This window comes from Nomascus leucogenys, chromosome 8, assembly GCF_006542625.1.
Source record: "Nomascus leucogenys isolate Asia chromosome 8, Asia_NLE_v1, whole genome shotgun sequence".
In the NCBI taxonomy this organism is placed as follows: domain Eukaryota; kingdom Metazoa; phylum Chordata; class Mammalia; order Primates; family Hylobatidae; genus Nomascus; species Nomascus leucogenys.
In genome coordinates this window covers 23578470-23853032 of record NC_044388.1, presented here as the reverse complement: position 1 = coordinate 23853032, position 274563 = coordinate 23578470, and the positions used below count along the sequence as shown (strand labels likewise).

The window sequence follows — 274563 nt, the reverse complement described above, 5'->3', positions numbered from 1 at the left end:
TAAGTCAAATTTAAATAGCAACAGTTTGGGGACAGAGAATGTCAGGTAGAGAAAGCAGTATGAAAATAGATGTGGAGGTAGAAAAACAAAGCATTTAAAAAATAGCAAGTTATTTAGTGTATGGATTAAACTGTATGCAAAGGGAGATAATATGGGATATAGTTGGGAAAATAGATTAGCAAGATCATGAAGGATCTTGAATGATAAACTAAGTGTTTGGGTATTTAATTATGTGGATTCTTGGCGCACTTTCCTTTCATTTTCTCATATATCCTCTCATATTCTCTTCATCTCCCTCATTATGGATCAAAAAGAAAAGGTCATGTTCCTGCTAAATACAGAAAAGTAAAGAGAAGCAGTACGCAATTTTCTCAATCATTTAATCACTCAATAATATCTATACAAGAATTAGACCATGGCAGCTGTGTATTTCTAACCTCCATCCTGCATCCCCTTGCCTTTCAGCTGAAAAAGTGTAAAAGACATTATTTCTTAACAGAATCATTAACAAAGTTTCATCCCCCAAAAAGTCTGATTTAAGAAATTCGGAAACACAAGGTTATTACCTACTCATTAGGTTAAGCAAGCACAAACTCAAGAAGAAAAAAAAGGCCAACTAAGAATTCCTCACTTTGGCATATCAAAAAGCTGAAATCTCTCTCTGGAGATCACAGGCCTTAAAAAGGCAGCATATGGTAATCATAAAAGCATTTGATACAATACAAAGGATGTAGGATTCTAGTTTCTGTGTGAGCTTAACCCAGTCACTTCTCCTCTTTGGGATCCAGTTTTTACATCTTTAAAATAATGGGGTAAGACTAGAAGAACACCTAAAAAATTTTACCCTAAAAAATTATAGGCTTCCAAATAATTGTATTTGGTGTATGCTTTATTAGTAAGCAGAACAAACACCTACCTTTAGCTGGTTCTGCAATTCTAAATTTTTGTGGCAGCTGTGTATTTTCTGCTCTGCTTTCTTAACTCATCTTCCTCCTCTATATTTGCCTTCCCTTCCTGTACATTCCTAAAAATACGTTTTGCAAATATTTTCCCTAATCACTGTATTTTAAGATTATGCTGTCCCTGACCTTGGGAGAGCAGAAGTTAATTTTTTGGTTGCTAATGATTGAGTCTTAGGGCTTAATAAGGCCTCCAAGTCCCCCAAGAATGAGCCCTCGAAGAACAAGAGGATAATAGCTTTAAGAAGAAAGCAAACACCTCTAAAGACACTCTAGGAGTGAGGTGGTACTACATAAGTCAGGGAATTACCAGATAAAGCTTCAAGACTGTAGAAATTGCCAGGAATGCTGAGGGCCTTTTAGTCCAAGAAGAGCTGTGTAACAAGAGCTATCAAATTATTTGGGTGCCCAGCAGTCCCAAGGCAAGGGGAAAGGGTTTCTTGGGCAACAATTGCCAGTATCCAGGGATCACATCATTGGTTCTTCCTATCAACAGAGATGAAAACAATTCTCATCAACCTCAAGCACTTAAGGTGTTGACCACCTGACAGGAAACGCACTTGACTACACTTTGCCATAACACTTTTCTTAGTGTTTATCTGATTATAACTTTGGTAACTCCATTCTCACAACAACCCAAGATGTCCATATTCTGAAGAAGATACAGAGGAGGAAAAATGGTGTCAGCCATTAGAACTTAATGTGAATTAAAACCTGGAAGAATTAGTCTATGAAGATGGAATTGACTTCCAAAAATATAAAAAGCCATTCAATTATCCCATGCTTACTCACATTTGCTATTTATATTTAAGCTTTTTATTGTTGTTGTTAAATATATTTGAAATTCTCCTGTAACAAGGATATCTTAATTTTAAGCTAAATGATTATATTTTAACAAAAAAGTATGTTTATATAGAGTAAGAACAACTAGTATGTGCATGACCAGAAAATCACTTATATAATTTGGAGATAATATAGTAATTCTTGATGTGATGACGATTGAATTAAACATTTTTGAATACTTTTATTGGTGAGAGAAATCAAGTAAGAAATATTTTTAATGAAACAGAATATAGTGCTATTCAAATAATTGAATATTTATTTACTTACAGTTAATTCAAAGCTTATTTAATGTCTCCCATGAGAAGAGCATTTCAAGAATGTAGAGGTCTGGGCTGTGAAATTGATACCTTTCCATCCTGAATTAATCAGCATCCTCCGACTTGAACAGGTGTTGGATGAGAAAGTTCAGGCTTTCCTGACCTAAGGCAGCAGGAAACCAACAAACTAAAATTCCTGTGATCTATTCCCAGACTGCAAATTGAAAATTGAAACACTATTTCAAATTATAGTTTGTAGTGTTTTATCATTAGCCAATATTACTCTGTATTAGAGAAAAGGAGGCTTGAGAAACTCAGAGAATAAAATCCACTTTGGCAGTTTACATGAGATTACAGTTGTGGAAGAAATTTTTCCACTATTGCTAAGGCCAAGAAAAAAAATCTTTGTTTTTTTGTTTTTTGCAGAATTTGCAAAAACAATAACTTTTAATCAGCCATCCTGATCTACCACAGGCTCTGGGTAATTATCCCCAATAGGTCCCTTTAGTGAGTCAGTTCCTATTTTTTTCTCCAAAAGTAGTTTCTTTCTGACATTTTTATGCAGTCTTTCTGTTTGCTAAAATAATAGAAGTCTCCTATTACAAAAACATCAACAACTGTCAAGGATTTTGTTTCTCCAAGGCTCAGCTCTCAAGTCTTCTGACTTAATGGCTAACATGGCAATCTGAATTGTGAACTTCATGCAAATCTTTCTTTTTTTTTTACCAGATTAATGAAACAAATTAAGACTGGCCCACTGCTCTACGTAGTTGTCAGACACCTATGCTGCATACCTGAAGTCTCTTTGTGAATTTCTGGAAGATTCTTTTATTTATTTATTTTTGTTCTGGTGTTAAAGAACCCAGTATAAGGCAAGAAGAAAAATCAGCTAAGGAGAACTTCTGCTTCCTGTCAAGATGGAGAAACAGGAACAGTTTACTCTTCCACCTGAAACAACAAAAAAATAAACAAAATATATGAACAATAGTTTTTAAGACACTGAGTCACCAGGCAATGCAGGATACTGAGCCCTCAGATATGTGAAACAAAGGATGTGGACTCTATGATTCCTCTACCTTACTACCTTAAGGGAGTTTCCAGGCCACAGAACAGGGAGGGGAAGCCAGGTGGAGTGTAGAAGACTCTATGAGCTGAGGAAATGAAATGGAGGGTCTGAGGAGACCAAAACAGCTTGAGTTCACACAACAGAGTACCAGAAAGGAAAGAGCTATGCGGAGAGAGAACTTCAGATTTCTACAAAATGTCCCTCATTCTGAGTATGGGTAAATGCATTCATGTAAAGATACTACCTACGACCAGAGAAAGGATCACCCAAAATGGTACCTAGTGAGCACTCACTGGGGGGAATAGTGCCTGCTATCCACCAGGAAGACTGGAAAACTTCAAGACTTACGTGGCATTGAGTATGGTATTCAGAAGGGACTTGCTTCAGTAGTAATGAATAATTAGCCCATGACTAAAACTACTCTGGTCTATGTAGCAATTCCTAAAAACAAGGGTAGAAAAGATCAAACTGTTTCCAAGTAACTTAACTGTGTCCTATAATAAAGCTCAAGAATATTTATAGGAACACAAAAATGTACAGCATCCCACAAGGTATAATTTACAATGTCTGGCATCCAATAAAAAATTTCCAGACACACAAAAGAAAGAGGAAAATATGATACATAATGAGGAGATAAATCAATCAATTGAATCTGATTAAGAACTAACCACAGATATTAGAGTTAGCAGAGAAGGATATTAAAATGGTTATTATAATTGTATTCCATATGTTCAAAAAGTTAAGCAAAAACATGAAAAGCATAAAAAGATCCAAATCAAACTTTTAATGATTAAAACTAAAATGTGTAAGATGAAAAATATACTTTCTAGAATTAGCAGCAGATTAGACATTGAGGAAGAAAATATTAGTGAATTGAAGGCATGGAAATAGAAGCAACCCAAAATGAAACATAGAGAGAAGACGTAACTGTTAAAAATTGGACAGAGTGTTAGGTGTGGGACAACTCAAACAGCCTAATACATGAGTAATTGAAGTCATAATGGAGGGGAAATATTTGAAGATATTATGGATGAAAATTTTCCAAACTTGATAAAAATGACGAACCCACATATATAAGAAGCATAGCAAACCCTAAGCAAAAGAAACATAAAGGAAAGAATACTAAGGCACAGAATAATAAAATGTATCAAAATGGGTGATAAATAGGAAATCTTATAAGCAGTAGAAGGAACAGGTATGTATACAGAAAAAGAAATAAGGGTAACAGTAAATTTCTGTTATGAACAATGCAAAAGTAAAAAACAGTAGGGCAATATCTTTAAAGTATAGGGAGGGAAAATCTATTCTAGAATCTATACCCATTGGAAAAAAAGTATTTCAAAAATGAAAGCAAAATAAAGACTTTTGAGACATACAAAAGCAAAATAATATATCAGTCTTGAGAAAATTGATGAAATTAATAACCCCCTAGCCAGACTGGTCAGAGAAAAAGAAGGAAGATACAAATTGTCAGTAGTAGGCATGAGAGAAATGAAACCAGGGCAAATTTTACAAATATCAAAATGACACTAAGGGAATATTATATACAACCTTATTTGAATAAACTCTACAACTTAGATACATTGGACAAATTCTTTGAAAGATACAAACTACCAAAGCTAACTCAAGAAAAAAATTAGGTAATATAAATGGCCCTCCACTACTAAAGAAATAAATCAATAATTATACAATTTCCCACAAAGAAATGCTGAGGTCCAGATGGCTTCACTTGATAATTCTACCAAAGATTCAAGGAAGAAATAGTGTCCATTCTACACAAATTATTGCACAAAATTGAAAAGGAGAGGACATTCTTCAACTCATTCTATGAGCCCAGAATTAAATGTCCAAAACAGATAGAGATATTACAAGAAAAGAAAACTGCAGGCCAACATCCCTCATGATCACTGATGAAAAAGTTGTTACTGAAATTTGAGCAAATTAAATCCAACCAGGTTAAAGGATAATACATCATGACCAAGTGTGCAAGGTTGGTTTAACAATAGAAAATCAATGAATGTACTCCATAATAATAAAGAAACAAAAGAAATGTATAAACTATATGATCATCTCAATAGATGTAGAAGAAAGTATTTGACAAATATCAATATACATTCTTTATTTGCTTTAAAAAAGGAATTTTACTGCCTTAAAAAAGGAACTTTCTCAACTTGATGAAGGGCTTCTATGAAAATATAGCTTAAAAAAAATAAGGAATAGCTAAGATCAGAAACAAAGCAAGATATCCACTCTCACCACTTCTCTTTCACATTATATTGGAATTTCTTGTCAATGCAATAAAGCAAGAAAAAGAAATAAAAGGTATCCAGATTGAAAAGAAATAAACAAAACTCTGTATTCACAAATGACATAATTATTCATGTAGAAAATCCACTGGAATCTATATTTTTGAAATAAGCTACTAGAATTATTAAATGAGTTGAGGCAATGTTGCAGGATAAAAGATCAATACATAAAAATCGACTTTATTTTATATATTAGCAATGAACCATCAGAAGTTAATATTTTGAAAGCAATGCCTTTAAAAATGGCCTCAAAATTATGAAATAATTAAAAATAAAAGTGTCAAAAGATGTAAAAGACCTGTGCACTGAATAACTGTAAAACATTGCTGAAAGTAATTAAAGATCACCGAAATAAATGCTGAGATATGCAGGTTGTGTATTCCTCATCCAAAATACTTGGGACCAGAAGTGTTTTGGATTGTAAATTTTTTTGGATTTGGAATATTTGCATATGCATAATGAGATATCTTGGGAATGGGACCCAAGTCTAAACACAAAATGCATTTGTTTTATATACACCTTATGTACACAGCCTAAAGGTAATTTTATACAAAATTTTTTATACTTTTGTTCAGAAAACAAAGTTTGTGTATATTGAACCATAAGAAAGCAAAGGTGTCAGATGTGTAATTTTCCACTTGTGGCATCATGTCATTACCCAAAAAGTTTCAGATTTTAGAGCATTTCAAATTTCAGATTTTCAGATTAGTGGTGTTCTACCTATATTGTGTTCATTAGTCAAAAGACTCAGTAATGCTAAGAAAGCCACTATTCCCAAACCAATCCATACATTTAAACCAATCCCAATTAAAATTCTAGCAGGGTTTTTTTGTAGAAATTAACTGATTCTAAAATTGATATAAAAATTCAAAGGACCCAGAATAGCCAAAACAACTCTGAAAAAAAAGATGAACAAATTTAGAGAACTAACACTTATTATGAAGCTACAATAATCAAGACAGTTTGGTACTGGTGTAAAGATAGACAAATAGACGAATGGAACAGAAGAGAGTCCAGAAATAGACCCACACATATACAGACAAATGATTTTGACAAAGTTTCAAAGGCAATTCAGTAGAGAAAGATTAGTCTTTTCAACAAATGGTGCTGGAATAATTGGATATATATATATATATATGCAAGAAAAAAAAATAAACTTTGATCTATATCTTGCACCATAAAATTAACTCAACATGAATCATAGACCTAAATGTAAAACTTAAACCTATAAAACTTTTAGGAGAAAACTTCTGCAACTTTGATTAGGTAAAGACTCCTTAGATATGATACCAAAATCATAATCTGTAAAATAAAATATAGATAAATTGGACATTATCATGATTTTAAAACTTCTATTTTTTGAAACACACTGCTAGCAAAATGAAAAGACAAACCAGATACTTGGGAGAAAATATTTGCAAACCACATATCTGATTTAAGACTTATATCCAAAATATATTTATATATTTAAAATTCTTAAAATTCAATAATAAGAAAACAATGGACAAAAGATGCGAACAGACACTTCATCAAAGAAAACATATAGATGGCAAATAAACCCGAAAAGATTCTCAACACCATTAAGTTAAACTCACAATGAGATAGCATTATAGACCTATTAGAATGGCTAATTTTAAAAAAAATACACCACATCTGGTTTTAGCAAGAATTTGAACAACTAAAACTCTCATACACTGATGATAGAAATGTAAAATGATTCAACTACTTTGGAAAACCATTTGATAGTTTCTTAAAAAGCAAAATATACACATACATATAATCCACGCAACCTACTTCCAAGTATTTCCCCCAAGAAAATTAAAGTATCTGTCAATATAAAGATTTGTACATAAATGTTCATAGTAAATTTATCTGTAACATCCTGTGTTACTCAGGGTTCTCTAGAGGGACAGAACTAATTGGATACACATAAAAGGGAGTTTATTAAGTATTAACTCACACAATCACAGGGTACCACAATAGGCCGTTTGCAGGCTGAGGAACAAGGAAAGCCAGTCTGAGCTCCAAAACTGAAGAACCTGAAGTCCGATGTTCGAGGTCAGGAAGCATCCAGCACAGAAGAAAGGCTGGGAGGCTGGGCCATCTAGCCGTTTCACATTTTTCTGCCTGCTTTATATTCTCTGGAAGCTGATTAGATGGTGCCTGCCCAGGTTAAGAGTGGGTCTGCCTTTCCCAGTTCACTGACTCAAATGTTAATCTCCTTTGACAACACCCTCACAGACACCCAGGATCAATACTTTGCATCCTTCAATCCAATCAAGTTGACACTCAGTATTAACCATCACAAGTCCACCCTTTGTCAACTTGTACCCACACACATCTCCTGAGATCATACATACTCTTTCAATAAAGATATTAATAGGTCATAATTATGCTTAAGATAATACAACTATCCTTCGTAGAACTACCCTTCATAAAACCAGAAATGCACCAATCCTTAACCCAGATACTATTACCTAAAGTTAACAATACTTAAATGCTGATAGGAAGTCAATACATCTTATGTCACATAATAAAGGAAAAAGAAAATGAAGACTTTTTTTAGTACAAGTGTGTACATGCATAAACATCGTTTTAACAAAATTAAGAGGAAATATTCATGACAATTACAGTCCTCATTTCTGCAACTGGTCACGTAGTCGTAGCTGGTGTTGATGACTACCTTCTTCTACTACCCATTCTGTATTCTCTTTGCCTTCAGCAAGCACGTCAATAGGTCATGGTTTTTTTCCTGGTGGAGTGACCCAAGTCTTCATTCCTGAAGAGTCTGGGCCATCTGTAGTCCTGCCTGAATTGGGCTGTTGTAGTTTCCCATTGACTTTAATCACAGGCATGGTAATACTAAGAGACGCCCTAATGGGTCTCCTGTATTCCATGCATACTCTTCCTTGCCTCCGCTGTGGAATAGTAGAATGATTTCATCTTGATAGTCCAGGTAAATCACCCCAGCCAACACTGTAACTCCTTTCTTAGCCTGTTGACTTAAAGGTAGGAGGAACCCAAAGTCTCCAGGTGGCAATATTAACTTCCAGTTTAATGGAATTGTGTCTCCTGGTGGCAGTGTTCCTCCCTCTGGAACTAAGACCTCTAGGCCAGCAGAATGTAATGTTGTGGGAACAGGAAGCAAAACTGTTGCTAGTGGATCCCTAGGGGTGACCGTGAATGGTGATGATCAAGAGGTGCCACTTCCACTTCCACCCCTCGATTCCTGGATTCACGAATCCTGGCTGTGGGAGAAAGAGTACCATACACTGGACGCTGATTCAGAGCATATACAGCCTTCTGGAGAACTTTGCGCAAGCCCTGCAAAGTATTGTCGCCTAGTTGGCATTGTAATTGTGACTTCAAAAAGCTATTCTAATGTTCTATCAATCCATCTTCTTCAGGATGATGTGGAACATGGGAAGACCAGCGAATTCCAGGAGCATGAGCCTACTGACACACTTTTTTAGCCATAAAGTGAGTGCCTTGGTCAGAGGCAATGCTGTGTGGAATACCATGACACTGGATAAGGCATTCCGTGAGTCCACAGATGGTAGTCTTGGCAGAAGCACTGCATGCAGGATAGGCAAACTTATATCTGGAGCAAGTGTATATTCCAGTAAGGACAAACTTCTGCACTTTCCATAATGGAAGAGGTCCAATATAATCAACCTGCCACCAGGTGGCTGGCTGATCATCCCAAGGAATGTTGCCGTATCAAGGGCTCGGAGTTGGTCTCTGCTGCTGGCAAATTGGGCACTCAGCAGTGACCATAGTCAGGTCAGCCTTGGTGAGTGGAAGTGCATGTTGCTGAGCCCATACGCAACCTCCATCCCTGCCACCATGGCACTTTGTTCATGGGCCCATTGGGCAATGACAAGGGTGGCTGGGGAAAGAGGCTGATTGGTGTCCACAGGTCACTCTAGCCACTTGATTATTAAAATCCTCCTCTGCTGTGGTCACATGTTGGTGAGCACTCACAAGGGATACAAGTATCTTCACAGTTTTTGACCACTCAGAGAGGTCTATCCACATACCTCTTCCCCAAATTTCTTTGTCACCAATTTTCCAATCATGCTTCTTCCATGTCCCTGACCATCCAGCCAAACCGTTGGCTACAGCCCATGAATCTGTATATAATCGCACATCTGGCCATTTCTCCTTCCATGCAAAGTGCACAACCAGGTGCACTGTTCAAAGTTCTGTCCACTGGGAAGATTTCCCTTTACTGCTGTCCTTCAGGGATGTCCTAGAAAGGGGCTGTAGTGCTGCGCCTCTCCACTTTTGGGTGGTGCTTGCAAATCATGCAGAACCATCTGTGAACCAGGCCCTAGTCCTCTCTTCCTCTGTCAACTGATCGTAGGGAACTCCCCCATGAGACCATCGGTGCAGGCTCGGGGAGAGAAGGCAGGGTGGCAGAAGTGGAGACCATGGGCATTTGAGCCACTTCCTCAAATGCATGTAGGCATGTAACTTACTGTGTGTTCAGTACCTGCATGTAACTTACTTGTGCCTTCAGGACCTGCTCAAGCCCAATCATGTATATACCACTTCCATTTGATGATGGAATGCTGCTCTGCATGACCCACTTTATGGCTAGATGGATCAGAAAGCACCCAGTTCATGATAGGCAGTTCAGGTCTCATGGTGACTTCATTTCCCATAGTTAAACATTCAGTTTCCACCAAAGCCCACTAACAGTCCAAGAGCTGTCTCTCAAAAGGAGAATAGTTATCTGCAGAAGATGGCAAGGCCTTGCTCCAAAATCCTAGAGACCTCCACTGTGATTCGCCTATGAGGGCCTGCCAAAGGCTCCAAACAGCATCCCTATCTACCACTGACACCTCAAGCACCATTAGATCTGTTGGGTCATATGGCACAAGTGGCAGAGCAGCTTGCACAGCAGCCTGAACCTGTTGCAGAACCTTCTTCTGTTCTGGATCCCACTCAAAACTGGCAGCCTTTCAGGTCACTGGATAAATGGGATGGAGTAACACACCTAAATGAAGAAGGTGTTGCCTCCCAAATCTAAATAGACCCACTAGGCATTGTTCCTCTTTCTTGGTTGTAGGAGGGGCCAAATGCAGCAACTTATCCTTCACCTTAGAAGGAATATCTTAACAGGCACCACACCACTGTACCCCTAGACATTTTACTGAGGTAGAAGCTCCCTGAATTTTAGTCAGATTTATTTCCCATCCTCTGGCATGCAAATGTCTCACAAATAAGTCCAGTGTGCTTGTTACTTATTGCTCACTGGATACAATAATCATAATGTCATCAATGTAATGGACCATTCTGGTATCTTGTGGAACCAAAAAGTGATCAAGATATCTCCAAATAAGATTATGATACAAAGTCGGAGACTTGATATACCCCTGAGGTATGACAGTAAAGGTATATTGCTGGTCTTGCCAGGTGAAGGCAAATTGCTTCTGGTGGACCTTATGGACAGAAATGGAGAAAAAGGCATTTGCCAAATCAATGGCTGCATACCAGGTACCAAGAGATGTGCTAATTTGCTCAAGCAATGAAACCACATCTGGTACACTAGCTGCAATTCAAATCACCACTTGGTTAAGCTTACAATAATCCACTGTCATTCTCCAAGATCCATCAGTCTTCTGCAGTAGCCAGAGAGGAGAGTTGAATGGGGATGTGGTGGGTATCACCACCCCTGTGTCTTTCAAGTCCTTGATGGTGACAGTAATCTCCACAGTCCCTCCAGGGATGCGATTTTGTTTTTGATTTACTATTTTTCTAGGTAGAGGCAGCTCTAATTGTTTCCATTTGGTCTTTCCCACCATAATAGCCTTCACCCTACCAGTCAGGGAACCAATGTGGGGGTTCTAGCTACTAAGTATGCCTATGCCAATTATGCATTCTATCACTGGGGAAATGACCACAGGATGAGTCCAGGGACATGCTATAATTCAGACCTGAGCTAAAATTCCATTAATTGCCTGACCTCTGTAAGCCCCTCGCTTAACTAGAGGACCACAATAACATTTTGGGTCCCCTGGAATCAGTGTCAGCCCAGAGCCAGTGTCCAGTAGTCTCTGAAATGTCTGATCATTTCCCTTTCCCCAGTGCAGTTACCCTACTAAAAGGCTGGAGGTCTCCTTGGGGAAGGATGGGAGAAAGATTAACAGCATAAATTATGCTGTAGTAGTGTAGTGTAGTGAGGTTCTTCCTCAAGGGAACCTGGTCTCCCCTTCATTCAAGGGGCTCTGGGTCTGTAAACTGGCTCAAGTCTGGAAATTGATTGAGGGGATGTGATTCTCTGTTTTTATAATTGAACTTAGTCTTTTGTCCATTCGACCTAGAAGTTTTCTGCTTATATAAATTAAGTAGGAATGCAGTAGGCTTCCTATCAATTTCACTTCTAAGAACACCATGATTAATTATACACGAGTCAGACTATACTGATTGCTGCTTTCCCCCTACTGTCTATTACAGTAGCTATGCCCACCTTACCTTTGATGGTTGAGTGCTATCACTTGGCTCCTGCCACCTCGTGATCCAATTATTTCCACTGTATTTAAATTTTGTAGTTGAGCAACTGAAGTTCCCACTGTTAGATCTGACACAGAGAGAAGAGCAATTACACGGCTCTTCAAAGATGCAGGTGCTGCCCTCACAAATCTATTTTGCAAGGCATTGGTCAAGGATATATCTTCTGGACCCTCCCAGCTGGAATGAGTAGGCCTAAAGTGACTAATCCACTCCACCATCCCAATCTCCCTAAGCCTTTGGATCCCTTCCTCTACATTAAACCAAGGGAGATCAGGCACTTCCAACTTGCTCACAGTGGGCCATCTTTTAATCCATATTTTAGCTAACCAAGCAAATATACTATTAGAATCTTTTTTAACTCCCTGAACTGCAACATTTAATGCAGAGTTCCTACCTATTGGGCCCAAATCAAAAAATTCAGCCTGGTCCAACTCTATGTTCCTTCCACCATTATCCCACACACTTAATATCCATTCCCATGCCTGTTCTCCAGATTTCCACTTACATAAATTAGAAAACTCAAGTAGTTCTTTTTGAGTGTAGTGTACCTCCTCATGGGTCACACCCTCAACCTCACCTCTAGGGGACCGCCAGGACTTTAGTCTAGTTATAGGTCTAGAAGCAAACAGGGGTGTTGGGGGTGGCTCCTGAGGAGAATCAACATTATCTTACAGGGAAACTGCCTCATGGGAGGCCATCACTGTTGCTTCAGGCAGCGCAGTGTTTATCTCCTCAGACAAAGGTGGAAAGGCTGATGGCTGCATGGGTCAGGGAGGGGATATTGCCACTACTGGGAATGGGGAAGCTGTTTCTTCTGGCAAAAAAGGTTCATCAGAGTTTACAAACTCAGTGTCCCCAGCTTCATCAGGGTCCTCCCACACATCCCCATTCCAAGTTGCAGGGTCCCATTCTTTTCTAATCAATGCCCTCACTTTAACAGTAGACACCTGGTGAGGCTGTGCATACACCTTTCATTGCAGATCAACCACTCTCACGAGAGTTTGTATCTGTTTTTCCACAATTTCAGCCCTTTCTCTACAGGAGATAAGACTCTCGCTGAGGGCAATCTTAGCAGATATGAGGCTCAGTATCTGCTTCTGAGACCGGGAGTTGGAATCCCTGAGTATATCATTTTCTTTCATCACTTTGTCCACTGAACTTAGAAGGAAAAAACCAGCTTCATTATGTTCCTTGGTTCTCCACATATGGTCAAAGGTATTATGTATAGAGTCACTAAACTCCTTCCCTCTCACAAGCAGTGAATCAGGAGTGTCAAATGCATTTATTTTGCATAACTCTCTAAATAGTTCATGCTAAGGACTATCAGTGTTCTCCATACTATTAGAAGTAGAGTCCTTAGCATTTTGGGGTCTAATCATATTAAGAAGCCAACTCCAAAAACCCCAAAACTAACAAAATAACTCCATCCTTAATGTTCCTCTAACACCACTCCTGGTACCAAAATCTGTATTAGTCAGAGCTCTCTAGAGGGACAGAGCTAATAGGATAGATATATATGATGTGAAGGGGAGATTATTAAGTATTAACTCACATGATCACAAGGTCCCACAATAGGCCATCTGCAAGCTGAGGAGCAAGGAGAGCCAGTCTGAGTTCCAAAATTGAAGAACTTGGAGTCTGATGTTCGAAGTCAGGAAGCATCCAGCATAGGAAAAAGATATAGGCTGGGAGGCTAGGCCAGTGTAGCCTTTTCACGTTTTTCTGCCTGCTTTATATTTGCTGGCAGCTGATTAGATGGTGCCCACCCAGATTAAGAGTGGGTCTTCCTTTTCCAGTCCACTGACTCAAATGTTAATCTCCTTTGGCAACACCTTCACTGACACATGCAGGATCAATACTTTGCATCCTTCAATCCAATCAAGTTGACACTTACTGTTAACCATCACAAATCACACAACTGTAAACAGCACAAGTGTTCAGCATAGGAAAATGGAAAAACAAACTGTCATATAGCCTCACAGTGGAATAATACCCAGCAATGATAGAAGAATGAACTAATGATACAAGCAACAACATAGATGAGTCTCAAAATAATTATGCTGTATGAAACATGCCAGACTCTCCTGCCCTCCAAAAATACATACTGTTAGATTCTATTCATAAGTTTCCAGAAAACACAAACTAGCATATTGTGATTAAAATAAATTCCTGTCTCATTGATCTGTCTAATATCAACAGTGGGGTGTTAAAGTCTCCCACTATTATTGTGTGGGAGTCTAAGTCTCTTTGTAGGTCTCTAAGAACTTGTTTTATGAATCTGGGTGCTCCTGTATTGGGTGTATATATATTTAGGATACTCAGCTCTTCTTGTTGCATTGATCCCTTTACCACTACCTTCTTTGTTTTTTGATCTTTGTTGGTTCAAAGTCTGTTTTATCAGAGACTAGGATTGCAATCTCTGCTTTTTTTTTTTTTTTTTGCTTTTTATTTTCTTGGTAAATATTCCTCCATCCCTTTATTTTTGAGCCTATGTGTGTGAGATGAGTCTCCTGAATACAGCACACTGATGGGTCTTGATTCTTTATCCAATTTGCCAGTCTGTGTCTTTTAATTGGGGCATTTAGCCCATTTATACTTAAGGTTAATATTGTTATGTGTGAATTTGATCCTGTCAACCTGATGCTAGCTGGTTATTTTGCATATTGGTTGATTCAGTTTATTCATAGTATCATTGGTCTTTACATTTTTATGTGTTTTTGCAGTGGCTGGTACCAGTTTTTCCTTTCCATATTTAGTGCTTCCTTCAGGAGCTCTTGTAAGGCAGGCCTGGTGGTGGCGAAATCCCTCAGCATTTGCTTGTCTGGAAAGGATTTTATTTCTCCTTCGCTTATGAAGCTTAGTTTGGCTGGATATGAAATTCTGGATTGAAAATTCTTTTCTTTAAGAATGTTGTGGCTGGGCGTGGTGGCTCATGCATGTAATCCCAGCACTTTGGGAGGCTGAGGCGGGCAGATCACCAGGTCAGGAGAATGAGACCATCTTGACTAATAGGGTGAAACCCCGTCTCTACTAAAAATACAAAAAAAAAAAAATATATATATATATATATATTAGCTGGGTGTGGTGGGGGGCACCTGTAGTCCCAGCTACTTGGGAGGCTGAGGCAGGAGAATGGTGTGAACCCAGGAGGCAGGGCTTGCAGTGAGCTGAGATGGCCCCACTGCACTCCCGCCTGGGTTACAGAGCGAGACTCCATCTCAAAAAAAAAAAAAAAAAAGAATGTTGAATATTGGCTTCCACTCTCTTCTGGCTTGTAGGGTTTCTGCAGAGAGATCGCTGTTAGTCTGATGGGCTTCCCTTTTTGGGTAACCTGGCCTTTCTTTCTGGCTGCCCTTAACATTTTTACCTTCATTTCAACCTTGGAGAATCTGATGACTATGTGTCTTGGGGTTGCTATTCTCGAGGAGTATCTTAGTGGTGTTCTCTGTATTTCCTGAATTTGAATGTTGGCCTGTCTTGCTAGGTTGGGGAAGTTCTCCTGGATAATATCCTGAAGTGTGTTTACGAACTTGGTTCCATTCTCTCTGTCACTTTCATGTATACCAATCAATCATAGGTTTGGTCTTTCACATACGGTCTTTTCCATATTTCTTTGAGGCTTTGTTTGTTCCTTTTCATTCTTTTTTCTCTAATCTTGTCTTTATGCCTTATTTCGGTAAATTGATCTTCAATCTCTGATATCATTTTTTCTGCTTAATCAATTCAGCTATTGATACTGGTATATACATCAAGAAGCTCTTGTGCTATGTTTTTCAGCTCCATCAGGTCATTTATATTCTTCTCTAAACTGGTTATTTTAGTTAGTAGTTCCTGTAACCTTTTATCAAGGTTCTTAGCTTCCTTGCGTTGGGTTAGAACATGCTCCTTTAGCTCAAAGGAGTTTGTTATTACCCACCTTCTGAAGCGTACTTCTGTCAATTCATCAAACTCATTCTCCATCCAGTTTTGTGCCCTTGCTGGACAGGAGTTGCGATCATGTGGAGGAGAAGAGGCATTCTGGTTTTTGGAATTTTCAGCATTTTTGCACTGTTTTTTCCTCATATTTGTGGATTTATCTACCTTTGGTCTTTGATGTTGGAGGCTGAAGACCTTTGGGTGGGGTTTCTGTAGGGGAGTCCTTTATATTGATGTTGATGTTGTTGCTTTCTGTTTGCTAGTTTTTCTTCTAACAGTCAGGCCCCTCTTCTGCAGGTCTGCTGCAGTTTGCTGGAGGTCCACTCCAGACCCTGTTCACCTGGGTATCACTAGCGGAGGCTGCAGAACAGGAAGGATTGCTGCCTACTCCTTCCTCTGGAAGCGTCGTCCTGGAGGGGCACCAGCCTGATGCCAGCTGGAGCTCTCCTGTATGAGGTGTCTGTCGACCCCTGTTGGGAGGTTTCTCTCAGTCAGGAGACACAGGGATCAGGAACCCACTTGAGGAGGCAGTCTTTCCCTTAGCAGAGCTGATGCACGTGCTGGGAGAATCTCTCTTGTCAGGATCAGCTGCTCTCTTCAGAGCTGGCGGACAGGAATGATTAAATCCACTGAAGCCCACAACTACCCCTTCCCCTAGGTAGTGTGCCCCAGGGAGATGGGGTTTTTGTCTGTAAACCCCTGACTGGGGCTGTTACCTTTCCTTCAGAGATGCCCTGCCCAGTGAGGAGGAATCTAGAGAAACAGTTTGGCCACAACTGCTTTGCTGCATCCAGGCCAGACCTCCCAGCCTTATTAGTTCAGCCATTGTGGAAGACAGTGTGGTGATTCCTGAAGGATCTAGAACCAGAAATACCATTTGATCCAGCAATCCCATTACTGGATATATACCCAAAGGATTATAAATCATTCTACTATAAAGACACATGGACATGTAGTTTTATTACAGCACTGTTTACAGTAGCAAAGACTTGGAACCAACCCAAATGCCCATCAATGATAGACCGGATAAAGAAAACGTGGCACATATACACCATGGAATACTATGCAGCCATAAAAAAGAATGAGTTCATGCCCTTTGCAGGGACATGAATGAAGCTGGAAGCCATCGTCCTCAGCAAACTAACACAAGAACAGAAAACCAAACACTGCATGTTCTCACTCATAAGTGGGAGTTGAACAGTGAGAACACATGGACTCAGGGAGGGGAACATCACATACTGGGGCCTGTCAAGGGGCAAGGGGAGGGAAAGCATTAGGACAAATACCTAATGGATGCAGGGCTTGAAACCTGGATGACAGGTTGATGGGTGCAGCAAACCACCATGGCACATGTATAGCTATGTAACAAACCTGCACATTCTGCACATGTATCCAAGAACTTAAAGCAAAATTAAAAAATTAAAAATTAAAAATAAAAATAAAAACTTTGCAAGATCTTGGGGAAAAAAACAGATCAGTGGTTGACTGGGGCTGGGATGGGGCCATGAGGAGAGACAGAAGAAAAGGATACAAAGGAGCATGAGGAAAGCTCTGGGGGTAGTGGAAATTTCCATTATCTTGATTACGTTGACATTTCGTGTGTGTAAACAGAGGTCAAAACTTACCAAATTGTACACTTCAAATATGTATTATTGGTGTTATTGCAGTTATTCCTCAACAATGCTGATAAAAAGTTTAAATATGAAATAAGTGGGATTGATTCTTCCTTTTATACAAGAATAAAGATTGAAATGGTGTCTTTGATTACCCAACAAATAATCCTCAGGCAGAAACCTTGAGAGGAAACAAGATTTATCTAGAAGTACAACTAATTCCTCTGTACCAAAAGCTAAAATAGGTAAGGTTGTATCTAGGTGTTTGGAGCATGAATGTTTATTTCAGGGTTCATCTTTAAGAAAAGATATACAAACTCAAAAATATGATATTGAGTACAAAAGTGATTATTAATATAGAATAAGAAACCAGAAAATCTTTCAATCTTAAAGACCGACAAAAACTACAAATATCACAAAACTCATGAAAAATAAAATATTTTATTACCTAACCACTTAACACACTGTTTTACAGCTTTATTGAAGTACAATTAATAAAAAAATAACTGCATCTTATAAAATAGTTGTATATTGAATATATGCAATTTGATGAGTTTGAAAATACACATACACCCATGATACCATTACCACAAGCAAGGTAGTAAACATATCCACAATCTCCAATAGTTTCCTCGTGTCCCTTTGCTTTTCTGCATGTGATAAGAACACTTAATGTAAGATCTATCCTCTTCACAAATTTTTAAGTGCACAATACCACATTATTAACTATAGGCACTATGTCGTACAGCAAATCTCTAAAATGTATTTATCTTATATAACTATATCTTTATACCCATTAAATAACTCAAAAGCAGAAAATAGAATGGAGGGTTCCAGAGGACGAGGAGTTGTTAATCTACTTGTTAACACTTTTTTATGCGAACTCTTCGATAACCTTTTCATAAGATGATGATTTTTGTAACATTGTCTATAAGAAAATATAAAGATAATTCATTCTTTCTTATACACACACACATACGCACACACACACAGAGCATCAATAATTGTATATGCAGTATTATTTGTTATATTTCTGACAGGAAACTAACTTTCTTTTTCGCTTCATATTGATGAGAACTGAAGCGTCAGCTGGCAGCTTTATATTTCTGATAATTGGAAGAATTTCCATAGACTAGCATCTGTCTCTACATTTCACCAGAGGTTTCTCTTCACTACACATATACTTCTAGTGCTAGACACCTTAGTATCCATTCATATCCTGATAAAATCTCTGACCAAGCAGGTTCTTGTCACGATGCCAGGTGAGTTGGCACAGTTGAAAGAATATGTGTTCCTAGAAGGCAATCCTACACTGAGATGTCTACCAATACCTTAAATAAATATGGGAGTGTCTATGACATATATAAATATACCTAACTTTAATTGCATTCACAATAGAACTTTCCCTTAGCCAGCGTCCAAAAATTTCTGTGGTCATTCCCCTATTATCTAAACCAAGTAAAAATATAATGGACGAGGGAGGATTATAGTGGGGAAAAATACAGTAGTCTTGACCAACTGCAGTTAAAATATTTAGCTTTTCAAGTTTTTGAAAAATCATATAACCATATGAACACATTGCTAGGGTCTCTCTCAAAGCCTTGGAAATGCCCCTCCAAGTGAGGGATCCTGAAGCTTAATCTTTCTTAGTTTCACAGTAAAATGACCTTTGAAATGAGTCATTATTACTTCTTCCTACACCTTATTTTCTCTGTACTGTTTGCTTTTTTCTTTACAGTGATTCCTCAGTTTTCCTCAGTTTCTTAATTTTCTCAGGATATACTGATAGGGATCTGGATTTATATGTGATACATATGACACCTTGAAAACTGTAGCTATGTATTCTTATCACATTTAGGGGAAACAGTGGAGATAACAAGGAATTATCACAATAAAGGAAAATATATTTTGCTTAATCTATGTTAATATATTTTAATGTCTCACAGGGAAATGAATGTGTACATACATTTTTCTAAATTAAGCATATATAAATAATTTGAAAACTTTACTTATCAAACTTAGACCCCAGTTTTTATTATTCCTACTGGAATTAAAACTTCAATTAACTAGAATTATTAGAAAAAGGCATCGTTTAATTAGTTTTTTTTTTTCTGCCTAACTTAAAATCACTAACCAAAACATTCTTTGTTTTTATTCTGTATTGCTCAGAATCTTTGTAAATTTTAAGTGGGCAAGTTTTTTCACTTAGCAAGGAGAATAGCCTGAATGTAATCTTCTTTGATTAATTAGGTTGCTAAATTGTTTCAGGAGTGTGATTGTGGAAGTCAAGTCTCATCATACAAGAGATTTGGAAGATGCAAATGTTTTTAATGAAGGAATAGTCCTGGGGAGTGCCTGTACTACTTACAACTCTTTATGTTGAAATTGACACGAACCCCATAAAGTAGCTCAAACTACGAGTTGTTGTTTGAGCAAATATGTTTACAATTGAGCCCAGAAGCAGCTCTTACTTCAGATAAGGCTTGATCCAGGAGTCCAAAAGTTGTTGTTTTGACCCTGAATTCCCTCTGTCTTCTGCCCCAGTGGCTTAAAACTAAGGCTCTACACAGTGGTTGCCACACCAGAAACAGGCTGTCTCCTATAGGTAAAAAAATGTTTCCACCATTTCAGAACTCACATTCTTTTGCAACACAGTTAAAGAAGGGAGCTTCTCATTCCAAGGTGACAAGCAAATATCTCCTTCTATCTCATTGGCTCTGATTGAGCTACCTACTTATCTCTGAGCCAGGCAGTATGGGACGGGGAAATGAGGGAGAGGAATATAATACAGTGGTTGGCCTAAGTCAATCTGGGCTCACTTCTAAGACAGGTGGTGGGGTCAATTCCATACAAACTAAATGTCTGTGATGTGGTGTGGTATGGGGGACAGGTAGTGAAGATAAAATTTTCCAAAGGAAAATAATGGTAAGGGAGAATGGATGTCAGGCACACTACCAACAAATGTCCACCACAACATCCATGAAAAGGCTCTTGAATTTAGGGTCAGACAGTCCAGAGTTTACAACCTGTCTTAGATTGTTTTGTGCTGCTGTAACAAAACGCCAGTATCTGAGTAATTTCTAAAGAAAAAAAAATATTTATCACAGTTCCATAGGCTAAGTCCAAGATTGAGGAGCTGGCATCTGATTAGGGCCTTCTTGTGGCATCATCCCATGGTAGAAGGCAGAAGGGCAAGAGAGGGCAAGCGACAAAGAGGACCAAACGTGGCCTTTTATAATGATCTCACTCCTGTGAAAGCTGGATTAATCCATTCATGAGGGTGAAGCTCTCATGGCCTAATCTACCTCTTACTAGTCCTACCTCTTACTACTGTTACAATGGCAATTAAATTTTAACATTAATTTGGGAGGAGACATTCAAACCACAGCACAACCCAATTCTATCATTTATTATTTACAGGACTTCCAGCAAGCTGACTTCTTTACATCTATTTCCTCTTCTGTAGAATGGTAATAATAACATCCCAAGGTTGTTATGGAGGCTACATAAGATAATATACATACAATGAATAATATAGTGTCGAATACACAGTAGGTGCTAACAATAATTGTTGCTCTTGTACAAATTCTTCAATCCTATGAAAGCCTGCTATTAAAATGGAAGGAAGGAAAATTCTCTTTCACAGAGCACAAGTCACCACTCTGGTTAAAGGAAAAGCAATTTCAGGGAACATTTGAATTTTGACAATTGGCTTTACCCAATGTGTAGAAAATCCTCTAACAAACCTCTACTGAGAGGCACAGTAGGATGGAAATATTTCTGGAGTTCCAAATTCAAAATGGAATTCATTTTTTTCCAGAGAAATAGTGATCTGGTGATCGAGTTCCTCCAGTAACTCAGAACTATTAATTTAGTCCACAGTGTAGCTAAAAAATAGTAACTTCACAGGTAAATTTGGTGTGATTACAGTGATATTCTGTCCCCAAATAATGATATCTACACCAGAATGTTGATGGGGAAAACACATTTGTAAGTGACTTCAAAATAAATTTTTAGTATACACCCCATTATAAAATAATGAGCTAGTTTAAAGTCTGGCTGCAGTACATACCATCTCAACACATCATTGAGAGTGTTTATGTATATATATCTATACGTATGTGTGTGTATATATAGAGAGATATGTGTGCGTGTGTGTGTGTGTGTATATATATATACATAAATCTAAGTTGGATTAGGCAGAAAATTTTCAGGCGCAGGGTCTATGGGTGCATAGAGGACATCCAGACAACAGAATATTCAATGATATGTGCCACTTCACAAGGTACTGTCAAAGTCCATTCCCTTTGCTATCTGAACAGTCATTGACTCTGTGCCACATTGTTGCATCACCAAATGTTATTTCTTGTACTTCTACATAAAATGCTCTTTTACATATATAATGTCTTGGAAATGTTTGTCTTTGGGGGAGAAAGGACATAAGTGAAAATGAGAGTTCTCGTTAAGAAGCAAACTACTAAACCAGACCAGTACATGTTTCTGCCCTAATACAACAATTAATATGATAGTTTCTAGAAGGCCATCAGGCTTCCTGGCATCCTCAGCTACAATGAAGTTCGCTGCTTTATTTTATTAATTCACGGCTCTCCCTCTGTGGAAGGTTGCATGTGTGAAGCAGCTGTGTTCAAGGTAACATCTCATATATTTGCACAGCATAACAGACTGTGCTCACATCTTTTCTTTTCTTTTCTTTTTTCTTTTCTTCTCTTTTCTTTTCTGTTTTCTTTTCTTTCTAATTTGAGTTTATAGGATTTCACTCTAGTGCTCAATAGCCCTTTTGGCCAGGGAACACTCTCTTCAATCCATCCTAAAATCCTCGTGCTATAATAGCAAATAGTTTTCTTTTTAAATTCACTATGTAGAAATTTGAGCACAGCTGGCCAATCTATTCTGTGTTAAACCCTTTCATGTACTTGAAGATCATTATTAAGTTTCCTCAGTCTTCCCTTCTCCTGGCCATAGAATAATCCCCACTCATTTGCTATAACATTTCTTAGTTACAAACTATTTTATCATCTCTGTTTTTTTTTCTGTTTACCCTATCCCAAGTTCTTCTATCCTTCCTGCACTTCACCCCTTACTTTGGTTAGGAGGCTGACCAGGAGGTAGTATAATAAGGAGAGAATAACGTGATGGTGGACATGGCCTTCAGACAGACCAGGATTTGAATCTTGGCTCTGTTGCAGACCTTTTTTTAAACACTTTTACAAATTACTGAACACTTCAGTTCCTTCGTATGTAAAATAGAGATAATTCTAAGGGTATTGTGAGAACTAAATAGCTTTCTACACACACTCACACACACACAGCTTTCTAGGCACCACCAAATGCTCAATAAATGCTTAAAATGATGTAGTAGTCAGTGCAGTGACCCACCCAGGTTTCCCTGAATTCCTTTACTGTTTCCTGAATTTCTTCCTAGGTCCAGGACTCTTATTTCCAATGGCCTGTCCATTTGTCTGCTTTTGGAGGATTACCCTATGGCTGTGAGAGAAGTAATTGGGAGTTTACATGGCCCTTGGATGTTCTTAGCTATGACTGATAAGGCAAGTGTATGAAAACCTAAGTTCCTCCCAGTTGCTTTATGGCAGACAGCTCAATTTAGGCTCTAAGGTTCCCATGTAGATTTAGGCCAAAGCTCCCTGCTATGAGACTTGGCCAAAAATAGCACACTTTACTTGACTTCCCTTTTTCTCTCCTCATGCCCCCACTCCCTTACTGACTTCTTCTGGGGGAACTTTCTTAATGAGTCATTTATTCACAAATTCTCATCTGCTTCTGGGTAATTTTTAAGACATGGACCAATATAATTATTATTCTCACCTCTGCATAGTGCAATTTGTTCAAATGCTTCTGTTTAAGAGAGAGAATATTGATTTTTACTCAAGTAGACAAATTTTCTGAAAAAATTCCCAACAAGGCAACTTTAACTCATCACACCACAGATGAAATGTAGAGCATAGTGAATTTAGTGAATTATGAGAAGTAAAGGAGGTTTAGTGAATTATGAGAAGTAAAGCAGGTGGCATAGGCATTTATAAGATAATTCATAATAATTCACTCTTTAGAAATTGTTTTCCTTTCCCCACTTTTTTTCTGTACTGCTGAGCCTACAAGGAATAAAACATTTTCTAGTCTGTGAACTGGATTCTGCTCAACATCAAGAAAATGTGGTTTCAGTATGTCTCATCTCCTTTCCTCCCTTCCAAGAGAGCTAGGACTAAAGACAGCATCTCGAGATGTTGCAACAAGTCCCATTACCTGAGCCACTGTGACAAAGGAGACATGAGAATCCAACAACTGAGAGCCAAGCACAGTGCAGCTGGAGCGGGAAGAGAAAAGTTGAGATCCTACAGAGGCAGGTTAAGGGCAAGAACAATGAAGAACCTTCAAGAAGCATCCAGAGTAATTGCCAGCCAGTCCCTGGGGTCATGGCATATGTGGTGGCACATCAGCCTATCTCAAAAGTTCGACCACAGAGATTTTAGAGCTAAAGACCACCCAGGATGAGAGGGGGAGGTGTCTATTGAACATCAGTATCAAGCCAACCACATCACTCCCAATGGGGTCATTAAGGGACTTAAGTATATTGTTCTCCTCATGGATTATCTCTTTGTTTCTATTCTCTCCTCTGTACCCCACTCCTAGATAGGTCACAAATTAAAAAGTAAGTTTTCTGTCACTAACCTCAAAGACGAAATCAAATAACCAACAGGAATCAGTATGTTTAATGTTCCCCTCTGTAATCAAGTAATATCCAGGTGCTTACTTGCTACCTCCACTTGAATATCTAATAGACATCTTACTCTTAACATGTCCAAAATCAGTGTCTTTACATACACATGCCACAAAAAAACCTCCTCCAGTCTTCCCCACCTCAATTCATTGAATCTCCATTCTACCAGTTACTTAGATTCATATCTTGGTGGTAGCCATAACCACACCTATCCTATACTACATAAGCTTCGTGACAGCCTTCTCTAAGTGGCTGCATTTCGGTTAGTTGAGACTACCAAAAATGCAATTCCAAACATGTGGAGCAGCACTATCTTTATTTTTCACCTGTATTTGCCTTTCTTGCATTTCATGGGGGGAAGTTCTATAGTTTTCCAACTTTGATTACTCCCTTCCATCTCTCTTCCCTTTTTCCAATTCTGGTTTACACCAGACGGACCTTGGGGCATTCTAAAAAATCAAAGGGATATACTTTTCTTTAGCCAAGATTACCCTCCACTCTGCAGCAAAATTAAACTCCCTAGCAAATCCGCCCACACAACTGCAACACCATTCACTTTATTTTTAATTGGGGCTTTACCTTTAAATTGAAAACTACAGAGAGGACTTTTAACCACTTACATTAGGCCAGTTTTGTTTTTTTCCAAAAGATGAGAAATCAGTTATTTATTTTTCTCTACCTCTTGCTCTTGCCAAGGCCATGACATGATAAATACATTGAGAAAGCAGAGCAGAAGCACACACACAATTTTTTTTACAAGGCCTCTTTTCCCTGTTGTCATGGTTTCCATTGAAGACTGTTACATATAATACTATTCAGATGATGTTCTATTTGTTTGTATGCTTGCCTGTTTTGAATATTACATTCTTTCAGTACTTTAGTGTGCAAGAAGGTGATGGTAAGGAACTTAGAACTCTCAATATCTAGTTCCCTCACTCCAGCTTGCTTTCAAACAAGTTACTTACACAGGAGCACATTCTTTTATTTAATCCATAGAGGTTGATAAGCTGTTTTGGGTTACTTCAGACCTTGTGCTCAACAGATATAAGTTATTCTGAAGGTCAATGATCAGCTCTATATTGTTAAATGTGGTCACTAAATTCCACTCAATGATTCCCATCTTATTTGTTCTTTCAGCGACATGTGACCTTTCAGCAATCAATCACTGTATCTGCCTTGAAACATGTTTTTCACTTGTCTTCTAGGACATGGTACTCTATTTATTTATTTATTTATTTATTTATTTATTTATTTATTTATTTTTGAGAGAGAGTCTCACTTTGTCGCCCAGGCTGGAGTGCAGTGGCACGATCTCGGCTCACTTGCAACCTCTGCCTCCTGGGTTCAAGCGATTCTTCTGCCTTAGCCCCCAGAGTAGCTGGGACTACAGGCACACGCCACCACGCCCGGCTAATTTTGTATTTTTAATAGAGACAAGGTGTCACCATATTGGCCAGACTGGTCTCAAACTCCTGACCTCGTGATCCGCCTGCCTCGGCCTCCCAAAGTGCTGTGATTACAGATGTGAGCCACCATACCCAGCCAGTACTCTTTTTGGCCACTCCTTCTCAGCTTCATTGGCTAGTTCCTCCTCATTTCCCTGAACTCCAAGGTTCAGTTCATAGATGCCTTCTCTCAGAGGTCTTCTAAGGGATCTCATCTAGTCTCATGGCTTTAAATACCATCTATACGCTGATGATACTCAAATTTCTATCTCCAACTTTGCCTCTTTCCTCAACTGCAGACTCATATATCCAAGTGCTTACTTGCTACCTCCACTTGAATATCTAATAGACATCTTACTCTTAACATGTCCAAAGTCAGTGTCTTTACATACACATGCCACAAAAAAACCTCCTCCAGTCTTCTCCACCTCAATTCATTGAATCTCCATTCTACCAGTTACTTAGAGTCATATCTTGGTGGTAGCCATAACTCTACTCTTACTCTAACAGGCATCATCAAATTCTATTGTTTCTACCACAAAGATGTATCCAAAACATGACTACCTACCCCTACTACCATCACCCTGGTCCTATCCTCTCTGAATAACTTCTGTAGCCTTCTAACTGATCTCCCACCATTCACCCTTGCACTCTTTTCATCTATTCTCCGTCAACATAACATTTATTATTCTGCACAAAACCCTCCAATGTTTTGTGCACAAAAAGCTCCAATGGCTTCCCATCGGACTCAGAGCAAAAGCCAATGTTCCTTTCATGGCTTGTAAGATCCTACGTGGCCTGGTCTTCATTACCTCTGTGACATCATTTATAACTCTCTCCCTCATTTACTCTACTTCAGTAATCCCAGCCTCTTTATCTTTCCCCACAAAAATGTCAGGCATGTCCCAGCCCCGCAGCCTTTGCACTTGCTATTCTCTCTGTCTGGATTGCTAATCCACCAGATATCTGCATGGCCACTTCCCCGACTTTCTTTAGGTCTTTCATCAAAATCACCTTATCAATGAGACCACCCTTGGCTACCCTATCTAAAACTTTCCTTCCTACCCTCCTTTCTTGACTATTAGCCCTTACCTTTTTTGTTTTTTCTTTTTGTTTTTGAGATAGAATCTGGCTCTGTCACCCAGGCCGAAGTGCAGTGGCAGGATCTTAGCTCACTGCAACTTCCGCCTCCCAGATGCAAGCAATTCCCCCACCTCAGCCGCCCAGGTTGCTGGGTCTACAGGCATGCGCCACCGTGCCCGGCTAATTTTTTTATTTTTCATAGAGATGGTGTTTCACTATGTTACCCAGGCTAGTCTGGAACTCCTGCGCTCAAGAGATTCACCCACCTCAGCCTCCCAAAGTGCTGGGGTTACAAGCGTGAGCCACTACACCTGGCCCTTTATCACGATCTAATTTCATTTACTTTGTTTACATATTTTGTTTATTATTCCTCTCACTCACTAGAATGCAAGGTCCAGGAAGGCAGAAGTTTTTTTCTGCCTTGTTCATTACTAAATTCCAGCTCCTAGTGCCTGAAGCATTACAGTATCTCAATAAATATTTGTTGAATGAATAACATTCAATACAGAGATAGTTTTATCTAATCATCGCATTTAACTCAAGCAAAAAGGAAGTAGGCAGAGTAAGAGTTGCTCTGGAAATGGATACAGGAGTGGTCACTGGGGGACCGGGCCAATCATTAATGAAGCAACATAAGGTATCAGACTAGAACCTGTGACCAGACTAGAACTTGTGACCATCCAACTTAACATTGCCACCAAATGCATCAGTCATTGGATGTACATGGTTGGGAAGAAATAGATTTCACCAAAATCATCAGGCATGTTAGGCTCCTAAGAACTTATTTTGTACTAAATTATCTGCTAAGGTTTTAACCAAGCCCTCAACTTCCTTCCACGCAGTAGGCTTAGCAAATTTACTAACCAGTAGTAATGGTTTTATTAGGAACTACATCATTGTCCTCTTCTTTGAAGTGTGTGTAAACATGAAGTTTTTGGCCTCAATATAGTGAAAAGAAAAATGAGAGTTTTGTTTAAAAATTGTTTTTTCATAAACTGATGATAAGATTGCTCCCATAACTTGGAGATTCAAATCTCTTTACCCAATCCTTCTACCTCTAGTTTTTATGATTTTTTACAATTCTCCTTTTTGCCAACTATTTTTGCCCTCTCTTTTGTTGTTATTATTACTATTATTTTTTAATTTGAAGGTACATAGCAGGCATCCTACATGGTTCACCTGAGAGCTACAGAAAATTAGTCAAGGAGTAAAGAAGTACCTGCAATTTTATTACTCAGTAGAGACCAGTTTAGACAACTTTTCAGAATTGTGGCAAGTCTTCCAGTTTTGTTTGGTTGGTTGCTTGGTTGTTTCTCTGTTTTTTCTGCTTCGCTGATTTCATCACACCTAAGGCCGAGGGGAACATCCCTTCCCATATTATATCACCTACAGGCATGAAGATACCTATAGGCATTTGTGAGTATTTTCCGTTCATTTGGGGATTTGGTATATTACTATTAGGGTGTGGAAGATTTGTTTCATACAGGGAGTTATGTAGCATCTTCAGGGGATCTGAGACCTAGAAAACAGCAGTCCTATTCAAGGAAGACCATGTTACCAGGGAGCCCAGTTATCAATCAATGTACCACAAAAATTAAACTGTCTCTTATAACAGCAGTCGAAGCACTGTGGGCAATGAATTCTTAGGGGGTGGCAAAACAGATGAAATCCAGTCATCACATTTTACAACAGATCTGCTGCTTGATAAAGTACAACTGGAGAGCAGACTGTTAGCAATAAGGCCATTTCTAAGAATAAAATGAGTTTGTAAAAGATCTGTTTGAATTATTAACTCCAAAAAGTGGCTGGAGAAGAAAATGATTGCTGATATCACGGGCTTTTCTCTTCACATGTATGATTAGAACAAAGGGAGGCACAGGAGAGCAGGGAAAAGAAGTGAAAGCAAATTTCCCTCCGACATAAGGAGGCACATTTTCACGCAGTGCCTCATCGATACATGGAGAGGCCACCTACCAGGTAAAGAAAAACACTGCGGCCATTGTCAACGCAAGCAGATGCCGGAGCAGGGAAAAACGACGCTCATTTTTACCAAATATTGTTTCTTTTTGTGCTTGCAGAAGCATTTCTTTAATACCAAGTGGACATATCTAGCCTTTGTTCTGCACCCTGTAGATTTCCACCCTCCACCCCCAGACACCCCAGTCCAGATTTAATTTTAAATGCGAGCCATGTTGGAGGTCACAAGGAAACAGCCAAGGTGATCATTAGTATCTTTTTCTTGTTCTGAAGTTACAAACAGAAGATGAATCAATATGGAAAGACAATGTTAGTGTTTTCCAATTCAATATTTTTCACCACATTAATGATGAGATTTGAAATCTCTCATCTGAAGCGAAGCAGAGAAATATGTTAAACAGGTCACAATAGTCAATGCTCTCCTTTGATTTTGTAAGCATGTTTTCTCTATGTTGTAAGAAGACAAACAAATGCATTTTGACTTCCAAATATAAGACGCTTAGTTATGGAGCCTAGTCCAGTGAAGGAAAATAAAGCCATACTATCACTGCTACTGAAGATTCTGGGGTACTGTTTAGCCTTTTCCTCTATAGAGTGTTGCTCTCAGGACCCTTCCAAGTCTTGATTTTCAAATTCTTTCAGTAGAAAACCCTGAAGTCTTCTTAAAAGAATGTACGACACAATCTTTCAGAATATGTGGGGCACATCGACCATAAATACTGTTAATAAGCAATGTCAATGTTTGCTGTTTATTTCCTTGCTAAAAATGCATTCCTTTCCTATATAAAGAAATTGAATGTTAAGATAAGTTGAATAATATTTAGGACCACTAAGGATTATGTTGCTCTTCTTTTTAAAAGAAAAAAAAAAGTAGAGTAGAATTTACATCTCAAGTATTGCAGATCTGATCAGAGCACTTCAAGGAAGACATAATAAAAGACCCTAGATAAGAAAAAAAGAAAAGGTGTTACAGACATGCTTCCTCTGAAAATCTGGAGAATGAGAGGCATATGATGAAAGGCTACAAAATCATAATGGATAAATAGGTTCATTCACCAAATTCTGGAATAACAGAACTAGAATACTTGAAAGAAATAGCTTTAGATTGAATTATTGCTTATTGCTTATTGTTGTTTTTAAGAAAAATTTCCAAATAGGGTAGACATTGATTTAGAAAGCCAGAGTTTTCTATAAAATTGGCATATGATCCAAAGATGATGTGGTTTCACTTTATTTGTATATATTCATAGTATGTTAGGCATTCTTCTAAAGGCTTTTTAAAAATTAGCTCATTAATCCTCACAGAACTTCAGTAAGGTAGGTACTCTTATTATCTTCATTATTCAGATGGAAACTGAGGCTTAGAGAGGGTAAGTAACCTGCTTGATATCACACAGCTGGTAGGTGGAAGAGTCTAGCCCTAGGGTTTGTGTTCTTCACTACTCCATCATCTCTTCAATAAATGTTTAGTCAGCACCTATTAGGTGCAAGTGGCTGTGCCAAGGTAAATTAGATGCTTCCTTTCTTCAAAATGTTTACAGATTAAGAAAAGGATCAGACATGGACACAAATGCCTACAGCCTATGAACACATGAGACAGAGGAAATTACCTGACAAAGATGCCTGGAATGTGTGAAGCAACTCCATAATCCTTACAAGTAGTCTTAATGAATTGAGAAGTAAAGAAACAAAAGAGAAGGACTTAGGAGGAGGGACCAGCAATCATGATGATGATAATGGTGAAGCGAGCCTATAGTAATTACCATTTAAATCTTGGGAAAACACAGTTCTTCACAGGAGAAAAATGGATTCTTACAAAATACTAGGATTGTGCCAATTTCAATGTGCTGTGGACTCAGGAAGTCTACGTTTGTTAGAGCAAAACTTGACCCTCTTGCCTTTTCCTCCTTTAGACAGCAAAGAAATTGACCAAACATTTCAACATTTTAAAAATACAATTTATTTACCTTAAATATATACAGTAAAAGATATAATTCAGATACTACACACACATAATAAAGCTAAATTAAAAAAAAAAGGATTGACAATGCCAAGTGTTGCCGAGAATATAGAGAAAAATAGGACTCCTATAAATTGTGGATTGGAGTATAAGATGATAAACCTCTCTGGAAAAAGTTTGAGAAGTTTCTTTTAAGAAAACACCCGGATGCACATCTACCTTCTGACCCAGCAATTCTACTCGTAGGTATTTTCCCAAGAGCAATGAAAACAGATGCCTACAAAAAGACTCGTACAAGGTTGTTCATAGTGCTAAAAGGTGGAATAACCTAGGTATTCACCAACAGGAAAATGGATACCTAAACAATCTCCTATACAGTGGGAGATAACTTGGTAACAAAAAGAAAATGACTAAAAAACCAAACAACATGGATGAACAGCAGAGACATTATGCTGAATGAAAACAGCCAGGCACAAAAGACTGCATGCTGTATGATTCCATTTATATGCAGTTCTAGCCTTGGAAAAACAATTACATTGTGCAATCAAATCAGGACAATGGTTGGCTCTGGGACGGGCAGTTCAGGGACTTAGAAGAAACATGAAGAAATTTTCCTGTATTACGGTGATGTTCTATATTTTGACAAGAGTTTAGGTGACGCAGACACACGCATTTGTCAAAACTCACTGACTGGTAACTAAAGATTTCAACATTCCATTGCACATAAATTTTACCCCCAAAGCAAAAAAAAAAAAAGTGAAAAACATTGAACTCTTTCAGTTAAAGATATGCATGAAAGAGTATTTAGGAGCAAAGCATACTCGTGTCTACTACTTACTTTGAAATGTATCAAACAATAAGATGGATTGATGGAAGGGTAAATAGATATGTGAGAAAGCAAAGATACTAAAATGTTAATTATAGAAGCTAGCTGATAGGTCTATTAGTACTATAAACTGTACCATTTTTTAGCTTTTCTGTATGTTTGAAATTTTTCATAATAAAATGTTGAAAATGTACAACTCAGATATAGATATACATATACATTTAAAGGGGTTTGAACACTGAATTGCCAACAAGTTAAAGGTACTTTGCAGTGAGGAAAGCTTAGGTTCTTATTTTTTAAACTAGCCTTCTTTATTGAAGCACAAGAGAAAATAACCAGAGAGGTGACAGCACTGCTCATCATAGGTGAATGAGCCCATTTTTATGGTACTAGACATTTGTCCTATATGTGTTATAAAAATAATTTGACTATAGACTTCAAATGAGTTTTGAATTTAAAAAAAAACTGGAATAGATCAACAAAAGATAGTGGAATATAAGTGTGGTCTCCGGGGGCACTGGGAATTTATTGAAAGATATTTTTTGCTTGTTGTATAGAAAATTTGGAAAAGCACATAAGTGCACAGAGAAGGAGGAAGAAACCACCCATAATCCCACTACCAAAAGAAAAAAAATCACTGTAATAATAGTGACTTAATAGTCTGAAAAACTTATTTCCAATCATTCCTCTTTTCATATTTTTAACAGAGTTAAAATGGTAAATACATTACTAAAGTATAGTATAAATATGTTTCATGAGAATAATCTTAAGGAAGGCCGGGCGCAGTGGCTCATGCCTGTAATCTCAGCACTTTGGGAGGCCGAGGCAGGTGGATCACAAGGTCAGGAGATCAAGGCCAACCTGGCTAACACGGTGAAACCCCGTCCCCACTAAAAATAGAAAAAATTAGCCAGGCATGGTGGCACACGCCTGTAGTCCAGCCACTCGGGAGGCTGAGGCAGGAGAATCACTTGAACCTGGGAGGCAGAGGCTGCAGAGAGCCGAGATCGTGCCACTGCACTCCAGCCTGGGCGACAGAGTGAGACTCTGTCTTAAAAATCATCATCATCATCATCATCATCATCTTAAGGACTACATAATGTTATTTTTAATGAGTATGTCACATTTTACCATGGAAACATGGGCATATAGTTTTGTTGTTTGTTTTTCATTTTATTTTGCTATAAAAGGTAATATTGAAAAGAAACATCCTTGGGCAAAAAATTCTTTACATTCCTATTATTTTTAGGACAAAAAACTTCTGGAAATGTAATTTTAACAGAGTGTTTAATTGGCCTGTAAGTTAAGAAGAGTCTTCTTGTACCCTTAACAAAAGTACTCTTATTGCTACAGACAGCTCCATGACATTACATATAGGTTTAAACTCCATTCCATGGTTTGTCGGTATTCCTCCAGCTCATGAAAACAACTCTGCCTACACTTGTGGTTCATGCAGACAGACTTACAAACTGGGCAGGGGGAGGAATGGGAGGTAGGAGATGATGAACTGGATTTGAAAGTGTCCCTGTCTTTCCCAGCAAGAGAGAATTAAATATTTTCTTAAGTGAGGCAGAAGCCTACACTGAGGAAAAGAAGGGAAGAGTTGCTCTTTTTCACAGTGTGAGGCTGTGCTTGAATCTCTCCCAGACTGAGGTCTGGTGGTCCCCGGGTGGCCTCTGTATTATAAAAAGGAGGCCCTCTTTGAAGGTAGTGGGCACAAGAGGATAAGGTGTTTTTTATACATAACTGAAATGGCGTGAGCTGTAGAGAGACACTCAGAAATGGGGATTCATAGCAAAAGGATTTAATTAAACTCAATGTATCCTGCAAGCAAGAAGACCTGGTGTAAGGTGAGAAAATATTTGTATCTTTCTCATTCTCTGTCTCAGCAGATGACTCAGATCTAGCAGTTTGCTGGAGGTGGCAGTCACCAGCTGAAAAGAGCTGACTGATAAACATTCAGGAATTTTGCAGTCTGGTTTGGTAACTTGAAATTGGTCATGACGCAGTATTTACAGCATGGAAACCAGCAAATACTACAAGTCACACCTTTCTAGACCCTTCCCATCCCCAGAGATCTGGTGTATCTGTTCACCACACCTCAGATCCAAAGCTCCTTTTCTGATTTCTCTCCCAAATTCAAGACCCATTGCTGACACTACATTCAAGACATCCCTATTTGTCTCAAATTCATTAGAGGACTCATTATTCTCTCCCAGGTATGATCTTACTAGTGTGCTCTGTATTTCTGTTAACAATTTATCATCTTCCCAAACAGCAGCAACCAAAACCTGACAGCCATATTTGACACTTTACTAAGTAATAAACAAGAAGAAAGAAAAAAAGGAGGAGAATTAGTCAATAAAGTAATTTCTTATGTCAGCCCTTGTGATAAGCCTTTTACATACATTCCTATAACATCTCTTAAAGAAGGTATTATTTTAGCACTGCAAAGGGAAAACAAGTTCAGGGAGGTTATGTTACTTACCAGACTTTGACAGTTAATAAGTTTCAGAACTATGATTTGAGACTTCTGAGTATAACCCAATATATAAACCCATATGCCATATTTCTAATCAATTAATTGCAAAATCTGCCCTCTAGAACTTTTTCATTGTTTTAAGGAGGTATTATTTGCATACAATGAAATGCACAAATCTTAAATGTACATTCCCCCAGTGTGGATGAAGATAAACTGTTGTATAACTCACGCTCCTATCTATGTATATAACATTTCCATTGCTCAAGCACATTTCCTCCTTGCTTGTTCCAGTCAATCCCCGCTTGTTACAGTCAGCATAACACTGCCCTAACAAAATATTACAAATTGAATGACTTATAAACAACATTTATTTCTCACAGCTTTGGAGGGTGGAAAGTCCAAGATCAAGACACTAGCAGATTCAATGTCTGGTGAGGGCCTGTTTTCTGATTTGTAGATAGTGCCTTCTTGCTGTTTTCTCACCTGGTGGAAGGGGCAAGAGAGATCTCTGGAGCCTTTTAATTGGGATTAAGTGCAGTAAATCCCAATTATGAGGGCACTATCCTGCTGACCTAATCACCCCCTGAAGTCCCCACCTCCTAATGTCATCACACTGGTAAGTAGATTCAACATATGAATTTGAGGGAGACACAAACATTCAGACCACAGAACCACTGCTTTCTTTCATCACAGGTGAGTTTTACCTATTCTGGCCCTTCATATAAATGAAATCATACAGCATATACTCCTTTGTGTAAAACTTCTTTAGCTCAGCATTTTGAGAATAATTTTTATTATTTATGTATATCAGTAATTTGTATATTTTTATTGCCAAGTAATATTCTATTATATGAATAAACCAAAGTTTGTTTATCTACTGTTTTATTGATGGACATTGGAGTGACTGGCTATTATGAATAAGGATGCTTTAAACATTCTTGTACAAATCTTTTTGTTGACATATGTCTCCACTTCTTTTTAGTAAAACCTAAAAGCATAAGTGGTGAGTCGTAGGTCAGGTGTATGTTTATACGAGAAATTGCCAGACTAATTCCTAGGCTGTTTTGTCATTTTATACTCTCATTATCAGTGTATGGTGATTCCACTTGTTTCACATCCTCAACAATACTTAGTATTGTCAGTCTTTTAGTTTTAGCCGTTCTAGTGACTCTGTAGTAATAACTCATTGGTTTTAATTCACATTTCTCTAATGATTTATTATGTAGACCTAGGCATCAAAGAAAACACAGGCATATATCTTAGTGACTTAAGAATAACAAAAAATTCCTTTTACAAGACACAGAAAGCACTCACTATTAAAGGAAAAGCATAAAGATATAGCAGACTTCATAGAAATTAAAATCATAAGAAAATAGGTTTAAAAGCCACAGGTATGTACATATAATATATACATGCAAAGGACTTGTACCTAGACTATGTAACAATTTCTATAATGCAATTTTTTAATCCAGTGGAAACATTGGCAAGAGACTTGAACAGGCACTTCAAAAAGGAATATATATATATGCACACACAAAATGGCCAAAAAGCACATGAGAAAATGCCTCATAGCATTTCATCATTACCTTTTATAGGAGCCATCATTTTTTATTTTTGTACCACAGTTTGTGAAAGTATAACTCCCAACCCAAACTGTATAAACCTGAAAGTACGATGAATATTTAAGGCACCTTTGTCCTACCTCCAAGGTAAATATACATGTGGAGGAGTGAGAGACTCACAAATATTTTTAAATCATTGAGCAAATGAATTAACATTGTATATCTTAAGACATTTTATCAGACATTAATATTGCAAACAAATGAAGCAGTAATAAGGCAGTGCCTAGAGAAGAAAAAGAAAACAGATAACAAGAGAAATAAGCCTAAGAAGTGGGGGGGCGGGGGGAAGTATTTCTCACAGACAAATGAAGTGAATTTAAAAGGCTAGTGTAAAATAAAAGAGGAAATAGGGTTAGTAGAATAAAACAACAAAGAGAATGTGAAGCAAGCTTTCCCAAAATAAGACACCTACTCTTTTGCATGGGCAACCCATCTCTATGTGGGTAATTTTGCATTAACAAAAGCCCAGGGGAAGCTATCAGACCAAAACAGGAAGCCGTGCATGTGTGCTCAGGTGGAAGTTGCCAAGACATGCCCCTTGTGTACTCTGATGTGCATTGTGTTTGCCAGAAAACTCAAATTCCTTGTCAGAAGTTAGAACCAGAAAATGCAGATAGCATCATTATTGCATCCATAGTAGTATTTTCAAATTCTGGTGACATCATCTAGGAATTCTCAGCCATCATAATTTTAACTTCTATGGGGCATCCTCTTTCTGAGATAAAATTTGTCCACTGAGCCATTTGTGAATGAGTTATATGAAACCCAATCATCCCCATGATTCAAAGACTACTGTTCAGTATTTATAGTAACTCTATAAGGAATTTTCTAGAACTATAGGCTTACTCGAACCATCTTTATAATTATTTCAAAAAAATATGGCACATTGTTTCAGATAATGACCTCAAGACTCAGTTCTTTTCAGGCTAAATCTCTGAATATATTTCAATGATCTTATTTCTATCTCATATTTCAAATTAGTTTGTATAAATCATTTAATTTCCATGTGAAAGACTTTTTTCTCTCCTGATCAGATACTAAAATATCAGAACTTCGAAACGTGGAAATTCTGACCAATAAAGGCAATTTTCATGATTTTTTCTTTTTGGGATTCTCAGGAGGAAAAAAATACTAACCTATTGAATAAGTTACATTTCATGACTAGGGCAGTAAATTAGAGGATTAGAGGTAAACTCTGGGTGAGGTGTATATGGGTTCTGGGAACAGAACCGAAAACAGAAGTTTAAAAAAAGAGAGAAGAGTGAAAAAATTTAGAGAACCCTAAAAACTGAAATTCCAGAGGGATATCTTATACTTAACTGTAAAATATGTGTGCTTGTGTGTGTGTGTGTGTGTGTTTGTGAGGGTGGGTTGGGGGTGTATGGAAGTCAGAAAATGAAAAACTTAAGTGAAAGTTATAGTTCTGTTGGGAAAACCTTCAAGGCTGAATTTATCTGTCATGAAACCAACATATAAAGCTATTTTATAAACAAAGGAGATGGAGACAGTTTACTTATAAATAGATCTAATTCATACACTCATTCATTCATAATTTAAATCCTGCAACAGGAAATAGAGCATATTCTAAACTTAATCTCATCCCTTTGTTCAATGCATTATGAAGCTCAAGACATAGTTTTGAAACAAATTAAAGATACTATCTTTATGTAAAAGATAAAATTTGTTATTCTAAGATATAGTAAGTGGGTTTAGCCAATGTGAATCTTGTATCTTAGTCCCACCCAAAAGTCCTATAAATGAATGCAACCTAACCTCAGAATGCCCATAACTACATGCACACTGAATTTCTGTCTGACCACCTGGACTTCAGCCCAAACTGTCATGCTCTCCTTAGCTTCCAGGTTCCACATCTAGCTCCTGACATTGCTGTAAGTTCTTCTGAGTTTGGTGCCCTTGTCTCAGCCCTTCATTCCCACCATGCTTTCAAGACTTCAGTATTCAGTCTTTCACACCAGATCTCCAGGTGAGAGTCACCTACATAGCAACTTGACCCAGGTTGGTGAAACCAAACATTTGCTTACTCCCATCAAGATTCCCTACAGGGAAAGGGTTACATTCAGTAAATCTATTTGCCATCTTTGTTGCAAGCATTCTCTTCTTTTTCTAGAAAATATCTCCTAGAAACTAAATCAAATGCAGGAGATGGCTTGGCAGTTACCAAGAGAAGTCATTGAAATAACTTCTGCAAAGTCATAAACTGTTGAGGAAGCAGAAACTAAGGGGTGGCCATTTGCTTTTTTAAAACACCAAGCTGAACAAATTTTCTAGCTGTTTCTAAGAACTAGAAATTGTAATTCATTCCATTATATCTTGATAAAGTTGGAAGATATGAAATAGTTGACACCAACTTAAAGGAATTAACATGTCTGGGAATGTTTGAAATGACATTTTGGGTTTCAAAGTGAATATGCAGACACATAAATGAGCCAAGTATAACATCAGGGTGTTAATATACTAAAGATTAACAAAACAATAGCAAACTGTACAAAAATATTGCTTTCCTTGCACACTCTGCTCAAAGAGAATTTCCCATTTTACTTTTAACATTTGGATCCAACTGTTTTTATAGCCATCTCTTTGGTGTTAAAATGGAGGATAAACATATTTATCTCTAAGCAAAACATACCCAGATAATAAGAACTCCTTTAAAAAATGACTATGCCTGAGATGCCACCTCAGAAGTATTCTTCTCTAATTGAAGACAACCATCTAAAACACACACAGATGTTGTCTGTATGCCAGATCTGAAGCCAGAGACCTAGATAAACATAAGGAAAGTAGAAGCTGCCAATACCAAATGGCAGAGTACCCTTCAACCTGGGGGATGGACATACTACCTCAAACCACTCTTGAAGCCTCCCTTATTTCTCATGTTTTCTCAATGAATAGCTAAAAAGAGAAAAAAGTGCTGTGGCCAGGATTGGGAGAAAACAAAATTAAATGGTTCAAAATTCTAGAATGACATCAAGGTAAAGGCAAATTGATTACAGTTATCATTTTCTTTGTCTTTTCCAATTTAGAGTAAACGGACTCTGAGAATACATGCTTGGGGCTCTTTACTCTCCTTGACTGCCCTCTCTCAGGGTAATGATGGCTTAGATTTTCCAATAAAAAATCTGATATAGAATATATATACATCCTAAAAAAGGCGTGTGTACATCATTTTTCAAATGTTTTATATTTTTTAAATGCTCAAACAGGGTCTCTTATTTAAAGGACTCCCCAAAATTATATATGTCTAAGTTCTAATTTTGACATTTGGGACTATAATGTGCATCATATCAGAATAGTATTCCATTTCAGAATTAGTGAATGGGTTTGCTACACCAGAACGTCAGACTTCAGCATGTTATTTTTGTATTTTGTTTTACATCACAATTCAGATCATTTTTGTGACTACCTATCCCTTTCTAATTTGAATTTTGCTGGATGGTTTAAAGCTTTTTTCTTTCTATCCATTCTTTAAGATGCTTAGTTAGCATCTTACATTTTCTCCCCAGGGTTTTATTCGTGCATAATTCTTTGGCACCCCAGGCAGCAGGCTCTGAAACAGTTGTTGAGCTTTCTGTGGCCCCAAACCATTCCAAGGAAAATGGGCAACTTGGGAGCATCCTGAAAGATTTGGTGCCTGGGGTAACGTGTACTGTTTGTTTAGTGAATTAGCACCTCAGAAAAAGATCGTAAAAGAAGGTGTTCCTAATGGCATGGAGTGCAAAAATAGGAAGCTGATTCAATCTGTTTCAGCACTATTTGGTGCTCCGTCAGCACCATCCAAATTTTAGACTCTGGTTTAAAATTGATAACCTAGAAGATGTTTTTAGCCATGTTTACAGTATTTGAAGATACTGTTTAGAAGATGTCAGCTGAAATCTGTGATCTTGGAGGTGCTTCAATGAGAATGTGGTTTATTTGGTCACGGAGAATTCAACTGCCTATCTTGTTCTCTTGTGCTTCTTTGCTGGAATGTGGTGCAAATTTTCCAGGGATCTCAGTTCCAATGTAGATTTTTTTTTTTAATTCTGTACTGTAGCAATAAATTTATAATAACTATTTTAAGATCTAAATATATAAAACAAGTGAAAAGGATACCTGCATTATTAGGGTAGTAACAATGATAGCTACTGTTTATGCTGTGCTAACTAGGGCACAGTTATAAGACTAAGCTATTCGCATACATCTAATCTTTATAATAATGCTACAACTTAGGTACTATTATCTATATTTTTACAGATAAAGAAACTAAGCCTTTACATTGCTAAAAAAATGTTGCCTTAACTCCGAAGTCTTAAGTTTTTGACCTTTACACTACACTGTCTCTTCCTCTAATGCATTTAAGTATACTTTGAAAATGTTTAACAATCTCTATAAATGTCAGGTGGTACTCTTACCATGGCTACTAGAAAAGAGTCTTAATCTTGCACTATTCTTATTGCTACCATCTAAAGGAAGCAATACTCCAAAGTGGTATGAATGATACAACTATCCTTGTGAGCCATTTAAGTGAGTGTAGTTATACCTTGGGAATTGGGTGCAGTAATACTTCAAAACCAGTGTTTTACACTTTTAAGAACTCAAGATACAGGCCAATGTCACAAGAAGCTGTTGCTATTTGTTTCTGAGTGAGAGAAGGAAGAGTCTTGATAAAAAAATAAAAAATAAAAAAGCAAACAAAACGACTACTTCAAGGCTGATGAAGGCCTACCTTGGATGCTTGCATTTTTCTGAGGCAGTTACAAAGAAAATGTTTGCATTAGGAGAGCACTTCAAAATCAGTTCATTTATCCGCTCCCTGGAAGATACCCATATGTTAAGTTCCCCAAGGAAAAGATCTTGTTGCTGTGACACCACAAGTTAAAGACGTTTGTTTCCATTATTCATCACTATTATTCTGAAGAGAGATATCAATTGAAAGTCAAAGGTTAATACTCCTGAAGCAGAGAACTCAAACAATATGTTTAGTACTTCAGTAACACTTCCTCGATTTTTGTGGATATGATGTCTCATAGTTTAAGGATTATTGTCGTCTTACATGTTTCTATGAAAACTATATTATTTATCAGTCTTCCCTGAAGTAAAAGTAGGCATCACTATCGAGACGTGAGACTGTTTTTGCCAACAAGTGGATGACAGGGGAAGCAATAAGCAATTGCAGGTTATCAATAATTGCTTTGTTAAGCAAACAGATTTTAGCAATTTCTCTCCAGTAAAATATTGCTTTCAGGACATCAATCTTTTAACTGAAAAGAGGAATTAATCTGTTGTTGAGACAACCAAAGTGATCTTAATTACAGCTATGGGTTTGGTCTCATCCACAGATTAGAGTAACTATTTTATTGAACTCAATGGATTCTTAAATTTTCAAGAATTATCTTTCTCTCTCTCTCTTTCTTTCTTGTGCTCTCTTTCTCTCAAAATTGTGCAAGAATCCTCAGGCCTGAGCTAATGTAATAAACTTCTACTGAGGAATTCAAATTATGTACCCACTCTACCATTATCAGTCATCACTGCTTTGGAACGGGCACAACAACAAACAGCCTCTGTCAGTTGAGAGGGGATGTCACTACATACTGCTTGATGAGGTATGATACCTGTGATCACACACCTTCAGGGGGGAGCAGATGGGGTGTGTTAGGGTGAGAAACGTGAATAACCAAACTTGGTGACCATCCAAGCCAGGAGTAACCCAAGAATTGTAATTGGAATATGGAAAAGGGCTACAATGCATAACTAGTTTCTGCCCATTTCTATTTTTTTAAATTCTTATTTCAAAAACAATGAAAAAACTGTCCCCGGTATCCCCTTTCAGCATTTTTATTTTTCTCTGCCCTAAGGAAATCTAATTTATTGTACATAATTCTTGTTTTGCATTATCACCAATTTGTCCCATTTTGTTTTAAATTGCACCATGTTTTATTCTGGAGGGGAAATCTTGAAAATTTCAGCCTCTCATAACAACAATATGGTAGAAAATGTTTAACTTTTATCAGCCCATATCTAAAGATACAAGTAGAAAAATCACAGGGTTCTATGTAAATTGTTATTCCTGATTTAATGAGAGACAATGGCTTTGGCCAATTAATACCTACTTTTCAACCTTTAAAACAATGTGGAAAAGTCCTTAAAAGATTTCTGACAAAAGTAGCTAAAACAATGTGCATGTGTGCACGTGTGTGTGCACACACAAAGGTAAAAGCCAGAATGAGAGGTGAAAATAAAAACTAATACGCAGAGTCTCAAAAGTCTAAGTACTGTGTTCAGTTTGAATCTTAAAGAAGGGTTTGAGTGGTCATATTCTATCTAAAATGGTTTGCTCATAAATAATGAATGACAGAAAGGCAGCTTCCATAACTAGTCCCTTTCCACCCAAAAAGAAATTTATGATTCCTTCAAAATTTTAAATCATTTCAGACTGTGTAAAAAGAATACCTTTAGGTATTACTCTTGACCAAAGTTTTACTCAGGCAACTTGCTAGCATTATATTCCATATAAGGCAGGGTTACTCAACCTCAGCACAATTTGGACCAGATAACTGATTGTAACAGGGAGCTGTTCTATAAATTGTAGGATGTGTAGCACCATTCCTGGTCTCTAGCCACTAGACGCCAGTAGTAACTCCCAAGGCTCGCTGAGAATCCAAAATGCCTCTAGTCATTGCCAAATGTCCCTTGAGGAAGACAGGGACAAAACTGCACTCAACTGAGAACCACTCATATACAAAATTACTAGTAGTGTCTGTGTATTTTGGGAGGGAAGACGGGGGAGGCAGAGGGTGGAGTTTCTTACTAAAGAAACCTAACTAAAAGATAATTTCTCATTTAAGATGCAACTGTGCATTGAAAGACATGGCCACAGCATTTGGCATCTCCTCTCATTAGATGTGAAATGTATTTCCCCCTCTCCTCAAATTTGGCCTTGCCTTGTGAAGAACTTTGACAAAAAGAATGTGCAGAAGTGACATTGTGTGACACCTGAAGCTAGGCCTTAAAAGGTCTCCAAGCTTCCAGTTTGTTGTATTGGGGTGCTGCCCTCAGACCACTATAAAAGGAAGCCAGTCTAGCCTCCTAGAAGATGAGAGAGCACACAAAAGCAAAACAAGATGTCCCCGTGAACAGCAAGCACCAACTGCCAGACATATGAATGAGGCCATCTTGGACTTTGCGGATTAGCCTATATTCCAGCCAACTCACCCTCATGAGTGAACCTGGATGAAACCAGCAGAGGAAGCACCCAGCCAACCCATAGAATCAAGAGAAATAAGGAGTTGTTGTTGTTTTAAGCCTCTAAGTTTTAGGGTGGTTTGCTATACAGCAAGGACAAACGATTCCTCAGCTTGGGGTCAAAGTATGCTGCTATCAAAAGACTCTTATAAATGTGCTATGTAATGTGGTGGATCAGATCCAGAGAGCTGAATGACTTATGGCTCAAGTCATGAAGACACAGGTCCTAGTGTCTTCAGAGATTTCATACAACTTCTCAATAGCATATTTGTCAATAAGGAAAAAATACATTTATCAAATACAATATCAACAATGTAGGAAGTGTATAAAAGAAGGAGGGGGAGGCTATAGTTTTCTACCTGTTTTAAAGCAGATTAAAACAAAATCTTGGCTATAACTGAAAAAGAAATAAAACATGGTGCTCTAGAAAAATATAGAAGTATATGTATGAAACTCATAAAGACTCTAAAGTTTTCCTATTGATAATTTATCAAATTGGCTATGCTGGAAGAATTTTCCCAAAGTTTCCTTTCACTTACAGTTCCAGATTACAGTTGATCAAAATCGAAATTCACATGAGGTTTTTAAGAGTTGGAGGTGGGCCAGGTGCGGTGGCTCATACCTGTAATCCCAGCACTTTGGGAGGCAGAGAAGGGTGGATCACCTGAGGTCAGGAGTTCGAGACCAGCCTGGCCAGCACGGTGAAACCCAGTCTCTACTTAAAAAAAAAAAATTAGCCAAGTATGGTGGCACATGCCTGTAATCCCAGCTACTCAGGAGGCTGAGGCAGGAGAGTCACTTGAACCCACAAGGCAGAGGTTGCATTGAGCCAAGATCACGCCACTGCACTCCAGCCAGGAAAACTCCATCTCAAAAAAAAAAAAAAAAAAAAAGTTGGAGGTAAAGCTGTAGTCATTATACTCTGAAGTTTGTCATGGCTAGATGCAGTGAAAAATAGATGCAGAGATGCCTATAGATTCCAGCTTGTCCTTACTTCACTTCTTTTCCATGTCCAGTTCTGTTTCTCATCTGTGGCACTGCTGTTCAACTGCTACCCCAGACACACCACCTGACACAGAGGCAACAGCTTTCCATATACTTCTCTACTCTCTCCCCTTCACAGTACAACTTCAGCATCTGGACATGCTTTGCTTCCCAGATTTTCCTGTAAGCTACTGGTTCTCTCATACCAGTGTGTCAAAAGGACCACTGAATGGTCCTTTTATTTGATTGTTCAACTCCTCCTTTTGGACATTTCTTCAGCTTTACCCTCACATTTGTATAAGGTCTTTCTATTATGGATTCTATATATCATAATAGTTTTGTTCCCCAACTGAACTCTGACAGAGTAACACAACTGTTCAGAAATGAGATGCTAAGGATGAGATTTTGCTCTGGCATTCTATGTGATCACAGTTTTATTTTGAGGCTCCCATATTAGTTTGCTTTTATAGAATGAGTGATGCTGGAAAATGTCCTTACATTATAAGGGACACACAGCTCACTCATTCTTCACCTGGCATGGAGAAACAGAGGGTAAGAAAAAACATTAAAATCATTCCTGCCCCTTACTTGCTCCAGTTATAAATCCAAGAGGACTCAGAAGGTATTTTTACAGAATAGCATGGGGGATTATGATACTATCTGAAAAGATAAAGATCTCCTATGCAAAAATTGTATTGAGGAATAGTAATTGTGGACATTTTTTAAAACCAGAAATAGAGAAAACTAACACTAGACATTTTAGTGAGACAAGAAAATGTTTATGGTGTTTGAAGGAAAATGTATGTCAGAAATAATTTAAATAGGTTTCAGTGCCCGTCATAAATACCAAAATACTGAAAGAAGAGTCTGTAGGCAAATGTAACCTTCAGAGGTATAAATTAGTAAAGAAGAAAAAATTTTCTGTAAGACAAATTCAAATGTGTCAGGAAGAAACAAATGCTAGGCAGTCCATGCTTCATACAATTGATCTTTGGACTTCTGAAAGTATTAGGAGCACAAAAAAGTTATGTTTGTGGTGTTTTCCATGGTGGCTAGAAGGAGTTTTGAAATTATAAAAAAGGCTACAAGACTATAATTCTGAAATATATATATAAATGTTTTTAAGTTTGATGGATCGTGCCAAACATATACTATTGGTTTTCACTTATTTTGGGCCCTAAATATTTGACCCTGGGCCAAAGCAGTTGCAAAATCTACACCAGTGGTTCTTTAACTAGAGTGACAAGAAATCACCTGGGGATTTGCTAAAAATAAAACATCTGTACTTATAGCCAGAGATTCTGATTCAATAGATCTTGAGCAGAACCAGGGAATTTGTACCTTCTCAAAATGTTCTAGGTTATTCTGACCTAGACAGTTCAAGGTCACACCTTGGGAAACAGTTATCCAGGCCCAACAGAATTGAATTCCACTTATGTATGAAAATACATAAATGTTATTTAAAAGTTTTAAAATAAAACATAATGTCCACCGTGCCACTTTGCTGAAGACAAAGTAAAGAAAACTCAACCGTACCATTTGCTTTTGCCCCCAAGGAAAATGCATATGTTTATTATTTGTGCGTGTGTGAGTGTGTGCATCAACATCCTGTGCTGATGACCTTGATGTGGTTGCAGCTGTGCCTCAGGTGTGAAAGCGTGAGGATCTCAAGTTTGCTAGCAGGCCCAGGAAGGTGGCTCCAGACAAAAGCAAAATCTTCTTCCATTGTGTATTGCTTATTCCAAAAAATGCATAAAATTGATCATATGAATTTCCTGATGCAACGAAAATCTATATTTTCTTTCTAATAGAGTATATTTAGGAAAATCAAGGAAAACTTTGGTTCACTATAAAGTGTTTACTTTCAGCAGAAGAGGTAATGTTCAAACATTCAGTTTTCAAAAACAGCAGAGGAACGAACATTTTGTGTTTAAGGATTTCTCAATAATTCAGATGTGAAATGGGATATCAATTTTCCAAACTTGGCATCTCAATTTTGCTTATTTTTCTCTGAGTGAAAATGGCATATCTGAAATGTCATTGCATTTAACAACGACAAGTGTTTCAAATGTTCTCTCTTGCATCTCTGCTTTGTAGACTGTGTTTTCCCTGACTGAAATGCCTTCCCTACACCTTCTTCACCTAACTAAATCCTGCTTTCCCTAGACACTCAGCTCAGAACCCATCTCCTCCAGGGGCCTTTGTCTGAAATGCCCCTCTCCCAACTGCCTCACCCCCTGAATTAGACATTTCTTTTTATACGGCCTCATAGTGGCTATATCTTCCCTCAGTGCACTATGATACTGACTCCTGTAGCCCCTTTGACTTTGCCAATAACCCGGGAATTCACTGAGGTCAAAAGCCTTGCCCTATTTGTTTCTGTGCATTTCTGGGGCTGAGCAAATAGTAAGAGTTTTTTTTAAATCTGCATAATAAGTGGAGGTTAAAAATCGAACATTATTTGCCATACATTAAACCCTAATAAAGCATAACATTTGTGTTTGATCATTAGTGTCATATGCGTACATTTTAAAAAACAGGTCATTAGTTGTAAGATGTGTAACAACATCAAGAAAAGCAAACATTATATCACACACCACAGCAGCAAACACACACAGTATCGCATAACTAAGAAAGTAGCATCATATGTTTAACTGCTGCAAAGTTAGCATGATTAGTAGGTGTTTTCCTCATCACACTGAAAAATACACACACATACACACACACTCAAAAGCAATAAAGTTTTCTGACCCTTTTTGTTTGCTCCACATATACCACCAAGGTGTGCAAATGTTGATCTTGCTATTTTCTTTGGTCTTATAATAGGAATAATCCAGAACTATTCTTTGAGTTATCCTCACTCACCAAATTGTCCTAACCAAAAATAAGAACACAAAAAAGTGCTTAATTTTCAGAGAAAAGGCATATTTTCTTTCATTGATTTAATCATTTAAAATATAACTCCACCACTTAATTAGCATTGCTTACTTGAGTACAATTTTACATTTGTTTTTACTGTCCAAAACTTTTTTTAAGTACAGATTGCTTATTTGTTTTGTATTCTTTTCTCTAACTGCAAGTTGAGCTGTGCAATGCCAAGCAAACTGTGATTAAGAAAATTAGTTTTGCTTTTAATCAATTAAATTAAAAAGTTGGCACATGAAACTCATAGCTCCTTAAAAGAATGACTAAATTAAAAAGAGGTAGTTTAATATTTAGCACAGTGAGACAATAGTCAGAAGGTAATAAAAACAGACATTTTAAAATAGATAAAAGTGACAAATCTATATAATGTATAGAGTTTACTCCAATAATTAATATCTTATGAAAGAGTGAGTGCAAATCACTGCACTTTATTCAGTGCAATCAGATTGAACCTACTGTCTGCCTGTAAAGCTATCATTGCACAGGCATTTATATCCTCAGCAAACAAATATTGTTCAGGTAGGAAGATGAACACATATGGAAGGGCAAAACCTGAATATTTCAAAAGGAAAACTATTTATTGAACTCAAAAAGAATAACGACCTCAAATAGTTTTGCCCTACATTCACTCAAAAATCCCTATATCACTTTATATCATCTTAGAAATCAAAAAGCTTTATGATTTCAAATATAGTACAGGTTGAGATGTGAGTGAAGATGCATTTATCTTTTTAGAAGTATAATACCTGGTTTGTTTATATACATACATACATATATATATATATATAATTTCTTTTTAAAAGAGGGGCACATACATTTTGGATTCTGAGATAGGCATGAACAAATATATTGATATAAATTATTCCAAAAGAAGTAGACATTGATGAACAGATTAGCAACCTCAAAGATCAAGCAAACCATTCTGTCAGAATGCATTGAGAAGGGTAAAGGTGTAGAAAGTGTGAAGAAACAGAAAAAATAAAGTATAGATTTAAAAGTTTCAATTTCTATTTAACAGAAACTCAATAAAGACAGAATTAATAAGGAATAAGGTTGGAATAATGAAAGAAAAATAAAAAAATTTCCCTGAGCTGGAAAAACAGATGCACATCTTTAATCTGATAGGACCATCAACTCCCAAGCAGAAATGTTCATAACCTGGTGAAAATGTAGAACTTCAAAAATAAAGAAAAAAATCACAAAACCTACTAAAAAATATGAAAAGAGTTATTTTCAGCTTCAAAAGCATGAAATTAGAATGAGAATACATAAGCATCAAATGCAATCTGGATCCTAGAAGACAATGAAAAAATGTCTTCTTGGGTTCTGAGATTACATTATTTTGAACCAAGAATTCTACGTCCAGCAAAATTATCAATCATGTATAAGAGTAAAGGAAAACATTCATGGGCATAAAAAGACTCTGACAGCTTAAAATCCACAAATTTTTATACCAGAATTACTCAATTCACTACTCAAATGAAGCAATATATATATATACATATACATACACATGCAATAAAGAAAAAAGCATAAGATATAAAAAGTAGAAAAAACCCATTAAAATCTTTATTCAATTTAAATTATCATTATTTATTAAGTAACAGACATTTAAGGCAATTGTATAATTCTTATTCTCTAGAAATATTTTTTTAAAATAGCAAGTATATACCCATAAAAAAGGAGAATATTATATTATATACTCCTTTATACCAATACACTAGTAAATCTAGAAATCAAGACTCCAGGATCCTGGATTCTAGGTTTCAATGGGTCCATAATCTTAGATGTTAAAATAAATTATGTCTTTATTTCCACTCATCTCTAACTCAAGCTTAGTGTGGCCTTCAATTATGAATTTAGGTAACAAACAGAGATATTAGCAATATTTGTGACCTTCATCAATAAAAGTAACAGAAATGGTGACAGAGGCTCCTTGACTTATGTTGGGGTTACATCCTGGTAAACCCATCATAAGTTAAAAATATCTCAAAGTCAAAAATGCATTTAATAAACCCAAGCGATTGAACATCATAGCTTAGTCTAAACTGTCTTAAATGTGCTCAGAACACTTAATTAGCCTACAGTTGATCAAAATCCTCTAATAAAAGGCTTATTTTATAACAAAATGTTGAATGTATCATGGAGTTTATTGAATACTGTACTGAAAGTGAAAAACAGAATGATTTTATGGGTACTCTAAGTACAATTTCTACTGAATGTATATTGTTTTCACACCATTGTAAAGTCGAAAAATCTTAAGTTGAGCCATCATAAATCGGGGACCATCTGTACGTCACTTTTCAGTTGGTGCATCTATGTGAAACTATCATTCATGACAGTCATTAGATCAGCCTATAAATTGCACATAATCTCCAAGTTTCTGTCTACAGATGCCCCTGCAAATGAGCTGACCACCCACCAGGCAAATATGCCTACTTATCTATGTTCTCATCTTGGTGACCCAGCCCCTATTTTGCTCTCTAAAATTTTTATCTACCTATATTCATCAATACATGAAAGGGGGTGAGTTTTTTGCACTACTTAATAAAGCTTTGCAGAAGAGGACAGTTGAAATGAGAATTTTTAACTCTCCATAAGGCAGTATGGTATGTTATAATATAGATAACTGTTGAGCTGAAAGTATTAGCCTTGGAAGCTCAAACAAATCACATGATTGAGATAACTGCTGAAGTATTATTTAAAGTAACTTCTTATTATTCACAGATTGTGTGGTGATACAGGCCATACGTGTTGCAAGTTGCACAGGTAGTATTTTCTTTTATTTGACTTCCTCTTCAATTCCCTTTTCATACGCTGTGTTATGAGGTAAAGGAGGTAAGCACACAGAATATATTATTCAAGCAGGGTTTATACATTTTTATTCCATAAAATTACTGAGTATATTGAGATAGCATTGTGAGAAAACCATGTATGTAAACAGAAAACACACACACATTTTTGTAGGAAGGCACAGAAAGTCATGTGACTCCACTCCCAAGTAGGATTTTTTTAAATGATTCTAAGAAGAGGTCTTTATCAACTTCATCAACTTGATCAACTGCCAAAGAGTTCCACAGGGAAGAAACAAATCCCTAATCTAGATGAAGGACAAAGTAGATGTTTTCTGAAGATAAAAATTACCAAAACGAACCAAGGAAGTAGAAGAACATTGAGATAGACCAGTAATTATAGGAGAAACTAAAGAAAACGATAATCAAAGATTGGCATAGACACAGGCACACACACACATACACTAATATCACCCTTACCACTACTCAAAGACTTGTACCAAAATGCTGCTACCAAACTTTCAAGGAACAAATTTCTTTGAGCACCGAGTAAAAGGAAAAAGCAAAGAAACAAAAGAAAGTTTCCCAAGTCATTCTACAAGTCAAGGAGAATAAACCCTGATATCAAAACTAAGAAAAGCATGTCTACATGGGAAAACTGTTAAAATAATATTACATAAAAATATATACAAAATTCCTAAATGAAATAACAGCAAAGCAAATACATTTCTCCCATGTAAAAAGAAGGGAGAGAAAAGATACACAATTAAGAAGGTTTATAAATTGGTATATGGAAGTCAAGCCTTCAATTTTCTCTATATTATGAGACATCATCAACCTCTGAGAGGGAAAGTTGGAGGAGATCCAGGGAAATCTGACTTTTGAGGGGAATAGAGACCATTTGAAATAACAGTGGCAGACAGTGGGAGGGTGACCTAACCAGAGAAACTAGCAGGATTGCCGGGTAGTATTGAGTGTCTTAAAAGGTGGGACATAACTGCCCTATGGCAGGATTTTCTTCAACAGTGTTTGTCTGCTTGTTTACACAGGGAATTTAGAGTTGTGGTTTTGCAGATGGGGCAAAAAAAGAGAGCGTCAAATGAAATAATAACTATATAAGCTGGAAAAGGAGAGAAGTGAAAAGCAGAGAGGAAATGAAGAAAAAGGTCAAATCTATAAATCCTGCTGTTGGAACAGAATGGTGAGAGTAGCTGATAAGTATGATAAGTAGTTGATAAGAATAATCAGAGTAGTTGATAAGAAAGGGTATTACACAATCATATTATGGAATACCACGTAGCAATTTAAAGAATGAAGTAGATCTGTATGCACTAACACGTAAAATTCTCCAAGATAAACTGTTGAATAAAAAACCAAAACAGAAGTTAGCATGTGTGTGTCTGTGCACGTGTGTGTGTGTGTGTCCCCTACCAAATTATGTAATTAAAAGGAAAAGGGCTTACAATTTTTATTTTACTTTCCTATAGTTTGAGATTTTTACACCTACTATACATTTTTATTTTAAGAATATTTTAAAAAGCTATTTTCATGTTGGAAAAATGGTATTCAAAATTTCTATATATACAGATTCTACTGTTAACATTCTATTTGTTTTTATCCAGTATTTTTGATGCAAATTTTTTTTCTTACAAAAGGGAATCACATTGTGCATACTGTTTTTAATCAGCTTTTTTAACCATTTCCATGGCATTAAATATTTCTCTAGTATCATTTTTAATGGCTGAATAGAGCCTGGTTGTTAAATATTTATGCTGTATCCAGTTCTTGTTTCTACGAAAAACACTTACATAAAAATCTTGTAGCTATAATTTTGCAAACATCTATGACTATTTTCTTAGCATGAATCCCCTAAAGTAAAAATGCTGGTTTAAAGGTTTTATGCAAAATTTGGAGGCATTCAACAGATACGGCCAAACTGCCTTCCAGAAAGATTTTAAAAATTTACACTTTCAACAACAGCATACAACAGTGGCTCTTTCCATGCCATTTTGCCAACACTGAGAGTGTGATTTCTTTAAAATGTTGAAAATCTAGTTTCAGTATCAGGTCGCTAAAACTAGATTTATCTTGAAGATAAGCATTTTTTAAATTATAACTCTACATTAAATTATATTTGCAAACTCAAATACTATAGTGATGACCTCAAAGCAGTCAGTTTGATTCTGTGGGATGAAGAAATCAGGGAAATATTTGTGTACCTATTGCAGACGTTTTCCTAAGCTTCTGTTCTTTGCCAAGCAGTTGCACTAAAAGATTGAGGATTAAGTTCTCAAAGTCTCATTCTAGCCTCCAATGAGTATAATTATTAAAATTTAAATATAGCTTTAAAAACTGTGCATTGGACCTTTGTGCCATTGAAGAAGGTCAAGTTCAAGCCTCTTATTTAAAAAGACCTCTCCCTAAGAGATCACAAAAGGAAGCCTATTAACATTACATTTTTCCTTTTTCTTTTCTTCTTTGTTCTTTTTAAAACACAGCTAATACAGACTGAAAGCTAAAATTGCAGAAAACAGTCGTGGTTTATACTCGGTTGATGCAGCATCAAAATTGAGTGTGCTCCCCCTGAACGAACTGGACATGATTATTAGTGGAAATCCTTGTTGAATTATCCATCTAAACAAAGCCTAGCTGTTTTGTTTTCTAAACAGAGCTACTAGAAAGGACCCATGAAATATTGCCATCTTAGGCATTTGGGGAAATTCAAAGTTTGGTATGGCTAAAGTCTGGTTATTAAACATTCTGTTATTCCTGTAAAAGACAGTGGTAAGTTTTCAAATACGAATGCTGTTTGAAATTCTTTAGCACTAAACTTCAAGACTATGAAATGGTCTAATTTTAAAAAAATTATTCTTTTGGAAAGACAAAAAGATATTTGCTTGCTATTGCTGCAGTTATGCTGTATATATGCAAATGAAAAAATAATCTACTGAGAAAAAGATGAAGATGATGGTTGCAAATGGTTTTATTGTGTAAACACAGCCATACTCTTCAAATTAATTATGACAGTGTTAACTTTTATTGTTCATTCTCATGTAAAAATTTCAAAAATGCTACAATGCTGAAAAAAGAGTAGCTGAGGGAGATCAAAGAGGATCAAAAACAATTGAAACCTCTGGTGTCTTAGCAGTTATCAAAGAAAATCACATATCTCCCAAGACATTCAATACTTATTTATTTCACTAAAAACACACAGCTGAAGCCAAGAAAAGAAAAATGATACCACAGTAAAACGCTATTTTTGCTCTGTAGTTTCACCCAGGATCTTTTCAAATGTGTAAAGACCTGCTTATCTTATTTAAAAAATTATTACAGAACCCTAAAACTAAACTTTTACTTTTCCTACTAATTACCTATTTTTTTCATTGTTGAGCTCCAATTATAAAAGGTCCATGTTAGCCACGTCTATTTCATTTTATTTCCAGCACAATTTTTTTGTAATAGCCCTATCAAAATATTAAGTTGTTAGTTTCAGTTGAGTTACCACATAAGAGTGATGCCATGTGATAAAGGAGGTGCTAGACCATATGGAAATTTACTAAAGGGGATGTGCTGAAACCTAGTTACAAATTTCCTGGAAGCCTTCACCCACCTCAAGGATATAAAAGTGTCAGGTTTGAGAGATGAAAGAGGAATTTCTGAGGAGGACCACTTTGAAAAGAACTGCTCTTGAGTCCAGTTCCCAAGAGGGAGAGGGGACACTGCTACCTCCTGCACTATGAAGTGAGATTCATTTCTTAAAATCCTGTACTTCACATGACAAAATTGCAGTGTAGAACAAAGACTGGTAAACTTCAACTGGAAATGGCCAGAAAGTGCATATTCTAGCCATTGTGCACCACATATTTTCTGTTGGAGCTACTCAACTCTGTTACAGCGTGGAAGCAGCTATAGACAATACATACATAAGTGGACATGACTGTGTTTCAATAAACTTTATTGGACACTGAAGGGCACCAAAATTTGAATTTCATATAATTTCTAATATGCCATGAAACATTCTTCTTCTTTTCTTTTTTCAACCACTTAAAAATGTAAACATCATTCTTAGCTTCTGGACCATACAAAAACAGTCAGCGGACAGGATTTGCTTGGCTTTCATAGTTTCCCAACTCTTGGTGTAGAATAGGGGTGTCCAATCTTTTGGATTCCCTGGGCCACACTGGAAAAAGAAGAATTGTCTTGGGCCACACATAAAATACACTAACACTACCAACAGCTGATGAGCTTTAAAAAATCGCTAAAAAAATCTCACAATGTTTTAAGAAACTTTACAAATTTGTATTGAGCTGCATTTAAAGCTGTCCTGGGCAACAGGCAGCCACAAGGCCGTCGGTTGGACAAGCTTGGTATAGAACACAATTTAGTACTGAGTGGTTCAGATGCAACAATAACAGAAGTGTAAGGAAAAGAGATACATCATTGAGATCCCTTCATAGAAGTCAAAACTTAAATTGAATCTGGAAGATAGTAAAATAATTTGGATGAAAGGAAAAAGGGATGTTTCCAGTCAGCAATAGCATGATGAGTTGAGTGTGGTATTTAATAAATAGTGAGATTATGCTGAGTAGAGCAGACAGTCCTTATTATCCATCAGCTATTGGGTATCTGTGTGTGTGACCATAAAGTAGATAAAATGTAAATATTGCTTCTCCATCTCTCTCTTCTATTCTTGTAGAATTGCTTTTAGAAAAATATTGAACCTACACCTTCTAGCCTTCATGAATCAAATTTTCTTCCAAAATTTTCTTCTCTGTACTTCTTTCATCTTTATTCTGGATGATTTCCTCAGATCTGTTTTCTAGCATAATTCTTGTTCTTCATTGTGTCTAATCTCGTGTGTAACACTTCCATTGAAGTTTTAATATCAACGGCTTACATGGGTTATTTCTAAAATTCCATTTTTTCCAAAATCTTCCTTTTCTAGTTTCATACTGTCTTTTTTCTTAAACAAATTAAACATACTTATTTCAAGCTATATTTTAGATTTTTTTTATTATCTAGTTTTTAGAGTGCTAATTCTCTGGGTTCATTGCTGATGAGGATTTGTTTCTTTGCTTTATAATTTTTGATAGTAAACTGACATTCAATAGCTTTTTACCTGAGAGACTCTCATGCTCAGGCTTATGAAAACATCCCTGCCAAGTGGTTTTGCATTTGTCCCTGCCAAACCCATAGGAGTGTTACCCATTTCATAACCATTTCTACATTCATTTATTAGCTTCTGTGCCATATAGATAGTATGAATTTGGATCCCACAACTACAAAGAGTGCAGGTTTGAGTTTGATAATTTATGAGTGATTATTTTCCCACTTGTGGCCCCTAGCATAAGGCTCACATCTTTGACACCTCCCTGGCCAATGATCGGTCTTTCCTACACCCTGTGTTGTTGAGGATGCAGGGTCCAGTTCTAGCTCCTTACCTTATCCAGGCCTGAAGCTTTCTTTCCTGTCCCAGCAATGGCATTACAACTTCAGTCCTGCCCTCAGGTCCAGGGTTTCAAATGTCTACAGACCATCGCTTTCTGTGTTGGCACCTGGGAATTTTCCCTGTTCGAGTTTACCTACACATTTCATACATTTTTAAAACAATATTTTATCTAGGATTTCTGTACTTGGAGGGCAAAAAGAGACTTGCCATTCATCTCCGTCTGAGAAATTATCCAGAAGACCCAGTGGCTTTTATTTTCAAGGTGACAAGACAAACACATGTGAGGACTAAGGTGAAGATTTTAAATGTGGACAGGAAGAAGGCAAAGATTTTAAAAAGGCAGAAAAATAAGATCCTATCAGAGAAACAGAGGACTGAGAGGTCTCTGTAGGTAGATGTTTTGTATGTTTAACTTTTTATTTTGAAATAATTTTACATTTAAAGAAGATTTGTAAAGATAGCACCGAGCTCCCATATACCCTTCACTCAGGTTCTTCTAATGTTAGCATCTTACATGACCAGGGTACAATGATCAAAAGTAAGCAATTAACATTGGTACAGTATCATTACCTGAATTACAGACTTTATTCAGATTTTGCCAGTTTTCCACTAATGTCCTTTTTCTGTTCCTGGGTCCAATCCAGGATTCCACATTGTATTTAATTCTTCATCACCTTAGTCTCCTCCAATCTGGGACAATTCCTTGTTTATCATTGTCTTTCATGACACTCTTGCGAAATACCTGTCAGGTATTTTGTAAAACACTCCTCAATTTGCATTTTTTTTCGCAGTAATAGCTATTTATTTATTTATTTATTTTTAGAGGTTTACTTTGTATTTCAAATATTGGGTCTCCTAGTCTGAGTAATTCTTTTTTTTTTATACTTTAAGTTTTAGGGTACATGTGCACAACGTGCAGGTTACATATGTGTACATGTGCCATGTTGGTGTGCTGCACCCATTAACTCGTCATTTAACATTAGATATATCTCCTAATGCTTTCTCATGATCAAACTGAGGCTATGTATTCACAGGAAAGACACCACAGAGGTGAGGTGCTCTTTTCAGTACATCATATTCGCGGTACCTGTTGTCAGTATGTCTTATTACTGGTGATGTTGACCTTGATCATTTGGCTAATGTGGTGTTTACCATACTTTTTAATTATTGTAAAGGTTTTTGTTTGTTTGTTTTTGTTGTTTTTTGTTGTTGTTGTTGTTTTTGAGACAGAGTCTTGCTCTGTTGCCCAGGCTGGAGTGCAGTGGCGCAATCTTGGCTCACTGCAACATCTGCCTCCTGGGTTCAAGCAATTCTCCCACCTCAGCCTCCCGAGTAGCTGGGATTACAGGCACCTGCCACCACGCCCAGCTAATTTTTTGTATTTGGAGTAGAGATGGGGTTTCACCATGTTGGCCAGGCTGGTCTTGAACTCCCGACCTCGTGATCCACCCGCCTTAGCCTCCCAAAGTGCTAGGATTACAGGTGTAAGCCACTGCACCTGGCCCCAAATAACCATTTTCTCTCAAAACATTGTTGATTAATTTATGCATGCATAGGCAGATCCTCCCTGCAGCAACGTTTCACCAGTGTTCTAGTGTTCTCACAATGATTTTCTATTTCCTCCTTTCCTTTTACGTCTATTATTTGGAGTTATTCTGTAAGAAGTTGTCCTTTCTCTACCATTTACTTTTATTCAATCATTTGTTTATATCAGTATGGACTAAATTATGTTTATTTTATTCTGCTTCATAATTCAATATTTTATTTTGTCTTTGAAATTGGTCTAGCTTTGGCCATTGGTAGCTCTTTCAGGTTGGCTCCTGTGTTCTCTCAATGTGCCCCCACCCTTTCCTTGAGTACTTACTTTTTGGTACCATGACATCCTCCAGGCTCATCTTCTTTTATCCCTGCCCCAGCCCTAGACAAATCACTTTTCCAAGGAGCTCTGTAATTGTATTAAACCATAGTGGTGGATAGTTTGAACCCTCTCCTTTCATTCAGGGAATGAGAACAGAGTCAGAAGAGCAGCTAAGGAACTTCAGATAAGTCCAACATTCAGAGACTGAGTAGAAAAGAGGTTGGGAGCCAACAAATGAAAAGAGAAGGAACCACGAAAGAAATGGGAGCAAACTTAGAGCATGGTATCAGAGAAGCTGAGAAGACATCCTCAGCTCTAACTTCAGGGTCCCCCATCATTTCCTACCTGATCCCTGCCACCTTAATCTATTCCCTCTAAAGGGAAAATAGGAATTTTCCAGGCAGATATCCTTACTATCCTGGCCTAACCACATCCCTAACTCTGCTGGAACTGCAGTAAACATAGCCACAACCAGCAAATACAGCCCTAAGGACTTTAGACCTTCACCTCACAAGCTGAAATGCTTTTCCCTCCTCTCTCATAACCAAGTATCACTCATCTTTCCAAAGCCAGGCAAGTCACAACTTTTCTTGAAGCTTTTCCCAAACTCTCAGCCCACATTTATCCACTGCTTTTTATAAATATCATGGTTCTTATCTCTTCAGTCATTTTAGTACTTGCATTATATTCTCTAAAAATTTTTGGTTTCATATAATTTATTACCCAACAATACTGTAGTTCCTTTAGGTGAGAGCCCATACTTCATGCTCTCTGGTATGCATAGTAGTTGGTAATATCTAACTAATAATAGACATTTAGTAAATATATGTCAATTTAACATTTATATCAACAAATCAATCACTATAGATAGTCATCAAAGAAATAGTTGAAAACTGGGAAGATTCCAGGAGCTATCTTATCTATTCAGGAATGTTAAAAACTACTCCTTAAGATACAAAGCTGGAATAGCTATCAAATTCCTTATGGCCTTGGTCACATTACAAGAAAATGTAACCCTGAGCCACAACAATTCTTATTTCTCATCAGAAAATAATTCATCAGGGTATTTATGGCTTATCTATTAATAAAATAAGTCATTATGGTATTTTACACAACCCTTTCTTGCTTTGTTTTAGAACAACTACCTAATTTTCTATTTTCAAAATCAACTACTTGTTATGGAATAACTAATATATAAAGCTATTAAATTTTCAAAGGACAAATGGAAGCATATTAATGGAATTCATTTTTTAAAGGTGAATGATTATTTTCCTTATTAAAAAGATAATGCTTGTTAGTTGAAGGGTCAAGAAAATACATATGAGAAAAAAAATGTATTTCATAATCCCACACCCCAAACCAGAGACCATTAACATTTCATTGTATAACATACTATAAGTATATATGGGGGGGTGGTGTATGAGATGATTTTATGCAAATTATTTTGTAACTTACCTTTTTCACTTAATATTTAGTATTTTCTCACATTACTAAATATGTTTCTACATTACCTCTTTGTGGTTGTGAATGGAATGTCAGATTGGATGTATCTTCATTTACTAAACGTCCAATATATGCCACGCTGTGATAAACATTCTTATGCTAAATTGGGAACACAACCATAATTATTTCATTAGCATAAATTTATAAAAGTAAATCTCTCTGTATGAATAGCTTTATACAGCTTAAGGGTTTTCTTGTTTTGTTTTTTAATGACCAGTGCCCACCTGCCCATCAGAAAGGTTGTGCCAATTTACCATCCCAATCATTAGTAGTTAAAGCAACTTTCAGATACTATATCATTTCATATTTCTAAAAAAACCATGTATCTTTCTGAAGAGTTTCTATAAAGATGATGAAGTAATGCTACATTTTCTTTTATCTACTATGGGAGTGCCCTTTTTCCCTTCAACTTTTATAAATTTTTAAGTATTTTGCTTCCTGATATAAAAAATGCAAAATACCACAAATTATTTAGTATGAGTAGCAAAGAAAGCACAAGATCATCTGAGCAATATAGTCTAAGAGAACATGGCTGCAGCTAAGGAACAGTAATGAAATTGATTAGTCAAGCTCCTATTTATAAATCTCTTGTCAAGAAAAATTATTTTTAAGTAAGTTTTTCTGCTTTCTTTGGTATTCTTAGTGTATTTGCATGAAAGATAATATTTTGCACTTTTATTTGAGATTTACCATTTTTTCTTATAAAAGAGAATCAGGCTTAGCCAACACTTGCATGTGCACAAACACATCATAGAAAGATAACTGACACATTTAAAGTAAGAAATAATGATGTTTCCCAGTAGAAATGTGATCATTAGTTATTTATTTATATTTATATTCATTTATACACTCACCTTTACACAAAAAATTTTAGACAGCAAATTTATATTTTAAATAACAGAATAACAAAATAATTGGCTAAACTTACTATTTTAAACAAACCAATAATTCCAAGACAAAGAGAAATACAAATATGTCAGTATGATAGCTCTGCTTGAATTTAAAATTTGATTCCATGAATTGTCTGCTCCTGTTTGAGCCACAGGTCTTCATTGCTAAGAAACATATCAAACTTACTTAATAAAAAACATTAAAATGACAATTTAATAATTTTCAATTATTAATACTTATTGCAAGAGGAAAATGTACACAAGTACTTAAAAGAAACAAATGGTTAATATATAAACTTTTCCATTTCTCTAGATAAAAGTCAGAAGAGCAGTGTTGGACTAAGATTACTTTTGAACAACTTTTGAAACATTTGATCAGGCTGCATTTTAAAAAACTAGCCCACTTTCCCCTTCAAAGATCTGAAAGGCAGAGGATAACATCAACATTTTCCTTTCTACTCACCCAGCATCAATCATGGGTGACAATCTCTATAAGATTGCTTTAAGGCCGGGCGCGGTGGCTCACGCCTATAATCCCAGCACTTTGGGAGGCCGAGGCGGGTGGATCACGAGGTCTGGAGATCAAGACCATCTTGGCTAACACAGTGAAACCCCGTCTCTACTAAAAATACAAAAAATTAGCTGGGCGTGATGGCGGGCGCCTGTGATCCCAGCCACTCGGGAGGCTGAGGCAGGAGAATGGCGTGAACCCGGGAGGCGGAGCTTGCAGTGAGCCGAGATGGCGCCACCGCAGTCCCGCCTGGGCGAAAGAGCGAGACTCCGTCGCAAAAAAAAAAAAAAAAAAAAAAAAAAAGATTGCTTCAAGTTGAACAATCTTTTAAACTAAGATTGTATTCTTAAAGAGAGATGAAGTTGGTATCTAAGAAAAAAAGAAACACTTTATTGATCCCCAAAGAGGCGTTAAGAAAGCCAAAGATCGCATAAGCCGTCTGTCTGGTAGTGGCAACAGCACAAGGAAAAGCTATTACTAAACATGACAGGGCCCACCAGGATGCGGAGATCTGCACATACAATCCCATTTTGCTACTTGTAATATTATTTATATTTCCTGCAAATTGGACAATATACATTTGGTAAGCTAACAAAGTTGATTCTAAAACAAAGAAATACTGGGCAAAAGAACTGGTAAGTGATTAACAAAGTCAGGTCTACTTCCATCAAGCACACACAATATTTATAAGTCATGTACTGTGTGAGATTGCTAGAGTGGCTACAGGACCGCTGAGCAAGACTCATCTCATGCTTCTTGAAAAATGCCTCCCAGTTTAAAGGCTAAGAGAGTGGCTCTGTAAATGCACGTTACACTTTGGAAGCTCCCAATATTGTAGAATAAAAACACAACACATTTGCATGCAAAATGCTTTATTCTCTCATTGTAATTTTCCAAATTTTTTTTTTTTTTTGAGATGGAGTCTCGCTGTGTCAGCCAGGCACCCAGGCTGGAGTGCAGTGGCGCGATCTCGGCTCACTGCACGCTCCACCTCCCAGACTCACGCCATTCTCCTGCCTCAGCCTCTCCGAGTAGCTGGGACTACAGGCGCCCGCCACCATGCCCAGCTAATTTTTTTTTTTTTTTTTGTATTTTTAGTAGAGACGGAGTTTCACCGTGGTCTCAATCTCCTGACCTCGTAATCCACCTGCCTCAGCCTCCCAAAGTGCTGGGATTACAAGCGTGAGCCACCGCGCCTGGCCAATTTTCCAAATTTTAAAATGTATTTTTTATTGGTATGAGTTGTCTCTATGATATGAGCAAATTACCTGTTTTTTTAGCTTACATTTTTGGAAGAGTGTTTTTTTGGTAGATTAACAGTATGAATTGAAAAAATGAAATATTATTTTCCAGGAACCATAGTCATTAGAAACTTCTAGAGGAAGAAAAAAATTCATGTAAATTGGTACTGTGCAACTCAGTAATTCTGAGAGCTTTAGTTCCTTCTTAATAGAGAACGATTTTGTCTGTGTATGAAACGATATGACTAAACACGGTGAGTTACTGAGAACTTAAACTCCAAAGGCAGCTTCACTTATATCCAGTGAATGCCTAAGTAGTCCATCTTTTACTGCATCTTATTGTGTGCAATAATGTCATATTTTGATTATTATGTTTCTTCTTTCTTTGTTTTTGTTTCTGGTCTTATAGAAGAATGGTATATCTCCTATGTCTTTTAAATCTCTGACCAGTAAGCACTTTCCTTTTCTGACTGTATAGAGGAGAGAGGAAACACTTTAGAAAGGACGCCAGACTCTTGCTTCTCAGAGACCAGCAGCATGGCATCATCTAGGAACTTTTTATAAAATCAGATTAATGGGCCCCTCCCCAAACATACTAAATCTCAACCTACTTTAAACAAGATCTCCAAGAGATACAAACACAAATCAAAGTTTAAGAAGCATTGTCCTGAAGCACCTTTACTCCTCTCAGTTCTGGTATTTCCCCCCGCCCCAACTCCAACTATTCTTCCATTTAGAAAGAGAGGCAACTATGTGAACAATGGCCCATTTGCAAATAGACATGAAATAAAGGTAATTATATTAATCTACTCTGTGTTTATGACCTCCTTCATCATCTAGAAACATCCACCCTCAGGGTGGGCAGGATTTGAACTATTACAGAAAGACTATAAAGGAAAAGAGAAAGAGAAAGTTAATGCTCAACGTACAGCATCCTAAGTGGAATGTTTTATGCTGTGAAAAGATAAAAGATTTTAAAATCCAAGTTTATTAAGAGAAATAATGTTTCTATCATCCCTTCCTTTCTCCCTTTTACTATATCACAAAGCAAGTGAATGTAGGATACAGGGTTTTTCATAGACTAGAGAAGATATCCATTCTAACTATTATGTAGGCCATGTTTTTTCTTATATTAGTTTTATTTTAAAATAATTTTATATTTACAGAAAAGTTGTATAGATAGTAGAGTTCCTGTATACCTTTCACCCAGCTTTGCCTAATGTTTATATTTTCTATAACCATGCCATCAAGTTAGAGATTAAAAACTTAACATTAGTACTATACTCAGACTGTATTCTCATATCCCAGCTTTTCTACTGTCCTTTTATTTTCAGCCCAACTTATGAAACCATATTAAATTTAGTGCATTAATGTCCTCCAAGTTGTGATTATTTCTTGTTCTCTCCTCGCCTTTCAGGACCTTAACTGTTCTAAAGAGAATTGGTTAGGTATTTTATAGACTGTCCCCATTTTGAGTTTGTTTAATGTTTTTTCATGATTAGACTATCCTTACAGCTTTGGCGGGAGAAAACAAGAGAGGTGATGTTAGGTCATGAATGTTTATCCTTGATGTATAAGAATAAACTCTGGAGGAAATAAAAAGCTTCTACTTCTGGACCCCAGAGATGGCAGGGAGAGAAAAGAGGCAGAAATAGGGCAAGCAAATAAGATGATCTTAGGGTTTTAGTTTTTATTCTCCTCTGCACACACACACCTTTTTGGGGTGGACCCTTATGGGAAGGGCAGCTTAGTAACAGCTAGATATGTATAGGGTTATCACAGGTCATTGGGTTAGTGGCTCACTTTCCCAGATGCAGGCTCTGGGTGGTTGTGTGCAGGTAAATGTTTAACAACTGGCTGGGGGGTGAGGATGTAAGGGAGGGCGGAATGCTGATTTGTAATATTTGCCAATTTCCAAGATATAAATACTCCTATCATGGCTGATTTCAAGCTACCAAAGTGATGTCACCCAGTGCAGAGTTGGGAAGAGCTGTGTGGCAGTACACCGTTAAATATCATTATGTAGTATTTCCACCATACACAGACAACAAGCACAGATAGTACTAAAGTGTAAAACAACAAATAGGAAGTGATCAGTTGAGGGCATTATCTTTATTTTTAATATAATATATTTGATTATAAGTTTATATTGTTTAATTTTCAACAATGGCTGTGTTTAAAAACTGGCTCACAAAATTCCTGAAAATTTACGAATCAGCTAAGGTATAAGCTGCCTCCAACATCCCACTGCTTCTAGAAGACTGACCATTTGGCTCAGCACCACATTCCATGTGACTCAGGAGGTACAGAGGTGACAGCAGAAGGTGGGTAGATATATCGGACTTAGAAAGCATCTGTCTCATCATGGCCTTTGTGTGGGAAGCAGGATCCACCAGGCTTCTTACTTCCCCACTGAGAGTGTTGGTGGACTGGCAGAGGACTAGGGGAAAAGAGGTCATGGGGCCTTTTTGATGCTTGGGGAAATGTTCGGAACTATGGCAGTAGCAGTAAGGGCAAGCACACAACATCTCAAAAGATCAGTTGGGTTCTAGTTATATTTCAGTGGTCCCAATTCCAGGGAGAAGATAAACTGAGCCTCTCTATATTAGAAACTATTGATTATTTAGAGGATAGTGCATGATCCAAGGGTGTCACAAGATTATAATAAGACCCCACTCATGTGCCCAGATCTATGTTGGGAATGAGATGGAAGAGGGAGGTAGTGAATCTAAGAAAGACTGTGCATTTTCCTATAAGAGACCGTGTCATCTATAACAATGTCACTCGAAGTGTGGTCCAAGGGCCAGTGCCAGTCCACAAACTGTTCCTGTTCGGGGGTGAGATAAATACAGATGAAAGTTCATGTTTAGAAACTTCTATCATAAATTGACATTGCCATGACATCCTAGTATGTGATCAATGGGCTGATCTTGTTAAACAGGATATAACCAGTTCAGTTGTGTAGAACTGGCATGGTGAGTTGCTTGTAGCAAAAGCTGAATACTGGTCATGCGCAATAGGACTATGTATTTGGTACATGATTGGAAAAATCAATCAGTTTGAGGAGGATTAACCTACTTTTTAAATAATCACTTTTGGATATGAAATAAACTCTGAATAGTTTAATCAGAGGTTCTTAAAGTGTGGCCTGTGGACCAAAATGTCGGCATCACCTGGGAACTCATTAGAAATGCAAATTCTAGGGCTCCACCTCAGATGTGCTAAATCAGAAACCTTGAGGGCAGACCCAGTAATCTGTGTTTTAACAAGCCCTCCAGGTGACTGATGCAAGTTTGCATGTTTGATTTTAAGAACTACTGGCTTCAATGTTGAAAGTGAAAGAAATATGTTCAAGCTAGAGGAGAATGAAACACTATTAATTAAGTGTCAATTATTCCTGCTAGACTGCAGAGCTGGAGCCCATGAAGATCAGACCAGGTAGAAAAAAGAAAGAAAACTAAATTTTCTTTGCACACTATATTTGAATGATATGCAAGTGGATGAGGCCAAGATCTGGAGTTGAACACTTAGTGGATGATCATTTTGGATTTTTCTCTACAAGCTTACTGCTACAAGCTTACTACTTGTGCCTCCACATTTCTTTCTTTCCTTTTTTTTTTTTGAGACGGAGTTTCACTCTTGTTGCCCAAGCTGGAGTGCAAGGGTGTGATCTCGGCTCACCACAACCTCCGCCTCCCGGGTTCAAGCGATTCTCCTGCCTCAGCCTCCCGAGCAGCTGGGATTACAGGCATCCACCAGCATGGCAGACTAATTTTGTATTTTTAGTAGAGACGGGGTTTCTCCCTGTTGGTCAGGCTGGTCTTGAACTCCTGACCTCAGGTTATCCGCCTGCCTCGGCCTCCCAAAGTACTAGGATTACAGGTATGAGCCACCACACCTGGCAGGCTCCACATTTCTAAGCATAACCCATTTCCCAGCCCACATCAGCGTAGAAGTGGTAAAAATAGGGTCACAGTACTGGCAACATTAATTTCTCTAGCTTTATTCTTACCATACAATTGCTGGCTTGCTGGCTTTTCTCACATTCCCTACAAATACTACTACTATTAATAGTTCAGGAGGTCCCCTCTTGGCTAATTTGTGTCAGCCATCTTTCTCCCTCTCTGCCTGGGTTGCTCTCCATCCCTAGGTTGCGTCCTTCCCAGGCAAGGTTGATCTGGTTTTAGCTTAGTATCTGATCTACCTGGATATTAGCCATATTACAGCCCAGAGGAAATTATTTCTGCTATTTGTGCTCCATTATTTACTGTGGGATGCCACAAGATCTTTTGAGACAAACTCTAATGTGCATACAAATCACTCAGGGCTCTTGTTAATGTGCAGATTCTGATTAAGTAGGTCTAGGATGCCTGAGTATCTGCATTTCTAACAAGCTCCCAGGTGAAGCCTACGCTGCTAGTTTCTGGACAATATTTTGAGAAGCGAGGTTGACAGCAGTGATTTTTTTCTATTTTTATTATGCCTTCTCCCCAGGTCTTGAACACAGGTGAAAGGGCAGAGTCTTAAGGTGACTAATTGTCCTGCTTTGACAAGGATTGTCCTGGAAATCCTATGATATGGGCTATCCCTCACTCTTGGGCAAACCAGGATGACTGGTCATCCTAGCCATCTGGATTGGTCATGCTAGCAATCTGAACAGCTCACCTCCTGCCTCTCCCCTCCATCTCCTTCCCAACTGACCGATGATATCCCTGTCTTGACTCTTTCCCCTTTAGGATAAATGTTTCCCTGTGGCTCTTCATTTTTCCTCCATGTAATGGGCTCTCCTTTGGCAGATTCGTATCCACCAGCCCTAAAGACATAGGCGTATTTGTAGCCAGTGCAGTTGGCTTAGTCCTTGGCATAGGCTTAGCTGCCCACTTTAAACCAATTTGGAAGGTTCCATTTAATGTTTCCCCACAGTTGGTCAGGACTGAAGGCTTACTTACTCCTCTCCTCTCTCTGCAGAAAGGTTGGGGCCATATTTGACAGTCTGCTCTCATTTTTTTTTTCACATAAACATTCTCATCCTGCCTGGCCTCTGCAGATCAAGTGGGTTTCCCCAGTGCCTGGGAGCAATGCTTGTTCTGCTTTGCCTCTTAGGTAAGTATGGGGATATTATTTGGAAATAGGAAAAAACAAAATCTTCATCTCTGGAGCTTGGCAAATACAGTGTGTTTTCCAGTACTTCTAATTATCCTTTTAATGCTGAAGTCATAGATATTGTAGATACAACCTCCTGCCTCATCATCCTAGAAATACGGCTGTGATTATGTCCACCCACAGTTGAAAATCTTCATTAGCACTGAACTTACAGAAAAATAATTTCCAAACTCCCCACCTTAATACAAAGTCATGGTTCTCAAAACTTTGCTATGCATCAGAATGACTTAGAGAGAAACAGATTGCTGGGTCCCACCCTGAGTTTCAAATTCACAATTCTTTTTGCATTTCTAACAAGTTAACAGGTGGTATTGACACTGCTGGTCAACAGATCACATTGTGAGAACCACAGACCCATTCCAGCTAGCCATATTCACATCCCTAACATCCAGTTCTAGTGCATGCCTCCAAATAGAACCCCGTATTCTCTGCTCATATTATGTGCTTTCCTACTCCATACCTTTGTTTAATTCATGTATTCACTTATAAATTCATTCATTCAACCAATAACTAATTATTTCACCAAACATTTTTTAAATACCAAAATGACTGGCTTTGTTAAGTGCCATCATGAAATTTATGGTACAAGGGAGAAAAGGAAAAAAGATACCCTTTTCATTTGCAGAGTGCTTCTTGGTTTCCAAAGAGCTTCCACATCCAAGCTCCCATTTGATCTTCTCCAGAGTCCTGAAAGACCAACAAGGCAGGGGTTATTCTACATCTCTCACAGGTGAAGAAGTTGAAGGCTAGAGGGGAGAAGTGGTTCATCCAAGGTAATGCCAACCTGTCTTTCCAATCCTGGGACAATGGTTTTTCTCTCAATTATACTACAGTTGTCCCTCCCCTCGGCATGCGCAGGGGATTGGTTCCAGGACACCCCACAGCATACCAAAATCCTGGTATACTCAAGTGGACCCTGCTGAATCCACGTAGAAGAAAAGTCGGTCCTCCCTATACATGGGTTTTGCATCCAGCAAATACCATATTTTTGATCCACTTCTGGATGACAAGAATCCACTCATACAGTTCAAACTTGTGTTGTTCAAGGGTCAACTGTGCTTCAGTCATGACTCATTGTATTTCCTCTCTTCTTGCTTTGCAAACTATACCCATTCTTTAAAGCCCAAACACTACCTATTCCATGAAACCTTCCTGGTAACCCCAGTTAAAATGATTTTTCCTACTTAAAACTAGGACAGTGCTTTATTTTGTCTCTCTAATGGCATTAAAAAAAATCTCCCTTTCTAGATGCCAATGTCCTTGAGAACGGAACAATAACTGACTCTCCTTTGTGTCTCCCATAGCACTCAGTTCTTAGTTCATAGTAGAAATTTGACAAAGCACTGAGAAATGAAGGATGAAGAGATGAGAATTTTGCCTGTTTTTAAGTTTACTCATAAGGTAATCAATGAAGGATATATGTAAAAATAAAAGTAGAGCTGTCTGTTATCTTTTTTCTTTCTACCTCCATAAATAGGGGTGGGAAGGACTAGCATTAATTGCTTGCTGGGTGCCAGGTGTTTTATGTTATGACATTTTTGCTCTCAGAACCTAATAGACAAATAATAGATAAATACAATTGTTCTCATTTTCAAGCAGAGGTAGTGAAGCTCAGAATTGTTTAGAAATTTGCCCAAGTTCAGATACTGAACTCATGTTAGAGAGGGAACCAAATCGATTCCATGTAAACTCATGTGGCAAAATGAATACATGAAATTGCTTCTAATTATACTATGACAGTAAGAAATTATCCAGTATTTTCCTATATAAAAAAGCAATTCATATGCACCAGTAATCTTGAGGTCATCTTTTAGTAACATTTTTTTCTCACCGTTTTACCACTTTTTATTGATTCACCACTTGCTGGTTGAATCCTTTGATCCACTTTTTCGAGAAGGAAAATGAATTTCACTACTACCAGACTCTGGTTCTTCATGTGACCAGTTATTTCTGGTTGTGAAATGCTGTCCTGAGACTTGGATGGTAAATCTGTCTTAATAAGTACTATTGTGTCATAACAGAACTTTCCTGTTAGAAAAGAGTGTGGAAGGTTTGGGGTAAATCCTGGAATGGGTCGGGGGAGGCATAAATCCAGAAACGCCTTCATGAATAAGCCTGAGAGGAATAATAACTTCAGCAAAAATGAAAAACTCAAACATTAAAGCAATGTGTTAAACATTTACCATATGAAAGAGCTGAGAATTATTAGGAAGTTTAACCAAAGGACTTTGCCAATGAATGTCAGATGGACTTAATTGAGGCAATTAAAACACAGACAGTATTAGTGAAATGGTGGACTCACCTACAAGGATTCACACGTGGGTTCTGCAGCTAACTTCTTACAAGAGCAGAGGCCTGCAATATTATGAAAACCAAATAGACACATTAAAGGCAATTGTTCTCACAAACGTATGAAATGCTAATTTGTATTCCTTCCTCTTACAGGTACTGCAATATCCTCCCTGGTAAAATCCTGTCAGTTCCATTGGTAGGGTTTGTTACAACGTCTTGTATCACTAGCCATTAAGATAGCTAACCATAAGTCTTGGTAACCTAACAGATATATATATTCAATTTTCATGAAACAACTTCAAGTAATGAGGGAATTCAACCAAAAGTTTCCAAATTTTTTTTGGATCTGCCACGTGGAACAAAAAGTTTTAAAGCACATTTCTAGGTTCTCTGGGGCACTTAATTCAAAAAAATCCCTGCATAGCAACTCTTCTATTTTTTAAAAAAACTTTCTATTGTTATTTAGCCTGTCAGGTAAAAAGTCATGCATCAAGAGACAAGTGGAATTGGTGACATTGATAGATATTTTCTCTAATTCAGTATTGATAATGTTAATGTAATATTGCTTTCAATAGACAGTTTCAATCACACATGTACATATGTTTAGAGATGCAACACAAACAGGGAGCCTGAGCTTACTGAAAGTTAAAGAACACACCAGACGTTTGATTTTTGTCACTGCCTCTGGGAAAGAATTCAGAAGCAACTCTTCAGCCAATGGCAGGTAGGTTCCTAGAAACCTCATATTGGGGAATTCATAGTAAGGATGAATAAAGATCCACATACAGAAATGAAACTTACTAATAGATGTGCCCATCTGAGGACCAGCTGGAGGGAACTGTCATTTTGCCTGGTCACCTAGGGGCTCTGAAACAATAAGCTTTGGTAGTAAAATAACAATAACAACAAAATAGCTTATGCTTGCATATTTTCCAAGTAACAGTGTTCTAAATAATTTAATCCTTACAATCATGTTATTAGGTAGTTACTACAATTGTCTTCATTTTACAGGATAAACTTAGAGACTTAGAAACAAAAGGTCAATAACTTGTCCCTGGTCACACATCTAATAAGAGATGACACAGGCAGTCTGAGCCCATGCTCTGATCCAATACATGCTACTACTTTTTAATATTTGTTTTTTAATATAGGCAACACACATTACTAAAAATGTGAGAAAATGAGAAAAGAAACTATTGTGCTACTAACCTCACATAACTGCCATTAACCTTTTGGGATATTTGCTTTCAATCATATTTATATGCATACATCACATCAGAAGTATTTGCCATGTTGCTAAAAGGGTTCAGAATGTTCACTTTTTAATACCTGCAAAATATCACACAGACCAGGTATACTGTACTTATTTAGCGAATGTTAGCTATTTAGGTTGCTTCCAAAAGCCTAAATAAAGCAGGTTAAAGTGCATGTGGAACCAGGCAGCCTGGTTCAAATCCTTGCCCCTCTATGCACTAGCTATATAATCTTGAGCAAGTTACTTGACTTCTCAATGTTTCAGTTTTGTCATCTGTACAATGAGGATAGTAATGTTCACTAGCACCATAGATTGTTGTGAGGATTAACCTGCATTAATTGAAATAAAGTATTTAAACATTGTCTGTAGTTATTACTATCATAAGTCTGTAGTGCATATCTTCATACATGAGGCACTGTGGATTTAAAAACTTACTTCCTATGGTACATTCCCAGAGATAAGATTACTGGGTTAAAAGATATAAATATTTTTTGTTCAAATAATGAATTCACATTGTCAAAGTATTTCCAAAAAGTGGTATATAGGTTTACATGTCACCAGTTAAATGAGAGAAACCATTTTCCAATACAGCTTTTCTGACTTTGTTAGGTATTAACATCAAACTTTCTATTGCTCTTGTTTGTTCTTCAACAATTTCTAATCTGTTCTTATATCCAACTACTGAGTTTTTAATTTCAGTTAATTTTTCAGTTCTGGAATTTCCATTTGATTCTTTATCACAGTTAATAGTAATCTGTTGAAATTTTCTATCTCCTTATATAATTTTTAAAAGTTAGCATAGATATTTTAAAATTTGTTAATCCTATATCTGGATCTCCTCTAGCTCTGTTTTCAGTCCTTTTATCTTGTCTTCTGGTATGCCTGGTAATTTTATTGAATGCCAGACATTGTGTATGAAAAATTGTAGACATAATTTAGAACTCTGGAAGATCATCTCTTCTTTTTTTTTTTTTTTTTTTTTTGAGATGGAATCTTGCTCTGTTGCCCAGGCTGGAGTGCAGTGGCGCAATCTCGGCTCACTGCAAGCTCCGCCTCCCGGGTTCATGCCATTCTCCTGCCTCAGCCTCTCCGAGTAGCTGGGACTACAGGCGCCCGCCACCACGCCCGGCTAATTTTTTGTATTTTTTTTTAGTAGAGACGGGGTTTCACTGTGGTCTCAATCTCCTCACCTTGTGATCTGCCCGCCTCGGCCTCCCAAAGTGCTGGGATTACAAGCGTGAGCCACCGTGCCCAGCCGGATCATCTCTTCTTTAAGTGATGTTTTACTTTAGTTTCTGACAGGCAGTTAGGATCTCTCTTAAATTCTCTGCTCTCAAGCCCTCTCCACTGTGGAGCTCTCCAGTGCTTTTAAACAAACGTTGGTAGATTTTATTCAACTTTTCTATTTGTTCTACTTGTCCTTATAGGATGAGCTGATCTAAATGTAACAGCTGAAAGTGTAAGTCCTTGACATCAATTTTAAATAGTTGATTAAACCTAAACATAACTCATTTTTTTTTGTTTCAGTGTATATTCATTTGATTATTATTAAGGCTGGATTTTTATGTGCTTGCAAATGTGTTATATTTCATATTTTATGAAATGTGATTTCATTCTTATCTCATATATTGATTAAGTATGAGTTTGTATGAGCTCTTGTGAAATAATCATATCAACTCTTTGTTATTATGTTCAAATAATTGCAATTGCACCTAGGCCACCCTTTGCTTGTTATATTGTTGTTTTAACATAATCAAGTGTTTAATATAATCAAATCTATTTTACTGTTCACTTTGCAATTTTGTTACAATGTTTTAAGCCTATAAAATAAAGTCTCATTAGACTTCCTAAGGTTTGAGTTTGCGTAATGTATTTTATGTATATAATGAGTGTAAAAGCTGATTTTTTTTTCCAAACTGTTAGTCCATATATTGCAAAACATTTTCCCTCTCCTTTAATTTGTGGTCCAGCCATTATCAAATATTTCATTTTTATATATAATTTATTTGCCCACATGTTTGGCCTCATTAATATATTTATTTTGGTGCCAGTATGGTTTTAATTATTATAACTTTATTATATATTTTAATATTTGATGAGACTAGTCACTCATTCTTCTTCTTTCTAAAAATTGAACTTTGCTATTCTTGACTACTTTTTCTTCTAGATTTATAATAAAATCAAATTCCTCTCACCACTACCTCAAAAAGTAAAAAATGAAAGGGAGATTGTTATTATATTTCCATTAAACTTGGGAAATAATTAACAATATAAAAATGTTATCCTTCACACTTGAAACCAGTTTGTGAATTTGTTTTTTATAGCTCTCTCTTTTAAAAGTTTATGTTTGAGTTAATGATTGCTTACATTTATACTGCTGATTTATGTTAATGTTTATATGTTTTAATATTTTACTAATTATTAAGTTTATTTATGTTTTCATTGACTACTTTGGGTTTTTAAACTATAAAAATATTTTTTCAATACATAATGTTGTATCTCTTTCTTCATTCTATATAGCTTTTCTTTCCTTGGTATGTTTTATTACATTGATCAGACTTTTAAAAATACTATTAAATGATATTACTACGGCAAAACCATTATAGCAACTTCCATCCCATCCTGTTTTAAATATGTACATTTTTAGTATTCTGAATTAATTTTGATATTAATAATTAGGATACAATATTTATTATTTTGAAAAATATTTTGTTTTTTCTATTTTCACCATTTTATCAGGAACAGATAGTTAATTTTCTCTTCTGCTTTCAAAAAACCTATTAAATTAATAATTTATTTCTTATTTAACCTACTGATACAAAGTATTTCACTTGTATAGCTCCTAAATTTGTAAACTTTTGTACTGCTTGTATATATATTATTTTGCTGTGGTAAGTAATACTGTATTTTTAACACAGAATGTATAAATTATTTTTTATTTGTAGTTATTTAATGCATAATCTTTCAGTACTATTATTCCTTCAGTAGAACGACATTATTAACAAGTATACAATAGTCCCTTTTGTCATGTTTACTGTTTTGGAGTTTTTTTGCCAAAAATTCTGCCCTGTTTGATAGTCATATTGTATTTTTTAGTTGGACATGAACATGTTAGGCTGGAAAAAACTTTGCCATTAAAAAATAATTCTGTGTCCTTTTTCTTTAAGTATGACTTTTTTAAGCACCACCAAATCATTGACTTTCATTTTAATTTAATCTAAGGATCTTTCCATTTGAATAGGAAAATTTAAGCCATTTATACTTGTCATATTTTTTAAGCTTGATTGGACTTAAACTTTCTTCTCTTCAATAGTTCCTTGTTGTCTTTCCATTTTGTCTTTTGAATGGACTATGTTTGCTTTTTTATCTTTGATAATTATTTAGAAAATAGATACCCTGCTTTCAATTCTACTAGTGCCGACATTAAATTGTCTACAACTACACTTTTATATGCATTCTTATTTAATGACTTGAAAATAAAGCAACAATGCTGCTTCTTATAATGCTTTTATTTCCTTCCTGTCCTCTTTCCATATTGTGATCACTAGGTATAGATGCTTTATTTCTATATGTAATATAAACTTTTGCATCTAAATGTAAACTTATGCATCTAAATGTAAAACCTTCCAGGATTATTTTATTGAAAACATTGCTACCTTAGTAAAAAATATCTAGCTATCAGCATCAATTCCCAATTCACTTTTATTTCACTGTATTTCATTTATTTTGTCTTTGCCTTCAATGCTTAGTATTAATCTTTTTCATTGGAATTTCTTATTCCTGAGTTTTTATACTATCTCATCTCTCAGTGATCTGGACAATATTTCTCTGCAATTTTTAAGGAAAAGACATTCGGTTGTTATATTCTCTGATACCTGGAAGATTTTGTTATTCTGTTGCTTTTATGCATAAGTTGATAATTGGGTAGGCATAAAACGTTTTATAGAACAACACCATTTCTACATAAATAGCTGTAGTTCCAAATATACCATCGTGTTAAAACTAATACTAGCTGGTACAATGCAAATGATGTAGCTTAGTGCATCATTGTGGTTATCTCCAATTCCATTTGTAAAATATCAGGAAGTAGAAGTGATTGAACTCTCATACGGAAACAACCAGAGTTTCTAGTATACTTCAAACTTGTTTCTCTTAAAATTATGTGGACATTTACCTGTGTTCTTTAAAAAGTTCTTGTTCTATATAAGAAAGATGAAGGCAATCTACAAAAGCGTGTATGTTTTTCCTTCACATGTACTTTAAGAAATTTTCTGTGTCCCAGAAATTTAAAAATTTATTTACTTATGCCTTGCATTCCTTAATTTTGCTCAAAAGAAATCCTACAATGTCAGTGTAGTTGTTACATATGGAAAGTTTTATATTATTATAACAAGTTTTTCCTTCTGATCCATCTGCTCTATTTTTAAAACACTCATTATTTTATTTATAAATTCAAGAAAAGAATGTTTATTTAACAATAATAGTATATACTATATGTTAAGCTATGTCTTTGGGGTTGGGTAACAACAAGATGTTTATTGCCATTAAGTAGCTTATATTCTAAATTAGAGCTCCATAATTTGTCATCTAATTACCTCTTATCCATTTAACTCTATTCATTTCCTTGGATGTTTATGAAGTTATGAAGTTTTTCCTCTATATCTTTGATTTCTATTTCTGCAAAACGGAAGTTACGTCTAGTACATTTTTTTCATTTGGTCATGATCTATTTTTATTTTCACCTGTTCTTGTTTAATTAAAAACAATATAGTCTCTCCTACTATATTGTTATAATTACATTCCTAAGAACATTCATATTATCAAATTGGTATTATAAAAACAATTATTTCCAGAGGAAAGGGGGCTAGGGGCCAAAGAGTTTCAAATGCGTAACAATAAAATAATTTTTACTACAATCTCAACAATAAATGTGTTTCTATATCTCTAAATGTTTTTTTAACTCAAATTACAACTAATGATTTGGTCTACAAAAACAAATATATACAATTCTAAACATTATTGATCAAGTAATGGAACACCTACAATGTAAAATAAGATCAGATCTTAGACAAGAAGTTTCCAGGACCATAAAATAAATTACATCAGTTTGTGACTGCCCATGGTAAAGACTATAACAGTAATTGAGCAACTAGCCATTCGAACAAATGTATTCCCATTTTTTTTTTATGGAACAACTTCATTTCTACATGGATAGCTCTACTTCTAAATATGCCATCATGTTAAAACTGATAATAGCTGGTAAAATGCAAATGATGTATCCTAATGCATCAATGGTGTTATCTCCAATTTCATTTATAAAATCCTCAGGACGTAGAAGTGATTGGACTCTCATTTGAAAACAACCACAGTTTCTGGTACACTTCATGTACTCGGGGATATTAATTGCCCCACCTCCAAAAGCTGCAAGGAGACCCCACCAAGTGGGAACCCAAAAGGAAAAGAACCCATGCTTTCAGTGTGCTTCCATGAAATTCCCTTTTCCTGTAAGCTCACAGAGTCAGCTTCTGGCACTTACAACTAGAAAACAAAGGAGAAAACAGAAAAGATCAAAGAAAAAATATCTGTGTGGTGCTAGCATATTTCAAGTCACCCATGCACTAGGCTCAAGAAGCCATCAGATGGGAAGTTTTTTATGTTTGTCCATTAAAATGCAGAAATAAAGTTCTGGCCAGGAGCAACTTTCACTCTGTTAGCAGAGGAAACTCTCAAGATATTTCAAGGTCAGCAATACAGAAGACCATATGATAGGGTTTGGCTGTGTCTCCACCCAAATCTCATCTTGAATTTTCACATGTTGTGGGAGGAACTTGGTAGGAGGGAATTGAATCACTGGGGCAAGTCTTTCCCATGCTGTTCTCGTGATAGTGAATAAGCCTCACAAAAAAGAGGAGTTCCCCTGCACAAGTTCTCTCTCTTTGCCTGCTGCCATCCATGCAAGACATGACTTGCTCCTCCTTGCCTTCTACCATAATTGTGAGGCTTCTCTAGCCACGTGGAACTGTAAGTTCAATTAAACCTCTTTCTTTTGTAAATTGCCCAGTCTCAGGTATGTCTTTATCAGCAGTGTGAAAACAAACTAATACACCATAGGACCATGTTAGCAAGCAAACTGGAATTGAAGAAGCAAACCCTCCATCCCTTCCAACAACTGACATATTCTTATTTCTTATATTTTTATTGTTGATACTTTCTTTTTCCAGATGATTCTGAAGCTTTTAAAAAGTAATTCAGTAGAAGAGTGTTCATATACTGAAACTCACTTTGCGTCTTTCTAGAGTCCCCCAAATTGGAATCTTAAAACATGCATATTAGGATAAAAAAGCAGCTTAAAAACAGTTTTGTTGAGTAAGTCTATTTTTTAATTCAATGAATGATTTTAAAAATTAGCTTCATTGTTTTTTAATTTACCATCTGTTAACTCAATAAATATGAGTTCTTAAAGTTATCCTAATTGTCTTGGAATTTGCTGTTTTTGAAGTTGATTAGAATTATTTAAATTAATTTTATTGTATATCCAGACTAGAACAAATCATGTCTGGATTTGAATAGATCTTGGCTAATAATTTATAAATAAATGTGCCCATTTCTAAAATGAACCATCTTTGTTTTGGCCCTTAATAGGTATTAGTCAATATGTAGATAAGCAGAGAAGAGATGCCAATATTAGATAATCAAAGAAGTAAAAAACCAACACAACAATAATTGTTGCCATTAAAAACTGTGACCAAATGCAAAATTTTTGTGAACTCTGTCTTGTGTCTAATGAAGAGTAAATGTACAGTGGATCTCAACTGCGATGCAATTTCTTTTCACTCCACATTACAAGAGATGAAAGAAAATGCTATGTTTCTTTAAACATCATCCTGCCTCTGGTCACAGCTTACTGGAATAAGGGTGGTCACTGGACCCACGCAGGCCAATCAGACTCTTTCCTGAGAATTGTGAAAGACAGGAAGATGGTCCTTTCTCAGGGTGGACTGACTGAAAATGGCTCAAGAACAATTGGAAACCATGATTTGCTGTGTGAACTGAGGAGGCGGGGAGCTGGAATACTCTGAGGAAGAAAGACAAAGATGAGATATGGAGAGAAGGAATTGACTTGGTTCCCTATAGCACTTCAATAGGTCTTCTATTCTTTTTTTTTTTTTTTTTTTTTTTGAGACGGAGTCTCTCTCTCTCACCCAGGCTGGAGTGCAGTGGCACAATCTTGGCTCACTGCAACCTCTGCCTCCCAGGTTCAAGTGATTCTCCTGCCCCAGCCTCCCAAGTAGCTGGGACTACAGGTGTGTGCCACCATGCCCAGCTGATTTTTGTATTTTTAGTAGAGACAGGGTTTCACCATGTTGGCCAGGATAGTCTCGATCTCCTGGCCTCATGATCTGCCCACCTCGGCCTCCCAAAGTGCTGGGATTACAGGCATGAGCCACTGTGCCCAGCCAGTTCTTCTATTCTTTTTTTTCTTTTTTTATTTTATTATTATTATACTTTAAGTTTTAGGGTACATGTGCACAATGTGCAGGTTTGTTACATATGTATACATGTGCCATGTTGGTGTGCTGCACCCATTAACTGGTCATTTAGCATTAGGTATATCTCCTAATGCTATCCCTCCCCGCTTCCCCCACCACACAACAGTCCCCAGAGTGTGATGTTCCCCTTCCTGTGTCCATGTGTTCTCATTGTTCAATTCCCACCTATGAGTGAGAACATGCGGTGTTTGGTTTTTTGTCCTTGCAATAGTTTACTGAGAATGATGATTTCCAGTTTCATCCATGTCCCTACAAAGGACATGAACTCATCATTTTTTATTAGACCTAAAACCATAAAAACCCTAGAAGAAAACCTAGGCACTACCATTCAGGACATAGGCATGGGCAAGGACTTCATGTCTAAAACACCAAAAGCAATGGCAGCAAAAGCCAAAATTCACAAATGGGATCTAATTAAACTAAAGAGCTTCTGCACAGCAAAAGAAACTACCATCAGAGTGAACAGGCAACCTACAAAACGGGAGAAAATTTTCGCAACCTACTCATCTGACAAAGGGCTAATATCCAGAATCTACAATGAACTCAAACAAATTTACAAGAAAAAAAACAACCCCATCAAAAAGTGGGCAAAGGACATGAACAGACACTTCTCAAAAGAAGACATTTATGCAGCCAAAAAACACATGAAAAAATGCTCATCATCACTGGCCATCAGAGAAATGCAAATCAAAACCACAAGGAGATACCATCTCACACCAGTTAGAATGGCCATCATTAAAAAGTCAGGAAACAGGTGCTGGAGAGGATGTGGAGAAATAGGAACACTTTTACATTGTTGGTGGGACTGTAAACTAGTTCAACCATTGCGGAAGTCAGTGTGGCGATTCCTCAGGGATCTAGAACTAGAAATACCATTTGACCCAGCCATCCCATTACTGGTACCCAAAGGACTATAAATCATGCTGCTATAAAGACACATGCACACGTATGTTTATTGTGGCACTATTCACAATAGCAAAGATTTGGAACCAACCCAGTTCTTCTATTCTTAAGGCTCCATTGCATCCCTGATTTTGGATTGCATGAAAATCCCCCATGTGCTTTGCTTAAGCTCACAGAGTCAGCTTCTATCACTGCACTGCAGCCTGGGTGATATTGTGGAGCCCCTGTCTCAAAAACAACAAAGCAAAACAAACAAAAAACTTGAACTAAATGCACAAGAGAGGAAATCCTTCTAGTAGTAATGTTTGTTTAATAAGGAATTTCCAGATATCACTCCTCACTCTGCTTTTCTTTAGACATAACTTTTTAATTAATTAATCGTAGAAATGCAGTCTTGCTATGATGCCCTGGCTTGACTTGAACTCCTGAGCTAAAGGGATCCTCCTGCCTCAGCCTCCTGGGTAGCTGGGACTACAGGCACATGCCATTATGCTAAGTTTTACATTTTAACATGTAATTTACCTATTTTTTATTTTATGGTTATTGTTTTCTGTGGCTCATCTAAGAAATCTTTGTCTATCTACAACTTACATTATGTTTCCCTATACAAGCTTTATACTTGTAGCTTCTACATTTGGATCTATAATCCATTGCAAATGAATTTTGTGTATGGTATGATATGGATAAATGTTGTTTTGTTTTCCCACATGGATATCTATTTATTCCAGCATTATTTGTTGAAAACACTTTTCTCTGCACATTGGATTACTTTGGTGAAGGTAACAGTTGGGGGAGGGTATGGAAAAGCCATCTGAAACTAAACTAACGACAATACTAAAATGAAGAGGTAGATATTTTATTTTTATTAATTGTATTAACAAGCTTAAGGAAATGATAGCAGCTTCTTCACTTAACAAAAATAGGGGTTAATAATTCATTCATCAGAATTTACTTCCGTGAACTCACACGTAATACACCTAAGACCTATCTGATAACTAAGTCAACTCAGTTTTGTCTTCCACACTGTTGCCTGCTTACCCCTTTTCATTATCTGTATAGCGTGTATCCATTATGTTTCAAACATTAATGGGAACCAGGCATGCTGGGATCCAGGCTGGGGCTGTATTCATTAGATGAATACATCTGTCCAAGATTATTAAATAAACACAAACTGATAACCAAATCAAAGCAAGATTCAATTGCTGGTCCTGCTTGTTTCTTTGTCCCATTTTTTTTGTACTACAGCTTTGTCTTTTCAATTGCATCAACCAACTTCCAGGTTATCTCATGAAGATCCTAGAGTAGTACTATTATTATATGTCTGGGATGACTTCAAAGTGTCACATCAAACATACAATAATGATTTTGACCGATTCTCAAAATCCACTGATTCCCATAGCACAAGTCACAGATCACCTGCACATGAATCACCTTCATAGCTGATATGGTTTTGCTCTGTGTCCCCACCCACATCTCATGACAAATTGTAATCCCCACAAGTTGAAGGTGGGACCTGGTGGGAGGTGACTGGATCATGGTGGTGGTTTCAATGGTTTAGCACCATCCCCCTAGTGCTGTCTCAAGATCTGATGATATCTGATGGTTTAAAAGTGTGTGGCGGTTCCTCGCTTGCTCTCTCTATCTCTCGTGCTGCCATGTAAGACATGTCTTGCTTTCCCTTCACCTTCTGCCATGATTGTAAGTTTCCTGAGGCCTCTCCAGCCATGTGGAACTGTGAGTAAATTAAACCTCTGTTCTTTATAAATTACCCAGTCTCAGGTAGTTTTTATAGCAGTGTGAAAACGAACTAATACAATAACACATGTGGAAAATCCTTAATATTTTCCCCAAACACTGAGGTAAATAGGTGAGGCACCTGGCACTGGGACTGTGACCATCTTAGGTACTTCTCAGCCCCTGCTTTGTCACGTTGAGGGCTGAATGCCTCAACGTCTTGGAACACTGGTTATATTTTGGTAACATTTTTGGATCATTCATCTCTAAATACGTCTTAAAAATGCTCAGTAGTGGAAGGAGATCTATAGCTTTGGCTAAAAAGCACCCATTTTCCTTATTTCTAAAAAAATTAATCCCAATTTGTCTTGGAGAACCATCCCACCTTCACGTCCAAGCCCACATGGTTTGAGTAGAGTGACTGTACTCCCAAATCCAAGATGGGCATTTGACTCAAGGCTGCTGAGGAGTGAATCGCAGGTGCTCACCATGGTGATGGGTGCAGGTATGGGTACCTGACATAATCTAATACAGTCAAGTTGGGCGTAGTTCTTTAGCTGGAAAATTTGAGAAAAAGGAATACCCTTTGTGCTGGGGTTTCTATGTCAGAAGAATGGAAGCTAGGAGAAAAGGCAGATTAAGAATGAAGTTCTTAAAAATGAACTCCTTAAAGGAAAAACCAGACTAAGAATAAAGTTAAAAGAGAAGAAAGCATAACCAAGAGATGGTTGGTGACATTATTTGAACAGCTAGATCTAATTATGCCTTAAGCAGTCCTTGCATTGTATTTTCCAATTTATGTGCGGGGAGGGGAAGAGAGGGGGGACAAAAAATGAAGCAAAATAAAAAATAAAACCTTCTTTTTTAAGTCGTATTTTTGCTCCTTACAACCCAAGCCCCAAATCCATGTGGATTGCTGAATAGCATCTGGTTCTACCAAATCTGAATTTCTGGGCATGGACTCAAAGAACCTGCATTTTAAACAAACACTCTATTTAATTCCATACACAATAAAGTTTAAGATCACATCTTTGTTTTGTGGCTGAGGAAACTGAGACTTTAACAAAGTGTCTTTCCCAAGATCATTCAACATTATCTATTTATTCAAGGTGTGGAGGATTATCAGTGAAAAGGACAAAAATCTCTCTCTTTATGGACATTAATAAGCCAGCTCGTTAGTAACAGAATGGGAAATAGAATTCAGTTCAGCTCTTTTCTTTTTTGTGACTTGATTTCCCTAAGGTCATGCTCTAATAATTTTCTTCTTTACCCCAACACATTTCTGATTTAAAATCTGAACATTTAAATGGCAAAGATTCTACACTTGGGCAACATTCATAGCACATAAAAACAGGAGGTACTTTCATAGTTTTGAGGTAAATGTAACTAATGTAACTAGTGTATATGGTCTGCTAATCATAGGCATTTCCACCAACCTGATAAAGGAGACAGCGCAGCAAAAGGAAGAAAATGCAGTTCCCATTCTTCCCCCCAAAGTCTGAAGCAGCTGAAAGATCTTTAAAGACTCTTGTTTTTCTTTAAAATTCATGCAGAATGCTACAGTTAATTCCATTATATGTGTGACTGTTTTCATAAGAAAATAATTTCTAAAATTCTCAAGTAAAAAATAAATATTCCAGAAATAGAAGCCATAATTCTTCTTTGGCTTGTGTACCCCCAGCACAACATCATGTCATCCAGGAGTAAGTACTTATATCCCACTTACATCCTAGTAAATTCATTTTGCTATTCTGAAGCACTCTGCATCTACTAACCCCATCTACTATTAGCATCCCTGTAACATGGATGAGGAAATTGAGGCATAAAGAAATTAGGAGATTTGCTCTAGGTCACATAGGTAGCAACTAATTGAACCAGAATTAGAATCCAGACAGTTGGACACCTAATGTGGCTTTGCCTAGATGTATTTATTTACTCCAAAGTTCACATAAAATATAATTTGCTCATGCTGCCCCTTCATATTCAAAACTCACAGAACACATAAAATGGATGATTTTTATTGTTTATAAGTTAGACAAAACAACTCAGGAACGTTGACTTTCTTTTAGTCAATAAGATCGAAAAAAATTTGTAATCTGTAGAGCCAAGTTGTCAAGAACTTAAAGACCTGATGGCCCAGTGAATTGAATGACTTTAAGAATGTGGATGTACCCATGGGACCAAATCTACAAGAAAATGGTCAGCATGCATTATGAAAGGATACCTAGTATTTCTAACATTATAACGGTTATAGGAAAGTGTGGGGTGTTGCTGCATATTTCTGACTATTGAGTGGCAGGCAAGTCTGGCATCAAAGCAAGAGAGCAGCTAGGAAGAGTAAGTAATTAGTGGACTCAATTAAAAAAATAACAAAAATTAAATATCCTCAAGACAGTCCTTAGGCACATGGCTATGGGATAGGTTGAGATAAAATAGGCAATAGTCTTCCTTTATTTGAGGTTTCTCTTCTGGAGTTTCAGTTACCTGAGGTCAACTGCAGTCTGAAAATAGGTGAGTACAGTGTAATAAGTTAACTTTGAAAGAGAGAGATCACAGTCTCTTTTATTACAGTGTATCATAACTATTCAATTTTATTATTAGCTATTGTTAGTAATATCTTACTCTGCCTAATTTATAAATTAAACTTCATTACAGGTATGTATGTATAGGACAAAACAGTATACATACGGTTCAGTACTATCCACAGTTTCAGGTATCCACTGGGGATCTTGGAACATATAACTTGCAGATAAAGAGTGGCTACTGTTCTCCAACGGGTATAAACACTTTGACCTTCAGTAGAAATATACATGCAAAAGCTATACAAAATTTGTCTGTAGGTCAAAATTAGCTTAAGGACTAACAGTGTACTTCAAAATATGGATAAGTTGACAACATTTAATATTCAATTTTTCATATAAATCTAAATTTCCTGCTTTTCTTTGGAGAATGGAGGCATCAATGGCATTTACTATCCCATTTGGACAGAGGACATATTCTTCACATTGCCACAGCCCCACCACTGCTTATAGTCTTAACTTGGTCTGCTTCAGTCATGTACATCCATGCATGGCCCAAGGTAGATATAAGAGTTTGCAATTCCTGATGTATGGGATGATGTCCAAACTCCAGATAATGTCTGCAAGGCCATTCAGAATTTTCAGCCTTTACAAAGACCCTATGTGCCAGCCTCACTGAATTCCTTACAGTTCCATAAACAATAAGCTTTGTCATGTTCAGTGTCTTTGTCCATGCTGGTCTCCCTGGTTGAAATATCCCCTCTCTCCCTCCTCTTTCTGCCTGGAGAAGTCTCACTTATCCTCAAGACTTAGTTTAAGTGTCAGTTCCTCTATGGAGCTTTTCTAAATCCTGCCAGCTAGCTATTTGCTTCTTTCTAAGTGTTCACATAACACTTTGTGCTTCTATTAGCATTATAATGACTTTTAATTCTGTCTGCCCAATCAGAAAATGTGTTTCTTGAAGAGGAGAACTCTTAATCATCTCCATATCACAGTCCTTAAAAGAGTGCCTGCCTTCTACTAGGTAGAAAATGAGTATTTATTGAATGAACAAAAGTAGGATAAATGAATTAATGAAGGATTTTTAAAATTTGTGTTACAAAATCAGATAACACATTTGACGTTCACAACAAGGGAAGTAGCTACTCAAGACCAAATTTTAAATTTTGATAACGATCATGACATTTTCAGATAACAGTTGTTAAAATGCCTGTTTATTATACCCTTGCCAGGAAAATAAGTCCTGAGAAAATAGAATGTATATAATATTAGTAAATATAAAAGAGTGACGTAAAATTGATAGGAAGCCACACTTTGTTAGGGGTTCTATGGTTGCAGGAGGTTGTAGTGTTGCATTCAAAGAGACCGTAGAGAGTAAAAGAAGTCACACAATATGTTGCAGGAAGTCAGGCACCCCAAACAGAGGGACCAGCTGGAGCCGCAGCAGAGGAACATAAATTGTGAAGATTTCACTTTAATATGGACACATATCAGTTCCCAAAATTAATACTTTTATAATTTCTTACACCTGTCTTTACTACAATCTCTGAACATAAATTGTGAAGATTTCATGGACATTTATCAGTTCCCAAAATTAATACTTTTATAATTTATTAGGCCTGTCTTTAATCTCTTAATCCTGTTATCTTCGTAAGCTGAAAATGTACATCACCTCAGGACCACTATTGTGTTAAACTGTACGAATTGATGGTAAAACACGTGTGTTTGAACAATATGAAATCACTGCACCTTGAAAAAGAACAGAATAACAGCGATTTTCAGGGAACAAGGGAAGACAACCACAAGGTCTGACTGCCTGTGGGGTTGGGAAAAAAGAGCCATATTTTTCTTCTTGCAGAGAGCCTATAAACAGACGTGCAAATAGGAGAGACATTGCTAAATTCTTCTCCTAGCAAGGAATACAATATTAAGACCCTAGGAAAAGAATTACATTCCTGGGGGGAGGTCTTCAAATGGCCACTCTGGAACTGTCTGTCCTATGCGGTTGAGATAAGGACTGAGATACGCCCTGGTCTCCTGCAGTACCCTCAGGCTTACTAGGATTGGGAAACCCCAGCCCTGGTAAATTTGAGGTCAGACTGGTTCTCTGCTCTCAAACCCTGTTTTTTGTTAAGATGTTTATCAAAACAATACGTGCACCGCTGAACATAGACCCTTATCAGGAGTTTCTGATTTTGCTCTGGTTCTGTTTCCTCAGAAGCATGTGATCTTTGCTCTGCCTTTTGCCCTTTGAAGCAGGTGATCTTTGTGACCTAATCCCTGTTCATACACCCCCTCCCCTTTTGAAATCCCTAATAAAAACTTGCAGGTTTTGCAGCTCAGGTGGGCATCACGGACCTACTGATATGTGATGTCATCCCCAGCGGCCCAGCTGTAAAATTCTTCTCTTTGTACTCTTTCTCTTTATTGCTCAGACTGGCCGACACTTAGGGAAAATAGAAAGACTCTACATTGAAATATTGGGGGCAGGTTCCCCTGATAACAACGTTTCACTCTAAGCTGGTGGCTACTCTGGCAGTGTTTGCCCTAAAAAATGTAAGACTTGGGCCATAAAGTGACAGGAAGATACTGTTTAGCTGGCAGGTTATCATATGGACAAGGATTACTACCAGTAGCAGTAGTCCACAGAATTGTGTATCACAGCTCTCTACTGTTGGGTACAAGATAGGCTGCACTATCTGACCTCCTTGTCATGATTCTTTGGAGCCACACAACTAATCCTGGTTAATTCTTTGTGAGGCCATATGATGTATGTAATTTCTGGGCCATAGCATTTAAATGTCAGCATGAAACCCTCCAGAGTGATCGTTATTTTTGCCATTACAACATTAAACATTTGAGATGGCAACTGTTCCATTAGCCAGGGACCTGGAGTGACAGACATGGAACAGACCAGCTGAACTGCAATGGATTCAAACCATAACCAAGAAAACAATGTTTGCTGTTACAGGCCGCTAAAAAATTGGAATTGTTACTCCAGCACAACATTGCCTATCTTGACTGACAAACAAATTTGTTCTGTTTGGCTGCAACTGGCAGGATGAGGACTAAATGGTTGAAAGTTTCAGGAAGACTAATTCTGTGCAATATAAGGTAAAAAAATATATAAGGTAAAAACATAATAAAGTATATAAAGATAAAATGAAATACTTTTGAAATTATCCATTCACTTTCACAATATATAGTGAACTCTATTATCTGGTAAGTACTGTACAGGTAAAAATCCTTGCCTTGATGGCGGTAAGTAGTAAGTTCCCCTTCACACCCAAAATGTCTGCATGGAATGGCCTCTAAAGATTTGACAGAACAAATTAACTTAAAAAATACCTTCCAACCTAGAGCTTTAGGACCTCTGATTCCTCTGGTCTTAAAAGAAGAGAAAAATACGTACATATAATTTTTTTTTCCTCAAGTATTTCTTTGATTCAAACCACTAACTGATCCATTGTCTTTTTACATTTTGATGTCTTTTTTCCAGCAAATAAGTTCCTTCAAGGCCAATGCTGTTTTATCCTTTCCCTTGATCTTTCTTCTAATATTTAGTAGGTGGTATTTTATTGTCTATTCTTTTAAGGAAATAACCAGTGTAGCTTTTGATACCAGCTACTATTATTGGCCATTTGATATGTTCCAGATTTGTCTTTCAGCCATTTAAGTTAGATTTGGACTTGTTAAAAAAAATCTAGTAGCACAAATATATTATTGTGTTAGTTCATTCGAGGTGCTATAACAAATTATCTTTGACTGGGTAATTTATAAGCAACAGAAATGTATTGCTCACAGTTCTGGAAGCTGGGGAGTCCAACATTACAGCACCAGCAGATTCAGTGTCTGGTGAAGGCTCACTCCTTGCTTCACAGATGGCACTTTTGTTGCTGTGTCCTCACACAGTGGAAGGGGCAAGGTAGCTAGATTCAGCCTGTCTTATAAAGGCACTCCTCTCACTCATGAGGGTTGGAGCCTTCATGACTTAATCACTTCCCAAAGCCCCCACTTCTTAATACTATCACTTTTGATATTAGGTTCTAACACATGAACCCTAATATTGGGGGAACACTAACATTCAGACCATAGCAGCTAACCAAATAATCCAGATTAAATGCCCCTTTCTTCTGAAAAATGATCTTAGCCTTGTGCTATGAAATTTGTGGCCAACTACAATATTTTATTAACATCTTAACATTTAATAAACCCCTACTATGTGGAGGTGTAAGGCTTAAGAGTTTATCAAACTGTGTTATTTAATGCACTGCACCCAGAATTACATAATTCTGTATTCTAACAAAGCCCATGTGCTTTCTATACAAGACTATTTGGAGGAAAAAGCAAATTCAAAAAATGAGGGGCAAAATGGTCTCTTGGTTCAACTCAGAGGAGCATATCATACTTTCAGTTATAGGGGCTTGGCTGATAACTTAGGGAAGCAGATGAGCATATGAGTGTAAGAAAGAAAAAAAACAAACCTTTTTTAAAAATTTCAAATTTCTGTTCAGCTTCATTTCAGGCTTTCAGAATTGGAAAGTCAACTGCCTGCTACCAAAAATTACTGTTAAGCAGTAATTAAATACTGAGAATGTATTTTTTTCCATTCCAAGCCTGATGTCTTTCTCAGACACAGATATTGTTACTGGTTAGGAAATGCAGCATCTTGGTAAATTAAGGCAGGAGGACTTAATGTCTCCTGGGACCTGTGGGGGCAGAAAGTGATCCAAGAAGGAAAACGTTTTACTTTGTTTTGCTCATTATAATCATTTATACCTTTTTGCTTTGCTTTACAAAACTAGGAGTTGTGGTGGGCACCTGTATCTTTAAAAAGGAGGGTTGGTTCCCTAAAAGGACCCTAATTCATAATTTTAAAAAATTCCTATATGTTTGGAATTGTGGTCTCGGCATAAAATGATGATCAACTGAAAAAAGATGAATAAATTCCAGTGAATTCAATAACCATGGATGAGGGAAAAAACAGCAGCATGAATACATGCTGTATTCTCCTTTATTTAGAAAAATCACACAAAAATACAGCAGAGTTTATGTGTTTGTCACCAGGGCTTGAAAGTCGAATCAACTACTGTGTAAAAGATAAAATAAGACTGCACGGATATCAGGATTTTCCCAGCGTGCTTTATTCATAGCCATCTGACACAACAGGACCTAACAGAGCTTTTAGGAAAAACTGAATTCTCAGCCCACAATCACTTTCCAGGAACTTCCCTGCAAACAGTGCTGTGCGCTGGCAGAATGGAAATCTTAGCAATCTCCCTCCTGCTTCCATAGTTTCCTCCTCTCTAAATAAAATTATTTATGGGGACTTAATGAGAAAGCAAGCCTTGTGTGAAAGGAATTCAAGAAAGTGCGGCTTCTAAAAATACACCTAGGCAGCTCTACAGTCCTTATTGTTGCAACCTGACGTTTTGCAGTTCATGCCATGAACCTAACTACACTTCTTGCCAAATACACACACGCGTACAAAGAAGAGGAAAAGTAAAAACTATGTTTTCTCTTTCTGCAATCCCTTTAACTTTGAGTAAACAGTAGTAATTTTCTGTTGACATACTCAGTGCAAATTTCTCGAAGGCTACACAATACAAAACAAAAGACCTGTTAGCTTCCTCAGAGCTGGGGGGAGGAGAGGCAGGGGGAGAGAAATAAAAGTTGATGGAGCTCCAGTTTCTCCTAAGCCTGCAGTCCTGAGCCTCCAGTCACCCTAGTCTTTTTATAGAGATTTTTTGAGTTTCAGTCTCCACTTGGGAAGGCTCCTTGGCCCCTTCTCTCCCAATGTCAATAAAATCCTCATCTCTCTCGCTTTGCCCCCAGCTTTTTGGAGAAATTGGACCTTGCTTAGGCATCTTGTTCCAGTGGGTTGAAAAGTACAGCTGGTGACGTGAGGATAAATATTTAAACAAATGGGCTGGGTCACAGCGTGGGGGTCGTCAAGAGAGGGCCTCCTCCTCCTTCCGCCACGTGCTCCTCACTTGGGGTGCAGGGCTCCTGAATAGGGGGCTAAGAGGGACGAGGGTGGGATGAAGGGAGATGGACAGACCAGGCTGTAAGTGAAGGAGGCCCTCTAGGAAACCGTCTCGACCGAACATTGACAGACAAAAAAAAAAAAAAAAAAAATTGGCCCACATGCCCCTAGTGGGGAAGCATACACCCCACGCAGGCTGGGTTGAGGTGGGGGTGCTTCGGGGCCTCTCACCTGACTTCCTCCTCCGCCTGCACACACACTACAGTAACCCCCTCTACTCACCCCCCAAAACCCAGCCAAACAACGAACAACAAGAGGAAGCCGCAGGCGACAAGAGGAGGGGTGCGCGTGTTGGGGGCCCCCGGAGAGGTGAGGGGGCAGGGTTGGCGGGCGATGAGAACCGCGCCGCGCACACCAAGCGCACCCCCAAGCGCCCACACTTACCCCTCGAGGCTGAGGGTCCTGTCTTCCGCGCCAACCCCCGTGTGCGCCCCCTGGCCCGCCCTCAGCCCTCCGGCCCGCCGCCCCCCACACCCCGGCCGGCGCGCTGGGAGGGAGCCCGGGAGCGGCGCGCAGCAGCGGCGGCTGCGGCGGCTCGGGCTCGGCTCGGCTCGGGCTTCAGTGCGCCTAGTGTCGCCAGCGGCCGCCGAGGCTCCCACCGCCAGGGGGAGAAGCCGGGCGGGCGCTGGGGAGGCGGGCCGGGCCCTGGCCACCCCGCTGGCCAGCCCGCGCCGCACAGGCTCCGAAGCGGCGGCTACGCGGGGTCCTCCGAGCCCCCGGACGCAGCGTGCCCGGCCCGAAGCGCCACGGCTGGATGCGCGTCCCGGGTGGCTGCGGGCTCCCGCGGGGGGCGCCCCGGCCGCTCCGGTGCGCCTCCAGACTGCGGGCGCCGCGACCGACGAGCCGAGAGCAGCTCCCGCCGGCCCCTTCCCCCTCCCGCCCCCGCCGCCCCCTCCCCCTTCTCCGCCCCCCCGCCCGTTAACATCTCCTCCCTCCCCCTCCTTCTCTTCCTTCCCTTGGCCCCGCGCGCTCGCTCGCTCGCTCCTCGCCTCGCTCTCCCCTTTAAACGCCCACTTCGGATGGGGAAAGAGGACAACTCGAAGTCAAGTTGCAATTAACTTCCGCGGCAGCCGCAGCTCCGGCGGCGGCGGCGGCGGCAGGAGAGGCAGAAGCCGCCGCCTCGGAAGTCCGACGCCGGCGCGCCCGCCCGGGGAGCCGTTCTTGGTTTCAGGCCCGCACTCGACAGCCACCGCCGCCCCCAACGTCCATGCCTGAGTGAGTTCTGCTCTTTTGCCTCCCTTTTCCCCTTGCTACTCTTACTGTTTTATCTCTGTCCCTCTTTTTCCGGAATCAATCCAAACTTCTCTGTAGCGCCCACCCCGCGTCCCCTATTGGGGCGGCTCGGCTCCCCTCTCTTGGGCGCAGGGCTTCAACGGTCTTCCGAGCCCCTTTTCTCACACAGACGGACCTCGGAGGGGTGGGCTGGTAGAGTAGGGGAGAGCGGTCGGGATGGGGGACTTGAAGATGCCATTCGTTTTCTGTCTGGGTGTGGACACACCACCACACCTGCCCAGTAGACCCTGGCTGAACAAACTCCTTCAGGTCACCGGTATGGCCTCTTTTAGAAGAGGAAAGGGGAGTGGAAAAGACCGAAGGAAGCACATGGGGAAAAGGGGAGCCTCTCCGTGCGTTCTGGAGCCGGGCGGGCAGTAAGGTGCCTGAAGGAGTGGGCTGCGGGAGTGGTAATATTCCCCCACCGGATCGCGAGTCTGCTCAGCATCCTTTCCCGGTCCATCTCCGCCTCCCTCCGCTCCCTGCCGGCACGGCTGATTGTAAGCATCGGCGAAGAGGGGCCTGGGAAGTTTGTGGCAACTTCTGCATCCCGGCAGCTACTCGGGCGCCGGGGCGCTCAAGTTGGAGCCCGGAGTTTGAAAGCGGCGGCACTCCTCTTTTCGAGCCATCGCTGGCTGTAGCGAGGCCGGTCCTGGAGAGGCTGCTGGCGTGAATGTGGGTTTGGAGTTGGGCAAGAGGCAGAAGAAAGGGCCGACCTCTTAGCAGGGGCCGGGACATCACAGGTGCAGCCTCGCAGTCCACACCGTGTCTCCCTCCTGCTGTCCAGACCCGAGCCCGGTGGCCTTTTCCTATTGCTCCAGTGCCAAGACTCCCGGGGCGGCAGAACCGGGGTTTGGGAAACCACGACGAGAAGGACGAAGCAGGCAGGTGGCAGGTCCGGGGAGTGCCACGTGCTTACTGGGGAAACGCAGTTTCCTCTTGGGATGACCTCAGAAGACCAACAGGGGAAAGGGGCATAGGGATCTCCTTGAAGGTTTTGGCCTTGGCCTCCACTGGGGTGTTGCAAATTTCACTAACAAATGTCAACCACAGGGTCCTCTCTCAAAGTGTCCTGGTTGGCAACTTTGACCTCTGCTCCCTTCCTTGGCGAACTTTCTCAGTGGCATTCCGGACTTACAAGCAAATGTTCTAAGACTTGAACTCCACATGGTTATAAAAGACACAGGGAAAACAGAAAGATGCCCTATTCCCCGGAGAGAACCTTACTGCTCTGACTGACTGGGGTTCCATGTTTGCATCCTTGGAGGCCAGGGGACCTGACTTTCTCAAGGGGGCGGGGGGTAGGGTAAGAATGAGTAAAATGTTACCGCTCGGTGTCAGGTTTTGTCCTAAGCAATCTGATATTTACGGTGTTTGTACTGCTGACAGAGTAACTCATCCCGTTGAAACTTAGTTGAAATTTACACTCTATCTAAAGTGGATTTTTCTGAGATGTCAGGAATGTGAGATTTATTCTGCGGTCAAATGTAGCTGCAAAAATAAAAAACAAAAACCCATACTTTAAGTCTGAAGAAAACCAAGGTTGAGGTGTTTGCTCTAAAAACCTCTCATCTCCTGTATGGTACTAGTGCTATGATTTAGCAGTAGTCCTTTATTTCTATTGCATATTATTTTCGTAGAACAGTAGTACATTCATATACTGGCTGCTCCACTCTGCTGGCAAACATTAGCATTCAAGCTTACATTTTTGACAAATGTGCAGACAGGAATAGCATGAATAGGCATCTTAAATATTAACAACCTAAGCATCTGTTGTGAAACAAATTTAATATATTTACTCTGTTTTTCTCACATTGTTAGAAAAGGTTATAATAAGTGCATAATTTCAACTTTAGTTAGCAGAAGTAACTGGCTGTATCTTTCACTACCTCTCCAAGTGTTTATTACACAATCATCAGACACATTAATTAACTTGGTTAAGCACATTATTAAATACACTGTGGACAATGTGTATACTATATAAAATGTAACAGTAGCAAACTATGTATTCTGTTTGTACACGTTTTAAATGACTATGCATTTTATAAATATACCAAATATGTTTATTCTTCATCTTCATTTGACACTTATTACTTCATAGTTTTTTCTAATGAAAACAATATTTTAAATGTAGAGTTGTTCAGTCATACGTAATACATAATATGTAAACAGTAGCTATAAAATACAAGGGATTGTCAAATTTGGATAGTGCTACATCTAACATTATACAAGAGAAATAAAATTACAATTCAATTTTGTATTTCTTTCTGAATAATGAATATAAATGATGTATGAAAAAATAACGAATAGGGATTTCCCTCCTAAAGTACTAGCTCCTTAAAATTTGGTGGGAGGGCAGGATGGGGGGAGAAAAATGATAGAGAAGGAAGACCTAAATAACTTCCAAAAGTCTGAATAGTTATTTCCAGAATCAATGCATTCCTCACTTTCCCACAAGCTGAAATATGTAATAAATAATAGTTCTTTGTATGTAAAAGTATTCAAAAGGAATGTTTTTTGTTCAGATTTGTAAGAAATTAATATATTCTTTGGTTGATAATCTACAAAAGTAATTCTTTTGTCTCCCAACATCTTGAGAACGACAACAAAATGAATATTGGTTTATTTCTGCAAAGAAATCTGTTGCCAGCTATATGAACCTGTGATTAAATAAGACATGATATGCTCAGTGATGGTAAAGAAATACTACATTAACTTAGTAAAGACTAAAATATCTGGAGGAGAATTTTTAGTTCTTTTTCATATGACAGGTTGTGGATTGTAAATTAGGCCTGAAAGGTCAGGTGACAGGCACCTGTTCCTCATTATTGTAAAAATATTTTGGTTACAAACACTATTAAGCTAAACACAACATGGATATACAGCAGGGACTCTATAAAGCACTCTAGTGGGTTTTCATCTGCTCTGTAAATTTCCAAAAGGGCTATACATAGATATGACCTTTACACACATAGTTTCTTCCATACATGTTGTCTTGGATGGCTGTAATTAATATATTAGCACTTGGAATTGATGAAGCATTTAAAATAAATGCATATGACTAAAGCAATCTTCAGACTATTTCTAGACATGGTGTAATTGAATGCAAAAATGTTTTTAATCTCTTTTTCCTTTTCAATATATTGATTATCAGAATTTTGTTCATGTTATAAACAGAAACCTCCCCAAATTGCCTTTTACACTTTTTATATAAGATGGGTTCTTATTTTAAATGATGCTACAAAATATTTTGCTCAGTACTCATATATAAAAAGAAAATTAGTTGCTATATACTGTCATAGCTTTATGGCATACATAAAATAGAAAAAACACATTTTGCATGAATACTGTTAGGAAGGATATCATCATTTGATCTTCAAACTTGCCGCTTCTCTCAGGAGAGTTCAGCAATATTTCTATTGGAATTAAGGAATGGGGTTTGATTTTTATGAATGGTTTACCTTCAGATGTTTCAGAGAGCAGAATAAGCATACATATTGAAAAGACCAAAGTGGCACAAGGCTGCAAAATATTAAAGGTGCCAGGTGCTTTTAATTAACAAATGAGGACTGTCTCGAGTAAATCAGATAACTCAGATTAAGTTCTATGATATTTCAAAATGTTTTTTGACTTTTTCGGTTTTGTGTGGTTTGTGCTTATTATATTAGCTATTCATTTTTAGCATTTGTGATCAGATTACAGAACAGTCATTACTCTTGCTTTTCAAATTGATTTGGTTTTCAAACTCCAAAACTCTGTGATGATTTTTACAAATTGGTTTACATTTTGACAGAACAGAGGTAAGTTAATTAATAGATCAGGCACGAAAAATCATCCACAGTAGGGTATATTTTCTGGTAAAATGAAAGTTATGTTTCAGCATGATGAGCATCAGGCTTCAGTAATCTGTTCCTCGTGTGGAATGAACACTTCCTACTTCGAGCTAGCAGGCACCTACTGTTTATTTACGCTGCATTAAACTGACAGTGCAGCAATCAGAGGAAAAATATTACTTACCTTCCTGAAGTAAATACCAGTTTATAGGTTAGTGCACGTATTTATATTCCTGTCACCACTAAATAACGGCTCTGTCTCCATTTTAATATCTACCTGTGCTATAATCCAGGGCTTCAGACTCTTCCTGGTTGGGGATAGGGGTCGAGAGGAGTTTTTCTTATCATTTCCCTATGGCAAAACTTTAAAGACAGCTAATTTCATCTTCTCATTTCTGTCATGTGAGAACCAGTTGAAAGAAATGTTATGCACTTTTACTTTGCATACCTCAACTATAACATCAAAACCCCAAAAGAATCTGCATGCCACTTAAAATAGTCATCTTAAAGCAACCTCGGGATAAATATGTTCAAACACATTCAAATGTGTTTTGCTAAATTAACTTTCTACAGAGTTCCAAAAAGATTAAACTATTTGATTCCTCAGATAATAACTTCAATAAAGTGTCTCCTCTTCCAAGTCTTAGATGGAATGTTTGAGTTTTTAATGGAGTTCTGAAAATATGAATATAAAGTGGGGCTCATTGATTGATTTATTGATTGACTCTCTAAGCTTTTCTCTGAAAATATTCTTACCTCCTTCATTTGACTTCTTGTTAATCTGCCATCCTTAAAATAAGGGAGATTTCTACTTTGTTATAATACTAAATGTATTTGTTGTTTTTCTTTTACGTTAAAAATCCTTTCTCTTTCAAGACCCCTTGGAAACATCAAAATATTGTTAAAGTTGAATTCCAGAACTCACAATTAACTTGAGAAAAGGCTTACTATCACTTAAATTATCTAAGAAGCGGTTACACTTAACTGTCTATACACAGTTATCAATACCTAGTCACATATTCCACTGACATCAGGGTAGAATATGGTCTTAATAACAACATATAAATCAAATCTGTTACACAAGGTTCTTCTCCTTCACTATACTGAAGAAAAAGTGTCTACTATAGTAATTTATATATCGTTCCTAAATGCTGTTCTCAATGGTAAGTCTATTTAAACTTGATGTCTTCATAAAGTGTGATCAACACATTAACACACATTATTTCATACTTTTGAACTTATGCCAATGGTATCTTTTGCTGTTTATTTTTTTAAGTCTTTTTTAAGATTAGATATTTCAGAGTAAATAGATACAGATTGTGTGTATATATATTCAGGGTGAGATTTAGTAGTGTAGCATTTCTCCAACATATTGGCCTATTTTTATGCTTTCAAGTTATTTTGTATCACTTCTACAGTTGTTGCAGTTTGAAAGTTCCTAATCGAAATTCTAATAACCTCTTTCAATGGACTTTCAAGGATGTAATTCAGTTTATGCGGTGATGTAGTTTAGTTACAAGAGATGAAAATTAGTTAACTGGTACCTCAGGATTTATGTCCCTGGTTTCTGCTGAAATTTATTCAGTCCAGTTATTTGACATTTTGTAGAGAGGTGGCTTGTAATCAAAAATTAAGAGTTGGTTCAGTTTCCAGTGGAGGAAAGATTTTGCTGGATAAAACATTTAACTGTGCAATATTTTATTACACTCATCACTCATTTTAGAGCCTGCTTATTGTTGCACACATTTCTGAATACCTAGGGGTGCAGGTCCCCAGATGAGGCTGAAATGCTTGCAGAAGCAGATGTCAGGCTGCACCTGGCTGTGCCTTTACTAGTACCTATGTGGACTTAAGCTGCCTCCCCCCTCTGCACCCCTTTCCCCCCAGGTGTGCAGGAAGTAGAGGGCGTTATACTGGGTGAAGTGGGTGGACTCTACCCAGAGCTATGACCTGATTTGTGACGCACCCTCAGAACTGCAGTAATGGTCCAGCTGCTTCACAGGCAACTGGTAACCACCTCATTTGGGGATGTTTCTGCCTTGCTAGCGGTGCCAGAGAGAACTTCATCATTGTCACCTCATCAAGACTACTTTTTCAGACATCTCCTGTAGGGCTAGATTCGGAGAGCAGCTTCTGATATTTGGAGGGTAAGTGCCAGAAAAGTTACTGTAATGTTACATATGGAGAATCAGGACTCCAGCCACAGTGACAGATAGGCATTGAGTGTTCGGGGGAGGGCTTTCTGTTGGGATGTTGCTTTTTCTGAGCTCTAGAAAATTTGGGACCAGATACTAAGAAAAATTCTTCAGTGGGCATTCTTTTTTGGGTGGTGAGATATAGTAGCAAGTTCCCAGGGAGAATTATTAGACCTTCTTGAAATATTTAAAGTAAAGGTAGTCAGTAATCTGTGTGAGGGAGCATTCTTTAGATGCAGTTTTCCTGGAAGCTAGGCAGGTAGTAGAGTTGATTGCTAGAGATTCCTCTATAGTCTTATTCAGTGGTTCCTGATATGCCATTAAGAGCATGTAAATGACAATTTGGCCTTTTAATGTTTATAATGTTATGGACTTTAAGGCAAAAGAGGTTTTATGTTATAAATATTTTATTGTAATAATTATTATAAATAGAACTTAGTGTATGCAGATATCTTTGAAATGGAGATAATCTTGAATATAGCATATCCATAATTAGCTGTTTGATATTGAATGCAATTGAGTTTTCCTGTTCTAGTGAAACAGACAATGGAAATCATTGGGGATTAACAACAGGGCTATGTGATTCTTGATATAGCAAGCCTTTCTTTCCCCCAGAAAATATTTTATCAATGAAAGAAGTACTAAATTAAGATGCATACAGTTTTAAATTTTTAAAAAATCTATAGAATTTGTAAAATAATCCAAATGCTTCCCATTGTATTTGCACCAACTGAAATGATACTTGGATGTACTGTTTAATGGTAGACAGTGATCTCCAGACTGTGGGAGGAAAAAACAATATTTTAATAACTATGCTTTAAAAAATTTCTTAGAGTTGCTTTTCCCTTTGGGTGGTTTAAGAGGACTCAAACAATTTAGAACATTATCTTAAAAGTTTAACAATGACAGTTTGTATAGGATCACTGTATTTTAATAATACTGTATGCTTATTAGTGTTATTAGAGCAGTAGACAGTTAATTACAGCCTTTTCTGAGACATGTTAACTATTAACAACCATGTTAAAAAAGAATGATGTATACTCATCATACAAGCGGCTGCTTGCTTGATTCTTTAAAAAAATTCTTTTAGAATGTATGGAGTCAGGGTTTTGGTTCAGAATTATGAAAGATTTTCTACTAAAGCAAATTGATTTTAAAACTTTTCACTGGGTTATAAAATTTTTCTCCTGTGTTTTTTTTCTTTCCAGTGTCATTAGAAATTATTGCTCCTCAGTGGTTTTAGTTTTTCCAAATTGTATTTTGAGATACCCATGTTTTCTTGTTTTTTGATGACTTTGGCCAACATAATCCATTAAAAGCTTATTCAATTGATTTTGCTCCTCTTAATACTTCTTTTTGTGGAATAATTTTAGTCACTTTTTCTTTAGCCAAATTGTGATTACTTACAACTCTATATAACCTAATATTCTACATACATTTCAGCAGTTAATCACAGAGGTAGTTCTAAGATTATTTCATTGTCTAAATCTCAAACCTGGGTTTTCACTATGGCTTCTGGCATGGCAAAACAATGGGTTACTGAAACTGGAGGGATTTAAAGCTAGACTTAGCCTTACTTAGACAATTCTATCAAATTGGTTAACTATTTGAGTTATCTTGGTTGATTTGAATTTGTAGATCTTGTAACCTTGTAATATGGCTCTTAAAAACGCACTAGTATTCCCACTTTCTGAAGTTTGTAGAAGCTGCTATATATTTCTGTAAGTATTAAACTACAAAAAAGTAAGTAAGTGATAAGGTATGTCTGTGTTATATAAAACAGAAAGTTCATAGTTAGCATTCTGTGCCTTGTACGTATTGGGCACTCATTAAAGAATTGCTAAATTAATAATAAAATATAAAATGTAGCTTGTGCCGATAAAGATTTATTGGCAAAGAGACTTTTCTTTCTAATTTTCTGTTTTTACTAGGGTTATCTGAACACTTAATCTGCATGTGCCTCATTTTCTGGATAATTGGAGGATTTTTTTTTTTTTTTTTTTTTTTTTTTTTTTGGTAGCACCTGGGTCTCTGTTCTATCCTCATTGTCTGACCTTCAGTATTAGGTTAAGTATGCCTGCTCAGCTTCATTCTTTGGTGTTTGGTTGTGGTAACAAACAATACTGGAGTCAAACAGAGCACTCCCCTGAGTTCCTTGCAATTTGAGCCACCAAGTAGCCATCCTTCTGATATTCCACAACCAAAAATATTATGGACTAGTGCTTCAAGGCTGATTGACCTTCTATGCATTCTTTCCTACAATAATGATTGTTTTTCAGGCTCCCATTGAATAAATACTACTATAATTATTGCATAAAAAGATATTTTTCATTGCAGCTTAAATACATTGTTTGAAAAATATTCTAAGATTTGGAGTGTTTATATATGAATATTTTATTCCATTCCTTAAAACTAATTCTGAAATTGCAGTAGGGTTATGTTAGCTGCATCCAAAATATTCTGAAAAGTTCTAGGCTTTCTATGAAAGTTATCTTAAAAAACACTTCCTTTTAAATTTTATTTTCATTTTAAAATATGAGTGGGGCTGCTTGCAAGACAGTCCTATTTAGTTGCACAAAAGACAGAATTTCTTAAGTGGTGCACTGCTGTGTGACCTATTACATTATCATGCACATTCTGTCTCTTTAAAAACACAGTCTCCTCTATTTGCCCTATTAATTGTTGATATGTTGCCATCCACGAGACAAAAATTAGAGCTGTAATTAAATAATCATGTGATGCTCCTTAGTGCCAATGAGAGCAAACTCATTTTTCCAGGCCCTGATGGTCACTGATTATTGTATTACTACTGGCTTGCTTTATTTTTTTTAATGATTCTCTATCTGTAGATTACCTAACTACTGTCCTTCTTTTCAAAATTAAAGAAAGTAGAAAACATTCAGCCAGTTAATTGGCTAGAGGTCCTCAGGGACATAAGGTAAACATACCTTTTTTGCTTTTGGTCACCTGGTAGGTTCTTTGGGGAGGCTACATCAGTGGTGTGGTTGCCTGCCATTTAATTTACACTGGTGTTTTGGCTGGGATGGAGGCATATGGGGAATGCCAGGAGAATTACAAAAGGAGCCGGGTATTAAAATTCAGAAATGATTAAAATTGAAATAAAAGGATGCTGCTTCTTTGCCAGTACTCTGGCAGTCATAATGACACATAGAGATTAGTTTCCACCTTCATCTTTTCCTTCTTTCTCATTTCCTCTTATTTATTGTTGACACATTTTCCTTATGTCTGTCTCCTGTCTCTGTATCTTTTTGCACCATTATGCATTCCCACTTCTCCCTCTTTCTTTAAGCATGGAGAAGCCTACTTAACCTTATTATAACAATAACAGAATAGGTTATTAATATTTAATATGCACATGATTAAAATTTCTCTCCCTTAAACATAGGTCAGCTGTATTATTACTAACCGGCATGTAATTTTTCATTTAAAATATTCGTATTCTGCCCCATGCCGTTTCTGAAATGCAGTCTACTTTAGTAGTGATTTAATACACAACGTTTAGAAAATTGTGGTCGGCTAGTGAGAAAAGAATTTACCAGTCATGGATAATCAATTATGCATGAATTCAAATGTAACAGATGGAATCTGGTGAGTTAAAGTTTCTCTTTGCTTTAGCGGTTATTTTTTTTAATTTGTTTGTTTGACACCTGTCTCTTATATAGAGATAAACATCTAACGTAGCATGTGAGAAATTTCCTTGTATTTGTATTTTCTCTTTCAAGTGAACTTAATTTTTTTAATTAAAGAAAGAGATTTTTTTTTATGTGATCTTAAAGATGATCAGACTCTACCCATTCATTTTATAGATACGGAACCGGATCCTGCTTAACTAATGAAGGATCACTCAGCTAGTGAGTAGAGTAAGAAGCAAGACCCAAATCTAGTTTCTCTATCTTTTCTCCACTACTTTTCCCACTATGTGATTTATGTTCCTTTTTGTGGGAGTTACTTAATAGTAGGGGTATTATACTAACTCTGAGTTTTAAAGGCTTTCTCATGAAAACTGTGGTAGACTAGTTTTAAATTGTGAAATACTCTCTTGTATAACATGCAAATATTATCTGTGTACATATAAAAATGTTATGCTATGTGTATATTTTATATATATATATATATATATGCTTATTCTTACTTGGATGTTGGCCAAACAATTGGATTTTTCAAATCTATTGAGAATGCCACAAGATTGGGTTTTACATCCTAAACTGCGGCATATGCCAGCCTTGAAGATACATTTACACTTGGTTGCAGTGTTGTAAATTTTTAGTGACAAAACCCCTTTGTGCAAAGCGAAATAAAAAGTTATTTTTGAGAGCCTTGTTACCTCAAAGAAGAGATGAGGTTAATTTTTATTAAATATAATATGAATATATAGTGTTTCTTCAACTGTAAAATAGAAGAATAGTGGATATTGACCTTTAAAGCAGTCTAGTCTTAAAACAGAAAGCTGGTTTCCATCAAAATTTTTCATAAATGTGCTATTTGTTTCTCTCCCAAGTGTATTTATGTATTAAATAATACAAATGAAAAGTCTTTGCAAAATAAATAAAAATAAATGATTAAAAAACAGCCTCAAGGCTCTCTAGTTCTTTTTTTAAAGTTCTACTGTGGCATTATTTATCAACTTTTTCCTTCATGTTGGCTCAAAATGTCCATGTATAGTCCATGCTGGTTATCTAATAAATTTTTAAATGAACACATTAATAAAGAAAAAGGCACCTACAAGATAGGTAATTGGATATGCTTTAAGTATAGCTATACTGTGAAGCTGTCTTTTAGTATTTTATTTAATGCTTTTACACATAATAAATATATCTTTGTAAGTTGATTTCACTATATTAGCATTCCTTAATTATGTGTTTAAGAAAAAATATAGATATGAACTTCAATAAAATGATTTATACACGAATTTCCAAATCGTTAAAAATGCCGTCATTAATACAAGTGTTTAATATAAAATCCATAGGAATAGATGATATGAAAACTGTGGAACAGTATAGGAAAAGATAATATTTCAAATTATTATATGTAGATATACTTGCATCCTTATTACTAGCACTAAAAAAGTAACTGACCTGATTAAATTTGAAAGCCTTTTTTTAAACAAAATTTTCTTTTATTAAAAAAATAGAATCTAAAGTCTTTTTATGTAGACAATTTGCAAATTAGTACTTTATACAATTGTTACAATTGCAGCTGTTCTGCATATACGAGCGTGACACTCAAAAGTACTGTGTAACTGAGACAATCTATTTCATGCATATAGTTAATTTTTACTGTTTTGAAAAACATTCCAAAAGAAATTTTTGGACTTAAGAAACTCCTGTTTGTTTTTGTCTATGTGCCTTTTTTTGGCTAAGATATTGTATTGAATAAAACCTTAAAAGAGAACCATTTTCTTACATTGAAGGAACCTCAAAGTGGGTGGGATCTTGGTCTCTAATTACCAATCCATGTTAATTATCCTTGGGTCAGGTATTCATCATATTAATTATGTAGCATAGACTGGACTGTAGCTGTTAGCAGGTAAGGACAAAGCAATGTAAGATTGGGGGTGGGGATGGGATTGTTCGGTGTGATGTAGCTCATTGTTTCTCTGAGGCTTGGCATGATATTTTCCTGATATTATATATCTGCCAATGTTAGGCGTACACGAAAGATTGTTTTGCTTTTGTTTTTTTTTAAATGTTTATATGGTAAAATATATGTAACAAATACGCCATTTTGACTGTTTCTAGGTGTACAATTCAGTGACATTAATTACATTCACACTGTTGTGCAACCATCACCACAGTTTGTTTCCAACTCTTTTTCTATCAGCCCAAATACAATGTGCTTTAGTTTTTAATTTAATTTCTCCTTCACTTCAACAAATTTCAAGTGTTACAGTAGTATTTAATTATTGCCCAGGTGTGAAGCATTTGTTTCTGATGGTGGCTTTCCTTCCCAATGGACAATGCCTCATCCAGTGCCTTATGGTGGTGGGCACAGCAGTACAATATCAGATATTGCCTTTGGCTGATGTTGCCACAAAAATGACCTGGACAAGGATTCAGGACCATTGTAACCTCAAATTGTTTCTCCCTCCAATTAAGCTAGGAAAGATTAGAAATAACATTCACATCAACTAAGGAAATTTGGTTGATATGTACATCTTGGTTAAAAGTTGATTGGGAACAGTTGCTGTTTGATTTCACCGGAATTAAAAATTGGAGGATTTTACCTCGAGCTTTCTGAGAATATTAAAGGCACAGCAACTAGGTCTAGGATGCTTTGCAGTTGGCTCCTTGACATGGACAATCTAAATACTTTGGTTCTGTTCAAGTGCAGTGACAGTCTGGAAATAAGTTGAACAGTTTTCAGCCCTTCACAGAGAAGCCCACTCAAGGCTGAACAGTTGTCTGAGAGAAAAAATCATGTTATATTGAAAAAAGAATTAGAGGAAACTTGGATGGTTCTGGCTCCAGTAAATAATAGACTGGTTTGAGAACTGTACTTCCATGTATAATTTTGTGGTTAGTCACTTATGTCTATCATGATAAATAACATACCTGCACAGGATTTCTGGCACCCCAGTAAATCTCAAACAAGTGCCCAAATGCTAGTGTATTATGGTTTCTCAAATAGCATGTATTTATTTGCCAAATCAATGATCCAATAGTTTCCTGCCCCCACTTTTATTGCCTTTTTAGAAATTTGAAACAAGTAGCTTGCCCACACATACATTTCTCAAATTTTGGTCTACTGCTGGTTCATACAACAGCTTTCGCTTTTCCAAGTGACTCCAGGAGTGAGTTAAAAACCACCTCAGAGATGTCCTGAGTATTTGATTATCTATCTCTAAAACATCACCTAACCTGGTAGATGCCAAACCTGGCTGTATATGAGAATCACCTTGAGAGCTCTAAAAAACTGAATATCTTCTCCTCATCCTCAGCCATTCTGATTTCATTGCAGTGGGGTTCAGCCTGAACATCTGGATTGTGATCTCAGCACCTGGTTTTACTTCCTAAGATTGTCAAAGAGAATCCAGAAATATATACATAAGTAAACCTTCAAGATGCTTAGAGTCTTGCAGTTTGGAGAGGCAGACATATAGATAGATATGAAATGTCACATTGCATTCAGGCTGTGTAATGGAGCATGGGGAAGGAAATAACTAACAACTGGAGAAGGCTTCGGACTGAAAAGGGGAAATCAAGCTGCACATTAAAGAAGATAGCAGAAAGGAGGTCCTCAAGTGAGAAGGGGCAGGAAGGGCACTCCACGAGCTATAGGAAAAAAATGAGGCATCTTTGTGGACTCTAGGGCAATTTCAAGAATCCTTCCTTCTTCTTACTCGATTTTGGATCTGGGTCCAGATAAAGGTACCAATTTTGATGGAATTGTTACCACTGTGCCCTGTCAAATAAGTGATCCATACTGGCATCCATGGAAGGAAAGGTAGCTAAATTTTTTTTTTTCCAATAAAGTTCCCAATGAAACAGTATTGTTTCTGAGTAAAAGGCCCAGATATCCTGTCGGTTTCCAGAAGCCAGCTGCAATGGCTGCTCGTTTTCCCTCTCCAGATCTCCCAAAACAAACATAAACATTGGGTTTTTTCCCCCTCAACTCTAACGACCTTTGTCTATTAAAACTGTATCATGAATTACCACTCTGTATTTACATCTATGCCAAGTAATTAGGGAAACAACTTTTGATCGCTATCAGTCTAGCTAAAACTGAAACTCAACTTCTTAGGGGAAGAAAACAAAACCAAAAAATCCTTAAACCCTATATTTAGAGTTCATTATCATCACTCCTTTAATTCGCCTGCAACATTTTGAAGCTTTTTGCCATTATTCTCTGCAGTGCATCATTATTTGTTATCTGGATGCCCTCCCAGTTCGAGTAGGTATCTACATTAATGCTTCCAGAAGAGCCATTTCTAAGGGTAGCTATGCTTATATAATGTAGGTACAGGGGTAAGGGTGGGAATGACTGTGGTTTTTAACTTCACCTATGAGATATTTAAATGTTCATGGAAAGCAGCTTTTGGAGTAAACACATTACTTAAAATGTATTACAGAACCCTTTCAAGTACAGACATGTCTAGAAAGTTCTTAAATTTGTATTTAGCAGTCTACAGGTCTCATTTCCTGCAACCTTACATATCTACAGGCTAATTCTAAAATGGCGAATTATCTTGACTCAGATGTCATTGGAATGTCTGAAAGCCATTTAGCACCTCTAAGACTCCTCCTGGCCAGGTCTTGGATTCCCTTAGTTGTCTTTTAAAGGAGTTCTCTAGGGTAAGCACTGTCCAATGGAACTTTCTGCAGTGAGGAAGTGTTCTATAATCTACACTGTCCGCTATTAGAGTATTAGTCACATGGGGCTATTGAGCACCTGAAATGTGAATGAGGAATTAAATAATGAATTTTATTTAAATTAATTCAAATTTAAATGATATAGCCACCTTCTTCAATGTTCCCTCTTCCTACAATCGCTCTAAAAAACTGTCAATGCAATTTGTAATGGAAATTGGTTGCAAGTGACACTGTGAGCTTTTGTTCCTATTTATTCATTTATAATATAAATATTACAAGGGCACTGTATAAAATTCCTAGTAATATGGCAGTGAGCAAGACACCCAGTCTCTGCTCTCATAGGGCTTACAGTCTAGTAAGGGATACATGTATTAAGCCAGTAATTACCCAAATTGTTAATTAATTAAGACTGTGATGACTGTTTCAAAGGAGAGATACCAGATTCTGTGAGGGTATATAATGGGGGCCAGAACTTCTTGCCTAATTAGTCAGAGAGTTTAATCAGAGTTCTAATTATTAACTAGACAAGAAAAGCATGAGGCAGCTTCCTTTCCCCAAGTTCAAGGCTGGGTCAGGTTGGCTGCAGGAGGCACAGCTCTCAGAGTAGGGCAGCTAGCATGTGCCATGCCATGACCTCCACAGAAGTGGGATCTGTTTAAGACGCAGGATCTTAATCTGATTAAGCTGTGTGCACACAAATACTGCAAACTTCTGAACTTGAACAAGTAGATTCTTTCCCAAACTGTAAGCAGTTGTAATGATGTCGGTCACAGATAATATGTGAGAAGGGTGCAATGTTTACAGGATATTGCATTTCTTCTCCAATATATATTTTGACAAAGTTGTTCGGGCTGCAGCCCCAGCTTTTTCCTCCCTGCTCTTTCAAACTGGTATTTGGTCCATTCAGGAAACGATGCGGAAATCGGTCCTGACATCCCAGACAGACAAAATGAGACACATGACAGCAAAACATATGGCTCAGATACACATCCTTATATGGCCAACAGAGACCATATTCCCAGAAATTCATATATGGAAAACACCACCTGCAGCTAAAGCCAAAAAACAAAGAGTTGACACGACAAAAAGAGCAATATGCTACATAAATTGTGCTGCTTTAAGAGTGTAGAGATAGCCAACTGTATTTGAATTTTAAAAGATGAAAAAAAAAAAAAACCATGTCCTTAGAAAGTGTTATGGTGGTAAGCATTGCTTTGCTAACACAGTCACTGGCGGAGTTGCTATATCTTAAAAGCATTCGAATTCTAAGTGCTTTCTCTGTTTATTACAAATGTATGTGCTATTCAGAACTCTGAATGTGTTTTAATGCGTTCGGATATCTGCCTGCATATTTATCTTAATACATTGCCATCTGAAACATGCAGTAGTCCTTTCATTAAGTTTTTAAAAATTTTGTGTGTAGCCAGGATAATGTCTTCTCATGTGACAGAAAATTGATGCACTCTGTTTTAAATGTGCATCCACATGTTAAATAGTTCATGTATTTGAATTGCAATATTTTATGTTCCTGAGGTTTTCTATTTTGATGGCCAGACTTATAAAGTTTAACTTTCTTCAATACTTGCTTGCATCATTGTTGCTTAATATAAGATCCCTGTGTTGACATTTTTTCCTCCCACCATGATAGTTTATGTTCACATATGCCTAGGAAGGTGGTATTTTCTTAATTATTGCTATTATTTGAATACTTGTCCTCTCCAAAACTCATGTTGATATTTAATCCCCAATGTGGCAATATTGAGAGGTGGGGCCTTTAAGAGGTGTTTGGATCATGTGGGCTTTGCTCTTGTGAATGGATTAATCCATTCGTGGATTAATGGGTTATCATGGGAGTGGGACTGGTGGCTTTGTAAGAAAAGGAAGAGAGCCCTGAGCTAGGATACTCAAGCCCCTTGCCATGTAATATCCAGTGCCACCACAGGACTCTGCAGAGAACTCCCACTAGGAAGAAGGCCCTCACCAGATGAGGCCCCTCCATCTGGAATTTCTCAGCCTCCACAGTGTAAGAAATAAATTCCTTTTCTTTATAAATTACCCAATTTCAGGTATTCTGTTAAAAGGAACAGAAAACAGACTAAGACAAATTTCTTTCTTTTTTTGTCTTTTATTTTTATCTGGCTTTACATTGGCCAATACTCAGTGGCTTATAATGAAATATTCTAAAGGGTAGTTAATATATAGTAATTAATTTCATCAGTGATGTATACCACTAGTACATTAACCTCTATGTGCCATTTTACTTATGTCATTTCTTATTGGAATAAAAAATGTGCTTGAGGGAAGTTTATTGTGCTATATTGTTATTCATTGTAATATAGTCATTATTAGATGCCTTTATGCCCATTTATTCTGTTTATCATTTTCCAAGGCCAAGTCAGTCCTTATTACATACTTTCATGTTTTGTGTTTATGAATAGATTTGTGACTCAGATAAAAGGTGCTATTCAAATTTAAAGGATTGCTATATTCCCATATTATATTAGCATTCACCAGGCCATTAGGAGGGTAAAGCATTCAGATGGCATTTTGTCTTATTTATTTCTGTAAAATGATGTAATAAGCATATTTACAATATTTCATTTCAGTCTATCTTAATATTGGTATTTCCTGTGATCTTTGTTTAGTGGTGTTTTCTCTTAGTTTAAATTTTATTTTGCCCAACAGCTTCCTTTTCTTTTATAAAAAACATTCAGCTTGAGGTGACATTGCCTGGCTAAATTACATTTTTGTGTGTGTGGACCACTATAAGTTTTCTTTATTTTTAAATGTTGCTATTGTTTGTAAATTTGCACAACAAGATACTAGAGTGCACAGTCCCTACTGAAAACAAGGCAGGTTTCAGGGAAACATGTCAGGCATTACTAGTTTGAAGCAACTATTAAAGTATCCATATTGGAAATTTCAAATTTAACCTACCATATTTCTATTTCTTATACTTTAGCTAACATATCTTCCTTCAGATTTCCCCACATTTTAACTTTTAAAAATTTACTATCATTTGGGCTTTTTACTAAAAATTTGCCTTAAATTTCTTTTCCTATTTTTGATGCTGTGTTTTCTGTTTTATTATCACATGTTCATTCTTCTGCTCAAGGCTTGGGTTTGTGTGCCAAGATTGACGGTTGCCTTCCCAGATTTTGACTAACCTTTCTGGTTTGTGGGTGAAACTTGGGTGCTATTAGAGTGATATATTTTCATTGTGTTTCTCCTAAACTTACTCTCCCCCAGGAGGCCGTCATTTCCTGCACTTTTCTGCTTTACCTTTTGGCTTTTCTTTAGATTTGTAATGTAAACAGTGTGCCTAAGAGTGAATTGGTGGCTTTACAGAGCTTAATTTGCATATTTCCCTTTTATCTCAGTACTTGTGCTAACTTGTTGCTTTTTTATGTGTAACAAAATGTTTATCTGACTGATTTTTCTCTTTTCCCTACCAGCATATTCTGAAAAATAATTCTTATTTTTGTTAATGATTAACTGCCTTCAGGGTGCTAAAATGATAGAACTAAAACCTAAGCGATAAATGATGCATTTCTATTTTGGGTTACATTGTAATATTCTTTGTTTTTACATGAACTATATTTAATAGATTGTCTAAATAAGAGGATCATACTTATGTGGTAATGACCATTTATCTAACTGGGTAACCTACCCTAGATTACAGCAGAAGTGTTTATTGCTACAACAGATGTATTTACCAACCCAAACTTTCCTGTTTTGCCTAGGGTAAATTATTTGAAGAATGATGGCATCTTTTCCTTTATAATAACAAGTCAGGTCTCTTTCAAGTGACCCAAATTTTGTTTAACTCGGCCACGTATTTCTTCTTCCAAAGTATTCTGTGGCTCAGAAGTGAGGGCGATTTGAATCAACGTCTGACTAGTACAGAAAGCTCTTACTCAGTTCTTTCTAATGTTGGCCCTTCATAGTTTAAGGACCACCCTCCTTAGAGGATAAACACTAGGAACGTTTCGAGGCTCCTGGCCTTTATTGCTGTACACGTTTCTGCACCCTCCGCGCTTCTCCGGAGAGATCTGCCTTCCGTCTGTACCCCTCCAGCCACTTCCTGATGTCTCCCTACCTCAGTCCTCAGTGCCTGTCACCTGCGTACCCGCGCCCTTCTCCCACGGGGCCGGTGCGTCTCCCTGTCCCCCCACCTCGCCTGTCCCTCTGCGACGCTCCAGGCGTACTCCTTTTTGTGGCTTTTGTGGCCTGTGGGTGGTTGGTTAGTTTTCTTCCCTGGCCCTCGCCCCCTCCTCCCCTCATTTTCCTTCCCCCCGCCCCCCGTACCCGTCCTGCTCCTCCTCCCTCCCCGCTCCCACTCACACACCTGCCCCTGCCGCCCGCGCGCCGAGCGCTCCCCTCCCCGCTCCAGCGGACGCTGCCAGGGAAGCCCCCTCTCCTCCTCCCCTCTGCGCCCTCCCTGGCGCGTCTGGCGGCGGCCGGCGCTAGCCCTCGCGCAGCGCCCTGTTATTCTGGGTATTGTGTGTAATAAATGTCGGGCCGCCTCACTCTAATCAAGCTCATTACAAATTCTTGCGCGCCCGGGGCCGGAAATCGTGCGCTCCCCCCCTTCCCTCACTCATTCACTAGTTACTTGTCTTTCGGCTTTTTAACTCGTCGCCCCCGCCCCCTCCCCCAATCCCGGCCCTCCAGCCCGGGTTTTAATCCCCATCCCTTTTCCGCCCGCTCCGTGCACCCTGCCCCCCCACGCCGCCTTCCTCCTCGGCTCCGCACCCCCTTCCTCCTCTCCTCCCCCCTCCTCCTCCTCCTCCGCCGCCGCCGCCGCCACTTTCTCGCTCGCTCCCGTTCCCCGGACGCGGCGGATGAGCCGGCCCCGCTGGGGACGGCTCCGGGCGGCGGCGGGCGGCCGGGAGGAGGCTGCGTGCTCGGGGCTGGGGCTGCGAGCGGGGTGATTTTGTATTAAAATGAGGAGGAGGAAGAAGAGGCACCCACAGCGGCAGCGGCGGCGGCGGCGGCAGCAGCAGCAGGAGCAGCGGCGGAGAGGGCTGCAGCCCGGGCGGACGCGCGGAGCCGAGCGGGGCACGGCGGCGGCAGCGACAGCGGCCGGGATGAGTCAACTAATAATTTAATGGGGGCAGAGACGGCAGCGAGGGGGAGAGCGAGCGAGGGAGAGAGCGAGCGAAGCAGCCCCGTCCGGGGACTCGCGCTCACACGCACACACACAAACACACACACACCTCTCCCTGTGCCACCCAGCAACACCCGGCCTCGTCACAACAACAACAGCCGCGGCCGCCCTCTAGCCTGCCCGGGGGCCCAGCCGAAAGCCAGGGCGACTCTAGAGGACGCTGCCCGCCCCCCTTTTTCATTTCGGGAAACTCCTGATCAGTTTTGTTGGGGTTTCTGGGTTTCTTTTCCCCCCAAGTCCTAGTGCCATTGTGGTGCTCGTTGTTTACCTCGGACTCTGGACGAGTGAGAGCTTGGCGACTTTTTGGGGGGAGGGGGCGGGGAGTTTGTCGCTGCCTAGGCGGTGGAGGTGGCTGGGGGTGCCTTCTGATCTTCCTTCTCCTCCCCCTCCCCCCGAACCTCTTCTCTCCTCACTTGCTGGGACCCCAGACGCTCACAGCGCCGCGTCAATGGGCAGGGAGAGGGTCCTTGGGGCTGTTGTCAGCGAGGGCAGAATCAAAAGTGGCATTTTAGTGCTTTTCCGGGGCTTTTCTCGCGACCCTCTGCCCCCTACCCTCGCTGTCCCCCGCTAGATGCCCTCGTTGGGGGTGCGAGGCTGTGGGGAAAAGTTTAAGGTTTGTTAATATTAGTCGCGATTGTTGGGGAGGGGGGTGGGGGTGATTGGAAGGGAGGCGAGGTGGCCTTCCCAGTGCGCGTTCTTCGGGGTTATTGAAGAATAATATTGCAAGTGACAGCCAGAAGTAGACTTTCTGTCCTCACACCGAAGAACCCGAGCGAGCAGGAGGGAGGGAGAGACGCGAAGAGAGCTTTTTTCGTTTTTGGAGACCTTGTCCGCAGTGATTTTTTTTTTTTTTTTTTTTTTTAAAAGAGAATCCTCAGTCACCACCTCGTTTCCCCAGCACCATCACAGTGTACAGCTCACAACGGGTTTTGCTTTGTTTTTACGATTTCCCCCCAACGAATCACTTGTCAGATCAATTTTATCTTCTTCCTCCTCCCTGCTTCCCACTCTCCCCTCCTCCCCATCGCAAACCCCGTTCTCTGAGGTTAGACATTTTACAAACCCATATATGTTGGTTTTCGAATTGTGATTTTTTTTTTTTAAAAACCCCTTTCTCATGGCTACTCTTCTAGACGTTTATTTCTGCCCTTCCCCCGCTTAGGGGGGCGGGGGTAGGGGAAAGGAAAATAATACAATTTCAGGGGAAGTCGCCTTCAGGTCTGCTGCTTTTTTTTTTTTTTTTTTTAATTAAAAAAAAAAAGGACATAGAAAACATCAGTCTTGAACTTCTCTTCAAGAACCCGGGCTGCAAAGGAAATCTCCTTTGTTTTTGTTATTTATATGCTGTCAAGTTTTGAAGTGGTGAGTTTCAGGTCGGTTTTGCTAATTTCACTCAGTAAAACTGCAGTGTTTCTGTTTCTAGATAGTACTTTGCTTCTTTGTCTCTTTAAAAGGTCACAGTGAAAGCTTGGCCTGGATCGTGCCGGCCATATGGAATGGATAAGGGCACAATCTTAAAATGTGATTATCGGGATGTGTGGGGGCGAAGGAGGCGATCCAGCTAGAAACTCATTGAAAAGGATCTCACTTTGCAAAAAATCGGTTCTTAAAAAACTAGAATTTCGAGATTTTCTTTCTTTTTAAAGGAAATAATTGTTGTTACTGAGTTCACTGTTTTATTCAGTAATTATTATATATGGTCTTAGTTTATGGGCAGATAAATGGGATTTTCAGAAAGTAGCATGCTTTCTGTGTGGCAACCAGACATTACACTAAAATGGGTTGTAACATGTGTAACTCAAAAGAAACTCTTCAGCCTGTCATCTGTTGAGACCATAGTTAGTTCCTGCTGCTGTCATCCAGGCAGGCCTGTTGGAGGTTGCTCTTTTCAATTCCAAACTGAGGTTTGGTGAACTTTAGCCTGGGTATAGAGTTAAAATGAGTAAATTGGGTGTTTTATGCGCATTAAATTTTGGTTTGTAATGTAAAGCTTTTTACACCACGACTTAGTGTTTAATAGATGCTTATAGGTGGGTTTTCAAAGGACAGTTTTTCATGACCTATATGATACTTTAGATTGTCAATATATTAAATTATAATGTATCACTTTCATTTGCTGTACAGTTTTTAGTGTTGTTAAGCCTCACGATTACTTAATATGTTTTATAGCATTAACTTTGATGTTGTTGTCTACACCCCCTCCCTTTTTTCCTCTTAAATTGCCCCAAGGGCTAAAGATTTTTCTTTTCAAATCATAGGTTTTAAAATTCATCTTCTGCTCTAGGATGAGGCAACCAATTTCAGAAAAAGCAGCTCTGTGTTATCCACATGAAACATTATAAAGAGTGTTTTGAATAAGTTAATAATCATCTCTTTCTAATTTTGGCTTTAGACTGCAGTTTAATATAATGGAAAAGAGTAATCTTGATAAAAAGTGGTTTAAAAAGGCACATTTATTGTTAATGAACCTCATAACCAAAAACAGATGGGACCTCTATCAACGGTAAACCTTTAGTTCTCAGTGTGCCACTCTGGAGTACAAAGATAAATAGCCATTAATTTTTCTCAAACTTTATAGTTCTTCAATTGGCATTCTTAAGGTTGCTTTTAAACTTCCAGATTAACATTGCTCCCCCCTTTTCTTGATTATATGGTAAGAAGTAGGCTATGGTTAAACAGAAGAAAAAAATATTTACAGAAAAGCCATGCTAATACAAACTGGCTTTCAACAAATCCAGATTTAAATAGCTTCAGTGTAAGAATTTACAACAAAAACAAGCTATGTCAAATTACTAGACAGCTAGGAATAATGATACTTATTCTCTCTGGTTTTCCTAAATATGATCCCCTTAGTTTCATAAGCTCAATATTTCAAATACCATCCAAGTTCATAAAATAATTCTACTTACCTGTTCTTATCAATTCTAATTAAAACTATACTTTAAAAATGACTTTGATATTGTCTAATCACTTTACTATAAATGATGGGAAAATTGATGTCTAATATATAACTGAAAATAATTATCTGTTATTTTTTTTGAAGTTAATTACAATGTTAACGCCATTGCATACTGAGGTTATTTCTGAATACTGGATGTTTTGTTTTACCAGTATCATCAAGGTTTTTTGTTTGTGTTTTTTTTTTTTAATTGAGCTTGGCACTTCAACCTAATGTGCATATCATGAAGTGTATTCAATTTTTTTAAAATATTTATTGTTAACAGCTCTCTATTACTAATGGACACCTAAATACTAACTCTAAAACACATGAGTTTTAATGCATCAGTACGTTGGATATTTGAAAACCCTTCATTTCTTCCTGTTTCTTTGGGGTAAACTGATCCAATCACATCTTTGACCCAAAACTTGACTAGATCTGTCACATAACTCTTGGAACTTTGATAGTAGAAAACTTTTTCTATGCATTAATTTACAAAAGCCAATGCGGAGTTTAAAAAGCAGTTAGATGTTTGTTACCTTCTTTTGAGATGGTTTTTTTTTTCTCATAAGAATTAATATACATACACATATAAAATATATACATATGAAACATACATTAGATTTCTAATATTTTGAACTGTGATCATCTTTCCATCCTTTATTAAAGTGTTTCTGCTGTATTTTGTAATGAGTGTCTAATTGTTAAAAATTGGGACTACATCAATACAATTTGCTGTTTTCTTTTTAGCTATACTTATTCTTGTTCTAAAAGTAAGCCCATTTTTCCCCACTTAGTTTTTTTGTAGTCCAATTAACTTTTTATTCATGTGTATTGGTACAGTTTCCACAGATCATTTTGTTAATTTGAATAAGAATGTAAGGCTATCATCTAGAAATATAGTAACATCTGTATCATATCTAGATAGGCCATTTTACAAATACATTTGTGGAGAGATATCTAGAGCTAAAACATTTCCATAGGACATATATATACACGTAGGTCCCCACCCAATTATAACATGTCTTCTTTTTAAATTCTGGCAGGTGATCTTTAGACAGTGACTGAGTATGGATCATTTGAACGAGGCAACTCAGGGGAAAGAACATTCAGAAATGTCTAACAATGTGAGTGATCCGAAGGGTCCACCAGCCAAGATTGCCCGCCTGGAGCAGAACGGGAGCCCGCTAGGAAGAGGAAGGCTTGGGAGTACAGGTGCAAAAATGCAGGGAGTGCCTTTAAAACACTCGGGCCATCTGATGAAAACCAACCTTAGGAAAGGTAAATACATTCAAGCCAAATCTTGGAAAGCTGAAAGCCCTGTTGTCTACACAAGGCCACACTGTGTGGGGGTGGAGTGGCAGAACATGTTTTGTATACTGCCTTTATTCTCTTTATGATCTTATATTAGTTACATTCTGGTTCCTTAGTATCAATCATGTTGGAAAGTATAGGCTCCATGCTTGGGCGGAGCGTTTTACTATAGACTGGAATCATTGAACATTTTGGGTAATAAGGACTGAATTAAATATAATGGTTTTAGTTTTGGCAAGGGTCCATTCAAAAGGTGTTATAGTAGAGGATTGTAGGCGGCTGTTTCTTTAAACTAACCTGATTAAGAATAAAACACATAGGTGATTTGAGAGTTACCCTAGCTTCTTCCTAAGATTCTTAGTTGTAAGGCAGTTTCAGAGATCTTGGAAATCTTATGTAGAAGTTTGGTAATGTTATTTTTTGTGGCTTATTTTCTTAAGAGCAAATTCATTAGCAGTAAAAAATCTGATGATTCTAGTTTTTAATTTTTGTTTTAATTGGGTATTTTTGATGAAGAAAGAACAGATTTAGGCAAGTTTATAAGGAGATGATGTGTAACTGTGTGACTCTTTTCTACCAATATTAAATTGATGCAGTTTAACAACTTTGTGTTTAACAGTGTTGTTCCTGTAAAGCAGTGCCTACCCTGGGTGTAATGCATGTGCCTCATAAGGAGCTTCATTTTGTGTCTGAATAACATGTATAGGAATCAGATTTTCCTTACATTTGCTAAGTAATGGATAAAAATGCTATATTTTAGCAACCAAGAATATTAAGTAGATAAAGTTAGAAGGCAGAGGAATTTCATTGTGTTTGATGCATAACTTTTATCATACAATCATTTATTTTTTCCTTGGTTTGGCGAAAACAAAGAATATATTGATCCTGAAATGAACAGACACAGCAGTCCGTATTGTTAGATCTTTATCTATTAAAAATGGGAAAACAGCACTTCAGCAAATTCTTTGGCCTCTACTCATGATTACCCTATTTATTGATTGTTTGCCAAGAATGTATGCATCTTAAGAAAGCCAGGGTAAGAGCATTAAAAATATAATTTATTACGGCTTTTCAAACAGAGTGCATTAATATTGTACTGTGAAGCACTGGGGCTCTATAAAAAAGACTTTCTGACGCCTGCAAACATGTAAGTTCCATAAATTCCTAAATAGGAGATTTCAGCTGTCTCTGGTATTATGTGATATTTGCACAGCAAACTTTAATGCCAGGACAGTTTTAGACAAGGATTCTACAGACTTCACTGCTCCTTATGGCAGACGTGCTGTTTACACAGGCTCATAAACCTTCAGCAAAAGCTTCTAAGACTGCCTTCAGGTTTAAATCATGTGGTATTTTTAGCATTTAGCAGTGACCAGTGCTCTCCCCTTTAAATGCTGGAAGGTTATGAAGTTGCTGTAGTTGGAACTCTCGCCAAACACTAGCACGAATAATCAGACAGTTCAGAAAAGGCTTGTGTTCAGCATTACTCCCAGGAACGGGAGGGTAACCGCAACAGTTTGCTAGAAGGTCTGTAATTAGATAGTACTATTGTCACTTTATAGCCATCTTTATTATTTTAGGGTACCTCTAAACGTGATCAATAAAATCCACAATAAATCCAATATATTTCAATAGTTTGAAAACCCTGCAGTTATTTCATAGATCTAAGAAAAAGCATATTGTAGAATACATCTGATTCATCCTACAAAAGGAAAAATAAATGTGTGTGTTTTTGTTGTACTTACCCAACTCTTTGAAGATATCAGGACAGGAGGAGGAAGAACTAAAAGTACAGTAAATTCACTTCCTGCTCAAATGCTTTTTTGTTTTGTTTTGTTTTGTTTTGGATGTATTCTAAAAATGCAGTTTAATTGTAGGAGGGTCTCAGATACTCCAAATAACAAAATGCCTAAGTCTTTTTGTGGGTTTTTATTAACATTTTCATCTTATTTTTCATGTGCATGGTTTCTGTCTGTCAGGTGCTAGATGAAAATTATGGCTGGGATGAGAAAACACTACTAAGAAAAAGGGATTGAATGTTTTTATTTGTTTAGGCAATTTTGCCAAAATACCTTCAAGCCAAGGAAGGAATCACCAGTTTGCATATTGCTATTTTTGCTGTGGTCTCCCCAAGTTGTCTTCTGATCCCTGACGGGTTCTCTCTCTGGTATAAAACAGCTGAATGAATGACAAAAATATTGGCAAGCTCTGCGGCTTGTTTTTCATGCCTAGACTATTGGTACCTCCGAATGAGTTTTTGAGTTTTTCTAAGTAAACCTAAAGAGTTTTATTTGTCAGACCTGGAATCTCTTGTGAACAGTTCACTAAAGCTTCGGTGAAGACTCACATGTAGAAAGATGTGGCTGTTTTATTGCCAGCTTTTGTTCAGCAGAAACAAGCAAATAGAGAATCTTTGAAGGGCCTCTCTGGTGTCAGTAGGAAATCCTGATTTTTAGCTACGGTTGATGTGCACTAAGACATCTTGAGAAGTTGGTAGGATTCTGTGAGTCCAGAGGACAGAGCTTATAGAGGCATTAGTACTGTAGGACTAATTGTGGATCCTGGGTGCCCTGTTAAAGTAACCCTTGTCATCATTTATGCTAAAGATGATACCCTTCTGGCAGTTTGCCACAGTACAATTCAGATGCATCTGCTTTTAACCCTTTTCCGTTATCATTGGAAGTCTGACAGTGCGCTGCATAAACACCTTGAGTACCACAGCATTCCGTAATATCAATTTCTAGAAGAAGCCTCTTTGTAATAGTAGTGTGGCCTGTGCTTATTTATCATCTGGCTACTGAGTTACTATTTTGGATTAAAATATATAAAGAGAGAGCACACCAAATCTATGCAGATTCCTTTATCCTAGTATGTCAGTTTCTTTTTCTGTCTCTCATTTTTACCTTATTTACTATAACAAAGATTGTTGATTTTAAAGACTTATGGGTACCGTGCTCTCTTTTTAGTTAGGTAGGTTAAATGAGTATTCATAAAAGCAAATGTTATTTTTCTACGTTATGCACACATTGAAATTGTGTATTATGAGCACCAGTTTGGTTAACTACTTTCTGTGGAACCAGTTAGAGTTAATATCTAAAAAAGGAAGAAAATGAAAATTTTGTGGCCGAGGATAATTTGTTTAGACACAAACCCAGGAAAAGTTTATTATTAACGAAATCATGTAGGCAGTAGAAAGGTGGGTTCTTCTGAAGATAAATAGTGAGTTATGTTTGCATACTGTATACTACTCATAGCAAATTAGAGAAGACACATTTATTTCCCTTTCATCACCATTATTATTTGATCAGAAAGGTAATTCTGCATTCATTGCTTTTGGAAAATGCACTGTTAATTTAGAGCACAACTTACCTTAGGACCAAGTTCATATTCTACTTAAATATTTCTGTTACAACTTTAAATAATATGAGAATGTATATATTTGTGTGCATTTGCCTGTAGTTCTGTACCCAGTCTGCCTTGGAAGCACAGTGAATCTCTTGTGATTATTTATTTTCATAGCTAATTTTTCCTCCCCCCACCCCCAAGCTGTATTTCTGAAGATTGTTGGTTTTCCATCTCTTCTTCTTCATCTTTTTGATAGGAACCATGCTGCCAGTTTTCTGTGTGGTGGAACATTATGAAAACGCCATTGAATATGATTGCAAGGAGGAGCATGCAGAATTTGTGCTGGTGAGAAAGGATATGCTTTTCAACCAGCTGATTGAAATGGCATTGCTGTCTCTAGGTTATTCACATAGCTCTGCTGCCCAGGCCAAAGGTAAATAATGTGTACGTGGGGTTGGAAAAATTGCTTGGCATTCTTTGTTTACCTTGCAGAGAAAGCACTGAATATTTTTATTCAAAGAACCGTAGCCTGTGTATTACATTGGTTCCTTATAGGCTGTGGCTTTTAAAAATTGGCTTAATTCAGTTTGGTTTAGTTAACACACATTTTGCTCATGTGGAATGTTGAGGTAGATTTTTTTTTTAAATTACTTCAGCTGAATCATTAGTATGCTTATTGACCTTAATAATCTGCTCCACTGAGGACCCACAAGGAAGTGAGGAGCGTATTTGAGCAGATGGACTGTTGAGAGTCAATTTGCATTTATGACTGAATATCTAGTTCTGTTTCTTTTATTCTGTTTCTGATGGTTTTATGGGCTGTAAAGTATTTTTCAATGCTGATTCCCACTGCAATAGAGAATCTTATCTAAATCGTAAAGCCATTTAGAACTGGTTCGGCTATGTCTTATTAGAACTTCCTGCAAGTTAGGAAAATGTGGCCTTATGCATAGGTTTTATTGATGGGGTTTTATTTCCAAAATAATAAACAACCCTACAGTCATTTACATAATTTTACAATTTGGAAAGCTAAGCTGTGAATATTTTCATTGACCTGCCTTTTAGAGTGAAGGGAATCATTCAAACAGAAATAACGGTATTGCTTGTGGTAGGGGTAGTAGAAAAGAAAAGAACACCCTTCTACTAGATATATTATCTGAGGGTAAAATATTTAGTGAAATATTCTCTTTATCTGAAATAGGGCTAATCCAGGTTGGAAAGTGGAATCCAGTTCCACTGTCTTACGTGACAGATGCCCCTGATGCTACAGTAGCAGATATGCTTCAAGATGTGTATCATGTGGTCACATTGAAAATTCAGTTACACAGGTGAGTCAAGACAGCAAATCTAGGGTGAAACATTCTTCTTACCTGGTCTTTTGAAATGAAGCATTTCTTTCTGGTCGACCTTCAATTTTTTTTTAGTCTGTGTTTCAGAAAGGTTAATACAGATCAATTTTGTTACCCTATCCTTCTGCCTTTTTTCCTAACTTCAATGTATAATTTAAAAGCAACCCCCACCACACACACACAAAATGTGTAGGTTTGTGCAGGTTATCAAAAGACAAGACATTTTACGTTTAGTCAATTAAATAATGCATTACAAGAAGGCATTTTACATAAAGTTTACTTAAGAAAAAAATATTTTTGCATATCATGAACAGTGCCATCTGTGTACATTTTGTGAAAGACTGTCTTATTCACTATTACCACAATCTTATTTATTTATTTTTTTATGATTTTAATTCGTATGAACAGAGTAATGAAAGGAAATCGGTTAATACATTAAAGCTTTTCACGATGGCTCAGGAGAAAGCAGTACACCTTAAATTGTCTTCCCAAGCGCATCAGAGCAGGAAGGTAGAAGTAACATGAAAAAATAGCCACCACAGGCAGCTGATGTATAATTCATGCATCGATACAGCAGATGTGTTGTATAAAGTAATTAACTAATCGGAACAATCAGGAGACCGAGAGCAATCTCCAGATGCATCTGTTTGATGCGCAAAATGAAATCTGTCTGTCTTAAAGGAATGTTCTGCAGCGGGATGCAATCTTGTAATAATCCCCTTTCTAATCTGTGTCTCAAATAGTTGCCCCAAACTAGAAGACTTGCCTCCCGAACAATGGTCGCACACCACAGTGAGGAATGCTCTCAAGGACTTACTGAAAGATATGAATCAGAGTTCATTGGCCAAGGAGTGCCCCCTTTCACAGGTACTTAGCATAGCATGTAATAAATAATAAGACATCATGGGCAACCCTGATTTGAGGTTTGATGGAGCTCCCTGGTTTAAAGCAACTGGTATCTGAAGCAAGAATCTGCCAAAAATGCAAAGTGACTTGACCACTGGTGACCTTTTAAAATATGCCTGATTCCTTGTGAACAGAGCCTATAGGCTTTTTCTCCCTTGGGGAAAAGAGCCAAAGGACTGTTTACAGGAAAAACAGTTCAGTGGAAGACTCCGCTGGCTAATTTTTAGATTTGTCTTCTGAGTGCTATTAGCATGATGGCTACATTCTCCTGAATGCCCTTATTTAAGAAAGAGTCGAGGTGGTACTACTCCCACAAAGCTTTGGTGAGAGGGAATGGCAGTGTCCGTGTTAATGTGTAAAACTTCACCGTGCTATCTAAATAAAATAACAGTACAATTCTTGGATACTTTACTCACTACCAAAAAATTAAAAGTATTTTAATACAAATAATTATGAAAATAATTACTCTTAACTAAAGGTTGAATAGTTTTTAATTCATTGGGATTTTGTGACCAGTTTTGTGGCTTTGGTTTACTTCTTTTCTGTTTTTTTAAGTGGAATTTTCTTTTTTCCCTCTGAGATGCCTGTCATACCATCAGGGATTTTTGAAATGAAATAAAGATTTTTTAATTATTTTCCTTGATTTCTTTTTTTAGAATAAATTTGGTGGAGGGCAGCTAAAACTCGAGATAGAGACTGCCTACCTGCTTATAGACAGAAAATCAAACATCATTTTTGATGAAACTCAGCTGATTTCAAAAAAAAACGAAAAAGGATGCCGTGAATCTACTCTTAAAGGGCAGCTTTTGTGGTCACCATGTAAATGTGTTATAGTCATCCCCTCAGTACCCAAACCCATTTTAAGGCCATTCCATGATACAGTATAATTAAAATGTTGGTCCAACTAGATTTTTACCAAATTTTTAATGTTCTTTTAATTTGAGTTTCAATTCTGAGTATTAGTCTTAGCCATTTGAACTTGAACTGTAGGATGCTGCTGTAAACATTTCTGCAATTGAGAGATCTCAAAGTGTATTTCTGCTATATTCTGAGTAGCAGATATTCTCAAAATGTGTTTCTAATGTGAGGCTCATGAAAATTATTGGGTACCTTTGAAGGGAATCTTGTGGGCTTTGTGCTTCTGTTTCATAGAAACTCCATGCATTTCAGATTTGCTAAGTTACATTCCAACATTTTTACTTTGATATTTGCTATAAATTTTAGGAATGAAGTAAATGAATTAAGTTTATAATTAATAGCTTTCTATATTCTTTTAAAATAAGCTATAGCCACAGGTTACATATTCTCTATTGTTAAGTGTCCATTTCTTGCAATTCAAAGAAAGCTCTTATTTGTCATTTCAGTTATACCTACAGCTAATCTCCTATCTTCCCTCTCTCACCCTTGGAATAGAGAGGATATGAATTGATAACCATCAAATAAAATAATTTAAATAAATTAATCACAAATGAATAGGATGATAGAATAAAAGAGTGACTCTTACTTCAAGGACTTTGTTTCGCAGACAACTCCAGATAACATGTTACGTGGTTGCTAACATTTGAAAATTTGAAATGATCTAGAAATAAACTTTTTAAAAACTCAGTTAAAATATAATGTAAACACCCAGTACTGGAATCGCATGTGTCTTTATGTTACTAAATGTCCCATTGATCTTGGAAGCATATTCAGACAAAGACTTAAGGCATTTACTATGAGGTGAAAAAGAGGATGTTGGTACAAATATTCATTGATACAGTCAGTGAGAACTAACTGTTAAATGACATCAATATTCAGCCAATAAACTCCACCTCACTATAACTTATAAATAGAATTGTGAATTTACTTAATGTTATCATGGAAAATGAATTGCATACAATTATAACATTAAGTAGAATGACAAAATGTAATTCAGGACTTGGTTTTGGAGTCATACATTGGTGAATTTCTATAGAGAGAGGTTTTCAGATATATGGCCTCCTGTGGCTGGATACTTCACTGTAATCATTAAGTGATGGAACTAGGCTACAATTTCAACATCAATTATAATTGCAGTATTCTTTTCCTTAGAAAGACTTCTAAAAATTATGCATAGTTTAGCAGTGAAAGCAAATATTTGAAATTAATTTAATATTTAACAATATGAAAACATGTAAATTGTTCTCTAAATGATGGAGTTATTTTATATTTTGCTGAATCATCTTCTCTTTTTCTATGAATCTGATACTCCAGTCAGAATGTTTTCAACATAAACTGTTTTCTGTTTGCTTCTTTATTATGTTTTTCTGTCTAGAGTTATTAAGATGAGACATGCAAGTTCCCTAAAGCCTATGTCCAAAATACGTGCCAAGTTTGACAAAACTACTCTTTTTCCTATGGTTAAGATTTGGTGATGAAGATGTCATGGTGAAAAAAGCCTAGCAAATAAATATGGCCTCAGTCTTTTGCGAAATGGGACCTAACACCAAGAAATGCCAAATGTTAAGCCCTTTCTTCCCCTGTGGAGTGTTGATTCATTCATGGGAGACAACCTTTAGCATGCAATTCACCATACGCATTTCACTGTAGAGTAAGGGTTTTATTTTGTTGAATATGATAAAGTACTCCAGTAGCGAGTATGGCTACAGGGGCCCTAAATACTATAGTTAGTAGAAAGTTCACCCTGTGGGCAGGTAAATTCCTTTTATAGAGCAGGGGCCAGGAGGAGTGGAACTGGGGAGCCACCAAGATTTTGCCTGGGGTGTTGAATAAGCCCTGTCTCCAGTGCTGTTAGGGCGATTGTTTAAGACTTGCTAAGAAAATGTCCATTTGGACTTGGATTCTTAGAATCAGAAGGGATTATCCTTCCTAGGCTCCTCCTTTTGACAATTGAAGGAGCCAGTGTCCCTGGAGATAAAAGTCACGGTGCAATGACTAACAAGAAAGTCCTGACTTGCTAAGCCTGTGTCCTTGCCTGACGATAAATTTTAAAGTGCTGATTTAGCTACTTGGGAGGCTGAGGCAGGAGAATTGCTTGAACCCAGGAGGCGGAGGTTGCAGTGAGCCGAGATCTCACCACTGCACTCTAGTTTGGTGACAGAGCAAGACTCCGTCTCAAAAAAAAAAAAAAAGGAATATTTACATTTGGGTACAATAATGTTTTCTTTGATAATATTCATAAGGTTTTCTCCAGCTGCAGAAATTCCGTAAGTGGGCTTGGTTTGATTTACAACTCATACCTTTATTTCTGTTAACACTTTCCTATCATAAATCTGCCCAAATAGATTGACACTAATTTATTAAATTCTTTGTACCACGTGTTTTTTTATTTTGTAAAATGTTCTAAGACATAAGAAACACTTAGCTCATTATAGGTCTGAGGTTAGATGTTTTGTTGTTACTTTTGTTTTTTTCGGTGGATGTGGTTAGATAAGTTGGATGTTGCATTCTGAACTGCAGCTAAGGAGAGAATAAACACTGATTTGGGGACAAGAAAGCCTGTAGTCATAAAACTTTTGAGGATATGGATTTGGGAGGAAAATTGGGAATTTAAAAAGTAAACATTTTTATTTATAATTAAACATTACATTTTGATGCTTATTTTCCCTGGAGTTTTAGAAATTGCATTTAAAAACTGGATAAATATATATACATTCTGATACAGGATAGATTCATTTTGTTAAGTAAAAGGTCAGCTATTACTTCTACCAGCATAATGTCTTCCTTCTAAAAATGTTTAGGTCAAATATTTCATGGAGGTTTTAATCTGATTTGCGCATTTTTACCTTCCCTCTTTCACCACACATGTGGGCATACATACACACTCACACGCGCACACGCACACATCACAACTTTCACATTTTTAAGGCATTGGATTATTTTCTATCTTATTTCTCACCTGGAAAAGATATCTGTAAGCCAAGTCATATAAAGTGGGTGAGAAGTGTTATTTTTATTTTCAAGTAGCAAAATGTATATAAAATAAATTTAAATTTGAACATTCCATTTAGAAGTAATATTGAGAAAGATGATTTTCCAATTTTCCTTTTATTCACAGCATCCTAGTATCTCAAATATGTTGGACAATTTATTTATTAATGGAAAAATAGATTTTAAAAAGAAACTACCTCGTGCTCCTGAAGCTTAGCTTCAGTACTGCTCTCCTGAAACGTGACAGTCATTTCCGTAGGAATTAAATACACTTACGTGTTTAGTTGATTTTCAGTCTGTATTTTAAATGATACTGGAGCAACAATTACAAATCTATCATGTTATACAAATGTGTTTTTAATAAACTACTTTATTTCACAGTTTTGGGACTGAAATGACATGTTTCTTAAAGTTTTAAATCAGTTTTAGTCATCATATTCTTAAGAGAATAGCCAGCATCAGTGTTCATATACTGCATTTCACATGAGAGTCTAATCTATGAAATTTGTTCACATTCATATATTCAAAAGTGTGTATTGACAGTCTGCCGTATGCCAGGCATTCCATTTCCTATGTAGTGTTAAGGATATAACATCTTATTAGTTGAAATAATAGTATTACACTTTCATTTAGTGCTTTTGATGTATCGAAAGTGCCTTTGGTCCCCCTAAGTAGAATGTAGTCTTATATCCCTATTTTTAAATGAGGAACCTGAGGCACAGAATGTTGACATGAGTGTCCATGGCTACATTGCTGGTGAAGCAGAAGGGTGAGACTTCATACCCAGAGCCGTGAGCTTCACCAAGTAGCCTTTTCATCACATACCACAGATAAAGGAAGTTTAAAAAAGACAAAATGAAAGCCTCTCAGATGAATTGGATAGGTTTTGTAATATGCTTTGATTTCTCTAAAGTAGTGATAACTACTTGTAGTTTTCCAAGTGTATTTATTCTCATTGCTGAAAATTTTCTTTAAGGTGTTTTGGTTTTGTGTCTTTGATTTTTTATTTGTATGTTGTCTTGTTTTAAAAGTACATTGCTGTCATATCCAGCCCCTAATCATGGGTGATCTAGACAGGAACTGACTTTTGGGATAACTTGGTATTTGGGACGTTCCAGAAGATTTGCCGGTTTAGTTCTGTGCAGTTACTTCTCTTTGCTATTCTTTCATATCCTCAAGACCAGTAGGCATAATTATGCTAATAGTCCTTTGTTTTGAACCCCAAGGTAACATTAGGCATTTTCATTAGAAATAGTGGGCAGATGAATTTCTTGGGTCTGTTTAAAAATACAGATTCCAGTCATCAGACTGGTCTGATCCAATGAATGAGTCTTTTACGAGCAGCTCCATTTTAAAATAAAAAGATTCCTGTTTGAGATGAGCTGGAATGATTTTGTACTTGCCCCTTCCCAGTATAAAATTATCTTATGTTTAAACATCATATATTTTGAAGAAAAGCTCTACAGAGAATCTTCTTTCCTTTTTAAAATTACAAAACTTTCCCTAGTTTTTACCCTACTGACCGTGGGAATCTTAGATTATAAATATCTGCTTTGCCAGGCACTGAAGTACTTGATACTAATTGGATATTATGACCACTCTTCAGCAATTGTATTACTGTAATGGTGGGATCCATAAAGGAAATGGTAAACCTGTCTTATATGGGTAGTTGTGTGAATCGCAAAACTTATAACAAATAATTTTTTTGCCTCGTCTTTTGAACCAGTCATGACATCATTCTAGTTCCTTTTTCAACTTAGTGAGATGTCTGCTCTGTGTTAATATTATAATATGTATAATCTACAACAGAATTGTCCTCCAAATTGCAAGTTTTCCTTTTTGAATCTAATATATCAGGCTCATTTTTAGATGACTTAGATACGTAAGGATTTTATTGTAGCTTGATAGCTCTCTGTAACCTTTCAGATATATTAATAAAAAAAGCCAAACTTAATAAAGCATCTAACTTAAAATGGATTGATCTCAAATATTTTATAGCCACTATCTTTTCACAATAGTAAAACATAAAAGAGTTTAAGCTATGCCAATTTAGAGAGTACTTAACAATGTGTAATTACTTTATTTTCACTTAATAGATTTTTACCTGTGCCTTGTTTCAGATCTGAACAGGTTTCCTTTGACCTCAAAATCACTAATGCAAGGAAAATTACCATATCATGAGAGTATTTTTCCTCTTTTTTTTTTTTTTTTTTTTTGCCTGATGCTTAGAATAATAAATACTCCCAAGGCTTAGGAGTAGACATGGCCTGAGAGAAAGCCTATTAAATGCTATTTTCTAATGGTTTTAAAAAACAACTTAACCAAATCATGCTAACTAAACTGATTTTCTTGCTAAAACAGAACTAGTTTTAGAGTATATTTTAGACATCTTTTTTTCTCAATTACTAGCTAAACTTGAAGTTGGGCTCTATCTGGATTTGCTTTATAGATCTGCTTCATTTCATGCCAGATTTGGGCAAACCATGAACAACCCCCACTCCAAAAAAAAAAATCCAGATAATCAAAACAAACAGATACACGAACTCAATTTCCCCCTCTTTCATTGGAAACTGCTTGATAATAACGTGCTCTGAGTATAAAAAACATAAGAGAGCCTTTAACATAACAGAGGAGAGCCTCAGCCCTGGTTCTGCAGCTCATTGCCAATTGAAGTAAGGAACGCTCTGGCTGTTGGGACTTTTAAATCTAGACTTAAAAGTTATTTGTTCTGTTTAGCATTTTTAAAATGATTCTATTAGGAATTGTATGTGCTTCAGTTTTAATTTTAACGCATAATGATTGTAAAGCACCCTGGGATGCTCGCATGAAGGGCGCTACAGAAATATAAGATTGTATTGTGTTCTAATATGCAGTCTTAACGGGGTGCTGGAGTTCCATCATGGACAATTCATAAGGTTGCAGAATTCCTCATGGCAGAGAAGGTGGCTGACTTCTTTAGCAGTCTTTTTCTCTCATTCTTACTCTGAAACTTTGTTCTCTTTAGTCATCATCTTTCTCTCTTAAAAAAAATTGTTTATTTTCTATTGTAATACTTTCCCATGGAAATGCTAATCTAATTTAGTTTACTCAGGTTGAAGATGCAAACCAGTTGATAGGTTGGAAGTTAAGAAAAGATTAAAGCTTTAATTACTAGCACTATTTGAGATCACGTTCTTATCTGAATAACAAGACATGGTACTTCATTACTGGATACCACCAACTCTCTCAGGCTTGTCCCATTTTACTGTCCACCTAGTATTTGTTCCAAGGCAGTTCAGAAATATAACAAGTATTAACTTTGTGAAATGTCACAATGAGACTCTTCTCTGTATTGAAACTCCTGTGTTATGATAACATAGAATACAGCTTGATCTAGTTTTCTTTTTACTTTTTAATGGGACTATTTCTTTAGCGTAATGGCATTTCTTCAGCAACTTCATTCTGTTACTTTTTGTGTGTTTTTGTTTGTCGTTGCTCTCTATCATCACTTTAATTAGCTCCTAGCATCGTAGGAATCAGGAATGTGAGTTATGTTGTGGCCAGCTATATGAGCTTGGGCAGCTGACTCCATGACTCAATGTTCTCATCTGTAAAGTAGGAAGATAATAGTACCAATGTCTCGTATTGTTTAGAGAATTAAACGAGCTAGTACTTAGAAAACATTTAGAACAGTTTTGAGTCCTAAAGTGTGCCATAACTAGTTGTTTTTCTAAAATGTGGGCATTGAGAGTTTGAAATCACACTTGTGCATGCCACATGGTCTACGTAACTCTCTGGCTACATGGAAGATTTTGGTGCAATCTTCGTTCTTAGTGAAAACCAAATACTTTTCATTTGTGAAAAAATTAAAGGACTGTATTGTAACTCAATCTCAACGTTAAGGAACACTTACAATCATTATAAAGTTATGATGTATTTTAAAATGGAAGTGGAAGACTGAAGCTTGTACTTCAAATAAATCCATTTGGAAGTTTAGCAAATATAATACCCTAGGCTAGATAATGTCAAATAGAATAAAGATACCTGATGGGACTGTTATCAAGAGGTGAGCTTTTCCCAGTGTCTTTTCCATTAACTAACTTCGCCTGTACTCCCAGCACCCAAGGTTCTGTCCTCTCCTTATGTGCCCATCGTAGCATTTGCCACATTGTTCTGAAATAGTCTGGACTCACTAGGCTGTCTGTGTACACTGTAATTGTCCCAAAGGAACTAAGTTGTATTCATCACTGTCATAGATCCTGACACACAGTAGGAACTCGGGAATATTCGTCAGACTTAAACAATCTTGAAGGATTTGCACTTGTTTATTTCATAAACCAGTATACCATGTCAGTAGTTGTATTAGTAGTAATTTATACTTTTATCTACAGTATCCTATCTTATGAAATATTTTCCTATTATACTTTATTCTGTATTTTTACCTAACAAAGAACAAATCACTTCTGAATTTTTCTCTAAGAAAACCTACTGACATTCCAAGCTGTCTCATGCTTTTATATATTTGATAATGTTCATGAATATGTGTACTAAACGTTTGTAAGGACAACAGTAGCCTTGGAGTTACAGGGAACTCAGAGGTCTGAATGCTTAAAAAGACCTGATTATACATCACAGTTAAGGACAAGCTTTAAAAACATATGCAGCATTTCTAAATTTTAAAATTTTTCTTCTACAATTGTACATGTATTTCAGCCTGGCTAATAATTTTCATTTTGTCTCAGTTGCATTATATTTGAGACCGACACTTCTTCACTGTTATTTTCATTTGTTTATTTTCTTCTCTTATTCAAGAGTAAAATAGGAAATTTCCAATAACAGATAATTTATAGACAAAGATGTCGATGTTGCCAATACAGAAATGTTAACAGTATCACCCCATGTTCGCTTCCAACGTCCATTCCTCAGTTGTGTTCTAAAGCCTACATTTGGCTTAAGAGACTCCATTTAAGGCTATAAACATATAGTGTTTTAAAGTCAGCTGTATATAGGTCTAGAGTCACCTGAATTTAGAGAGAGCAGCAAAGGTAGATAACTATTCAGCCATTCCATAATGGGCCTTAGGGACTTGGTTTGTCCACTTTCTGCATGATCTCCAGCTCAGCCTGGAAAACACATGTTTAGTGATGGATAGAGCTCTTTATTATATGATTTACAACCCATTCCAACACATTTTTATCATTTCGCCATAACTTCTAATGAGATGATTACCAGAGGATGGCATTTTCCTACACTGTGAAGGATTTTCATAATATTGATTGAGATGAAGCCAGATTAATTTGATTTTTCTTTATGATCTAATCCAGAGGTGACATTGGTTTATGTTTATCTGGTAGACATGGGAAGTCTTATCTAAAAGCTAACAATGATGAATAAAACACAGAAATCAAAGCTGTGGTTTAGCCCTCAGTCTTCTGTGAAGTCTTGGATCAGATCTGAGTGGGGTCCATGGACCCCACAATCTGCTCCAAGGTTTTGTGCAGACCCTGAAATTATAAGCCAATTTTGGGAATGCATGGAAGACAGCTTTCATAGGTTTTATGTAATTTCCAGAGTTAGTTCTGTGGCCCTGTAAAGAGCTAAAAGCCAGGAGGTACTTTATCCCCAATTTTTAGGCAGTATGGCTTAAAAATCTAATATGATCATGTACAGAAGGAATGCAAAGAGGTAATATAAAGTCTTCCTGTGAAGAGTTACAGAAACTAATTCTAATATTTACTTTTGGAAAATGAATTGCTCAAAGTACTTTAGTTATTGTTTTCGCTCTGCGGTTTAAGGGTTTTTATGTTTTGTTTTGTTTTAAAGGCTCTATTTAGGACCTCTGGAACTTAATATGAATTTGGTATCTTTCCAGATACTAGAAATTGTAATCTCTAGAGAGGATGAGCGCTTTAACCACACAAGGGCATCAGAGAAAGAGATTTCTCAAATGGGTGCATTGGTATAGAGTGCTTAAGATTCAGAATCAGGAAACAATTTTTGCAATGAAATCAAATAAAGTTCTTTGGATTCATATTTATCTAATGAAAAACTTGTGAAAATTCTATTTCGATATAACATAATACTTAACTTAATGAGTATATTTTAAATAATCATAAGCAGGATGACAATGGGGTCATAACCTTCCTAAAAATAAGACTCTAGTTGGAGACATTTGCACAGTGAGTACCTGAGAATGAATAATGTGCGTTACAATTGAATCTTCTTTAGTCACGCTGTTTGAGAAGACATACAGATTTCATAGACTTTCAAAGCTGTTAGAGGAGACGTTGGAGATTATCTAGTTCAGTTCCCTTCATGTTACTGCTTCTGTGTGCAGTTAATTTGGAATATCACATGCTCTTAATATACCTTTTAAAAATATTTTATAGTTTAAGCTCTTTACCAATATATTCATTTGGTTTGAGTAAGGTTTCACTGTGATAAGAAAAGTCTGGCTAGGTACTTATACAAAAGGGCAGAATAGAGAATCTGGTCAGAACATACTATCTGGGCATTATATAAGTTATTTTAACTATATGGAAGAGCCATATAAACTGTGAACCAACATTTTCTTTAAAAGTTATGAGTTGAGTATTTAAATAAATAAAAATTCTGTGCTTTGATATGATCACATTTTCATCTTTAGGAAATATAGTAGGAAAATTAAAATAGAATTGGATGTGTTCTCATTGTGCTTCCTTTTGTATTCCTTTGGAGCTTTGTACTGAGTTTCCAATTTTAGCAATGTGCCAGGGTTACTTTGTATGAAAATGCCATTTTCAGGCACTAGGATTGATCAAGATGGCAAGAGCCATAACTATGACAACTGGAGTTTAAGTAAAATTTAGAAGTGATTAGTCTCTTCTCAACAAATTGAGATTCCAAATATGCCCCAGTTGTATCTCCCAAGAGAATAGCTTAGAAAGCAATAGAGGATCCAGAGGGAAAGATTTGGGAAACAGAAGCTAACAAGCACAAACAGAATATTACGCTTAGAAATCCTGCCATTTGCTCTCATAAATTGAAGCCCATTTCCTGTCCTTCCCACCCCAAAATACCAGATGGGAACTACCTGTTAATTTTCAACAAATTCATTTCTTGTCAATATGTCATATCTCATACGATGCCTCCTAGAGCTTGTTTGTAGTATTTGGTGTCATTTGAGATTAAAAGAAAACCTCATTTACGAGGAATCCCTGTGAAAATTGTATTTGAATGTGAAGTTGATGTGAAGTTAAAGTTTGACCTTTGAATTTTCCATGGACAGATTAAAAGCTGCTATAAAAAATCAGGCCATAGGTAGTCAGGACATGCACAAAGGGGTGGGAGATTAGACTGTATGAAGTTGCGCTTCTCAAAAAATAAAAATATAATAAAAGCCAGTAGTTTGACAGATTGTTCAGTAAATGCTCATTTTATTGAAAAATTACAAAAAGGTGCTTAATGCCTTTGCGCCATTAATACAATACATAAAAAGGTTACTGTGAAGATTAGTGTTCCATCCCTGAAAATTAACTGTAGGGCTTTGTACATCACCACGCATAGACTGAGAAGTTAAAAGTTTTTTTAAATACACGTTTTGCATTGTGCAGGCATTTATTTCAGAAAACAATTATTTTAGACCTTGTGCCAAAGACATGAGGAATGATGTGCTTTCATTTAAAGCACAGACATAACAGATACGTATTATAAACAAGGTAGAACCATGAAATTTTCCTTATAGAATAAAACCTGTGCAAGATTATTTCCCTTGCTGTCTTTCTAGAATATACCAATTCAAAACATACATTCCTTCCTACAGAAAAAAGATATTCAGATTCCTTAGTTGAAATTAATTAGCATTCAGAAACCAGATAGCATGTTTTTGGGTATTCATGAGATCTCTGTTTGAAAAAAAATGTTTTTAACTTGTAGAAATGTGTTGCAACACACAGATGGGAAGAAAAAGAAAAAAAAATCTCTTTAGCAAGCACTGTGTGTAAAAGGAATATTACATTTTGCACGCTCCTGATTGCTCTGTGTAAACAGTTTTTGACATCTGTCTTTATAGTTTTCGAGGAGAGGAAGACTTTGTTAAAAGAATCATTTTTATACAGCAGTCACCATTTCAGTCTTGCTTTACCTGTATTATGAAAGCAGATGGTCTGCATGTCTTTTGAATATTTATAACTATCAAAAACAATCTCTTGCTATTCACCCTTAGGCTTATGAGATGTCAGGACTGTTCTGGTTGAAAAAAATCATCTTGGGTGTTTACAGAAAGAAGATTACATTAAGCTGAAATGACTATACATTTTCCAGTTTAATATTTGTCCATCAGCTGTTTAATCGTATTTAGATAATTGTGTAAATAAGATGTTGTAGCCCTTGCCCTCTCTGCTGATGGAGCCTGAAAGCTTTAAACATGGGTGAACCACCATTTTGTAGATGCTCTTGCTACCTCCTCCCCACAGCTAAACCATCAGCAAGTCCTTGATAAGTTTTGATCATGATATCACAGTCCCGTTTTTTTTGTTTTGTTTTTTTTAAGTAGTGCACAAAAAGCAAGTATGTAGATCATATGAAATACTAGGAAGCTGCTGGCTTCCGGTACAGGCTGTTTAGTTTATTAGGGTATATTGTAATATGCAAATATGGTACAGCACTCCAATTACCCTTTAAAGCTGACATGGTTTTCTCTTTATTTTCTATGAGCATGCAGAGCTCTGAGGGTATTTGGAAAACTTTTGGTATAGTGGGGGTTAACTGTTTTTTGACTGGAAGCTGAGCAATCAGAGATAACAGATTTTGCTGTGGTTGGTTGATTTGGCAGAAAAGCATGAACAGTTTTGGTTTAAATGATTGAATAACCTGATTAGCATTGTTTTGGGGTGGTTTTTTTTGGTTGTTGTTAAAGGCACAACAAAGCAATTTTAAGGGTAATCAGATCACTGCCTTTCCCCATCTGATGAATCTTTTTTTGAGAAGGCCTCACCTCTCTCAAAACCCCTTCATTGGCTACTGAGATGAACAAGTAAAAAAAAAAAAATCTTCCTTCATTTTTTAAATGTGTTATAGATATATACCTACAGTACATATGATATTGTAGCAGGGGTTTAAAAGAATATAATTTTTTGAAAAATTATGTAACCTTAACCGATTCCTTGTGGTTTTTGTTTTTCAAATTTAAAAGAGCTAGAGTATTTTAGAGCAAAGGTTCAGAATGTTCTGTCTATCTTTAAGTTAGGCTTTAGAAAAATTCCACCCTTACCTTTTCACAATTAGAAAGGTTATAAATAATGTATTTGGCTGAAAAGGAAGCTCAGCCTGTGGCAGATGGTATCATTCTAGAGTACTGGGGTTTCTGTGAAGATGGCATTCTTTCAGATCGGAACTTCAGCAGACTCTCAGAAAGAACCGAAGCTCCTCATAGGGAGTAGACATGTGCTTTATGGATCTTAGAAAAGCTTACAACTTGGCTCCTAGGATGAGAATATTGTGTCACACTGGGGTTATGAGACCCACAGCCAATTTCTGCCGACTTTGAAATTGTATTTCCCAACGCTGGAAGCTGTGGCCTATTTATTGGTTGGTATACCGTGTAGCATTTGAACTTGGGATTTCAACCGACTGAGTTTTGTCGGTTGGTTTATTTTATTCTGTGAACATTGATGTTTTATACAGACCAGCCACTGAATAGGAAACTTGCCATACAAGTTGTGTCTTTTTCAAAGTGCTTTGGATAGCTTATATAAATAGACACTGAGAGAGAACTGGAATAACATAACCACCGAGCACTGCAACTTCCGAGACATCTGTGTGGATGTATTTTGAAAAACCTGGGAAAGGATCTCTTGCAAATTAATGAACAAAGGTTCTAGAAACTATGATTTCTGTCACGACAGCCAAAGCAATGGATTTGAAAGATTCGTGTCACAGTTAAGCTGCCATTATGTTTGACCTTTAAGGGGAAAAAAGGGGAAGAGGATTTCTGGTGGTTTGTTTCAGTGACCCTTTTTATTGATCACTTAGTCTGTGTCCAGCCCTCTGATGAGTCCAGGATGTATTGAGATGAGACCTAAGGCCCACAGTCCAGTGCAAAATAAACAGCAGGATGAGTGCTCTGGTGCAGGAGGTTTGGGAAGTTAGGAAAGGCCTCACGGAAGCAAGGATGCCCAGGCTGTATCCTGAAGGATGAGCAGCTGTTAGCTAGAGATGGGAGAGGGCATGGGCCGTGCATCCAAGCCAGAGGAGTGGTGTGCCTTCTTGATGCTTTCTACCAGATATAGGCCAGCTTCAGAAAACACCACCAAATTGGAGTATGAGAAGGAATGAAATATTTCCCCTTGGTGTTTTCCCTTACTATTCCTTGTCCCAACTTGTAACTAAATAATTTAATCAGTATACTTCATTCTACATTAAAAAGACTCAAAATACTGTATATCATTTGAAAATTTTATCTGATACTCCAAACATAGCCACCTGCTATGAAATGTTATCATATAATGAAAGCCCAGTGATGAGGAGGAGGCAAAGGGTTGTCATAGTAATTAATATCTCTTCAGTCTATATGTAATATGTTACAGGCTCTGTGCTAATTGTATCACATCTATTATTTATTGTCTGTCCAAGGACAGATAGTATGTCTCTTCAAGTCATTATTTTCCTAGTGACTTGCCCAGTGCTTGGCACATAGTAGAATTTAAGTATATGCTAAATGAATTTAAAAAATGCCTGAACTGATGGATTCTCAGAACAACTCCATGAGGTGTATGCTATCATTCCCATTTAGCATAGGAAATTGTGATGGAATGGTCAACTATTTGACCCAAGGTCATACCACCAGTGTGTGACACATTCTGTTTTGTCAGATGAACATTTAATGTTTATTTTAATACATGCCAGGCATTGAGCTAGAAAATAATATGGTGCCCCATACCTACGTGAACTCACAGCTTAGCACAGTCTTTTTAAACCAATACCTCCTTTGAAGTGACACAAGAATCCCAAGCCTTTCTGACATGGAACTTGGCCTGCTTTCTGTACATCCCACCACCTAGGAAAACATTACCAATCAGGACTTTTATTTGTGTTATCAAAACAGTACGTGTTTTTTTCCTGATATTCTAAATTTAAGATTACACTACTGAATATGATTTTTCAAATGCCATGTGCACCACAAAATTCCGCAGTCTCTTTCCTGCCACTGAAACCGGCTGGCTGGTCTACTCCAATGCTATGCCTAAGCCTTTAGTAGGAATTTTACCACCTGAAACACACATGCCCGTGCCCACGCCCACACACGTACACCTCATGAAGTGGCTATATGAGCAATCTAATTGGACAGATTATTGCGTATTGTCCAATAAAAATAGACATGACTCCAAGTTACCTGAATTAGGAAATATTTCCCAGTCACCCCAAAGCACAGAAAGATAGGGAATCCAAAAAGTTGCTTTGTCAAGCATTATAAGTTACGGATTAGCCTTTTGATTTAAGTCTTGCTTAGACTATTATTTACGTTAATCAGAGTTTCCTAAGCATACACCATGTGACAGAAAAGCACTTAAACCCAGAATCTACCAATTTAGAATTAAGTAGGGTAGGGGGAAGCTTTGACGATGATGCACATATGGATATTATTTTCCATGTACGGATACTAATAAACTGTATAGCACTATTACATATAGGGTCTAGTTTTATAAAACTATTTCAGACATTTTTTCACACACACCATGGATGATTCCTCCTTCCGTCGTCCCCTATACATTTTCCACTGTCGATATACCAAGTCACATTAAATTGAGATGATCTATTTACATATCTGTGTTCTTAATAGATAGTAAACTTCTTGTAGGCAGAGGCTGTCTGCCATCTTTGGATGACAGGTGCCTCATCTTTGTAGGCAGATGCCTCTGCCATCTTTGCATCCTTAGTACCAGCCAGGCATATAGTAGGTGTGCAGCAAAGAGCAAATTTCATATATAGAACTGTTGGCAAACTGGAGTAGACTGGATGTTTGTCAAAAACCTCAGCAAAATTTGGATATTCCATACACTTCTAAAAAGTAAGACATAAACCACATCTAAAACTTATGTATATTATTATATTAACATTTAAGGAACTGCCAGAATGTCTAGATAAAGAATAATAATATTTTTAAAAATTGGACCAGAGTGGAAGAACATCAACTGTCATCCATTTGCAGAAGAATCACCATTATCCATCAGCGATCTCAATAGTTTTTATTAGTGTCTGACTTTATTGATCCCTTATTACAAGAGAGTAAGTGAGATTGAAGCTGACAGATCAGGTAATCTTCTGGCTCTGGTTTTGGCAACTTTGCTAAGTGTCTTTTTACACTGTGGACTGTGGGAGGCTCTTAGTGAAATTGCAAGCTATTGGATTAATGGCAGAGCATCATGAACACATTAAGAATGTCTTTTTAGAGATATAAAATGTGAAAATGACTATAGAGAGTGTCAAAAAAAAAAGATATCACAGTGCCTCTTAGGCAAGATAGCTGTGTTTTACATAAATAATGCGACTCCAGCTTATCCTTCACTGGAAGTTCTTTAGAGATCCCCCAAATTTACATATTCCAGAAATGTGTGCATGCTACAGAATTAACACTGATAGTGGATGTCAGGAGAATGAATAATAACTGAAAGAGCTTTACATTAGAGGTAAGTTAAAGAAGATAATTATATAAAAATACTTTTGTCCCCAAACTGGCTTTTCTGGCTGTTCACTGCCTCCTGAACAATGCTGCCTTCTAGAAATTATTTCACCATAGACCAACCGATGTCTGAAATGTGAGTTCTCCTGTTTCTGCACATAGGGGTGAGGGATAGACTGGTGCTACAAAATCTTACTCCTAAGACTCGGTAGGAAATTAAGTTAGCTGTTACTAGAGAATATGGGTAACAGGTTAAAATGGACCATGAATTTAGTCATTGAAATTACCATAACCAAAATTTGCTGGGAAGATTGAAAATGATTAAAGAAAAACCCTCCTAGTAATACATTAAAATCATGTCTTTCATTTTTGTATGTTAAAGGGCTGACAGTTTTCAGGGCATTTATTAAAAGCAGGATAAAGAAAAGTCACAATAGGTAATATTTTGTGGTATCCTTGAGAAATTTAGAAGCATGAAATGTATAAATTGAAAATTTTATGATCGGTTTGAAATTCAAAACGTAAGCTTTACTATTGACGAAGCCAGTAATAAGATTGCAGGATGTTTTTGTCTTGATAAAGGATCTCTGTGAATACTTTGTTTCTTCTCAAATACAGTTAACCTTTGATCAGTGTTAATGCACCTCCACTTTAAATCCAAATAATAGAGTGGAAAGTGCAAGTTCTGTTTCTCAAATTTTAATATACATGCGAATCCCCTGAGATCTTGGTAAAATTCAGGTGCTAAGTGCACTGGTCTGGGGTAGGGCCCAAGATTCTGCATTTCTAACAAGCTTCCAAGCGATGCCCATATTGTTGGTCCCTGGTCTATACTTTGAGTAGAAAAGATGTAGAGTCCAGTCAAAAAATCGCAGTCTCTTATATTTATGAATCACAATTATAAAGTCATCTTCATGTATTTGGATTTATTGGGACCAGTGAAAGTTTGACAGCCTAGTAATAGATGACATTGATGGAGATTCAATAAATGCTAGAGCAAAGTCTGTGGGTTTGATAGCTTTATACTGGTCTCAGTGGGCTGTTGCTTTCTACTTAAATAAGCATTTGATGATCTACTTAATGAATTTTAAGAAGCCGAAGCTTTAGGCTAAAGTGTGAAACAAAAATGTGTTGGTACTCAGTTGATTAAAAAAAATACAGTTGTCACAATTGAGATCATTTCTGTGTTCCGTCTTATGCTGCTGTGTATTACAAATGTTCTCCCCCCTTCTTCATGCAGAGTATGATTTCTTCCATTGTGAACAGTACTTACTATGCAAATGTCTCAGCAGCAAAATGTCAAGAATTTGGAAGGTGGTACAAACATTTCAAGAAGACAAAAGATATGATGGGTAAGCAAAAAAACGTTGCAGCAGTGGCTACATACCATTACGTGTCATTTGGGGGTTTATCGAAGTCACATCTAAAGCCAGGTCTTTTGATCGCCCAATTAGAGATCAATTTAGAATGTTTCTTTGGGGATGGGAAGTGGGTATGAGTATAATGAGATAATTAAATTCAATAAATGTTTGTGTTTAAATCAGCCAAACTGACTTGGTTGTCAGACATGCAGGAAATCGAGGCGTTAGGAAGGGAGCTGTCATTTTTTAACATCTCAGTGAAGACCTAACCAGGCCTTGCATAACTAATATTAACTGTGATTTCTTTCTCTGATAAGTCCTGCTTTTAAGTTTTTTGTTTTTGTCTGGTTGAATGAGAAAGTGCCTATTTTTACACCCAATTTTTAAGGAAATTAAACTTCTTAAACTATATTTATAGTTTCCACAGTAGAGATCAAGTGATTTTTATAGCTCTAACGCCCAGCCCCCATGGATGGGCACTTTGATAAGCACATTGCTTTACCATCCATACCAGAACAATTACTGCATCATATCTAAACTTTTAATTCCAAGATAGCATTCTATCTTAACACGTAACTTTAGGTGAATATTTGTTATGCAAGAAGTACACTAAAATTATCTGCAGTGTAAAATGACAGATAAAAGTTGTGTATGGTACCTCAGCATTTAGATGATGGCATTTTCTCTCTGTTGAGTTTGTTAATGTTCACGAAAGCAAACACTGTGATTAAGGTTAATGTTTTAATTTTTTTTAATGTTCTCTTTCACTTACTTTTACCCTCCAAAACATATATTTTAAAATAATATAGGAATGGGCATTATGTCCTGTTTTAAATCTATTTCTGTTTATTTATTTACATTCATTTAATTAAAAATTTTTTTAAGAAAAATTAATCCAAATTTTGAGCATGTTTTAGCTCTTAATATTTGAAGAAAAACCATCCATCTACCAAAATGGATTCTTTGCCTTTTATAGCTTAAGGCTGTAATGAAGACAATGCATCATTTTTGGAATAATTGCTTGAATTATTATTCCCTGTGAATGGCCCACTTGGGCTGATATCACTGGTAGAAATTGAAGGTTTCTTCCCCAATTCTTGGTTATATTTTGCATATATCAGGAGCTATAGCACTATGATAAAGTTCCTCTAAATGTAAGACCTGCATATTTAATGAAAAGACAATTGATGATTAAAATCAAACTACAGTCTATACATGGGAAGTCTGTGTACAATTTGGAAAGTCCTATTTACGTACAGCTTCATGCTCAGCTCTTCCAGCCAAGAGCATCGAACCAGTCTCCTCCTCATACAGAAAAGCATTTACACACTTAGAGATGATGCTCAGCCAATCCATATGAGGTACCTAGCTAGCCAAGGGAGAAGCATTCATCCTGGGTAGGTGGGAATAAATTGCAAAATCATGACAGCCTCACCATTGTACCAGAATGATTCCCTGCAAGATTGTCTTTAGCATCTGGTGATGGCCATAGCTTCCTGAAGAAAAAACATTTGGATCTTAGCAACACTGGGTATGCTGGCTTGATATACAATAAATCACTTGCTTTATTCTAAAAAGTATTTCCAGATATACCTACTGCCCATGATGGTTAGAATTAAAATGAAACAAGGCATATAAGATATTCAGCAAGCGTTCAATATACACTTATTATTGTGACCATTTTTATTTATTACATTAACTACTTCTATTCACTGCTAGGTAAAAATTGAAAGTAGGTAACTTTTTATGTCATATTTTTTCTTTTACACCTTTTTCCTAGAGTACTAAAGTTAATGAATATCATGAGAATATATTTGTAAATTTTTTTAGTTGCTTATTATAAGCTTATTTTCTCAGCTCAGCCCACTGTTTTTAGTTGTCATTAAGCAAATGACATTCTTTTAGAAGTCATTTAAAAAAATTGTTGCTTAGAAGCCTTCTTGCGGTAATAAGTGAGAGTGAACAACTAGTCGGAAAGAATTTGGATATAATTGATTTTATGCCTTAAATCGAAACCACTTTTTAAAAATGAGATTAGGAGTGCTGTCCCACTTCCAGAGTTTGTAGAATTGTTCAGAAAAGGAGAGCAAAAACACAGCCTGGTAAGTTGCAACTTGAAATTTTCTTGGTTTTATTGGATTTGGGGTGTGTCCTGTGCTACCCTTTTTTAATTTAGGAAATGGTTAGAAATCTTTATCAATGCCAATCATTGTTGGCTGAATGTGATTTTACTCTTTGTCCACTTTAGTTGAAATGGATAGTCTTTCTGAGCTATCCCAGCAAGGCGCCAATCATGTCAATTTTGGCCAGCAACCAGTTCCAGGGAACACAGCCGAGCAGCCTCCATCCCCTGCACAGCTCTCCCATGGCAGCCAGCCCTCTGTCCGGACACCTCTTCCAAACCTGCACCCTGGGCTCGTATCAACGCCTATCAGTCCTCAATTGGTCAACCAGCAGCTGGTGATGGCTCAGCTGCTGAACCAGCAGTATGCAGTGAATAGACTTTTAGCCCAGCAGTCCTTAAACCAACAATACTTGAACCACCCTCCCCCTGTCAGTAGATCTATGAATAAGCCTTTGGAGCAACAGGTTTCGACCAACACAGAGGTGTCTTCCGAAATCTACCAGTGGGTACGCGATGAACTGAAACGAGCAGGAATCTCCCAGGCAGTATTTGCACGTGTGGCTTTTAACAGAACTCAGGTCAGTTGTGTTTCGTAAGTGGTTCAGTACTGTCTCCTATTTTCACTTTCTTTAGTCCCATCTATAACTAAAGTTTATTCTTTTACTTCTGTACTAACATTTTCTCTCTCTCTTCATGTGATCATATTACCTATTCCTGGTGGAGCCTCAATTTTACCACTCCTTTTCCTATGATATACTTCTGAATCGAGAGAAACCTATGTGCAGATTGATCCCAATTCAGGGCCTTTGAAAGACTAATTAAATGTCAAACGTATTTTAAACTGGCATTACTTATGCTTTTATATAATGGAATCGTAAACTATAGTAGATGGTTAAGAAAAGTCTCATGACTCGGTCAAGGCTATTGGCAGGATTGCAGGCTTCTAGCCTATTGTCTTTTCCATTTATGTTACGTTACTACCCATATCAAACTTAGGTATGTAAATGTTCCCTGTTAAAGTTCTACTGCAGCGTTGTTGTTATTGTTGTTAACACCTTGGAAGCAATAATCCACTTAATTCTAAGCAGCCATTTTGAAAAAATATTATATGACTTATTAACATAAAATATTTGTAAGCTATGTGCTCTCCCTCATGCTATTGTCTTCCAAATTCATTGTCTAGACCAGGCATCAGCAAACTTTATTCTGTTATCGACCAGATAGTAAATATTTTAGGTTTTGAAGCACTTAAATCTCGGTCACACTGTAGAGTAATAAAGCAGCCATAGACAATAAATGAATGGCACTGAGTATGGTAGTATTTCAGTAAAACTATTTATAGAACAGGCCATGGAGTAAGTGTGGCTTGCAGGCCTTAGTTTGCAGACCCATTTGTAGAGATCTCACTGCCTGCTTATACCCCTAATGTGCACACCTTTGTCTTCCTGGCCCAATTCCTGTGAAGATACTATCTAACAGCATGGAAGATGTTTAAGAGGGTCATGGAAAAAAAGTGATATGTATGAGAGGTCATAAGATAAAGATATTTGAGAAGCCCTAAACAAATTGACTGTATTGAACTGTGAATGAGAAGAATTTTTTTCTTTGTTTGGAAACTAGTATGATACATGATATATATGGTGTTTATTTTTGGCCCAGGTACACTAAAACAAAACAAAAAAAAACCAAAAAACAAACAAACGAAAAACCACGTAACTTTGATTAGAATGAGGACATTATGCCTTTTCAACTTTTTTGTTTTACCGCTGTTCTTTCTTTTGTCAATTTATCTTATTTTTTGGCCTGACTCACATTTTCCTTTCATATTTAAGTTATTTTGTTTATTACATGATTATGATTATAAGAATAAAATTCTGCTACAGAAATAATCTAGTATTAATTCCTAGTTGGCAGAGTTTCCATACCTAGGAGAATCCCAGCTGTGACTTATTTTTGGCTTGCCTTAACTAGATGGGGAGTTGGGAGACCTGACAAAGCCTCTAATTCAGTGTTTGTTTTCAGTCGATTCATCTTTTTTTTTTTTTTTGTACGTTCGTCTGTTTTTAAAAAGGCAGTTGCACAAGGCTATGTCTCAGGTTAAAATTGTATGGTTTTACCTAGTTCTGTATCTTTGTAGCTTAAAAAACTGTGTTCATTATTAGCTGGTGAATTTAATATGACACCTATATTCAGTTGGGGGATAATTATTGAAAATGAATGACTCAAAAGTCAACCCTCCAAATATTCCTGTTTCTGGTAGCATTCTTTATTTTAGTAAATATAGTAAGTACTAATAATTCTCCATACTAGGCCAAAAAAAGTAGGTCTCTACATAACAGTTCAATAATGCTTTTTTGAATTGAGTTAAAAGCCCACAAAGACATCATGACATAGACACAAATTATATATATACATATATATGTGTGTGTGTATATATATATGTGTATGTGTGTGTGTATGTGTGTGTATATGTATATATGTGTATATATATAGTTACTGGTGTCTTAAAAATTGAGCAAATAGTTATTTCTTAAAGCACTAAGTAAGTGTCCTTTATATAGTGAAGAATGCTAAGACAGTAGAACTCAGAGAAATGAGGATAAAGTTGCCACCCATCATTACAAGTTTTCTCCTCTTGGGTTTATGATGTTACAGCCATTACTATGAGGAGTTGGCCATTTGTTCTGCCTTTGGTCCTTAAAAGGACAAATTCCATGATATCTACAGGATTTGTTACTGGAAGAAAGGCAAAATTTTCTCTTTTATACCATATTAATCTCTTTGAAAAGGTAATCATCTCTGTGGTTAATATCAAAAACAGTGACTTTTTTTTTTCTGTGAGAGGAGAATGAAAACTTTACCTTATATAGCTTGATTACAGATACCTCCTTATTAATAATGGCCAATTTAGGAAAAAAGTCATTACCAAAAAAATATTTAGTGCCCTGGATTATGAAGGGTGTTTTAAAGCTTTATATTGATAATTGATACTCTTCAGTCAAAGTAGATATAGGGCCATATTTGAAGATGCTTGACTTAAGAGGAAATTTGTATATATATTTCAATATTCCTTGAGAACTAACTTTTGCACATGCAGGCATGAATGTATTTTCATTGGTCATTCTTAAAAACCACACACACATACATACACAGCTGCATTTATTTTTTAATGATTATGCATTGGTACGACTGGATGTAGGGTGTTTATTTAAAGTGTATGCATTTCAATAAAAGCAGGTGCAGAGAGGAGGGTATGGTGTGAGAGTGGATTACGAAAATACACATGCTAATGCATATGTATAGACAAGGAGCTCTGCAGAGTTAAATCGCACATCACACATTTGTGTGCACCTAGTACAATGTGCAGTTCCAACTCCGACTTTTAAAAAATTAATGTAAAATATGTACATACAAAAACAAAGTTATATGATAGGGTCAGATAAAGATACTGTTTCTTATAAACAGCATTAAGATCTTAATATGATAGAAAACACTTGTATGAATTGAGGATTATTTTAGTCATTGACAGCTCTGTGTAACTTTAAAATCCTGGGTCTTATGTTTTAACTATTGAGAATTTTTTTATCATCTTAATAGGGTCCCCTATATTAACATATTACCCTCTCTTAAGACTTTCACACATGGCTTTTTTTTTAAGCCTACCTTTTCTGAAAATTTCTGGTAAACTTATATAATTACTTGTTTTAAGGAATTTTCCCCTTCTGAATTGATGGGCATATATTCTTTAATTGCTGTTGAAGATATCAGCTTTTAGCATATGTCATTCATTCAGTTATGCCTACTTGATGTCTTTTTAATGGAAACCTATGGCTAAAAGTAATTGCCAAAGCTTCTAGATTTATACTTTTCAATTCACTTCTCTATCTTATTGCTATTTAATGGTTCTGATACATGCAAATACATTCCTTAATGCCCTTTGATTTTTAAAAGAATAAAATTCAGAGTTTAACTCTGATCCCACTCTGTGGCTTTTTTCCCCTTTTTCTTCCCCCTCCTCTTGTCTTTGGCACACTTTATTTTCCAGTAAAATAAAGAATGAAGATGGATTATTCAAAACTGATAACAGTAATGCACCATCATGTAATGTTTTATTAAATTTGAGTTCTGTAAATTATGTGGTGGAGAGAAATTTGCCTGCTTAAATATAACAGAAATTGCTACTGTGTTTCTATAATTCTTCACAGTGTAATTTAAGAAAAGTCCACTATCCGTATCACTATTGAATAAAAGGTAAAAAGGTGCTATTACCCCAACAAGACAGCTCTCTGGTTAGCCTGCCAAATGACAGAGATAAATGTGTCTACTTAAAACTTACTTGGCATGAGTCCATGGTAGTAGGTGGAGTTTGAAAATAGTCTTTTACCTGGACATGTGATTAAAAATTCACCAAACAACAGAGGCAGGTAGCCTTGAAGAATATTCTATGTATTTTCTTTTTAGGAGGGAGGTTTTCATCAAATCATATTTTCTTTCTGAGGGCTTTGAAGTTCCATGAAGCTGATAAAATCTATTTGAATCAGTGATTATGTTCAAAGAGGAGACAAACAGGAGGCCAGACAGGCTTTTTGTTCAGATTGGCAGTCTCTTTCGCTTATCTGCTGTTTTAAAGAATTCATAATTAGCTTTTGGAAATACTGATAATATTTATTGGAAGTTTTTTTTCTTTCTTTTACAACTACTAATGAATTTTACTTGTAATAACTTGTAAACTGTTTTTGGAATGTAAAAACAGGTTTAGGAATTCAGCAGTAAATTCATTCTTTAGTTGAAAAAATTAGAACTCTGACTTAACCACTATGTAATGACAATGCAAAATAATTTTATGTTTTCATAGATACAGCACACATCTAATTATTGGTAAGATGTGAGGTCCCAATGAAAGGCAGCTTCTGATTTTCAGTAAAATTAATATTTATGAGGTACTGGTAACTTCCTACATAACATACAAGTTCTCAGGTTCTTTTCAGACGCAAGAATGACTAATGATTTTGTTTAATTTAATTCAACAAATTTACTGAGCACCAATGATTCTTGATACTGATGACATATTTTAGTCCTGATGTTTCAGCATATTCTGTGACATAAATAAGGTACATGATGGCCTTGGCATACTATTTTTTAGCATGAAGAATTTTTGGTAAAAGGTCACTCTTACTGTCTGCTGTGTGGGGCATTACTACAAATGACCTTGGCAAGTCTATGCTATATCTTCAATTATAGGATGTGGGAACTGGTGGCCACATATATCTTGAATTCAGCATATAAATATGAATGCAGCTATTCAAGTAACAACAACCTGAACAGGACCAAAACATGCATTCCCATATCTGGGATCTGATAGCAGTCATTTTGCATCCAAAATTATTCTAAAGTGACTTTTTTTTTTTTAAGTAATTATCACTAATCAAAATGTTTTCTGACAATATTTTCAAGCATTTCCACCAGGGGGCACTCCCCTCATTGAAAGCTCTGGGCCAAAAAAAAAAAAAAAACAAAAACCAGAAGGTTTCTGAAACACCTGAGGCTGTCTACACTGGCTGCTTTAAAGCTCTTTGAGTGTTTCAGGGTTTGAAACATCACTTTATACCATCAGCATATTTCAGATGAACAAAAAACTTTGTTCTAATAGAATAATTAAGTGGTAGTAAAATGCTTTGCCCCTAAAAACACTTGTATGCTCAAATAGGAAGTCACACCAACATCAAAATATAGGTAGAGAACTTTTAAAATTTTCTTCCAAGTGACATACTACCTTCCAGTCTCAACCATATGGAAATGACTTAGTCTTATATGTTAGCAAGACTTGAGAAAGAATATTATTATGTTTTCCTGTATTTGACTTTCTCACTATAGATCTCTGCTGCCTCAGGAAATATTTTTGATAGAAATATGTGATATAGTACTTTGTTATTTGGGATTTTTAAATACCTAATTTCAAGTTTCCCAAATAACACCCTAAATATAACTTATGTTTTGTCCTAATCTAATTTTGTAAATTATTAGACAATTAGGAAAAACATCTCAAAAAATGCCACAGAACTTTTCACTGTAGGCCCAACATGAGTGCTAATAACTACCACTAGAATTTACTCATGGGTAGCACATCTTGTTCTTAAGTTTCTATCACCTGTTTGTGATTGTTTTCTCCATTGTGGTCTTTATACACATGATCAGTCCATTTAGTAAATACTTATCAAACATTTACCTGAGAGACATTGTGCTGGGATGATGAAAGTGAATATTAGATTATTATGCTCAAGGAATTTGTAGCATATTGTGTTTATACTGATGTTTTCATGTATCCATATCTGTGTAGTTGAGAATATATTGCTTTGTCAAGTACATTTTTAAGACACAACATTTGGTGGAGAGGAGTAAAGCGCAAGGCTTATTTCATTACACCTATTTTCAAACTTTTTTTTTTTTGAGACCTGAATGTTTTACTTTCAATATGGAACATCAGAAACACAGTCAAACTAATTAGATGGCCTTGTGCAAATTAAATAGCTGGATGATTGACTGCCTGTTTGACTAAATTTTAGTTAAATTGACTAGATGTTTTGCTCTTGTGTAGACACAGTTACGGCATTACTCGTTAGTATCCTAAGTAAAAGGACATGTGCCCTTCATTCTTCAGTCACATTTCTTAGGGTAAAAACGAAAGTTCAGGTCCAATTTCCAGGCTTTAGGTGTAAGAGACTAAGTGAGAGACAACTTTAAAATGGACTCTGAAGCCATCTGCACCTGTTAAAAGTTCTTTTTAAATACCAGCTTATAAATCATTTTAAGAAGTATCAGTACTTTTGTATTGTCTGCACCCAACTGTCGAATTTTGGCAGTATGGTACATTATCTTTAAATTTGGGAACAAAACCAGGTTTGTACTTCCAACAAACCATGAAAAAAACAAATGTTTTAACCTTGGGGCTTCATTGTTTTGACATGACACGTTACCTTCCTTCCCCCAATATACCTTTAGCCATTTCTGCAGGATATTGGAAAGTAGATTTGCAAATTATATAGAAATCTTGACAAAATTTTATTCTGAAGCTGATACTCTGGCTAAGTGAAGAAACCAAATATGTCTTACTATTCCAAGCATTATTTCATGTACAAGATTAAAGAGAGAAGGGCTGCTTAGCCCTTATAAAATGAACAGAAAATTTTCCAATACTTTTGTTTCATATTGTCTCTTAAATGCAATGGGGAGAACCAACCATTTTTGAAAGAGTTCTTCCAAAACTTAAAAAAATTAGTTGAAAATTGATGTGCTGTTATTTAGGGGGGAAAAACACCTTAAGAGTTTTCTAATGGTTTATAAATTTATTCTATCACTAATAATTTTTATTCCCCAAGAAATTTGATAATTACAGAATTTGATACTGTTTTCCTTGGCATGCCATGATGGACTTTCGCGATGTTGAAAATTAGTTAATATATTTCAAATCTCGTCTATGGTTTTTAAAGTTCAAAATTTAAACCTGTTACCCAGTGGTATAATACAGCAAGATAGTATTTACAATCATTTGTGATAGTCAGTGAGGTTCTCTGAAAATGGTAAATTGAAAGGGTCATGTAGTGTAATGTACTTTGATAAGTTGGAGTTTAAGAAATAATTTTAAACATTGCCTGTGAAAATACAGCATAAACCTTAGGTGATGCTTTAGTAATAACTTTTGTTCTAATATGTTAAAATTCATTTTCTGGTATTTTCTTTGAAAGTTCTACTTCTCTAGAAATGGCTTTGTATCTTTACATATTGGGCTGTAGGCATTATACTGCCTTTGTCTAGGCAGCTTGAGAACTATACAGTTCAATGCTGTTGCATTATAAGGATTTCATTTATTCTTAACTTCCCTGGATCGTCTCTCTGTGAAAGATTTCATGGCAAGTTAAGCTACTCAAAGGAAGGAGACCAATTAGGCAGTTTCAGTTTATGTTATATGTAAAGCAGATGCTTAATAAAATTAAGAATACAATTGAGGCTCTCTTCTCTACCACTTCAATTGTAACTAATATATTCCTATGCAGAATTAATGCCTCTGATTGTTCATTTTCTAACAGAGTGGAGAAGAAAAGGGAAGGATCACTGCTGGCCAGGCAAAGCACGGGAGCAGGCTCACCCTGTGCCTTTCATTTCTTGCAGGGCTTGCTTTCAGAAATTCTCCGAAAGGAAGAGGACCCCAAGACTGCATCCCAGTCTTTGCTGGTAAACCTTCGGGCTATGCAGAATTTCTTGCAGTTACCGGAAGCTGAAAGAGACCGAATATACCAGGACGAAAGGGAAAGGAGCTTGAATGCTGCCTCGGCCATGGGTCCTGCCCCCCTGATAAGCACACCACCCAGCCGCCCTCCCCAGGTGCAGTCTCCTTTTCCTCCTTGCCCTTCTTTGTTTAGCTCTTTTTTTTTTTTAATGCTTGAGGAAGAATCTCAATAAGAAATTAGATAGATATATAGATTTATATGTTTTTAAATTCGTATAGTTGCTTGAGGAGAATTTGGTCCCAAATCATTAATTCTGATATAAAAACAATAAGCCCCTAATTAGATAGAGGGAAGAAAATTGCTTTGTGTTCCTTCATTCTTTGGGTTATTTGGGGGTGAAAGTAGTCTTTAAATGGGATATTTGTCTCTACTGTTGTTATTAAGTAAAGTATTTTAAACTCAATAGAAAAAGAATAAAGTCAGTTTTTTCCCAACTGGTTTTAGAATCGCCGTTTGAATAGTAAATAAATAAAAATAAATAATTTCATTTGTATTTATACTTTCCAATATGAACTGCAGCTGGTACCAATTACACACCATCTCGTTTGTAATCTTTCATAATTAAGTTTAATAAAATCCTTGAAGGCAGCTTTAAATGGGGCTGATAAGGAATTCTATCCATACTCCAAGATATGGGCATGTTTTCTCTTTCTTAGAATTTTTGGACTTTTTAGGAAAGAAAGTTGCCTTCCGGGTAACTTTGGGTATGTGAATCTGTATTGTTTTTTAAACTAAGTTTAAAAAGTAACCTCATAACTGTTATAATTCAGTAAATCAATTTGCATTACAAACCCTTAGATAAAAGTTTGCTAGTTAGTGTATTAGACTCAAAAACCACAAGCAAATATATTTTCTTTTTTTTTTTTTCTTTTGAGATGGAGTGTCGCTCTGTCACCCAGGCTGGAGTGCAGTGGCAGGATCTTCACTCACTGCAAGCTCCGCCTCCTGGGTTCACGCCATTCTCCTGCCTCAGCCTCCCAAGTAGCTGAGACTACAGGCACCTGCCACCATGCCCAGCTAATTTTTTTGTGTTTTTAGTAGAGATGGGGTTTCACTGTGTTAGCCAGGATGGTCTCCATCTCCTGACCTCATGATCCTCCCACCTCGGCCTCCCAAAGTGCTGGGATTACAGGCGTGAGCCACTGTGAAATGTGTTTTCTTACATGTTTAACTTGTGACATTTACAGCTCTTAAAAATAAGGTCAGCTAAAATTGGATAAAAATTGAACATGGAAGAAAAAGTCAAAATATGCATATGACAATGTCATAGTGAAATGGTATCTTGATGTTACTTTATTCTCATCAATAGTAGAAAGTGGTTATACATTTTCATGTATAGAAATCTAGAAAACTCATTCAACACTAAAGAGTGAAAGTACTACGGACACTGCATAAATAAGAAATGTTTAGCCACTTGTTGGGTGGCTAAATAAACTGCTTATCATAAGGCTCTGAAACGATTATTTTTTAGAAATGTCACAAAATCCATTTTCGCTAGTTTATTTAATGAAAATCAATCTGGTCTTGATGTCTATAGGAACAGACTATAAGGAAATCATTGCTATAATTGCGAATTAAAAAGTCATGCTTCTTTAGGAGAAAAGCATCTATATACATATGTACACACTCACCTGCCCATGCACACAAAGTTATTGAATTTGATCTCTAAATGCTTCTATAAAATATTTCCTAAGATAAAGAATGAGGAACTGTTTATGTATAAAAAATATGACTTCTAAGGATGGTTAAAGAGAAAAGATAAACTATGATTTCTAGGAATGATTAAAGAGAAAAAATGTATGAAATGAAATAAAATAATTTGGTTTGGTACTTTTTCTGTAGTGTTTAGTGTTAATACACACATTTTTATTAGTTAACTTTGCTCCTGAAGTCATCACTGGCAGGACTCTGAGCAGAGAATTACTTTACTTATCACTTAATCTGCAATACTAATAAAAGAATGGCTTACTTAAGATCAATATGAACTTCAACATTGAACTGCTTTTTTTAAAAAAAAAAATCTAGCCAGATACTTGACCTTGTGGTTCCTTAATACAGCTTTTGTTTTCTAATTTTTCTAGGACTCTGGTTTTATTTATTTTCCAAATGTGATTTGGGTGTCCTTACTCATTAAGTTTTTTCTTGAGCTAAAGTTATACCAATTCTTATTAAGTGATATTTCTTTTCATATGCTGTTAAGGTACTATAGGATAACTTTCCTATATGTATGCTTAAAGGCTTTATCTGCTGATAAGTTGGGATGGAATATATGTTTAATTATTTTTGCCTGAATAGAATATATGTTTAATTATTTTTGCCTGAATTATTGGTTAACTGGTTGAGCCACCCTTAGCTGTATTTGTTTGTTCTGAAGAGGAGTTGAGACCAAGCCCATAGCTAGGGTATTCAGCCAATGATGAAAATATACAGTATATACATACTGTAGATTCTTAGTGAAACTCTTTCAAATAAAACATTTCTATTACTGCCGTATTACTGGCCATCTAACCAAACTCCAAAATGATTAACTGATATGTGTATGTGTGTGTAATTTTATTTTGCTGCTACAATATAAATCTTTAAATTATTAATATTATAATGGAGCTCACTACCAATTTGTCCACATTCTTCCCTTTAACCATGATTAAATAAATTAAATTTTAAGAAATCTTAAGGTATTAAAGGTATTATCAATGCAAAATTAGTACTTTAGATTTGGGAAAACACGTTATAGAGCACTTGAATTAGTACTCTCATAGCAGTTGAAATAAATAATGCTTAAACTGGAACCAGTATGCATATTAAAAATGAGTTAAAATAAAGGATAAAATGGAGAAGACCACAGGTAACACAGACTGCAAAATTTTGTCTTTTTAAATTTTACATTTTGCTGAAGAGGAGTCCATGTGAAATCAGTATACATTTCATTTCCCCCAAAATGAGGAGATTTGAAACATATTTTGAGACAAATCTTGGGTTTGGGTTGCACCTGAAACCTGATTTCTTTCTAAAGAACCACATGTTAAAAGCAGAGGCCCTCAGTGGTTCACAGAAAACCCAGCCCCCATTAAGGCCTGGGAAACCAGATTCTCTTCCACCTCTTTATAGAGTGTAAAACATGCAGAAGATGATTTTGGACTGCCCTTGGGGCATACCATAACAAGGACCTAAACTGTTGAAGGACTTGAATTCTAAGTCATCTTCAAGAAAGGACTTCCTGGCTAGTCAGGCCCCACCTGGGGACACCTAGCCTCAGGAAACACCAGAGCTCCTTGGTGGCCCAGTCCAGGTGAGATGCCTCCCTGCAGAGGTATCCCATGTGCTCCAGTAGGGACAGTTATGCCCTGTGCTTCATCTTCTGCCTGGGCTATAGGCTCTGGGCCAGACCTGGTTGCTGCAAGCATATTTTCACAACTTACATGCTCTAATTCAACAAATAAGAATATCTTACACCTGATAATGATTCACACCCTAACTTGATAAAAGCTATTCTGAAAGCAACTGAATACATTAATTCATTGAATCCTCATACCAACCTTTCGCTAGAAGAAAAATGAGAAAACCAAGTTTAAGGTTTAGTCAGAGTTTTCAAAACCTCTACTAAGTCTCTTGCTCCTTCCTCTACTTCAAGCCACCTCCTCAGAATACAAGCAAACTTATTTTAGAAAGGGAAAAGTGAAACTTGGAGATCTTTTTGTTTGTCATAGAGGATGGGAGGTTTTATTGTTAGAATGGGAAGAGGAGCATGTGCTAAAAGCATTGTCCTAATGAAATAACTTGTTTGACAAATTATCTAGTTGGGAAAACTAGACAATGGCATTTCTGGGATTGTGGGGAAAATAGCCTCTTTTATGAAAATATCTGGGAGAACCCCGTCCTCCCAAGTTCCTTGGTCTTAAGGTTTCTTTTCACTATAAGCTTTGCAAATTTTCCTGATGAGTTTGTTAGAGGAATTTTTCTCAACAATAATAATTCATGATTATTGTCTGAGAATTATATATTTTACAGAATTTTAAGTGATGATTTCTACCGTAGGGGTATGTTTTTTTAAAATTTGATTTGTGCATTTTACTGTGTGTGACTTTTGGAGTTAAATTAATTTAGCAGCTTGTTTCCATGAAGGCTGTTTGAAAGCATATAGTTACTGAGTTACAGCTTTTACATGAATTACACAAAAGTTTTTTTCTTCATTTTTTATCTCTTTATGTAATTCTTTAGTTTCTACTAAAGGTATGCTATTTCATAACAATGCTTTAGAAAATTTATGAAGTTAATATAAACAGTATATGATTAATCTGGTAGTTGCACTGTTCTGTCTCTTTACAAGAGATCCCTCTACGATATAATGAAACATAGGTTCATCTTGATTTCAGGTTCAGTTACAGGCAGGAACTTAACACTTGGTAAAAGTTTTATTTCTTATGAATCCCTTGAAGATCATTTTAAGATGTTGCTTATGTGGTTATAAAATGCATCCCATTAATTGTCATCTTTTAAAAGCTGGAAGACTTTCAAAGTCTAGATTTGGAAAATAATACTGTTCCTGGAAAGAAAGAAATATCTAAAAATATGAAACCATGGTGCTAAAGACAGTGTTAATATATTAAAGTTTGAGAGTGGGAAATATTTTATCACTAATAAGTATCCATAAAATAGGACATTTCTTACTTTCATTAATAAGAAAACATAATTTTTATACTCTGAAAAATAAATTTAGATTGGATTTTAATATTAATTAAAAATCAATAGCTATTAAAAAATTAGACATTAATGAACTAGATTTATCAAAGGGCCACCAAAAAACAAGTCCAGCCTGCTCTAAAAATTAAGAATTTTTTCAAGTAAAGAAGGTGCATGTAATGTCATGAACTCTAAATAACTTTGTGGTTTCTAGTTAAGTTTAGATCTCAGCATCGCTCCACCAACAAATTGTTTAACCTGTTTGTTTTAACGGAGTTTTCTGAATTTTAAAATGGGACAATCATAATACTTTCTCTGGGCTGTTAGGCAACTTAAGTTAATATACATTAATACAATGTCCAGCACATAATAAACAACTAATAAATGTCAGTGTTTATTATCACAATTATTAAAGCTACATATAACTTTAATTTTGCTTGTGTAAAAGCAGCGTGCTTGCAGGCAGTTCCTCATGCATCACAGTAGGATGTTCACCAATCAAGGCTAAAGTAGAGTTCATTTTGTGTAAAATCTAAAAGCATGATTCAATGCATGCAGCAATCCATGAAGAAGCAAAATAGAGTTTTCATGGAAAATGTGTGTCCTGCTGCACAATTTTAGTGAAATAAAAAGCAGACCCTAGTGCTGCACACTATCCCCACATGGGAGGGTAAGTAGTAGAAGCTCCAATTCTTAACTACTTCCCCGGCGCCGCCTTAATAATGGAGTAGTACACCCTACCTTGATAAAAGCTATTCTGAAAGCAACTGCATTTATTTTACCTCCTGTGCTATTTGCGGAGAAGAGCTGAACAGTAGTTTGTTTTGCCTGGAATAAACTACTTTATGAATTTTAATGTGTGATATAATATTAAAAGCTAAACCAGGATTAAAGAAGATTTTTTTTGTACTAAGCTAAAATAGTACTTAGTAGAGTGAGGTATAAAAGATTTTTGTTTCCATTTTTACCTGGGGAAAAATTCAGCTTTCATATTTTTGAAAAGCTGTCCAAGTCAGTTTCCCTTAAGCAATAGCTTGTGTTTAGGGGAAAAAAAAATGTGATTCTAGAATTCTAATAGCTTATCTATGATAAGGTGTGTATCTGGGCCAACAAGATGGTAAAGAAGAGGTTTCCTAAATATTTTTTAAATGAGTAGTACAGAGATACTTTCTAACTTTGTAATTGTTAAAGTTTCACCCTCACATTCTTTTTTTTAAAAAAAATGTTTCTTGTATACTTTTTTCACTTTTGTTTTGATTGTGTTGGCTACTAGGAAATGATTTTTTAAAATAATTTAGAATTTGTGCTTGATTATAATTGCTTTAAAATAAAAAAAATTAACCAAAGAAGTTTTTAGAAACAAAGTCACAGGGTTGAAACAAATGATTATAGCGCACCTCAAAGATAAATTCGTAAACATCATTTTTACAAAATAATGAAAATTATTTTAAAAACAGATCGAAACACCAACTTTCCAAAGTCTGTTCTTTTAACTGTTGCTTAGCAGATTGCTACCAAGGATCTGTTTCTTCAGTGCGCTGGACTTGGTGCCCCCATTTCCATAACATTCAGTTTTCAAAATGATTGAAATGGCTTTTCTTTTCTCTTTCATTTAAGCAGTGAGAAAAATAGGTATTAAAAGAGACCCCATGGGGTGATCAAATCTATCCCTCTGCCTCAAAGCAAGACCACCCCAGAGCAAAGTTTCCAATCTCACCAAAGCAACTTTGTAGGCAATTTATGGTAATGTGTTAACTCTTCTGGCTCTTAAAGTGGTGTTTAGCAGATTATTGCTTCAAAGCCCTGTATGTGTTCTAGTGGCCTCCAGTCATTAATATATCTCTGTGAGTGCCCTTGCTTACTAGAGCGGCAAAGCTAGAAGGGGAACTCTGGAGAGGAGGCGGATGAGGCCCCACCTTTGGTCACCTGTCCTGCCTTACCTGCTGTGTCCTCTTTAGGCCTGCGGGCCAACTATTTCCCAGCATTATCTTTTCCATGCTTGGAAAGGTGGTATCATGTTGAAAGCATCTGTCAGCTTTCTCAAGATAAGCAAGAGGTGAATTATTTTGCTAATTGGCTAGAAATTAGGATTCAGCAGGCGCATTTTAAAGGGATCTCCTATTTATGCTTTAAGTACGGAGAATTGAATCACCGAATATTTTAGGAACAGAGTAAAATAAATCTTAAAGTCCTGCAGCTTGACTCAAAGGCTGTATCATTTAATGCCAAAAAAAAATCATTTGTTTATTCTACAGCATACTTCGTTTTCTATTTTCATGGTTTATGTGAGAAATTGTCCAGGATGGTAAGTTTCTAGAGGATAGAAACCTGGGTTCTGTAAAGTAACCGAAAAGATGAGGTCCTTAAGTGATCAGTTTGCTGGAAGAAACATGGTTTTGTATCTGTAGTAATTTTTCATTTCTATTTTCATCAGTTTCCCAGTAAAAAATCAGCAACATGGTTTTTATGTAAATTTTCCAGGCTAGTTCATACTACTGTGTAATAAAAAATTAATTTGGAGTTTTAAAAACAAATCATAGTATCAGTACAGTTTGAAGTTGAGATTTGATTTCAGCCCCTAAAATTTGGTGGCATTTTACTGCAGATATCTGCTTATCACTATTACTAAAGGCATTGATGCTGATTTTTCACTCAAGATTGTACTTTTTGAATATATTAGTAAAGTCACTGATTATATATTTTTTGATGCTTACAGCAATATTTTATTAAATATTGTGAAACATTATCTTATTGTGTGGTTTCACAAGTCAAAAGGAAATAGTTATGTCCAGGGGTGCCAGGAAAAGATGAAATAATTATACAGAACAGCTTGGACATGCACATGTAAAATTCAACCAGCCTTTATGATAATTAAGCAAGGCACTCTACCTGCTTCATGGATGGATAGAAGATTTAAGTACGCAGTTCTGCAAATGGCTTTGTTATGGAAGATTTTTTTAAATGAAACGTAAGAGGAAGATGCATAAAAATAGTCTAAAATTAAAAAGGCCATAGTATGTAATAGCTATTAGTGATGCAATTGTCTATTAGGCACCGGGCACCCAGTGAAGATACAGCACTGTGCATTATGATTTTAATTGTGAATTTCCTTTGTTAGGATTGCAGTGGAAGGTAATTGGGAGACAGTTAGTTTAGGGTTTTCAAGTCTTTGAAACTATTTCGTTTTCCAGAAAACTTACTTTATGGCATTATAATTCCTGGTTGTCAGCTGGCAGTTGCTGTCATATTACAGATGCAATCACCTGTGACAATGTGACTTCCTTAACTTAAGCAATCTGATCTCAGGGCAATAACTAATGTTGAATGACTGCACTGTTGATCACCTTGATCATAAAAGGAGCAACAGTGTCCAGTTTGGATGCTGAGCCTGAGAAGCTTCAAAACAATTTAGCCAATGAAAAATGACAGCCATGTTCAAAATGTTTTGTAGGTGAAAACAGCTACTATTGCCACTGAGAGGAATGGGAAACCAGAGAACAATACCATGAACATTAATGCTTCCATTTATGATGAGATTCAGCAGGAAATGAAGCGCGCTAAAGTGTCTCAAGCACTGTTTGCAAAAGTTGCAGCAACCAAAAGCCAGGTAAGAGCCTCTGTTGGGCATTGAGAATGTTTATCTGTGTTGCCTGTGGAATTTTCATTAAAAAGGAGTATCTATTTTCAATATGAACTTGCATCACGGAGAGGCCTCTATGTCTGGGATTATTTCCAGAGCTCTAAAATGAAACAATATTCAGATTCAGGTTATAGGCACTTAGTTTTGTTTTTTCCAATAGCCACTCCTCGGACCAAAGATTTTACGGTAAATCCCCAAGTCACTTAATAGGTATTTTGAGAAGGATATCATAATGGATAGTCAGTTTCTCAGTCTGGTCTATTGTAGTAGAATAAATAATGTGAATTACTATTATTTCATTATTGCTTAGATGATCTTGATATTTTTTCCTACTAAAATGCTACAAAACTTTATACAGTTTCTTCTGTTCCAGTTCAGCCATCTAATGTGGCATTGGTGGTATAGTGGTGAGCATAGTTGCCTCTCAACTCAGCTGTCTGCAACTATTAAGTACACTTATTAAGACAAACTGACACACACACACAAATCTTTGCATATTAATGATTTTAATTTTTCTGTAGAATATACAAGACACACAGATTGATTACAAGTTGTCCAACTCTGAATTACAGCTGAATAGACTTGAAACGGAAAAGTTGTAAACTTCTACCAAACTAAATAAAAAAGGATAGGTCGTATAGTCTTTTATCAGCATAATTGTCGTATATTAATAATTCATGTTCATCAAAAATGGAATCATCTACATGAACAAACTTAGTTATCTATAAACCCTTCTCCAAAGCCAAGAATACTTTTTAAAGGACCAGAAGAACACTAAACTCTTTTCCCCTTTGAAAAAGGATTTGATAACACTATCAAGATGAGATTTAGAGGCAAATAGGGACTCCAGGTAAGATTTTAACAACTTGAAATTTTATACAAGTATACTTTCATTATCATTAATGAATCCTAAAACAACCTGGCTGTTGTCAACTTCTGATAAAATTCACAATTGTGGGAGTATTTATAATCCGATATATTTGTAACATAATAATCTTTTCAGATTTTCCTAAACTTTTACCCTATCGACATTTATAGTGTTACTTGACAGGAGTTTTGCTTTAGAAGAATGTTGTTCTTGTTTAAGTTATAGGCCTGATGAAATACTTAAGGGATATCTTGGAAATGTTATATAAAAATGATTGAACTCAAGCTGTGGACTGTAAAAATTATAGCTTTATAGGCCACATGCCTGCGTACCCTTCAATCACTGTCAAAGTGATAATTTCTACAATAATATGTTTCTTTTATTGTGAGATTCTAAACATCAAGTGCTGTTTAAACATTAAGCTGAATTGTTTATGTTAGTGCTGTACTCAGCGTGTCATACATCAGGCCACCGTAATCTCTCGTGGAATGTAAAATTCTGTCATGAATCATGGCTTGTATATCGGAAATTACTGTAATTTTGATTGGAAATTACAGGGCTCTTGAAATGTTTCTAATTATGATAGAATGTTAGAGCCGCTTTAAACCTGTGTGCTTCTTCAGATGTCTTCATTTACATGCCAAGACTACGCATTAAAGAGAAATGTCCTGGTCTCACTTCCCCCCCCCCCCCCCACCTACTTGCCCACCCCACACATTCTTGTTTTGGCTCTTTAGCCTAAATATGATGAGGATCTCATATTTAAATATATATTATCTTGCCTTTCTTATTCTACATTTTTTTTTCTGACCTGTCCAATCATCAGTAATAATCAGACTGCATTCCTACAAAAGCCACTTTCCCTAAATCTCCAAAATGGAGAAACTGGACATGTATTATTATAGTAAAGGTTAGCTTTAAAACAAAAGTTAATATTATAACTTTTTGGTAACCGTATTTAGTTGTCTATCACTTGTCATTTAATTCAATCTACCCCCACCCCCTGCCATCGTTTTCCTTTCTGATTCCCTGTGATTGATAGTTCCTTTGCTATCTTTGACTTCATCCTTTTAAATGATACCCTGGGTTCTCGCCAACCTGGGCTGAGTACTGATTTTGGAGCTACTTAGACAGTAGCAGCAGTTGGCTAATAATGTCATACAGGTGATGTTCTAAGCCATTTTAAACATCCCTGCTCTTTGTACCCTGTCCTACATGGCTCCTCATGGGTCTCTATTTCAGCAATGTAAATAAGCAAATTCCAACCATCTTCTGTGATGGTGTGTTTCCCAAAGCCCCAAAGCTTTTAGCTAATTACTCATTACTGGTTGAGAGAAAGTCAAAGGGGCCAATAGTGGGCTATGGGAGTCAAGCAAACTATTAACTTTATTCCCTTGGATAGTTATTCTCAACTTCTAATTTACTCTAACATCCTAGTAGAGCATTTTTGTAGTCTTGACTTAGTTGTTCAGTTTAATGTTAGCACTACCCTGTTTATGAAAAAATGTAGAAAGATTGATGATTGCTTAAAAAATTAGACAGTCCAAAACCTGTGTATATAACTAACAAAAGAAACCCGACTTAATAAGGAAAAGTGGCCATTTACTTAGGTTCTGTTCTCATGCTATGATGTTTTGTGAAGGAAACAGAAACACTAACAAACAAAAAAAACCTTCAAATCAGACTGACCTTTTTAATGGTTAAAATGTTGCACTTCTAAAATAGATATTTAGGCCTCAGATGTGTGCCAGCGCTTGCCAAAATGAGGTAGCAGTCCCCCAAGACAAAATATGTGTGAAGCAGGAAGAACCAGAGTCTCTTCTGTCTCATCCCATCTACCTCCATCTGCTTCTGTGTCTTGCCCTGGTTGTCTGGGTTGACTTAACCATCATGTTTTTTGTGCTAGACCCTATCATGCATTATAGATTATCTGCATTAATTTAGTAACCCTGTGAGCTATTATTTTCTTTCTTTTACACATGAGAGTTTCTTAAATAATAAATGTAGTACAGCCAACTCCAAATTCTCTGCATTTCTCCTATTTTAGACTGTCTTCAGGGTTCAAGGCAGCATCATCACTGAAGGTACTACCCTGATCTGGGGAAGAGGAATTAGGAATAGTGGTCTTATTGATAGTAGAAACAGTGAGGGCTTTCCTTTCTTCATTGACATATTCATGGAACACAAGGTTCTTACCAACACAGAGCCTTCAGAATCCAGGCTCTATCATACCTAATGGAGGTGGGTGTACAGGGTGAAGGAGTCAAAGGAGGCCAGCTCTGATCCAGGTTGTGTCATTGGTGGTATAATATTGGGAAATTTTAACTTTTGAGCCCAGGATTCTTTTAACATAGAAGGCACATGCTACAATGTATGCAAAAGAGCTTTAAAATTATATAGCACTATGCCCAAATGGTAACATTTCATAATGTGCTAAGCAAGAGGTTCAGTCCTCCACATGGATAAGAGATTTATTTATCATGTATTTGTGTATCATAAATACCTTCCATTTTAAAAGGTAAAGCATGCTCTGCAGTGACTAATGCACAGTGTATTTTCGGTAAAAGAAACCAACTCATGTGGATTCCACCATTTCACATGTATTGTCTCTTCAATGAATAATAGATATGGAATTGTTTTTAACTCTAGTAGAAATGTCTGATAAAATATGCAAGTAAAAACTGAAGGTAGGCTACTTTTTGTGCTTGGTTAGGAAAGCAGACTAATGCAAACTTTAAAAAGATGATATGCTTTAAACATAATGTGAATAGCTGCAAATGAATACACTTTATATTCTGGGTATTCAAATAAGCAGCAGTTTTTCCACGTGAATCATATTGGAATTTTAGCAAACATTTAGTCTGATAACATTCAAATAATTATGAGAGCAAAATTTGCTAATTTTACTGTTTAAAAAAATACTTTATTTGGGTAATAACCATTACAGTATCAAGGTTCAGTTACTCTTCATTGGTTATAGTGTTTTCATATGGGAGATGGAAATGGAATTTTTTCCTTAATGGTGGCAGATGTTGGAATCTAATTTTATTCCACAGCAAACCCCTTGAGAGCTCTGAGACTTAAGGTGTGTGTCCAGCAAGGGGACATTAGCAGCACCGTAGGCCTTGCCTTGTACACTGAATTGTTACATTGATTTTCATGTTTGCATAGGTGGAGCTTGCAGATACAGTAGTGCAGTAAGACAGTAAAGGGCTTTCACAGAACCACACTGCATCATCACTTGTGCTTAGAAAATAATTTCCTCTAGTGTTTTATTGAACAATGTATTTATTTTGGGTAAAGCAACTAGCCGATGAAAATTCTGTTTGACTAACATACTTTTGGTATAATATTTTGCAGTCTCTGAGTTGTAGTACTTTCTGGCTGCTACAACTTTGGCTGATGAATAGGTATGTTTTTAATACTAAAAAAAATAAAATAAAGAGCTTTTCTGACTATGCAAAAATAACATGGCTAGTAGAAGAGACCAAATAATTTAAAGCCTTTTCTTTCATCTACTTTTCAGTCACTTTTGTTTGTCATTGAGATTCATGGCCCCTGGGATGAGAGAGAGGGGAAAACAAGGACAAAAGAGAGAAAAAGAATACCTCCGTTTTCCTTAGGTTTGTAGGTGAAAGAAAACATCATTCTGACCTTTAGGTTTGGAAATTCTCACATGGTAATGGATGTCTTAAATGCAAGTAAGACATATGTCACAAATCATTGGGGCTAGAAATAGGGCTAAAAATGTAATTTTCATTGCCGAAAATAGATCTATAGTGACAAAATCCAGGAATAAAATCATGGAACCATTGACATTGCATTCTGTATGCTAGCATGCTAGTGAAGGCATCTTTTATTCTGTTAGAATTAAATTACACTTCAGTTTTTAATTCTGTGCTGATTCATTCTTTTGGAATGTTCATCTAACAGACTTTGCTGTGACAGGAGTTCACCTGTGTAGCCTCCTATTAAAGGCATGCAGGAGGCCCTGCAGGTTTGAGAATCATGGTTTCTGTTATTTCCGGTGCTACATCCTTTTGGAGCGGTCTGTGGGGTCTTCACATCGTGGCCCAAGAGCCTCTTCTCTTGGGCAAACGAAGCCTTCTTCATTCACTCTCTGAAGAGAGAACTGCCCCTTTACATGTTCTCCATCTAAATGTGTAGAGGACACCCTGAGGGGGATACAGCTTCTGTTTCCCTGGACCCACTTGCCTGGAAGAGGAGGAGGCAAGAGAAGTATTTGTGGGGAAAACAAGAAGACACATAAGACAGTCCAGTGTGTGGTCCCTGCATCTCAGCAGTCTGCCAGTGTTACGTTTAACACAGATCTTTGGAGGTCCCTGTGCTCCATTCCTGAGTAAGAAGGATGTGGAGTTCATCAGTCTCCTATTTAAGGTGTTCTATATTAGTAGCCATTTATAACAATCTCTTACATCTTAATGTTGGGAATTCATATTGGATTCAGTTTTCTAAAACGTTGATGTATTTTTATAGTTCTAGTTGAATGCCAAACAGGACTAAAAAATTAATGGCTTTAAATATTGACATTAATAGTTTGAACGTACATGATTGTATATGATTTTTTAAGAGCCAATTAAATTTGTGGATCTGAATATGCCTTCTTTTCAGATTTCTGCCTCCAAAAAATAAGTATGTTTGTTTTAGTATATCTAGGATTTGATCTATGAGGTCCAGAATTATTAAATAGAACAATTGCTAACTTATATTTTTGGCTAAAAAGTCATATCAAGAGGTGATTTATCCCCTAGACACTTGGTATTACCTACTTTTAAAAAAATGAACAGAAGATCTTTGGTTATCGTGTTGCTTCTTTGAAATAATTTAAAATTTTCACCTTTTCCCCATAAATTTAGAATTAACCGAAAGTCAAATATATTTTATCTTCGACCCACTTAATAAGCTTAACTGTTACAAATATAGACATACCTCATTATGCCTCATTTCTCCATCTTTAGAAGATGTCATAAGAAAATTTTTAGACCAGATTTGAAGAGAATTAATTTGTGAATATTGAGCCAGCTTTAAGGAGGTTCATCATGTGAGGAAGCACAAAGAAGTTCACTGCAAGAGTGGTCCCTTTACAGCAATCCAGCATATATGTTCTGAAGCACGGCTATGCCAACTATATATTCATAGAACCTGCTTTAACATGAGAGCACCTTTTGTCCTAAAATGTTAGTGTAAGCTGAAAAGTGTAAACTAAGAATATTCTATAATGTTTTCTCTTTTTGGAAGCTCTTCTATATTCAGCTTTGTCAGTTGAAGAGTAGTTTTTCAGGACAGGTTCAGGTGGGTACAGAAAGTAGGGAAAACAGCAAATCAACAACGTTTCACTCCTAACAGGAATTAATCTTAAAACTGAGTGTCATTCAGTTAAACTTATCACACAGCTATAACACTGATATAATCCTTTAACAGTCTACCAAGTTAGAAGACAAAAGTGTTTTTTCTTAAAAGTCTCAGTAGTTGTCTTTTATGTTTTTGATAATGAAAGTAGGTTTTATTTTAACTTTATCTTCTTTTTTCCTCACATGAGAAATGAAAATAAAGACCCTGTGAAATGAATGAGCTATGAAAATGCATTTATACTAAATGACAATAGAAAAATAGCTCTGGAAGAAACTGTACCATTAAAATTTCACATCAACGAAAGGTGCTAAGAGAGGAATGGAAGAACTTATGTTAGTAAAATGAATCTAATGTAGAAATTTTCTGCCCTGCCAAGAATATCGATGGTATCTTAAAAAGTAACCTTAGAGATTACTCATTTTTCTAAGTATACTTGTTATGTTTTTAGATATGCAACCCATTTGCTTGGCAGAATGACACAAATCATAGACCACCCATTTAAAAATATGTATCTATATTTTAGAGATTAGTAGACATATAACTGCTCTATAATTTATAATTACATGCCATGTAAAAATAGAAGTTCTAAACCATTTATGAAATCAGCATACAATTGTCAAATTGATGATGTTTTTTTCCCCAAGTCTTAATCTACTTCTGTTGTATGTTAATAGAAAATCTATTCTCCTTTGATTTTGTGATTCAGCTATTCCAGTTGCCTTTGTGTATTTTTTTAACAATTCCCTTTTCAACCAGGATGCTTCAGGAATTGGGTTTAAACACACTGTTTCATAAACTGCCAGCCTCCTCGGCCGCCTCAGTGCCTCTGATTTTGTAAATCAGATCATAGGCAGCATGCTGTCATATAATAAGGTGTCTGATCCTTATTACCAGTTTGTTGATGCACAGACTCCTTCAAATTGACCATTGCAACACATGGTTTCCCCTGAAACTAGCTGTGATAATTAGCGTGGTTCTAATGAGACAGAATGTCACTGATCTTGTGCTGAACTGTCGAGTATCGACGCTACGGATGGGAACTGTCAGAGCCTGCCATCTGTGACAGTGCTTGGCATATTCCAGTGGCAAGGTAGAGCATGCTCAATAGAGTATTTTCAAACAAATGGCCCTTTTCTTGATGAGGCCTCTGTTTTCTGTTCAACAGGAAGAATGCATGTCCCAGCTCTGTCCTAAGCTAAACCCATTTTGAGGTCCAAATTTGAGTAAATATTTAAATCTGTTATGTGTTACATAAGAGAGGAATCTTTTGTTTAGCAGGTGAATCTTAAGTGGCATTTCTTTCCTTGTTTTGGGGTTTTGTTTTCCTTTTTTTTTTTTCTTTTTTGTTTTTCCTTTTTTTTTTTTTTTTTGGCCTCTCTCAGTTGTCCCATATTGTCAGTTAACAGTAAAGCAGTCATTTAAGATACTTTTCCCCAATTTTAAGATTGCCTTGTTTAGAGGAGATTTGTTGGGGAGTTGGGGATGGCTCTTAGTGATAAAGCAGTCTGATTTAACAGAGGGAAAGGGGAATTGAAAGTAGTTCAGAATGTGTATAAGAATACACAAGTTGGATAAAAGAATTAAAATGGACAAGACAGTTAGATCTGTCGGCTCCAGAGAAAAGTAGAGATTTTTTGCTATAGTAAAAGTCCAGCGCTGCTTATCATTCCAAAATATGCTTTGTTGCTTTTTATTTCCTCCTCTCTGGCAGACCACACAGGGCTTGTTCTGAAGAACATTTTCACTAATCTGATCAGGCAGCCAAATACGCCGGGAAAACTGCTTTAATGATCCCACTAATTACCTCAAGTCAATATGAACTGTATTATTAGACTGAGGGAAAATATTCCATTAGGTCTCCCCCTTGGGAGTTTCTCCGCTTTGTGATGTCACTGAAGCCTTCACCCTCTCGCTTGTAATTAATTTTATTTACACACGCAGGCACGCACAAGGTCACACCTGCACAACCGGCGCTGGCCAGGGAGCTTGTGGCACTCTGGCTTAATCAGATCTGTCATAATTACCATTCTGCATGTTTCTGACACACGCTGTGAAATATTTCAATTTAACTGCCGCTACCAGCACAACCAGATGTAGTGCGAGTGTGGCTGCATTGGAAATATTATTCCTCAGGATAAACTCTCTCCTCCTCCTTTTTCCCCCCACCCCCCCCCCTTTTACAGCTAATGTGGCACAGAAGCTGATGTATCCTGTAAATCTTGAATGCAGTGCTAGATTGATAACAGGCGATTAGACAGTTTAACCACAAACAGCTTGTTCATTTTTCACAAATGAAAACCACATGTGGTGTAACTAAAATTTCAGGCGCCCCCTTTTTTTTTTTAAAGGGTTGGGGTATGTATGTGTGTGTAAGATGTTCTTAAATAAAAATAAAATGCAGTCAAACGAAGTTGCGTCTAGAAAAATGGGGTTGTTTAGTTTTTTCCAGGTTATTTTATCAAAACCTTCATCAAATTCCTTTTTTATACTTTTACCAAAATTCAAATGGGAAAAAGATTGTATTCTGTATTGGGCTTTTCATTTATTTTCTGTAAGTTTTTTGGTTTTTTTGGGGGGTGGGTAGGGTGCATAATGTCCTTTGATTCTGTGCCCTGTTATGTTTTTAGTGTTGAACTGTTTATTTGAACCTAAATTCTGAAAGGATTTCTAAGACTGGACATAGGTATTTTCTAAAAGACAGTTTTTCTTTCTTTTTATTTTTTAATGCAAAGTTGTTACTTCAGGCTTTATAGTCAGATACCAGACACTCAAAAAGCAAAAATGGCCCCGGTTAGGAACTTTATTTCATGGAGATATCTGTGGATTTGTGTAATTGATTTGAAAGGCAGAGTTGGAAACCTTGAGGATTCTGTTTTTATAGAAATTGGAGATAACCTGGCAAAATGCAGGCACAGTAGGTAACTGTTTAAGGCTAAAGTTATCACCAGTCTCATAAGAATCCCCCTATAAAAAATTGGATGCATAAGAAGGCAGATAAGCTGGTGGAAAACTAAAGCTAAGAGCGAAGGAGGAAATAGGATCAGTGGTGCTTTTGAATCATACGTCCTGGAGCCAGATCACAACAATCCACTTTAGAGACCATTTAAAACATAGACATAGCCTACTTAAATATCTTTTAACTCCAAATAAAATACACTCTTTTTCTTTTTATCTTTATTTTTATTTTATGACTTCAGTTATGAACCTAGCTTGGAAGCTACTTAGAATGGTGGTGGTGGTGATTCCTGTTATCCAACTAAGAGAAGGTGTACTTTCCCAAAGAATAGTGGGGGTTTTTTGTTTCCTTACTCTACTCATTTTCCCTTTTGCTTAGTAGTTTCCTCATGTTGTGTTTCTTTTTCTTCTTTGTATAATCTTTGCTTCCTAGTTTTTTTCTGGAACTTTCTTCCCACTTAGTCTGTCTATTTTCCATGTGTTTTGTTTGCTCCATAACTTTCAACTTTAAAATCTGATATTTTTTCTTCCTATTCATAGTTTCTTTTGGCCTAAATATCACTTTAAAGGGAAAATAAAGTACTGTCTTTGCCTTTTAGTTAGAACTCTTCTTCCATCTAATTTAGGTCATTTGTTTCCCCCGTCTTAATCTACCTTTGTAATCGTTTTGCAAGATATAGTTATTGTAGAAGATTTGATTCAATTCCCATATCACAACACTCTTCTGATGAGTACAGATATCACCTCAGAATCCTTCTTAACACAGAAGTAAAAATACCCATTGCTAATCAGGGAGATAAACGCATCCCTGCTGTAGTCACTTGTATTTTAGGATTCCCAAATGGGGGTTTGCTATTCAAAGCATGGTTGTGTGGGATGAGTCTAAGAAATAAGAAAAGTGGAGGTAAATAAAGTTTATGGTTTCATTGCTAATGCCCTTGCTTTAATAACCCTGAAGTTTTTTTGCACAGCTACTTGAAGGTATGTTAGGGATAAGCCAGCATGCAAGTTGAATCACATTTTGCAATCACTGGTGGAGCTCACCATTAAAAGGAGTCCTAAATTGTTTGCAAATGAAAGATTTCACTTGCGAGATAAAAAATTATCCCCTAGTTTTTCATGTTTGCAAACATTTTTGTGTATTTGTATTTCTTTGCCTGGCATACCTGTTAATACAAAAGGGAAAAGAAAAGAGAGGGGAAAAAAGTTGTTTCATTAGGGATGCTGTTGTGTATACAGAGTTTAACAAGATCAGTATTCTGAGTACAAAGAAAGAGCACATCTTTTCGTTAAATTAATCATTAGACTACAAGAATCCTGCATTTCAAAGACAAATTATTTATTTACGGACCCTTCTAGGTCCCTGTCTAATAAGGAGACATTTTCCATTTGTCTGTTAACAAGTCACCGATGAAGAGTCAGTAGAAGTGTTACAAACTTTATCTTGCCCCAACTCAATCCACCATCCTCAGTCACTCTGCAATCGCTATTCTCCAGTGCTCTCATATCTTCATGAAAATGTACAGGAAGGAAAAGTGATTCCTTTTAATGTTCTTTGTTGTTTTCTTCTGGACCCACTGTCTTCATTTTTCATCATCATTGTTGAAGTCATCAGTGTAATTTGCAGTGTAGCCTAATCTGAAAGGAACTGGAGGGCATGGCTCCTGATTTTCTACATAATATAGAAATAAGGTAATAGTACCTAATTTGCAAACTCACCGATGTCTTCCCTAACAACTTGTACATGAATTGCATCATTCGTGGAAAACATTGGGAACTGCAAAGAGTGGTAGTCCCAGTTCCACTGCTAACCTGCTGTGTAGCCCCAGGCAAGCCATTTAACCTCTCAGACACTGAACTTCCCCTTCAGGAAAGTAAAATAGGTTAGATCATAGTATATCTAATGTCCCTTGAAGTTCTAGGTCTGTGTGTTTGTGATTGAAACAGGTACACAAGTATTACAGAGGATGCTATTTTGATTGAAGACACTGCTGACAGGTGTTTTAGTCTGGGAAACAAAAGGTAAGAGTTTGAATAATGGAAGGGCTTAGTTTGGGGGGTAGGCGGAAAAGTGATATTTTGGGGTCTAGAGCCAAGAAGGGTTATTTATGGGTGGCATATAATGGGTTGAATTGATTGTTGGAATCCCGTATATGAACTCCATATTACGTGGTGTGAGTTGAGCTCGTGATTGATATACGCTCTTCATCTGAGACTTGTTGATAGATGACTGGGAACTCTCCCTTTTATCATACAGAGACCTAGCAGCATCAGTACAGTATAGAGTATGAGATGAGCTGAATTCCATTGGGGAATGGGCTTGGTTTAATATGTGGTAGGGTGGTGATTGCTAGCATGATATGATTTGAAAGTTGCTAAAGACTTTCCTCTTTAAATATGTCTCTTTTTTTGTTTGCTTTTCAATTGATGCCTGAAGATCCACCCTTAGCTGCTCTTTTGATTGATTGATTGATTGATTGATTGATTGATAGATACAAGTTTTTTTCTGGCACATTAAAAACTTTAATAGCACATTAAACGGGAAAACAGGGCAATGTGAGAATACTCGATTGATGAGAAGTCAGATTTGGAAGAGATTAGGGAGATAGGGAGTAAACACAAAGGAAAAGGAAGCAGGGAGTGACAGCTCATTTGAGAGAATACCTTGAAATCCATTTTTGCAAGTTTATAAATTGGTACCTGTAGCATTTAATAGCTGCTGAGATGTGTCCATCCCCAAATGTCTCGTTTAAATGTTTACCCATTTTACTTATGGTATCAACAGGAGTGCTACTTGTCATGGGTGTTACTTGACTGGTTCATTGATGAAGTATTTGGCTGTTTAAATGAAATGCAGATTAGGTAAAAATAAATTACTTTCAACAAGGTCAAGGAAGTGAAGGTTGTAAATAAAATATATGTTCACAAACAGACAAATGTTATTTGGAAATCTAGCTTAATCCATGCCAAGCTGTTACTGTCTAAATTACCTTCTTTCTTCCTGGCTTGCAATTAATTTTTGCTTGTATGTTTGGAGATTGGGGGAAGGGTAATAGCCTAATGGGTAATGATTTTATTTTAGTATTTTGATTAAAGAGACTAAATAGCTTGGACCCTGGTTAACCATAAGGACGAAAGCCTTATCCATCAAGCTTAATTTCTAAACAGCAGTTTATGCTTGTATTTCTGAGCATATTAGCATTGAGCCACATATAATATAAAGTTATGAGACGGTTATGTGCTCAATTATTTTCTATCTGTCTCCCCCCTTACCATCTTTTCTACTCACCTTCTTTGATCTTCTATTAGACTGGAAGACAAGGCACAAGGCAGCTAGTTAGACAGACAAAGACTGTATAGCCATGTGCTCTTTGAGAGGCAGTGATGAGAGAGCAGGGACTGGTATTTGATCACTGCTAGTTTCCTAGCATTTGCAGAGCCACTCCCGTCCCCCACCCTACCCACCCACACATCCAGTGCTTGTGCCACTCTTCCATTCTGTATCCTGCCTCTATCCTGTATTTGTCCTACCGTATCTCCTTCTATTTGGAAAACCCCTGTGTCTTTGGAAAAACTTGTTGGTGTTCTCCTGGCAGGTAGACATTTCTGAAAGGATACTCTGCTAATCTTACTTACCTTTAAAATTACTTGGATGATATGATGTCAATAACCCAGTAAGAATTCAGATGCATTATTCAGAAATTGTAAGCCCAATCTCTGCATTTGTAACAGGACCAGGAAAACAGTGAGGTATATATGTGCTAGTGCAATTGTAAACCAAAAATTGTAAGCTGTAGAACCATCATTTAATTAATGAAATCTCATTCAGAACTGAAATATATAAATCAGATGAAAGTTTTCTCCATTTGGATTGACCTGAGGATTGAATGGGGGAAGGGACCTTCTCATCAACCCCTTACCCTACACATACACAACGCGGGTACTTCTGAAACACCTCTAATGGAAACCTGGGGCTACTAAGGACACAGTCTAGGAACCCCTGTGGTAGTGACTGTTCTTCTCTAACCCATCTCTAAGAGTCCTGGTCCTCTTAGTCGCAAAAAAGAAAAAAAAGGAAATTTGTTTCACAAATCCATAAATACTAAGATTTTCTAATGTGTTAAGAACTTATAGGAGATAATTCTGGAACAGTATTTGAAATGTGTCTATATGTACATGTGTGTATATATACATAGATACATGTTTGATAGCTATGTATGTATACACACACACGTTTTTGTGGGGTAAGAGGAAGGGCCACCCATTTACGGGTTCTTAACCTTGGCCCACCTTCTCCCCCAGGGAACCATGAACTTGGATGAAAAAAATGACTTTATTTTCTCTAACCTCTTCTTACTGAAAGTTGGCATTTTATTCAATTATCAATATAGGCAACAAATCACAGTAGCAATACCTATGAATTTGTCACCATTAAAAAAACACAATATTTTCATATCCTATTATGTTGTTCTAGATATCTTAAAATATCATTTATGCCCATCACTATAAAATTACAGTAGTTATTAGATCTGTTGCTAAACCTTGTTATTTAGTGTGTTAATAAAGAAGTATATATATGACACTATCACAAATTTTTGATAGCTGTATTTCAGTATCATTGGTTTTCTTTGTAATCTTATGTATTTTATTTCAGGCACATAAAAACGCTGTCCTGAAAAGGCATCCATGGGCTTTATCAGACTCCCAGAAGGGTCCATGGCACAAGAGATAAGATCAATGATTAGATAAATTTTGTAGAGGAAAAAAATATATATATATTTTATCACATGAGCCGAGGGATTCTCAAATTAACCTGAGAAACATTTACTTTTTGTTTATTGCATTTTGGTATGCTTGCTCTTCAAGCATCCTTCACTCCAAAGCATGTAAACAGAGGTAACAATGATGCAGTGACATTTAAAACAACCACCAAAACAGAAACCTTACAGACAACCTTTTCTCTGGTATTCGCATGCCCACATGCAGTGCTGTAGGACTTTGTGAGAGAATGCCTTTGCTTTTAGATTAGACATTTCTTTTTCCAGTTGAACTAACTATACCTTTAGTATCAACTTATCAACCTGAAGTTTAAGTGGTTCTTACCTCACTGGACAAGAAGTTTTGTCCCCACATCTCCTGTTAGCCTACACAATGACTAGCACATAGATGGTGCTCAGGAATTCTTTGTAGGAGGATAGAATGCTGCAGAAGTAAATTTTAATCAGCCCCCAATATTACTCTCACAAATGCCAACCTATTCCAAAGGGAGTCAGTGTGGGACAGTGGGAAGAGGCGCTGGAGTGGGCTCACAAGGACGGAGTAGGGTCATGCTTCACTGCTGCCATTCTCCCCTGGAGCCTTCTCTGAGCTTGCTTTCCCCAGATGTAAAATGTGATCAGAGGAGTGATTGAGACAGTCTGTGCAAAGCCCCAGTCTCCCTTGTCTCCTTTTATTGGTAAAATTATAACCCGGCCATTGTCACTGAGACCCACATGATGCTTCTAGAAATATTTATGATTGCCTTTCTTAATGCCTACTTGTAAATCACAAGATTTGGGTCTTTCAAATTAAGCCAGCTTCTGATTAGCAAGTTTGTATAATGGATAAAACGCTGTGGTTTTGGCCACAAAATGGGTGTTACTTTATCAGCAAAATCATAGGCAAGTTGGGAGCTCATGGTGACCCTGCTTGCTTGTTCCTCTTAGGATGTGATTCCCTAACTTTTACAGTCCCAAATTGCCTTGCTCTGCTTTTAAAAATTTTTTGTTATCTCTCCTAAAACATCATAGAGGGAATATTTAAATTTTTAATTCCCAGTCCCTAAATATGCATAATAGGGAGTGTAGCTCATTTTAGGATATACATGCAGTGTTGAAAAGTTTTACATAAATCAATTTAAAATGCAGTGGCAGAAATATTTATCCAAATCAACCTGGTAGTAAATTATTTTTGTAAGCAAACAAACCACCCTGTCAGGTAAATTGTCACCTTAAAGTTATTCTTTTTATGATTTCTTATATTTATGTGGGGTTTTGGGTTTGGGGTTTTGGGTGTTTTTTTTGCACATGGCATATATGAATATTCAGCAATATTTTTTCTTAATGACCTTCATTATTTTGAATAGGAAAATAAATATTGTAAATTTTTAATAGTGACTTTAGGAAGCAACATAATAAATTTGCTTCATAACATTGCAATATGAGAGCACATACTCATTTGGGTTAAGAAATTTAGGAAAAGTAAAGTTTCCTAGCATAAATTCTTCTTTTTAAAGAAAATAATTATTTTATTTGCCTTTGACAGAGGTTTTTATGGTGCTGTCCTGTCTTAAATCTATTATGCTGAGCTCAATTTGAACCTTATTTTTTTTTAATACAGAAACAACATTATGAATACAAATTGTTGGACTTTGCTACTATACATGAGCCCTCAGAAATTGCAGAAGTGTATACAGTATTTTGCCACTAAATGGCCCAGATTGGGCCGTTTTTGTGTCTTTGTGTGTACCCCCATTTGCTGCTGCTTGAATTTGTTGTGGTGAATCTTTTGCCGCATTTTTACATTCACTCATTGAAGTGTGAGCCTCAGGGTGTTTCCAAGCTCTTTGGGTGAAGGAAAGTGAGGAGTTTGCCACTCAAAGGGCTATTTGTGTTCACATTTGTTTGTGATAAATGTAACTCAAATAGCAGGGTTGGGGGTGGGCTGGAATAAAGAAGCCCATCAGAATTAGATTATTGAAGAAATGCTGTGGGACTGAACCACAGCAGGAGGAATGGAAAAGAAGGAACAAATTCAAGAGATGTTTGAGGGAGTATTGACAGGAATTCATCAGTTATGGGAGAGACAGACAAGAAAAGTTAGATTTTTAGTTAAAGCCACTTGCTATATATTTTTATTACAAAACTAATACCTAGCTACTATAGAAAAAGTAGAAGATATAGGCATAAGGAAAAACATAAAATTATCCATAAATTTAATCACCTAGAGATGACCACCTTAAGGATCCTGATTGACACTCTATATACATACACACATACATGCACATGTATCTATCTGTATGTATATATGTGTGTATGCATGTATGTCTTACATTTATTCATGTGCTGAACATACCATTTAATTCCCCACTGAGGTGTATTTAGGCTATATTCAACTTTTGCTAGTACAAATAATATGAATGTAAACATTATAGTTAAATATTTGTACATATCCTTATTTCCTTAAATCCTTAAAAGTGAAATTGTTGGATCAAAAAGGCATTTGTGTTTTACAGATGATTGCTAGATATTTCCACATTCTGCAATTCACAGTGTCCTTCAGAAATACTATACCAATGTATGCTTCAGATAACAGCCTTTCAGCCTAGGTGATTGGGTATGTGGTAATACTATTAACTGAGTAAAACTTCCTAGGAGGAGAAACTGGCTTAGGGGAAGATGCTTGGTTCAGATTGGAATACTGTAACTGAATTATTTTCATTAGCCCCCTTGATATTCAAATCCCTCGTGTGATAATAACCATAAAATAATAATAGCTTACATTTATCATACTGTTATTGTGTGCCAAGCCCTTTTCATGCATTATTTTACTTAATTCTCACAACCCTGTGAATTAAGTGGTAAAATTAGACCCCATTTTATAGAGCAGAAAATTGAGGTTTAGCGAACTTGAGTAATCTGCCTGAGGTTACAAGGCTATGATAAATGGTAGAATAGATATTCAAATTAAAACCCAGGCTTCTTAACAAATAGATCTTAAAAGTCCAGTAGAGGAAATGAGATTACAGTAACTAAGTAGTATTCTCAAGAAAGTATGGTAAAGAGCTATTAAAAAAGGGTCATAGACAGTCAGTTCAAAAGCAACTGGTCTGTTTTCCCAGCCTCCTGCTAATTCATCTTGTTCTGTTATTTATTATTTTTCCTATTTTAAATATTGTCCCCTTTTCAAATCCAAGCCAGTATTTCTCTTCATCAGTGAATAATTCCTTGAGAACCCTACCTCAACTCTTCTTCTCCACGTGGATCCCACTTGATGTCTGCCCATCAATGACGTTTATCACGTCACTAATAGTTATTAGTGACGTGCACTAATAGTTATTTTTGAATTCCAGGTTTTCCCAAATGTGCTTGGAGACATTTAAGGCTAGTGCTTTCAATAAAGTTTATAAGACCTTTGGTAGTTACTGTGGAGCAGGCATTGGGCTGAATATATTCTGTTTCACTTGTACCGGCTACTATCCTGTGAGATTACCATTATTATCTACAGTTTGTAGAGGAAGAATCTTGAGGCTCAGAAACATTATTCAAGTTCACGTAGATAAATGCCTATATGAGATATAATCATTTTATTGGCATACAGAAGTGCTTGAGCGTGTCTTGAAAGACAAGTAGTATTTGAATGGGCACCAAAAAAAAAAAAAAAATAGGAGAACGGGCTTTCCCATTAGAGAGAATTGTATAAGGAATGGAGAATAGAATGTAGGGCAGTGCTCAGCAATAGCTAATAAATAGTCCAACAGATTTGGACATCAGTGTCATTGGGAGGAACCTCGAAAACAGCCCCTGAGAGGGTGAACTTTTCTGCTACCTTGGGAAGCCACTGAAGGTCATGGTGCACAGTAGGGTAACTATGGGCAGTTTGAAAGTGGAAGACTAATGTAATGATTCTCACTCTGGTATCCGATTTACAAGGATATCACAAAGATGGTTAAGAGGTTTCAAGAAAGCTTAATGAAACCCGTTTCTTTACCTATCAGTAAGTTTCATGGGCGAAATTAAACATCAGATTAATGTGCTTTTTTGTAGGAATCACATCAACTCTGTGTGATGACACTGGTTCTCTATTCTTCTTGAAAACTCTGGTCATCATTGACTTACTTTTTCCCTAACTTAAGAGAGGAAAATGAATGATTACTTAAAAGCATTTTTGTTCAGATATCAAAATAATTGCCCATTGGAAGTAATTAAAAAAGAATGTTGTTGTCTAACAGAGTAATTCCAGGAAGAGGTGCTCCAGTACTGACAAGTCAATAGTGGTAGAATGGAAAGGAGTAGATGGTTCTTAATGATAGAAAGAGAGACTAAAACTGATGAAAATACTACAGCATGAACCTTTGGAGTATTGAGTTTTCTGTTTTTGTAATGATACCAGCTATGAAGAAGGAGGAGAAAATTAACATTTGAAGAGAAAGTGCATAAATGTTAAATAGGAGCCAGATCATATCACTGAAATTTATGTAATGTCAAAAATATATCTTAGGCTGATGAGAAAAAAACAGGAACATTTTTTTTCAGAGTCCTGATTCAAGTATCAGATACATAAGCCAGAATTTTATTTGTTTTGTTTCAGCTTTGACTAAACTGCCCTAAAAGCAGGTTTGACGTATATATATGAAAATTAAACTTTCAAATTAGGTATTTTCCAAATCTAATGCTTTAAAAATAAATTCAGACCTTTTTTTGGGAAATTCTCTATTTCAATTAAGAGCTCCTCTTTTTGCTAACTGGTTTAATGGGTTGTCTAGAATTTTATACTTTTATGTTCATTCCTGTTTTTTTTTTTCTCCTCCCTTCTCAAATTCTCCCTCTGAAAATATTCTTTAAAATGTGAGATCTTCTTGCTCAACAACCTATTTAAGTCAGAACCGTTTGTATCTGCTCTGGCCAGGTTGTCATTTGATAATCTTGTTATGGACCAAATGATTTGTAGCCTAAGAAAAACCACCAAATCCACGTGCCCTAAAGTTAGTGGCTTTGAAAAAGTAGAAAAGAGGTAAACATAAATACCATTAAAAACAAATGATTTGCACCTTTTTATCTGATTAAATTGTAAACAAAATTGAAAAAGATCATTTACTAGTGACTGAGTATTCCTTCCAAGTTCACAAAATTTTAATAGATATTTTTCCCCAGGTTTATGCTAATAATTTTCTTTATGTGTAACCTTTAGAAACTCTGGTAGAGGTGTTTAACTTCTTGATGTCTAAGTGGCAAAAATTTACTCAAGCAAAAAATTTCCTGATAGCCATTTTATGCCCTATTATTACCCCAGTATTGGAACGCACAAATTTTTGGCCAAGATACTCAGTCTCTTAAATAAACTGCAGCCTCTAGAGAGAATTCAAAAACAGTAACAGTTTAGAAGTTAAGAATAGTAACATTTAAAAAGATTATTATTATTTTTTTTCTTTCAGCAAATATAAGTATCAGAAACCACGCTTTGAAAAATAAACATATTGGGGGATACATACGTGCACACACATATGCCTTTTAAAATATATTTCCTTTTTAAAACCCGTCTTTGAATCAAGTGGATGTAATGTGCTACTTTTAGAATGGAAAATGCATTTACTGGCACGTCTCTGTTCAAATTTATCTTCCATGTTTTCTTTAATAAGTCCAATGTTAACTTAGCAGGAAAAGTTACTTACAGTGCCAGCTGAGGTTCTTTTCACTTTACACAAAGTAGATGTTATTAAGCTGGAGAGAAAGATTAATGCATTTCCTACTAATTCCATAGAGGAGAACATATATCTTTATTAATGTTAATGGTGGGGGCCTCTCATAATGTTATAGAATAATCTGCTTTAGCAAAGGTTTTTCTTCTAAAGAACTTCATAACATTTAAAGGTTAATATGTTAGGTAAAGAACAATATCTTAAGACAAGTGTTTTTATTACAGGACATGATGGGATGGTTTATATTAAATTATATGATGATTTGAATGGGAAAGAAGAAAAAGTGCATCGCTTCTTGCCCTCAACTTTAATGCCTTTAATCAAATAATGACCTTCTGGAAAATAGTTAATTTTAAGCATTTGGAAAGATCAATACCACTTTGCCACCAAAAAATGGTCTAGATGATGAAATTTGATGTATTTAAAGTATCATTTCACCCTTTTAACCTAGTAAATAATTTAAAATGCTTTCAGTATTGCTTTGCCACTGTTTTGTTTCTCACTGCACAGTGTTACGATTCTTCATGAAAAAAGGTCACAAGTGGGTGTGTGAAGCATTTAGACCTCACACCTAGAAATGGGGTTGTATCTCCGCTAGGCCTTGGGTGTTTCTGCATTAGCCCCCCGCCCCCTGCCCCGCCGCCGAAAGTATATATTTAAATAGTACCTTTGAGGCAGACTGTGCATAAAACACATGAAAATAGAACCCTTCTGTAAAGATACTGTTGTAATATTGTTTTAGTTTTTTTTTCAGACAGAAAAAGGGGTGGTTTAAAACATTATTAGTCACTTTGCTTCTTTGTGATATCTTTAAACCTTTATGCTAAAGGTGAAGGATTTGGTAGCTCTGACAATTAGAACCCATTTTCCCCCAGCTTGTAGAACACACTGATATGAAATTACCCTTGAGTGCCGACAGCTTTGTTTTAAAAAAAAAAAAAATTGCCCTCTATTAGCATGTTTGTGGGCAGATTAAAAACTGTCTTCATTAGCATAAGTAACACTTACAGATTCTTTTAAAAGTAGAAAATTATTTGCTGAATGATAAATTGCTAGCTTTATAGTTAGTTGTTGTTGAAAATGTACTCATTCAAATGCCTGGTGTAGTTTAGTCTACAATACTGAATTTTTTGTTAGAAGTACTATTTAATGGATTATGTACTTAATCCTTGTTCCTACTACTTGCTGAAATGTAATTCATGCTTTCCACTAAAATGTTTGTATCAAATACTTTCCTATTTAGATTGATTTCTTTTAATATCATATATTATTTATACTATATGCCCCAGAGATTGGAACAAAATATTCCTGCAAATAACACATAAAAGATGAGGGTGAGGGGGAATAAATACAGACTGTAAAATGTTTTGCTTTATAGAACTCAAATTACCATTCTATTTTTTTCAGATGTATTTTTCCTTCTTAGTTGCAGTAAGAATTACTTGTCATTTTCTTTCTCTTTTTATAGCTCTTAGTTTTAAAATGTATATGTACATAATGATAATATATACATATATGTATATTGCATTAAATGACTTTTTTTCTCAGCGAATACCAAAGTCTGTTTCCTCCTGGAAAAGTAGTTATGTTACATACTCCCAGCTTTGTCACAGAACAGGCCTTGTTAGGGGTTCTCTTTTTATGCATGTGAGGCTTTATAAAGTACAATAAATTCATTTATGAAAGGAGGTTACTTTCTTGACTCAATTAAAATCATTGTGCACCCCTTCCTTATCTGTTAAAATGTTAGAAGCGAATTGACTTGAATTAAATGTTCTAAAAAGAGTGGAGTGGAAATCAGAGATTGAGTTCGGTTGGAAATTAGCAGCTGAGAGATGAAGGTGCCAGGATTTTTATTTAAATGTGGTACAACAAGATTTTGTCAGTAAAGCACATCATTAGAATATTGAGTTTAGAACTGCTAATTTTTCCTTTAAAATGAGCATACAGTCATGTGTTTCATGGACCATAATAAATTGCCATTGTGTTATCATTGAGTTTGTTTTGCTTTTTTGCAGTACTGATTTGGCAGTTATTCTGCATTTTCTCTTTTCCTTTTTTTTTTTTTCAATCTTATATTTCTTTAACAGATCCCTAACCAAAACCCGTCAAAAGAATGTTATTTATTTCATGCAGTCTTAGGTTTAGCATCTTTTGCACCATTTTCTTGCTTAAGGTAGCAAGACATTTGCAGATGGTTCTTGGTTACTATAAAGTACATAACAGTATTTCCTTTGTGGCAGATGGATTTAAGACTTTTCGTTCTCAATAAACGTAGGTTTACAATACATAACTTTACAGGATTTGTGTTGTATATAACAGGTTTGAACATATTATCTCAGAATTCATCTGCATGGCATTTTCAGCTTATTCAGTGTCCATGCCAGTTTTTTTAAGTAATAGGGGGAGCACTGTGATTGATCGCAACAGCTCAAGGCGTGATTTTGAATAGAAACAAAGGGTTTAGAACAGAAGGTGTCAAATTAAACTTTGTCAGTTTGAAAAGTAGTAACATCCTGAAAGTTTTACCAATTTATTTACATGTGGCTACTGTTTATATTTTGCCCTCTTTATATGCAGTGTAATGTTGCTTGGCAAATTTACTACATTTAAAGTTTAGGTTGCTCCTTGTACCATTTTAGTTTTCTGAGAATGGATCGGTCTCATTATTTTAAGGCTGTTAGTCGCTTGGCTTTTCTACTGTTCAAAACAGTTGTGAGCTAATTTAATTTAGAGAACAGTTCCCTGTTCCTTCCTATGGTCTTATGTATATCAAGTCCCAGAGACCTCTCTTAAAAACGTAATTATGTTTTGTTTTGTTTTTTTGGTGTTTTTTTGTTTTTGCTTTTGCAACAAAGCACTGCATTTCATTCCTCATCTCTGCTCCCCCACATAAGCCTATGCAGTTATCACTTAAAAACTAGTACAGTACTTTGGGGGATCATTATTTTTGTCAGATATTAAAAATATTGTGACATATTCATTTTCTTCCCAAGTTTATTTGTTCTAACAATATCACTTGTGGAAAAACTGACCTAGAAAAAGGTACTGAAGCATTAGAAAGCATTTGGATTCTTTAGTCATTTTCTGCAAAACATAAATCAGATTACTGTCATTATTAATAGAGTAACAATCAATAGGATTTGAGGTAGTCAAAATATTCCAAGGTATTTAAATAGCATTAGAATAAATTATCTTATTTTTGCCAGTGTAAATTGGGAATGAGCCAATTTATTTCTACACTGACAGAGAGCTAATGTGTCAAAATGTCTGTTTTCCATTATTTTTTTAAGAGCAATGCACATCAAGAGAAGCAACCCCTCCCCCTTTTAAATTTTTTTGGAATATCCTTTAGAGCTAACAGTTCCCAGCTGCACCGTTAAATATTTTTCTAAGAAGCATCTGATTTCAGTCTCTTAAAATCATCGCATTTCTTGAAAGGCTAGCGGAGACATGCTTCAACTTATAATTCATCAAATTATTTTTAGATAAGGAATTAGAAGTATTATTTAAGGGCAGAGGTTAATAGCAAACTACTGGAAATGTTATGTTAGTCATGGGCAATTAATAAAAATAAGGATCTGTCTCGTAAGTCTAGAGACACAGAAGTGACAATATGAGCAAAATATTTGTTGAATGAGTCGGGGCTCTTTTTCTGAAATATTTGTTAAACCAGCATGAGTGTGATTGTTTAGGAATTAGCTATCATTATTAGCCATTTTAAAAGAACTAATGATTTTCTTTTCCAAAGAACATCTGTGATCCACATGTTTTTTCACATATATCCAAGTGCTAACTGATCTCTGCATTACTTTAAAAAGTTTCTAAAGGATGTGAAAAATCACTGGAGTTTTTCAGCTCTCTCCAAGAAGCTTTTCTTACATGAATCATTCTTAATTTAACTTTTAGCAATTTTTAGTTACAAGCATTTATTTCTAAAAAAAAATTCTTAGATGCTCAATGTTTAGCATTTATTGCAATAGTAGAATACTAGCTGAGTTTAAAAAAATCTTCTGTGTTCTTTATGAACCTCTAACTTCTTTTGAAAGGTATATAAAACTGTGATTTGCTGTGTTTGGGTAGAGGGGTCTGTCAATTATGATAGCTAAAGGAGGCAGACAAGGGGGAGTGGGAAAGTAATCTTACCCACAGTTAATATTCAAGCCTACCAGAAGATAATGTATCTAAAATATACATAGCAACAAAATTTAAAGGTAAAGTATAAAGAATAGCTTAGTTGTAGGAAAATGTATATTTTCATGGCCTAATTCAGATGGCAAATATTTACCAGTAAAAGCTAAGTAAACATCTGCAGGGCACCATATGCAAGTGGGTCTCAGATACTTCAGATGTTCACATACAGTTTTATAGTTAATATATTCACATAAATAGAGCTGAAATATGTCATATTATAGTATTCTGGAAATAAACATAGAATTGCCATGGTTAGAAGAGAAGCAAATTCAGTGACATTGCCATCACAATGATTTTTATGTTTTATTTAGCTAACAGTCTTTCAGGTAAATCTTCAGTTTACTGCCTGCTGTCTTAACCTTGAATTATGCATTCAATGGCATCAAATGAGTGCATGGTTACAAGACCATCCCATGCATGTATTTGCTTAATTAAAAGACCTGTTGAGTAGGAATACTAGTAGATGTCATGAGATACAGCAGTCGTCACGATGAGCTGGTTAGCAGATAGACCTTAGGAAGCCAATATGTCAGTTTTATGCCTTTTCTTTTGAAATATTTCAAGTAGGCCATTTTTGGGAGAACAGGCCATGCTTCTTTCCACTATATATATTGTAGTTGAAGAATTTTCTCTCTAATGACTTCAGTTTGAGAAGGGAAGGCAAGTCATGCCATCCTCTGGCCTCACCCCTGGTAACATAAGAAACGAAACCTTCCTTGGCTAGATCTAAAAATTACATAATTTAAAAAAAAACTGTACTTCCATTTTCATCCGACTAATTTATTTAGAATTTCCGAGCAATGTCTTTGTCTTAGATCAAGTTCCCTAAATGCAGAGCCTAGGATGGGGAGTCAGGTGATCATGATTTGGTGAGGGTCCCGGGAAGAAAGGAGGAGGATAGGGAAGAGAAAGAGGTCCCGTAAGGATGTGGTCTCAGGCAAAATCTAGCCCCAGAGTGATGGGAGAGGGAGCAAGAAGAATGGGGATGACTGTCTCTAGAGAGTAAATTGAAGGGTAGAGTAAGTTGTCCATTTTCAGAAACAGGGGCAGGACTTTGTGCCACTGGGTCAGCCAGTCACTGGTCACCCGGGGTGAGGAGGTCAATGAAGAAGTGTAGAGATGGCTTCAAGACATTTTTTGAGAGCAGAGTGCAGGTGAGAGGTATTAGCAGGCAGCAGAACAGCTGAGGGGTAGCTGCCTTGGCTGGTGGGGGTCTGGATCAGACACCCTCACTCTTCCCCTTCACTCCATTGTTTAGTGTCTATCATGGCAGCCAAGGTAAAGCCTCGAGATGACTGGAAAATGTATTCTCATGGTCATTCAGTTCTTGATAGATAACCTCAGGGTAAAAAACTGGGCCTTGGAAGCATCAGAGAGGTGCAGATTTTGGCAGTCATTGGACATTTCCTTCTCTCTTAGCCCAAGAAACCTATTAAATTCTTGCCTGACAAATCATATGCTCCCACTGCAGCAGGCGGAAAAATAGGACTCCAGTGTCTCTTTTTGGAGAGTTCTTTCATAGCAAATTCCTGTAGTGCCCATTCCAATCATGCCTTATACTGGACAACATACTTGCTGGTGTAATTGCACCTGTCCTTTCTGTTTCATACATGTACACACATAAATATTCACACACAGTTTTCTTTCAAATCCAAAAATTACAAGCTTAGGAAATCCTTTTAGAAAAAAATTATTTCTAAAATCTGTCCTCCCCCTTAGGCACTTCAGTATCCTCAGATGGCCAGCCACTCATCAGATAGCAAAGTTGTGCAAGACTGAAGCACATCAACTTTGTTTTTCTCCTATTTCATATATTAAAAAACCTGTGATAAATGCTCTCTTACCCTCAGAGTCTGAAAAAATATGTCCCTCCTTTGAGATGCAAATCTGAACTTTGATTAGAAACAGTCTGCCTCCTTGACAGCCACAGATAACCTCTCTTAACAAGTTAAAAACAATTTTTAAAGCAGAGTGGTGTGTTCTGAGCTTATGAAAAAGTTAATTCATAGGGTTTTTCCTTTTTAGCTCCTAATGGAAAATGCCAGCCCCTCTCATAGGCACAAACTGACCTATTATGCCCTTGTCTCTAAGGGATGGTTGTGCGAGCTGTTACGCTGGAAAGAAGATCCTTCTCCAGAAAACAGAACCCTGTGGGAGAACCTCTCCATGATCCGAAGGTTCCTCAGTCTTCCTCAGCCAGAACGTGATGCCATTTATGAACAGGAGAGCAACGCCGTGCATCACCATGGCGACAGGCCGCCCCACATTATCCATGTTCCAGCAGAGCAGATTCAGGTTCGTTTACTTTGGCCAATTCAATATAGCAGTAAGTAAATAAAGCTTTAAACTTAGCAGGGAAATTAGCGTTTCTCTTCCTCCTGCCAGTCTAACCATAGGCTTTTTAGCAAGAGATAACAATACACTGCCATCTTGCTCAGGGGGATAAAATGAAAATTAACATACTTTTTCCAACATATGTATTGTGTTCCTCTTTCCTCATTTCCCAACCCCCAAAGCAACAGGAACCCCTTTTTTACACTCGTTTGGCAAATATGTCTTTGTTGGTATTGGGTTTTGTGTTAAGAGCTTCAAATTTTTGTGTGTTTTTTAAAAATCACAATTTAAAACACCACCTATTTTTTAATTAATACCACAGTGCCCCTGAGGAAAAGAGCAACCGCTGTTGCTATAAAGGAAGTTTGTAGAATCACAATTTTATACATTGGATTCTGTCCAGAAAGAGGAGGGGAGGGAAGCTTAATTGGAATCTTGCTTTACAGTCCTTGGCCCTTCCTTCACCTTGTATTTAATAGCTGTCTCCCCACACTTTACAGAATGTAGGTTAGGGGTGAGTCATATCTGTTTGTCTTTCCTTTAGAGCCCCTCTCCCACCACCCTTGGGAAAGGAGAGTCTAGAGGCGTTTTCTTACCAGGCCTGCCGACCCCTGCACCATGGCTCGGTGCTGCGCCTCAGGTGAGCGGGCACAGTTACCTATGCCAGCAGGGGACACAGAGAGGGAGTGACCTAAAGAGCTGCTCCCCAGGTCAGGATTCTCAAACCTGTAAAGACCCTACTAACCATGGTCGTGGGCAGAGCTCACTGTGCCAGCAGATGCAGCCTTATGCTTTGTTTGTCATGTCATGGAACTTGTCACCATTCATCTCTTGAAGACACTCTTCTGTGAATTTAGATGGAAAAGTTCTGGGATCAGGTAGTCATTAGTGCTCTTAGGGCCCCAGTTGCTTAGAAAGCGTGTTGTCATTGAACTTGAGTTGTATAGCTTATTTTTGTTAAAGGGGATGATTTTAGCTCTCTTTTAAAGTAAAATGCCATTGCCTTCCAGAGTCCTAAAATTCTACCTCTGTTGAATCACCTGCATTCTGCAATTTTTTTGTATTTCTGTGAAAAATTATATATGTGTGTGTATATAGATATATACATATAACTAAAAACTAATAAAGTTATTTATCTACCAGGATAAAAAAATTCTCAAGTGTGTATTAAAGATAAAACAAGTTGACAAAGAACTTCCCTTTAGGATATCAAGCACTAAAATAATCGTGAAAAGCCTGAAAAACTTACTGTTTAGCAAAAACAAAAAAGAGAAAGATATATGTTAATAAATTTAAAAAGTGCTTATTTGAAAATATAAATTGTTTTTAATAAAATTGCTTCTTAGGGGTATAAAAGGAAATGCATAGACACGGTATCAGCATTCTAATATTTTGCCACTTAGGTTGATTTGCTTTGCTGATAAGAATTATGGATATCGAGTGTACAGTATGTGCATGTGTCACATATTTATGTATAATTGTGTATGGAAATTGTAGCACATATACATATACTAATTATGAAAAAGTGTCTGTATACACTAAATTTAAATCTTAATCACATCTGAGTTTACTATAGACAAAACAATTCGCTAGCCGTCATATGGTGGATTGAACCTTTTGAGGTAAGAAAAAAACTTGCAGTGTCAGCCTAGTGCAATTTGGTAAGAAATTGTGTGTGTATTAAATTGGAACTGTCTGATAGAAAATTCACAAGTGTGAGAATATCAGAAATCCTTTAGTCTCATGACAGATAACACTGAATAAGAGCGTAAGCTCATCTTCTATTCTTCCTGGCCATCCGATGAAATGGAGCAGAACACAAATTTCTTTCTCCACTGCTCTGTAGCTCACCTTTCTGAAATGTCTTTGAAATTCTTTCCTCTCAATCTTCATTTTAAATCTTTGTTAATTATTTACATCATAATTTGATGTGCTGTCTTCGCCTTTGATGCGTATCCTTCTAGTGAAGTTTATGGCTCACATTTTCAGAGCACTGAGTTTTCACTTCCTCTGCTGATCTCTGATAAGTAAGTGCAGTAGCCCCCCAAAGCTGTATTAATTCATCCCTTCCTAGTCATATCATTTTGATTTTTTTGTAAATGCTGTCGGCCATTTCGCTGGCCTACCTTTTCGTTCTAAATCTTCATCCCTATCAAAGAAGCTATATGTAGGATCCGGGACCACATTTTTCCTGATTGTAGACGGCTTTGTGTGGAACTCCACGATAGCAGAGCTCTGATTGTCTCCTTGTTTCTTTGCAGCAACAGCAGCAGCAACAGCAACAGCAGCAGCAGCAGCAGCAGGCACCGCCGCCTCCACAGCCACAGCAGCAGCCACAGGCAGGCCCTCGGCTCCCCCCACGGCAACCCACGGTGGCCTCTCCAGCAGAGTCAGATGAGGAAAACCGACAGAAGACCCGGCCACGAACAAAAATTTCAGTGGAAGCCTTGGGAATCCTCCAGAGTTTCATACAAGACGTAGGCCTGTACCCTGACGAAGAGGCCATCCAGACTCTGTCTGCCCAGCTCGACCTTCCCAAGTACACCATCATCAAGTTCTTTCAGAACCAGCGGTACTATCTCAAGCACCACGGCAAACTGAAGGACAATTCCGGTTTAGAGGTCGATGTGGCAGAATATAAAGAAGAGGAGCTGCTGAAGGATTTGGAAGAGAGTGTCCAAGATAAAAATACTAACACCCTTTTTTCAGTGAAACTAGAAGAAGAGCTGTCAGTGGAAGGAAACACAGACATTAATGCTGATTTGAAAGACTGAGATATAAGTATTTGTTTCGTTCAACAGTGCCACTGGTATTTACTAACAAAATGAAAAAGTCCACCTTGTCTTCTCTCAGAAAACCTTTGTTGTTCATTGTTTGGCCAATGAATCTTCAAAAACTTGCACAAACAGAAAAGTTGGAAAAGGATAATACAGACTGCACTAAATGTTTTACTCTGTTTTACAAACTGCTTGGCAGCCCCAGGTGAAGCATCAAGGATTGTTTGGTATTAAAATTTGTGTTCACGGGATGCACCAAAGTGTGTACCCCGTAAGCATGAAACCAGTGATTTTTTTTTTTTTTTTTTTTTTTGTTCTTATTCTGGAGCCTCAAACAAGCATTATACCTTCTGTGATTATGATTTCCTCTCCTATAATTATTTCTGTAGCACTCCACACTGATCTTTGGAAACTCGCCCCTTATTTAAAAAAAAAAAAGGAAAAAAGAGTTTGTTACTCTATTGTATGTTACAAAAGAACTATAGACTGTGGAATGCAGTTTAAAGATGACATATGCCAACAAATGCCTTGTATTATATGGCACTGCCGTAATTCAAATTTGTTTTTATTTTGGAAATAAAAGTTCACTGTAATTTTTTTTCATTCTCATTGTTACATGATTTTTTAAAAAAAGGAAAAGAAAATGTGAAACACAATTTAGTCCTCATTATTTATTTGTAGATCCTGCAGCATCATGTTGTAATTAATTTTTTGGAAGTTTCCGTTAAATGTAATATTGCTTCTCTTGTTACCATACTGATTCTTTTCTATTTATAAATGTATTTTGATGGGCAGTAAAACAAAGTGTCTTAAAAGTTTTAAATAGAGAAAATGTGCTTTACACAGTTGCCTATAAAAAGTGCTCTATGTTATCCAAGCAATTCATACTATAAGCTTCACTCTTATTGTTGTATGCAATTTTTACTATCATGCAAATAAGCTTAGGTAAATAAAACTAATAGATCACCTTAGAAAATTATGCAATTAATGTGAAAATAATTGATGTTTGCAATGTGTCTTCCTTTGGTTTACAATCAATTTTAAAGCTACATCTGTATAAAATTTCTGTATAAAGGTGTATTTCTTTTTTATGAGTTTATGGCTATGAAAACACCAGCTATTTTGTTACAGCTGGCTGTTTTTATAAGTGTATCACAATTTTCTTTATGCAGAAATGTTCTGACTAGGAGTGGTTATTGACTGTAACTACACAATTAAAATTGTTTGTATCGTATGACATGGTAGGGTTTGTCTGCTTATGTGAAGTAACTAAAGAGTCAAAGGATGGCCCTCTCATTTAGGTGCATGTTAATACTTGTTATTTTACTGATTTTAGAAAGAGCAATTGACAAGTTACTTGAAACACTGTAAATTTAAATCACAAACACATGCTCATTTTTAAATAGGTATGAAATTTCACAATGAAAATAACCTGTTTTGGTTAACATTTTGCTTAATAAGTAGAGATAGGATGGTCAAGACTCTCCAACAAAAACAAATCCAGTCTCTAGCAGTTATGTTGTTAGAATGGATTCATCTGTGCTTATTTCGCAATACTTCATTTATAGCAACGCTTTTCCTTAAGCTAATGTACAAATATTTCTAAAGGCCATTAATAGTAACAAAATAAGTAGGAGAAAAATTGACCTTCTGTATAAAAACCCCTTAGCTTTTTTTTTTTTTACAAGTTATAAGTGGAATAAGTTAATAACTGAGCTCATAAGTGTACGTCATAACTATAAGAGCTACATGAAGAAAATAGGATAACACACTTGGTATTTAAACACAATCTTCAAAATTCTTGCAACATTAAACATAGTAAAATGCCAGAATATAAAATGAGGTGTGCTAATGGTCACAGGATTGAGGCCAGCATTACAGTTTGGGGTGATTTTTCTTTTATTTGCCTCCTCACTTTGTTTCCTAGATGCCAGTAGGGGTATCTGGGTTGCTTGAGATACCATTTTGCAATTGCCCCTTCTCTTTCTGCCTACCATCTTCTCAGGCCCTGATGAGCTTATTGGTAGGCAACTGGGCTGCTTTAATGTTGAACTTGTACTTTAGAAACTGAAATGGAATCATTGAAAACTTTCAATAAAGCTTTAAAGTTCCATTTACTTTTGAAGCACAGCTAAGCTCCTCTGAAGGCAGCTGGTTTGTTGCAAACTTAAAATTATACTGAAAAGTTGCCACTTTTTATTTAGTAAGAAAACTAAATAAAGAGTTCAGAAAACTAAATAAAGAGCTCACTAGAGTTCAGAAAAGTAATAATTTGAGCCAAAGGAATTTGAATTAAGAAAATAGAAACTAGGTTTCATGTATTTAAAAAATAGGAAATAAAATAGAAACTCGAGTGCCATGAAGTTATCTTCCTCTTCCTTATATCCCCTAAGTTTAAGGGAAAAGGCTGGATACAGCAGAGTAGAATTGATAACCTTTATTTTTAACCAGCCCAACCCTTAATACAAGGTGTCAAATAGGTATGAAATACAGTAATTTTTTTTGGAAGGAGAAATTGGGTTGCAAATAACTTATAACTTTCCCATTCCTAATAACCTAAATTATTTTGAAATAAAGTTTTCAGTGAAATGATGTTTGGTAATCAACATAACAATGCTAACAAAATTCCCACTTAGATTTTTTAACTTTTAAAAGTCAGCGTGGTTTTGATAATTTGATATTTTAAATGACCCCCCTACACATACACACACACACACACAAGCACATGTTAATAAACTGATAGGATGGAGTGAGCAAAATTGTTTTCAGGGAAGATGGCACATTTTAGAAAAGACTTGCCCAGATGATCTTCCATATTGCTCCCCCACTGTCATTTATCGCTCATGCCAATCCTCCTCTTGTTACCTGTGGCTATGGTAAAATTCCTTTAACAAGCTTCATTGTGTCCAAGTATTTCAGAGACTTTTAAAAGCTAGGCATGACATAGCGTTTTGTGCTGTTAAGACCTTAGCAGAGTCAGGTAGTTTACGGGTAATATTCAACCTTGTGCATCTGAATCTGTCATGGATTCCCTTCACTCAGCACTTTGCCACTAATTTGTATTACACTCTGTGGCCATACAATACTTGCACATTATGCAAAAAAAATGTTGATAGTATCTCCTTGCCACACAATATGCAGAGTTGACACATAACCTTTGAAAACCAAGGTAACTAATATGTATGTCCTAGTTGTGTGGCGCTTGGTAACAAAGTCTGTACATATTATGTATACAATGTGTATTGGTTAGCATTTAGTACTAAGAAATTCTGAGCTTAAAATAAGTGATTTTTTTCAAAGTAGCGATATCTATATCTGTGTTTATCTAAAAATACTAGCTTGAATAGAAAACATTCTCAAATGGTTCAAGATTGAGTAAAAATGAGAATCCCATACATTCCATTATTAAATTCTGCCCTATTCCCAATTGTTAGCATCTGGCTGATATTAAGGTCTTTGATTGTCACAATATTCTCAATAAATGAGACATTCTGAACTGCCTGGTGATATTTTCAAAAAGAGCAATTAAAATGTGTATTCCCTCTAATATAGCTGATAGAACTGTTGTGTTAAAGCAAGTTGGAAATTTGCATGATAGTGTGGAAACCAATGGAGGTCCAAAATATTAATCATATCTAAAACATCAGAAAATTTCAATACTAGTCTTCCTTATGCATATTTTTGACTTTTTAAGAGGGCTTATGAATTCAATGTTTCTTCTGAGGCAATCCTTTTAATGTAAATACTAAATACTTGCATGTCTTTTGACAAAGGCTAAACTACAATCTATTAATATGCACATTTTTGATAAAATATAAAGTACCCTAATTAAAGAAATTGTGGTAGAAGGTGTATGTCCTGAATACTATACCTGTTTAACAATACCAAATATTAAATAAAAGTAGTTTGAAATTAATGTTTAAAAGATGAGCCACATTTTTAAGACTTTCTTATATTACCCTACTTATAGAGAGCGTATATCTCCAAATTTAATTCTACCAAAAGAACACTACCAAAACTCAAGTACAGCTTCTTGCCTCGTACCAAGGTTGTGTGGTTACCTTTTCCCAACAATTATTTTCAGCTGCTAATACACTTACTGTGATCAAAAGCACTTGACTTGGGCACTGTTCTCTATGATAGTGGTTGATGAGCGAATGCAGTAGAGCAGTATGTTATGCAAAGTAAACACTTGGAAAGAAACGCCGAAGTGACATATTTTGCAACAAAGTAAACGTTGAACATTATTTACTGTGAGTTGAATCAGAAATACTTGCTTTTTGTGGTACTCAAATACAAAATTTTCATTACAATGACACTTTAATGCGTGCCCTTACACCACCACCCCCACCTGACACAATGATGTCCCATGTGCTACTCTGATTTTCCTTTCACAGGAGAACCAACAATACCTGTTAGATGAGAATGTTGAAGAATATTCAAATATTTAAATATGTTTATTCGTTAGTCTGTGGCAATGTGATGCAAAATGAACATTTGTCCAGAGCACAAACCTGTTGAAGAGCATCTTAATCTAGGGACAGGTTTCATCTATTCTGCCTTTGTTTCCAAAGGGAATTTGCAAACATTTGTTTCGCTAGATCTAGTACAAAGGCTTTCTCTTTCTGAGGCCCCCTTCTTAGCACCATCCTCACACATGTTTTAAATATAGGAAAAACATTTGTAGAATGCTTCATTTTATTAGGCACTGCCACAAACATATCTTGTTTAAACCTCTCCATTCCACCTTGAGGTATTTAAGGCAGGCACTGACATTCTCACTTCAAAGACAAGGGAGGGGAAACTCAAGTAGGTTAACTGATTTGTTTAGCTGTTAAGTGGCCACATTTGTCTCAAACTCGTCTACACATTTCTCTCTTTTCCCTAATAAAAACTCTCTCAAATGCAAAAAAAAAATGCACACACAAAAACCTAATGGCAATTCAAAATTTTCAGAAATATATTATAATGCATATTTTGCTAATATGAAGACTTTGATCACTAACTACTTGAAATCAAGTGTATGGACTATTTCATCATGAAATAGTGACCTCCAAAGACCTATACACACTAAATGTCTTTTAAAAAACAAACTTTATTATGGAAAATTTCAAACACACACACAAAAGTAGAGACAAGGAATTCCCATGAATTTATCACCTAATTCAACAATTGTTAACATTTTTTCATCAATAAATACTTCATGAAACTCATGAAGATAAAACTTCTACAAAAATCTTTAAACTGTTCAATGGTTTTTACCCATAATGTCGTTATGACATCATCTTTTTTTTTAAGAAATGAATTTTTTGATTTCTAGAGAAAACATTAAAACTTGAAGTTTTTCTCAGAGCTCTGTGAGCATTTTCAAAAAGCCAAGTTTTAGAAGGAGAACATGTGAGAATTCCACAAATATTTGTAATATAAAAAAAAGAGACAAACCAGTCTCTATTTATAAACAATACATGCTTTCATATCATTGTTGAAACTAAAGTACATAATTTTCAGTTATGCATAATAAAATATGTAATTAAGCAACATTCCATGGTGGATTAAAGAATTAAAAGCTTCAGGTGCAGAAAAGAATTTGTTGGCACTTTCCTTTTCAAGGTGGTATTTTGAGGTGTTACTTTTCATTTTCCTTTGACATCTTATACACAAATAAATAGACAAAAACAGGTGAGAAGCAGAGAAAATGAAGAATTGGCTCTACTACAATAGACCTGGAAAACACAACTAGGTAGAATATTTGCAACATGCCCAAGAAGGCTAAATAAAAAAGAACAGAAATCTTAGCCTGGAGAGAAAAATCTCTAAACAGGGGTGTATGCCTCAAGACATAGAAATAGCATAATAAAAACTTAACTGGATTTGGTAATTACTGTATTTCAAACTGAAAGGGGCCAGGCGGATACCAAACTACACTGGTCGCGGTTAAGAGATCTTTATCGGAGGTATCCATCAGAGAAGGAAGAGAAAAGAGGGCTGCTGGTGTGCTGGGTTTTATATCCCTTGGGCCTACGTGGATTGGGCTAGGGGCGGGCCCAAGGGAAAGCAGGAGATGCTTCTTTCTGATTGGCCCTCCTTTGGCTGGTTCAGACAGTGCCCGGTCAAGGAGGGGAGAAGAACCTGGAACCGGCCGCATCTTAAGGTACGGTGCCATTTTAAGGTACCCCAGGTTACCTAACATTCCTCCCTTTTTGTTTTCTTAAATGGGGGAATATGGGCGTCGTGGTTCATCTGGCTGCTTCCTGCTGAGTGGGGGCGCTGTGGGGAGAGGGCACAGGGAGAACTGTCAGGGTTGTGCATGGGGTACGGTATGAGTATGAGGCCAAGCAATAGGGCGCTATACATGAAGACTTCGTTAGACGTGAAGTCCATGAATGTTCCTTGTCCTCCAGTGCCGTGAGCCAGTTGAGGGGCAGGGATGGGTTGGCGATGAGCCAGCTGTCTGAGCGAAGGGTGTTTAAGAATTGGTAGAATCGGCTTGCTGTAGCCATCTCGGGTACTAGGGGTAGAGTTTGGTCTGCCCGAAGAGAAAAGAAGATGGTAGTTAATTTAGGGTGCGGGGGCAGGCCTACCCCCTCCCCCCTCCCCCCCCCCCCCCGCCAATCCTGGGTATCTGTTGCCAGTCGTTGGCCGTTTAAGAGGTCAGCAGGGTGTGAGACTGTCTCTGGAGTCTGCCGTGTCTTCACAAGTCGCTAGGAGCTGGTAGTTTCTGAGGAGAAGCTGGTTAAAAGTTTGGTTAGAGATGGACTGTTTGAGGGAACGGGAAATAGTTATGGTTTGGGTTGGATATGCCCAGGCATTGCTGGGATATATGCCTCCTGTAACTGACTGGCCCCAGACCGGGTCGGCGGGGTTGTCGATATGTATGGCTCAGGAGGAGGTGTTGTTTTTAGTGGTATAATATAGGAAGGGAGTGTGTTTGTTGATGTGGGAGCCAGACGGCGAAGTGGAACACGTGGAAGAGAGGGTCCCAGCTGTTTTCTATCATAGTGAGAATAGGGCTGGGAAGAGGGCCCGCCGGCGGAGGAAAATGTAAAGATGTGAGAGGCAGGGCCGGGCGCGGTGGTTCACGCTTGTAATCACAGCACTTTGGGAGGCCAAGGCGGGCGGATCACGAGGTCAGGAGATCGAGACCACGAAGAAACCCCGTCTCTACTAAAAATACAAAAAAAATTAGCCGGGCGTGGTGGTGGGCGCCTGTAGTCCCAGCTACTCGGACAGGCTGAGGCAGGAGAATGGCGTGAACCCGGGAGGTGGAGCTTGCAGTGAGCCGAGATCGCGCCACTGCACTCCAGCCTGGGTGACAGAGCGAGACTCCGTCTCAAAAAAAAAAAAAAAAAAAAAAGATGTGAGAGGCGGAAAGCCAGAGAAGAGGACTTAGGCGATGCATGAGAGCGGGGCGTAAGCAGTTTGGTTCTTCGTGTGGTCCGGGTTGGTAGCCGGTTTCAACCGGTTAAGCGGTGACCGGAAGATGAGGTGGAGGGTGGTGGTATGGGGGGGGTTCGTCGGCCGGATCAAAGTTGGGAGTGGAAGGAGAGGTTGGTAGCTTGAGAGCAGCGATAAGGTGTTGCGGCTTGCAAGGGAGGCAGAGGTTGGGTTTGTCCCGTAGAAGAAAGAAGCCATGAACGTAAGGGATCTCTGCCCATTTTCCTGTTCACTCACAATAGTTGTAGAGATCCCGGAGAAGGATGGGATCAAAGGACCCATAAGTGGGCCATCTGTCTAGGGGGTGGGTGGGCCAGTTTTGAGTGCACAATTTAATGAGGCGTGTAGGTTTGAGATCAGCAGCCAAAACAAGGGCTGATAAGTTATTTAAAAGGCATTGTAAAGGAGAGTCGGCCGGCAGGGATGCAGAGGCTCCCATTATGAGAAGAGGGGGTTTACGGAAATATATGGCAAAGGGCTGGGCAGGGCGTCCCCTACCAGCCGATGACCAGGCTGTGAGTCGGACCCTTCGAGTCGGTCATCACCGAAACGAAAGGACTGAGGGCCTCTAGGAGGCCGAGGGCCGTGGGCCACCTGGTACCAGGATTTTCGGAGCGAGAAAGGGGAAGGGGCCCAGGCCTGAGAGTGAGGAGGAAAAGGGGGGAACCCTGCTCCCTGGAGGCCGAGTCTAAAATAGGATTTACGGCAGCCGTGTGGGCAGCCGAGGCGGGAGCCGGTCGACTGGTGTGGGACACCGGAAGGGGAGATTTACTGAGATGAGACAGGTGTTGGGCGTAGAGGTCGGCGAACAGGAAAATGAGCGAAGACCGGCCGGGGTCTGGACTGAGCCCGAAAGGGATCGGGGTCCCATCGAGGGGGGTGGGGAGTCCCGATCCGAGTCACGGCACCAATGAAAGGGGCCGGGCGGAGACCAAACTACTCCGGTCGCGGTCAAGAGATCTTTATTGGAGGTATCGAGTGGAGAAGGAAGAGAAGAGAGAGAGGGCTGCTGGTGTGCTGGGTTTTATATCCCTTGGGCCTACGTGGATTGGGCTAGGGGCAGGCCCTAGCCCAATCCACACTCCAACTGGTACAGTCCAGCAAACTTATTTTTCAAATGAAGAACTAAATTTCATTAATAATTCTGTGCTGTAAACACTGAAGTTGATACAGGCATTTGGCATTTGTCCTATTGTTTTAAAGGATAATACATCATATAAAATCAAACTACTTAAATGTCAGAATGTGTCAGGATGATTCTGAAAATAAATTATTCTACCAAGCATCTAAGAAGAAATGTTATAGAAATGAAACTGCATCTAACATCAGTAGGACTTGCTATTTAGTGTCTAAAATTGTTCATGTAATGCTTAAACTACAGTTATAATCAACCATATAAGATCAAGTAAATTCAATATCATGTACTTATATCACTCAAATCCTGCCACAGAAATATGTTCAGTGAATGAATGAATGAATTAAATTAGACAAATTAGAAAAACCATTGAACAGATTGTATGGGAATGAGAACTACATCCTATGGACAGTCCTCTCAGTGAGGCATTCTAAATTGACATTCAAAGAGGTATTTGCTGGCCTTTAAAATATCACATCTCATGGTCCTGTTGAAATATAACATTGTTGTACATCTTATTACAAAAAGAATTTGCTAAGTCTTTCATATATACTGCAATGCAATAGAATCGAAAAGAAAAAATACAACAAAATTAATGCAAACTTGAATAGAAAATAACAAATTAAAAGGAAAGCTTGACACACACAAATGAATATCATGAGATCTTACACAATTTATTAGAGGGGCCTACCAAAATTATTGATGTATGATTAACATAAACTTTACATATTTACAGTATACAATTGATGTTTTGACATATATATGAAAAATATACATGAAATGTTTGTGTATATATATATATACAAATACATACATGCACACAACTTGGAAACATAATGAACATATCCATCACCCCAGTAGTTTCCTTGTGCCCCTAATCCCTCCCTCCTATCCTTCCCATTAGCATCAATCACCATCCCCATGAAATCATTGATCTGCTTTATAATGAATATTAAATTCAAGTACCCAAGTCTTCTATATTTCTTCTTCTTCTTCTAACTTATTTCAGTGATTCTGGGCACTTTCATTATGAATTTTAGATTCAGCTTGTCAATTTCTAAAAAAAGAAAAAAAAAATACAGGATTTTGATTGAGATTGCTTTCACTCTCCATAGATCATTTTGGGGAGAATTGGCATGTTAACAATATTGAAGCTTTAGACCCATAAACACAATACATCTCTCCATTTATTTAAATCTTTAACTTCCCTCAGCGATGTTTTATAGTTTCCATGTACAGTTCTAGCACATCTTTGTCAGATTTATTTCATATTATTATCAATATTAAATTATCTCATTTTTCTATTTGATTGTGAGTGATATTTTTACACATTTTCATTTCTAATTCTTTGTTTTTAGTATAGGGAGATACAATTGATTTTTTTGTATATTGAGCTTTTATCCTACAACGTAGTCTGAACTCACTCAATAGTTCTAATAGCTTTTAGATTTCACCATCAGATTTTCTACATAAACAATAATGTCATCTCTGAATAAAGACAATTTTATTTCTTCTTTCTAATCAAAATCCTTCTTTCTTTTTAGTTCCTACAATGTCTAGTAAAATGTTCAGTAGAGATAGATAGTATGAACAGATATCCTTGCTTTGTTCCTGAAGTTAAGTGCGAGCTCTGTTCTAAGTCCTTTACAATACAAATTCACTTATTCTGTAAAAAGACCATGGAAGGTAGCTACATTATGATCACTATATCTATTGATGATAAAACTGAGGCACAGAAAGGTTATGTAACTGGCCCCAGTGGCTATGCTGTTCACCTCTCAAAATGCAGTTGTACTTTTCACCCTACACTCACTGTTCTATCCTGACTTGCCACAAGGAATCAGCTTCTGATTAGGTTGTCAGGCTAATTCATAAAATCCTATTTAACCAAAATTAAGATGAAATATGGTAAGGGGAGTAGGAGGAAAATTGTGCAAAAGAATAAAACTAAGAGAAGAATAGGAGAGCTAGGAAAAGGGAGAGGGACACAGGAAGAGAAGCATGAAGGGTGTGTTGGAGAGATGATAGGAAGACTTTGGCTGGTAAGCGCAATTACTCAAAGGGGAAGCATACCTGCCGCATGTGTTCATATTATGAGTGAAAAACAAATTCTAGGAACCACATAGAAATTTATTTTGTAATGATTCTAAAGACATTACCTATTTATAAGTTTGGTGCTTTCTATAAAATGCCCTAATTTTGGAGAAAGAATGTATTTATACATACAATTGACCCTGGAACAATGACAGAGTTAAGAGCACCAACACCTCACACAGCCAAGAATCCACTTACAACTTTTGACTCCCCCCAAACTTAACTACTAATAGCCTACTTTTGACTTGAAGCCTTATCAATAACATAAACAGTCTATTAACATCTATTTAGCCTGTTATATGTGTTATATAATGCATTCTTACAATAAAGTAACCTAGAGAAAAGAAAATGTTACTAAGAAAATCATAAGGAAAACACATTTTTAGTGATGTACTGTATTTATTGATGTCATAAGTTTACAATCTATTCACAAGATGAATCCTCTGTCTGAAATGCTGGGCCACCATGGCTGCAGACCTCAATCTATGATACATATCAAGCAATTTAAGTTTTTCTTGTAATGTCAACACTTTCCTGTGCTTCTTGGAAGCACTTCTAGTATCACTAGTGACACTTTGTATGTGTCCCATGTTACTCAAGATTTACAGTATTCCACTAAACATCATGAAAAATACACAGTAACTGCGAAAGATCACTTTTTACTGAGATGCAATTTACCGGAGAGAGGAACAGATCACATGAAGGTGATTAATTAGTGTCACATGGTGTTTTAAGCAAACACTTGAAGCATGTAAGTTCACCACAATGGCTACAGGGGTACAGTATGGACTGCCATTAATTTTATGCAGTTATGGTTTAACACTGCACCTTTACATTTGTTTACATTTCTCTGGACTGTGAATGGCACATGTACAGTCTATGTTTGTGTTCCTAGGTTCTGATAATTTTAACTTTTTAAAATAGATTTATATATATTTTATGGTAGGGAATGATAAAAATAGACTGGTATCTACATATATTTTATGCATTCATGACATACTTAACTTTTTCTTAATATTTTCATTACTTCTAGACTATGTGGTTCTTCTTCAGGTTTTTTCAAATTGTTGCAAATATTGAAAAAAATCCCAGTATCTTTATTGAAAATAATTCATGTGTAAGTGGACCTGCACAGTTCAAACCCATGCTTTTCAGCATCAATTATATAATATTAGAGGAGATAAAATGATAATGCCCTAGATCAAAGAACAGCAAGCTCTGGTTCATGGGCCCAATTTGGCCTGCCACTTGTTTTATAAAGTTTTGTTAGAACACAGCCGTATCCATTCATTTACCTATCTCTATGGCTGCTTTTGTGCTATGACAGCAAAGTTAAGAGTGGTTGTGAAAGAGACCATATGACCCACCAAGCCTAAAATATTTACTCTCTGGTCCTTTACACAAAATGTTTGTCAACCTCTGCCCTAGATCATTAAGCTGTGCCTAAGTTTGCAAAGGTAAAACATTAAAGCAATTTTCTGAATAACTTGTATCAAAACAAAATAATCATTTCAGTGTTTTTCAGAAGAGTTGGAGCATATATTAATCAGAAAACTCTTTCACTCCCAGTTCTACATCTCACTTGATGTGTATGAAGAACCTAATTTTTGTGTTTCTATTAATTACACTGGCCTACACAAGAGCATGAGATCAGAGATCCTACACCCTGTTGCTCACCAGTAAATATTCTATAAATTTAGAAAATTATTGAGTAGAAACTTCACCCCTTCTTGATAAACTCTAGAAGTGTTAATATTCTTGGCAAAATTGTTTTTGCACTAATTGCTGTATCCATCTGCTCTGTGAGATTGATTAGACTATGAGAGCATTTGCTCTCTCCTGCAATCAATGCTTCCTGGCCCAGCAGAAAGCTAGAGCTGTTTTATTTCCATCCTGAGAAGGACGCGCCACTGACAACTGTAAGCTTTTCCTTTGAGGATGTGAGATTAAATTGGCACTTGGCTTGATGGTCCTTCGGGAAATGATTCAGTCTAGAGAGAGTTCCATTGAAGTAAACGAAGACCACGAGGATTTAAATGATTCCTTCTTACACAAAGAACCCTCCCCCCAGCCCTGATTTCAGAAAGGCTATTTTTTTACACTCAGTGCTTGGGTGCTATATCCTGGAGAAATGTTCTACTGACCACTGGAGAACCAATGTAGAACAAAGGGCTCTGCCTTCATCTCTCTTAACTTTTTGGCTCATGAAACCTGCAGAGACTGAGTAATGCTGTCAGTGTGTCTAGGAGAAAGCAGCTGCATGGACTAATTCTGTCTGGATTGGCTAAATATTTATCTGAATTTTATTTATTTATTTGCTAAAAATACACTCATCACGATAGCCTCTGGTAAAAAAAAAAAGATGAGGAAAACATGAGAAAGATATAATAAAATTTTATGCAAAAATATTCACAAATTGTAATCCTCCTCATGGATCTTAATGTAACACCATATTGGACAATCATTCCAGAATCTGGGAGTATGTGGTATAGTGTCCTGCACAGAATAAGCAACTTGATTTTACAGATCAAGTGTGAAAAGATACTCTTCTCTGCAAGCCTCACAGAATGAATCTGGAGAGTATTTCATTTAACAAAATTGTATACTCTCCTTACTTTGAGCCAGGTGGTTACTTTAAAATTCCCATTTCCAGAAAGGCCAACTACAACAGGAGTTCCCACATACTTGCCTCTTCATACGTGTCTAAGGAAAGCTGGGTTTCCACTGGACCAGAGAGAATTGAGAAAAATAAAAAGACAATGGAGGTCAATTTTTTTACAGTGCTAAATTTGTGCATCTGAAAGGACTGAAACTTCTGAGCCTTTAGTCTTTTACTTCTGGCGGTAAAACACCTCTTCTGTGAAAAGATGGTGATCAGTTATAAGAGGGTCATTTGTTTTCTACTGTCTTTATGTGGTGCAATGAGTAGAAGGTATTCTTACTGAGACCACCTTCAAAGATTTTTATTTTTTTTTTTACATATTTATAACATTTAATACCTAAGAACCTTTGAATTTGGCCAGCAGTTGTCAAGCCTTTTGGACTCAGGATTTCTTTACATTCTTAAAAGCTATTGAGACTTCCACTTCTGGGAAAATGGAGTAGGTATACTTTTCCTTATTCCTTCTGCTAAGTACAACTAAAAAGCTCTGAACATTATACATAAAACATGCACTGAAAGACTCTGAAAGTGGACAAGAAGAAGGGAGACCAGGTAGGGACCTCAGGACTGAAGGAACAACATAGTGATAAGTGCCCCGGATTTTCTTTTTGCCTCATCCATCCTAGACTTGAAGCTGAAGAGGCTAGCAACCCAGAAATAGCAATGGATATGACAAAGAAAGTCTCCCAAAGCCTGTTCTCTCTAACTGAAGGAAAACAAAAAGGACAGCTTAGCAAGACAGAAAACTTTTAGACCATAACTATGTTACTCTAGCCAAACACCATAGAAAAACTGCGGTCCTACCTCCACCCAGGCCAAAAAAGTTGAGTGGGGAGCCCAGATTAGATTTCTACCCTTGACAGGCTATAAAAAGGTTCCCCAGTGTCCCCAGGGAGTGCTGTCAGAAGAGAGCCAACTGGACAGTCAAGACTTTTATCACTGCTCAGTGGTGACAAAGCCACCCAAACCCCCACCCAATTATGTCAGTGGAAGGTGCAAAAGGAATAGTAACAAGGTACTCCCACTTCTCCCAGCCAGGGAGATAGCACTGGAGTCCTAGTGGGGAGCTGGAACTCCTATCCCCACTTGGCAGTAAAAAGGTGGCATCCCCACTTTCCTTGCCAAAGCAATGTCAAAAAAAGACAGCTAAAATAGAGGATTTAAATAAGATCCAGAGTCTCATAACATAATACCCAAAATATCCAGGTTTCAAGAAAAAAAATAAGAAATTATACTGCAACCCAAAAAAATCTCAAACTGGATATAAAAAAAGGAATCAATAGGGGTAAAGGGAGAGAGAAGGATAAATATGTGGCACACAGATGATTCTTAGGGCAGTAAAACGACTCCCTATGATACCATAAGGGTGGGTACATGTCATTGTAAATTTGCCCAAACCCATAACATGTACAACACCTGTAATGAACCCTAATGTAAACTATGGACTCTTGGTGATGGTGATGTGTCAGTGCAGGTTCATCGACTGTAACAAACGTACCACTGTGGTGGGGGATGTCACAATGGGCAGGCTATGCATGTGTGATCATGAGGGCAGGGATGTATGAAAATCTCTGTACCTTCTGCTCAATTTTGCTGTGAACCTAAAACTTCTAGTTTCTTATTTTTGGTGGTAAAACACCTCTTTTGTATTCTGTCTTTTAGAACTAAAAACACATTTTTTGCTCTAAAAAGTGAAGCTTATTAAAAAATGTTTAAACCTAAGTATTACTTACACTAGTTTGAATTAATATGTTATGAGAAGATAAGGTTTTTAACGTTTTTCATGACTGTGAGGAGCAATGAACATTATTTCAGATTAAAAAAATAGACCCAGGCTGGGCACAGTGGTTCACACCTATAGTCCCAGCACTTTGGGAGGCCAAGGCAGGCAAATTTCTTGAGCCCAGGAGTTCAAGACCAGGTTGAGCAACATGACAAAACCTCGTTTCTACAGAAAATACAAAAATTAGGCATGGCAGTGTGCACCTGTAGTCCCAGCTACTTGGGAGGCTGAGATGGGAAGATCATGTGAGCCCAGAAAGGCAAGGCTGCAGGAAGCCATGATTGTGCCACTGCACTCCAGCCTGGGCAATAGGTGGGAGACCTGTCTCAAAAAAAAAAAAAAAAAAAAAAAAAAAAAGACCTATTATGATTGCTTTGCTCCACAGTGAAATAGAGAAATACAGGATATATTAATTTTACCCACTTTTAGAAAAAAGATCAAGATAGAATAGAATTTATATGTGTGGCTTTTTAAAAGATCATCTTTATAAAATAAACATATTAAGCATTAAAAAATACAATATATGCAGACATTGAGATTACAGAAATGTTAGAATTATCCAATAAAGATTTTTAAAGCAGTCATATAAATTGCTTCAATGAGCAAGTACAAATATGCTGTAAACAAAAGAAGAAATAGAATGTCTCAGCAAAGGAATAGAAGATATAAACAAGAACTAAATAGAAATTTTAGAACTGAAAAGTACGAAAACTAAAATAAAAAAAAAAACTGAGGGGATGGGCTGAACAGCAGACTAGAGACAGAAGAGAAAATATCAGTGTATGGAAGATAGAACAATGTATGTTACCAAGTCCAAACAACACAGAGCAAAAATGCCACCCCCAAACCAAATGAGCAAACAAAGCTTCAGAGATCTGTGAGATGATCATTAAAGATCTAACATTGATGTCATCTGAATCTTAGAAAGAATAGAAAGAAAGCAAAGCTGAAGAAGTACTTAAATATTATATATTTTACTTTTTTAGTGTATTTACTACTATATCTCACTTCAAACCTCTATGGATTCCAATTTCATTGAGTTTGGCTATTATAAATATATCATTTGGAAAATTAAAAAAAAAAAAGAAATAATAGCTGAAAACTTCCCAAATCTAGCAAAAGACATGTAGTCAAATTGATGAAAAGTAAAGACTAAGAAATTATCTTGAAAAAAGCAAGAGAGAAACAACAAATCACAAACAGGGGAAAAACAATTTGAAAAACAGCACATTTCTCATCAGAAACCATGGAGAACAGCAGGAAGTGACATACCGTTTTTTAAGTACAGAAAGAAAACTGTCAATGCCCAGGTTAAAAAGGGGATGGGAAGGCAAGTGGGTCTGACTATAAAAGGGAACCATGAGAGCTCACTGTGATGATGAAAATGTTCAGTATCTTTATTGTATCAGTGTCAATGTCCTCTTTGTGATATTGTGCTATCATTTCTAAGATGTTTCTCTTGGGGATAACTAGGTAAAGGATGCATAGATCTCTCTGTATTAATTCTTAAACTGCATGTGAATCTACAATTATCTCAAAATAAAAAGTTTAGTTAAAAATAAATTGTTGAATCAAAAATAGAACTACCATATGATCCAGCAATCCCACTTCTGGGTATATATCCAAAAGAATTGAAAACAGGATCTTGAAGAGCTATTTGCACACCCATATTCATAGCAGCACTATTCACAGTAGCCAAGAGGTGGAAGCAAATCAAATGTTCATTGACAGATGAATGGATAAACAAAATGTGGTATATACATACAGTGGAACATTTTTCAGCTTTAAAAAGGAAGGAAACCCTGTCACATGTTACAACATGGATGAACCTTGAGGACATTATGCTAAGTGAAATAATCCAGTCACAAAAAAATAAATACTATATGATTACACTTATGCGAGGTATCTAAAGTAGTCAAATTCATAGGAACAGAAAGCAGAATGGGTTTTCCAGGGGCTGGAGGAAGGAGGAAAAGGGGAGTTGTTGTTTAATGGGTATAGAGTTTCAGACTAACAAGGTGAAAAAGTTCTGGAGATCTGTTTCACAATAATGTGAAGTTACTTAACACTACTGAACTGTACACTTAAAAATGTTTAAGATAATAAATTTTATGCTATTTGTTTTATTTACTGCAATAAAAAAGAAGGAAAAAATCACTAAAAATCCCAAAGACTTTTTGTTTATAAAGATGGTATCTATTAATATTTACCGTATTTAACATTAAAACAGAAATTTTAAAAATATGTATTTGTAAATTCATTTAAAATGATAATTAAAGAGCCATTGCTTATTAACATAAATATATTTTCATAAAAATTGCCATATATCTGGAAATAATTTACAAGAATAGTGGTATTTTTTTACATTTTGCAAACTTCTTTTTTGGTTTGTTTAGTTTCTTTGAGACAGGGTCTCACTCTATCACCCAGGCTGGAGTACAGTGGTACAATTGATCATGGCTCACTGCAGCCTTGATCTCCCAGGCCCAAGGGATCCTCCTACTTCAGCCTCCTGAGTAGCTGGGACCACAAATGTGCACTACCATGCCAGGCTAATTTTTTTGTTTGTTTTATTTTTTGTAGAGATGAGATCTCACTTTGTTGCCCAGGCCATCTCAAATTCTTGGGCTGAACCAATCCTCTTGCTTCAGCCTCCCAAAGTGCTGGCATTACAGGTGTGAGTCACTGTTCCTGGCTTGCAAATCTCTTTAATGTCTGCCCCCTCAGAAGACAGCTGGATTTTTAAGTCTGCTTCTGCATTCAATTGCTATCATGTTACACATCTTGTAGACTCTGGAAAACTACACTGTACATTCGTGAAGGAATAAGGATAAACAGGTCAAATAACATCTCATTATTAGTATTGTGAACATAGTTTTAACCTTGCAGATCCCTAAAATATTCTTGGGGATCCCAACAGGTTTCAAGATTACACTTTGAGAACCACTAAAAAAGACCATTTATCACCCCAACAGAAAGAGCGTTGTAGTGCATTGAGCTATTGGCCACAGTTCTTGACCCCCATGTGGTGGTGTTTACATCCTCTCTCCTGCCATGGAAAAGTACATTCTCCCACACCTTAATTTGGGGCTTGGCCATGTGATTTGCTTTGGCCAGTGAAATGTTAGCTGATTTGAAGACAAGTACGGGGCGTTAAATGTCTTGGGTAGCTACTTTCCCTTCAGCTGAAACCTCATAACAAACATGGAGTAGACCTGAGTTCAACTTACAGTGAGGAAACAAACTCAACCAAATACCAGATTAAAGCAGAGCTCAACTGAGCCCACCTTGATTAGCTTAATCCACAAACTGCAGATCCATGACTATAAGAATAAATATTTATCATTGGATGCCACTGAGTTTTGGGTTGGTTTATTATACAGTCTTACTGTGACAATGGTTTACTAACTAAAGCCTAAACCTTGTCAGTAGAATAACTGAGAAGAAACAGCAGGATTGTTCAGATAAAAGAAAGATAAAAATAAAGGGCAAAATTATAATCTTACTAAAAGAATTCTGATCATGAGTCTTGTCTTGAATGAGGTCAGAACAAAAGAAAATTCACTAAAAACACAGGTAAAGCTCAGTGAAATGAAAGATAAATTCTTTGATGAGAGTAGCCATGAAATATTATTGAAGCAGACCCAGACAGGAAGAAGCTCTCTTTCCTTGCATAGGGAAGCTACTAAAGGTGAATCCCAGTAAAGACTTTTAGAAACCATGTAGAATGAAGCCCAAAGTTGCCCTTCTAGGAATGGGAAGGCTTGGATATTTATCCACCGATTTCTACCTCTCATTGATTGTGAGATGCCACTCAATTTATTAAATCCAGTAGGTTTGAATTGTTATCATGATAGTTATTCTTCATATAATTTTATTGACAAAGAGTTGCCAACTATAGCAGGAAATACTAGAAATGTGATTGCAGTGGAACAGGCAAACTGAGCATATTCCAGATAACCACTTACCTGGGAGTATTAATAACCCACACGTTGATTAAGCCAGGCCTTTCATAATGTGGTCCAGAGAGGAATGCCCTTGGTTCTTTTTAGAAATGCTGATTCCTGGCCAGCTGCAGTGGCTCACGCCTGTACTCCCAGCACTTTGGGAGGCCAAGGCGGGCGGATCACCATGTCAGGAGATTGAGACCATCCTGGCTAACATGGTGAAACCCCATCTCTACTAAAAATACAAAAAATCAGCCGGGCGTGGTGGCGGGCGCCTGTAATCCCAGCTACTTGGGAGGCTGAGGCAGGAGAATGGCATGAACCTGGGAAGTGGAGCTTGCAGTGAGCCGAGATCGCGCCACTGCACTCCAGCCTGGGGGACAGAGCGAGACTCTGTCTCAAAAAATAAATAAATAAATAAATAAATAAATAAATATGCTGATTCCTAAATATCTGAGGATGACTCTTATATACATGAAATGTCAGATTTATTTAGACTGAAATTTAGGATCTATGGATTAGGAAGTAAGAGTCTGTTGATAGGGAAAGCACAGGACACTGGAGAAAGATTTGTTTTCACTCGAGAAAAATGCATACTACAGTCTATTAATTTCCAGATTAAAATCTCACCCACACGTATCATTATATCTTTTATTCTATTCTATTGTCCCCAACAACTCAGTGGGTTTTGAAGCAGTGTGGAGGACATACGAGGATATCTAAAACTGGTGACAAATAAATCATAAGTAGAAAAGCCTGCAATGAGGAAAATGCTACCATAATACAGAGAAAAATCTCTCTCCAGGACATTCACCGCAAATCTTTATTCCTGAAAATGTTTCAAGGTTAATTGTTTTAAAAATGTTATCATGAAGTTCCTCTTCCTACTAGCTAAAATGGGTAGGGTGACAGTGGGGTGAAATGGGAATTCAATTCACAAACAAAAATAATATCATCCATGTGATTCTCCAATCAATGGCCTCTAATAAATGAAAATTTACTTTCAAGTTTTTCAGTTAGGGATTGAAATACAAAACAAATTCACTTTCACTATAAATATATGTTAGAAAAGCATCTTTATCAATGAGACTTAGGTATAATATTGCCCTGATTTTAATTTATTCCAGTATACATTTCCACATTTAGAACAGTTGTTTCACTGGAGTAGAGATTGCTGGCTAGATGACAATTCAAAAAGTTAAGATGGGGTAAATTTAAGAGAATCAAAATCACAGAGCATATCTTCAGACATAATGGAATTAAACCAGTTAACAGAAAAATATGGGAAAGTCTCCAAACACAAGTTAAACAATATACCTGCAAGTAACCCATGGGTGAATGAGGAAATCTCAAAAGACATTATAAAATATTTTGAAGTGAACAAAAATTAAAATGCACTACAGCTAAAGCAGTGCTTTGAAAGAAATTTATAGCATTAAGGGCTTATATTAGAGAAGAAAAAAGTCTCAAAGAAATAACTTAGTTTACCATCCTTAGAAATTAGAAAAAGGAGACCAAAATAAACCCAATTAAGCAGAAGGAAGAAAATAATGAGCTGAAAATTTAAAAATAAAAACAAAAAAACAATAAGAAAATAAAACCAATAGCTGATTCTTTGAAAATATCAATAAAATTGATAAACCTCTAACAGGATGACAAAGGAAAAAATAAGACTCAAATTATGCGTATTGGAAATGAAAGAGTAGATAGCACTACAAACCCAGCAAATGGTAAAAATAAATAAATAAATAAAAGAACACTATGAACAACTCTGCATAGACACATTCGAAAACCAAGATGAAGGGGACCAATTCCTCTAAATCCACAAACTACCAAAACTTACACTAAATGAAATGTGTAATCCAAATATCTCTATAATTATTAAAGAAATTTATTTTAGAGTTAAGAAACAAATTCTTAAAAAAAAATTTCCAGGTTCAGGTGATTTCACTGGTGAATTCTACCAAACATTAAAATGAGAAATAATACTAAGTTTGCAGAGAATAGAATTTTCACAGAATATAAAAGGAAGAGACACTTCTCATTCATTTTATGAGACTATTATCCTAATACAACACCAAAGACATTAGAAGAAAACTAAAAACCAATATCTCTCTCAAAAACAAAAATACTTTTAAAAAAGAGCAAATTGAATCCAGCAACATATAAACAGAATAACATACCAGAAACAAGTGGGATTTGTCCAGAGAATGCAACACTTGTTCAATGTTTGGGAATCAATCAATGCAGTCTATCATATTAGCAACTGAAAGAAGAAAATCCACATGATCATATCAATGCAGAAAAGCATTTGAAAAAATTCTATTTACAGCAAACTAGAAATAGAAGTAAACTTCCTCCACCTGATAAAGGGCATCTATAAAGAAAAAAAAGAAAGAAAGAAAGAAACCCTACAACTAACATCGAAATGTGTAAAGGCTGAATGCTGTCCACTCTCACCACCCCTATTTTTTACAATAGGGTGAGAAAAAAAAAAAAGGCAAATGGTCTGGAAAGAAGGTTAAACTAGCCCTATTTGCGGTTAATATGATACATTTTATGTAGAAAATTCCAAGAAATCTGCCCAAAGAAACCTTCTGGAAATAATAAGTAAATTTTGAAAGGTCATGGAAATCAAGGTCAGCAAATAAAAATAAATCACATTTCTATAAACAAGCAAAGTAAAACGAAAAACTGAAATTTAAAAATAATACCATTTACAAAAGCTTCAAAACACTAAACACTTAGGTGTGTATCTATCAAAACATGCACAAGATCTATGTACTAAAAGCTATAAAACACTGCTGAAAGAAATCAAAGAAGTTATAAATAAATATCATATGATGGATTAGAAAACAGCATAATGAAAATATCAATTCTCCCCACATAACATGTAGATTTAATGCAATAGTGATCAAAATCCCAAAAGGATTTTTTTGTATATTTGTGCAATGTTCTAAAATTTATGCAGAAATGTGAAGTAAAAAGAATAGCTAAAGCAATTTTGAAAAAAAAAGTTGAAAGGAATCATACTACCCAATTTTCACCTTTACTATAAAGTTACAATAATCAAGGTAGTACTGTATGGGCAAAATGATAGACATAGATCCATGGAACAGAATAGAGAAGCCAGAAATAGACTTGCACAAATGTGCCCAACTGATTTTTGACAACTGTGCAAAGGAATTCAATGAAGGAAGTATAATCTTTTCAGCAAAGGGTGTTAGAACAATTAAATGTCCATAGGCAAAAATATTAACCTATTCTGCATCTGTTGAAATAATCATGTGGTTTTTGTTTTTAGTTCTGTTTATGTGATGAATCACGTATATTGATTTGCATATGTTGAACCAACCTTGCATCCTAAGGATAAAGCCTACTTGATAGTGGTGGATTAGTTTTTCGATGTGCTGTTGGATTCAGTTTGCTAGTATTTTGTTGAGGATTTTTGCATCTGTGTTCATCAAGGATATTAGCCTGAAGTTTGTTGTTGTTGTTGTTGTTGTGTCTCTGCCAGATTTTGGTATCGTAATTTTGCTGGCCTCATAGAATGAGTTAGGGAGGAGCCCCTCCTCCTCAATTTCTTGGAATAGTTTCAGTAGGGGTACCAGCTCTTCTTTATATATCTGGTAGAATTTGGCTGTGAATCCATCTCATCCTGGGCTTTCTTTGATTGGTTGGCTTTTTAGTACAGATTCAATTTTGGAACTCGTTTATTAGTCTGTTCAGGGATTCAATTTCTTCCTGGTTCAGTCTTTGAAAGTTATATGTGTCTGAGAATTTATTCATTTTTTTCTATATTTTCTAGTTTGTGTGCATAGAGGTATTCACAGTAATCCCTGATGGTTTTTTGTATTTCTGTGGGCTCAGTGGTAATGTCCTCTTTTACATTTCTAATTGTGTTTATTTGGCTTTTCATTCTTTTCTATTAGTATTGCTAGCAGTCTATCTATCTTATTAATTTGAAACAACAACAACAACAACTGCTGGATTTGTTGACCTTTTGTATGGTTTCTCATGCTCAAGTTTGTTCAGTTCAGTTCTGATCCTGGTTATTTCTCGTCTTCTGCTAGCTTTGGGGTTGGTTTGCTCTTGCTTATATAATACTTCTAGTTATGATGTTAGGTTGTTATTTTGAGATCTTTCTAACTCTTTGATGTGGGCATTTAACGCTATAAACTTCCCTCTTAACACTGTCTTAGCTGTGTCCCAGAGATACTGGTGTGTCGTGTCTTTGGTCTCATTAGTTTCAAAGAATTTCCTGATTTCTGCCTTAATTTCATTATTTACCCAAAAGTCATTCAGGAGCAGGTTGTGTAATTTCCACGTAATTATATGGTTTTGAGCAATTTTATTGTTACTGTGGTCCGAGAATGTGGTTGTTACTATTTTAGCTTTTTTTCTGAAAGGCTTTCAATAAAATACAACATCTTTTCATGTTAAAAAACCCTCAACAAACTAGACATTGAAAGAACATATTTCAAAATAATACAAGCTATCTATGACAAACCGACAGCCAACATCTTACTGAATGGGCAAAAGCTGGAAACATTCTCCTTGAAAACTGGCACAAAACAAGGATGTTCTCTCTCACCACACCTATTCAACATAGTACTGGGATTCCTGGCCAGAGCGATCAGGCAAGAGAAATAAATAAAAGGCATCCAAATAGGAAAAGAGGAAGTCAAACTATCCCTGTTTGCAGATGACATAATTCTATATCTCTGGCCCAAAGCCCCTTGATTTAATAAACAATTTAAGCAAAGTTTCAGGGTGCAAAATCAATATGCAAAAATCAGTAGCATTCTTATAGAACAACAGCATCTAAGCCAAGAACAAAATCAGAAATGCAATCCCATTCACAATTGCCACAAAAAGAATAAAATTCCTAGGAATACAGCTAACCAGGGAAATGAAAGATCTCTACAACAAGAATTACAAAACACTGATGAAAGAAAACAGAGGTCATACAAACAAGTGGAAAAACATTCCATGCTCATGGATAGGAAGAATCAATATCATTAAAATGGCCATACTGCCAAAAGCAATTTACAGATTCATTGCTATGCCTATCAAACTGCCAATGACATTCTTCACAGAACTAGAGAAAACTATTTTAAAAGTCATATGGAACCCAAAAAGAGTCTGAATAGCCAAGGCAATTCTAAGCAAAAAGAACAAAGCTGGAGGCATCACATTATCTGACTTCAAACTATATTATAGGGCTACAGTAACCAAAACAGTATGGTACTAGTATAAATACAAAAATATAGACCAATGGAACAGAACAGAGAGCCCAGAAATAAGGCCACACACCTAAAACCACCTGATCTTCAACAAAGCTGACAAAACAAGCAATGAGGAAAAGAGTTTCCATTCAATAAATGGTACTGAGATAACAGGCTAGCTATAGGCAGACGATTGAAACTAGATTCCTACCTTACACCACATATAAAAATCAACTCAAGATAAATTAAAGACTTAAATGTAAAACCTAAAACTATAAAACCCTGGAAGATTACCTAGGCAATACCATTTTGGACATAAAACTCACCAAGAATTTTATGATGCAACCCCAAAAGCAATTGTAACAAAAGCAAAAATTGAAAAAATGGGATCTAATTAAACTTAAGAGCTTCCGCACAGCAAAAGAAACTATCAGCAAAGGAAAGAGACAACCTACTGAATGGGAGAGACTATTTGCAAACGATATACAAAACAAAGGTCAATATCCAGATTTATAAGGGACTTAAATAAATTTACAAGCAATAAACAAGCAACTCTGTTAATAAGAAGGCAAAGGACATGAACAGACATTTTTGAAAAGACATATATGTGGCCAAAAAGCATTTGAAAAAATGCTTAATTAACATCACTAATCATTAGAGAAATGTAAATCAAAACCACAATGAGATACTGTCTTACAATAGTCAGAATGGATGTTATTAAAAAGTCTAAAATCAAAGATGCTGGAGAGGTTGTGGAGAAAAGGGAACATTTATACACTGTTGGTGAGAGTATAAATTAATTCGGCCATTGTGGAAAGCAGTGTGGCAATTCTCAAAGAACTTTAAACGGAATTACCATTTAACCCAACAATCCCATTACTGGGTATATGCCCAAAGGAATATAAAACATCCTACCATGAAGACACATACAAGTATATGTTCGTTGCAGTACTATTCACAACAGCAAAGACATGGTGGAATCAACCTGAATGCCCATCAACGGCAGGTTGGATAAAGAAAATGTGGTACATATATATCATGGAATATTATGCAGCCATAGGAACAAATGAGGTCATGTCCTTTGTAGCAACATGGATGTAGCTGAAGGCCATTATTCTAAGTCAACTAACACTGGACAGAAAACCAAATACTGCATTTTCTCACTTATTAGTGGGATCTAAATGACGAGAACACATGGACACTAGGAGGAGAACAAGAGATACTCGGGCCTACTTGAGGGTGGAGGGTGGGAAGAGGGAGATCAGGAACATTATCTATCACGTTATATGCTTATTACCCAGGTGACAATATTATCTGTACACCACAACCCCATGACATGCAGTTTACCGATATAACAAATGTACACATGTGAGCTTGAACCTAAAATAAAAGTTAAAAAAAATTAACCTCAACCTAAACTTTACATCTTTTATAAAATAAATATATAGAGGCCAGGAATAGTGACTCACAGCTGTAATCCCAGCACTTAGGGAGGCTGAGGTGGGAGAATTGCATGAGACCAAGAGTTCGAAACTAGCCTGGTCAACATAGCAAGACCCCATCTCCAAAAAAATAAAAATGAAAAAAATTAGCATGGTGTAGTGTCATGTACCTGTAGTCTCAGCTACTCGGGAGGTTGGGGAGAAGGATTGCTTGAGCCCAGGAGTTCCAGGCTGCAGTGAGCCATGATCACGCCACTGCACTCCAGCCTGGGTGACAGAGTAAGACCTTGTCTTAAAGAAAAAATTAACCTAAAAATGAAACATAGATCTAAATGTAAAAGTATAAAAATTTTAGAATAAAAAGAGAAGGCCGTGCAGTGGCTGACGCCTGTAATCCCAGCACTTTGGGAGGCCGAAGAGGGTGGAACACCTGAGGTCAGGAGTTCGAGACCAGCCTGGCCAACATGGTGAAACCCTGTATCTACTAAAAATGCAAAAAAAAAAAAAAAAAAAAGCTGGGCTGGGCATAGTGGCAGGCACCTGTAATCTCAGTTACTTGGGAGGCTAGGGGAGTAGACTCACTGGAACCCGGGAGGCAGAGATTGCAGTGAGCCGAGATCATGCCATTGCACTCCAGCCTGGGTGACAGAGGGAGACTCCATATCAAAAGAAAAAAAAAAAGAGAGAGAGAGAGAGAGAGAGAAAATCCATGTGATCTTGGATTTGGCAATGAGTTCTTGAGCATGACACCAAAACCATAAGCCATAAAAACAAAAACATCAATAAATTGGACATAAAAATTAAAAATGTTTGCTCTGCAAAAGACACTGTTCAGAAAATAAAAAACTGGGTGAAAATATTCACAAATTCTATATTCAACAAAAGATTTATGTCCAGGATATATGAATTCTCAAAGCCAACAAATAAGCCCATTTTTTACACAAAGAAAAATCTATCAACAGACGCTTCCAACAGAATGCTGAAAAGATGTTCAACATCATTATCAATCAGGGATATACTGATTAAAATCACAAGGAGATACCACTACACACCCATTAGGTGTAAAAATATACTGAAAATACCAAGTTTTGGAGAGGATGTGCAGCAATTGGAACTCTAATACATTGATTATGGAAATGCAAAATGATACAGCCACTGTGGAAAATTGGTTGTCAGTTTCTTATAAATTTCAAGATATGCATGCTTTTTGATCCCACAATACCACTACTGAATATTTGCCCTAATGAAATGAAAACTTACATCCACACGAAAATCTGTACACAAGTTTATAGTAGTTCTATTCACAGTTGTCAAAAATGAGAAACACTCTAGATGTCCTTCAAACAAACAAACTGAAGGAAATTCATACAATAAACTACTACTGAGCAATAAAAAGAATGAAATTTTGATAAAGGAACAAGTTAAATCACAAAAGCCTTGTGCTGAGTAAACAAAGCCAACCTCAGAAAGGTTACATTTTGTATGATTCTATTTACAGTTGAACCTCATTATTCACGAATTCTAAATTTACACATTCACCTACACACTAAAAATATTTGTAACTCCAAATGTATACTTGGGACATTTTCATGGTCATTTGTAGACATGTGCAGAGAGCACATTCCCAGCTGACGTAGAATAAGACAATACTCTGCCTTCTTGTTTCAGCTCTCATCCTAAAGAAGTGCCCTTTTCAAAGTATATATTTTTGCATTTTTGTCCATTCTGTTGGTGATTTTGCTGTTTAAATTGGCCCCCAAGCATAGTTTTGAAATGTTGTCTAGTGTTCCTAAGTGCAAGAAGGCTGTGATGTGCCTTACGGAGAAAACATGTGTATTAGATAAGCTTTCATTCAGGCATGAGTTACAGTGCTACTGGCTTGAGTTCAATGTTAATGAATCAACATTCTACAGTAGACCCTTTGTATCTGTGGGTTCCATATCTATTGATTGAACTAACCAATGATCAAAAATATTTGGAAAAAAAATTGCATCTGTATTGAACATATAAAGACTTCTTTGGTCATTATTCCCTAAACAACAGAGAATAACAACTATTTACATAGCATTTATATTATATTAGTTATTGTAAGTAACCTAGAAATTACTTAAACCATACAGGAGGATGTGCAGTAGGTTATATGCAAATGCTACGTCATTTTATAGTAGATACTTGGGCATTCACAGATTTTGGTGTCCATGGGAGGTACTGAAATGAATCCCTCAAAGATACTGAGGGACAACAGTATACTGAATGAGATATCTAAACAGAAACACATATAAAATAAGATTATGTATTGATAAGTTGATGAAGATGTTGTGATCAGAGATTCATTGTTTAGCCCAAAGTCAATAGTTTAGTATTTGCTAATTCAGTGTTCATAGCAACTTCATAGAAGATAACAACTGAGAATCAACTGCGTATGATATTCCAAAAAGGCCAAACTATAGGGATGGAAAATAGATCAGTGGTTTCGTGGAAGCATGGAAGGGGAGTGTGAAATAGTTGTGATAACAAAGGAATGGCACAAGGGATATCCTGGTGGTGAGAGAAATGTTCTGTGTCTTCATTATGGTGGTGAATACACAAATGTATACATGTGTTAGAATTTATGGACTTGCATATTAAAAAAGTCATTTTACTATATGACAATTTAAAAATAAAATATTTGAAAGCTTAGGAAGGCTACATTATTGCGAAGGGCTTCCCTGCCCTGATTATATATACAAAACTTACATTCTGTGTTTCTCCTTACACTGATTGAGTAATAATTGATGACTTCTATACCTTTGAATGATTATGAATTTGAACTCACATAGCTACAATCTATAGATTCAAACATTTGGAACATTTCACTTTGCTGAGTCTTCATACAATTTGTATTCTTCAAAATCAACATACAAGAATCACTAACACTCCTATGCAACAACATCCAAGGTGAGAACCAAATCTGGAATGTAATTCCAATCACAATTGCCACAAAAATAATAAAATTCCTAGGTATACAGCTAACCAGGGAAATGAAAGATCTCTACAAAACAAAACACTGATGAAAGAAAACAGAGGTCATACAAACAAGTGGAAAAACATTCCATGCTTATGGATAGGAAAAAGCAATATCATTAAAATGGCCATACTGCCAAAAGCAATTTACAGATTCAATGCTATTCCTATCAAACTACCAATGACATTCTTCACAGAACTAGAGAAAACTATTTTAAAATTCATATGGAACCCCAAAAGAGTCTGAATAGCCAAGGCAATTCTAAGCAAAAAGAACAAAGCTGGAGGCATCACTTTATCTGACTTCAAACTATATTATAGGGATACAGTAACCAAAACAGTATGGTACTAGTATAAAAACAGAAACATAAACCAATGGAACAGAATAGAGAGCACAGAAACATGCCACACACTAAAAACCATCTGATCTTTGACAAATCAGACAAAAACAAGCAATAGGGAAAGGACTCTCCACTCAATAAATGGTTCTGGGAAAACTGGCTACCCATATGCAGAAGATTAAAATGGACTTCTTCCTTAAACCATGCATAAAAATCAACTCAAGTTGGATTAAATACTTAAATGTAAAACTTAAAGCTATAAAAACCCTGGAAAACAAGCTAGGCAATAACATTCTGGACATCAAACTTGCCAAGAATTTTATGATGAAGACCCCAAAAGCAATTGCAACAAAGGCAAAAATTGAAAAACAGGATCTAATTAAACTTAAGAGCTTCTACACCGCAAAAGAAACTATCAACAAAGTAAACAGACAACCTACAGAATGATAGAAACTATTTGTAAACTATGCATCAAACAAAGATCTAATATCTAAGGCTGGGCAGAGTGGCTCACGCCTGTAATCGCAGCACTTTAGGAGGCAGAGGCAGTTGGATCACTTGAATTCAGGAGTTTGAGACCAGCCTGGCCAACATGATGAAATCCCGTCTCTACTAAAAATACAAAACTTAGCCAGGTGTGTGGTGCATGCCTGTAGTCCCAGCTACTCTGGAGGCTGAGGCAGGAGAATTGCTTGAGCCAGGGAGGTGGAGGTTGCAGTGAGCCAAGGCTGTGCCACTGCCCTCCAGATTGGGTGACAGAGTGAGACTCTATCTAAAAAAAAAACGAAAAACAAAACAAAAAAACTAATATCTAGCATCTATAAGAAAATCAATTTTACAAGCAAAAAACAACCCCATTAAAAAGTGGGCAAAGGACATGAACAGACACTTTTCAAAAGAAGACATACATGTGGCCAACAACCATATGCAAAAAGCTCAATATCATTGATCACTAGAGAAAGGCAAATCAAAACCATAATGAGTTACCATCTCATGCCAGTCAAAACAGCTATTATTAAAAAGTCAAAAAGCAACAGATGCTGAAGAGGTTGTGGAGAAAAGGGAACGCTTATACACTGTTCGTGGGAGTGTAAATTAATTGAGCCATTGTGGAAAGCAATGTGATGATCCCTCAAAGAGCTACAAACAGAACTACTATTTGACTCAGCAATCCCATTACTGAGTATATACTTGAAGGAATATAAATCATTCTATCATAAAGACACATGCTTGTGTATGTTTATCGTAACACTATTCACAATAGCAAAGACATAGAATCAATCTAAATGCCCATCAATGGCAGATTGAATAAAGAAAATTTGGTACATATACATCATGCAATACTATGTATCCATATAAAAGAATGAGACCATGTTCTTTGCAGGACCATGGATGGAACTGGAGGCCATTATCCTTAGCAAACTAATGCAGGAACAGAAAACCAAACACGGCATATTCTCACTTGTAAGTGGGAACTAAATGATAAGAACACATGGACTCTAGGAGGCGAAAAACAGACACTGGGGCCTACCAGAGGGTGAAGATTGTGAGGAGGGAGAGAAGCAGAAAGCATAACTATGTAGTACTAGGCTTAGTACCTGGGCGATAAAATAATCTGTACAACAAATCCCTGTGACATGAGTCTACCTAAATAACAAACCTACACATGTACCCCTGAAAGTAAAATAAAAGTTAAAAAAAAATTAAAAAATGGACAAAGGATTTGAACAGACAATTCTCAAGACATACAAATGGCAAACAGGCATATGAAAAGATGCTCCACATCACTGATCATCAAAGAAATGCAAATCAAAACTACGATGAGATATCCTCTTACCCCTGTTAAAATAGCTTTTATCCAAAAGACGGACAATCACAAAGACTGGCAATGACATCACTGATCATCAGAGAAATGCAAAGCAAAACTACAATAAGATATCCTCTTACCTCAGTTAAAATAGCTTTTATCCAAAAGACAAACAATAACAAAGGCTGGTGATGATATGAAAAGGGAACCCCGGTATCTACTGGTGAAAATGTAAGTTAGTACAAGCACTATGTGGAACAGTTTGGAGCTTCCTCAAAAAACTAAAAGTAGAGCTACCATATGATCCAGCAATTCTACTTCTGGGTATATACCGAAACAAAGAGTAGAAATCAGTTTATCAAAGAGATATCTGCACTCCTATGTTCACTGCAGCACTATTTACAACAGGCAAGATTTGGAAGCAACCTAAGTGTCTATCAACAGATGAATGGATAAAGAAAATTTGGTACTTACACACATGTACTATTCAGCCTTAAAAAGAATGAGATCCTGTCATTTGCAATAACATGGATGGAAGTGGAGGTCATTATGTTAAGTGAAATAAGCCTGGCACAAAAAGACAAACATGGTATATTCTCACTTATTTGTGGGAACTAAAAATCAAAATAATTGAACTCACAGAGATAGAGAGTAGAGGGATGGTTACCAAAGGCTGGGAAGAGTATTGGGGGCTCAAGGGGGTGGAAGATAGGGATGATTAACGGGTCCAAAAAATAGTTAGAAAGAATAAGACCTACCATTGATAGCACTACAGGGTGACTATACTCAACAATAATTTAATTATACATTATAAAATAACTGAAAGAGTAAAATTGGATTTTTTGTAACACAAAGGATATGCTTCAGGAGATGAATTCCCCATTCTTTATGTGATTATTACACACTGCATGCCTAAATCAAAACATCTCATGTACTGTATAAATACATACCCATACTATGTACCCCCAAAAAATAAAAATTAAAAAAATTTACAAAATAATAAAAAAATTATCCTTGTTCCTAAAACTCTTCTGAAAACCACATTTACTTGTACTTATAGTCAACTGTTTTGAAGTGAGCTAAAAAGTTCAACATTCTTCATTCATGTAATGTGAGATTTTCAAAGTAGCAGTAAAGGCTAGTATTTTACCAACTGCCTCCTCACTTGCCCACAACCACCATCATCACCAAAACCTGGAAACGTTAGAAGCATTGAACTGAACTAAGCTACTAGTACTTCATAATTAAAATAAAAATATTAAACCTTACTATCTCATTATTGACCAAATTAGTGAGTATCTTACCTTCCAGAAATAAGATGTCAGGGTTTGCTATGGGTATTTAAAATCTGTACGTACATACAACAACAGAACTAACTGATGTTTAGAATTTTTTTCACTCTTTGTTAATTTAAAACTATGATATAAGTGTTGGGATATAAACATTTATTTCTATTTTTCATTAACTTAACTTGGTATAGCACATAGATGACATTTTGTACACTAAAACCACCAAAGACAGTAGACATATTTTTATTTAAGATCTTTGGTGATTAGGGAAATATTTAGAAAAAACAGAATTTCTTGTAAGGAGATGCAAAATGGTTTTAGGCCTATGTGACTGTAAACCCAGAAGAAATCATTCTGCCTTCCAAAGCCAAATGTTGGGAGCTAACACAGCATAAACACATGAAAAGGAAATGGGATTGTTGCACTGATGAAGGAGTAGTTGAGATCAACAGACTCTTTGGGATATTCTGAGGCTTTCTCCTGGAGAGGTGGGTCAAGACCAACCTAAGCAGAAAACGTTGATAGGATAAACTTCTGTTTTGCTTCCTTTTTCCTTTCTTCATGGAGTTCTGTTCATGTTCTGTGAAGGCAGATACTTTTTGGGGGAGTTGAGGAAGCTCAATGACAATATAAAACATAAAAAACAAAGATTAAGAGAACATTAATGGGCTTTTTAAAAGTCAGGACCATATTGATCCAGCCATTTTATGCCTAGATATTCACCAAGAGAAATGAAAGCATATGTCCACACAAAGACTTGTATATAAATGTTTGTAGCAGCTTCAGTCATAACAGCCCCAAACTGTAATGTCCATCAATTGGTGAATGGGTAAACCAATTGTGGCATATTCACACTATGGAATATTACTTAGCAATAGAAGGGATAAATTACTGATATATACTACAGTGTAGATTAATTGCAAAACATTATACTGAATGAAAGAAGCCAGATACAAGAGAGTGTATACTGTATTATTCTAATTAAATATAATTCTACAAGAAGCAAAATTGATCTATAGTGACAGAAAGCAGATTAATGGTTGCCTGGGGCAGGGGTGGGGAAGATTATAATGGGACATGAGGGAACCTTTTGGGGTGAGGGAAGTGTTCTGTTAATTGTGGTGGTGGATATGCCAATAAATAAATTTGTCAAAACTTATAGAAATTCTTCCACTTAAAATAGGTGCATTTTAATTTATGTAATTTATATCTTATTATCGTTGGTTTTTAAAGAAGACAAGCACTTTTCTCTACTTCTTTCTACCAACTATCTAGCTCTGAATTATCCTCCCTCTCCTTCCCTCCCTCCCTCCTGCCTGCCTGCCTGCCTGCCTGCCTGCCTGCCTGCCTGCCTGCCTTCCTTCCTTCCTTCCTTCCTTCCTTCCTTCCTTCCTTCCTTCCTTCCTTCCTTCCTTCCTTCCTTCCTTCTCTATCTCTCTTTTTCTTTCTTTCCTTTGTTATCACTATTATTATTTTAAAATTCAAATACTCTTCAAGCTACAGATGGTTCCACTGATCTTGGGATAACAAGAAAATCAATATCCTCTGGTCAACACCCCAAATTATTAAAAAGGGATTGACAGAATGCTGGAATTATTTGGAATCAGGTGTGATAAAAACATATGCAGTCAACTGATAGAAGGCATAAATCATACTTGTATGTGTATTTCTGAAACGAGCTCAAGCTTAGCATAAAATATGGTGGACAAACTCTCTAAAGTGGCCCCCCTAGCAGAAGGCAAGGCTTTCAGACTGTCAAAGAATTCAGGGGAAGAGAAATGTTTTGGAGGCTAAGATATTGCTGATGGTGACCCAAGCTGACTGAATTACTCTAATGGAAAAGACAAAGATGGCACTTTCTCTTATTGTCAGATTTAGGCTCACTACCAAGATGAAAGAAATTGTTAGGGAGAATTTCTCTTCTGGGACACTATGGTCACAAAATAGGACATTTTAGCTCTTGTTTTACATTATTCTAATGTTCGGAGTCTAATTCCTATCTTCACATAAATTTTATTTGGATCAATAAAGAATTCCTTCAAAGAGGAAAATCTCTGCTTGGTTCACTGAGACAATAGTTTTCCTTTAGTTTTTTAATTCATAGAAATCAGGGTTCTTCCTAAGGACAATTTATTAAACGGCTAAAATTTTAGTCAAGGAAATATCTTGATATCATTTAAAACAAAAATTAAGCTGATATAAACTTTTTTCGTTTTCAATAAATTATATTTGAAGGCACAATCTAAAACCCATTTCTCTGTCTAAAGTTCACTAAGCAAAAAAGAACCAGTAAGATTGTATCAGCGCATGAATGTGGGTACACAAATCAATTTGGCCAGGGCAGACAGGACAGAGTACGAATATGGATAAGATCAGCAGTGTTCTTTTCCAGTTCAGTGGACAAAGCCACATAGTGGTCGAATGGTTTGAGCAAACATCTTGTACCATTGGTACAAGTGCAAAGGACACACACAAGTGCGTGTGTGTGTGTGTAATGGTTTCCTGTTCCCACAGGTTAATGGCTATATCTTCAACCAATAATCACTGAAAGTTTGAAATGTGACTACACCCCACCAAAAAACAGCCAAAAGTTCGTTAGTGAAAGAATGTTCTAAAATTAGCTGCATGACATTATTTGCTAGAATGACATTATCTGCCAGATACGTAGAGAAAAATGTCACTTCTGTACAATATTATTTTTAATTATAAAAACAATATATTTACACAAAAGATATTTTGAAAGATAAAAGCCTAATGTCATCATCTTAATGGGACTTTTTGTTTTGTGCTTTTCTTTATTATTGGCCCATTAAAAATAAATATCTATTTACTATATTGAAGCCTTATGTTACTTACAATTAGGTTTTGAGAAACTATACCAAGAACACTTTGAAGAAACATTTCCATTTTTTGCTGTTTTTTCTAAATGTCCTAAAATAAAACTATTACAAATTTCTGCAATAGACCATAACTCACAAGGAAATGAACTGTTTTAGTGAAATAACAGATTTTTGTCTTAGTTCTATAGTACCTTAATTTTGATTCTGAAACTCTAAAAAATACCTACTCTGCTTGCCAGAATGGTTGATGAAATCCTACTATGCTACAAATGAATGAATTCTTGGTATCACATGTAGTTCTTTAGCAAACATTCTACTAGCTCACATACTAATGTTATTTAAGGCACTCTCTATTAGTAATGTCTTAGTTCAAAGCACTGCTTCTAAATGATATGAGTTAAGGGTTATTTCTGCTTGTTAAAAAAAAAAAAAGAAGTATCCTGTCCCTATCCTCAGGGTGGCAGCTGATATTCCCAAGGTATCTGTATTTCTTTCATCTTAAGACTTCATCTATATGTAATGCTAATATAACCTTATCAGTTTGAATATGCAAATGAATTTTCAAGAGCCCAAAGTTCTTGTCCTTGTCTCTGTCTGCCCAGACCAGAAGCTTCCTTTCTTTCAAAATCTCCTCAGAATGTTTCTGGGAATCTCCAAAGGGCTAGACTTTATCTGGCACATGCTGGTCTACCGGTTATTCTTGGCAGGTTTTCAGTCAGATTGGCTGTCATGGTATCATGCTATACAGGTTGTTAAATATTTTACATTGAAACCTCTGTATGTGCTGACAAACTAGGCTATGTGCTATGGACAACTATTGGCACCTGTTGCTTCTCCTATCTGCTTTGCAAGGAGAGTGACCTGTCTTACAAATAAGCCACTCCCTAATTTCACTCCTGCCATTGCCAATGGAACTTACTGTGAAAAAGTCTGCCATCTATGCTCCTAAAGCCACCAGTCTCTGATGTGTCATGACAGACTGTGCAAAGAAAAGGAGAATGACTCTTGCCCACACTCCGGCCACACTTTGTCACCTATAACCTAAAGCAAACTTGCTTCTGCCCAGAGCTTCACGAAGTCCCTCATGAAAGGAATCATGCTGTCCTCAGACAATTCCCCAGATAGACCCAAACCCAGCCCATAAGAACTGGGTCAGTCTTAGCTGCTTCACCAGAGTACTCATCACTTCTCCACATTTTGTGAGTTCTGCCCTCAACCATATTCTTCCCTTTTCAAATAGTCTCAAAAAGAAAGTTCTCATGAATATCAGTGAATGCTACCAGATAGGTGGTAGCTTGGGAATGAGTATAGTTCTCATCAGTTGCTACCTGGATCCCAAGTCAAGTCAAAAACATACCCTTTCATACTTATTAAAAGGTATCAGGCCGTGGAAGGATAAATGTACACACTAGTGTATATTAAAAGACTTGCATAAGCGACAAGGGAGAACGCGGAGGGGTGGGGAACCTGATGAAGCCATCTGTAGCACTTATATTGAAATAGCTATTTCTTGGGTATTTATTGAAAGCATTGACTGTTGACAACGTAGACTCTTCTATCTCCGCTAAGCAATGACTCTGCCTTCTTAACTCCACAAGAAAAAGAATGCATCAGTATCTTTTTTGTTTCAAATGGCAGGAATATAAGGTATAGGCCTACACCTTCAGATTTAGAGCTGCAACAAAAATCTGGCCTTTAAAGTTTCCAGTTTCAAAACACAGATTCTGTGAAAGAATGAAAACACTGATGGTTAAGCAGCCATGGTCAGGTGAAAACTTTAATGATATTTGTCAAATTCTATTCCAAAAAGCCTCTTTAAACAATCAGATATGATGCAGTCTTTCAAATAACATATGAAGTCCCAATCAGTAGAGATGGAATATTTCCAAAATTAAAAACTGGTGATATTTCAAAGCTGATTTCACATATTAAATCAATGCATCAGTGTAACTGTGGCATCTCATATTACTTTTGTTCTTTTTTTTAAAGTTATGACTCTAAAAGAAATGCTCAAAAAGTTAGTACATGGTCATGTAATACAGTAATTTTATTATTTAATGAGTATTATCTTCAATATAAACATATATCATGATTCCAACTTTGCACGCAGAAGGGAAGGCAACATTAAGTGCTGAATATTTTTGGTGCCTAGATTATATTCTCATTAAATGTGGCAGAGGCTGTTTACCAAAATCTTGGTGCTTTTCTTCCTGAGCACAGTTATGTTAATTTTCCAGACTTCTTTGTAGTTGGTTATGATCATGTGACCCAGCTCTAGCCATGGTGTGCATATAAAAATGATGTAAGCCCTTCCCAGGCCAAGGCTTTTAAGAAATGGCAATTTTTTCTACATGCTCAGTTTCTTTTTATAGGCTGAATGTAGATAATGGCAAGTGTTGGAGGGGAATGTGATGTTCAGTGATTCTTGGGTGTAAATTAGTATAGTGAATAAAGAGGATTGCAACTGTATGTGTCACAGAAACATAGAAGGACACATAGGACTGTTGAGAGTAGTGAGGGTTAGATCATGAGGACTATTTTTGTCATACCGACATGTACTGGCTATGGAGCTATGGAAGAGTTCTAAAAAAAAAGAAGCAGCAGCTACTTGTATTTAGAAAAATCAGTCCAGCAACATTAGAGAGGATGGACCAATGGCTCAGAAGTCTGGAGGTAGAGAGTCAAGTAAGGAGATGATTGCACAAGGCTTTACATAGAAGACAAGAACTTGGTCAATGAGAAAAAAGAGAAACTGAGCATTCAGGAAATGCCTCAGAGACACAATTCATAAGGCATGTGATTAGATGGATGTAGATAATGATGAAGAGAGATAAGTTTAAAATAATTCCTGTTTTGTGTGTGTGGTTTAGTTTTGCCTTGAAGGCAGAGTGGATTATAATACCCTTTACAAAGGAAGAGAATTTTTTTAAAGGAGCATAATGTGGGGCAAAGCTGAGGAATGTGGTTGTGGATGTCAAAAATGTAAGATGCTATCACAGATGTAGTAGGCAGTTATACATCTATGCATCTGGATTGCAAGAGAAGTCAGGGAGTGAACAGGATTTGCAGACCATCAGCAGAATTAGGAGTTGAAACATTGAGCGAGGATGTGCCAATATACAAATGAAGAAAAGACAAGGCCTGACAGAAGAGTGTTGAAGAGCCCAGATTTCAGAATCAGGGGAAGTAAAGCCTGAAAGAATGAAGAACGTTATAGACGCAAGTGATTTGACAGATGTTGATGAGGAGAGAATTTTTGAGAAAAGAGAAAAAGTAGATACTGTTGTTTTGACTGTCAGGCATCCCATTCTCCATGCTCCTTTCCTTCATTGTGAGTAGTGTTGGTCAGAGGGCTGGCCTATTCTCTATGATAAAACCAAATGAGGCCAGGTCCCTCCTTTTCCTACCCTGAGCCAACACAGATCTAGGCTGGGCCAGAGGGAACATTCTCTGTCATGACTTTCTGTTTTGAATGTGAACAGCAAGAAGGCAGGGAACAATGGAGAGTTAAATCACCTCAGTGACAATGTGGACAAGTGTGAACCTGGTATGTGCTCACAGTAGTAGGTCTTTTACCAAGTTCACCTGAGCAGATTTGTCCCTCCTAATTTTCCAGTTTCCTAATCATTTTCGCAGTAAATTCACTTTTACTTAAGATGGATAAGGTAGAGTTAAATGAGTTACACCTAAAAACTCTATAATAGTTTCACTGTAAAAATAGATTAGTAAACACAGGTTCAGTAAAATTAAAATCACCCAGAATCACAGAGTTAATTATGATGTAGATGGGACTAGAATTTATGTCTCTTAACTTCTAGGTTAATTTTTTTTTAATTTTTAATTGTGATAAAATACACAGAACATAAAATTTATCATTTCAATCATTTTTAAGTGTAGAGTTCTATAGTGCTAGGTACACTTACATTGTTGTGCATCTAATCTTTAGAACTCTTTTCCCCTTAGGCTAAGATATGTTTGGTCATACTACTTGGGTAGGTACTTCTGTATATCCCCCCCAGTATTCTTTCTCCCCTTTGCTTTCATGGTAAAAGGACTCCTCCAACCTATGCAAGTTTAACCTGGGCACATGGACATCCAATACAAATCTATTTTCTGAGTACTCCTTGTAGCTAGGTCTGGTTGACGGATGTGACAGGATATGACTTGTGCAACCTATAGATTGTATCCTTGAAAAGAAACAGTAACCCTTCTTTTTCCTCTTCCATTGAAAGAAATGTGGACTATGGGCCAGGATGTTGAAGACAATATGTAGAGATTAAGGCAGAGCAAGATTGAAGGACACCCTAACAACTGACAACTTCATGAAGCAGAGAGCCCATGATAGCTCAGCCTATTATATGCTAAAAACAACAACAAAATCCTCCTATACCCTTTAAGCCACTGTTATTTTGGGTGCATCTGCTACAAAAGCCAAACTAATTGCACCTCATACAACCATGCTGAATCTTATTTTCCTTACTCTTCTCAAGCCCCACAAGAAAAACAGAAATAGTTTAGGTTCTTTCCTTCTGAAATGTTGAATAGACAGACTCACATTTAATATCTTTGAACTGAAAATCCAAGAACGACATTTACTTTATCTGGTTAGCAAAGTCAAGTTGATGGAGACACACATGCATATAATGCTACAATTGAGTGGATGGGGAAACTGGGAGGAAATCTATTTTAGACAATGTGTTTGAAGTGAGACCTTGGTACCAAAGCTTACCAGATAAATAAAGAGAAAAAAAACCATCTCTTTTATTCAGGTTTATTTCCAGAAGATAAGTGAATGCAGGTGGGGCGGGGGATGAGCAACAAGAATAATGCACAAACATTTTAACGTATGCTTACACATGTGAAAACTAGGAATATTCACTCAGGAGCTGGTAGTTCCACCAGGTGGTAAAATGCTGGATAAATAATACAGAAAAGAACATTTTGTATTTTAGCAAACCATGGAGAGCACTATAAATGTTATTCATTCTAATTCACAAAAGCCTATAATTCTTACGAAACACTCCTTTATATAAAAATGAATTATAACGCTGAACAGTTTTCTTCTAGAGACTTCTTAGATAAATCAATCATGTACTACTTCAAATAATGTCAACAAAGCCACTTAATTTTCCTCCAGTAAGGTCATTTAGTGTATTCAGTAGAGATGCTCAGTGCCTTAAACTGTCTCATCAAGGAATCAGAAAGACTGTGGTACAAACTCTACCTCAACCACATGGTAGTTGGAGAGCCTCAGTTTCCTCACCTGAAATTGGAGATAATTATGTTTTTACTATAGGGTTGCTATGTTCTTTAGATAATACAATTATGTAAAGTTGCTCAGTAAATAGTGCATGCTGCTATTGTTTATTGTTGTTATTACTACTTCTAAATGGTAATTTCATTATAATAAAATCTTGATAGTTGGAAGCACCCCCTTCATATGTCATTTTTAAAAATTTTCTTGGCCCTGGTGATGTTTTTGAATATGAATATTGAGTTTTAAATTAGAGAAATTACAATTCAAAAAACTTTAAGGAAATATTTTACCTGAATTAGAATCAGGAAAAATATTTTCTTAGAAGAGGAGAGAGAGAGAGAGAGAGAGAGAGAGAGAATGAGAATTCAGGTCATATGCAAAAGTGCAGAAAACAAAAGAGTAAAAAAAAATTAAAATAGCAAAAAACTAAGATGTCGCTGGGCGTGGTGGCCCATGCCTGTAATCCTAGCACTTTGGGAGGCTGAGCGGGGAGGATTGCCTGAGCTCAGGAGTTCAAGACCAGCCTGGACAATATGGCAAAACCCCGTCCCTACAAAAATACAAAAAATTAGCCGGACATGGTGGTGCACACCTGTAATCCAAGCTACTCAGAAGGCTGAGGCAGGAGAATCACTTGAACCTGGGAGGCAGAGGTTGCAGTGAGTGGGGATTGCACCACTGCACTCCAGCCTGGGTGACAGAGCAAGACTCTGTTTCCAAAAGACAACAACAGCAACAACTAAGATGTCTAGTATTTTGTTGGTGCTCAATAAATATTAAGTATCACTAGTGTGAAGTTTTATTATTGAAAAACATTGCGTCAACATACATAGGCCAAAAGCTTTTGGAAATACAAGGAACAATACACAAAATGTTATTTTACCAAATTACTTGATAATACAGGTAAAAAGTAAATAATGACATACAGGACCGAAGTAATACAACTTTTCTAATTGAATAAAGTTAAACACACACACACACACACACACACACACTAGTCTTTAGACCCTTCAGAAAATAATATATATATATTTTAGGCAAGTATAGAACATGTACAAATTTTATTTGTCAAAAAGAATCTCCACTACTAAAAAGCTAGATTTATACAGGCTATGAATGCCAATGCAAAGAAAAAAGAAATTAGTACTGCAAGCTAAAATTTAAACGCCAAATTACTAAAAAAAAATTTTAAACTCAACTTTTGTGTCAAAAGGAACAAAAACATTACAATTACAAAAATATTTAGAAAATAGTAATAACAATGCTATGCATCTGTAACTGCATCGTGGCCAAAGATATACTCAGAGGAAAGTTCATAAACTTTCACTTTTTAATAAGAATTTTAGAAAACAAAGCAGATGTTTTACCCAGGGAGGGCGATTTGCTGAGTTCCTAAATAGCTTTAATCAGATAATAATCACTTTAACCAGATAATGTGTAGCCGAATCAACTGTCTTGAATTACATTGAGGTAACAAATGACTCAAAAATTATAGTGGCTTATAATAGCAAAGGTTTATTTTGAAATGATTTTATATGCTCATCATGAATTGGCTGTAGCTCCACGCTTTCACTCCCATCTCCATGATGATGGAGTAAGACCTTAGGGAGCTGGCTCATGGCACGGGGAAAAAAGAGCATGTTCGTGCTTCTTCAAAGTTATTCTCAGTAGTGGTACATGTGTTTTCTGCTCACATATGATAGCCAAAACTGACTTCAATCAACATAGTGTAAATGTATAATTCAATCACAGGAAAGGACAGCAAATGCTTTGAACAGTAATGCAATCTTACCACCCTCCTCCCTCTTGGTCACAAATATTTTTTCCTTCCCTTCTGCATGTAAAATACACTCAGTTCATCCCTAAAGGACACAACACAAATGACACCTCCAATCACAGTATCAGTCTTAAATAACAGAATTGTGACAGTTTACACCAGGTGTGAATAGGCCTCCATCTGGTTTGAAGATGTATGAACTAAAAAGAAATCAGGGGCAGGATAATCACAGTAAACACACCCTCTTGGAAAGGGAAAGAGTGAGCGGTCATTGCAGCCACTGATGCCTAACAATGTTGAAAGCCCTTTCAACAGAGCCAGGACTCTGAACCACAGCAATGGAAAATATATCTTTAATAGGTCCTGGTTTTGCCCCTGCAGTTACTGCCCAGTCCATTATTCTTCATGGATCTTGTCCATTTTTGTGAGGTCCTGCCTTTTCCACATTCTCTCTTGACCACATATAAAACCTAGGGGAACACTTCTTCCTTAAGGACTAAGCAGCTCTCTTGACCTGCTTCTTGGCTACAGAAACATGGGAGTCTGTGTATAGTCTTCCTGATGTGTTAGGGAAGAGAATAAAAAATACTTTCTACCATAATACAATCTACCACACATACTTATTTTTGTTTCTGTTGAAACCTTCCATGGAAAAACATTGTTACCAACTTGAGGCCATATTGGATTTCCTTTCAAACATGTATTTCAGGTTCTAGGTTTTTTGTTTAGTTTCATTTTGGTTTCTGCTTTTTTTTTTTTTTTAAATGAGGCTCACAACTTGCCTCAGAGAGACATTATTTTGGTTAATCAGCTTCTTGTTTGATATGCCTGTATAGTTATCTTGACTTGGGGCCATTAGTTCTCAACTGCGTCAGTAGTTTCTAGGAACTTATTCTGCATTTTTGCAGCTGTCCACCAGGTCAGAGGAAAATGAAATTTATCAAGGTATGATGGTTTTTCTTATCTTGCTGTAATGACCTTAGAATATTTCACCTGCAATAAAAAAGAGCTACCCATGGAGCTACTGTAATCTTTTCCTTGAATTAATCTCAGTACTAAATCCTGTTCCTCAAAATTAGGAAATATGAGTTAGAGTTTTTAATTTTTTTTAAGTATTTCTTTTACATTATGGTGTTTTCTTGAAGGTCATTGTGAGCTGCTTCATGGTTTCATGTTTCAATTTGATTCCAATTTTACATTTTAGTTTCAAAATGGAAATATATTTATTCTCTTTTCTGGTTACCAAAGTAATACATGCTCATTGTTAAAAAAAAAAAAGCAAAATGAAATTAGCAAACTCTGACCTGATCGCATCATCTGCTGGAAAGTGGGAATTTCCATTTGGACACCTCATATATGAAACAGAAGCAGCTGGATGGTACAATCCCAAAATGGGCTCCATATGTGTAATAGATCATCTCCACCCACCTGTACTTATGCAACCAAGTCCAGTTTATCACCAGCTAATCAGCAGCACTCAGAGACTTTGCTTTCTTAATATGGGACAGAAACATGTGCAGTGTTCTGGCTTTGCAAGACCTACTTCATTTTCTCTACCATGAACCTCATTCTCCAGTGCCTAGATTGTGTAATTGGGTTTTGTGTTTGGCAGTAAAATTATTTCACTCAGTGCTCAGCATTTGAAGTCTGAATCTTTTATTTTCTTTAACAAGACATTTTTATGAGCTTCTTGCCAATTTTAATCTCTGCCTCTTGTCATTACCTGTACAGGACTTTTCCTATTTTTTTCATTTTCATCATTTTATGTGTTCATCTTTTAAATTTTTATTTGTAGGAGTACTATCCTTTTGTGAAATATGTTCAAGCTTTTATTTCAATTTGTTATTTGTTTACTGTGTATATTTTCATACATAATATTTTACATATTTATAGAGTGTATTAGTCCACTTTCATACTGCTATGAAGAAATACCTGAGACTGGGTAATTTTTAAAGAAAAAGAAGTTTAATGGACTCACAGTTCTACATTGCTGGGGAGGCCTCATAATCATGGTGGAAGGTGAAAGAGGAGCAAAGCCACATCTTACATGGCAGTAGGCAAGAGAGTGTGTTCAGGGAAACTGCCCTTTATAAAACCATCAGATCTCATGATTACTCACTATCACAAGAACAGCATGGGAAAACCCTAACACCATTATTCAATTACCTCCCACCAGCTCCCTCTCATGACATGTGGTAATTATGGGAGCTATAATTCTAGATGATATTTGGATGGCAACAGAGTGAAACCATACCATGAAGTAAATGTGATATTTTGTTACATGCATAAAATGTGTAATGATCAAGCCAGCATATGTGAGGTGTCCATCACATTGAGTATTTATCATTTCCATGTGTTGAAAAAAATTCAAGTCCTCTCTTCTAGCTACTTCAAAATATAAAATACATTGTCATTAACTATAGTCACTCTCATCTGCTGTCAAACAACAGAACTTATACCTTTTATCTGTTATGTTTGTATCTGTTAACCTACATTTCTTTATATCCACTTCCTACCCATCCATTCCTCTTAGCCTCTATTATCTATCATTCTACTTTCTACCTTTATGAGATTAACTTTTTTTTTAGCTCCTACATATGAGTACATGTGATATTTGTCTTTCTATGCCTGCGTTATTTCACCTAATATCATGGCCTCCAGTTCCATCCATATTGCTGCAAATGACATGATTTCATTCTTTTTATGGTGGAATATTATTCTGTTGTATAGATATATCACATTTTCCTTATCTATTTGTCCACTGATGGACACTTATGTTGACTCCATATTTTTGCTATTGTGAATAGTACTGCAATAACTATGCGAGTGCAGGTATTCCTTTGTTATACTGATTTCTTTTCCTCTGGATAGATACCCAGTAGTGGAATTGCTGGATTGCATGATACTTCTATTTTTAGTTTGTTGAGAAATCTCCTTACTGGCTGAACTAGTTTACATTCCCACCAACAGTGTGTAAAAGTTCCTTTTTCTCCTCATCCTTGCCAGCATCTGTTATTTTTTATCCTTTAGATAATCATTCTAACTGGGGTAAGATGAGTATCTTATTGTGGTTCATTTACATTTTCCTGATGATTAGTGACGTTGAACATTTTTTCGTATACCTGCTAGCCATTTGTATGTTTTCTTTTGAGAAATGTCCATTCATGTCTTTTGCCCACTTTTTAATGGGATTATTTGTTTTTATATTGTTCAATTGTTTGAATTCCTTGTATAATCTAGATATTAGTCCCTTGTCAGATGAATAGTTTTCAAATATTTTCTACCATTCAACAGGTTGTCTCTTCACTTTGTTAATTGCTTTCTTTGCTGTGCAGAAACTTTGTAGTTTAATATAGTTCCAGTTGTCTATTTTTGTTTTAGTTGTTTGTGCTTTTGAAGTCTTAGCCATAAAATCATTGCCTAGACCAATGTGTTGAAGTGTTTTCCTCGTGTTTTCTTCTAGCAGTTTTATAGTTTTGGGTGTTACATGTAAGTATTTAATCCATCTTCAGTTGATTTTTTATATGATGAGAGATAGGAGTCCAGTTTCATCTTTCTGAACAAGGATATCCAATTTTCCCAGCACCATTTATTGAAAAGGGTATACATTCTCCAATGTATGTTCTTGGCACCTTTGTCAAAAATCAGTTGGCTGTAAATATGTGGATTTACATATACTGATCCATTAGTCTATTCTGTTTCATTGGTCTAATTTTAATTTTATTTTTAATTCTAATTTTAGATGCATATGCTGTTTTGGTTACTATAACCTTATATTTTGAAGTCAGGTAGTGTGATGCCTCCAGGTTTGTTCATTTTGCTCAGGATTGCTTTGGCTATTCTCACTCTCTTTTGGTTCTATGTGAATTTTAATATCATTTTTTCTATTTCTGTGAAAAATGACATTGGCATTTTGATATGGATTTCATTGAATCTGTATATTGCTTTGGGCAATATGCTCATTTTAACAATATTGATTCTTCCAATCCATGAGCATGGGATGCCTTCCATTTGTTTGTGTCCTTTTCAATTTCTTTCATCAGTGTTTTGTAGTTTTCTTTGTAGAGATCTTTCACCTCCTTGGTTAAATTTATTCCCAGGTTTTTTGTAGTTATTCTAAATGATATTGACTTCTTGGTTACTTTTTCACCTATTTCATTATTGGTGTCTAGAAATGCTACTGATTTTTGTATGTTGATTTTTTATCCTAGAATTTTACTAAATTTTTTTTATCACCTCTGAGAGTTTTTTTGGTGAAGTCTTATGGTTTCTCTAAATATAAGATCTTGTTATCTGCAAAGAGGGACAATTTGACTTCCCATTTTCCAATTTGAATGTATTTTATTTCTTTCTCTTGCCTGATTGCTCTGACTAGGACTTCCAGTACTATGCTGAATAGAAGTGGTGAAAGTATGCATCCTTGCCTTATTGCAGTTCTTAGAGGAAAGATTTTCAACTTTTTCCCATTCAGTATGATGTTAGCTGTGGGTTTTTCATAGATGACCTTCATTATTTTGAGATATAGTCCTTCTATGCCCAGTTCATCAAGACTTTTTATTATGAAGGAATGTTGAATGTTTGCAAATGCTTTCCCTGCATCTATCGAGATGATTATATGATTTTTGTCTTTCATTCTGTTGATGTGATGAATCACGTTTACTGATTCATGTATGTTAAACTGTCCTTGAATCTCTGGTATAAATCCTATTTGATCATGGTATATTACCTTTCTTATGTGCTGTTAATTCAATTTGCTAGTATTTTGTTGAGGATTTTTGCATCTTCACCAGACACGTATTTTGTTGTTGTTGTTGCGTCTTTGTCTGGTTTTAGTATCAGGGTAATGCTGGCCTCACTGAATGAGTTATGAATTCATAATCATATCACATGAATTATTTTCCTGACCAATTTTTTGGAATAGCTTGAGGAGGATTGGTATTAGTTCTTCTCAGTATGTTTGGTAGAGTCTGACAGTGAATACATTCAGTCCTGGGCTTTTCTTCATTGGAAGACTTTTTATTACAAATTCAATCTTGCTACTCATTATTGTTCTGTTCAGATTTTCTATTTCTTCCTGATTCAATCTTAGTAGGTTGTATGTTTCTAGGACGTTATCCATTTTCTCTAGGTTTCTCAGCTTGTTAGTGCATATTCACAACGTTTCTGATTATCTTTCATATTTCAGTGGCATTAGTTGTAATGTCTCCTTTTTACTTCTTATTTTGTTTATTTCAGTCCTCTTTCTTTTTTTCTTGGTTAGTCTAATTAGTGGTTTATCAATTTTGTTTACTCTTGAAGAATAAATCTTTAGTTTCATTGATTCTTTGTGTGTGTGTGTATATATATATATTTATATATATATACAGTTTCCATTTCATTTAGTTCTGGTCTTTATTCTTTCTCTTCCTGCTATCACTTATTTCCTTCTTCTCATTTTGGATTTGGTTTGTTCTTGCTTTTCTGGTTCCTTGAGGTGCATCATTAGATAGTTTATTTGAAATATTTCTAATTTTTTGATGTAGACATTTATTGATATCAATTTCCCTTTTAGTACTGCTTTTGCTGTATCCCAGAGGTTTTGGTATGTTGTGTCTCCATTTTCAATTGTTTGAAGAAATTTTTTTATTTCCATTTTAATTTCTTCATTGACAACTGTAGTTCATGAGTGTGTTATTAAATTTCCATGTATTTGTATAGTTCCCAAATTTCCTTTTAGTATTGACTTATAGTTTTATTCTATTGTGGCCTGAGAAGATCATTGACATGATATATGTGTTTTAAAATTTGTTGAGACTTCTTTGTGGTCTAACAGACGGTCTGTCCTGGAAAACATTCCAAGTGCTAAGGAGAAGAATGTGTATTCTGCCATTGTTAGATAAAATGCTCTTTAAATGCCTGTTAGGTCTATTTGGTCTAAACTCCAGTTTAAATGCAATGTTTCTTTATTGATTATCTGTGTAGATAATCTGACTAATGCTGAGAGTGGGGTGTTGGCGTCCCTATTATTGGATTGGAGTCCATCTCTCTCTTTAAATCTAGTAATATTTGCTTCATAAATCTAGGTGTTCCAGTGTTGGGTATATATGTTTAGAATTGTTATTTCCTCTCTCTGGATTGATCATTTTATCATTATATAATGATCTTCTTTGTCTTTTTTTTTTAACTGTTTTTGGTTTATTGTCTGTTTTATCTAAGTATAGCCACTCCGCTTGTTTTTGGTTTCTGTTTGTATGGAACAGCATTTTCCATATTTTTACTTTTAGTCATTACATGTCTTTACAGGTGAAGTGCACATTTTGTAGGCAGCATATAGTTGAATCATGGTTTTTATCCATTCAGTCAGTCTATAGCTTTTAAGTGGAGAGTTTAATCCATTTACATTCAAGATTATTATTGATATGTGAGGTTTTGTATCTGTCATATTGTTTTCTGATTGTTTTGTATAGTCTTTGTTCCTTTCCTTTTCTCTTATTTTTTGTTATTGTGGTTTGGCAGTTATTTGTGGATGTGTCATTTGAGTCCTTTCTCTTTCTCATTTGTGTGTTTGCTTTACCATTTTTATACTCTTATGTGTTTTTATAATGGTAAATCTCATTATTTCACATCCAGGTTTAGGACTCCCTTGAACATTTTTTGTAGGGCTGGTTTAGTAGTGATGAATTCTCTCAGCTTTTGCTTGTCTGGGAAAGACTATTTCTCCTTCATTTATTAAAGATATTTTTGCTGGGTATAGTATCCTTGGCTGGCAGTTTTTTCCTTCCATTTCAGCACTTTGAATGTATCATCTCATTCTCTTGTGGCCTGTCAGATTTCTGAAAATAAGTCCACTGTTAGTTAGGGGTTTCCTTATAGGTGACTAGATGCTTTCCTCTTGCTGTTTTTAGGATTCTCTCTTTGTCATTGACTTTAGACATCTTGTCTCTAAAGTGCTGTGGAGAAGACCTTTTTGCTTTCTATTTGTTTGGGTATCATTGGGCCTTCTGTATCTGGATGTCTAAATCTCTTGTTAGACTTGCAATGTTTTCTTCTATTATTTCATTAAATAGGTTTTTGTATCCCTTTGTTTTCTCTTCACCTTCTGGGATACCAATAATTCAGGTATTTTGTTGCTTTATGGTGTTGCACATATCATGAAGGCTTTGTTCACTCCTTTTTTATTCTTTTTTTAAATTTTTGTCTGAGTAGGTTATTTTAAAAGACCTATCTTCAAGTTCTGAGATACTTTCTTTTTTTTGATCTAGTCTATTGTTGGAGCTTTTGAATGTATTTTGTTGTTCGGTCAATGAATTCTTCAGTTTCAGAATTTGTTTGGTTCTTTTTTGTGATATCTATCTCTTTGGTAAATTTCACATTCATATTCTGAATTTTTTTTTTTTTTTGAGAGAATTTCACTCTTGTTGCCCAGGCTGGAGTGCAATGGCACAATCTCGGCTCACTGCAACCTCCACCCCCTGGGTTGAAGTGATTCTCCTGTCTCAGCCTCCCAAGTAGCTGGGATTGTAATCCTGCCACCACACCTGGCTAATTTCTGTATTTTTAGAAGACACCAGGTTTCATCATATTGGTCAGGCGGGTCTCGAGCTCCTAACCTCAGGTGATTCATCCTCCTCAGCCTCCCAAAGTGCTGGGATTACAGGCTTGAGCCACTGCATCCGGCCTGTACTGTTTTTAAAGTTCTTTTGTATCTCACTGAGCTTCTTTAAAATCAATAATTTGAATTTTTTTCCAGGATTTTGTGGATTTCTTTTTGATTGGGATGTGTTTCTGAAAATATTGTGTTCCTTTGGATGTGTCATATTTCTTTGCTTTTTCATGTTTCCTGTGTCCTTATGTTGATATCTATGCATCTGGCATATAAGTCGCTTCTTCCAGTTTTCTGAATTTGCTTTTGTAGGGAAGGACTTTTTCCTAAGGATGAATCTATGGTGTTAGTTGGCTAAGGCACTTTGGCTTTGATTCTTGGTGTATGCAGGAGAGTTGTCTCTGCGTGATTTGTTTGTCTGTAAACAGCGTCAGTGGTATTTGATATTTCCTTGGTGGCTTAGAGTGCAGTTATTAGTAGATGCTGTGTGCAGTTTTCCTGGGAACTGGGATGCCAGATAGGTCAGCCTTTGGGCCTCAGTGGTGGGTAGAATGTGCCTGTCTTAAAAGAGAAGCTGGCATGGCATGGGCAATGGCAATGGCAGTGGCAGTGGCAGTTGTAGGGCAACTCTCTTGTTCCTGATCACTGTGTGCTGGTGCTGGCAGTGGCTGCAATGGATGAACAAGTCAATCTCCAGGCCCACAGGTGGCAGTGCAACTAGGTGCCAGCTGTGGTGATAGTGGCCCAGTGGTTAGGCCCAACCTCAAGTCCCTGGGAGGACTGTTCAGGTACCATTGGTGGTGGACTAGGCTGGGCAATCCCCTGGTCCCTGAACTGTGTGCTGCTCTGTCATGGCAGAGGAAGGAGGGATGAAGCTGGGGCAGGCTGTCTTGCCCTCAGACCCCTTGATAATGTGTATAGGAACTGGCCATGGTATGCAGGGGTAGGGTAATTCCTAGGCAATCAGTGGAATGTTCAGGTAGGGGGTGGCAGTGGCCATGCTGCTGCTCTGCCACTGGGGGGCAGTGCTATCTTCAGTGATGGCATCCTAGACTGGCAGGTGGGGAGTGTGCATACCACTCATGCCTCAGCCCTGGGTGTGGTAGCCTGCAGTTACTCATGCCTAAGCCAGCTCTTTTCTTGCACCTCAGCCTCAGCGCTGCTGGGCTTCAGGATAGTGTGCAGCTTGTTGGGGATGGAGTTCTAAAATGGCACCTTGCCATTGCTGCTTAGGTCTCAAAGAATGTGAGGGACACAGCACAAGCTTTCCTCCCTGGCACAGTGCTTGTGGTACAACTTCTTGTCAGCTCCCTACATTAGTTTCAGGGCCTATGAGGGTTGAGGGGTTCTTCCATGGCTAGGACTGAAGGAATCCAAGGTGAGAATGTGGACTGCTGAGGGTCTCTCACTCTTTCCCCATATTGGGGAGTCTCTCTCAGCTCCCAGCTAAGCTAGCCAAGTAGGCTGCCTTGCTTCTTCCTCCTTCCTTGCTTTAGGTATTGCCTGTCACTTACATGTTGAATTCCAGTGTTTTCTCTTGGATGATCTATTTTAAGTGTGATTATCTACTTACTATTTTGGTTCTTCTTAGTGGAGGAAGCAGGTATAAAATGCCCCTAGTTAGCCAACTTGGAGCCTCTTATTGTGTACTTTTTTACATAAAGGCTCAACTTTGAAAAAAATAGTTAAAACTGCCAATTCTTTCCAAAGTATACTTTTTTTGTACTTTTCTTTTTTTCAACTTTAGGGAAAATGTTTTTAAAATTTGCACTTAGTATACCTGAAATTCCATTTAATTTATAATAATTTTCACTTTATATGTGTGGTTGTAATTGGAATTGGTACAGGGAGGTTTATAATTTTTACATTTTCTTTACCAAATATACCCTGTATTGATGTAGAATGACCCTCTAAGAAAAGGACATCCTCTACGTGTTGCACTGAATTCTACTTTGCCTAATATTAATTAAACAACATGGTTTCCTTGATCAGCACTTATTAAACATATTTTAATTTGTACTTTAATGTTTAGTGGTACAGCTTTGTGTCCGTTTTTGATGTATGCCATTGTCAGCAGATAGTGGGATTTTGATTTTGATAAAATATAAATCTTGGCTTTTAATGTGGTATTTTAATCAATTAATTTTTTTACAAAATAAGTATTTGCTTTTAACTATCATTTTATCCGTGTGATCTATTTTATGCGTCCTCATTTTTTCACTTTTTTCTGACTTTTGCTATCAAAACTATATTTCCATATTTCATATTTTCCAAGCTTTGTAAAGATAGCTTCTGATTTTAAATTCAATTAATAATTATAATTAACAATTTCAAAATAAATAATATATATTTCTCTAATTTTCAAAACCTTAGAAAAACAACAAAATTTGAGTTTGTTCCCACCCCACATCAATCAAAGTTCAGTACACTTTTTCACATATACCTCACTTTTCAGTCTTTCTTAGTATAACATAAGATTTTAGATGCCCATTATTATATATATACACACACTATATATATCTATAGTTAGAAATACTATACATAGAGTTATACATTATATATACTATGTTACTACAGATATATACCAATTATACCTTTAATTTTGAAAATAATTATTGACAATTATAATTATTTAATAGCTAGTTTTCAATAATATTTAATGCTTTATATTTATTGTTACAGTCAGTTGGCAGTACTTACTGCTTTTTGTATCCATCTTTTTTCTTGAGTGTTGTTTCTTTACCAAGTTATTTTTAAAATATCATCAATTTTTTCCAAGAAGGGCATATGTGGGGTGTATTTTAAGAACTCTTGAGTATCTAAGAATGTCTTAACTCTATATAAAATCATTGAGTCAGAATATTTTCTCCAAACTCAGTAGATATTCATTTACAGATATCTGCCATTTAGTGTTGTGGAAGAGAAGTCTGATCTATTTTTATTTTTGTTTTCTTAAGTAACTTTTAGGTAGAATGCTTATTATCAGTACATAACCCTTTTTAATATATATTATATATAATAATTTTTGCATCAACATAATATATAGGTAGTTTTAAAATGATGGCAAGCTATGTCAGCTATCTATTTCAGCCTTTTTAAATTACCCTCAAATTTGGGGGCTTAATAAAAACAGACATTTGTTATCACTTCTGTGGGTCAGAATCCAGTAGAGGCTTAGCTGAGTGATTTTGACTTAGCATCTCTGATGAGGTTGCAGTCAAGGTATTGGCTAGAGCTATAGTTACCTGAAGGCCTGCATGGAGCTGAAAGATCTGCTTCTAAGATGGTTCACTCACATTGGCTATTGGCTGGAGGCCTCAGTTCCTTGCTGGTTCTCATCTGGATGCTTTTGTTTCTTACCACACAGAACTATTTTATAAAGCAGCTGACTCCCCTCAAAGCAAGTGAAGAGAGAGAGAGAGAGAGAGAAGCTGTGGTGTCTTTTATATTCTAGTCTCTAAGTCACAAACTGTCATTTCCAGAAGCAAGTTAGAAGCAAGTCACTACTAAATCTGGTCCATTCTCAAGGGAAGAGAAACTAAGCTCTTGAAGGGAAGAATATAAAATAACGTGTGGCTATGTTTTCTTAAAGCATCACACAGAATAAGTTCAGTTATGGGTATGAATTCGCCGATTTTTTTCCCTGCAAATTATTAGCTCATGAAATCTTTTTTTTTTTGAAAGGCTTTTTCTCAATAATATTTTTGGTGTTTTTTTCTGTTGTATTTGCTTAAGATTTTCTTCATGAATTCTAATTATTCAGATAGATAGATAGATAGATAGATAGATAGATAGATAGATAGATAGATCAGCCTTCTGTTCTTTATAGTTATATCTTTTTTGTAATTTTCATATCTGTGTTCTTTTCCTCTGCAATCTGGTAAAGGATCCCAAGTTTGTGCTCTACACCAATTCTGCTCTTTCTGACCTCAAATATCATTTTAAATTCCCTGTTGCATTTTTAAATTTATCTGTAATATTTTCACATCTCATCCACATCTGTTTTTCCCTAATATTGTTGTCTTTTTATGTCAAGTTGTTGGCTTTCTTCCTGGGTTATTCTCACCATGCACATTTCAGCTCCTCTTCATCAAAGTAATTTTTCCTTGTATGAATTAAAGATGCCAAAGAGTTTCAAGATTTTCTTCTGAACTAGAAGCTGGTAACTTTTATAGTTACACTTGTCATTTGAACCTTCCAGATTGGCATTATTTTCTGTAGGCCAACTGGTGCTTTCTTTTCACTTTCTTTATAATCTTGTCATATGCCAACAAGTAAGATATATGGATTCCCTTGGTTCTGTCCACTTGCAAACAGATGGTAAAATTACTTGTTCATCATAAGAACTAAAGGGCAGGTTGATGAGTTTACTCCAAGTTCAATATCTACTTCCTAGAAGGTGCTCATCTATTGCAGCTTTACTTTATCGATATGGCATCTTCTGCTGCTACTGTCTGGTTTTATGATAGTGTGAACAGGTACTTTTTGATGCACATTTCCCAGCATTCTTCCTATCTCTGCCCCTAACTTAACAGATTTCTTTATGGGGCTCCGTATCCTAGGATGGGAGGTATTACCACCAGCATCCCATTTGTTTCATCAGTTGCATCTTGGGTATAGCTGTTTATGTAGTGGTGTACAAAAAAGAGGTATTGAAAGGAAAGAGTGGCATTCTTAAGAAGAAACAGCTGTAGTGCAAAGAATAGCTTCTAATGTTCCGTTTAGTGAAGATCTTGAATTCCGAGGAGGGGAAAGAGAGTGGGAATGCACACAGAGTCATTTTTCTTCTCAGAGGGCTTTTGTACTAAATACAGGAGATAAATATTGGGCATCTCATGAGGTAAAACTTAAATAGTTTTGTTTCTTGCCCAGTTTTTTTTTTTTTTGCTTTGTAATTAGTAGTCCTTTGAGTTAATAAATCAAAATTTTTAGAGTTTCTATCAGCTTTCATTATTTTCTGGTCTTTATAGTTGTTTTAGTTGGAAATTAGATAAAGTTGTATTTTGGTGATCAGCCAGAATAGAATTTTAACCTGGAACTATCTCATGGTATTATTTACATTAGCAAAAAATAAAATACTTTGAATGCCCAACAATAGAGGATAAACCAAATAAATTAAAACATCTCGTTGTGAAAGAACACTTTGTAGTCATTAGAAATCATACCGCTGAAGCATATTTAGTGGTATAGGAAAATACTCACAATTTATCATTTGGTGAAAAAAAATTGCAGAACAGTATGTACAATGTGGTTCCAATTTCATAAAGTGAAAAAGGAGAACAAAAGAGGCAGGAGAGATATATAACATTCACGGAGGTTGTCTAGAGTGTGGGGTTTGTGGTAACCTTCATGTGTTATTTTGAACTTTTTTTCTTTATTCCTTTAAAATTCTTAAAATTTTATATATTTTTAAATGTTTTTATTAACATATGCATTACTTACCAAAATAAAAAAAAATTCTGTTTAAATTATCAGTGTATATCTGCAAGTTAATTCAGTTGCAAAGATTATATCTTCTCTAAGTATTAATTATATATAGGGTTTAGGAGTCAAAAGGGAAATATATTCCCAGGTATAGAGAGAAATTTCTATGTCCAATTAAGAGCAAACACGTGAGAACCACAGTGTTCTATATTTAATGTAACACTAATGAGCTCTATAGATTTATTATCTTTTAAAGTAATTGATATATAAATATTCTAATGCGTGCATGCACCTACATATGTGGTGTGTCTTCTAAAATTGATTTGAGGGTATTCAATGGCCACCTTAATAGGATACTGGTATCCTATAGCCATAATAAGGCAACGTCTGGCCACAATAAGAAAGACTAATCAATAGCCACAGTGTAGTCCCTGGACCAGCAGCAACAGCATCACTTGGGCTCATATTTCAAATGTAAGTCCTCAAGCTTCACCCTAGACCCACTGAATCAGAAACTCTGCATTTTAACAGGCCCCCCAGATGATTCTAACACGTGTCAGTCTGACAGACACTGCCATGGTCATGGTAATGTGAACATTATCAAAAGAGCAAAAGACTTTTACAGGTGTGGTCACAAAGAAACAAGAACACTCTGAGGCAGAAACCTCTCTGATACTCAGCTAGATGACTATTCAAAAGACATGATTGATTGTGAGTGCCAGATTGAACAATAGGAAAGTGAGAACTTGATCTTATTTCCTTTGTAGTTCTGGTAAGCCACATGTATTTATTGTGGAAAATAAAGAAGAACAAAAAATACAATGTGTATTATAAAGTTCTTGTGAGCCCATCAGTTTAATTTGTATACCCATCATAACGTAAGAAATAGCAGGGTCCCAGAGGTATGTTACCCTGTGCTTCAGTAGAGATGATTTGCCAGCACTCCAGCCCTGGAGAAGAAGGGTACTGATGTCAAGGAGCCACATCTAAGGTCCTTTGTTGGACCACACTGCTTAGTGTTGGAAAGACTGAAGGTATGAGAGCTCAGAGACCTTAAAGCAGGATGGATGTTCCTAGTCTCCCTTTCTTCTTACATGTGGGTGGCGTGGTAGAGGGGCCCTGGGCTACCTCACATTTGGGAAGAGGCATCTTTGTGGTGAAGCCTGAGCTAAAAAGGTTAGACACATCTGCTATAGACTTCATAAAGAAAATCTCGTTCTTCCACTTCCTTATTTGTGATGTCCTTTGCTAGCTAGTGGGCTAGTGATGATGTATGTGACTGGGATATGGATGTAGGTCCAGGTGAAAGGGGTCAAAAAGGGCACTTGCCTTAGGCTTACAGGTAATTCAGGTACTGGGAGTCTTCTTCTCTTTAATAGGTTTGCCAGATTTAGAAAAAACAAAACAAACAACAAAACCCCTAATGCCCAGTGAAATTTGAATTTTAAATAAACAACAAATAATCTTTTAGTGTAAATATGTCCCATGCAGTATTTAGGACTTCCTATTACTATAACTATAGAGTATAAATTTTTCTTATATAAAATATAAGAAATATTTTATATGTATAATATATACATTCTTTTAGTGTAATTACAATTTCGTAATTATGCTTGCATATCCTATGTCACTAGACTGGATATTTTGGAAGGGTGGACTATACATTATACCTCTAGCATGCAATATTTGGGACATACTAATACCACTTATTCGTTATTCATCTGAAATTTGAATTAATGGAGTGTCCTGTATTTTATCTGGCAGCCCTACCAGGTACACTTAGCTCACTGGGAGACTCCCTTAGGATTGAGACAAAATCCTTATGAGAAAAAAAAATATTTAACCTGAATATTCATCCTCCTTCAGGAACGTGGCCTAGTAATAGGCGGATGGCTAGAGATTTGAGTGTTTAGTGCTCCTGTAACCCAGAAACCCTGAAGATATCTTAATATGATTCAACCAGTAGTGGAACAGCCAACCAGCTACACATTTAAAGTCATTTTTTTTCTTGAGTAATTTCCTAATTTCTCATGAATGTTGACCCTCAAGGAAGTGAGATTGGGGTGGAGCTAATTCTTTTTCATGACCCATTATCAATTTCTTGAGAGAAATATATTTTTTTGGTTCACTAACTGCAGAAAATACAACTATAGTTCTTCTGCATACAATTTCCAAGTAGAAGTAACAGCATTGCTGATAAATGGGTCCATCACTAGGACTAGCAGACAAATTTCAGCTAGGAGCTCAGGAAAGCAATTGTGATTTATACTTGATTTTTACATTCCTATGTCCATGACAGTTTACCTAAAGCAAACAACAACAAAAAAGGCTTTCAAAACAAGAAAAATGACATTTTATGGAAAAAAAATCAAGTCCAAAGCTCATCAAAAAAGGCTAAAGGAATTTATTTCATGTTCTCCAACTTGGCCTGTCAGTTTGGAGGCACAGTTCTATGCAAAGGTTTTGTGTACTGCTGGTTTTCAGCTGGGGAAGTTGTGGATGAGCTATTGCTCCTCTCCCAGGTGAGAACAGGTGTACACCACTTTAAATTTCCCGTGGATCTGATTGCATCATTTGTTATATTATCCAACATAATGACATGAAATACGTAAATAATAAAATGCCAGTTGCCTGCTGAAAATTTAAAGTGGCAGATCCTCTTTCTTCCATTGGAGAGGCTGCTATCTCTTGATGGAGCTTTCACCACTGGAAAATGACGATCAAGCTGAAGGGAGCCACAGGGAAAAACTTATTCCCCTGGGTGATAAAGTGAATACAAAAAGGAACAGCAGGACATTGCCCCATCTCCATTCCACACAACTGGCATATCTTCCTGCAGTTATCATATGCTTGACAGAACAGGTTAACTTTAAAGAATGCATTTAAATTGTAAGACTGTGGAAGGGAGTATATGCAAAGGTTAAATGCTCTGCTCTTAAGAAAGGGTGAAAGAAGCTGCAGCCTTTTCCACTATTTATTTATTTGTTTAAATATATATGGTTACTTTTGCTTGCTTTTTTATCCAAGTGTCAATTTGACAGGTAAGTGTTCATTTTGGGTAGAATCTATAGTTCCAGGGGTGGAGTGCAGAAACATAATATGTTGATTAAAGTATTTCCCACAGATTTGGGAATACAAGGCAAAACTCTTCCAAGTTGATTCTACATACTGTTTGTTTTGCTACCTAAGTTCTTTAAAAGCCCAGAAAATTTCCCTAAACTTGGGTAACATTATCATCAGATTTCCATCTGTAGCATTAACAAAATGGGCCACGCACGATGGCTCATGCCTGTATTCTCAACACTTTGGGAGGCTGAGGCAGGAGGATTGCTTGAGCCTGGGAGTTCAAGACCAGCCTGGTTAACAGAGTGAGACCCTGCAATGTGAAAATTGCATTTTTAATTAACCTTAGCTATTTTTTAAAAAAATTAGCTAAGCATGGTGGCACACACCTGTAGTTTCAGCTATTCAGGAGGCTGAGGTGGGGCAATTGCTTGAGCGCAAGAGGTTGAGGCTGCAGTGAGCTGTGATTGTGCCGTTGCACTCTAGCCTGGGTAGCAGAATGAGGCCCTGTCTCAAACAAAAAAACCAAAATGAACCACCATTTTTTATTCAGTTGCATTTAACACAAACATACGGAGCACCCATTTTGGAAGTTTTGTGTGAAGTGCAAGGAGTATGATTGCATTGAGTTGAGTGAATAAAACAGTTTCTGCTCCCAAAGGCCTTACAGTCCTGTCGATCATTTTAATATGAATTTAGGATTTCAAATCTATGATGCAATTTACAGCCAAGAGATAAAGAAGCTTCATAAAACAACCGTTATTCACCTCTAATTTTCTTTTAAAAAGAACAAAAGATATAATTTTCACCTAGTGTTTAAACGATTGGTACAGAAATGACAATTGAAGTCTAACTCAGCAGATGTCTCTAGATGCTAATACCAGGTCAAGAATTGTAAGGGATAAACATATATATGGAATATGAGAATAAATAACCCATTAACAAAGTAATGTTTGTCCTAGCCAATACTGTTGGGCTTTTGTTCTGGACCAGAAAAAAATAGATATACAAAATATATTCTGGAGACCCTGCAGGAGACAGAAACAGTGTGGTGCAGGACTTAACGGGGGATTTGGCTATGGAGCAATTGCTGGTGTGTTGGATAAGGAATGGATGCCAGCACTGTACACAGTTAATGAGAATTGCCAGCTCAAAGTATTATCTGCTTATGAATTAAGAATGCATTTTGATGGAGCTCTGCTAATTTGCCTAAAGGAATGAGAGTGAGGGCCATAGGAACAGAAAAAGCTCCCAGATTGGTGAGATACTGATGACCTCAACTCTATGTCAGTTGTAGTTGAATATGTATGTGGGAGGAGAAAACATTATGTATTTATATTGTTACCATTCTGGGCAGTGTTTTGGATGGTGCACCATCTGACTATAACTATTCTGACTTAAAACTTGTCATTTACAACAAAAGTGAAAATGAGGTTTTGAGATATTTATTCAGAACTATCATGGTGTCTTATGTCCTTTTCTTCACATATGTTAGCATCCCTTCTATGCTCTGTTTACTCTTCCCATCCCTCCACTTTCAACTTACTCCTTCTCCCTCTAGGTAGGAGAGTAAAAATGTATGATGAACTGTTGAAGGCTTAAAAATGTAAATCTGGATTAATGAAATGTAAATGGTATTTCTCCTAAAATTGAATGGTTACACAAAGTTTCATTATGATTATATATGTACATGTCTTATCTCACTTATGTCTGTTTTTGAGGGCAATGATTTTACTTTATACCTCCATGACCCCTCTACTATGCCTTAAGCACAATAGAAGCTCACTAAGTGTTTACTGGATAAATAAATAAGTGAATAATTCTAGAGAATCATTCACAGTCCTATTGCAAAATAATACACAATACCATATGCTTCTATGAATTGGAGATTTTTTTAAAAAACAACAACTAAGGAACGAAAGTACCAAAATTTGTGCACCTACAACAAATAGTGCTTTCTTTTTTTTTTTTTTTGCTTTTGCTTTTTTTATTTTATTTTATTTTTTTATTATACTTTAGGTTTTAGGGTACATGTGCACAATGTGCAGGTTTGTTACATATGTATCCATGTGCCAAGTTGATTTCCTGCACCCATTAACTCGTCATTTAGCACCAGGTATATCTCCTAATGCTGTGCCTCCCCCCTCCCCCAACCCCACAACAGTCCCCGGAGTGTGATGTTCCCCTTCCTGTGTCCATGAGTTCTCATTGTTCAATTCCCACCTATGAGTGAGAACATGTGGTGTTTGGTTTTTTGTCCTTGCGATAGTTTACTGAGAATGATGTTTTCCAGTTTCATCCATGTTCCTACAAAGGACATGAACTCATCATTTTTTATGGCTGCATAGTATTCCATGGTGTATACGTGCCACATTTTCTTAATCCAGTCTATCGTTGTTGGACATTTGGGTTGGTTCCAAGTCTTTGCTATTGTGAATAGTGCCGCAATAAACATACGTGTGCATGTGTCTTTATAGCAGCATGATTTATAGTCCTTTGGGTGTATACCCAGTAATGGGATGGCTGGGTCAAATGGTATTTCTAGTTCTAGATCCCTGAGGAATCGCCACACTGACTTCCACAATGGTTGAACTAGTTTACAGTCCCACCAACAGTGTAAAAGTGTTCCTATTTCTCCACATCCTCTCCAGCACCTGTTGTTTCCTGATTTTTTAATGATGCCCATTCTAACTGGTGTGAGATGGTATCTCACTGTGGTTTTGATTTGCATTTCTCTGATGGCCAGTGATGATGAGCATTTCTTCATGTGTTTTTTGGCTGCATAAATGTCTTCTTTTGAGAAGTGTCTGTTCCTGTCCTTTGCCCACTTTTTGATGGGGTTGTTTGTTTTTTTCTTGTAAATTCGTTTGAGTTCATTGTAGATTCTGGATATTAGCCCTTTGTCAGATGAGTAGGTTGCAAAAATGTTCTCCCATTCTGTAGGTTGCCTATTCACTCTGATGGTAATTTCTTTTGCTGTGCAGAAGCTCTTTAGTTTAATTAGATCCCATTTGTCAGCATGGTACTGGTACCACAACAGAGACATAGATCAATGGAACAGAACAGAGCCCTCAGAAATGATGCCGCATATCTACAACTATCTGATCTTTGACAAACCTGACAAAAACAAGAAATGGGGAAAGGATTCCCTATTTAATAAATGGTGCTGGGAAAACTGGCTAGCCATATGTAGAAAGCTGAAACTGGATCCCTTCCTTACACCTTATACAAAAATTAATTCAAGATGGATTAAAGACTTAAATGTTAGATCTAAAACCATTAAAATCCTACAAGAAAACCTAGGCAATACCATTCAGGACATAGGCGTGGGCAAGGACTTCATGTCTAAAACACCAAAAACAATGGCAACAAAAGCCAAAATTGACAAATGGGATCTAGTTAAACAAATAGTGCTTTCTAGTTCCAAGCATGCCCAATTAATCACTATTGTTATTATAACAGATCTCAATCTTACCATCAACATGGTAGAGCATCAACTCAAGTTTGTAGAATGAGCTGGTCTTTTTCCTCAAATTCTGGCTCCACTTGATCATAGTCCTTCTATTCAAAGAGTTCACATTTCACAGTATAATTAGAGCTCTGTATAACTAGTTCTGATATGCTTGGATAGTAGAGGCCAGATACTAGAAAATAAAATAGTTAAGCTGTGGTGCTCGGAATCAGATGTTCATAGATTTGAATCTCATCTCTGCTAATTGCTAGCAACTTGACCTTGGCTTTCATTTCCCTTGTTTGTAAATGAGAGAAAATAATTGTGAGAATTAAGTTAGATAGGCGTATAGAGTACATGGCACACAGTAAAAGCTTTTATGTGTTAATGTTATAGAATATTGGGAAAGACATGATCAATTTTTGTGATGAAAATTGGATGTAAATTTTGGGCAAGGCCTTAAAGGATGAGCAGGGATTTGTTTTATTTTATTTTGTTTTAGACATAGAAATAAGAGAACAAGATTCCAGACACAGGAAACCGCAGAAGCAAAGGCACTCAGGTTAGAAAATAGATATGTTCAGAGGCCAAAAGGCCATCCACATACAGTGCCTAGAACACAGTGAAGAGTACACAGGGATGGCCGGGAGGGCATTCAAAGCCATGGCTTGTTCATAGCATAGATAATGCTTAGAACCTATCTCCTGACTTTCAATGAATGAGTTCTTTAATAAATACCAGTCTCCCTGAACCTAAAATTTAAATTTCCAACAGTTTTTAGTATCTCCAAGGAAGTTTAAATTCAGTCAACGCAGATTGCTGGGTAGAGAGGATCTTTATTCAACCCCCTGAAAGCCAAGAGCCTACCTGTTCTGGGTGAATATTAAAGCCTTCTCAGCATGCGCCAACAATGAGGACAGATGTTGCTGCCAATATTTTTAGACAGAATTCAGAGACCTGCTAAGAATTCTGAGCAGCTGAGCATTTCACTCTCCATATAGGCTATTAGTCATCCCACAGACATATCTTTAAATGCCCTAGTATGAAGTTTGCTCATCTTGATCCTGCAATTCCAACATCAGCTGTTTGTGGATGGTTACTTAGTAATTGTGATTTAAAGAAGTGCAGTGGGGTCCATTTAGAGTGGACCAACCTATTTATAGACAGGAAGCCCAGAATTACTGCCATGCTTTGGGAAAATTATAGTTCTACTTATAATGACTTCTTACTTTCCATTACATTTGGCTTGGGGAAAATAACAACTGTAAGTTTTTAACTCGGTTTTTTTGATTCTTTATGTAGGAGTGCAGTGATTAGCATAAAATGTTCAATAGTATATAGATGCTTAGCATAGTAGGTGTTCCATGGCATATGGTAGGCATGTTTTCAATAAACATTTGTTGAATAAATGAATGAATGGATAAAATCGGCTGACCTATACTTTTAAACTGTATCTCAGGATGTGTGAATCATTGGTTAAAGATGACACCTGTGCCTATGCTACTCTCTGGAAAAATGAAACACGATATGTTCTAGAGAGATTCATGGACTGGTGTCAGTTTACTGACCTTGAACTAGTCATGTAACTTCTTTTATTTCCTCTTCAGAAAAATGAAGGATTTGAACTCAATGACAACTCATATCCCTTGTAGCTCAAAAACCCTATGATCCACATTCTGGTTTGGCTGACACCAGAAGACATAAAATGGTCTCCTGTAACACTGTCCAAAGTTGAATTATTTTGTTTCACATTTGAAGCATTGCAATCCATCTTAATTTTTTAATAAAAATAATGTTTCCTTTCATGGTTTGCAGCCTTGTTTGAATTTTTTCTTTTACACTCCCCTTGCATTTAGTATATATTTTTCTTATACTGAGTCATTTTTAATTCTGGTGTTTCCCTCTCTAGCCAGGGAATCCTGAGAGGCAGAGTCCATGCTTTATTCATCTTTGTATCCTGTAGGCACCTAGCACAATGCCATGCATAACGGAATCCATTTTTTCACAATTCCAGTGTTATTTGTTTAGCAGTCATCCTGGAATAATGGTTCCACCCTAATTTGTGGGTTTAATATAATGCAGCTGCTGCAGCAGCCAACCCATTTTATCTCTCCCTCCCTCATTAGGTTCTAGCCACGTGGCTGCCTTTTGATTCCTCAATAATGCCAGTTTGTTCTGGCTTCTGGGACTATGTCCTGTCTGAAATGCTTTTTCCTGAGGTCCTCATTCAGGCTTCAGGACTAAAGGCACGAACTCAGAGAGAAATTTCCTGGCCACCCACTCTAGGTTGCCACTCAGCAAATGTTGTCTCCTCCTTATCACACCATTACCTGAAATGACCATCACTTAAAAACTTATTTTGTTTGTCTTTCCCACTAGAATATAAGACTCACAAAAGCAAAAGAGCGTGTCTGTCTTGTTTTTCATTCTATCGTTAATGATTTGTGAAATAACTTGAGTGCCTTCTTCCTCCCTAGCACCACCAGCTCCCTGTCACCCTGTCACTTGCTGCTCCTTTTCACTGCTCCCCACCACCCTCTATGGCACACCTTTGCCTATGGCACACCTTGGTCAAGGACCATTACTCAACACTTCCATGAAATATCATTCACCATGTTTTCTTTTTGCTACCTTCAGCACTATCAACCAAGACTTTCTTATATTGGTCCCATTTTATGACTAAAAATAGAAAATGTAATCTGTAAGCAAGTACAGATTTTGTCAGCGAACAGAGAAAAATTCTTTGAAATTGTAATGCGATGTTACTGCTAGACATTATATGATTATAATAATGGGAATGGAGTTGAAAGCGTACCGGAAACTTGCTAGTTTATGGAATAAGAACATGCTAATAATAATTGTTATAAGACTTCATTAGCACTGATACTATCTTGGGTTCTATATATAGAGGAAAGAAAAATAAATAGCTCATCATAAGGAAAGCAAATAAACTAATATTTAAAAAATAACTATAGTCTGGTGTCATAATACTTTGTATTTTCAGAACAGTTTTGGATACAGTGAGATCCCTCACAGAACAGTTGCCTACAGAAAGCCCTGTTAAATAACTTATAGGCAGAAGAGTAAGTGGAAGCAGTTTCAGACAATTCTGCTGCAGTTGCAAACTTTCCCTGAGGTTGCTGTGGCAGCCATTGGACTGTCGCTTCTCAGTTTATTTCCCACCCTTCCCTTGCTCTGCAGTGTATCACAAAGGACTGAGACATAGATTTCCCAGTTCCTTTGCCAACTGACTTTCAGTCAGACTCTGTCAATGGGAGTTCCTGGCAGGAAACTGGATGTGAAAGGAGGGTAAAATCCAATGCATTTCTTCTCGTTTCTTTGCTTTTGGCTGCATCTCCAGCAGTGGCTGCCTCTCCTCCCTGGTTCCAGCTCTCTGGAGGGAAGCCCTGGCACCTGAACTTGGGCTACACCACCTCTTCCACTTGTCCTTCCAGTGCTAGAGATGAAAACAACTTTTTGCTGTTGCTAATATCTCGGCTGTCTAGGCATCTACTATCTTCCTTTTTGTTCTTCCAATATCTTTCTAGTTATTTCCCGCCATAAACTTCCCTCTGTTAAATGATCTGGAGTGAGTTCCCTTGTCCTGAGTAGATATTGATGGATACAATAACTTAGTAGTCAATTCCAAAACTACTAGGCTATTGTATCAATTTAAACTTTTAAATTTAAATTTATCTTTATAAAGACCTTAAGAAAGAGAAAAATGATCTCCACTAACTTGGACCATATTCTTTTCAAGTACTTTATACAATACTTAGTCTCTATTGAAAAAAAAGTAATTGAAGTTTAAGAATGAAGGATAATTCATACATAATAATAATTAAAGCATGATTTAAATATAATAATGGGAACTTCAGCTTTTGAAAGACCCACTTAAGCATCTAATTAATAAAGGAACAAGGAAAGGCAATAGAAGGTTTTCAATACCAAGTGATTCAACTGAGAACAAAAACAAAAATAGCTTTCTCAGAAGCAAAGAATATTTGCCTATTAAAAGGACATGGACATCTTGAAACTCATTTTACTGAATTTGAGAGCAAGCTAACTGCAAAATCAAATGACATTCAACAAAACACTTCTAGAGAAAAGTTATAAAACTCTAAACAATATGTAGAAAAGGTAAACAAGAAGGGATTCTAAGGTTTTACTAGTGGCCCCAGCCAAAAGAGTCCTCATGATACTGAAAAACAGGGCTGTGTGTTCTAATAGTAGACACAAGCTATAATGGCAGATGGGGACAGGGAATATTGTTAGAAAACTGGAAACAAACTAGACAAAACATTATTTTAAAAGTCTAATATACCTAACCCAAATACTGTAAGACATAAACCTTCATTGCTTTCATGAAGATACAGCAGATTTGGCAGTTTTTATACCACCTACCATGGAATTCTCTCGTTTTCAGACTACGCTTTGTGAAATACATGATCTGAATGAATGTGCCTCAAATTGAAGTTTCTAAAAAATAGTTCAACGTGAAAAACATTGCTTGTGCACATTTATTATCCTTCTCCTAACCCTCCCCAGGCTATTTCAAATCTTTCCTTTCTTCTCTGGCTTTTGCAGTGTAACTCCTGAGACCCATGAAAACACTTTCTTTTTTTTTTTTTATGAATTCTTTTCCCTTTTCACAACATATCATGTTCTCATGATCTAAAAAGTTGTCATTAAAAAAAAGATCAGGCACAAATACATTCTGAGGAATACGTGATTGTTAACAATTTAAAATGTTGCCTATTCTGGAGAGAGAAGTTAAAGATATGAAGTATTAAAAAGTCACTCATTTCAATTCTAGCTCCAACACTTCATTTACTTTTTGTATGATAGGTATTAGATGAATTAATTAACTTCAATGTACCTCCATTTATTTTGCTCTTTAGGAGGATAACACAGGAATGCATCACTTAACAATAGGGATACCACCTAAGAAATGCGTCGTTAGGCAATTTTGTCATTGGCGAAAAGCATAGAGTGTACTCACACAAATGTAGATGGTACAGCCTGCCACACACCTAGGCTATATGGTATGGCCTATTGCTCCTAGGCTACAAACCTGTAAAGCATGTTACTGTACTGAATACTGTAGGCAATTGTAACACAGTGGTATATATACAATCTTACAGGACCAGGGGCCACCATTGTATATGCAGTCAATCATTGACTGAAGCATTGTAATAATGTCTATGACTGTCCTAATAGTACTGTATTAGTCATATTTCTTAGCTGCAAACAACAGAATCTACTTTGGCTATGTTAAGGTGAGATCAAAAATTTTAAAAGATATCAGGCATCTCATAGAATCTGTAGGAGTAATGAAAGAACAGGCTCAATTCTAAAGTTTCAGAAACAATGAACAATGCCCTAAGCCATGAAGAATTAAATGGATGAGGAAGATAATACAAGTGTATCCTGAATCCAATTAGACAGGAATTCTGCATTCACCACTGCTACCCACTTCTTCTACCACCCGTGTGAGAAAAATGGTTGTCCTTCCCCACCCATTGAGAGCCTCTTACCTCGGGCTGTTCAAATCTGAATGAAGCATGAGCAGATCGTTGAAATTATGGCACATGTCCACCCTAGCTGCAAGGGAGCCTGTGGGAAGTAAATGTTTGTGTATACCTTGGGAAGGTGGGACTCATACAGGGAATCATGAAAACAACAGATGTCCATTGTTAAGTGCTCACCTCATAGAATTGGAGTAAGGCATGCTTGTGATAATCCACATAAAATGTTTAGTAGGTGTTCAGTCCAGGAAACCTCTTTACCAAATAGATTTTATCAATAGTTGTAATAAGAAGCTGGGAATGAACTTGTTACCCAAACCAAGCACCAACTAAAAGTTTGTCAGAAAAAACTAGCTCAACCACTATAAGCTCTCATGTGATTAATTCCATAATTGCTTTAATGAGATCAAGAACAAGGCCTCAGCCACTGAATATGGGGACCACAGGCTAGATATAAGGTAAGGACATAGAAAGCAGATGTGAGGATTCTGTAGGTTTATGTGAATAGATACAAGGGAAGCCTGGGAAACAGAAATTTGAACAGATATGAAAGAAATCAGGAGAGATTTAATTGTAAATAAAATCCTACTTACAAAGATATCTTGGCCTTGTACAACTGTTTTTGTTCATTTATTTCTAGATGAAGGATATTTGTGATTGTTTATACTTTGGTTGAATGGTACTTATGAAAAGAGGCTATTATTTTTAATGGCAGTCATTGAAATACAAAACATAGAATATGTAACAAAGGAAACTTAGGACCCTTATATTACTTTCCTTTCCTTGTTCAAATTCTACTTTGAATTGTACACCATTGTGTAACACAGAAGATGTTATTTTTCCAACATCAAATAAGGTAAATGGTGGTTTGCAAGAAAGCCTGGATGTTGTACAACCATTTCCTTAGCTCCTAGAAGATGTGCATACATCCTGCTTTCCTTTAGCATATGAGGCAACTTCAGTTTATTTAGCATATGAGGCACCTTCGATTTAAAATGCAGATGTTCTTGGTTACAGTTGCTATGTGAAATGTTATGAGATAGAAATTACTGTCATAATTAATAATAGGTAAAGGTTTTACCTTTGATATGCTGCATTCTACATTTGATTGAGCCTTTTTGATTGTATTTATTGTACATCTCTATCATCCCATTGGTTTTCTGGCTGTTTGTGTACTTAGCTTGATGTCTGTTTCTATTTAGTCAAGGCTATTAATGCCTTTCAGACTTACTTTCAACTGCTCTGTAAACCCATATGGTTTACGTTTAAAGGGAGATTTACACTATTACACTCCTGGATATTAAAACTCACTTGTGTCTTTCTACATTTTGCTATCCTTAGAAAGATGTTGTGATTTATCGAGAAGGTGCATATAATTTTGTACTCACAGTAGCTGAAATAAGAACAAAGACAGTCCAGAAAATAGGCTCTCCCAAAGCCAGAAATTTTAGTAAAATAAAACCTCTCCCTGGTATATGTGAATGGGGAATTCCATTGGTAACTTACAAACTCCATTCACATATACTGGGGAGGTATTTAATATAACACTTTGGTGTTACATTAAGTTGGATTTTATGATTGGAATGGACAAGGTTTGCTTTTACTTGTTCAGCATCTTTTATCCTTTCTTCTGGAAATAGCATCCTAATTTTGCTTTGGAAAATGTGTCATCCTCAATTGAATATAGTATTGATAAAACTGTTCATCAAAGAGATCTGACCTCTCCTGGAAAATGGGTGGGCACATGGTTGAAAAGACATTAGTATCCTTCTTCCTGGAATGTGAATGTTAAGTATAATTCCCCAGGCTGAAAATAGTTGAAGGTAATTTATTCTGACCATGTACCCCTAAAGAGACTGCCTGCTAAGTTTTGCTACTCATCCATTCAGTGCTGTTTGGTTTTCTAAAACTTGAAATTTAGCTTTTCTTCCAATTCTAAGGGTTATCTGATATCCATTTTGTAAGATCATGCACACTTTTTTTGTCCTAGCACCTTTTATTTGCAACCAAAGAATGCTGATGCAAACACTGGGAGGTGGAGTAGGGGGGCAGCTAACACCGTCAGGATAATACGCAGTATTTGGAATTGGTAATTAGACAAAACACACAATGGAAAAACAACAAAGTTATTGCCTCTGGATACTCAGCCTCATACACCCATTGGAAACAAAAGTCTCCATGGAGTACATATTTCAGTCCCACAGAACAACATGAGGAAACTGGAGTGAAGTTGGCATTGGCCATCTTTAAGGAGAGAGGATGGTAAACCAGAATAGGGAAACGCTTTTTTTTTTTTTTAATTTTTATTTTTATTTTTATTTTTTTTATTATACTTTAGGTTTTAGGGTACATGTGCACAATGTGCAGGTTTGTTACATATGCATCCATATGCCATGTTGATTTCCTGCACCCATTAACTCGTCATTTAGCATTAGGTATATCCCCTAATGCTGTCCCTCCCCCTTCCCCCAACCCCACAACAGTCCCCGGAGTGTGATGTTCCCCTTCCTGTGTCCATGAGTTCTCATTGTTCAATTCCCACCTATGAGTGAGAACATGCAGTGTTAGGTTTTTTATCCTTGCGATAGTTTACTGAGAATGATGTTTTCCAGTTTCATCCATGTCCCTACAAAGGACATGAACTCATCCTTTTTTATGGCTGCATAGTATTCCATGGTGTATATGTGCCACATTTTCTTAATCCAGTCTATCATTGTTGGACATTTGGGTTGGTTCTAAGTCTTTGCTATTGTGAATAGTGCCGCAATAAACATACGTGTGCATATGTCTTTATAGCAGCATGATTTATAGTCCTTTGGGTGTATACCCAGTAATGGGATGGCTGGGTCAAATGGTATTTCTAGTTCTAGATGCCTGAGGAATTGCCACACTGACTTCCACAATGGTTGAACTAGTTTACAGTCCCACCAACAGTGTAAAAGTGTTCCTATTTCTCCACATCCTCTCCAGCACCTGTTGTTTCCTGACTTTTTAATGATGGCCATTCTAACTGGTGTGAGATGGTATCTCACTGTGGTTTTGATTTGCATTTCTCTGATGGCCAGTGATGATGAGCATTTCTTCATGTGTTTTTTGGCTGCATAAATGTCTTCTTTTGAGAAGTGTCTGTTGATGTCCTTTGCCCACTTTTTGATGGGGTTGTTTGTTTTTTTTCTTGTCAATTTGTTTGAGTTCATTGTAGATTCTGGATATTAGCCCTTTGTCAAATGAGTAGGTTGCAAAAATGTTCTCCCATTCTGTAGGTTGCCTGTTCACTCTGATGGTAGTTTCTTTTGCTGTGCAGAAGCTCTTTAGTTTAATTAGACCCCATTTGTCAATTTTGGCTTTTGTTGCCATTGCTTTTGGTGTTTTAGACATGAAGTCCTTGCCCACGCCTATGTCCTGAATGGTATTGCCTAGGTTTTCTTGTAGGATTTTAATGGTTTTAGGTCTAACATTTAAGTCTTTAATCCATCTTGAATTAATTTTTGTATAAGGTGTAAGGAAGCGATCCAGTTTCAGCTTTCTACATATGGCTAGCCAGTTTTCCCAGCACCATTTATTAAATAGGGAATCCTTTCCCCATTTCTTGTTTTTGTCAGGTTTGTCAAAGATCAGATAGTTGTAGATATGCGGCATCATTTCTGAGGGCTCTGTTCTGTTCCATTGATATATATCTCTGTTGTGGTACCAGTACCATGCTGTTTTGGTTACTGTAGCCTTGTAGTATAGTTTGAAGTCAGGTAGCGTGATGCCTCCAGCTTTGTTCTTTTGGCTTAGGATTGACTTGGCGATGCGGGCTCTTTTTTGGTTCCATATGAACTTTAAAGTAGTTTTTTCCAATTCTGTGAAGAAAATCATTGGTAGCTTGATGGGGATGGCATTGAATCTATAAATCACCTTGGGCAGTATGGCCATTTTCACAATATTGATTCTTCCAACCCATGAGCATGGAATGTTCTTCCATTTGTTTGTATCCTCTTTTATTTCATCGAGCAGTGGTTTGTAGTTCTCCTTGAAGAGGTCCTTCACATCCCTTGTAAGTTGGATTCCTAGGTATTTTATTCTCTTTGAAGCAATTGTGAATGGGAGTTCACTCATGATTTGGTTCTCTGTTTGTCTGTGATTGGTGTACAAGAATGCTTGTGATTTTTGTACATTGATTTTGTATCCTGAGACTTTGCTGAAGTTGCTTATCAACTTAAGGAGATTTTGGGCTGAGACAGTGGGGTTTTTCTAGATATACAATCATGTCATCTGCAAACAGGGACAATTTGACTTCCTCTTTTCCTAACTGAATATCCTTTATTTCCTTCTCCTGCCTGATTGCTCTGGCCAGAACTTCCAACACTATGTTGAATAGGAGTGGTGAGAGAGGGCATCCCTGTCTTGTGCCAGTTTTCAGAGGGAATGCTTCCAGTTTTTGCCCATTCAGTATGATATTGGCTGTGGGTTTGTCGTAGATAGCTCTTATTATTTTGAGATATGTCCCATCAATACCTAATTTATTGAGAGTTTTTAGCATGAAGGGTTGTTGAATTTTGTCAAAGGCCTTTTCTGCATCTATTGAGATAATCATGTGGTTTTTCTCTTTGGTTCTGTTTATATGCTGGATTACATTTATTGATTTGCGTATGTTGAACCAGCCTTGCATCCCAGGGATGAAGCCCACTTGATTATGGTGGATAAGCTTTTTGATGTGCTGCGGACTCGGTTTGCCAGTATTTTATTGAGGATTTTTGCATCAATGTTCATCAAGGATATTGGTCTGAAATTCTCTTTTTTGGTTATGTCTCTGCCAGGCTTTGGTATCAGGACGATGCTGGCTTCATAAAATGTGTTAGGGAGGATTCCCTCTTTTTCTATCGATTGGAATAGTTTCAGAAGGAATGGTACCAGTTCCTCCTAGTACCTCTGGTAGAATTCGGCTGTGAATCCATCAGGTCCTGGACTCTTTTTGGTTGGTAAGCTATTGATTATTGCCACAATTTCAGAACCTGTTATTGGTCTATTCAGAGATTCAACTTCTTCCTGATTTAGTCTTGGGAGGGTGTATTTGTTGAGGAATTTATCCATTTCTTCTAGATTTTCTAGTTTATTTGCATAGAGGTGTTTGTAGTATTCTCTGATGGTAGATTGTATTTCTGTGGGATCGGTGGTGATATCCCCTTTTTCATTTTTTATTGCATCTATTTGATTCTTCTCTCTTTTCCTCTTTATTAGTCTTGCTAGCGGTCTATCAATTTTGTTGATCTTTTCAAAAAACCAGCTCCTGGATTCATTAATTTTTTGAAGGATTTTTTGTGTCTCTATTTCCTTCAGTTCTGCTCTGATTTTAGTTATTTCTAGCCTTCTGCTAGCTTTTGAATGTGTTTGCTCTTGCTTTTCTAGTTCTTTTAATTGTGATGTTAGGGTGTCAATTTTGGATCTTTCCTGCTTTCTCTTTGGGCATTTAGTGCTATAAATTTCCCTCTACACACTGCTTTGAACATGTCCCAGAGATTCTGGTATGTTGTGTCTTTGTTCTCATTGGTTTCAAAGAACATCTTTATTTCTGCCTTCATTTCATTATGTACCCAACAGTCATTCAGGAGCAGGTTGTTCAGTTTCCATGTAGTTGAGCGGTTTTCAGTGAGTTTCTTAATCCTGAGTTCTAGTTTGATTGCACTGTGGTCTGAGAGACAGTTTGTTATAATTTCTGTTCTTTTACATTTGCTGAGGAGAGCTTTACTTCCAACTATGTGGTCAATTTTGGAATAGGTGTGGTGTGGTGCTGAAAAAAATGTATATTCTGTTGATTTGGGGTGGAGAGTTCTGTAGATGTCTATTAGGTCCACTTTGTGTAGAGCTGAGTTCAATTCCTGGATATCCTTGTGAACTTTCTGTCTCGTTGATCTGTCTAATGTTGACAGTGGGGTGTTAAAATCTCCCATTATTATTGTGTGGGAGTTTAAGTCCCTTTGTAGGTCACTCAGGACTTGCTTTATGAATCTGGGTGCTCCTGTGTTGGGTGCATATATATTTAAGACAGTTAGCTCTTCTTGTTGAATTGATCCCTTTACCATTATGTAATGGCCTTCTTTGTCTCTTTTGATCTTTGTTGGTTTAAAGTCTATTTTATCAGAGACTAGGATTGCAACCCCTGCCTTTTTTTGTTTTCCATTTGCTTGATAGATCTTCCTCCATCCCTTTATTTTGAGTCTATGTGTGTCTCTGCACGTGAGATGGGTTTCCTGAATACAGCACACTGATGGGTCCTGACTCCTTATCCAGTTTGCCAGTCTGTGTCTTTTAATTGGAGCATTTAGCCCATTTACATTTAATGTTAATATTGTTATGTGTGAATCTGATCCTGTCATTATGATGTTATTTGGTTATTTTGCTTGTTCGTTGATGCAGTTTCTTCCTAGCCTCGATGGTCTTTACAATTTGGCATGTTTTTGCAGTGGCTGGTACTGGTTGTTCCTTTCCATGTTTAGTGCTTCCTTCAGGAGCTCTTTTAGGGCAGGGCTGGTGGTGACAAAATCACTCAGCGTTTGCTTGTCTGTAAAGTATTTTATTTCTCCTTCACTTGTGAAGCTTAGTTTGGCTGGATATGAAATTCTGGGTTGAAAATTCTTTTCTTTAAGAATGGTGAATATCGGCCCCCACTCTCTTCTGGCTTGTAGAGTTTCTGCTGAGAGATCAGCTGTTAGTCTGATGGGCTTCCCTTTGTGGGTAACCCGACCTTTCTCTCTGGCTGCCCTTAACATTTTTTCCTTCATTTCAGCTTTGGTGAATCTGACAATTATGTGTCTTGGAGTTGCTCTTCTCGAGGAGTATCTTTGTGGCGTTCTCTGTATTTCCTGAATCTGAATGTTGGCCTGCCTTGCTAGATTGGGGAAGTTCTCCTGGATAATATCTTGCAGAGTGTTTTCCAACTTGGTTCCATTCTCCCCATCATTTTCAGGTACACCAATCAGACGTAGGTTTGGTCTTTTCACATAGTCCCAAATTTCTTGGAGGCTTTGTTCATTTCTTTTTATTCTTTTTTCTCTAAACTTCCCTTCTCGCTTCATTTCATTCATTTCATCTTCCATCAGCGATACCCTTTCTTCCAGTTGATCACATCTGCTACTGAGGCTTCTGCAATCTTCGCGTAGTTCTCGAAACTTGGCTTTCAGCTCCATCAGCTCCTTTAAGCCCTTCTCTCCATTGGTTATTCTAGTTATCCATTCTTCTAATTTTTTTTCAAAGTTTTAACTTCTTTGCTATTGTTTTGAATTTCCTCCGGTAGCTCAGAGTAGTTTGATCGTCTGAAGCCTTCTTCTCTCAACTCGTCAAAGTCATCCTCCATCCAGCTTTATTCCGTTGCTGGTGAGGAACTGCGTTCCTTTGGAGGAGGAGAGGTGCTCTGCTTTTTAGAGTTGCCAGTTTTTCTGCTCTGTTTTTTCCCCATCTTTGTGGTTTTATCTACTTTTGATCTTTGATGATGGTGATGTACAGATGGGTTTTTGGTGTGGATGTCCTTTCTGTTTGTTAGTTTTCCTTCTACCAGACAGGACCCTCAGCTGCAGGTCTGTTGGAGTTTACTAGAGGTCCACTCCAGACCCTGTTTGGCTGGGTGTCAGCAGCGGTGGCTGCAGAACAGCAGATTTTTGTGAGACCACAAATTCAGCTGTCTGATAGTTCCTCTGGAAGTTTTGTCTCAGAGGAGTACCCGGCCGAGTGAGGTGTCAGTCTGTCCCTACTGGGGGATGCCTCCCAGTTAGGCTGCTCAGGGGTGAGGGATCCACTTTAGGAGGCAGTCTGTCCGTTCTCAGATCTCCAGCTGCGTGCTGGGAGAACCACTACTCTCTTCAAAGCTGTCAGTCAGACAGGGACATTTAATTCTGAGGAGGTTACTGCTGTCTTTTTGTTTGTCTGTGCCCTGCCCCCAGAGGTGGAGCCTACAGAGGTAGGCAGGCCTCCTTGAGCTGTGGTGGGCTCCACCCAGTTCGAGCTTCCTGGCTGCTTTGTTTACCTAAGCAAGCCTGGGCAGTGGCGGGCGCCCCTCCCCCAGCCTTGCTGCCGCCTTGCAGCTTGATCTCAGACTGCTGTGCTAGCAATCAGCAAGACTCTGTAGGCATAGGACCCTCCGAGCCAGGTGTGGGACACAATCTCCTAGTGTGCCGTTTTCCAGGCCCGTTGGAAAAGCACAATATTAGGGTGGGACTGACCCGATATTCCAGGTGCCATCTGTTACCCCTTTCTTTGACTAGGAAAGTGAACTCCCTGACCCCTTGCACTTCCCAAGTGAGGCAATGCCTCGCCCTGCTTGGGCTCGTGCACAGTGCGCTTCACCGACTGTCCTGCACCCACTCTTTGGCACTCCCTAGTGAGATGAAACCAGTACCTCAAGCAGAAATGCAGAAATCACCCATCTTCTGTGTCGCTCAGGCTGGGAGCTGGAGACCGGAGCTGTTCCTATTCGGCCATCTTGGCTCCACCCGGGAAATTCTTTTATCAAGGCCCCAAATGAAATTCAGAGACTGTCCTGACCATGCCTCATATAGACAAAGGTTAAAATCACCAAAAATCAAAGCCCAGAGTAAGATTCACAAGTTGCTGAATTGTAATGATAGTTGAATTCACAGCCACAAAAGTCTTTTACATGAAAGTTAGGTGGTAATCTAGCCTGTAACTACAGGAATGGTGACGTCTGGAGAGAGTTCAGGGTGTTTGTAATACCCTGAACCCAACAAAACACTCTGAAAAATTCCCATGAAATACTCCCTTATCTCATGAGATGTTCTCTTCATTGCCTGATGAAGCAGAGACTTTTGTGCAGGAAGGGGGAACTAATAAAAGCTCCCCCAAATCCCCCACCATTATTCTAGGCCAGAATCTGATCTCAACATAGAATGGGGTGAGGAATTTGGAGTCAGAGCAAAGAAAAGAGTTACAAAAGTTTGCTAATGTATATTATAAAAATATGTGCATTGTGAAGATGGACTCTCAAGGTAGTTGATAAAAAGGCATAGATTGGTCTGAATTCTTTGATATGAGTGTACCTTGAAAATGTCTGCCCTCAATGTGTTAGTTCAGACAGCTGGCTGTGGTTCTGAAACTTTCTAGGTCAGTTAATACAAACATGGATTAAATGCTTTCTTCAGCAAATTAAATAGACAGGCCAGAAATTCTGTGGCATAATGCAGAACAGTGGTTCTCAAACTGTGGTTCCTGGACCAGCAGCATCAGCCTCCTTTGGGACTGTCTAGAAATAGAGTCCAGGCTCCACTCAGACCTGCAGAATCTGAAACTCTAGGGTTGGGGCACAACAAACTGTGTTTGTAACAAAACTTCCAGGTGATTCTGATGCATGTTCAAGTTTAAGAACCACAAATGTAAGGGAATAATTTAAGGAGTGGGAGGCCACAGTGCTGGCTGTTTCTGTTAGGTACTTCCTGCCCACTCACCCCAAACCTACGCCCTTCTAGAGGGCCTGGAAGATTCTCTTTTTCAGGAAGGCCTTGACCAGAGGGTCATAGAAATAACTCTGTTGGCCCCTTTCTCTCTCGGATGGCAACACTCGTGGATAGGACTGCAATAAAAACCTCCCTGACTCTAGTAGGCATGATCTCATAGCAGCAGAGGCAACAGATGCCAACCATAATAGGCATCAAGGCTGGTGGGGTAGCCAAAATATTCGAGGCTTATTCTGACCTGCAGATAGCTCTGGGTGTTCTTAATTAAATGTGAACTCGAAAGGATTAAAATTAATAAGCAACCACCCCTAAGTCTTCTCTTCATTTATGTAATGAACAAACCAACAAAACTCTCTGGGTCTGGTGAATAGAAGTCCAAATTGAGTCATCATCCTTGAGACCCACAGCCCTTCACCAGGTCCCAGACCTGAACTGTATAGCCCCAGAGTCCCAGCCATGAAAGAACAGTAGGATCCTGGGAAGAAGAAGTCCACAGCTATACTATTGGTGTTTATTTCATGCTTTCTGTGTGCAATGAACACAGGTCCCTGGAAGGGACCTGCAAACATGTATCAAGGTAACCGTGTACTGGAAAAAGGTAACATCTAGAGAGAGTTTCGCTTAATTCTGCCTCGTGGTGTGTCTAATATGATCTTGAATATTTTCAAGAGTTATTTTCCCAGATTTCCAATATGTAGTTGGAATAGATGTTTCTATAAACCATCAGAATTCCTTCTTTAGATTATTCAGTAAGTTGTGACTATTACAGAAAGGGACTAGACAAACTGATGCTGCTCTTTTTCCATCTCAAAGGGGTAAATCAAAACCCTCTGAGTATCATTGAAGGGAGTATCATTGAAGGGAGAAGGATGATCAGAGCCTATGTAAAAGACTTCATAAGAATAGGGTATCTTAGTCCATTTGGGCTATGACAAAAGCCATAAACTGGGTAGCTTATAAAAACAGAAATTTATGTCTCACAGTTTTGGAGGGAGGTAATTCAAGATTAAAGCACCAGCAGGTTTGGCGTCTGGTGAAGGCCTGCTTTCTGGTTCAAAGATGGTACCTTCTTGCTGTGTTCTCATATGCTGGAAGGAGCAGGACAGCTCCCTAGGGCTCGAATCCCATAAGGGCTCTGCCCTCCTGACCAGATCACTTCCCAAAGGTCCCCACCTCCTAATTCCATCACACTGGTGATTAAGTTTCCATGTATGAATTTGGGGAGACACAAACATTGAAAGCATAACATATGGGAAGCGTATCATTCACATATAAATCACTAAAACTAAAGGTGGAGTTAGAGCATTGATGATAAATGAGGTGCATCCTCAGGTACCTTGGCATGGCATAGTGATCGAAAGCATAAACTCCAGCACCAGACTACCTGGAGTGAGCCCAGCTTTGCCACTTACTAGCTGTGTGACTAAGAGTGTCACTTGATCTCTATGTGTCTAAATTTCTCTCTGTATAAAATGGAGATGGTAGTATTAATTTCCAATAAATAGGGTTAGAGTGAGGAATGTCTTGAGTTAATATAACTTTATTTAACAAGTTAAATAAAACTCTCGGACAATATCTAGAACATAAATGCTCTATAAGATGTTATATAAAATCAGAGAAAATTCAGAACTATGGCTTAGTTTGCTTTTATTTATTCATACTCAATGGCTATATTAGTCCTGTAGATCACTGTGTCAGGGGGTTTAAATTGGTTCACATTGACTATATTTGATATGTTCATCTAGACAATGGATAGTCCTTTCAGTGTATCTGTTTAGTTTTCTAAGGCTTCCATAACAAAGTACCACAAATCGGGTGGCATAAAATAAAATAAGTTCATTCTCTCACAGTTCTGGAGACCAGAAGTCCAAAATCAGGGTGTCAGTAGGGCCATGCTCCCCTTGAAACTTGTAAGAAATCTTTCCTTGCCTTTTCCTAGCTTATGGTTGTTTATTGGCAATATTTGGCATTTCCTAGTTTGTAGATGCATCGCTCCAATCCTCTGTCTGCATATGGCGTTGTCCCTGTGTCTCTTCTCCTATAAGTAAACCTGCCATATTGGATTAGGGGCCTACCACATTCCAGTATGACCTATTTTTAACTTATGTTTGCAGCAAACCTATTTCCAAATAAGGTCACCTTCTGAGGTACAGGAGTCAGGACTTCAACTTATCTCTTTTGCAGAGATACAATTGTACGCATAATGGTATTTTTAAATGAATTTTAATAACTTTGGATAGGCATATGTTCTTGATTTTGCCACAGATCCCACCACTCCATATTGTCTCACACCTAACTTGCTTTATTATTCATATGACTTGCTTTCCATTTGCTCTACACAATGAATATTAACAGACAATTACATGAGAAAAGAGAAACAACTTTATTAAAATGTCATATTCAAAGCTGGATTATATTCCACATCCCTAGAAACTTCCATGCGTCTATACTTGAATGCTGTAGAGAATACCAGATTTCAGACTTTTTTCTTTTTAAGGGCATGAGCTTTGGAGTTGAATTTACTTGGGTCAGAATGCAGCTCCACTACTCACAAGCAATGAGTCTTCATCATCTACAAAGTAAAGGAATTAACATCAATCATATAGAATTGATCTACAAAATGAGGAAAATAACATCCATCAATGTGAAGTATTTAGTATAGTTCTTGGAACTTAGTAGGCGCTCAAAAATGGTAGCATAGCAACAGCAGCAGTAGGAGTAATAAGAATGACAGTTATTCTTAGGTATTAATATCAAACTGGGCAGATATTTACTTTAACCATGCATTCTGTTTTTTAATTATATTTTTGCTTGTATATTCTCATTCATCTTTTTTGCTGATTGCATGTTTAATTTTGCATCTTTTTCCAAGAGAGCAAGTCCTTAATACTTATCCGTCCTTGTACCACAGGGTCTCTCGCCTGCTGTTGGCACAGATTGACCCTGTTCGTGCCCAGTGACATTAGTACACCTCTTGAAAATTAATTCCATATATTTTTTATATTCAGCTATATCTTCTGCATGCTTTTAGCATTCAGACTTCATGTATCCTTGGGTCTATGTTTGCATTATTTGTTCACCCCAGAGAAGAAAGCCAAAGAAAGATTAATTCATAAAAAATGAATGATTGTTGAAACTCTCTCTTCAAAACCTTGATTTACTGCATAATTAGTAGACAACACTAGAAAACAGAATCTCTTTCTGCCTGTGAATTAAGTAAATTGATTAATTCATTAATTACGTATGATAACTCCATAGATAGCATAATTGTATCACTGGTTAACAAAACACAGCAAAAGAATCAAGCATGTTTTCAACATGGTCAAAAATTTAATTTACAATATTGGATCTCTCTCTTAGAATCCTAATTAAAGATCTCAGGCCCTGGCGCAGTGGCTCATGCCTGTAATCCCAGCACTTTGGGAGGCTGAGGTGGGTGGATCATGAGGTCAGGAGATGAAGACCATCCTGGCCAATATGGTGAAACCCCATCTCTACTAAAAATACAAAAATTAGCCGGGCGTGGCAGCGCATGCCTGTAGTCCGAGCTACTCGGGAGGCCCGGGAGGTGGAAGCTGCAGTGAGCCAAGATCGTGCCACTGCACTACAGCCAGGGCAACAGAGTGAGACTCTGTCAAAAAATAAAAAATAAAAATAAAAAATATTCAGAAGAGCTCTATGTAGTCCAAACACAAACACATTACTGGAAGGAGAGTTGTATTACTTATAAAGTATGCTACAATTAACAACAATCCTCTTTTCTCCCAGAATTTCTTCTCAACAAGAAATAACCCATTCATTTGCTCATTAAACAAATGTTACTGAGCATACAGGATACAGCAGTGAAAAAATTAGACAAAAATCTCATCCCTCATGGAGCATAGATTTGAGCACTGTTCTGTTCATTATAGTAGCCACTAGGCACGTGTGACTTTTTACACTTTAAATTAATTAAAACTAACAATTTGGCTCCTCACTTTGACTAGTTAAATTTCACATGATTAGTAACCATACATGGCTAGTAGTTGTCATATATATCTGTATTTTTTTTTTTTTGAGACAGAACCATGCTCTGTTGCCAGGCTGGAGTGCAGTGTCACTGCAACCTCTGCCTCCTGGGTTCAAGTGGTTCCCCTGCCTCAGCCTCCCAAGTAGCTGGGACTACAGGTGCCCATGCCTGGCTAATTTTTTTGTATTTTAGTAGAGACGGGGTTTCACCATGTTGGCCAGGATGGTCTCGATCTCCTGACCTCGTGATCCACCCACCTCAGCCTCCCAAAGTGCTGGGATTACAGGCGTGAGCCACCGTGCCCGGCCTAGTTATCATATTTGACAGCACAGAAGAACATTTTCAACACTGCAGGGAGTTGTCTCAAATAGCGTTATTCTAGAAAGTGGAGATAGAGAACAAAAATTAAGTAGAGAAGATACTTTTAGACTGTGATAAAAACTCTGACAGAAACAAACAGGGAAATGTGATAGAGACCATTTGGGGACTGGGACAGATATGTCTAATGAGAACACATTTTAACTAAAACTTAAAAGAATTCAACTACATGAAAAGCTGTCAAAGCAAAGGATCAGCACGTGCAAAGGCTGCAAGGCATGAATGAACCAGATGTATTTGAGGAAAAGAAAAGGGGTCAATGTGAAATGTAAATGCAAGGAAGAAATAGAGTTGAGTACAGAATCTTTTGAAAATAGAGTTGAGTACAGAAACTTTTCAGAAATAGGCCCAGAAGCTGCAATGGAACAAGGTCTCAAGAAAGGACCTCTTTTATAATGGGAGAAAGAAGAACACACTTGCATGCTTAGGAAGCTGATGCAGTAGACAGGGAAACAATGACGGAACTAGGAAAAAGAGGGAAAGATCTTAAGAAAGCAACATTATAGAGATACAGAGCATAAATAAAAAGGGTTGGTCTTCTATTGTACTAGAAAACAAAGCAGAAAATGAGGGTAGAGATACAGATAGGTTTGCAGATTAAGTGGCTGGCTTGGAAGATAAGAGAGTTCCAGTAATGTTGCTTGTAGCTTCACAACAAAAATTTTTTTAAAAATTGTTGAAGCCACAGTTGTAAGATGCAATGAAGTAAGTCATTTTTTATCGCCTTGGGCTGAGAAGAAATCATTTCAGTGTCCTCTGAGGTCATTAGCTGAAGACTGTACCAGATAGGACTTTGGAATTAGAGCTGGTATCAAATCTTGGCTCCATCAGTTAGGACATATGTGCCTTTGAGCAAATTATTTAAATTATCCTAGCCTCTGCCTCTTCGTATGTAAAATTGCAATTATCACATATTTAGCCCATTAAGGTTCTGGATAATATGTAAGAAGCAATATACATTTAAAGCACATTTGAAAAGACAAGCAAATAAAATACAAAAGCAGCAAACAGAGATTGAAGAACAAGAGGGGCACACTAGTATTAATGTCAAGGGAGGAGAGAATTTCAAGACTAGGAAGTGGTCCATAGACTCACATGATACAAAATAATGCAAGGAGATTCAAGCTGAGGGAAGGCTGCTCTATTTACTCAGCAAAGGTAGTCTGTATTTATCAGAAAAGGTAGTCACCAAAATCAGAATGTATGGGCTTTGTATATAAGTAAGTAAGCTGTGAGGAAACAGGCAGATACTATAGAGTTTGAGTGGTAACTAAGGAGAAATAGATTCTAGTGATAGTAATACAAGAGTAGAGTTGGAACAAGAGAAGGCCCTCTTTCAGTATGAAGGAAATGGAGCTATGCTTTAGGCAGATGAGAAGGAGTTATGCTAAGGGAGAGAAGATGCAGGAGAGAGTGCCCATGTTAACAAAGAGCAAAGTACCTCAAGGACTCCATAGAGGTGGGACTTTGGAAAAGCAAATGAATTTCTGTTCTTATAGACAGAAAAAAAGGAGAGGATGAAAGCGGAATGAACCAGGTTGATATGACCTCCAAGTAGAGAAAAAATAAAGGAGTAGAATACCAAATGAAAACCAGAGTTACTAGGAAATCAGAAAAATGGAATGAACAGGTTTAAGAGCATCAGATTTGGGTAGACTGAGAAGTCTTCAAAACTAGGATTCGCCTGTCTGGAAGATGGACTTTCTCAATAGCCTTTCCCTTCTTGGCTTCCAAGACACAAAAATGGCAAATTCTTTTTTTTTAATTAGTCTTTTTTCATGATCTGTTCTCAAATAGGTCCATTATAGCAGATCTGGTCTCCCCTTCCTAGATTGCAAATGAATTTCTGACCCATCATTACATGACGTCTTTCAGTTCATTCTGTCACTCTGAGAGTTCCTTAGATAGTCCCAAAACATTGAGTCACGAACTTGTAGATACTCTTACAGTTGGCTAATCAAATGTACTGTGAGTGGAACTTATTCATTGAATTATTAATAGAAAATCTTAGTCTGTTGCTTCTATGAAGATCACTAACAGGACATAGCTAAAAATCAACCAATTCACAGATTGATGTAACAGGTGCTCATATTGGAATGAACTGCTCATCCGAGTTCTCATCTTATTCTCTCTCTCTTTCTCTCTCTCTCTCTCTTCATTGTCTGTACCCCACAGAAGTCCTGAGCTGTACAATGGAAATGATCATAAGGCAAGTTCTCTCCACCATGGCCTCCAAGCACATATACCATTTCATTAATCAGCTGGTATTCCCAAAACCTCCGGGTTGTAAAAGGAGTCTATTTATGAAATATCTGGCTACGACGTATAATAAACAATGCCAGAGCGAACTGAAAACAGACTAATTTAATAAGCAATTCCTTTCCCCTACACTGTTTAAATTTACATAATCAACTGACTATAATATTTAGCATACTTTTAATGTTTCTCATTTGTTTACACTACAATTCTGTGCTTCAGACTTCTCCATTCACCAAAATACTGATTGGTCTACCAAGGGTACAGAACAGCAGATATTCCACTGGTAATCATTACGTGAATATGGAGGAAGTGAGAAGTGGAGCTACTGTATTTTTCTTGTTAATTACAAACGTAATATTCGATTAAAATGTATGAGATGACAAAATCTCAACAAACTCTTTAAAGCTATTACTAGCAGATAAAGTATTCCACCAAAGTATTAATATTAGCATCATTAAAATAGTTTTATCAAGTGTACGTTTATCTCCAGATTGGAAACAATAGCAGCCTGAGGGCGAGAAATGCCCTTGAGTATTGTGGTATGAAAACCAACAGCAGTTTTAGAGTCACATAAAATCTTCTTGCGGCTTCACAACTAAAGAAAAAAAAAAATCTTGAAGCCACAGTTATAAGATGTAATAGAGTAAATGAGTCTATTTTTCATCACCTTGGGCTCTGAGAAGAAAACATGGCAGAGTTATATCGATAAGGGAAGAGCTCAGATATTAAAATACATTAACTTTACTTTAATTGATTTAAACAGATCCAGAGCTTTCTTAATGCACATGATGTTATTTCTGCATTAGTGGACAAAATAGATCTGTGTTAGATTGCAAAGCTCCATCTCTGTATCTCTGTCTGGTATGGAGAGAAAAACCTCTCCATTTCTTAATCTCTCTTAAAAAAACAAAACAACACAGGAAACCATGCATATTTATTAGCTCTAGCCAAATAATTTCTTTCTTTATCTTCTCCTTGAAATGTCTTCTGGTAACATCAATACAGTGTTCTCCTATAGCTCAGAAAGCTATAATCAGGGAACAATAACAATAGATAGCCAAAGTTTCTTCTGTATACCCTAAGATTAAAACCTTTACTTAGGCCCCTCCAAATCTCTAACTGAAATAGTTTATCTCATCAGTTTCTTCCTCTCTGTTATTCTCTTTGTTTCTGTAGCACAGTTTGAAAAATGTCAGATGAATCACTGAAGGGTAGAACCAACTAGAAAGGCTCACCAGACATGACATCCAATCTTGCAATCACAGATGAGGAAACTAAAGCTCAAAGAAAGAAAGTGACATCACAGAACTTGTTTATGACAGAGTCCACTCTAAACTCTTGATCTCCTTTATGTTATTTGAAGCATTTGCATGGGGTCCCAGAGAAAAAGTGAAAAGTATAAGTATAGGCTTCCATTTCAATTCACTCCTTTTAGATTCAGAAAATTTTAATTTTTGGTCAAAAATCTATAACAATCCCTTGTTCTGATATGAGAAGAATGTGAGAAATGTGTAGATATTTCTCTAGCAGTCAAATTAAATAATGAAGCTTCCTCTTTGTTTTTTGGTTGATAGAAAGTATTTTCTTCTAGAGTCTCTGCAGACTGGAGTACTGCTTTTAATCTTGGGTTTACTGAAGCACCAGTCAGGGCCATAAAAAAGTTAGAAACCTATGTTGATTCTTAGAAAGGTAAAGTCCAAGGTGATGTCGAAATATGCTGCCACCACCCCCACTTTCAACATCCTACTGAACATACAAGGATCAGCAAATGAAAGAATAATCCATGTTAGCACACTCTGCGGAAGCCAAAACTCTGTATTTCTTTAATAATCCTAAAACAAATGCTATTGAATGGACTGATTTAAGTGCTTTGTTTATTTTATGGAAATATTTCCAAAGAAAGCCCTTCTATGTGGTGTCATGAAAAGGCTTTTATAAAAGTATATGAATTATATGCTGAAGTTGAACCTATCATTGAGCAAGAGTACTCGCTGGATAAAATACCAATATACTATCACATAGATCTACTAATATAGGCTAGTCCTGATCCTAGATTTCCAGCTGGGATCTGGAATTATTTAGCAATTATTTAGCTGAGCATAAATATTTAGAGACAGTTTTTGCTAACAAATCTTGCCTCTAGGAGCCAGGCCCATAACAATATTCTTGGCACTAGCTTTCCACACATAAATCAAGGATCTAACTTCACACCTTCTCTATTTCATTTTTACTATTTTGTGTAGTACCATCACTCCTTTTTAAATTTCTGGTCCCTTTTTGCAGTATCCTGTAGAACAGAAATCTGACTCACCTCATGGGGCCTGTAATGAGAGTCTGAAAAGTTGCTCAAGAGAAACAGGTTGAGTTCTTTTTGAATATTCCATTTTGGATTTGTAAAATTTATGAGAGTTTGGGATTTTCCAGGCCTGGGATGTCACTTTTGTAAAATGTGCTCCTGTTAAGCATTCTCTCTCTTTGTTTTGTGTCTGTGCACACATGTGCACAAGTGTGTGTCCCTGATCCATGACATGGAAGGCTATGAAAAGCATTAGGATATTTCTCAACCTGCAGGAGATTCCCTTGCTTTGAATAACTGACCAACTGTTAATATGAAATCAAGTGTTCAAAGCAAGATATGCCCTTTGGTGGAGTGGGGTAGGTTTTCCTATATCATGTGGTTTTTGAGCACTATGACTCCTATTAACTTTTATCCTTTGAAAATGTAATTCCTCTTTGGAAATAAACAGTTTGCTGATTTTCCAACCCTCTGCTGAAATTTCATTGGGAGCATCATTGACAGTAGCACTCCAGCTGAGTTCTCTATATATGGTAAATAAATCATGTGAACAACAGTACCCAATTTCACATTAATTGTTTGGAAATCTCCACAACATCAAACATTTTGTTAAAAGTCTAGAAAGAAATAAGTGTGGCTCTTTTGTTGTTGTCATCGTTGTTTTGCTTCAGAGTGATTTGTTCTAAATACAGCTTAACAGGCAGATGACTGGTTTGTGACTAGAGTATCTTTTCTGAGATGAAAAAGCAATACAAATGCTTCCCAAAAGGATGCCAACCAGGCTCAGAGCAACACAGGGACTATGGAATGGGTGCACCTGGGGAAATCCTTATCACAAATTGGATTGACAGGGAGGACTCAGTGCCTTTCCCAGCACACGTGCCTCTGAAAAGCTGAAAGGGAATCACAATGCTTTAAGAACGAGACCTGGGAATTGCCTAAGTATGAGAGCTTCAAATTGCTCAGGCAGTAAGAGAATAAAAACATGAAATGCAAATATTGCAGGAATAAAGGGGGAGAGGATATGGCACAAAACTCATAATCATTGAGAAATGGGAGCAGAATCTGAAGCCATACTCTAGGATTGGTTTTAGAGAGATCACTTGTTCCTTATGAAGGGCATCCTTCACTTGCTTTCATCCCTCCTTTTCACAGCTGACTTCTGCACACCATGCCTGAACAGAAAGAGAAAATGAGGATTCCTTCATAATTCTGTTGAGCATGAAAGAGGAACATCTATTTAGACCTTTGTTGGTCAAGATCTTTCTCACTTGTGAAAAAAATTACCAGACTACAGAAATAGGTGAAAACCAAGCTATAGTTGTCTGCAAGAGTTGCTATAAGGGTTATAAATTAAGGGCTTTGATTTTTTATGTGATGCTCTCTTGGCTCTTCTAGAAAGTTAAGATGCCAATGCCTCTATTACTACAAGGGATTAAATAGCATAAAGTAAGACAATGAACGTTATTCCACAAAACTCACCGAGAAATGTGGAAATGTTGTCATATTTCTATATGGTTCCTTAAACTCTATTTCTAGTTCCATTTAGAGTCTGCCCTGCAGGTAAGATCATGGCAAATTTTGCTTACATTTTTATTTTTATAAGATAGAATCCAAAATCCCTGTTGTAACGGGTTTCTATCTAATCAATCATGCTCCCCAAAATAAAATAAATCACTTATTTTATTCTGATGAGCCCACTCATGTGAGTTATGAGCATGGGCATTGGCATTAAGGTATTGAGTTCCAAAGCTATATGAATCCTTAGACATTATTTCACATGAAGACTTCTCTGGATATAAGAACACCTGACCCCACTGAGGTAAAGGAACTGACTGAAAATCACAAAAGCAATTTTAAGCTGAAGGGCAGCAAAAGCAGCCTAGATTCTCCCAACATTACTTTTTTCACTCCATGCTCTTGGGATTGAGGCAGACTTGAGATTTTGCATAGCTCAGTATCAATGGAAGCTTAAATGTTAGGGTATTAGGATGAAAGAAATCAATCCTGTTGACTCTTCTCAACAGAAAATAAGAGGAGCTTGTTCATAAAATGAACAATGTGAGATCATGGAGTTTCCCCCAAAGTATTAGCTCCTATATTTTCTCTTCCTCCTCACTCTATAGAGCATATTAAATAGTCTTAGGAGGGCGCAAAATGTTCCTTTGACAGAGCTGTGGTTGATACATTTATGAGCACAAGAGAGCGGGAGACAGGAAGGAGAATGGAATCAGGAGGTTAAACTCTGCCCAGGGCTTTTAGGAAGCATAGGCTGGCTCATTACCCTGTATTGAGACCTAGACTGTTGCTTTCTAGAATGGGAACAACTCTAACCCACTGTATTGCTGACTTGACTTCCTTTCTTTATAATAGTGTTTCCTATAAATACCACAGAACTCTTTCCAAGGGGCTCCTTCTGCACACAATGTACACAGTGCCTTCTGGGCTATCACGCTACATAGCAAAAAAGGAATATGCTATTCTTATTAAGAGTGAGGACTGCTACCCATTATACCTGAGTTGGCTCTTGAGTAAGTTGCTGAAGTTTTCTAAACCTCAGTTGCCTAATATGTAACATGGAGTTACTGGTATCTCCAAAGGTGATTAGGAACATTGAATGAGAGAGTGTGTGTAGCATAATCCGAAAAATGCCTGTTTTATAATAAACTTGCAATAATGCTTGCTATTGGTATTATTATTATGATTTAAAGATGCTCAATAATATTTCTGGAATCATTTCATGACCAAACAGGGAACAACTGAAAGTGTTTTTCCTTAAAAGCTTAACCTATGTTTCCACCCATGGCTCCGTAAACATTTGTGTATCCCCTAAGGTTCTAATGTTGTACATGCAGCTGGCCCTTAAGTGAGATGGGCTCCTACCCTGGAGTTCTTTGTCTTTTTACCGGAAGCTAAAAATGTAAAGGCTCAGATATGCTAGTGATCCCTGGAAGAGGAAAGCAAAAACAGTAATACTAATTAGTAGCTACCAGAGCTGTTCAGCATGGCAATAAGCTGTGAATTTATGGTTTTGTTAAGAGTCAGGATACATTTGAAGTCTTTTATATAATATTAGATATGAAAATACACACCATCTGGACCTCTTGCTGGTAGCCTTGAAATGTCTACATCTCACAGGAATCAAACCCATTTTACCTGCTAGGGAATAAAACACCTGTTTCACATATTACTTCACACTGGGTGATGAACATTTCCACGATCTCCAGCCAGAAAGAAAAAAAAATGAAACTGTGGCTTCATATTGTTTAGTAGATTTTAAAAAGCTAGCAGGGCTGGGGGCTGTTTTACTGTCTTGTTGGAAGAAGGCTCTGCAAATTGCCCCTGTAACAACCCCTAATAATTTGGGGGAGTTCTCTGTAGCCCTGGTTACTATCAATAAAATGCATTTTCCTCTCATTATAAATCTGCTTATGAAAACACTTAGTGAGATGAGCCAACTGCATCTTGGCTGCTGGTTGCATCTTGTAATGGATGGTCCCAAAGCGGATAGAGGACTGTAATTCACTGGAGGAACTCTGCTGATGACATAAAATAGTTGAACAGTTTATGAATAGTCCTAGAATCTTGAAAGAGAATGAGGCTTTGCATTCTTTCCTAGGACATCTGTTGTTATTCTATAGATATCCTTCTGCAAACTTGGGGAAGTGGGGGCGGTGGCAGGGGAGCTTCCTTAGCATGTCTTTCCTTTTCACTTGCCATAAATCCTTTTGTTCTTCAGCTGAAACCAAACTGCCCCGGTAGGAAATCAGGTTGCTTTTTTTTCTTCAACATAATCACACTACCATTATCTCTCTTGAAAAATGTGACAATAGTCCCTTAATATTTTCAAATATCTAATCAATGTTAAACTTTCCAGTTGTCTCATGATTTTTAAAGTTTATTTGTTTGAGTCAGGATCCAAATAAGATCTGTACATTGCTATTTCCTTGCAATGTATTGTATTGCCTGCCATTTATTCTTTGCATAACTATTTGTCTTATAAAGGTTCCCATAGTCTAGATTTTGCCGATTGCATCCCTGTGGTGTCATTTAACGTGTTCTTGTGTCCTCTGTATTTTTGTATATTAAGATAAGATATAGTATATACAGTATATACTGTATGTTAAACACTTGATTGAATTCAGGTTAATTTCTTTGGCAAGAGAGTTTGATTGGCAGTATTTCTTCTCCTACCAGGAGGCATGTATTATCTGGCAGCTTGTGTTCTTGTCACATCAGCAGTCATTGATGATCAATATTGAGATTCATTAGTTCATTAATTGAAAAAGCATTGCTATTTTAGTCCTATCACACCTTCCCTGTGTATTAATTGTAATAGGAGGAAACTTTTTCCTGAT

At 36.9% G+C, this 274563-nt stretch overlaps 1 protein-coding gene and 1 long non-coding RNA gene across 7 annotated transcripts; one reads left to right on the top strand and one right to left on the bottom strand.

Moving 5' to 3' along the window:
• Positions 1-58417: 58417 nt before the first annotated feature.
• On the bottom strand, positions 58418-89339 carry LOC105740158. Of its 2 annotated transcripts, none has more exons than XR_004031297.1 (5): positions 88869-89339; positions 69279-69344; positions 68488-68540; positions 66796-66872; positions 58418-58479 (listed from the first exon to the last, which is right to left on the bottom strand). It is a non-coding gene; the product is annotated as an uncharacterized LOC105740158 (long non-coding RNA). The 2 variants fall into 2 exon arrangements; XR_004031296.1 differs by lacking the exon at positions 58418-58479 and adding an exon at positions 63757-63849.
• A 6250-nt stretch (positions 89340-95589) lies between these two features.
• On the top strand, positions 95590-188277 carry SATB1 (SATB homeobox 1). 5 transcript variants are annotated; one of them, XM_030816883.1, is made up of 12 exons: positions 95592-95736; positions 113269-113503; positions 117138-117314; positions 118083-118209; positions 118974-119097; positions 136923-137034; positions 139292-139746; positions 147335-147547; positions 155585-155740; positions 181711-181914; positions 182498-182593; positions 184215-184727. In XM_030816883.1, the coding sequence occupies exons 2-12, from the start codon at positions 113293-113295 to the stop codon at positions 184725-184727; spliced, it is 2388 nt and encodes a 795-aa protein (XP_030672743.1). In that variant the 5' UTR covers positions 95592-95736; positions 113269-113292. The 5 variants fall into 5 exon arrangements, with proteins under 5 accessions (XP_003265340.1, XP_030672743.1, XP_003265342.1 ...); XM_003265294.3 differs by lacking the exon at positions 95592-95736 and adding an exon at positions 108894-110646 and having other exon boundaries at positions 184215-188277; XM_030816884.1 differs by lacking the exon at positions 95592-95736 and adding an exon at positions 108919-109208.
• Positions 188278-274563: the final 86286 nt, after the last annotated feature.

Coding starts and splice junctions, on each gene's coding strand:
- SATB1 (XM_003265294.3), top strand. CDS start 113,293: ATGGATCATTTGAACGAGGCAACTCAGGGGAAAGAACATTCAGAAATG. Junction 147,548..155,584: donor CACCCAGCCGCCCTCCCCAG/GTGCAGTCTCCT, acceptor AATGTTTTGTAG/GTGAAAACAGCTACTATTGC. Junction 181,915..182,497: donor TTCCAGCAGAGCAGATTCAG/GTTCGTTTACTT, acceptor TCTTTCCTTTAG/AGCCCCTCTCCCACCACCCT.